Here is a 285,342-nt window from a genome sequence, read left to right as displayed (position 1 = left end):
GCTACAGCCTATGCCAGCCTGTTCGTTAACCCGTTCCTGCTGATACCCAGGGAGGGAGTACAGGCCTTGTCTACTTCCCTCTGGGAGAGGCTTCTGGTTCATGCTGCACGGACTGCTCGTGCACAAAGAAAGACTGATGGTGCCGCCATCATGGTTGCCTTGTCTGTTGGCTTGCACAGACCTGTGAAGACAGGCAGCACTCCTCCTGTTTCCCTATGAGATGCAACGGAAGCTTGTTAAGAGAAATGTGTCGATTTCATTTGCAAAGCGAGAGTTCTCCCCCCTTTCGGGCTGCATGTTGTTTCTATTAATAAATAACTTCAATGAGCCTTGAGCGACAGGCCCTCTCTCTGATTTTGTACATCAGAGACGCAAGAATGAGGTCAACCAAAATGTAGGACTGAAGGTTTGAACCAAGGGAGAGAACGTCTCGGACAGTCCTGAGGAGGGGACTCATGCAGACCAGACCCCAGCGGCTGCAGTGGTGAGGAATGAGCTGCTCCTGTCTGGGGCGTACTGTACCTCCTTCACTATTTCTGCATCGGGATTGAAAACACCATGCTGTGCCTCATCATTGCACCTTGCAGGTGAGAGAGAGTTTTTATGATAGTTTTTAAGGTTGATTATGTTTTTATTTATTAATATGTGAACATGAAATCCTGGGTTTTAACATGATATTTCCACATTTATAGCTGTTGTTTAGCAGCTGTGCACTAAAATCAGGATAGGGTCTAAAAGGTGGATGTTCTCTTATTGACTTGAGGTACTAAGGTCCTGCTTGTTCAACTGTTTTGACTTGTCAAGGATACCTCCTTTGTCCAAGCAAATGATAAAGATGTTTTTGTGGCATGGCAAATTTAAGACAAAATGTATGTTGTTTGTTCTTTGTTCTTCCATTTGTGTGAAACATTCTGAGTCAGTGTGCCATTAAAATGCATAATCACTAAAGACAGATTGACTGGAGGCTGCAGAAAAGGTTAAGAACCACTGGTCTAGAGAGATGTGTCCCGGACGTGTAGTGGAAGATTAATAGTGTAGGAGTAAAGCAGCTGGCTGCTGTTATAGACACAGAGATATGGACAGAGATGCGCAGTGTCCTTCAGATAACGCCCGAGGTTATACAAACTGAGAACTTGGATATATAGTGCAGGCTGAGTGACGCAGGACAACAGCCTCTGATTATGAGTGTACTTGTCCTTCTTCACTGGCATTTGACCTTAAACCCAAATTCTGGGACTAGCTCCAGTCTCCTCTGTTAGCCAGGTTGGCTCTCAGCTCTTCAGCTCTAGTTACTGTGCCACACAGGCTGTGGGTGGGATGCCAGCCCAGACAGCCCCAAACCCACAGGCTTCAACTCCCATGAGGCAGACGAAAGGTATTTCAAAGACACAGAGGAGCCTGCTCCCTGAGCCCCAGTCAGTCCCTAGTGCCTTCTCCTCCCTGCCTGCAGGAGACCCCTCCACACACACACTTCTGCATTTCCAATAAAGAGCAAATGGCACATCCTGGCACTGGAACAGAGAGGCGATTTTGCCCTGCGGTATTCTGCTAATCTGGCACTTCTGCAGATGGCAGTGCAGGGAGGGGATCTGGGGTGTGTGTGTGTCCGCTTTCACTACCCACAGCACCAGTAGCGACGCTCTCACTTGCTGTTGGTTCTCAGTCCGGGCTGGCACCTGTTTCTCCATCCCCACGGTCTCCTCACTGCTGCTGGCCTGCCTACAGACCGCAAAGCCTAACTGGTTTGGTCCACGTCCTTCGCTCCTGTCCACGACACGGCTGCCCGTGGTCCTACAGGCACAAGAACAGGAGACCATTCCAAGAGACAATTTATTTATTTGGATCTTGCCCATCCAACCAGATCTTCCACTAATATAAGGAAATATTTCAGGAGAGCCTTACCATACACGTATAAGCCTTCTGTGCATGTGAATTATGTCAAAATGCTCCTAACTCATGTTTGATTTAAAATATTTTTGAAAATTTCTCTGGAAATTTTCTGCCCTTTCTTTCTCCCACACTATTCATCTCACATTAAACATCTGGCCCACTTCTCTCTAGCTTGCAGCTTGGTGAGGATTCTCTCTGACTGGGGGCATCTTCTCTTTACTCCAGCCCACTGACGCACCTGCTCAGTGTCCTTCTACTCAATTCAAGCTTTATTGTCCCATCTGGGGAAATTCACTTGACAGCACACTCCCGACATACCGACACAAGGACAGACCGATTTCACCAGTGCAAGTGTCACCGCAAGATAAGGCAGACGATAGTTCCGAAACACTGTTTGAAGGAGATATTGCGGTGGGGATGAAGGCATTCCTGTGTCTATTAGTATCACACCTGGGCACACAGAGGAGTCTCCCAGACGGGAGAAGTGTGAGCTCGCAGTGGAGACACAAATCAGCATTCACTTTGCTTTCTTTTGCTCCCTCTGTTTGTAGAGGATATTTAAAGAAATTTGATTTGCCCCAATTAATTTGTTAGTTATTTATATCCCAGCCTATTACAATCAATGTTACTAATGTTACCAAATCAGAAAGTGAGACAGTGTTTTAAAAACGCTTTCGATAAAGACTTGTAGAAAAGTATGGGAAAAGTATGGGACGGTTCTGTCAATCTTGAAATAGCTTGGTTTCCTTAGAAAAAAAGAGTCTCTGTTGTCCTTTTTTATGAATGGTATCGCAGCATTTGTCCCAGCTCCGGTTTCTGTCTGTGACCAATCCCAAGTGCTTGTAGTCATTGACAGTTTCTATGGTCTTCGCTCCTGCTCTTGCACAGCTCAGCTCTGCAGTTCTGGGTGAGGGGGTTCGTTGCTGTCTGTGGATTATATTTACAAACCCTCGTCAGATCCCAGCACACACAAGCCACGGCCCAGCCCCTGCCCCCCGCCGCCACTTCAAGGCCCCTGTGCAGAGAGGGGCATCGCCTGTCTTTCCACTGCTCCGGGGCTGCAGCCTGCACACAGAGCCGACACGGCTCCACCCAGCACAGCCTCTGCCGGCTGCTGGTGACTGCTGCCCTTCCAGTGGAGTCCTGGGCAGCCCTGGGAGGCTGACATGAGGAGGAGCTTTGTGCTTAAGCCCTTGTAAGCAATATCATGTGGGATGCAAATTCACACCGGATTTGGGTTGACACTCCTCCTCCCTTTGAGGAAGAACAATGGTTTGAACGCAGGAAATAAAGGAGCGAGCTCGTTAGCATCGCTGTGTAAGGCAGCCTGGAGCCTGCCCTGAAGGAGCTCCAGCTCTCTGACAGCACGGCAGCTCCAGGAGAAAAAACACATGGATGTCAAAAGTACAAACATGCACATTTTCTCAGGGGCTACGTCACCATTTTTCCAAAACAAACGAGGAGGCTGAAGAGCTGTAGGCCTCTGGGTGTTTTGAGCCCATCCATAATATTCCAAAAACGATTCCTGAAAGACTAGACGTCCCTGGTTTTCCAGCAGCAGGTCATGCGGAGCAGGTGGGAGAGAGAGCTGGACCAGCATTGAGATCCTGCCCACGGAGAAGACAGACCTGGGTCCTGGCCTCGTGTTCCTTTACCTTCAATATGAAAGTTCTTTCTGTTTCCCAGTAACTTAGCAGTTTCTCTGAGGCGGGTGGAGCGAGAGGGGGAACCACATCCTGCTGCCCCAGTAGCCTGGGGTCAGCCACCTGGGAGTGAGGACTGCGTGCACACCCCTGCCCACACCCACACCCACACCCCTGCCCACGCCCACACTCACACTCACACCCCTGCCCACACGCACGCCCACACTCACACTCACACCCCTGCCCACACGCACGCCCACACCCACACTCACACCCCTGCCCACGCCCACACTCACACCCCTGCACACACCCACACCCACACCCACACTCACGCCCACACCCACACCCACACTCACACGCACGCCCACACCCACACTCACACTCACACCCCTGCCCACGCCCACACTCACACTCACACCCCTACCCACACCCACACCCCTGCCCACACGCACGCCCACACTCACACTCACACCCCTGCCCACACGCACACCCACACTCACACTCACACCCCTGCCCACGCCCACACTCACACTCACACCCCTACCCACGCCCACACTCACACTCACACCCCTGACCACGCCCACACTCACACCCCTGCCCACGCCCACACTCACACTCACACCCCTGCCCACACCCACACCCCTGCCCACGCCCACACTCACACCCCTGCCCACACCCACACCCCTACCCACACCCCTGCCCACACCCACACCCACACCCCTGCCCACACCCACACTCACACCCCTGCCCACGCCCACACCCACACCCACACCCACACCCCTGCCCACGCCCACACCCACACCCCTACCCACACCCCTGCCCACGCCCACACCCACACTCACACCCCTGCCCACGCCCACACTCACACCCCTGCCCACACCCACACCCCTGCACACGTCCACACCCACACCCCTGTCCACACCCACACCCCTGCCCACGCCCACACCCACACCCCTGCACACACCCACGCCCACACCCCTGCCCACACGCACACTCATACACACACTACACACTCACACTGCACAACACTCACAACACAAGCTGCCTGAACCCGGTGTGTCTTCACCCTCCACACAGGCGCAAGATTCAGCACCCTTTCAGCAGGGCGGCAGGCGGGCCTCGGAGGTGCCAGGCTCTGTGAGGGAGCCCCTCTCGGCCTGCGGATCCCAGTAGGAAGCAGTCGGGGCCGCTGCTGGCAGCAGCACAAAGTGCCCTTTGAACAGCGGCAGGGCCATAATGAGCTGCAGATGTGCAGGCAAGCCCCTCCTGGGCCCCGCGGCCGCCAGCCTGGGGAGGAAGGGCAGACGCTGGCAGCCTGGTGGCGCTCATCTCCGGGGTCTGGATAGTGTTCCAGCGGTGCTGCTTGGCCCCACTGCTGCTGTGGGTGTTTCCCTGCAGGCCCCTGCTGGAGCTGGGCTGCGTCCCGGGAGCAGGTATGGCGCTGACAGGACACCCTCCTTCCCTTCTGGCTGGCCACATTTGGAAAATTGTGCACAGTTTTGGCTGCCATGTGATAACAAAGATATTGCTGCTCTCAAATCTATCAAGAAGAGAGCAACTAGAATCATTCTGGAGCTCAAAGGAACGCCCTACACTGACAGACCCCGCACACTTCTCCAGAAGCAACAGTGAAATGCAAAACAAAGGACACAAGTGGAAACTGTGTGGAAATATGTTTAAAACTAAGAGCAGGAAACATCTTTACACACAGGATTGTGGGAGTGTGGAACAGGCTGCCCAGCCACGTGAATCTGCCGCTGCAGCTCTCCCACAGCAGTGGCTGGTCAGTCGAATAGGCAAGAGGTGGGCAACAGCCCTCTCTTGCTTGTGTTCTCATGAGGCTGTGAGTGAATCCCAGGATAGGATTCAGGATCAGGTGCACCTATAGCACATACTGAAGACTATTTTTTTGGTGCAAAACATTTTTTTTTCCAAAACATAATAAAGGTAATTTAATACATTAGTGGCTAATTTTTAGGTCTCATTGCATTTTACAATGGTCCCAGTGTACCATAACACCGGCTAAACCAGACACAGTTACTCACCAGGAATAAATAGCTTGTTCCATACTCCCACAACCCTTTGTGTACAGACGTATTCTCGGTTCTAAATGTCTTTAATTTCAAAGGGCATTTCAGGGTCACAGTGCTTGCAGATCGTGCATTCACCAGATCCATTTGCAAGTGCTATCCGCTTGGCTTTCTGCTCTGTGAAGGTGTTGGCCTTTGTGCTGTGCTGCACAGCGTCATGTAAAAGTGACAGGTCCGTGAGGGAGAGGAAAGCCGAGCGTGACCTTCAAAGGAGGCATGGCAGGAACACACCGGCACGCTGCATGGCTGGTTTTAACTCAGCCCACGAGAAACCGCTCAGCTCTTGTGAGAAAAGAATGCTGTAGCTGCTAATATGAGTTGTGTCAGCCTTTCTAGTGTGTGTGGCGGAGGGGTGGCACGGACACTGAAAGAAGGCACAAAAGAAACAATAAAAAAGGCAGTTAATATCCTGAGGCATTCCAGACACCCTCCCTGCAAATAAACAGAGCTTCACACCATCGGTGTCACAGCCCTCGCCCGTCCAGCCCTCTCCACCTCCCCCAGCGGACAGCCACACAACCAGAGGCACCGCGCTGTCCCACACTCATTTCACATTTCATTAAAACATCATATCAAAAACTAATCTGGCACAAAGCAAACCCCCCTCACAAGTGCTGCTCAGCCAGATGTTTCCTTTTACAAGATAAATATTCCAGGGGTTTCTCTGTAAGAGGATCTGCTCTCTCAGATGTGTGGCGGATTAGCAGGGGAACACAAACACGCGGGTCACGCTCAGCTTCCTTCTTGCCACGCTGCTGCTCTCTTGATTCCCTCAGCCAGAGCTGTCTGCTGGCTTTCTTGTCCCTGCGAAGCCTCTCTGTGCCCGGCAGAGCTGTGGCTGGAGAAGGGACAGACTCCGGCTCTAGCCCGCTGACCCCCAGGACCCCAGACTCAGGCTCTAGCCCGCTGACCCCCAGGACCCCAGACTCCGGCTCTAGCCCGCTGACCCCCAGGACCCCAGACTCAGGCTCTAGCCCGCTGACCCCCAGGACCCCAGACTCCGGCTCTAGCCCGCTGACCCCCAGGACCCCAGACTCCGGCTCTAGCCCGCTGACCCCCAGGACCCCAGACTCCGGCTCTAGCCCGCTGACCCCCAGGACCCCAGACTCAGGCTCTAGCCCGCTGACCCCCAGGACCTCAGCTCTGTCAGGAGGCTGCAGTGCTTCACGTGTTTTAAAAAAGGACCTGAAATCTGGATAGAAATGAAAGATATTAAAGCACTCGTTGCTGTACAGGATGTCATTTTCTTAACTAAATTGCTTACTTTTTTAATTTGTGCAATTTTCCCTAATTGAAAGCTCAAGACCATGTTTGTCAAACTGATACTGAGCCCCAAACTCAAACTCTGTCTTTCTGACGCTCCTGCGATCGGACCCAGTGAGCACTGTGCTAAGAGGATGCGATGTGGCAGACTGGAATCGATAAATTAAGGTCAGTCACATGATGGGCACAAGCCATTCAGCCAGAGGCTTGTCCAAGCCTGTCATTTTCCAGATCCCTGACACTTCTTCCCCAGTAGGATTTTTACTGAACAAAAAATCTAAACTAAGCAACAAATAAATAAGAAGCAGCCATTTGGCCAGATCAGGATTTTGCCACAGTGTACCCTGCGGGCATCATATCTGGCTTTTGTGCTGCCTCACTTAGAGGGGAGCCACCAGCTGGGCACAGCAGTCCCAGGCTGAGATGCTGTGCTGTCTGGTTCCGTTTTTGCAGAACAAGTCCATTAGTGAAGGGGCACTAATGAGTTGCACCTGGGCCGTTCATGGCTGGGCACACAGGGGCCTGTGTGCTTTGTCTCATTTATGTGGAGTGGACTGACACACCCTCTGCAGGGTGTCTTGTTTATGGGCCCTGTGTTGCTGTAAACACACTGGAAAAAATAATGAGGCTTTCTCTTGTGAAGCAGCAAATCTGTGTGTCTCATGCTGTTATTATGAAATAGTTCCCTCCAGCACACTTTTTTTTGCCTTCGGAAGTCTAAAATAACTTGGCAAATGTTTGTGAAAGGACCACAGTTCCAGTCTCGTAACACACAGAGAGCCCCTTACTCCCCTGCCCCTGTCCGGACAGCTCAGGCTCCTGCCTTCTCACCCACAGAGAAGCACCAGGTGGCTGCAGAGATGTTCTCTTCTGCAAAATCACAAGGATTTCACAGCCACCCCTATCCTACCGCACACCGACATGTGCTTCATTCCTGGGGTCTTAGGGACCGTGTTCTAGCTTTGTTTTCTCGCAGACTTATTCCATTAGGCAAACTGCTACACCCAGTGTGTGGTCGATTCCTTTCTGATGAGCAACATCGACGTCTTTGGTGGATAAAGGGGGAAGATTTGGATTTTAACGGATGGTGTAAACAACAGAAAGAATTTCATCCCTTTTTTAATGAAACGTTGCCTCGCACTATTGTCCTTGACTTTTTGACATGGGAGTGGAGCTTGATAGATGCAATGCAGGATGCATTTAGTCGGACCAAGCTCATGCTGGGAAGAGGGCTTGTCAGAAAGCTACAGGTGGCGTCCCAGACGTAGACAAAGCCAGTCCATTGACGAGTGGAGTGAGGGTCCTGCGTGGTGCGAGGGTGATGGGGGAGGGGACCAGGGGTCAACATGTAAGCAGGAGGGTATTACTTTCCTAACCATTTGGCCTGGGCTGCTAACAAGGGCCCTGTGTTCAGTAATTAAAGAGTCTGGCTAAGGGAGAAGAGGAGTGGACAGGGAGAGACATGACGGCTTGTTGGCTGTTACAGTGCAGCTCTGTGGCCAGTGATGTTAGTCCCCCTTACACACACCCCTCCCCACCTCCACCTGGAGGCTGTCCTGCAGTACAAAGTGCCCTCTGTCCCCCCTCCCCCGCCACCCCAGACACAGGCCAAGGAAAGCCTCTTTGTCTGGACTCCCAAAGCCTCAGTGCCAAGACTCCCATCCTGCAAAAGGCAATCATTGGCCTCCAGAACCAGAGGCAAACAGGATGTGTCATCCTCTGCGCTGGTCAGAGCTCTGATCGTGAGCCAGCTCCCCGGAGAGACCAGCGGCCAGGCTCAGGACACAGCCGGCGGGTCCCAGGAGCAGCTCCGGAAAGAGAAGTGGCAGCACGTTTTTACAGCAGAGAACTGTGGGTGTTTACACAAGGACCCAAAACTAAAGGGTTCGCAGCAAGGCCCTTAGATCAGCCGGCGAGGAGTCAAGCAGTGCTCCTGCCTGCTCTCCGCTTCACAGCCTCAGTCCCAGCTGGCGTGGATCCTCCCCTAGGATCATGTTCTCTGCAAGGTTTTGACAGCTGCTTCTGGCAGCTCGATGTTTCAGAGACGCACAGCAGCCCTCGAGGGAGAGGAAGAGAGAGGATGAGTGACGGAAAACAGAGAGAGGGAGAAGGAGCTGCGAAAGTCACAAAGGGCGGACTTCAACAACATAAGAGAAGGGTTAAAAATTAAAGAGCTGCCATCCCTGGCAAGGCTGTTGTTCTTTGTTCTCTCTCAAGGCCATAAATCATTGATGAGGAAGGTTTACTGGTAACAGAATCACCTCCTGTACATCTTTATCACTACACAATCAGAGACAGCAGCTTATTTCCTCCTCTCGGCACTATAACAAACTACCGCCTCACTGGAGAAATTACACGAGCTCCTGCTAAAATACTCTAGATTAGAACATTTATGTGTTTTATGAACGTATACAGAAATAAAAAAACATGTTAAAAACCTTTGAGTACTTTTATAATTGAATAGCAGTAGGTTGGGACATAGCAGATATGCCTTTTTGTCTTCAAAGCGTTGCCAAATATTGAGCACAAACAAATCTCCCCCCCACACACTTACACACTGTCTCGCACCGGGTGTTCAAAGAAACAGGATATTTTAATGATCAAAACAGCAGTGGCGAGACAGAGGAACACAGCAATAGGTGATAATGTAGCTTCTTTTGCTTAGAGTTTCTTACCCTATCAGGGTGTGTGTGTTGAAGAATTCTGTTTAATCAGATTCCAGATTCAGGGTTAGATAGCTAGTTCCAAACACCTACAGCTCTTTTGTGTAAAGAAGCACTTTCATGTCCTAATCTTTGCTTCTTTGTCTTCTGATCCCAGTGTTTTCCCTGAGCTTGATTATGTTCTGTGGGTTACCTTTGCCATTTGCTTACAGGGTATTTGAATGCATGACTCAAACCACCACAATGTGCTCTGTGCTCCAAACCTAAGGGATTCAAACTGATTCATGTTCTCAGTGTACAACATTCCTTTTTAACTAGTGTGCACTCAAATTAAAGCTTGAGATGACACAGTAAAGCAGAGGCTCCTCTAAACATATCACTTGTCCTTTGACAGAAAACAGCGCAACAGTGCATTCTGAAGCCACTTTTGTTTTTGGTTCTAACTGAACTCTGACTTCGCTGTTACCAGCCCTTCACCCCATGTGCTCCTTTTCTGAAAACGTGAAAATCCAGGTGTCAGGAAAGACATGCTACAGGCATGTTACATTCGCAGTCATTGTACTGCATGTGTATTATACAGTGTAGATCCGATACCCAATCAAACTGCCCAATCCGCAGATGCGTTGGGGTGGCACGGCGGTGCTGTGCTCAGCATTGTAGCCTCACAGCGCTGGGGCCCCGGGTTCAATTCCTGGGGTAGCTGTCTGTGTGGAGTCTGTATGTTCTTCCTGTGTTTTTGTAGATTTACTCCCACGGTGCAAAGGCATACTGCAGGATAACTGGCTTCTGGGAAAACTGGCCCTGGTACTGTATGTGTGTTTCTGCCCTGTGATGGACTGGCATCCTGTCCAGGGTGTACCCTTGTGTCTGCTGCTTGCCTGTGACCCTGAATTGGATAAACACAAGCAGGGTGCAGACTCCAGAATTTATTTCATAAAGAGGCTATACTAATAAAAACAACAAAAATCAGTCTTACAAAGATGCCGACTTCAAACAGCGCAACGGAAAAAAAGAAAGCAGAGCACAGTGAGGCTTTTCTTTAGAAAGGGGATTTACTCCTGATTGGGAGACAGAGCTGAGGAAAGTGGGGTGTGGGGGGAAGTGTCACCTCGACTCGAGAGAGAGCTAGGCGGGGACACCAGCGGGCTGTGGGGGCTCCTACAGGACGGGGTGTCTGGCTGGGGAGACTGGGGTGGGGGCATGACTTTAATAGCTGTGATGTCCTGATCTGCCTCTTGAAAGGTTTGAAAAGCTGAGGCCATGAAAACTCAGCGTTCTGCTTTCTTTCTTGTGTCGATCATTATTTTTCCCCTGTGGGCTCTGTTATCTGAGCAGGAGCGGAGCTGCTTAGCGACAGAATCAAAAATGTCAGCTGTCGCTTAAAGAGGAGGGGGGGGGGCTGCCATGTACCTGACCTACATAGTCGGAGACTTTGACAGCTCAGGCAGCGGGAATTTCGGGAGATGGGGGGGGCAAGTTTGTTGCTAGCTGTGACTGATCTCTCTGTAGTCACTGTTCTTGAGTAAAACAGCCTTTAGTTCAATGGTTATTAACTTCCCAAGGAAAACCTTCCCAGTCAAAGTACCGCAGTGTTGGGAGTGCTGATTAGATGGCTGCTGTGTGATGTATACACAGTCCCAGCATGCCAGAGGACAACAGAATCTTGCGCTGAACTTTCTCACAGAATGGCAATGTGATGGAAGTTCATTTAGAAAAGTCCAGTGTTTATGTCAGGGGGAGTAGCATCACTGGATAAGACAATGTGTTGAGGAATGTTTGTTGTGGAAGTCTGGGGACTGCCCACTTGGCAGAGGGTCAGTCAGGCCCCATTCAGAGCGATGGAGGAGGGATTCAGAAAGATGTCTGAAAGAAAGAGAGGGGGCTTCACTATGGTGTTTATAGCTCTCATATGTATTTATAGCAAACCTGGTTGCTGTCACCCCAGAAGTATTTTGGAAATTGTTTTCAAGCCCTCGAAGTATTTGAAATCACCTTTTCAAGTTCAGGTTAAAAAACCTGTGTGTGTGTAACCCTTACCAGCCAAAGGGCTAAGATAGCCATGCATCTATTTATCTTATTGGGTTATGAGCTCAACTGGGAGTTCAATTCAGTAACTGGGAGATTGGCTGGAGAAACAAGACAGAGGCAGAACTCCAGGCAGCACAGGACTGGCGAGGTTGGCACAGGCTGGCAGAGGCAAACTAGCACATGACACACACAGCAGTGAAGGTCTGTGAGCGCCTGGGCCTGGACAACGGTCTCGCTTCCGGGACCTGATACAGGCCTTTGGAGGGAGAATATCAGCAAGGGTGTGAGACTGGTTGGCCACCAAGACAGCCCAAGACCCCCCACTTTCAGGCCTGAGCGAAACTGTCGCTCAGGAGACACAGCCTAAGGCGGCTGAGAGCAGCAGGAATGTTTGTTGACCCATTCTCAGCTCTGAGAGTGGGAACAGAAAGAGCAGTGATCTGTCTGGGAAGAAACAATGTCTGGAAGTGTCTGTATGTTCAGGGTAATGCAGAACTGTGTTAAATGGCAGTGGAATCTGAGGTTCAAGGCTGTTATTTCAGGACACTGTGTTCCACGAAGGAACAATTTTCACAGGAAAGCTCCTGGTTTGCCACTGCAGCGATTCTGCGATTCTGCGAGTCTGTGTGTGCTGGGGGCAGCTGCGTGTTTGCCTGGGGCGATGCTTGAGACCTGGAGTGCGTATTGCACCTTGCTGTGTGTGTGTGTGTGTGTCACTGAGAGACGCAGGCCTGAGTGTGTGAGAACGGCAGACTGGAACCCAGCAGGAGGGGGTGGGTGTGTGTGTGAGTGTGTTTAATGGAAAAGCCCCTCTTTGAGCCTGCAGGTTTTTCAATGGGTGTTTTCAAAGCGCTCATTTCCACATCAAAAAACCCCGGGAAAATGAAAAGCGCCTAGGGATGGATAGTAATGAGCACCCCCCCCTCTTTTTTTTTAGCTTTTTAAAAAAGGGAGCAAAAAGAGCCCCGACGCTGTAATGATCTCCTTTAATCAGAGGCCTGGCAGACACAGACCCTTCTTTCAGCTCAGCTGACAATTACACAGATACTGTATCTTGTCCGCTCTCGGCCTCACTGTCAGAGCCTCTTTCCCAGGGATGGGGCTGTGCTTTGATAACAGTCTGGTCTCAGGTGAAGGGTTTCCATTCATGAGCAGCGCTCTAATCATGATGGGATTGAACCAGCTAATAGGACAAGTATACTATATAGTGCCTTTCCTGCCAAGACACTTCAAGGCACTTTACGGTGGAGGTGCTAGCTAAATTTCATTTCTGTATTAAAAGTTGGGAAACAGCAGCCTGAAGGAACGTGTCTTTGAGCGTCTTGCAGGCACAGACGAGGAGGCTTCTGCAGATCCACGCTTTGGGGGAGGCTCAGCCCGCGCGTGGCTCTGTGTCGAGTCAGCTGAGAACGGATCGCCTCTTACAGGGCCACGAGGCAGTGCGCATTGAAAGCATGACAAATAGCTGTGCTGCAAGAGCAGACGACAAGTGAAATAAAGCATGAAATAAGATTTGGAAAAATTACAATTTTCACTCAGAAATGTTTTTACAAACTAAATTTCGTAAGCCATACCGTTTTCTCCACAATTATCATTATGGAGACGACTGACAGGTATTTGAAATAAGGACCTCAATATCCTGATGAGTCCCAGAAAGAACATTTCCGCAACATATTTTGTGGTTTTTCTTTGAATTCCTGAGACTGTATAAACATTGGTTGCAGTAAATGAGTGTAAGGAGTTGGTTGTACAGCTGCCATTCAGACTAAAACCTGTGTCACTGCTAATTCCTTCTTGAGTCTGTGAAGGATGGTGAATGGATTTTGGAACCTCTCTCAGAACTTCACAGTCTTTGTTTTACAGAATTATTATTTTCTCTCAGTGATATTCCGCCACGTTCCTACCCGATTTGGAAGAACAGCCAAATAAAAACACAGATGAATATTTTTTGTTAACATAAAAAATGTAGAAATAAAAAGGCTTTGTTTTATGTCGAACATTCAAGAAGTATCATAAATTCAAGAATTTCTGTGTGATTGAATGACTGGATCTGAGCTGTGTGAATAGTGGCTTTTTAGGTCATTTTTGTGCAACTGCCCCTTCAGTCTGAACAAGAGAATAACTTTCAGAAATTCCAGAAACATGTCAATTTCGTTCTGTTTAAATGTTTTCAAAAGTTATTGATGATTTAAATTTCTCCAAACATGTATGTTATTTTTTAGAACCTTTGCTGAGGAACAGTGAGCGAAGAGGCAAGTAAACAAGCTCTGCATCCAGAAGTGAGAACAAATACTCGAATAATCACTGCAGCTGGACAGAAAAACACACCGTACCAACGTTCTGCCGTGGGTCCAAAATCCATCCGCCACCCTTCACAAATGAACAGCGACACAGGGTCTAGTTTTACTTTCCAGCTCCTCACACTTATTAACTGCAATAAATGTTTAGATGTCTCAGCAATTCAAAGAAAAGCCACCAAATATGTGGAGGAAATGCAGAGGTTAGCACTGCTGCCTCACAACTCTAGGGCCCTGGGTTCAATTCCTGGGATGCAGCAGTCTGTGTGGAGTTTGCATGTTCTCACAGAGTGTGTGTAGGTTTCTTCTGGGTGCTGACATGCTGGCAGGTTAATTGGCTCTGGTACAGTATGAGTGTGTGCATGTTTGTGTCGCTATCTGCCCTGCAGTGTTTTGGCTTCCCATGCAGGTTGTGTCCTGCTTTGCACCTGTTGCTTGCCAGGGTGGGCTCCAGCTCCACTGTGACCCTGTATTGGATACAGTGGTGAGACACTGGCTGGATGGATAACTGTGCTCGCACTACAGTACCCTGGCTCCTTAATAACCAAAGCAGCGCAGTACAGTAAACTACAAAGTAGTGAGCAAGGTAACAGAGAATTACTGCAGCTTGCAGTTCTTCTCTGACATCATTGCTGCGGTTTTCTCGTGGAAGCTGTTTAGACTGGGTAGTCTTTTACAGTTCAATGAAGACATTATCAATTAACTCGCTGATAGAAAACAGGCACTCTTTTGGTTTCTGGGGTTTGGTTTCAAGTCCTGCAAGGCAAGTCACTGGTGCATAAGCTTGTATTAATTAAACTTTATTGTGACTGGTACATGTGGACTGCGAACCACAGTGTCCCAGCTGTAGGCTCCAAAACAAACATTTCATTTTTTTCTAGTTAAATGTAGTGTTACTTTCCAATGCAGGAACAGTGTCTCTGCCAAGCCATGGACAATGTCTGCACAGGCAGAAAGTATGTGTGTGTTTGAGTGAGTGAAATACTAAGGAATGGATTTCAGCAGGCAAATTTTTGGATGAAGTATTCTTTTCTTTGTCTTAGCAGACATTAAATGTGACATTTGGGGAAAACTTCTGGCTGACTTATCTGAAGACCAGACTCAAATGCAGCAGAATTATGGCAATTGTGAAGTTAAAAAAAAGTCACAAAGGCCTGAAATAAAGACAAATTCAACAAATTAACTGGATGTGTTTCGCAGTTATAGGGTTTCATCCTAGGAATTGAGCTAATTTGATTTTGTCCCTGTTGACTGTGGAGATATCCAATCCATTGTCACTGCAGGGAACTAAATGTCACTGCTGGAAAATAGAGGCCAAACATGCTGACGCACAGAGAACTCAAAATATTGAACCTGTTCTTTCCAAAAAACTGCAGATGTTTTCACAAAACCCCAGACTTTGTTCACGTGACCCAGCTGGGCCCATACTGCAGCAGGCTGTGTGGATCACCGTGCTCAAGGGCGAAACTGCAGTGCCCACCTGGGCTTTGAACCCACAGCCGCTGACCGCTGCTCATGTGACACTGCCCTAAAGGAAAACAGGTCATTTTCAATACTCAGCAATTTACTGATTTATTATACTTTTCCATTTTTCCATTATTCACCCATATATCTGACTATTTATATTTTTATTAAGAGGCCACAGGTAGAAACTAAATGGACGTGTATTTAAATCTGAGAACAGGAGGTGCTTCTTTACACAAAGGGTTGTAAGAGAATGGAACAAGCTGCCCAGCCACGTTGATGAAGGTAATACCCTGGCCTCTCACATGAATCGACCGGGTGAGATCCTTGAATTAACTGAGCAATGGGCAGGATGAGCACTTGTAACCTCTTACATTCTTCTTCCAGGTGAGCCTCATAGTTCACAGTGGCCTGGAGTCTCTCAGTGCAAATCAGAGTGCAAGGTGAGACCACACTCGAACCAGGACATCAAGTTATCACAGTTCACACACAAAGACATCCATTAACCCAGAGGGCATCCTTTAAGAAGGTAGGAGGAGACCAAGCACACAGTGAAAATACACACAAGCATAAGAAGAACGTGCACACTCCACACGGAGGGTGACTCAGTCCAGAATTTAACCCAGGATCCAAGCACTGTGAGGCAGGAGCACCGGTCTGTAAACTACTGCGCTGCCTACCATTAAATTAATCAATAACAGCTTCTGCTTGCCATCACTTGGAACACGTAGCAGTGACATGCCTTGCTGGTGTTTTAGTGAAATATTTGTACCCGGGTTTCTGCCTGGGCTACTGTCCCACCACACACCCAGACAACACAGGATTGCTAAAACATTAATCTGAAACCTCTGCAAGATTTCTGTCTCTGCTAAACAACCAGGAAGCATTCTGATCATTCAAAATACATTTCTGAAGTCCAAGATAAAGATGAAGAAGCTTTACTCCGGTTTGGACTAGAACGTCCCACTAGGAAAGAAATAGCTTGCTCTGCTCCTGCTGCCAGAGAGCTTTACCACTTTGATCAGAGAGAGACTCCCACACACCTAGAGTAATATATTAATTAAAATAATGAGCAGCGACCTGAAAATGCGGGTAAATGCAAAATGGCTTAACATAAAAATCAACAAAAAAACACCTAAAATATAAATGTCTTTTACTTTTTGAAAAGCATTTTCACCGTGTCGTGTGATAGACAGCTGTATAGACAGCTGCGGCTTGAGAAAAAGGACTCGGAATAAAGTCGCCATCTGAAATTCCGGGTTCAGTTGCCGGCGCAGCATGCGGACAGACGGACAGAGAATTGCCCCCCGGTGTCTCAGACCGGAGCTCTGCTTCTGAACTGCCTTTGCAACAAAAAGGAGAACAGTTTTTTTCTTTGTCTTTACATTTTGCAAGTCAAATTAGTTTGAGAATTTGAAAAGGATCTAGAACACCAGTAAAAGATGACAGTACTGATCGCAGACGTTAACGAGCTGCTGGTGTTTCCCTAGTCTGGGCGGAGATGATTGATAAATTGGATTGATTAGATTGATACCGTGATCAAACATTTCTGCATTCACTGCCTTGATCAAGCTTGGAAAACATTTTAACATATTTTGCAGTAAACAAATAAAGTTCACATTTTCAAATTCGGCCCCGATGTTGAGCTGGCCTACTGAAATGCTGCACGAGCAGCGGAGGTCACGGGGGCAGGAGGGTAAAAGCGGAAGTGTCGTTTGTTTCTGGCTAAGACTATACCTAAACTATCTATACAGTCTGTTTAGGGTTATTGAAAAGGTGGGGAATAAAGTAAAAAGCAAAATATCACCCGATAAATTATTTAATTGTTTGCTTCATTGATTGATCTCTGTTTTGATCACGGTCCTCTTTTCTAAATTGCTTATTTATTTTACGCAAATCAAGCATACTTCACGTTTGAAGGTGAAGTTGTAGTTAGGAGTATCTGCAAACGAAGGACTTTAAACTCCACGGCTATATCAAATAAATGAAACTGTAAGACAGAAGAGTCTTTAAAGTGGGAACGAGCGATGTCGGAGGCGAGCAGTCACGGGACAGCGCACTGAGGAGAGGCTTGGTTTGGATCAGCGGAGGTAAGTTAACGAGCTGCGGGGAATATTCACCCTTTTCATGCATCTTTCTCGCCATCAGCACTTCAAAGGGCTGGAGGGGGCGCTTGATGGGGGAGAACAAAAGCAGATCAGTGGGGATTAGGAAACATTAATAATAGATGTCGCAAGAGAAAGCTCTCCGGTCGAGACGCGGCTACCGCGCAGCTGGGAGAGAGAGGAGTCTGTACCGCCCCGGCACCAGAGACTCTGCGTTTGTCGCCCGACTTTGTACTTATTCAACAGTTGGCGTGCAGTGGCGCTGAGAAGGGGATGTAGTTCAGCAGGACTATTAAACACACACATTCGCCAGTGTCGGGGGCGGCGTGTCCCTGTGCAGACTGAGTCACTAACCCACCGGCCTGTCCTGAGCGGGCAGCCCCGTGCACTGTGTGCAAAGGCGTCGGGTCTTTTCACTACACGTTTATTCATTAAACGCCAGGGTACACAGCATGGCCACAAGCTGTTTTCCGACTTCTCGCCAGTAGCGTGTGTTATGGGATGCGCTGCACATGTTTTTGCGGGTGACGAAGCTTGAGAGCTGCTGTTGCCCCGGGTGGACGGGAATAAGCAGCGCGTGTCCCCCCGCAGCTCCCGAGCGCACCCCCACGGCACAAGCCTGCAGCACGGCCGGCGGGTGCGGAGTCGGGGTCCCCGTGTCTCGAGGACGCCTCGCCTCTTCTGGGGTGTCCGGGTGCCGGTAGAGGGGCCCCTGCTTGTGTTTGGCGTTTGGGTATTTATCTCACGCTTCGTGTGCATCTCAGGTTTGGTATTATTCGTCGCGTTAAAATGTAACATTATTTAACAGAGGACTTGGATCGAACTTAACATAGTAAAACAAACTCCATCTCAATAAATGTGCTCTGCCTTGGAGTGAATCGGAAGACATTGCTCAATTTGTGCTCTAATTTCAGAATGAAAAAAATAACTAAGGCGGTTTTTTTAAATGCTGGTGTCCGGAAGTAAGAGACCTGCTTTTAAAGGTTTGTCGCTGTGATGGAATATAGAAATATAACCAAATGAAGTCACGGGTCTTCCCGGTGACCCCGGCTTGCGCCCACGCGGGGTCTCGGGAGAAGCGGCGCTCGGAGCGCGCTTACTCTGGGTTCTGGTAACCAAGGTAACCGCGGAGATCCAGATCCCTCGAGGGAAACCGAGCAGCGAAGCAAGAGCGCAGCCGGCACGTCACCCAGACCCGGTCTGAAATTACAGCGAGGAGGCAAAAAGGGAAAGTGGGCAGTTGTAACTATATACAGTTCACTGGTCTACCGTGCCCTCCCTCGGAACAGGCAGTGCGGGGGCACAGATATAGTGGACGTGCCTGGAGTAAAAATAAATAACACAACCAGGGCAGTTCTGGCCGGGACAGTCTCTCGTCTACACAAAAGTCGCATGGCTTATTTGTGCCGGCAGTATTCACCAACGGAAATGATTTTTTTGTAGGAAGAACACGAGGTTAACACGTTATTACAAGCAAACCCTCTATACACGTACAAAATTCTGAAAGTCGTAACCTTCAGCGCCGTAAAAATAGTTACAACCCAGTTGCTTTGATTGAGGGGGTGTGAATCGCTTCGAAACTTTCAACGTGTAAAACCGGCACCGCCGACGAGCCAAGCTGGCCCATCGCGCAACTACATGACAAATACAGGAATTACACCCTGAATGTATCATTCCTGTTATAGCAAGGACACACGCGAGGGGGCTTTAAGTGGGAGGAAATAAACTTAGAATATAATACAAGTGGTTAAAATATATAAAAAACTCGTTTTTATTTTAAAAAGAATACGGGTTTGATGAAGGCACTTATCTCATCTGCCTCTACAACCTTCAGCCAAGGCCTGTGTGTGGACACACACACAGCTTATAATGCAATACATACAGATAGTAATCACCAAAGCAGATTCCAATTAAATATCCGTACAATAAATAGATCGACAATTAATTAATATATATATATTTTACATTTTCTATGCAAATACTGGGGAAAAAGTGGAAAAGCATCTTATTTACACCTCTGTGCAAGTCCAGTCCCTGTCTGAGGCAGCCCAGGTATCCCTTCCTTTCCCTGCGGTGTTAGAGCCCGTGTTATAAACATCTCAGCTGGTCTGGAAAGTGTCTGCTTCTGGCTTGTGGAAAGCTGGCGTACAGTCGGCAAGCGTTCTTGAAAGAGCCCCTCACGAGCGCTCTGTCCCGCCAGCAGGGCTCTCGGTCTCCTGCTCCCTCCACGCGAATCAAAGGCACCTCTCCTGACTGCCCCCACCTTGCCCTCCCCAGCAGCGCCCGTGAGCAGGTTCAGACGTGCGTGGGGCTGTCTAGGTACGGGTCGGTCTTGGTCATGTGCAGCACCATGGCGGGGGCCTTGTAGTGGCAGTGCGTGCTGCTGCAGCTCACCCCACTGCAGGGCTTCCTGCTAGTCCTGACCGCCAGCTTCCGGTGGCACAGGCCCTGCCAGGTCTGCAGCGTCTTGGAGCTCCACACCCACACGCCGCTGGTGATGCCCACCACCAGGGACATGAAGATCTTGAGCATGAAGACGGCCACGGTGGGCACAGAGGCCTCCAGGGAGCAGTCCTCGCTCCTGCGCCCGGGGAAGCCCGTGCACTTGCTCTCCAGGGCCCGGAACTTCCAGTACTCCATGTTGAGCCGTTCGTAAAAGTAGCAGATGATGACGCAGGTGGCCGGGACGGTGTAGAGGATGGAGAAGACCCCGATCTTGACCATGAGCTTCTCCAGCTTCTCCGTGTTGGTGCCACCCGTCTTCATGATCTTGCGGATGTGGAAGAGCGCCACGAAGCCCGTGAGAATGAAGGAGGTGCCGATGACCAGGTAGCAGGAGAGCGGCACCAGGACGAAGCCGGTGAGGGCGTTGACGTCCATGCTGCCCACGTAGCACAGCCCTGTCAGCTCGTCGCCCGCCACCTTCCTCATGGTGAGGATGACGATGGTCTTCATGGCGGGGATGCCCCATGCTGCCATGTGGAAGTAGCTGCTGTGCGCCTCGATGGCCTCGTGACCCCACTTCTTGCCGGCTGCCAGGAACCAGGTGAGCGTGAGAATGACCCACCAGATGGAGCTGGCCATGCCGAAGTAGTAGAGGATGAGAAAGACGATGGTGCAGCCCGTGCTCTCCAGCCCCTCCTGGATGATGTACAGCTCTCCATTCTCCCGGTCGCAGGCGATGTTTTCGGCTCCCGCCACCGAGCGGATGATGAAGGCCACGGAGTAGACGTTGTAGCACATGGAGAGGAAGATGATGGGCCTCTCGGGGTACTGGAAGCGGTGGGGGTCCAGGAGGAAGGTCAGGACGGTGAAGGCGGTGGAGACGAAGCAGAGGGTGGACCACACGGCCATCCAGATGAAGGCGAAGTCCTTGTCCTCTCGGGACCAGAAGACGTCCACCGCGGAGGAGCACCTGGGAGCGCAGGACTGGCTCTTCTCCACATACTGGAACTTGTCGGGGTTCTCGCAGGACCCCAGGCTGCCCTGCGAGCGCCCGTTCCCGGGGCCGGGCTGCCTCGGCCGCGGAGGCACCGGCAACATGCCTTCTCCCTTCTTGGGCTCCGTTCTGGTGTCGTTCTCGGGCGCCTCCATGCAGAGCGCGTGGGGGTCGTTCTTGGTCGGCAGCTTGGAGCAGTCCAGGGAGTCGGGCCACTTGTAGCTGAACTTCTCCATGATGGGGGAACATTTCTGCCTGGCCTGCTCACACATGGGCCGGCAGGCTGGGATGGAGCTGGACACCTTGTCGGTGCACATGGGGGTGTAGAGGGAGCAGAGGAAGAAGCGCAGGTGCACATGGCAGCCGTACTCCACTAGCGGGGCGAACTCCTGCAGCTTGAGGGCCGCCTCGCTCTGCGACTCGTGGTTCATGTAGTTGGGCATCCTGGTCATGTTGTAGCCGATGCCCTGACACATGGGTATTTCGATGGGCTCGCATTTTGCCTGGCGGCCCCGCTCGATGTCGTAGGCTCCAATCTCCAAGCTGGAGCCAGCGACCATGAGCTGACACCACAGACAGAGCGCGATCTTCACATGGTGGGCTTCCATCCTGACCTGCAGGCAGGCTGAAGTCAAAACTGCGAATCGTTGTTTCAAAAGGGGCCGTTGGGAACAGAGTATCCCATGAGAAATGGACAACAGAACATCAGACAGTTTAAATTAAATTTCTGTTTAAGTCAGTATTTATCTGAAAGCAAAAATGGCAATAATACTTATTCCACAGTGATGTGCTGGAACTGTGCACACAAGTGTGTCCCTTCAAAATATACAAAGCGATACATCCGTTAGTCCAGAAACCATTTAAAAAAAATAAAACATAAACGTTCACCAGGAGCTCCTTAAATAATCCTCCCCTTGAGTAAGTCTTTTAAACTCCTCCGCAAAGAAAAAAAACAGAAAAGTATGAAAAAAGGTTATTTTTCTTGGACAGCAAATCCCAAATGACAGCTAAAAAAGGAAAAACAAAAAACCTTCCACGTTGTTACAGCAGAGCAGCCCGAAATGATCTGAAGCACGGAACAAAATATTTATATTTTCCTTTTTTAAAAAAAGAACAAGAAAAACAAGATTGATTTTAAAATAAAGTCCGGGCAGCGGTACTTAAAAAAAAAAACCGAACCGAAAGCACCGCAAAAAACCCGTTACTTGTCGACTGAAGCGCGTCGTGGTCCTGTCCGTGAGCGAGTGCGGTCGGTGGGAGCCCCGGCGCGGTGCTGCGGCTGTGAGCGCGGTCCTGCGTGCCGTGGAGGTGTCCCGCTCGGGTGCAGGCGTGACCGGAGCCCAGCTCGGCGCGGCAGCCTGTGCGGACTGAGCTGCGCTCTGCAGCTCTTCCCGGGCGGGGGCGGGGCCTGCTCCGCGGCCTGGGCGGTCTCCCCGACATGTCTCTGCCCCGCCCCCCTGACGAGCGCGCCTGGGCGGGGCCACGCCGGGGGACCGTCTGCATTTGTTCAGCGTGGTCGGTCAGCGAACGTGAGGGATCGTCGAGTCCAGTGTCGCTCACCTGGCGCCGGAGCAGAACAGTAAAAAAGTACCCGTCGTGCTGCTCGTTTATAGAAGTTACTCCGGCGGGCAGATCACAGCCGCTGCCAAGTGCCCCTAATGCAGTTGAACTTAAAAGGGCCTTTGCATCCCGAAGTACAACATTTGATACGTTTCTGCGGTAAACACACTGGAAAAAAGAACAATGTATTCTTCATCTTTAGGTTGTTACTACAAGTAGTCTGGTTTTTATTTTATTATTCCTACTAGTATGATCATATTTACTCGAATTTGTGATTATTCTTTAAGAGCAAATTAAACTATGCAAATCATCCCTTAATATAAACTTTCGCTCTGGTAACTCTAAACCCAAAATAAAAGTCACAAAAAATATATTCTGAACACATTTTCTAACTGTCGAGAATGTGCTTTATTTGGACACATGGCTCCCGTGCTGCGCTGATTCTTGATGAAAACGCTGGTCTGGGAGGAAACTCCAGGGGTGACCAGAAGCCCAGGTTCGGGACGCTCCTGCTGCACGTGCTGAACTGGGGAGCCCCCCGACAGGGCACGAGCACATTGGCGTTCCGAGCCCCTCGAGGCTGCGCGGGGCAGCCGCGTGCTCTATGACTCAGGCAAGACAGGCACCTGACAAGCAGATTTCCAGAAAGCTGTTACTCTTGCTTGCTGTTTTATAGCAACACAAGTCCGCCTGTCAGCTCTTTGATGCTGTTGTTTGCTAAACGGTGAGGTAATCGGCTCCAGGGCGACCCGAGTGTCTCCGGGGAGGGGTCCTGCAGAAGCACCAGAGCAAATTGCCCAGCGGGTTCGCTCCGATCAGCCGCGGAGCAAGTACAACACTCACACTCACCCGAACAGCCCATTACTTTGAAACCAAACTGGCTTTCTGCTTTTCGCAGGTGCCAACAAAATCGATGATCATTTATTTTAAAGCGGTCATATTCAACAGCAAAGCGAGTCGAAAAGCAGTGTGGTGTAAAAGCTAGAGCCTTTTGTAAGTAAAAAGTCTCTGTAAAGTCTGGAGGAGGAAAACTAGGCTGTCGCTCATTAGACACGACAACGTCAAGCCCCCCCCCCCGCTCGTCAAACCGTGTGCGTGAACCTGCCCGTCTCCTCTCCAAGCCGTGGGCACAGAGGCGGACTCGCAGCGGGGCTGACACAGCTGGGCCAGACGGCAGTTTCACGGCAACCAGGCTCACTCGTGACAGAGCTGTGTGATCGCTGTTTTTATTATTCAGTCTTTAGCGCAGTTTCCTTCCTTTTCAAGCTCCCGTTGACCCTGTCAGCCAGCTACTCCTCAGGTAACTGACCAGGAGTGCTAGATGGCCACTCGAGACCGATCAGTTACGCTGCTGTCGTGACTTTTCCCCCGTGAACGAGTAGCGCGCGCATCCGGGCGGAGGGTCTCGAGTGCTTTCCCTTGTGAAGACACTTTCTTCCCTCTGGCGGCAGCGGGATCCGTGGCGAACTGAGGCAGGGGGCGCTAGGAGCCGGAGTGAGACAGTGCCTCGCTTTCAAAGCGCACAGGCGCGCTCAATGCGATCGTCCTCTAGGCAGTTCTTGGAAACAAACCATAAATACATTTCAATTTGTTTGAATGGAAGTGATGGATGAAACGAACTGTTATATATGCACATGCATAAACACAGCTCCATCCTAATCAAAAGGCCTGATACAGATCTGCTAGGAGGAGGAAGTGCGTTCCAGCAATGCGATGTTAGCAGGCAGTGTCGTTGGATGCATTTATTAGTGGTGCTGGGGAAAATTACAGCCAAGTTCTGAAGTAGCATTATGTGGACCCGTGTTATTTATACTATTGTCCAGTGTTTTTAAACAGAGCGATTTCTAAGACATGCTGTCAGCTCTTAGACGTGTTACTGGCCAAGTTCCTTTCACTTGTTCTTGGACTTAATATCAAAGCTGGGATTAAACGTGTTGCCTTATGTGTGACTGGACAAGGTATGGAAGACCAACAGGCTCCAGCGTCTGCTCCTCCGTGGCGGAGACTAGTCCTCCACCCTGCTCCTCTCACACTCCGGCTGCTTTGAGCTGGACTGGCAGCTACAGGGAAAGGGCACTGCTCCCTGAACAGATAACACTCGCATGCTGCGAGGTCACTCCAGTATCACAGCGCCAAGTACAAGCTGATGGAAAAAATGGGCGAGAAGCCGGAGATTAAGAGAGACGTGTTTTATTCACTTCCTCACAGATAATGCTCTCTTCCTCTTGCCTCACCAGGTGGGGGCTCACAGGACGGGAGTCTGGCAGCTGGCTTCTTCTTGAGGATCCTCAAACATCGAGCCAGTCCTCCGCTCTGTGGAGCAGGGATTAGAGAGTTTTGGAGGGGGGTGGTGGAATTGAGGCACTCCAGCTCCAGGTCTCAGCAAAAAACTGAATTGTAAAGAGCGGAGCTTTGAGTGAACCACTCGCCCCACATTCCAATAGCAGAGAACACAAGAACCCCCTGTACACCCAGTCCAAAACAAACCCGGAACAAAGCCAGGAAGGGGGTGGAGGGATTAAGCCCCCTCCTCTCCTGAGCGAGAGGGAGACTGGACCCCTCGGGGGGGCCACAGACATGAGATCGTTCTGCCTTTTGTTTTCGTCACACCCCTCGACCGCAGTGCCTTCTCTCAGAACAGCGCTCCCCTCCTCTCCCCCGGCCCCGCATTTCCCATCTGAAACGGAGACCAGCGAGAAGCAAAACAAACCCCCGCAAGAGCTCTTCTGCGTGCCCCCCCCCCTCGGGCTGAGCCCCCGCGTCCGGGCGGTCTGGCGTGATTGGCGTGGAAGCGTGGTCACGCCTCCCCTCCGCTGCTCGCACCTCGCGCTGCGTTGCCAAGGAAACGCTCCGCACAGGGGAAACCGCTCCGGGCTCCTGCCCGGAGTCCTGCTGTTGAAGGCCTTGACCTACTCCCCCTAAAAAGGAGCCAAAGAGTCAATTTCCTGGTTAAGAAGCAACAGGAGTCTTTCTGGTATGTTTCGTGCCCAACACTGGCAGTCAGCTAGTGCAGAGCACAGCCGCCATAACAACAGATCAAGCCGCCATCACAGAACCTGGGAACGGTGAAGCTACACGTGGACAGATCTCTGTTAACCATGAGCATCTACAAAGAGCTGACATTGTCCAGGCTGAGGCCTGTGTCCTGCACCAATACTATACTAATAATAATCTTTTCTTACACTTATATAGCACTTCTCTGGACACTCCACTCAAAGCGCTTTACAGCTAATGGGGACTCCCCTCCACCACCACCACCAATATGCAGCCCCACCTGGATGATGTGACAGCGGCCATAGTGCGCCAGTATGCTCCCCACACATCAACTATCAGCCAATAACTGGCCAATACTATCCATCCATCTTCTGAGAGCTTCTCCCAGTCCACAGTCACAGTGGCCCACAGTCTGTCCCAGCAAGCAGGCTTGTGGGCTGGGCTGCTCCTTGAACAGGACGCCAGTCCACCACAGGGCACAAACAGACGCAGACGCACAGTTAACACAGCCAGCATCTTCAAATTTGACAAGAAAAGTAGGATGAGCGAAAAATAAAGTGTAGATGTTTTTTTAGTTCAGAACATTAAAAGAAAAACTGGGCCTCTGGGTGAGCTCTGAGGAAGAGACCGGTTTGCTGTAAGTGGCTGGTGGAGCAGTAGGTGGCACTCTTACCTCCGTCCCTCAGTTCCTGAAGATGCCATCTCTCAGATCACACAAAAAACTTAGGTCCTCACCCCCTTGTCATTAAAAGGCACAATTTCAGGTGCGTGGGTGCTTCAGTGGAGATGAAGGGGGTCCCTTCCTGCAGTACATGTGAAGTTCTTTGGGAAACGTACAGAGGAAAATATGCATACAACAATTAATATTTTTGTTAATTTATATAAAGAACTGTGGTAGTTTGGAACAGTCAAATAATATCTATGTGAGACACTGCACTGTTCCTTACAAAAGCACTTTCAAAATCCTTGGACAGATAACTTACCAACAGGACGAGCAAGACTGGCAAAGCTGCGTCTTCCCTTCCTCTGTATGCGAACCCCCCCCCAGCACCAGCCCTTTCCCAAGCACCTTTCAGAGCCGCTTCCCCTGGGGCCTGCCGGAATATTATCTGGGAGACCCTCAGCGGCCTCATGTCAGGCCCCCTAATCTGTGCTCTGATGTTGGGGCTGTGGGGTTTGGGGTTTGTCAGTAGGCAGAGCTGGCTTGGCATTTGAATGGCTTTGAATCTTTAATCCACTCTCACTCCAGCTCCTAATCCTCTTATCCCGCTTGTCAATGATCCTGCGCTCCACAATACAGCACTAGAGCCTGAGAGACGCAGTGGTTTGTCACTGTGTGTGAGAGGCAGGACTGTGGCCCCTCAGCCTGACAGCACGTCAACGTTTGCCTGCTGGATTGATCCACCTGGACTTGCTCCTTGAGGATCTAGGATCTTGGCGGCCGCCTGCAGGAAGCGTTCAGACCAGTGTAGCTGACGAACTGTGCACAAATGCTGAAATATGAGCAGTTAAAAACTCGACAGCTGAGCCTAGGAGGCCAGTCCCCAGTGTATTTTTACTCACATCATTATTATTTAGATCTTTATGGTCTTATTGCAGCAGGAGGCACAGTGACACAGTGGATGGACCACTATTATTGCACACAGACAGGGGCCACTCAACTAATCGTGTGGCTCTTTTCAGTAATTTTGTGCACCTAAATTATGTTTTTGCGGCAAATTATTTGGATACTTAAGAAATTATGAATGTGTAATTTTTCTTTCATCATGTTGAATCAATATTGTATAATAATGCAGCAATATAAACTGATTTGTAATGAATCAGGAATAATCATGTAGTCATGCAAAGTTAGGAATACTCGTGTGAAATGCACTACAGTAACAATATTAATATTTATGATGATATAAGGGACCTTTTAAACTCAGAGGGAAATAACTATGTTTTACAGTAGAAAAGACAATGACTTCAGCTTGGTGCAGTGTGGGATGACGTCACCATGCAGAACTTACATCTAATTTGCGCAGAGCTGGAGCCGGGTCGCCACTCGCACTGGGAGGTTACACGTGCTGCAGGGGGAGACCGGCAGAGCCGAGCCACTGGCTTCCCTGCCTCCGCAGGCTCGGCCCAGTCTGTGTTCACTCGGGCTTAGCCGAGCGGTGGAGGGGAAGAGAGCAGCATATTGTGGGACCTCCGGTTACATCATCCAGGACCACTTCAGCCCTCTTTGCACCCTTTGTGTTTTCAATGGCCTGGCTCTGCCTCTCCAGCCCCATTGAAATGTTGTTAACTGGAGCAGGGAGCAGGCTGGCGACTGCAGCTCTGCCCAGGTAACTCGAGCTTTTAATTGTCAAGAGCACACAGAAATACAAACAGTCTTCCAGGGCTGTTTAACTGATTCCATGCCTTTTGTCATCCCTCAGGGGTTAAATCATGCCTAAAAGGGAACATTTATTAATACACTCCTCTTGCAGTTTCAGGAATACGGGATCAGGACAGAAATCCAGCCTGTTTTTTTGTACCAAATACCACAATATCGGAAATGGGATTCCTGAGCACATGAGCCACTCTACACTCTGAGCACAGATGAGGGCCTGTAGGCCAGAGATTGCTTTTCCCAGTCCAGGTCTCATTGCTCTGCCATACAACAGCGCCCCTCAGTGGCTGTTTGGGTAGCTGTTAGCTCACAGTGTTATTAGAGAGAACTGCACCAGTCCTCTGTCCTGCTCCTTGGGCTCTCTCTTCTGCCCTGTCGGCTTGCAGTGTGAACAGGAAGCAGAGAATGATGCATGGAAACCGCGTGTCTTCCCATGCCTGACAGGAGGAGTTCTACACATCATTGACAGACGCTGGTGCCACTATATCACAGCCTGATTTCTGGCAACTAACCCCCTGCGCCGTCAGGTATAGCCTCCACTGCCAGACCCTTGTGCATGAGAACGTTTCACGCAACAAAAGCTGTTCTCTTATAAAAAGCTTAAAGGTATAATTAACAGAGGAGAAGGCTGTTTTTTTCTTTTTGAATGAAAGGGGTATGCTTTTTGGGGGGGGGGTTGGAGGGTGACCTACAAAAACACTAATTTCTGAAAGCACTCCCAAGTTGTGCTGAAACCATGTGCGGTTTCACTGATAGCACTGAAAAGGGTTAGAGAAGGTTCACATTTCTGTGGCTTTGTGTTTGAATTAGTACACTGCACTCTGCCATGCAACAGTGTCTTATCTCTTTCAAAATCAACCAGCAGAATGTTTCGTCTTTGTCACAGTCCCCCTTTCTTGAGAGGCTCCAGCACAGCCATCGCTGTATTTTCTTTACATTTCGAGAATCTCCTGTAATTGCAGTTTGAAATGCTTTGTTAGCCAGGCTGACTGTGACCTGGATTCCCAAGGCTCTGAGCCCTGTCAATGGCGAGGCTGAGATTAGTGCTTCTTTTTGCTCTTAGCAAAACAGTGACCTCAGAGACTTCATGTGCATCAGTAGCCTTGCAGTTCCATCAGTGTCTTCAGTGCCATCAGTGTTTTCAGTGATATCAGGGACTTCAGTGACGTCAGTTACATCAATGTCTTCAGCATCTTCAGTGCTTTCAGCGAAGTCGGTGAGAATCAGCAGCACATGCGCCACTCCTCCGCTCAGCGCTAGCTCTCCTGTGAAACGCTGTGAGCTTGCAGTGTGTGAAAGGCCAGGTGACTGGAGGAGGGGACGGCCTGGACAAACCTGTCTGCACTTCCTGGCTCTCCCCATGCTGTCCAGGAGGCAGTGCCTTCTAAAGCAGCAGTTTTAAAATGGGAGGGTATAAAATCAAAAATACAAAAATTGTATTTTGATGTTTTCTGATCCAGCCTGGAGTTTAAAAGAGAAGTTCAGGAGGGAGGCCAGATCCTAATCTCATACACTTCTGCCTGTCTACATATGTATGTTTCGCACCCAGGACTAACCTGTGCAGATCTCTCTCATTCCCTCCTACCCTTGCAGCAGCTCCCTAGCTCATTCCTCACAGCAGTGAGAGGGGTTTCAGCAGCTCCAACCTCACAGCTGGGCTGCTGTTCCCTCAGCCAGGGGAGTCACGCCAAATACTCTTTATGTGTATCATCCCTCTGTCGCATTCATTCGGACCTAACCGAAGTACTGAAAATAAGAATAGCACTAACAGTACCTTGTATTTTTATAGAGTTTATTACCTAGTATTTTTATAGTTTATATTGCCAAGAACCACAGTGCAGATAAAAGGGGACTCACTTCATTCCATACTAAATTGAAGCCATCGTTGGAGCTGGTCACACAGCAAACAGAGGAATTACTGAGCCAGTCAAACTAAACAGTTCACTGGCTCTGACTGTCTGAAAACAGGAAAGCCAGGAATCCAAATTATTTCATCAGGTCAGCTTCAGTGAATAAACAAATTTTAGAAAGTTAATTGTTTTTCTAGACTTCAGCAATTCATTAACTTTTCAAAACCCAATCCTGTCCTCCTGGCTCTGTGGGCCAGGAGGAAATCTACTCTGTGAAAGCCACGGTGAGGAAGATACAGGGGTGCAGAAGTGGCTGGTACAGAAAAATACACCAAACCCTGCCTGAAGCTAACACATCGGAGATGTACTGTAGCTCGCTAACTTCTCCTTGCTGCTGGCTTATGAAGTTGTGCTGACATAACAGCAGTCTCCTGGAGGACACACACTGACACAGAACGACACTCTACACACACCGACACCCTCTGACACACTGGCTGCAGAGCTCCTACTTTTGCAGGCCGGGGGGAAGTGGACTCAATGAATATGAGTTTCATTTGTGAAATGTGTTGAGGCTCAGCCCTGGGTAGCAGACGCACCACTAAGCTATTTAAGAAGCTGTTAATCTCTAGGGAAATTCCCCCCCAACACAACCACAATCATTTCCATGGCAAAACGGTTAGAGCAGGAGAGTCAGCCCAACCATGCTGTCGAAACTAATGCTCTCACTTCATTCAGAAACGGCTGGTGAGATTCTCAGATCAATTGGTTTCTAGCAGCCAAATAAGCTGGATGGGCTCCTCTCATTTGCAGACTTTCTCATGTCTCTAAGAAAGCAAAGAGCAAGTAGCAGAACTGTGAAAACCCTGGCATTGTACTTCCATGTGTGCTGCTACAGCTGCTAAAATAACATACTGGTGATTTTTACTTTCATAGTTGGCATGCAGACAGTGATTTACCAGTAGAGGTTTGAAGTCTATCGCCTTCCATTTTCATACCGTGCCTCTCGCAGTGGGTCTTTGGAATGTGGGTGTGGAAGGCAGCTCAGGCGTGTACACTGATCGATTTCTTAAAATAGGATTTGAAACAAAACAGAAGAAACATGTAAACAATGCCTCCTGGACCCTGGACCCTGTTCACACAGACAGATTGCTCACAATGAATATCTTTTTCAGGGTTATGGTGTGTTTAAGGGCAAACAGTCACAATAGATCATGGTGATGATCCTTTAACAATCATTTTCACAATCCATATACATATTGTTCATTGCTCTTTACTTTGACTGTAATCTGTGCAAACTCTACCTATTCCTATACCTATCAAAGCTCTGGAGTCTTTCCTTTTCTCTTTGGAAATGCTCCATTTGAACTGTATCTGGCAGCAGCTATATCTCAGGATGCTTGTAAATTGTGAGAGGTAGGTTCTGCCACAGGAAAGTTGTGCCTACTGGATCAGTAGTATGGTTGAAGGGTCCATTGGGAAAAGATTTTATCAAAGTTTAAAAGTGAAATTGAAAGAGCCTGTTAGGGCTATGAGGCAGGTAGTCTGATCAAACCCACACATGAGGCACACAGATGAGTACACTTTGTCTGCTGGGCTCATTCCAGCTGGGCACTTAATCACCCAGGCTAATTGGTACCTGACTGAGAATGATCTGCTTTGGACTTTCTCTGCACTCAGTCCTTTGCTTCAGAAATACCCCAGCTAAAGTGCATTATTTCAAACAACACAGAACACATAGAACATTATGCTAATTAAGAATTCGCGGCCCTATTTCTGGGTAAACAGCTCTTAACAGTTGATCTAGTGATGAAGATTGGTCACATGTGGTAATTACACTGTATCAGAAAATTCCTGCAGTCAGTGTTTGTCCTGTTAAAGTCCAGTTGGTATTATTTCAACTCACACACATGAAATTCACTAATTAGTACAGGGTCATCCATCCATTTTCTAACCACTTCTCCCAGTACGTGGTTGGGGGGGAGCTGGAGCCCATCCCAGCAAGCAATGGGCACAAGACAGGATACAAATGGGACGCCGGCCCATTGCAGGGCAGACAGATACAAGCACAGCCCATTTACTCACACTTTCACAGAAGCCTTTTCACGTACCTGTACGTCTTTGGACTGTGGGAGGAAACCAGAGCATCCAGAGGAAACCCGCACAGACATGGGGAGAACATGCAGACTCCACGGAGACAGCACCCCAGGTCTGGGATCCAACCCAGGTCTCCAGCACTGCGCCACCGTGTCGCCCTGCAAGGTTCACACACATTACAAATCTCATTCATTTTTTTCCAGAGTTGAGAGTAAATTAAAAAGCTTTAGAAAATTGAAAGAAATTCTTCTGAGATTAAGAACTAAACTGGAGTAAAAACTGAAAGATATAGGGTTACCCAGGACTGAGAACCACTGTACTAGGGTAATTTTGAATCCAAGGTCTGACAAAAAGCCTAAACAAGCAAGCAGCAGGAGCAAGCTCCTGACAGCAGCGAGCGCCGGCGATGGAGGGCGCAGCCAGAGGAAAACCCAGCAGACACTGGGGCACTCCAGGGCCAGCACAGAGAAGCACTGCAGCCGCCTGGCCAGGGAGAACAATCCTGGCAGCTCTTCTGAAATATGCACCAAATGTGAGAGGCCAAGGAAAGCAAACTCTCTTTTTATTTAAGGAATTTGAAAAATAAATGGAAAATGGTTTCAGTTCTGAGCGCAGGTTCTTCTGAATTCCCCTTCTGTTAAGGTATCAGACTTAAGACCCAGAAAAAAATCTGAACGATGCTGCAGTTTCTGAGTTCTGCACAAACAGTACAATTAATCCCCCACCCTCCTTCCTGCCCCCCCCCCCCCACTCCCCTCCCATAGCAGTAATAAGCTGACAGTGTTATTACAGCTCAATTTGCAGCGAGTTAGCTTTCCTCCTGTTTATGAAAAGTGAACCTTCTGGGCCAACGTGCACTCGCGTTCATCTCCTATGGGACCTAAGTGATGGAAAGCAATACTACTGTACTCAATGGCAGCAGTGTGAGAGCAGGGGGAGGCGTTTGAACTAATGTGGAGTACACACCACATAGCCAAGATGCTTTCCAGTCTTTGGAGACCTCATATTCCGATGCATTTTCATAGAAAAAAGGGCTCCCACTCACAGCACCCTTTGAACTTGAGAAGAGAAATTCCCAGATCGTATATTCTTGGTAGGGATCCTGTGTTAGCCGCCATCAGGCCTACCGTGGCACTGCACTCCCATACGAAAATGATCCCCGAGGATTTTTTCAAAAAGAGTCCTGCAGAACTGTGGATTCCTGCAAATATCCTGGAGTTTTTTTGTTCAGGAATTCCATGTGGTAGATCTGTGCAGAGATTCCTCCACAGGGAAAATAAAAGATCATTAGAGGACTTCTGTGACAACAATCTGTGAGATAAGTTTGAGCAATAAATCTTTGTGGATTTTGTCAGCTAGAGGTCAAACAGAAAGCAACCGAAAGGCTCTGCATGTCTCATGTGGAGCGACAGAGAAGAAGCCATGGGAAACATGGCACTGAATTAAGAACTCCCTTTGTGTCGACAGTGAGGCTAAATAAAGACTGCACCTGTCACATCTCACATAGATACCAGGTTGTCATCAGTTTGTCATCAGTGGTATTTTGTACTAATTTACAAATTAAAAACATTGTTGCCCAAGAAAAAAATAAAAAAAGAGCAACCAGTTGTACAAGGACTCTCATACAGTAATAACATAAAGGACCTGAACCTCTGCAGTCACAAACAGAGCAGATTACAAAAGAATGTGACACAAATGTTGATAAATGTGAAAGATACTGGCAGTGTCGACCCAATGGATTACTTTATGCTTGGCAATGAAACAGGAACCCAAGAGCACAAGTCAAATTATGAAGAAGTATATTTAGAACAGAGGACAGGAGGCAAGTCTTCAACCAGACAAAGAGCAACAGAAGAAACACAATGGGCCGCACATTTCGTGTGGTGTGAAGGGGCTCAGCTATGGTCCTGGAGAGCCACTGTCTTCTGTCTTCTGCTTTGTATGTCTGGGCTCTGAATAACTTAATTAGATCAATAAGTTGCTTAATTAAGAAGATAGAACATACCTTTTAGATATCTGTTCATTAATTATTTTAAGGCTACTTCTAGCCCTGGTCCTGGAGAGCCGCAATCCAGGTATGCTTGTAGGACACTGTTGTTATTAATACAAGGAAACTCGTTACATTAACTGACATGTAATGCAAGAAATTTCTGTGTTTCAAAGTAAGGAACACTGGTCCTAGAGGCTTGAAGGATATTCTGATTTTGTTTCAAATCTCCAAATGACTTAATTAATCAAAGCACCTACCTGTTTAATTGACTGTAGTTAAATTGTACCAGGTGATTTCAAGGCTGCCTGCAAACCCTGCAGGAGCAGGGCTGGAGACACTGTGCTGTGAATTGTTACCAGCAGCACGGCACCACCTTTCTTTTTAACTAACAACCCATGCCCAGCTCCCTGGGCAAGCTTTGCTCTGTGATGTGGTTATGAATGTGTCTACTGTTATCTTGCACTATGTGACACTTTTACTGAATTTCCTTTTATTTCAATACTGGACATGACATTTTTTTCTTTAAGCCTGTTGTATGTCTTTGATCTTTGAATTTTTCTGGATATATTTGTACTTTTTTCAGTGAATTTCTGAAAAATGTTATTTAATAAATGTGCTCTGTGTTTGTATAGTAATACTGAGCCAGGAAAGGAAGGAGATTTGAATCTTGTTTTTAAAGACCAGGAATGTGTTTTTTTTTCTACCTCAAACGTTTAAACGTTTCCTTTAATTATTTTATCTTTTTATTAAGCGATACCAGTGCACCAGACTAGACATGACCCTGAAGAATGCAGAAAGGGCAAGGGTATTCCCATGCCTATTTGATCTTGTGTGACCCTCGACAGTGAGGGGAGAGAAGACTTGATTTGGGCACTATGCCATGTTCCGACAGAGCTCACACACAACCAGAAGATCTTATACCAAGAGCTAACATACAACCAACACAGAATCCCTGTGAAGAATCAATACATTTCATGTAATCTTTCTATACGATGAAACCCATATTTACTTCTGGAAAGCCCCAGTCGACAGGATTTCTAGTTGACCACTAAATTGTAAACAGCTTAAACTGATGATGCATTAAATTGAACAAACTGCAGATCATTGGAAACAAACACAAACACACTGCTACTGTATGATAAAGTATGTGATCACAGGCTCCAGCTCCCCTGCAACTCTGCACTGCAGAAAGCAGTTAGAAAATAATGGATAAATGAGAGTTTCTAAACTGGGCTTTAATAAAATAAGTTAATTTTGCATAACGAAAAATACCTTCCAAAAGACTGAGTGTGAAAAAAATCAAGTCCTTTTCAGTCACTATATTGTTTGACCTCCAAGAAAACTGTCCTCCACTTTGTGTCCGTGAGGAAAACTGCACACAGCCATGTTTTTCGTGACGCTTCTTAATCACTCCCAGCTGCTGGCCACAGCTCTGGCAAGTGCATTTAAACAAAGGTCTTCTTTTCATTGAGTAGGAAACCCAGCTAATAGGCTTTGGACTACACCACACAGGAATATTCACCCGAGCAGCAAGAGACAATATTTTGTAAGAAATGTTACAGATGACAGGGGTCCATTTGGCATATGTAACTTGTTTGGCTGTTAAGAGTAAATTGATCTGATCTGACTGCCATGGCTGGATAGCTAATTCCAGACTCCCACAACCCTTTGAGTAAAAGGTTTACATACACTGCTGTTTAGTTCCCACTTGTGTCCTCTCTCCGTCTTTAACTGGGGATTCTCTCAAGATTTCCACTCTGTGTCTGTACCTCTGAAGAGTTTGAATATTTGCACCTGGTTGTCTCCAAGGCACCTCTGGGCCTCTAGCAGTGACAGAGAAGATCTCACCCTGATAGCCTTCTTGAATCAAAACCAGCCTTCATGTGAATATACAATAGGAGTTACAGTAACCTATTCCCTGTCTCTTGAAATAAAATGAATGAATTTAATGTATGAATTAAACAAAATTAGTAATTAAGGTGCAAGGGATGTGAAAAAGTAAATGAAACCCCTAGTTTCATTCGATCAATTAAGGGTATAATTATCGGGTGTTTAAATAAGTAGATCTAGGGGGGGACAGGACTATTAGACAGGGCTTTATGGGTGAGTGGTGTGCTGTTGTCTGGAATGGCTGGGCAGTGTACAACAGAGCTGTCTGACTCGTGGCCAGGAACAGCGGGCTGGGAGCCACAGAGACAACAGGAGCACACGGAGCTGCCGAGTGAGGAGGCCGGCCTGACAGGAGCTATCTTTTACTGGAAGATTAAAATAAATTGTTCCCTGGCTTGAGTTCCTAGCACTTCCAGAGAGCCAAACAAGTCCTATTAATAAAGTGCGGATGGATGGAAGACTCGGGTGGCATGTTTCTGGCCCGCGTTCACAACGTGCTCGGGGCGAGCGAGTGGCGGGAAGCAGGCAGGTGCGTTTCACTGTCGTGGTGCGAAGGGGAGCCTGATCTCACACTCTTAGCCTGAAGCTTGCATCTGTTTGGATCTACAGGTACAACACCGGAATCTGGGAGGCAGGTTTCCCATCGTCTCAAATGAAGTCCCAGATTCAAGCCCTAACTTTCCACCTATCAAGTCACTACTTCTCTCCTATTTCAAGCCCTCACTGCCTCAGTTCCTCTCCTTCAAGAAACTGAGCTATAGAAATGAGTCTGCTGGGTTTTCCAGAGCAACTGAGCAGATAATTAATGTGATCTTTTAGCTTACTCAAAAGATGATGATTTCAAGATAAATTGTGTACTCTCACAGTTGTATATGTTCATTGAAATCACCATATGTTTAGAAGCTAAAAAAATATTGGAAAGAATAATTTAGACAATTATTGCTTAACGTGCATTAAGCATGGAATGGATGAAGTGATTACAAAACAGAACAGAGCTGGACACAGAGATGTCCTGACTCATTTTCCTAACCAGACAAGAATCCTAAATCAGCTCATTACTGGTTCAGCTGAACCAAACTGAAACCTCTTCATGTGCAGATTCTTCACAGAGACGTGGAGACACTCCAGCACTCAGGACTCGGATTAGAAAATGTACATGTTAGACATGGTACTGAACTACAGGAAAGTAGCACGTAAACTGTTAAATTCACTGCAAATTCACTGCCGCAGTTCAGAATGACAATTGCTTTTCATAGCTGCACATATGCATTTCGTGTTTAATTCACTTTCTGGCCATTAAAATAGAGTACTCTGCTGTAATTTGCATAAAATCGGCTAACTTGGTACCCAAGTCACGCAAGCACTACTAATAACTGCTCCTGCAAACAGGGTGATTCTCTGACCTGGGAGGACCCATGCTGATCAGGCTAATACAGTAATTAACCTTCTATTAAATAAAATACTTGAAAGGAATTAAAATGTCATCATCTATTTGCTATTCTAGGTCATGTGGTGGACTGGAGATCAGGGTAACTGTTTTACAGCTTTTGGATCCTTTTGGGGGGAGTTTGCATTGTCTAACTGTGGTCATGTGGGCTTTCTCTGGGAGCTCTGGTTTATAAATTAGGTTTATTGGCATCTTTAAATTGTTCCCCATACGGCATCTCACCCATACTGTATCCTGTCCTGTAAGTATTTTCTGTTGGAGTAGGTTGTACCTCACCATGAGCGTGTATTAGAAAAAGTAGATATTGAAAATTAACAGATTATGATGATTTCTGTTTGCAATTTGAAAAAACAAACTTGAAACCAACTTTAAACATTCATGACACTGTAAAGCATAAAAGCTTCATTATAAAGCAATACAAAATTTAGATTACTATACCTTTAAAACTCTGCTCTGTCACAGTCTTGTTAAGGAGTTATGCGGCTTGGAACGGTCAGCGCTAATCAACAGGCCACTTCTCCAGCTGTGCTCCCGAGTCAGTCTTGTCACCCAGCCTCCTTCCCTCTGAGCCCTTGTCCACACCATTTCCCATCAGCTCAGGCCGCGCGGCCAAGCTTTCCTGGCTGGCTTTAGCTGCCTACCTGAGCCGCAGCTCCAGCGAAACATTTGCTTGAAAGCGTTTGTTTTATTTTCATTATTAATTCTAGGAACCAGAGAAAGGCAGCCGTCAGGACGGCAGAGAATTTATTTAGTGTCTCCTTTCACAAGAGCCCTTTCTGTAGAGAAGAAAGGGGCCAGTGTGCCGCTAAACCTCCACTTTACCAGGACCATATGGAGGGATCTGGGGCGACAGCAGGATTAATGGAGCAGCTCTGAGCACACCGCGCCGGCAGCCCTGGTGCAGGCGGGCATGCACCCCACAGGCAGGCTCAGGAGGACACAAACGCACACGAGGAAGCCCCTAGACATACAACTACCAGAAGCGCAGCTCTCTGAGCCATCTTCCTGGAGCACAGCCGTGCCCAACACCCTCGGAGAGCACACCAAGCACAGTCAGGGACCAGTGACAAACACAGGTGTTTCCAGGCAGCTGGTGGACAGGGGGTACAACTAGAGTCCATACTCACGGCAGATCTTGTTTCTGTAGTTATACAGACTGAGAAGACGTGACTCCTCTCATGGGAGGGTACCAATCCATTACAGGGTTACCCATTAATGTGCTGGGAGGACAGGAGCATTCAGGGAACAGCAGCTGGGGATCCTCTGGTTAGAAGCCCAAAGCCTTGACCACTCCTCTGCCCTGGAGGACAGATGGACCACGATGCACTAGCAACGGTAGGTGGAGATATTCCTGCCAGCAGTAACCACAGCACGTGGCTCTGTGGGCGGTACAAGTGCTCCTAGCAATCCAGTGTAACTGCTGCGTGTGCACACATCACAGGTGACTGCAAACACATGACGCCAGCGCACACTGCTAGTGTCACACTTTGACAGGGGGTGAGAAAAGGAGATGTGAGTTCCATCATCCTCATACACACGCCACAATTGCAACCACGATGACATCAGTTCAACTGCCTAACGTGATAGTTTTTAAAATTAGGATGGAAAAATACATTTCTACAGTGTATATATAGAGGACACAAATGGGAACTACAAGGAAGTGCATTTCTAACTGAAAATGAGATGGAACAAACCATGCTGCTGCAGCCGATACCCCGGCCTCTTTCAAGAAACATCTAGGTGAAGCTCCCCAGTAACTCGACACTCGTGTGTAGCCTTTCTCATACATATACGCACGAGCAGAAACACTTTTCACAAGGTCAGACCTGGACTATCGGACTACCGACCAGCAGAGTGCAAATGAACAGCGAACTCCAAGCCCATAGCGCTGCTGTACCCAGCATCCTTTCCCGGGAAGCGCGAGACGGGCCAGCTCCACTTCCCGCCCCACAGGCCCCGCTGAAAGACCCCTTTGAATTCTCCCCGGCGCCGCTCTCCTGCTCTCCGTGTGTTTTCCTTGGAGCAGGAAGCGCATAAGCAGCTCCAGGTTCTGGACGGACTGTCACTCAAAGAGCCCTTTCTCTGCCCCCTCCACCACCTCAGCACTGCCCTGCGCCTCTGCTCCGCTCTCCCGCTCCCTCCGCCAGTGCTGTAACACAAACACAGGGGCCTTCCCCTCGGATAAAGCAGCGATTCTTCTTCTCCGTGTTAAAAAAAAAAGGAAAAGAAAAACATATATGGTAATTTTTGGCAAAGAATGTCAGGGGCAGACAATGTTGTCCCTTGTTCCTTGAAATTGCTAGTTTGCCTTTCTGAGAATATTTTTTTGTGTGAAATAAGGCCCACATTGCCCGCTGTTTCCTCATGAGCTGGAGCGGAATATTATGTTACAGCTCCTCTTTTGTTCACCAAATTGCGCACCTTTCGAAAAAAGCCCATCCATCACATCGCGCTCTGCGCGGAAGGCCAGGGCTGGGAGCCCACCTTCAGGCCACCTTGTGCTCCTGCAGACGAGTTCACGCTGGGGGCACGCTGCTCAGTTTCAAGGTGGAGGCAGCTGCGAGGGTGAGGAAATGCTCACAAGGTACAATATTGCGAAGCCCAGGAACCCAGGAGCATTCGCTTGAATGAATTTAGTTAATTCCGGCAGTGGGATTAGGTTTCATTTTGGAGCATCCTGGAGTGACATCGGGGGCAGACCTAGGTTCAGCAAGACAGAAGTGACGGGTTATGTCCATAGAGAGCAGAAAAGGAGTTGACCCAGCTGCACTGAGGGTCGGTGTGGCCACTCACCTGTACATACGGGCCACTGTGGACACTGAAGATTAACGCACGGAAGATTAACTCACACCCACGCCAGCGAGCTAAGGACTTAACGGGATGTTGTCACAGTTCTATGTGGATGCTGAGTACTGAAGGATGTTATTGTGATGCAACCATACTGCCAGTTACATTGTGTTCAAATGTAAAAATTAGTTTTGCCACAAATGAGAAATGCCTGGTACAATGAGCAGTGTTGCACCAGATCACAGCACCACGCCACTCTGTGGAAGAGGTCTGTTTGCAGCTAATGCTGACGAAAGGTGGGATGCGATGTGTGACGCAAGCAAAGAAACGATGACCCTCCTCTCACACCTACTGTGAGCAAGAGTGCTGCAGCCACAGATTCCCAAAACTGACCTGCTTTGATTCCTCCCTGAAAACTAACAAGTCTCTGAACACATATTTAGATCTTGAATGAACTCAGAAAAATGTGTTGTACCATATACAGTAGACCAGGGGTTTCAAGGTCTTTCAAAGCTGCAGCACCTGAAGATCTGGGAGGAGCAGCTAAATAACAGCACGGGAGCCCACACCCCCGCAGGACCACCTTGGAAACCCACGAGGAATCTTGATCCAGCAGAAAAAGATACGTGTCCACTGGACTGCAGTCTCTCCTGATGCTATCTACACCAGTCTAACCTTGCGTGGTTCTGGCTGTCATGGATAAAGCAATCTACTGTCATCGGGCTACCAGATTTGCAGCAAAGAGCCCATTCTTCAAAAAAGGCTGTATTATGAGCCTCTGGAGGGGCCTGATTTTGCTGTTTTCCCAGCTGTCATATTTGTGTTCAGTCACAAAGTTACCAGGGCAGAAGATGATACATCTTGAACATAAATAACTGTGCAAATCAACAACATTTCCCCATACATAATGAGCTTACCTTGCACTGATTCTTTTGTAGCCTGTGTCCTGGGGCCGTATAGCCTGCTTTACTTGACGGCCATGTGACAATGCAAGAGCTACTCTGATCACGTTTTGGCATCTGTAATATTTGTCACCCACCATGAAGGAAAGACACAAATCACTATGACCTCTTTCAACACACAATTGCTTCCTACTTTCACTAAGCTGTCATCTGGCTGTTTCATCTTGAAATCAGATACTCCCCACTTTTTGTGGGCAGAATAGCAGAATGCATCTCCAAGCCTGTTCTGCCACCTTTGCATGGCAGCTAACCCATGCAGAGATGTCTTTCAGCAAGGCGTTTCCTACACAGTCACTCAGTGAAGTGGAAATCGGCACCAGCCTTTATACTTTGTCATTTCAAATGCTTGATCTTTGAACTATAATGACGGTAGCTTTGCCTGGAAACGTATGTTCAGCTGCCGCCACCCAGCAAAAGAATGAAATCTCACTGTGGCTGGAACAGGTAGGACTGTGGGCCAGGCGCATGCAGGATGACGCTGGAGATCAGAGTTCAGCGAGTGAAGCGCTCTGCTTTGGCGCTATGAGACAGAAGTTTACTGAACACTTGCTGGACAGGTGCTCTTAGACACTACAGTGAAACAGCACAAGCAGCTTATAAAGGGCAGTCTAGAAATGAAGTTGTAGCACCAGCCAATTAATTCCAAATGTCAGCATGGACAGAGGTTATAAAATAAATCATAGAAACACGATTATAAGAGAATATAAGCATTTTGTGTATATTTTCTGCAGAAAGAGGGCAGAAGTTGAAACTAAGGGGGGGGGGGGGGTGCACTGACAACTAAGAACAGGAGACACTTCTTTACATGAAAAATAGTGGGAGCAAGAAACTAGCTATCCAGTCATGTTGTCGAGGGTTCTTTCAAGAAATGAGATCATTGGATTAATTAGTCACCAGCAACAATATGAGCCAGATGAGCAAAATGATTACATCTCGTTTCCAGCCTTTCTTCTACCACGTTCTAATGTTATGCTGTTGTGAACTGCCAGCTTACAGGGCGTTCAATAGAAGAGTGACGTAGTGCTCTAGTTGTTCTCGGTTCAGACTCCTGGGAAATCCTGGGGAAGTGAAGGCAGAAGGGGGAGAGTCTTCACCAAAGCTACCAACTGGCCCCAGTTATCTCAAGTCGGTGATGCGAGTCAGTCAAATTTGGTTCTTTGTTAACTAAAGATGGGAGAGCAACTTAAACTGAGACTCAGTGAAAAAAATTAACAACTGACTTAATGGATTGAAGATCAGTTACGTTCTTATCATATCTTCCAACAGGGAGGTCTTGGAGTCGGGGAAGAGTCCGGAGTGAAAAGCTTGAACACAGATGTTGAACACTGTGATCCCTCTCATGAGGGCTGTCTGCCCAGTGTCTGCGCGGATAAGGCTTGCGATTGTGTTCTTCCGTTTAACTGTAACTCTAAGCCTAACCTAAACTGATTAATTGATTGATTTGTTATCATAATACATCACGGATGAGTGGATAGGACGTGTCGACAGTCTTATCTACAGAGTGGGTGGGAGAACAGCCTCTCGATTGCATGTATCAGCTCAAGAAGCTCATGCTAGTGTTTATTACACAGTACAATCACGTCTGTCAGCATTCAACTAGCAAAAAAAAAAAAAGTGAACTTCTCAGCCCTATAAATGTAAGTAACATAATAAGGTAACTGCCTTTTACACCGAAGTGCTTCTGTTGTTTATTTAAAACTATCATTACATTTGAATGCTTGCCAATTTATAAACCTTTTTCCACTTGATGAAAGCTAGTGGGACACATTGATTAACATCCATCTAAAATAAATATATTAAGATGATCAAAGTACTAGATAATTACCTTTCTTTTGCATAAATGTAGCAGATACACTACCAAGGCACACCTCTCTCCCAATTAGTTCTGGATTAAAACTAATGTACCGTAGGAAAAATACTGCTGATGAATCCCACCAACCACTTAAAATGGAATATCTTTTAAGCTGCAGGATGCCCACAGCTGTGGGGAGACAACCTTTACTATGTTTTCTTACTGTATTTTTCATTCTACCAAAGAATACTTTTTTCAGAGAAATATATAAAAGACACTTCAGAATATGGGAGAAAGGCTGCCCATGGCATTGTCCAGAATAAAGGTGATCTCTCAGAATGAAGGAGACTTTCAGTTTGGCCTCGGATAGCACTGGCTAAGGAGCGAGTCTTCTGCTTCCTCACTTTGGACAGCTCAGATGGTGAGCAGGCAGAGCAGATTGCTTTGTCAGTACATGCCCAAGATGTCACCGATAGCTCCTTGCTATCTGATTGCAAAGAAGGGAGCTGCTGTCACACAGATCGCCTTACTGCCTGGTTGGCGCCAGCATCGCAGTGCCAGTAAAACCTCTGGAGAGCTTAGAAAGTGAGAAGCAGCAGTCTTGTCAAAAGCCCTGCAGGTAGGAGCAGTAATACGGTACACAGGGTAGACAGGCAGGCTCTACACAGGCATGAAATGGGTGGATGTTTTAATTAAGGGGATTCCAGGCATCTTGTTGAGCCAAAGGAAATCAGTAAACAGGTTTCCACTTGATGCTTGAACAACTTCTTCTGTTTTATTCATATCTTAATATAGTTTGATTTCCTGGGCTCAAATTAGCACTGATGCTTAGAAATGTAAAATAGCTGTGCATCACTTACACTCTTGTGTTTCATTACAATGCTAGGACCCTTCCACTTGGCACAGATGCCCAAGTTAATTAACAGAGCCATTCATTATATATGCCAGAAGACAAAGGACGCATTCATAGGCAGCTAACTCAGACAGCGCTCCTGCAATGTTAGTTGAAATGTGTAAAACTGGTGCGTGCCTTTTCTTGTTTTCGCTGTCCCAGACTTCAGACTGTGAACACAGCACTGCCATGTGGAAGGCTGACAAGAGAGATCATTTTCGTTGCAGCTTTGATTAACTCAGCTAAGAATATTTTAGACTGAAGCTGTAAATAGTTTTCTGTTCTTAACAAAACTAGAGGTTACATGTTAACTTTTAACTACATTTTATGGTTGAAAAGTGCAGATGGCACAATGGGTGTGCATTAGGATGTTCCCAACAATTCTAGGAAACTATACCTGACAAAACGGCATCTCCCAGGAAGTGTACCTGTGCCGCGCAGGGTTCAGAAATAGCTGCTCCCAGTTCTTCCTGAGCCTTTGACACAGGACAGACCTTTGCATTTTCCAAGCTCTAAACTGGAACTGAAATGAACATTTAAAATGTCAGTCCGTTTCAATTTAAAATAAATGGTTCATTTTCTTTCACACACCTCCTTGTACATCTGAAAATTAGGTGCTCTAATGCTGCAGGAATCAATGCCGTTTCCTACACAAGCACATTCATAAAAAAGGTAAATAAATTAAGACTACAATTTCCAAACCACAAGATTAAAGAAAACCTATTGAACAGTTCAATTAAGGCAGCACTGGACTGATGTAACATTCTCCAGTGCCATTCAGCCATTGATTAAAAAACATCTAGACAACCTACTGGCTTTTAAACACTTGAGTCAGACTACTGTCCTAGCCAACCATTGAGAAAATTTGATTTTGATGACATCAAGCACTGAATTCCTAAACAGGCATAATTGACTAGACCATGATTTTTTAGCACTCAGGCCCTTGATTTGAATAAAGATAAGGTTCTAAATCATCCATCCATTTTGTAATCTTGTTTTCCAGCACAGGGTGGCAGGGGAGCTGGAGCCTAACCTGTCACAAGGTGGGGTACATCCTGGACAGGATGCCATCGCAGGGCACGCAGATAGACACACACGCAGACCAGGGCCAATTTACCTCCAACCGTGTCTTTGGACACTGAGAGGAAACCGGATGCCCCAGAGGAAACCCACACAAACATGGGGAAAACACACAAACTCCGTGCATGTAGCACTGCAGTTCTGGAGTTGAAACCACTGTGCAGCCATATTTTAACCCAACATTTGTAAACAAAACTATAGTATGTTCAATTGAACAGCGAGCATAAAAAACTGTGACATACAACCAGAATCCCACTGAACCTTTAAATTACCGAGTGTGAAACTACTGCTTCAGCTAATGATCAGCTAATAATCTAATGAACTGCTCTAGTGTGAATAGTTTGCTCTGTTTTCAGAAGTCACCGATGGCAGCGTGGCTCTCCAGCGGCCCCATCGACGAAGAGCACACTGGGCTCGGCCGATTCAAACTGGGGCGACGGCATGAATCTGGCCAAGTGAGGGTTGTTTTGCAAGGAGGCAAGATAACAACAAACCAGAGATCCCAAAACTAGAGTAAATAAAGAACAGAAAAAATCAGCACTGTTATCTTTGCATAGAAGTTGTATTTTTTTGTTGTGTGCTGGTCAACGTAGTTAGAATGTCAAATCTGAAACAAAACAACAATGGAAACAGAGCAAGGAGACGGCAGGAAGACACGGGATGGGAAAGATGGTTTCGAGATCGAGCCGCTTACTCTTGCGTGGCATTTCCTGCTCCCCCCCCCACCCCCCTCTTCTCCTTCACCTTCCCTCGCTCCTTTCCACAACAGCCTCGGGTGCCAGGACATCAGTCGCCTGGCACTGAGCACCCAACCACCTCCTTCCAAAATGCCAGTGTTAACAAATCGCAAGAGAAGGGGCGGCATCACTTCTGTCAACAAAGAAAGCTCTGTGCCCTGTAAGGTACCCCCTCCGAACTGCTCTGTTCCCAAAACCATCAGAAACCTGAAAAATTAACAGTCCAAAAAATTAAGAAGTGTCTTGTTTTGGGAAACACTGCCTAGAAATATTTTTAAAAGAACCTTGGAAAGCCTGTGCTGTTAAATCTGTTAGCAATTATACAGTGGCTCAAAGAACAGGCTTTATGCTTTATATGCAGAGGAAAAAAAAAGAAACAAAAACATGTCTGTTTCAACCCCCCCTCCACGCTTCCTTCCCCCAGACGAAAGAGACCCCATCCACTCTCAGAAGCGCGAGGAACTGGATCTCCCAGATAAGGTGATAAGCAATCAACCCTGACAAAGCAGCGGTTGTATTTGGGCATAAATGTCCATCTAGTGCTTCACGTTTTTACAGTCTCTGCTCTATATTTAGCTGACTGTTTGAATAAGTGCATTTTAACCAGGTTGTGACAACAGAAATAACAAGAGAGAAAAATGAAAAACCTTTCAAAACAGGAAATCTGATTGGAATCCCAAAGAGCCCGGACCCTGCTGAACCGCCGTGAACAGGATATCGATCAATATAGAATATTTGCCACAACCAGAAATGGGGGGGGAGGCCCTTATTTTCATGACTGTTCTACTGAATCACAGCAGATGCCATACAGCAGATTTTTTTATAAAAAAGGCCTAATTTTTTCCTTCTCTCCTCTGAGATTTATGATCCATCTTAAATACCAAAGTTTCAATTTGTAAAGTGTTGTTTCTCAAGCTTTCTGCCAAACTGATCACATTGGCTTGGAGAGGAGGCAGACTTGCATCTCTCTTCATGCATTAGAGCCTAAACGCTTTCAGCATTTAATCACAACATTGGAGCAACTGTGCGCGCACATCAATCAGCAGCATCAGGTGAGTCTGCTACCTCAGCATTTTTTTCTTCTTTCTCTTGACCAAAGCCTATTTGTTCTATAGTTTTGATGCTTAACGAGCACCAAACTGTTGCAAAACTTACTGTGAAAGTCTCTTTCATTGTCATCAATGGCAAGAAGAGAAATTTGGCCAAAGCAGCTGAAGGCAATCTTCTGAATGGTATTGTCTTCCTGTGACAGATGCGTCTCTAGGTCTGCCCACTCCTCTGTAAACCATGTGATATGTACAGGAGGTACTCAGATCTATGCATCAACTCGGCTAAAGTGTTGTTTCATAGAGCAAAGGAAGGTAGGTTGTGATATGATCAGAAATGGTAAGGTGTGTGAATCCAAATTTAACCTGGTCCACAGTTTGTATTACCTATCTGCAGGTTCCATCACTGATCTAATGAACCTGTCCCCCTAGAGTCTCCATCAGACACCATTGTGTTTTTCTTTAGGGCTGGCTTCACATGCGGGAAAACAGCGGTGTCTGTTCACCCAGCAGAGGAGACCCATTGAAATTGCTATTTTCTATCACTCATTTCCATCAAGTGCTACAACTGCTATTTACTTCTGCCTCACACGAACGTGTTGATATACAATCACCCTCACTGCCACCTTCACTGTGTGGACATGAGTGAGTGACAACAGCACTTGTTCTTTGCCATGAGCTTTTGTGATTTTCCTGTCAAACTTTCCCAGTTTAAAAAAAAATTAAGAGCCAATGTGAACAGAATGTCTAACAATTTTATTTTATTTTTTTACATGTAGTTAGCTTGTTACTTGGGTGTTTTAAACCCTGATGAAGTTAAAAGATCTCTGTGCCACTTTGTACAGCCTGTGTTGATGTGTCCAATCATTTCAATTTAAGGGTTGTGGCTTTTTATAGTGATTAAGTTTGGGGCTATACGTCAGGCAGCATGAAATTAAAACCTCTAAATTCAACTGACACAAATGAGTTCAAACCTGATTGTTTTACAGCCTAAAGTCACGATGATGACACTCTGGTTTTGACAGTTGTGACACTGAAGGAACTGTGGAGTCAAACTAAGGACTTCTCTGCAGGAACATGAAAACAAATTGAAAAATAAGCTTCAGGTCATGACCATGTAATTAGAAATTGTATTGAAAGCTTTTGTGTACTTACAGAAACACCCATGTTTGTTCTGAAGGTACAGCAGGGTCTAGAGGGAGAGCAGAACCAGCCAACCCAGCGTGACTCACTCATCGCCTGTAAACTAGGGCAGAGGTCTTCCAGCCAGGTCCTGGATGGGTGTCAAATGTAAATTTTCCAGTAAAGGTCAATTACACTGGGTTATGTAGTACTGCTACTGAGCCATCTCATCTGTCCTGTTGGGGCGGCCCTGTGCTCTTCACTACTGACGGCTCAGACAGCCTGTGCTACACATCAGCAGCAATCACTGAGCAGTAATGAAACTCAGTGTCAGCTTGAGCTTTGAACTCTGGGGTTTATTTTTAAAAGGACTGCCTTGTGCAGCTTTCAGTGATGATCTTTCAAAGGCTGGATGAAGTCCTCTGATCAAAGCTTTATTATTAGTCCCAAAAGACCTACCTGGACAGACTGGCCTTTTAGTGCTTGTAACCTTATTTTTTCATAATCTACAATTAATAAGAAGTTACAAAATGCATAGAAACCAGTCCACACTGTCTTTCTGATTTAATCTTTTGTACATTCAATATCTGACATCAGATATCTGGAATGAAAATAAACCTGAGGTACATGTGGTTTAATAGGCTAATAAGTTAAGTTCAGGTTAAAAAGCCTGAAATTTCTCTGATGTACATCCTCTTAGTACGGGTATTTAGCACTCAGCAGGCAATCAAAAGCACAAGGAAATGTAGAGAAAGCTGATTTACAGCACAATATCCGTTTCACTAGCTGTAGGATTTCTTAAGGCCACAGACTAGTAGTTGCAGCCAATAAGAGATCAGTCTGGACCAAACTCTCTGGGAAACACGGGTCCTGTGGGGGAGACCCTGATCCCTATAAATGTCTGCTGCATGTGAAAAGCCTGAAATCAAGTTCCTGAAAGGGATTTTAAATCTGTCGTGGCTCATCCACACCGCTGTAAAAAAGGTCTGCTGCTTAATTTCCGGAAGCACACAAATTGGGTTTATAGGGGCTTTGTGGCTGGAAAGCTTATCCACTGCAAGCCTCAATCTGTACTCCGCAATTGTGGATATGAGCATGTGCTAAACAGCCACAATAACACAGCCTCATGTCGCATGAATTTGTGACCATTTAGCTTCCAGTGAAGGCCGCTGACCTGACAGTGGGAAGGAGGTAGGATCACAGAGCAGCCTGCTGAGGCTTCACCAGTCAAGTCTGACTGTGCTGTAGTTTCTGCCCTGGTTTTTTTACCCACTGTGGACAAGCAAATTTCGATTGGGGTCCCTGAAACAGGCCATTCTGGGAAATACAGTGCTATCAACAGCTTCCACGTAACATTCACAGACATCACCTAGTTTCAAGACAAGACAAGCTGGTATCCACAGGGGGGCAAACTGGGCATGAGACGTCATCCTCCTGGGTCACATGGTATTACTGTGAGACCCAGACCTCTCTGCGCCATGATGCAGGCCAACAACCACACAGCCTCAGCACCACGGGGTTTGGCCTGTTTTACTGTAGCTTTAACTTTTGTAACCAAGGTCTTTTAAATTTTAACTTAAGGAACACAAAATCAGAAAAAAGGTAGATAACACTGGTGGATGTAAAAGAATGTGGTACAGATATGCCATTTGATGCTTTAATTGTCAATAGAACACAACAGTTGTTAATCTCCTGAGAAAGCAGTTGTTGCACGAGCTACATGGAGACATGCACTTTTGTCACATCAGGAAGAGTTGGAAGGGAGTTTCTAGGAAAGCATCAATACAGTACTGTGGAGTCAAGAGTGCCATCCATTACTGCATATGGATGCAGCATCTCCAGGAAGAGCCACGTGTGATGGCCTGAACAGCATGTCTAGTTGCTGTAGAACAAACCAAGATCTCATGCCCAAATAATAACTTTGGAAATGTGATGCAGTTGTAAGTAGGACTACTTTACGATGCTCAGTACAGTTTGTAAGATTGTGATGTTGTTATCCTAAACTTGGAATGGGAGCCCTAATCACTACATCAAAACATAACTCAACCTTCTCCAACACCTTCAACTAAAATCAAGGCTCTGATCTGAGCTGCCAATTTCTTCCTCAAAACAAAGGCCTTTATCATCTGAGCTCATCAGAAGCCCAAACAACACAAGAGCTCCAGATTGCACGCAAAAATACCCCCTGGAAAATGAAAGCTTTTACTGTTTTGCCGGAAAAAAATTACAACAATAATAAAAATGCAAACACAGTCATCATTTTATCAGATGTAATTATTGCGAAAGACATTTGCTAAAACTAATTTCCAGACTGAAACTAGACAAGCCCTTCCTTCATGTAGCCACAGAAAAACTCTCAGCAGTTGGAAAAGTTAAAGAAAACCTTGTTTCAGTTTCTCCATGTTTTAGGGGTGCTACACACAGCTAATAAAGCCAACATTATACAGCACAGGGCCGTGGCCTTTCAGTGAGAACGCCTACTCAGGCGCCTGCAAACAATCCAAGTATTCTATACACACACAAATGCTTGAAAACACCTACTCTGATTTCAAATAATTTGTAAATTCCCAGTTTGACAAACAGATGCAAATATTTTGCCAGAAGGAGAACTTGCTCAGCAGTCAAAACCTAGGCCAAATCCCTTATAATCGCCCAAGTTCCAAGGACAAAACCCACCCTTTTCTGTAACTACAGTATTTCAGACTGCAACAGCCCCCTCTGACAGGCTTATACAAAGGGCATGAGTCTGCCAAGCATTGCAAGAACTTGTTGCTCAAAATGCTGAAAAGCTCACGGGCTAAAATGATTAGAATTTTGCTATCAAACATTAAAAATTCGATAAGCCACAACGCGTCTTAGGAGGGCAGCCAAAAAAACAAATAGGGAGTTTTTCAGTTTCAGTGTGCATCTTTTGCCTGTCAGTGGGCTGTGAAAGTGTAATCAGCCATCATGGATTTCAGAGAGCTATTCACCGGGAAAGGATCAGCATTATTGTACCACAGAATGTGAAATATTTGACTCTGTTTGAAGCCTATTTGCTACATTGTGAAAAAAATGATGTGGAGATCCCAGACGGCGATTCCAAAAATTACAACAGGGGAGGAAGCCTCACCTGTGGCTTCACACTTCTCATACCCTGAACGCAATGCTTTTTCCTGTTCATCTTTGATCTTGTTTTACCCATGTATTAAGAGCAATTACTAGCTGTATCCCATGTTTTGATGATAACTTCATCAACAATGTTAAACGTGTAGCAAGGCAGGTAGACCGTACTGAAATGGAACAGAGTGAAGCATGAGAACTTGCCACATCCCACCCCCGGTCCCAGGGAGAAGCCGAGCTCACAGCTCTGCAAGCTCCAGTCCATCTGGACCCGTCTCCAGCTTGCAGGCCCTTCCCTGTGAGTGCAGAAGGCTTGAAAAGAAACCTCTTCCAAGAGCCCAGGGGAGCCTGCATGCAGCCCAGGGCTGCTAGCGTGTGGGGAAATGGGCCGGCGCCGTGCTTGTTTCTCCAGCACCTGGCCAGGAGCAGCTCCACGCTGTCAGTGCGGCGAGGAACAAACTGTAAATTGGACACGCTTCAGGGCAGAGGACACATCCCGCACTGGCTTTCTCTGAGCCGCGGAAAACAAGACCCTGCCCTGCAAACTTCAGGGTAAAGCTCAAAAAGCTGCTACTTGATAAATGTGTTGAGATCTTTAAGAATGACAGATTTTAGACTGCAGCATCTCAGGCTTTAAAGAGTTAAGGGGCCTCCTTCACAGGAACCGTGAACCCCCACGCCAACTTGAAAAGCTCTCCTGAAAAACTGGGCATGAAGTGAAGTTTCAAGAATGTAGTTCAAAAACAAAATGAGATGCTCAGTTGAATTCCACTGTAAAACACCTCAGAGATCTAGAGTGTTTATTAGTTACTGTATTTACCACACAGTTCAAAGAAACAGCCATACTGGTGGCAGTTTACTATTGTGCAGAACATGATTCATTTTCCCTCCGCCAACCTTCACCACACGACTGTGTACAGTCAGTTTAAATATCCCTCTGGAGTGCCAGCGGTGCCAGTGACAGACTGCACATGGGTGCTCTCAGCCTGTACACCAGCAGGAAAGGGCTGCTCGTGCCAAACCAGAAGAGAACTCCTCGTAACCACACAGCTGTGGATCACTGGAGGCCACTAACCAAGTACAGAGTTACTTGGCATGAAAAGAACATGAGAAACATTTACAAGAATAGACCCTTCAGTCCATCAGGACTCATAATTTTCCTCTTCATTTTAAGAGAATTGTTTACATCTCTTACTCTTAGGCAAACACTCTGTGGAGACTTGATCAAAGTTTAGAAAATGCATAATGACTAAGTCAACCAAAACAGTTACTTTAGGCTCAAAACAGAGACAACGAGTTTGTTACACAGGCACAAAAACTTCTTTAAGACGAAAGAATCTCGTCCTCATGGAAAAGCCCGATACTTTTCTAGATTCCGCCATTGATAGAAATAATTGGACAGATGGGCCAGCCTGCTCACATTTGTAACTTATGTTCTTATCACACTCAGCTGCACACAGTTTTGAAAATAAATGACATTTTGAGTTTCCCCTAGCAAGCTGGGAACCATAACTACAGATCTTGAAATAATTCCTACATCAGACACTGCAGGACCAGGAGAAGAATCCAGAGCAAAAAAAAAAAAGGAAAAAGGAATGGCTGAGTGCTTTTGGCTTACTCTCTGCCGATCACAGAAAGAGAATCAAACGAGTCGTTTACCAGTCCTGGGGACTAACTCAGGCTGTTATTAAGATTGTCAAAGTGCTACGCTCTGAAATGCATAACCAAAAAAGCACGTGGATGCCGGTCAGAGACAAAGCCACCTTGTCTGCAGGGAGCTAATTATCTGCCCGCTGGCTGCCAGACACAACAGGTGAAAGCAGTTTGACTCTGTGAGGCTCCATTAATCTTTCAGTGCTGGGCACCAGGGGCCTGGAACTGGCTGGGAGAGGGAAGGCACTGCCAACGCAAACTGCTAGGGGAGGAAGAGACTGCAGTCAAAGGGCTTCTTGTAGAGGTGTCAGATCTGGGGGCTGTGGGATGGAACAGGGGGCACCACTGCAAACCACCTTCCCTTCCTCACATTTCACTCCCCGCCCGCCTCAGAGCGGCTCAGCCAGACCCCGCGGCAGGCAGGCTCCTTCTCTCCTTTATTGTGAAAATCCGTCTGGGGTTTTCGCCGGAGTCTCCAAACGATCATTAAAAAGCTGCTGAAAGCAAACGGTCTGGACCTGCTGAGGTACTCACCACCGGTTCTGGCTTCTTCCCCCATAAGCAGTGCCTCCCCCTCTCTCCCCAGACTGGGTTCGTCTCTGCGCTGGGGAGTGGCAGGCTGCTGCACTGTGCTCAGCAGACCTCAAAACATCTCTGCATCTCAAAGCGATTAAGCCCAAAGAGGCTGGAGTAGCCTGCAGGCACAGCGCCGGCACACTGCGATGCCTTGTCTATTGTTGCTCTCAGAAGCCTCAGCAAAACTTGTGTACATCTTGCTTAGATCCACACATACTGAACAACTGCAGAGGAACAAGTCAAGATTAACTCCACATTGAAAAACAGAATGAAGAAACTGTTTCGGCTGTTCTTCATGTCTGAGGGAGAGGGAAGTTGGCCAGAATATAAAGCACAAGAGAACGAAGAAGAGAATGGGCACAGAGGTGAGAAAGTGTCCACAGGAGGTGGGGATTAGTGGAGAGGTGTGAAAAGCTAAAATCTGTAAATGAAATCTAAATTTCTTAATGCAGCCAACACTCGTGAACCCAACAGTGAACAGCTGAGACCTCTGCGTTACAGTCTTATCATCCGAGTCTGGTTATGGCGAGCTCTACAACTCTATCACAGTTTATACTGCGTTTTTGACTACACATTACAGGCACTCATGAAGTAAATGTTTAGATTATATACGCTGCTGTGCAAAAATCAGACTAGAGCCAGTCAGGAGTTGTCAAATATGTATGTTATGAACTTCATTTACTCAAAGCCTCCACTGATGTTTTCTATTATAACTTGAACTTTTACTACTCATACAACTTAGATTGCACGAAAAGAAACCAAACTTAAAATATATCAATATAGAATTAATATTCATTTGAAACTTCACATTCTTTTTAATCAGAGCTCCTGAAAGTAAATTACAGATGAAAAGACAAGGAGAATCATTGTAACAGTTACTCCACAGCATTTTCCAATAATTCTCAGAGGGAAAGTTGCATGTTTTATTGCACAGCAGTATACACACATCTCCGCTCTGCCTTGTACCCTGTGCTATTAAGCTCTGGCTTCAGATAATGCCATCATGGTTTACCGATGAACAGATGCACAGCTGGACAGTGTGCTGCAGCTCTGGGTGCCCCTGAAACTCTTTGATTGCACAGTTCCAGCAGCCTTTACACCTACTACAAGGCAGCAGTTACACTAGACATTCAGGATCGTTTATGTCAATAACCACACATCATGGACTATAGCAATATAGGCTCGGAGGAACATTTTGCAGAGGCATATAAGAAATTCTGTTATCTAAAAATCTGCCTAATATCACTTTGAACAAAAACCCTATTATCAATATTCTATACTAGTCCTGAAGAATTTCAACTAGCCTCACAAGAGAAGCCTGAAATGAAACAAAAAAAAAGAGAAAAGCTTTTTTAAACAGTCTGTACAGAAGCAAGAGCAGTCTGTTTTCAGAGGAACATAACATCACTTGAATTCTCAGATATAAAGTACCTTACTAATGACTAGCAAAGACACATTGCAACCAAAAACATTTAATATCCAAACATGTCTTAACAGATTTAAGGTTTATTCCGAGCATACTGGGGTAGCCCAATATTTTCTAACAAGAAAAAACAAACACTCCACTAGGGAGCAAGTCCCAGGTCAAACCCCCTTATGCTCCGACTCCAAAAATGTTAACCATTTCCAGAGACGTTCCCCAGCTAGCAGATTCTAGAATACCTCTGTACTGTTGGAGACTGGTTCTACAGAATACAAAATACAATCAATCAATCTGAAGAACATTTTATTGGCAGCAACCGAAAAATCTAGAAAAAAAATGAACTAACCCACCAGCTCAGGCTCTGGGATAGTTTTGGAACTGCTGTTCCAAAATACCTCACTTGGTGCTAGTACAGATTCAAAACCTAATGGAGCAAACATAATCAAAACTAAACCGTAAATCAATAACTCAATCATGGAAAACCATGTCATTCCTGGGGCCCTGGAAAAACCCAGGTTTTGCAGCTGCTATTAAAGACATCTCTCTTTTTACAAATAAATTCTAACTCGCTGCCTAGAGATTTTTTCTTTTACTCCGTGCTTCTGGTAGGGATGAATAGTTTTTGTGGAAGAGGTCAAAAAACACATTGTGATCAATGCGGCTAGTGTTTTGTTAGCACTAATTGCTAAAACACTGCAATTTGCAGAGACACAGAGAGATCCAATTTCCATCCCTCCGCTTGTAGATCTGCAAGAGGAGGCCCATCCCAATGGCCTGCACACGCCCATGGGCTCCACACACTTGGTTTTCCACTGCAGGCCAAACCCCTGTGCTCATCCAGCAAAACTATCCTGGCGGTTTACCCCAGAGCTGGGAGAACACCTTCATTCTCAACAGAAGCATTCTAATGACTAAGGTAAAAAAACGGAACATTTCAATTTAAACAACATATATTCTGTCTAAAAATAATTGGTTAACAAGCAGACTTGTTTATCAATAACATCTTACCGAATCTAGTCAGCTATGTTCACATTTGCATTTTCCAAAAGAGTCCAAATCAAAGAGTCGACTGGAGGCGTTGTCTCTTTTCCGTAACTTTCCAAGTCCCTTGCTCAGAGGCCACAGACTCTGTACGCCACTGAAGCTGTAAAAACAAAAGACAAGAGGTGGCCATTGGGCTCACTAGCTTGTTCGTGAACAGCCAAGATGCTTGAAAGGCTCCAGGGGATCAGCTTTGACAACATGGTGTAACAGCTTGTTCCAGACTCCCACACCAGCAACCTGGACAGAGTGGAGGAACTGGGATACTGCACAGTTCAGAGCAGCTTGCGGATCCAGCTCCACAACTTTGCTATTGTAGTCCTTCAGTCTGACGGAGTAACTGCTAATAGCACTGGATATCATTTTAGAACCAGACATAAAAATGCAGCCAAATTTAAAAAGAAAACAATAATCTGGCTAAAGCAAAAACAAATCCTGGAGCCTCTGTGCCAAAAGAAACTGAGAACGGGGATGTGCTGGTTGAGCAACAGAGTCAGAGAAGTGTTAAACATCACCTGAGGACTGGTTGTATAAAAACTCCCTCATTTTCAAGTGTGTTCAGCCTCTGAGAGGGTTCTCACTGAGAGGTGTTCCAATTCCCAAAGATGGCAGCTTTGCACCATCGGCTCCCCAGCCAAGCACAGACGCCAATTGTCAGAACCTTTCCTCTTGAACCGAGCTGGGGTTCTACTACAACAACACCAGCAGGAGGGAAACTAGCCCGTGTCACGACGGTCTAAGCCCAGCTCACATTCCCTTTGAGTCAGTGAACAATCCATCTCTTGGTGAATTCTACTTCACAATGATGAGAAGAGCTGACATTTAACATTTGTGCAGCCTTGAAATCCCTAAAAAACTAACGGGATATTTTAAGATGCTTCTCCTTCACGATCAGGTACCGAAGGCCGTGTGGCCTTTGAGCACAAGGGCTGGGAGGCCGCAGGGAGCTGGGAAGAGGCATGCGGAGCTGAGGAACTAACAGGCAGTGTGGCTTGGAGACAGTCTGAGAAGCAGAGGGACTTAGTTTACTGAACTGAGAAGCAGGGTGGTTTGGGTTTAAGGGCTGTTTAACTACCAGTAGATCCCTTTAAATCACACATTTTGGCCCTGCTGACAAAGGAGATTAAAGCAATAAGCTAAAAAGCCCTAACACTAATCCAGTGCCACAGTCAACAGAAGCTGGTGTTTAATAAAAAAAAGCTTCTTTCAACACCACACTCCCCTGCAACCCTGTAGCCATCTCCATACTTTCAAAGATAGTCTCTGCCTCCATCGTTTGTCACTCTTATGGTTTTCAAACCTCCTACATAAAAAAAAACTCCTGTTGATTCTGAAAAGGGAAAAAAAGAAGATGCTGTGCTGGAGTGTGCCAGAGCCCTTTGAAGTGCAGCCAGAGCGTGTCATTAATACGATTCCTAAATTACTTTCTGCAGGCTTTGATCTGCAAACCGCTGTCACTTAAAGGTACCAGAGTGCAGGGGGCATGTGGCAGCAGCAGGGGCTCTGCAGAGCAGCCCCTGGGATGATCAACAAGGAGCCGCATTCACAAACCGCAGGGGAGACATGTTGCAGCAAATCGCACTCGACCCCTTCTGTCATCGCGTCTGTTATTGGCGACTCCCTTATCTTGCTACACTGGCTGCACGATGACTATCGTGTTGCGTCTTACATTTACACATGAGCACCCTCCCGGCTCATAACAAATTATTGCGAACATTAAGTCTTAAGCCGCATTAAGCTCTTTCACAGCAGTTTAATCACCGGGAACGGGCTCAGTTTCACCTGAGAGTGAGAGAGACAGACCTTTGCATACCCACGTGCACTAGGGGGTGAAGGAAGTTTCAAAATGCTGCCTGTAACTGCGCCAGCACTTCACCCCGGCTCTCTGCCACACTACAGCCTCTGCTTACACGAGCTACAACCCCCTCCTCTAACCAGCACCTTGTGCAGGGGGAGGTGTTCTTAGCTCATCAAGCTTTGCCTTTCAGATTTTCTTAATACTGTGAATAAAAGGAAATTAATTTCTTTCATGTTTTTGTTTGAAAATTTTACCTCTTTTAAAAATAGCAGCCCATTGAATTTCCCATCAGAACTCCAGTGTATGTCAGTCAACGGCACATTCAGAATGTACCCTTTGATCTTCCGAGTACATCATGTTAAATTCCACACGATCTCATTTGGAAATCGCTGCACATGTCTTGGCAAGGTGTTGGAAGCTGGGCCTTGTACTGCTTTCAGTTACCATGATGCACAGATTATGGTGCGTGTAATGCTTTTACAGAAGTCTTAATTTTCACATAGAAAAGAGTCTGCATAGAAATGAAAATTATTTTTCTCTTTTGCACAGCCTTTAAGCTTACAATGTAAATTACAGAGAACTGTGCATAGATGCAATATTTAAAAATTACCAACTGAAGAAAAAGGTCATTAGAGTATCCGTCATGGCACTGGAAGCTGTACTGAAAGGAACAGCAGGCTACCACTGCAGACAGGCCAAGGAACTAAAGTACTGACCAAATACCATTGTGTTATTTTGCAACTTACAACCACAGCACTCAGTAAGATTTCACAGATTTTGATTAATGTAATGTTCAAGGATTAATAATACTAACGCTAAAAGAGAATTACACATTTTCCTGCTCTCCAGCCCGATATTTAGTTAAGCACTGCCCTCCTGTGGGCTCTTCTGGAAGGACATCCTACAGATCAATGCACCTTGCAGAAAAAGGCGTCACAAGAACACATTAAAAACTGAAATGTGAATGTTCTAGATTACCAATAAGTTTCAGCAATAAGAAAAAAAAAAACTCACCTTTATTTCTTTGATGCAGCATTTAAGCTTGCAAACATCCTGGCACACATCTCCTTGCTCTCTGCCAAATAACCCTTGTGGCAACTACAAAAGAGTTTACAGACATATGAGCATCAATCTCTTCTTGATGCGTGCCCATACAAACAGACCCTGAGACGGAAAAAGCAAAATCCAACCTTTCCAGCTTCTTCAAGAGGTCTTTGATGTCTGTGTCCAAGGGTTTTTTCTCCTGTGCCATCATGAGGCAGTTTCTGGCCTTTCTGTATTCTCCCATCTCCATGTAGGCCTAGATAAACACATACACAAAAAAAGATTTGCCCCACAAGCCACGACTATCTGAATCTACCACAGCATAATTCCGATGGCTGTGGCATCATCATCAAATCTCTGCCCTGTGTCAGCTCTTCAAACCAGTAGGACTTTGTAGGAAAACGTGGCACAAGTTTGAAGCATCTTTTAGAGTATCCTACATACATCTCACACACCCTGGGAGAGAGAAACCAAACCATGAGAGCTACTCTGCCTGGGGGCCACCAGCCTGGCTCTTGCAGGCTTTAGCAGTCACCCACGATCAACCAAGGAGATCTACCTAGCCTAGGAGGCATCTGGACTACTTCAGAGGATAAGATGATGCTTATACGTTTAGCAGACTTTGTTAACCAGAATGATTTGGGGAGGCCTGGGATAACCCACACCATCAACAGCTGCCACTGCCAAGGCTCTCAGGACAATTTGGTCTGATTTAGAATTGGTGAATCCACACGACAGCAAATTAAATTCAGAAGACATGATGTTAATGAAACGTGATGTAATCTTGGGAAGTAATAAAGATGTTTCCAATGTATTAATTGATGTTACTGGCAAAGAACGAGTATTTTTGTAAGGCACTGGATTCATAGAAAATAACTAAAAAAAAAGTGCAGCAATGAAGTCGTCCACTTGCCATCTGTGCCAGATCTCAAACGTTCAGCAAAACTGCTCCTGAATAGAGCTGGGACGGGAGACTTTTTTAAGATCACTTTATTGGCCATATACAATTTCTTGTATTAGGAATTTGTCTTTTTGTATACCCCAACTTGCTCTCCATGAGACACACAGACAGGGAGAGAAGCTTGGGGTCAGAGTGCAGGGTCAGCCATTTAAACGGCGCCCCTGAAACAGTTGGGGTTAAGAGCCTTGCTCAGGGGCCCAAAGGAGTAGGATTCCTCTGCCGGCCACAGGATACGAACCGGCAACCTTCCAGCCACAGGCGCAGATCCTTAGCCACAGAGCCACCGCACCACCCGGATGGGAGACATATAGGGAAAACCAGGCTGCTGGTGTAAGAATTACTGGTAACCTAATAGATGGTGCTCTTCCCTCTGGACCAGACTTTTTAAACCAATAGCCCACTTATGGTGAACATAATGCTGACAGATGTTCTGTATTTCAGATGAGAGTTTTGACAGCATTGCTTGCGATATTCAGCCTGATTTTACATTTGGCCAGATGTATTTGCCCTGCCCCCCGACTCCAACTGGCTGGGGAGCAAGGTTGCTGGTGCAGAAAGACTATTGCACTTTGTACAATGCGTCAACTGTGCAAAGGATTCTGGTACTCTTAGTGACGAAAGATGTATCTGGAGGGAGGGGAGGAAAGGGGCTTGTGTGGACGCAGTACCTGCACCCCCCAGGGGTGGCAGCACTGCTCAGGCAGAGGGGGGTTGGGAGGAAGCCTCACCTGCCCGCAGCGGAAGAGAGCCTTGGCGCTGTGGGGGCTGATCTCCAAGGCCTTCTGCCCATAATCCAGGGCCTTGCCTGGGCGCTCCAGGCGCAGCTGCGTGAGGGACAAGTTGAGAAGGATGGGCAGCTGCAGGGCTTCCATGCTGCGCTTCTCTTCATCGCCCATCGGCTGGCGGTCCCCCAGCACAGCGATCCCCTGGAGGGCACAGGCAGGGTGAGAGAATAAGAGCAATGGGCAGCCACACAATCTCATGCAATCAGCTAGAGCTGCGTGGCCTGATTTACACACTCTGGATTTCTGAGAGTTGGAAAATAAAGCAGAAGAACAGCAATTATAAGACATTTATCACACGCATCCACATGTGTTTTAGGGGGGTTCCATATCAAAATGCTAAATGTTTAAAAAAACTAAATTATCACATAACTCTCTGCCTTTCACTGTATATGCTCATCAACAGCACTGCCCACTCCAGAGGAGCAGACTGAGATTGTTGGAGCCTGTATTCAGTTTCACAAATGTGTCTGGTCTGCTTTCAACAGACCTGTAGACACTTATGGGATGGGGTCAGTTTTTCAAAATGATCTTTTTTATTTTAAGGAGCTTCTGAAATTGGAAACGAAACCTTGTAGAAAAAGTCTTGAGTAGCTGAATGAGAAACAGTTACCAAAACGATTGCCGAGGGTGAGAGTTTCCCCAGATAGCATTAAAAATCATCTATCCTAACTGCAATCATCCCACGATACTTTGGTCACTAATTAGAAAAACAACTCAGCTATTTAGCTCACATAACGCATGCATTTTTTATCTTATCTTCTGAAGTAATCAACTGCGCACGCGGGCACATGTATGAAGTATTGTGAAAGGCTCTTGATTAACACTCAGTAACTACTGACACACCTGAAGAAGGCTCCACGGCCGAAACGTTGTGTTCTCTTTCTTCTTTTTTTCAGCATGGAATAAACCTATTACTTGTTCCCTTACTCAGTAACTACTACTCCCTCCTTCAATCAGGCTTTGAGAACCTCTCCCTCTGCATCACCATCATGCAGGTCTCACTGTACTCTTGTGAATGCGACTTTCATTTAATCTTATTGAGGGTTTCCTTCATACTTGCACCGCAATGCGACTCACCCTGGATAAAGGCACCTGCAATGCAATTAATATAAAGAATCAGTAGTAAGAGTTTCTCAGGAAGCGGGCTTGCAGACGGACGCCGATGCGCTCCTTGCCTTTCTGTAATGCTCCTTGGCCTCCTCGTAGCGTCCTTGCCCAAAGCAGCGGTTGCCGAAGGTGCGCTCCGTGTCGACCACGCTGAGCGCCGTGGACAGCGGGACTGCGCGCTGCTGCTCCTGGGAAGACGATGGGGAAAAGAGGAAAACTGCTTTGCAGCCAAATCTCACTCCCTGTCAACAGCTCTGCTGCCTCTGGTAATAATAATAAACTATTTTACACAGCGCTTTTCAAAAGGCAGCATCTCCTCTTAACAAGACCTTTCACTTTATACGTACAGGATCTGACCAAAGCGCGTTGTGTTTTCACACAGAACAAACATGACCACGGTGCCCCCAGGCCACACCCAAGGCAGCGGGAAAACGCACAGCCGTTCTCACAGGCCATTACCAGAGTCAGGTCGAAAAAGCTGTCGACTTTGGCCGTGTCCAGGAAGTCGAGGAGGTGCACCTCAAACAGCACGGTGGCAGCGGGAGGGATGAGCGGAGGGCAGCCCATCGCCCCGTACGCATAGTCGGGCAGGAAGAGGAAACGCGCAAACTCGCCCTTCCGCATGGTCAGCAAGCCCACCTCCAGGCCCACCAGCGTCACCTCTGGGGAACAGGGAGAAGAAGCCTTAAAGAGTAAGGCAGGGGAGAGGGAGGCAGTGGTGCAGTTGCTTTTACCAAGATATATTTCAGAGGGCTTGTTATTGCACTGCCAACTAAATCATTTAAAATCATGTGCAACCTCAACTTGCTGTGGAACTAAACAGAAAGTGATGATGATGATGAATGACCGAAGGGGTGTGCCCTTTACTAACTGCTTACTCCTGGGGAGTGGTAACAGGCTGAGCAGGACAGACTGCACTTCCCTTTCTAACCCTAACCCCTGCGACAGTCTCCAGCTCCCCCAGGCCAGGGTGGAGGTATAATCCCCCAGCACGCCGTGGTTCTGCCCCAGGTCTCCTCCAGTGGGCCGTGCCCAGTACACCCCATACACCTCCAGCAGGGGGCACCTCACCAGGTGTCTGAACCACCTCAACCCGGCAACAACTGGACTCCAAGCTCCTCCCAGAGCACAGTACTCTGCAAAAAGATCTACTGCACCCCGTAACCCCACACAAGCCTGTAAGGCCTTCATGATGATGTGTTCCCGACACCCGGCGCAGAACCCACCTCTTCCCAGCCTCATCAGGCGAGGGTGCTTCAAATAGGAGTTGCTTTCAAACGGCGCGTCGGAGTATTCCAGAAAGCCTGCGTAACGAACTGGAAAAATACATCTCAGAAGTGCATACAGTTATCTGCTGTGCAAAATCAACCCGCTGAATTAAGTGTTTATTCTAAAAAAGAAGCAAACAAAGCTACATAGAGAGTGTGTCATTCAGGGGGAGATCACCAGAACCCCCGCCTGGCTTCAGTGTCCAGTCAAAGCTCAATGGCACTGACCACCACACTTGTGTGTGAAACATTGTGATGAAAATATAAAAAATAATACAATTTCTTCAATAAATTGTAATGGAAGCAATACATGGGTTTTTTCTTTACAGATTAACGTAAGATATGATGTAAAATTGGACACTAAAAACAGACCAAGTTTTTTTTACTTTGTCCAACTGCAAAAACACGCTAATTATTTCTCGGTTCTGTAAAGCAGAAAAGCATCCGCTTGCCATTTTCCAGGGCCCATCTTCCCTGCACAGCACAGGACGTGGCACTGAGCCGAGATGCAAAGAAACGGCCGGCTGTTCTAGACCGGGCCGTTATAAATAGGCAAATAAAACTTCTATTTTATCTTGGAGGAGTACCAAGGTCAGCTCGCCACAGCTAATCAGCTCTGAATTCCTCAGAAGAAGGCGGAACCACAAGCTCACTACTTTAAAAAAGGGGACTGGCAGACTGACATTTCTTGGAAATACACTACAAAAGCCTGAGGTAAATAAAAAGTCATCCCAGACTGTTAAGATAAAGATGTTTGCTAGTGAGACCAAGGAGAACGCGACCGGCTCTGCAAGCTGGGAATCTGTTGCCGATATTCCACATGAGGATTTCCATGCTGCCATTTCTAAACACCAGCACTGGGCTGTAGCCTTCATGCAGCTTTTGCTCAATCAGGGTTCTTTACAACACGGCGTCATCACCAAGAGAACGTGTGCCTTCGTGTGCCGCACAAGAGGCACCTGCACTCACGATGTTCTGCAATATCCAATCTGATCTGTGATTTCTCTTTTGTTAAAGGCAATCAAGAAATCAGTATTAAGAATACCCACCCTAAGAAGCAATCTGTTCTTTATCAAGACAACTGAGGAAGTGCTGTTCAGGATGCTTCTACACTGGATTTTTATTCCCCACCCCCCTGTCCAATCCTAATGGGACACAGCCTTTCCTCACAGCAACCGGACCCGAGCGCAGCGGTATTCCCATAAAGTGTCCGACGGCCACACTGGAGCCCCGGGGAATCAAGGCCGCATCGCTAGCAACACCCCAGCGTCAGGGATCCCCACAGTCCAGCCAGAGCTCCATTTAAAAGCATCAAGACTAGGGCACTCTTGCCCACTTTGCTCTCTTCACTTACACGAGACGGACGCGTTCTCTGGGACCAGCTGGCCAACTCCAGGGTGGATCACTTCCTTCAGGATCCCTCCATCACCCACCAGGGCCTGCATGCGCCGCGCCAGGCGCCGATACGGGCTCTGCGCACACAGACAGGCTGCATCAGCCAGGCACACAGGAGCCCAGCCAGGCGCAGGGTCACCAGAAACACCAGCAAACCCCTCCCAGTGCTTAATCAGACCCAGGGGGGTTTAGAGCAGAGGTCAGGGGGTCTTCTGGCTGCTGTCCCAGTGGAGACCTTAAAAACCACTTGTGGACGTTCTGAAGCCAAGGTACACCAGTGGTCAAATATGGGACTGCTGAACAGATGAACGGAGAGGAAGCCACAGGTCTCTGCCACACCTGGTCAAGCGCATGCAGCCATCTCCTCCATTAGCCCCTGGCCTGCTGCCCAGCCCAGCCCATGCACACGGGACCTCTACTTATTACTACCCTCTTGGCCAGGATACTCTTCAATGGTCACTATCCACATCCATCGGTTTTAATCTGCATGATTATGTAAGCGGTAGTAATAAGAAGTCTGAACGGCGATGACAACACCGCAGTGGCCGAGTGCTTGGCGAGTGTGGTAGATACTGTAGTATACTGCCCTCCGAAGAAATGAAATACAGTACGAGCTAGGGATTGAATCAAGGAAAATGCCAGGCCTCAAAGTTTATCAAAACAAAAACCTCTTGTCAGTTTAGCCAAGGTACATTAAAAGCGACGTATTTTCCCCCATTGTAAATCACAATTGCTTCGGCGTTGATAATAAAATAATACAAACTGAACACATCGAGCACAACAGATTCAGTCACGGGCAGGTTAAAGACTACATTTCTAAATTAAAAAGCGTTACCAATATACGTAAATACTAACAGAAAGCGAGGTTTGCAGGAAAATAAGTAAAGGACACAAATTAACCCTCACACCAGCTCTGGCTCACCTGCGACTCCGAATTTCTTTGCTGCTCCTCCGGGTTTAAAAACTGCTGGACTCTGGCTGACAGCCCGTTGGTCGACATATCCATCAAATTAATCACCCCACCTTTAAAAATGCGATTCTAATATTTTATCTTCTTGGGCACTAAAAACCGCCGGTCCGCCCCGCAGCTTCCCGCCCACAGGCCTGAGGCCGAGCCGAGAGGAGAGGGCCGGCCTCAATAATGACCACAACAACAGTCCCAAACACTGTCCAGGACACCCCGGGGCTAATTTACTGTGGCTAACTGATCAAAGATTCAGAACAGCAATATCATATCATTAATCACGCTTGTTAGATGTGCGCTTTGGTGATACCGTCAGTCCTAAATTAAATGTGCGAATCGGTGTAAAACAAGCACGTACAACCTGCGACTTAAATGATACTTAAATTATCGGTCACCCTCAATCATCGGACTTCTGAAGAATTTGAAAAAAATTGTTTTGGCCACTGAAGTACGTGATTTGTTAAATTAGGGAGCTGATGGATCATTTGAAATGAAAACACCAACACCTGTCTGGAGCTCGCAGGACACAGCTGGACAGTCCTACCTGACTGACCACGACACCACGATGTGTTCAAGACTTTGCAAATTGCTAATTTAAGGGAGAGCTGCTGGACTGTGCCTTTCCAGGAACATGGTACGAACAGACGTTTTGAAACCTTATCCAGGGGCAGGCAGGAGTGTGGCCTTCCGTCCGGATGTGTGTCCAATAGGAAATCTCGAAACAAATGCAAATCCCAAAACGCAACTCCTTTCAGGATATCTAGTTACAATAATTTAATACCAATCTTTAAAATTTTGCGTTAGTGTTTTTTGTCAGTTATTTGAGAACGCAACTTGCCAGATAATCGAGCTTCCAATGCTGCATATTACCGGAGTAATGTGTCCTATACTAATAAATTACTCTGTGACCTTTACAAACGCAGAGCGTCGCAGATAGATTTACGTTTGGTGTTGTGGTGGGCGAACGGCAAGAAACTCCTTAGTCTTATTGCAAATGTGTCCGTTGTGCCCTTTCAAGACGTACTGTAGTAATTTATTTCACTTGAATCTAGAGAAAAAAAAAGCACCATTGCACTTGAGTACTTTAGATTAGTAATTTGCGATATTGCCTTAAGTCTCGTTTTGCTTATGTAATACCAAAAATGAAAAATAAGAAATTCAAAGGAATGCGGGCAGGACACACGTGAGTGGTGTAGAGTCTGCTGTAGATCGCTGCCTCACAGTGCTGTTTGGTCACCTGTAGCTGCCCCTGCCTGCCTGACCACGGCTGCTGACCTTTGTACATCACTCTGCCTCTTCCTTTGAAAATTGCTTGACTTATTATTCGCTGATGTAGATAGGTACTTGACAATGTTCAATGTTTAGTAAGCAAAGCCCTTTCAGTCCTGTGTCTTAGGACCTGTATGTGCTGTAATTGTTTTGTTTTAGGTTTAGAGCTTATTTGATTCCACCTGTATTGTCTGTGTATTGCTTCATACATCTGTGAGAGAGCTTGTTTTGTTTCTAGAAGCTACTAGATCTGAGGATCTCTCCCAGCTATTTCTTGAATGAAGCCAGGAAATCAGTTTCAGGAACATGACAGGTAGCTTGTTCCACACTCCCGCCACCTGTTGTGTAGTGGAAGTATGGCCTCCCTGTCAATGGACCCCCACAGACGGACTCCCTTTCTGTCCTTCAGACATTATTGTAAAAACAGGTTTAATCAAGACCTCAGTGTTGGTGTGGTATCGTCCGCTTTTTCACAACTTTTTTATTTTTCTTCTCGAACGAGCCCCTGTGTGCAGAGCTTGCTATGAAAATAAGGGCGTTTACAAACGATCACAAGGTGCCAGTTCCTGGCACCGCTTGAGCAAGAAATCTGATAAAAACGTCTCCTCTGAAGGTCACCCTCGACACCTGGGCTTCAGACACCCTTCTCTCCCGGACAGAGGAGAGTCCAGGCTCATTCCACCACGCCGCTGTCTTCTGGAACCAACGCCCCACTTCCCGGGCAACCCCAAGAAGAGAGACCCCTAAAAAGTGGACATTTCAGGGAGGCTTTTAGGGATGAATTGACTGCAGGCCTCCTCTCTTCTTTCTCCGCCCCCCGCTCCAGTGGTTAGTGTGTGCTCTCGGGCCGGCGCCGAGCTCTCCTCAGCTCGGTCCAGCAGCCTGCGATGGCCCGGCGGCCCAGCCTGGAGTCCTTGGAGGACCAGCTCCTGTGCCCGGTGTGCCTGGAGGTGTTCGCCGAGCCCCTGATGCTGCAGTGCGGCCACTCGTACTGCAAGTGCTGTGTGCGGTCCATGGCCATTGACCAGTTCGGCCAGCTGCAGTGCCCAGTGTGCCGCTGCGAGGTGGACGGAGACAGCCCCCCGCCCAATGTCACGCTGGCGAAGATCGTGGACATGCTGCGGGAGCTGAGCGGCTCGCAGCCCGAGGCCGAGGTCTGCCCGCAGCACCACAACCCCCTGAGCCTGTACTGCGAGGAGGACCAGACCGTCATCTGTGGGCTGTGCGGCAGCATCGGGGCCCACCGGGGCCACAGGATCACCCCACTGGGCAGCGTCTACAGCCGCATGAAGGTACCGCTCACCAGTAGAGGGAAGACTCCCAGCAGAAACATTTAGCAAAGATTTGGCTCCAGAGAGGAATGTACATTGTCAGGAAAGTGGATTGCAAACCGAGCAACAAGCAATGGCAGTGTGGAAAAATCCATTAGAAATTACATGAGGGAGGCAGAGTGGTGCAGTGGTACAGTAGGTTAACTGGCGTGAGGGTGAGGGTACGTGTGCGTGTGCGTGTGCCCGTTTCTTGCCGTGCAAAAGGCAGTCTGTCAGTGTAGGACCTTCCTTTAAACCCTGGGATATATCTGATAGCTCTTCTCTGCATGGGTTCCAGAGCAACAATGTCTTTTTTATAACTCAATCTCATCCAGCCAGTTCATAAGAAATCCCAGATAATCTGAAACACGAAGCAAAGGCAGTGGAGAAATGCAGTAAATTGGGACTAGCCTTCATTATTTTTTAAACATCGCCAAGTCTGTTCAGAGGTAAATTGCAAGCTTTCAAATCCTTCAATGTCCTTCTCTGAATGAGTGTGGAAACTTTCATGTTACAGATACAGATCATCACCTGGTTTTTACAGACTGTAATGCTGTTGATTTTTGCTGGGCTGTTCTGTTTGCTGTGGCTCTGATAAGCTGTGCTATTAAATGTTAATGTGTGCCCAGGGCTTTTGAAACAGTAGACCCTGTGACTCGCAGGGCAGCCTTTGAAATGAGTTTTTTTCCCTCATGGTGGCCCTCGCAAGCTTTTGAGCACAGCTGTAATGGATTCACTCTGAAGGTCTCTGCCCTCCTGGATGAGCTCCACAGCAAGCTCATCTTTCCCAGTTTCCCAGTCAGATCCTGGCTGAGGCTCCACAAGAGGTGGAAAACAAACGGAAGCGAAGCTGAAGGCCTGTCCTTTCCCCCGCAGGAGGACGTCTCCTGTCTGATGACGGAGCTGCAGACACAGAGGAGAAAGCTGGAGGAGCAGATCTGTAAAATGGCTTACAACAAGTCTCGCATCACTGTGAGTCCCACTGCCCAGATGGGCCATTCTGCTGTCTTGTTCTTTCTTTGATGCCTCCGGACTCTGGAAATACTGTGTGCTAATAACCCATCACTGACTCCCTGACACCCTGGGAAGATTTATGGCAGCTGTTAGAGCTGTTACTGTTCTGTAGTAACGCAGAGGGTGCACTTGCTTTATAGGTTCTCTCACAGTGGCTCCTTCTCAGCTGCTGGGGCTTTCTGCTTCTCCCAGGGGGCCAGCAGGAGCACACCTCAAGCAGAGGAGTGCAGCTCTCAGGTATCAGGATCGTTAGGAGCAGCTGCTGCCTCCTCTCGGACACCTCCACCAGTAAGGGGCCTTTTATCTCTTTGGCTGCTTCCAAGACTAAACCAAGGATCTCATCCAGGCCTCCGGGGTGTCAGCACGGCAAGCATGACTGGGTAGCTTGTGGGGTGTCAGAAGAGGGCATGAGGTTAATTGTGTTTGGCGAGTGCCCACGTTACAGGGCGTGCTGACTGAGGGTGCTGTCTCCCTGGCAGAACGAGTCGGATGTGTTCAAGTGGGTGATCCGGAAGGAGTTCGGGGAGCTGCGGCGCTACATCGAGCTGGAGGAAGCCGACTTCATGCAGGCGGTGGAGAGCAAGGCGGCCAGCCTCATCGCCTCCATCCAGAGCCAGGTGGACGACATGACCCAGGTCCTGGCTGGGCTCCAGGAGGCAGAGGGCACCCTGGAGAGGCTGAACAACGAGAGCCACCTGGGCTTCATCACGGTGAGTCCAGCTTGGCAGCGGGTAGGCGTGGAAAACGGGGATGTTTCCAATACAGCCCCCTTCTAAAGGAAGGGCCAGAGACCCGGCCAGGGAGACCACAGAGGAATGAAAGGGTGTTGCTTTGGTTTCACCTACAAGTTTGGGATTGAACGCTGCCGGAGCCGACGTGCTCACCCAGCCTGTATGAAGAGAGTGTAAGGTGACATTCAGAACTGAAGCAGCAGGGAATCACCTCTGGGTGTTGCTCTGTAATGATTAAGGCCTGTCTATGAGATAGGTGATCACCAGAGCTGGGCTCCATTAAATTAATTGAGGACAGCTAGGATTTTAAGTTAGACTGTTTAAGTTTAAAGGAATTTCTCACTTAATGCTGTGAATTGATGGGGTTTCTATTTATCTTGCAGAAATATGGATCTATTGCCCCTAGGTAAGTATCAGGCTTCACCCCTGATCCTCCTAACTGGCTTATCTGTGACTGGGTGATATATTATTTGTGGTGTTAGAAGTGGTCTTGCCCTTTTTTCATCTAATAGTGTTTGTGTTAACTTGCAGATTCAGTCATTTCAGAAGATGTACGTGGTCAGTTAACACCCCCTCTGTCTTTAGACCAGTGAACTCTCCACTGCTGTGATTACACTGAGTGATGTGATGTGGCTTTCAGTTTAGGATTCATTCAGAGAACAACAAACAGCTAATGGATTAATAGACAGTTTCCACTTTAGGTAGAGAATGTCCCCGAACTCTGGTCCAACACATGCAGCAATAAAAAGGCATTTAATTTCTTTTAAATCAAGCAATCAAATTTAAAAATTTAGAGATTTTACGGTATTTTGTGTGTTACACTATGTGTGTAGTATGTTTAGTGAAATGTTTTTGTTTCACTTAGATTTTGCTTATGTTAGTCCCATTTCTACTTTAAAACCCGGTGGAGCTGTCTGCCAAGGCCCAGGAGTGAGGCCCTGCTGCCAGTGTCTTTCTGCTCACACTGGGTGGGGTGTGTCGGAGGGAAGCTGTGTGTTTGATAGCCCATGTGTGTCCCAGGCTCAGAGAGTCACAGCAGAAGCAGCAGAGAGGTGAGCGGACGTACAGCGCTATCACCTTCACACCCGGCTTTCATCACGACGACATCAAGATCTCGGTGTGGAAGAGGCTGCACAGGAGAGTCCTGCCAGGTAACAGCTCATTGTGGAAAGCAGGCCTCACTGCAGTGTGTGTGTGTGTGTGTGTGTGTGTGTGTGTGTGTGTGTGTGTCTTTCCATGACAAGGTGCCTCACTGCAGTTTGTGTGACCGGTTCCCTCAGCCCCGGAGCGTCTGAAGCTGGACCCCCTGACCGCCCACCCCATGCTGCAGCTGCGCTGTGGGGAGACAGTGGTGGAGTGCGGCACGGAGCCCTGCCGCCTGCCCCCCAACCCCGAGCGCTTCTGCTACAGCCACTGCGTGCTGGCCAGCCGGGGCTTCTCCTCGGGGAAGCACTACTGGGAGGTGGTGGTGGAGGACAAGCCCAGGTGGCGCCTGGGGCTCATCAAGGGCACCACCAGCCGCAGGGGCAAGCTGGTCAAGAGCCCGGAGAGCGGCGTTTGGCTCATTGGCCTGCGGGAGGGGCGTCTGTACGAGGCCTTCGCCAACCCCCGTGTGCCCCTGCCCCTGTCCACCCGGCCCGCCAGGATTGGCATCTTCCTGGACTACGAGAAGGGAGAGCTGACCTTCTACAATGCGGACAGCCACCAGGAGCTGGGCTTCATCTACAGCTTCCAGGCCGAGCTGCAGGGGAAGGTGTACCCGCTGTTTGACGTGTGCTGGCACGAGAGGGGTGCCAACAAGCACCCCCTCATCCTTCCTCAGCCCCCTGCGGGAAAGTAGCCTGGTGCCCGTCCCTGGAGCTTGGGAACCGGCCACCCTCCTGTCTCCGAATGCTGGATTCTGCAGTTTTTAATTACCAGCTAAATTCCAAGAGGGTAATTTCGACCTATTAAGCCAATAATAGCTCATTAGTAATTACAGTAATTTAGAGCTGGGGGTGGAATTGAAAGCCTGCAGCTCTGTGGGGGAAAGGGACTGGATTCCGGGCCGAGCTGCTCTGTTTTTGTGTGGCTGGAGGGTCTAGGCCAAGACTCACAGACTAAGAAATTGATTGAAAGAGGCTCAGGATTCCTGGAAGATCACCTGCATTCTTTTTGGTATAACCTCAAGGTTATATAAGTGTATATTAGTTTTATTTTCCACTATGACAGCTTTTAAAGAAGAATCCTGTTTCTGTATAAGATCTGAGGTGTATAAAATGAACAGTTTAAGAGGATCATCCATCCTTCCATTTCCTCACCGCTTTATCCAGCACAAGGGGCCTGGAGAAGCAGAGCGGGAGCTCATCCCTGCAAGGAGGGGTTCACTCTAGACGGGACACCAGTCCACCCCAGCCATCACACAGACAAACACACCAGGGCCAGTTTTTCCAGAAGCCAATTAAACTACCTTGAATATCCGCTAGGTGGCAGCATTGTCTTCAGTTACGCAACGAGTGGTTTAATTCGTCATAACGCCTTACTAGTGCACTAAAAAAGCTTGACCTCACGCTTTAATCTGTATCATTAGCTTAACCACTAAGATCAATGAAGACGGTTGTATGAATTTTATTATAGATATATATTTAATGTAGTATTAAATGTAACTGGTTGCAAGAAGAAACATTTAAAGACAAAGGCACCAATTCTTAAAGTTTTTGGATCATGGCTAGCCAGGACTGGTCAATGTGGAGTCTAGGGACAGTCTCAGGCGGTTTGTGTGGCCCTGCTGGAAGCAACACAGGCTCCTGTTCCTCTTCCAGATCCTGGACAAGGATTCAAACAACAGGGAGTCAGTCATTCTGCCCATCTTGTTCATTTGGAAGTCACACTTAATTAATCATATTTGTCTAGATGTTTCTTAAAAATGCCCAAAGTTTGTGTTTCAACCACCTGATTGGGAAGCCTGTTCCAGATATACACCTCTTTGTGTGAAGACGTTTCCTGCTCTCCATCCTGTTTGAATTCTGTTTCAGTTTGCAGTTGTGACCTCGTCCTCAATTCATGACATGTGAAAAGCCCCCAGGGCAGACCTGTCTTCATCTACACCCCTAGTATAACTAATGTATAACCAGCTAGAAATATCCATCTTATCTACTGAAGCTTAAAATACTTTAACTTGTCTGGGTGATACCAAGATCATTCTTTTCATTCATTTTGAATATAACGTTTCAATATTTTGATGGTGTCGTGACAAAAACTGAACACGCATAAGTGAGGTTTTACTAGATCTTTGTAAAGCTTAAGCATAACTTTCTGAATTTTAATTCCACTCTTCTTGCTCTATACCCAAACATTTTGCTTATTTGTTGTTTTACAATATTGTCTTGATGCAGTTGTTTTCTAAGTTGTCTCCTGATCTAGCACCAATGATCATTTCCCATAATTCACCTGTTGCAGAAGTCAGACTGATTGATCTTTAAAACAATTGTCTTAAAAATGTCAATCTGGTCATCCAGGAATAGAGTGGGTAGATGCATTTCCTGGTCTGAAAGGAAATGTTTATACGCAGACTGAGTTTTCTAATCCTTAAAGGATTGCATGGAGACTGGATTTGAGCATCAGAAATCCTGAAAGGCACCAGCACAGTTGATCGAAATGGTTTCCATCAAGGCCAGTTTTTAACATGAGGTTTGGAAACTTGGTGCCTGGAAAGTCCACAACACAATTTGAGCTGATTCTTCAACAGCTAAGCAAGGCTAACCACAGAGCTGCAGTGTATCTCTCTTCCAGACGTCTCTTGTGCTCTCGGTTTCATATCAGTCCTTGTATATACTGTATATTATGTGCAGAAGCACCTGAGAAGAATTATAAGTAGAACTGGAACCCCTGCATTTAAATATCTCGGTATTTTCCACTAATATGCATTCTACACCAGTACATAGACTATGGCTTCTGTTAATATTTGCGCAGCAGCCTGTGTGACGTGAATGATTGAAGTGGGTTTAACACTTGAGAGAACACATCGATCTTTCATTGTTACAGGTTTCACACCTGCAAAAGGCCAGTACAATTTAAGGGAAAAAACCAGTGGTGAATCTCTAAATATTAAGGGTTGTAAATGTTTTGTACTGTGTGTACTTCCATAAATGTATCTTGCTGTAAATGAAAATGTTTTTATATTACAATGTACCTTTTTACTCAATGAAAGCTTTGCTTGTTTTTCTGTGCTGTAAAAATAAAATTAGAACCAAGAACTTTTGAGGTCATGTTTATACTGTATTATAAAAACGTGATGAAAAGGTCTATTCCAGTAAATATCAGGTTCCATTATCAATACCAAACAACTCAACCATGTTTCTTCAAACTGGAGTGCATTTAGTCTAAAAAGGGCATAGTTGCTAGTCATAGACACCTCTAAATGTTTGCTTGTATTTTCTTAATACTTTCTTAATCCCAAAAGCATCTCAAATGGTCTGTATCAGGTAAACTGCTTTCTCAGGGGGTGCAGGACGTTCCAAAACACTCTGTAAATGTGGAAAACAGGAGAGGTTTTATCTGTAAATGTTTCCTCCTATGAAGCTGGAGTTTATTTCACTTCTTGCCAGAATTAGTGTATTTGGCTGTTTCGATTAATCTCAACAAACCTTTATTTTCTTGCTGGCTGTGCAGAATGAAGTAGTCTATGCATTATGGGTGAAAAAGGAACTGTATTATGTTTAAGATGCTAAATGCAGGAATTATTTTGTATGAGGTGCTTCTTATCTTCAGTCAGGAGCAGCTGCTCCAATTCATGCAGCATGTACTGAGGACTCAATACATTCAGTTTCAATACATTTCCATAAATACAGAGGAGGAAAAAGGATTGACTCATGTACCCCAGCTGTGAAAGTAGTTAGCCCTAATTCATAAGGACTGAACAACTGCAACAACTGAACACAAAGACAAATCCACATGCTGCCATGGGTCCCTAACGGAACCTTTGGCTTATATTTAGATTAATCTTGTGCATGATGTGAAAAGATCTCTCCTTCAGGCTGAATATTGCTTTCTTTCAAATCTGAATGACTTAAAATGAAAACTGTGTTGATTGCCTGCCTACCATTTTTAGGATACTCTCTACATTCACATAACTCTGCCAAGACAGAGGCAAGACTCTGCATGAAAGCCAGGAAATTAGGTCAAAACCTCCACTTTAGTTGGAGTGAACACCACTAATATCACTAGTGAGATGGCAAGATCATCCTGAAAAGAACAGCAAAGCAATAGCAGAATCTGTGAATAGATTCTGTCAAAACCCTCCTTGGCTGGCCCTCAAAAGCACACAGAGGCTTGTGTGTGGGTTTCCTTCGTCACGTGCCTCATCACACAGCTCTATTCACACCCTGCTGACAGGAGTCGTCACCGAGACTGATCCTCTCATTCCGCCCGCGCCCGGGCAGCTCACAGCGGCTGGCAAGTGGCCAGGCTCCACGCAGTTTTCACTGGCAACGGCTGGCATCTTGAGGGTACATGAACTGTCTTGTTTATTTCCTAGCCTGGAGGCAAAAGTTGATCTTTCTGCTATTGATTTTGTGTATCAGGTGGTTATAAGGGTGTCTGCAATGTTTCTGAAGCACTTAAAAGATTATTTCAAGAATCCAGCATTAGCCACAGTTGCAATTTTGAAAAGCAGCATGCAGTGAGAAAGTGGCTGCGTAATTATATTGTCGTGGATCTAATTGAAAGAAACATCACGGCAAGACCTGAGGCTGGAAAGAGCAATGTGACAGGAGGACCCGAGGGGAGAGAAAAGAGGTGTAAGAAAGAAGACCACAAGGACAAACTAAGGACCAGAGGAGAACAGTGACCAGAACACAAACCTGACAAGGATATATGGAATGAGAGTCTTCCCCACCCCCCCTCCCAATTTGGACAAATGTTTTTTAAATGAAATATACTGGTGGCAGGTTAGCAGCCTATGGCATTTAGACAGGTTAATATTGGTTAATCTGGAGTTCAAACTATGAGCTGGGATTTCTTTTATCAGTTTTATTTTCATATATCAGAGCCCATACGATGCCCATCATCCCACTGCATGACAATTCAAAAACACAAGAAGAATTTATAAACCTGATTTCTACCATTTTTCTGACAGTTTCTTTTAACAAGACAGTCAGAATTTTGCCCCAGTTGTGAGTTCAAGCATACAGCCTGATTCAAGATCTATTTTTAGACTTACAGCAAACAATGAAGTAATGAAGGGTCAAAGGTACAAGTCTTATATATTTCCATTTCATACTGAATATACATCTTTAATACACTGCTTGGCCACAGGATAAATAAAAAAAGACTGTTTAATGGAATTTTTTATTATAAAAAAGTCAACTAAAATATTTGTACAATGAAAAGGCCTGTACAGGAAATACAAAATAAAATATTTTAAAACTTATTTTAACCTGTCCTTTAATTACAAAGACTTTGCCCATGGAATTAAGTTCACAAAGAAGAACGATGGTTTTGGAGATTGTGTAATCCACTAAACAGTATTAGGCACACTTGGCGCAACAGTCATTTAAATAATTGTATCTCTATGACAGAATCAGACTCTGGCAGTGACTGATCAAGTGAATCCCCAGAAAAAAAATAAATCAGAATGTACACACAAAACACTAAATAAAAAACACTATACCTACAGTCTAAAATAAATTTGTAGAATAATTTAAAGCATTTTGATTTTGTTGTGCTTTTCTTAGGAATTTCCCTACAGTAAACCTGAAAAAAAAAGTTATTGCTCCCAGCTCCCTTCCTATCCAGAGGCTAATAAGGTAACAATTAAACTCATCTGAAGGCTGTGAGAAATTCTGAGAAATACATGAAAACCCCATTTAAAGATGTTTACTTTCTTCACATATTAAGTACCTAAAAAACCTAAAGACCTAATTTTCCACTACAACTGACAGTCATGAACCCTTCTGAGCTGGACACAGGATAGTCTGACCCACAGCCAGCTGTTCTGTGCTTTAATAAGCAGGGGCCTGCTGAAGAGAAGGCTATCAAAGCTACTAACCTCCTGAAGGACAAGGCTGATAACACAGCGCTTCAGGATCATATGGCCACATTACTTAAAGGGGCACTGAAAAAAAAAAGACAGGACTCTGAATCTGCCCTCATGTGAAGTTCACATGGAGCAAGTGATCAGGGACACTGCAGATTCTTCACTCAGCCTGGGTAACCTTACATAAACAAGCGTGAGACACTGCTGAGGGCCAGGATGGCAATGTTGCCCATCACGTCTTTCTTCACCTATGCCAAGCACTTCGAAACAGAAGTGGATTTAAAAACTGTGTCCATTACTGTACATGTTCTAAGCCTTCAAAGTCATATGTTGAACAGTCAGTTTCCCGTAAACTAAAGGGTGATAAACCCATCGTGCAGCACAGTGGGGCAGTCTAAGGCTTTAACAACACAGGAAATCTGATGTGTTCTTGGTTATTATTCTCATTCAGACACACTGGGGGCTGTTCAATAACCTCAGTCCTGCCTTCAGCCAAACACACGTAGAAGTACTTTATTGCCTTTTATATGATTTATTACATACAGTACCTCACTATAGAATATTGATATGCAATTTCTTTCCTGGATGCAGATTAATCTTAACTTTGCTGATAGCTTTAAAGGAGAAAACTTCAATTACATTTGCAGATACAGCCATATGACATCAGGATTTGGAACACACTTTCCAGAAGAAAAAACAAACAATCTCATCAGGTTTAAAACAAACTTGGTTTTTGGAGAGCAGCTCAAGAATTACAGCATCGCTACCAATAGTCCAGCGTGGCCCCTAATGTTTCACAGTTACTTCTGAACAAACAGGTCTGAGCAAAAGATCCATCAGGGGGAATGAGACGGACACATTTCTGTATCCAGCACAACTAAACTTTATAAATGCAAAACCTGTGTTGCCGTTCCCTTTACGAGTGTAGACACACTCCTTGGAACTGAGCAGTGAAATCAGCACCATCCCATTCATCTGAGTGTCATGGGGCAGGCGTATCTCTGTGGGAGTCTGCGAATCGATGGAATTGATGCTGTAGTGTTGAAGTTGTTGGTGAAGCTGATGGCAAACAGGCCCAATATTAGGGTGTATGCGAGTATTTTGTGGTGCAAGAGCCTGCACTTCGGTCATGAACTGGATCATGTTGCCATGTCGTCTTACATGCTCTGTTTGCATGTTGTATTCCAAGAGCTCCAAACCAGCTGCCTGGAGTCTCAATCCTGAGGATTCTCCTGTCCCTCCTAACGAGGTTAGGATCCTCAATAACTGAAGGCTGCGAAGAAGGGATTAGTTAGCCCAATCAATCACAAATTGAGCAGGCTGTAACATGGGAAAAGGTGGGACACCTGCTGGATTCAGGCCCCTGGGGACACAGGAGTAGGGAGCTCCTGCTATAGAGTTTCAGGTCACTTGCTGAAAAGGCAAAAGGTTGTGAGAAAAGAAAAAAAAAACTTGATGGAGAAACTCCAGCTCAGTGAAAATAAAGGCCTTGGAGCACTTCACTGACTTCAATACATTCCTCATTAAGATGGTTGATTGCAAGCAGCTAGAGCAGAGTCTGACCTGGGCACAGCGTGGCAAGAGGAGAAGAATAGCAGTCTGTCAAATTATAGAATATTCCTACATTGTTTTAAACAACGAGAAGCTTGTTAATGTCTTTACAACTGCCAATAGGGAAATCTGTTTAACAATGTTATTGATAATTGTAGCTTAGGTGGGCTATCATCCTGACTTAATAAACACCTTCAAACGCAAGGGGGCAGCGCTGTCGTTTGCCCTTGCTTAGATTCTAACGAAGTCTAGCAGCAGTTACGATTAACAATGATGAGAATCTCTATAGTCCATTTATTTCTAGTCTGTGTTGACTGTCAACTCCTGTCAAGTAGAAATAAAGTTAATCTTATCTTACAATTAATTTTTCACACCTTCCTGTTTTTATGTAACATCAGACAGCCTGTTTAAAGGGGAGAGCACCTGCTGGCTGGGATGGCGATTCCAACATATCTTGAAATTAAGGATGTAAAATGTCTAGTTTCCGAGTAAGAAAAAATTACAAAATGCTGAAGTTTTACAAAGAATTTTGATAAATTACTGTCCCCTCTCCAGTTTTGTTGTTACATTTGAAAAATACATCGTCTCTAAAGGACGGCTAGGCATTCAGGCACCACAGCAGGTCTGGACAGTCCGGTCTCAAAGTCAACTAGAGGCACAAACACGTGCTGCCTTTTACTCATAGAAGACAAGCCACCCAGTGGACCTGCAATGCAGCTCTGAAGGACAGGCAGGGTCAACAGGTGCAGATCACTCCACCAGAGCAAGTGAAAGGCCCAGAAGGCCAGTTACACCAAACACCTATACTGACTCACTCTCCTAACTGTCTCCTAAAGTGCAGCACAAATCCATAGAGTGCATTAACGGTCAAGTATTATGTCTCCATACCAAAACCTAAGGTACTTCCTGCTGCCAGGCACAGGACCTCTATAGGTTAAGTCAACTCAGCTGATATGTACAGAAAGAGGACAACAGTCAGATTCTGGATTTTTATTAATACCAGACACCGCAGGTCAGACTGTCACTGTCTCTGGACCTTGGCAATACCACAGCACAAAACCAACAACGAGGCTGTATATTGTGCAGTGACGTGACCAGCAGCAGCAGATCTCAGTCTTGACTGTTGTTGATACAATGCTCAGTATTGCTGGGTAAAACCACACGGGTGTCCCTCCAGAGAACTTAACTTCCATTTAATTCCATCAGTGTTCAACATCAACAATACTCCCGGAACAATCACCAACTCTGAAAATTCCTTGCATATGGTATTTCCCACCAAATTTTGAAGTTGAGTTGTATTTAGGAAGTCTAGTCCAAGCATGATTTCATAACTGCTTAGAAATGTAACTATTTGTCAATATTATTTCAACTTAATTGCCTAGCCTTTGCTTTATTCCTTTGTGGGGAAAATTAAACCCTTTATGTTGCTAGATGCTACAAATAGGAAGATCTGAACTGCTGGAGCCAAAGAAAAATGACAGAATCCAAGATACAAGAGGATGTTTGCCTGGCAGAATACCTTTAAGTACCTTAAAGCCCTGCTGTTTCAACACAACGGGAGACACCGCCTTCTGAATAGAGCAAGGGCCCCTTGCGTCACCCAATCAGAGAAGGACTTTTCAACACAGCCCACCTGTACTGATCCAACATCCAGAGAGAACCTGCAGATGCACTCTTTGGTCTGGAAGGCTGAGGTTCCCAGAAGGCCACACGTCTGCAGCCGTGCAGTTCCTCCTCAGGATCTGAACACGTGCACGGCTCTCACCACGTACTGCCTGCAGATGGGACACTCGCTCATGAGCTTGCCACACTTGGTACAGGTAACCATGTGGCCGCACTCCAGCAGCACGCAGTCAATGGGGGAGTCCATGCAGATCTTACACAGGTTCTCCTCCATGCCAGGTGGGCCAGAAGGATCTAGGAGAAGAACAAGGGAATCACAGGTATTACATCTGCACTGTACAGTCTCATGGGCTTGTATTAGAATCTGCAGAAAAAATCAACTAAAGTCTGTTTCTGCCAACTTGAGTACACTGACGGTATTGTACACATGAAACATTTTTAAAAAACAAATTGAATTATTCTCCAGTGTGATAATGCAACATGTTGTGAAAATGGTTTATAAGTAGTTTTTGCACATTTGTGATGTTTTATAAAACTACTTGCCCTTTGTCCTGTCTATGGACAGTATCCACAATCTGATTGACCTATCTAATTAATTTATGATGCAGGAACATTAACACAAAGTTTTAGTCATCAGACAGTCAACTAGCAATCTACATCTCTATTACTGTTTTTTCAGTGTTTAAAAAACAGTATTTTTGAGAACAACAGATGGTTTGGGGTTGTTGATGCTGTGGGACTATTTCTAAGTATAAAATGTTTCAATTTGTATAATACCTGTTAAGCCAAATTAACACAACCGTAACCTCAACTTACCAGTAGTGTTTCCATTGTTTGAAACTGTAAAAAGAAACAAAAAAATAGTATCATGATCTCTACTACTTGTGTAAGTATGCCTATGGGGTATCAATTTATGTCTGATTTAGGGAAATCTGACAAAAGCTCTGACTTTATCCTGGATGCTAGACAAAACAGACTCAATCATCTGTATCTCCTTGCCACAACACAAAAAACTGGACTCAAAGGGCAAATTAAGTACAAAATAATTTGGGCATACCCAGACTTACTGGACACTGACTGATTACACTGACACTGGGGCTCTTCAGGGAACCAACAGTCAGAGAAAACAGATAGTTGCTCCCTCTTGCTTCTATAGTTTGTTTTATAAGATCTCTTGGAGTTCTTTAGTGCTCCATTTGTGAAACTGATGTGCACAATTAAAAAAAATCAGTGGCTCAAAAATAAAATTCAGTAAAACAGGTCTCGATAATTGTGAGGAATTTAAATAAGGATAGTTCAACCACTGCACCCCTCATGGCGGAGGGCAAGCTGTAAAACTGCACTTCCTGTGACTTCCTGCGTGCCAGCAGTCACAGCTCTCCACTAGTCTAACTGCCTTGTTGAGGTGCTACAGAATTCGCGACCTGCCCCATGACAACTGGCTCTGCAGGTGGGCATGGCCACCCCTCGTATCGCCACCCAAATACGTAGTCATGAGTCAAGCTCACTCTTAAAGAAACAGCAACTGCAAATTTAGAATAGAGGATATAGAGGCTGCGGAAAGTATTAAATAAGAGAAGACTGATTTCTCAGCTTACCCAGATTCTGCAGCTCTTGCTGATCATTGTAGAGTCGGGTGACTCTCTCCATAAGCTCCCACTTCTCACAACAGCCCTTGTAGTCAACAAAGTTGCGGGCCAGGATCTCCTTCAGCTGCCGGACACTCAAGGCCTCAATGTCTTCAGCGTTGGTCAAGTCGGACAGGGAGGCCCTGCGGCCTGGGGCCGGAGTCTCTTCCACATCTGAGGACTGAGGAGAGGGGGCTGCTCAGTACCAAGAACGCAACATGCTAAAGCGGTCATTATGCTCGACAGCCAGGCATGAACATTGGCCACAATCAGGAGCCACATGAACCCTCGGCAAGGGCTCCATGCTGATGCTGTGATGTTGTGAATGTTCTGTACCAGACAGGTTACATACCACTGACATGGCCAATTTAAAAGCCTTACTTCAGTCTTCAACTAAAATGCAAAATAAGCCTTTCTAAAAGTTTTTATTCAGCATTACAAAATATTTGTTTGTAATGGGTGGGTAGAATGTGGGTCTTAATTCTATTTACACAGATCTTTTGTTCATCGGGCTGTAGACTTTTTTCAACCTCCCACATGTACAAGAGGAGCCCCATTATCAGACGTTGACGAGCGATGTGGAACTTAGATCTCCCAGAGGGGAACTTGCATGCCAAATGAAGCCTATTCAGCTTTCAAGAAGCAGGATTACAGCAAAACAGGAGCAGACTTTCCCATCCACAGTTAATCTACTTAACAGAAAGACAGGAGGAATCAGAAACACTTGTCAGTTTAAAACAGTTTGCATTTTTCACGTCATACCCAAGCAAATTAAAAATGTCAATTGTGTTTTTTTTATATCTAGGCTTAAGGCTCCTGACCTTCAAGGGGCGAGTGACAGAGGGCCAACGCAGTCCAACCGGAAGGGATGTCACAGCAACTGAGGGAGCCCCAGCACCAGGGGGCCTCTGCCAGCCAGCGACACGACCCGGAATGTCGAGGCCCTAGAGCTCCCCCCGAAGTCAGGGCAAGTGCCTTTATTACTCGAGCCGCTCGGAAGACTGGAGACATTTTTATACCGGCCAAGGAAGCCCTGACTAACTCTGACTTTAGACCAGGGTCCGTCAATGCTAGCCTTACAGATCCTTGGTCTTATCTGGTTTTTATTTTAAGCATTGAATCATTCAACTATATTTGCCTGATAATGGTTTTCAGCACATAGCTCAGTTAGGCTCTGCAACAAAGCATCCCGTTTTAAACTGTTTCAATTGCCAGACATCCCCCGAAACAACTGAGTAGTTTACATGGATTAGTGACTTCCACCTAAGCACAGTACAGGTTGAAGGAACGCAAACTGATACAGCCTTTTCTCCCTCAAAACAGAAGCTTCTGCTGCACAGGGCATGAAGATCTTAAAACAAACCTGTTCCACTTTCCTGCTGGGAAATCCAATTGGACTCACAGATAATATCCAGTAATGTAAGAATATTAAATGTCAAACTTAATCACATTTATTACAGGAGAAGAGTGTAAATGAATGGGGTCAGGAAAACGCTTAACAACTGATAAATGGTCTGTGACATGCAGATTATAATTATGCATCCGTCTTCTCACTGAAAAGTGATATTTCTCAAAAGGCACAGCACATAGCAGACCTAAAGGAATTCATTTTTAAATGGCTTTGTCAGCCGAAGAAACTTTCTAGAGGTTTGATAGAATTTCAAGATTTAGCAGTTTGCTGCCGTTTTTTGAAATGTGAGCGATGAGCAGCGGGATTGAAACAGACAAGGACGTAGAGTCCTCTGCCTTAAGCCAGATACGTATTCACATGAGCCATGTGGACAGAGGGTCACGGGACACATGGCACAAGAGCCTGACAAATCAAGAACTATCTTGGGTCAGAAATGGCAGATATTTACAGCCATTTATGCTGTTAACTGTACTCTTTACTTACACCGTATACTGTTGATTGTACGGTCTAATACACTTTCACTTACAGAGACACCAATATGAAGCCCAAGAGTTCAGAATTGACTTTACAACAGATGAACACATTGTACTATAAGAAAGCCCTACAGTGGAGCAAAGAGAAAATTAAAAGGGGTGAGAGGGGGTGTCTCAGTTTTTAGGGGCACTTGTGCTGCCGAGGTGCAAACTTGCAGCGCGCCAGGTACCCAGCACTCACTCTGGCCCTGCTGTACCTGTGACTCCTGCTCCTCCTGGGGCGCTGGCTCGGTCTCACTGGCTGGTGTCTCGCCTGGACAGGAAGGCACTGGGCTCTGCAGCAAAATTCAACACCTGCATTTAGTTAACTGGCCTTGCTTTCCCTCTCGGAAAGGAAAGGAAAAGCACCTAGCTGCTCAGGAAGCTCATGCAAGAGTTCACAGCCTGAAGCAAAACCACCTGATAATAGCGAGAACCTCCACGTGCTCACTTCTCCAGGTCAGATATAAACAAGATATCCACACGTAGCTGAGCTGCTCCTGTGCTCCTGCTCATGAGCGTTTCTGTGACGGTACATGAGAACACAGGGCCTACCTGCTGGTTGCCGCGCGGGAGGCAGGCAGGAGCTGGACCTTGGGATGTGGAGGGGGAGGCTGGACCGGGAGTGGGGCCGGGCTGGGGTGTGTGGGATTGGGCGTCTCCATGGCTGCTGCTGCTGCTGGGAGTCTGCCGGCCCATGACCAGCTCCACCAGCTCCTCCTTTTCTCGGCACATCTGTGTGGAGACCTCGTGCAGGTGCAGGTAGTCCCGCAGGTCCTTCACCTTCAGCTTCATCAGCTCCGCCCGCTCCGAGAGAATTCCGCGGAAGCGGCGGCACGTATGACACACCCGCAGGCCGAACTCCGGCTGGTCCGAGCACCTGCCGCAGAAGCTCTTCTTGCAGTCCGTGCACACATGCTGCACACAGAGCAGAAACACTACCGTCAGGGGAGAAATGAAACAGCCGCACTGGGCTAGATCTTGGGTGGACACACCTGTGCAGACAAACAGATTCTGAACGGCACGCGTTTCCAAGTGCGTGTACAGACGGTCTTCGTCAGGGTCTGACAAACTGAGGACAATGTGTAGCCCATTCTCACATAAGAAAAAATTCTGTTTATGTATTCATCGCCACCAACAAGTTTCTTTTCAAACATTTACTTGTTTGAAGCTTATGTGCTAATGGGAAATAATATTCAGAGTCTTTGAGTTTCTCCTGAGATGGGAGAAAATGTTCATAGGTCAATAATGTTTGGGTCGCTTCATAACGTAAAGTGTTATATGAACAAAAAACACATATAGTGCATTGCTCAGTCAGCACCATCTCTGCTGTTCAGCATGGTGCTGACCCCAAAGTTATATTTCTACTTCTCACAAGCAGGGGCTGGAAAACTTGTCAAGACTGATGGAAAACACAGATGGAGCAAAGAAAAGGCAAATCTTAGAGGAAAGCCCACTTCACACCTAAGACTGGGACAAACATTAATCTCTAGCAGGACACTGACCCAAACCTACACTGGAGTGTCTTAAGAATAAGGAAGTGAATGTCCTTGAGTGTGCCAGTCACAGTTCTAACTCGAATCTTACTGAGAATCCATGGAAAGACTTGAAAACGACTGTGCATAAGCAATTTACCAAAAGGACTTTTGCTGCTATAATCACTGCCAAAGACGCTCCCACCAAATCTTCATAAAAGTTTAATAAATGTGTATGTATCATTTTGTAATTTTACAAAATGAGACACCAAAGGAAGGGCTTGAATACTTCCAAACTGCACCATGAAAGTAAGTTTCTATACTTATATAAATGTAATATTGCATAAGTGAAGATGTTTTTATCTTTTAGAAGTTTATAACTAACCAGTATCTGATGAGTTGTTAATTAGCATTAAGATCAGCTGAATCAGAGTGACTTAAACTGCGTCATTCAAAGCACTAAAGCTGATCTGTGAATTTTGCAGAGACAGAATGCTTTTTGACACCATGTAATTAGCTATTTTGCAGTTCTTTATGAAAGATTAGATTAGTTAATTCACTAAGACCCAAAGATTCATAAGGCTGTTTTTGAGGAAAGGGACAGTTCCATTATAAATATAATCTGTCATCATCAAAACTGCTTATTCCTGTTAAGAGTCACTGCAACACAGAGCCAAGCCTGGAAGCACAGGGTGAAAGGTAGGACTGGGCCTGAGACACGACCACCAGTCCATCGGAGGACATATATAGAAACAGAAGATTTAGAAACAGCGCATCTTCAGCAGGCTAGAGAAAACCCACACAAACTCGGCAGAAAGCTCTCCATTCCAGAACCCAGCCCTGGGCTGAAGAGCAGTGAGGCAGCGACGCAAACTCCTATTCCACCTGGCTGCAGCACCACCCACTTCTCTTGCAAGAACATTCATTTGAAAAACTGAAGTGGTACACAGGAAATATAACTAATATAACTAAACTGTCTTAAGATCCCTTCACTTGTTGAGTTGAACGTTACGTAGAAGTACATTATTCTCAAGAAAAATCTGCTTCCTTCCTGGTGAAATGTGCCAGCAGGGGAACAGCTCAGTGTAACTGTGGTAATATACTGTATGTAAATCCCATTGTATCTTTATTAAAGGTATTATTTCAGATTTTTTAAACACAGGCTACTGAGCTCTCATGACAGCACAACCCAGTGGTGATGTAACGCGTTTAGAAGGGACATTGAAACAAGATGCTGTAGTGACACACGAGCTGAAAGATACACCCTTCTCCTCCAGAGCCAGAGCAGTAAGCCATTTCATTAGGAACCTGGTCAGACCGGAAATTCAAGAATGAACTGTCATAAATACAACATCAAAATAAAGAGTGACTCAAGTTAATGAAAGACATTTAAAAAAATGATTCTGTCTTTCCCTTAAAGTCGTTTCAGGTATCCGCTATCCTGAGCTCCTGTGCTTCATCTGAGAAACAATATGGATGAGCATGCTGTAAAGTGATCCCAGCTCCCTGGGGTTGTGTATATTTTTTCCAGGGGACAATTAATAGGGGATCAAATATCCCTCAGACACTTTCAGTAAGTGTATTTTAAGGCACGCATATTCTTCATAAATTAAGCCTCTCAAAATGCAGACTTAAAAATGGGAATCAATTATATACTGCGGGTTAATGATAAGCACTGGCCTCATGTTTTTATTTTGCAATGTGTTACTGAGCACACTGGAGTGCTGGGGTTCCCCCTCCTTACCTTCCTGGATGAGGTGTCGAAGCGCCCCCCGCAGGCCTTGCAGGTTTGCTCTGGGGCGGGCGGGGAGGGGTAACTGCTGTACCCCGAGTTAGTGTAGGCCTGGCGCCTCGTGCTGCTGGTTTCCTCCACTGTAGTAGTATCCAGACACAGCCAGTTACAGCAGGAGGCCCACATGCTCCAGCCTGTCAACACAGAGGGGCTGTCAGAAGACACACGAGAGCAGCACAACGGGTTCAGACAAGGGGAGACCTTGCACCCCACCTTGCTTTCAGGGGGCAACTTCAGAGCTGAAGCAGCCTCCTAAAGGAAAGGGCACTGGTTTTGACTCCGTGGCTCGGCAGAATGACCCCAACACCCACATTTCTGTGTATAAGAAGGTCTCCCGTTTTCACCCTGACACCTGCTTTTCATTCACACAAGAAGATGTATAAAATATTTTAATACGAATGTGAAGCAGTGTAACAAAATCAGGGGAGGATCATCCAGCCGACAGAAGACATTTTACATGAAGTATAACAGACAAGTTAAGTGGCACACCCCTATCAAACGGCTCTCTAAAGTGATCGGAGACTTTGAGCAGTGTAAAGGTCAGAGGATGAATTTCAAATAAGGGAGATGGATATTTCATGACGGCGCTGCTGTCAGAGAAGAGGCCTTTGAAAATGCCAGGGCTCCGCGACCATCAAGTTCCACCTCTGACAGGGAGCAGCCTATGCTCCAATGCCTGATTAACGGTACCCATTCACCTTCTATCAGCCTGTGTTCACAGAGCAGGGCACTACAGCCAGCTCAGTCCCAGTAAGCACCAGTCTTTTCCAGATGAACACGTAAACAAGCTAAAAAGCTACTTCAACAGAGCATCCCCATGGACAGGAGAGAACAGGTTGGAAGCCAACAAATTTCTTGTGACATATTTAGTAGCATTCTTATAAAAACAGTCTACCTCAGGATGACGAGATTAGTTTTAGAGAAATTGAAATAATCTGTGGCACACAGCAGATTGACACAGGACTAAATACACAAGCATGAAAAGCATTTATCCTCTATGATAATACTAGGACTTATCATTCAGATTTACACTCGCATTCATCTTAATTTTTCCTCACCTGCTCAGAAGGAAAACTGAATTTGTTTTCCTCATTCCAGAGAATACCCAGAGGTATCAAATTATTATTTGAACGAAACACAGCAACTCAAGCTCATTGTCTACAAAACACAAAAGGGACTTCCCTTGTGGAAATGGCAATCCTGAATCACCTCAAGACAGGAAAGACAACAAGTTCAGGAACTTCCACACCAAAGGGATAGTTCAGGCGTTCAAGACGGGTAACCACAGCTATTTTGTCCTGCAGCAGTCAGCTTTATTAAAAAAGAAATATTATGCTAAATGGAAGCTAAGCACGACTGGTAAGAAATCTTAAGGATGCTTGGCAGACAAAAGCTAGCATTTTACATCATTGCTGCGGCTGTTATTATATAAGAACTTACATGGAGCTACCATCAGCTAATTAAGCCTAGCAGTGAATGTGGCACAGGCACAGTCAGATTTTTAATACACAAATGTTTCTAAAAGGAAAACGACCTTGCGACCAGATTATACTGCCACCCGGTACAATGTCTGACCTGGACTGTACATCTCTTAATAATGACCAGCACTGTAAGCTGCTTAAAGATGCCTCAATGCATCTCATCTTTAATACAACTTCCAAACACTTTCACCACTGGAACACTGGGTGTACAGACAGGAGTATTCCAGGATTCATCTTTATTACGCCTAATGCTAGAAGAAACACTACCAGGACAGCACAGCAGCTAGAAAGTAGGAAGCATAAACTTTTCTGTGATGTTTGTGTTCTGCTACTTGAGGTAGTGCAGGCTTTTAAAACAGGAAGAGATCACATTTAATTTGAAAAAAAAATCAGCATTCAACACGAGCTGTGGGAAGTGCTTTCCTTTGGCCGAGATGTTAACATCACTTGGGTGGGGTTTGTGCACTCCAGCGGTGGGCAGACTGGGTCTCTCAGAGGCAAAGTGCTTTGGGATCTTTTGGGTGTGCAGTACAAATTCTGTAGAGTCTCTACATCTGTGGAATTAACATTCACAAATTCGCTTCTACGAGTCGGTCTGACCAGCAGGGTCTTGGATGAAAGAAGAGCAGAGGAATGTTTGTCGTGAATTTCAGATTTGCAGTGCGACAGACTCAGATCATGAGGCAGATCTAGCATGTGAGTGAGCCCCTCTTTGCCCCCAAGCACCCACATCTCAACGTGCTCGTTTCTGTATCGTAACGAACGCTCCTGCTCCTGTCAGCTGCAGGGAAGGACAGGCTGGATACGACCTGACTGGCTCACTCACAGCATTATTGCCCAACTCATTACAGATGGACGTGCCAATCATAGAGACAGAGACAGCGCATGCTAGATGTAGTTAAATTTTTTAGTAATCTGCTAAAACATTTGTGATTACTGTTGTTTCTTTTAGTTGATCAATATTATTAAATAATTAACTTAAAGCAAATAACTTAATACTGTAATTAGCATACAAGGGAGGGTTACTTATGTTTAACCATTCATATTACTGTATATATGGGTATGGGCAAATCTGTCAATTGGTGACGTTCTCTGAACCAAACTCTCACAACTGTCAAGACCCTGCTGTACAGGATTATTAGAAGATGGATGAATATGCACTTCCTTCCAAAAGGGACTCGGAATAAAGCAGTTATTTTTAACCAATTCATTCTACAACATTAATTTCTTTTAATTGGGATGAAACTGCCTTGTCTGGGATCAGGAACCTTCCTTATTTTCTTGTACAAGTAGCACTTAGTCATTTAATATTAAGTATTTAAACTCATTTCTTAATGTTTAAATATTAACTTTCATTCCTGAATACAGCCCATCTGCTGTTGGGTTAACAGAATAACAAAGGCCTTTTACACGGCAGGACCCTCATGTATGATGTACATAATACTGCACTACAAAGATAAGACTAATACACAGTTGACATCTATGCCCTCCAGGGGATTACATGCTACAATCTCATTTAGGTGTCAAGTTAATAAACCTAGACACACAAATCATCACAATCCTATGGCACTGAACACAAGATGCAGAATCTATGCACTCTCTTCGAGACAATGAGGTGACACTCTGTGCAGAAAGTAGGTCCCATTTGCGAGAATCATGTCTACCCCATGTCAGGTGAGAGTACCAACTATACAAACGGAACATGGGGCTATTTAGAAATAGAATGAGGGGCTTACATTCATACTTTTAAAAGTGAAGCCCCAATGAAGAGCAATGGATTCTTTTTAAAAACGTCAAAATACACTAGGACGTGGACTACATGATACTTCCAGCACAGGAAAAACCAGTTCAAAAGGAATCTGGTGAACCAGGCCACGGGAAAAAACACACATGTTGACTGAATCTGAGTGGTGTCTGTGCATAATGCTCTGTGCAAAGTCCACAACAACAGTGAGGCTGGCTCTTGTGTCAGAGCTCAGAGTAAAGCCCCTATTGTAACTCATGCAGATCAGGAGCAATCACACAGATGGGTGCCATCGACCGCTTCCTGTCCCCAGAGACAGGAGAGACTCGCACTGGGAGCCACACAAGACCAGTACCAACTGAGGGGCAAAACTTCCAGATTCCGTCTAAAGTCCCTCCTAATAATTATGTACAAGAGGCCACACTGAAGCAGCAGCTACTTCCACCAGCACAGTGTTCAGGGTTTTTCATCCGTTTAGATGAAAGCGGTTTAGAAAACAATACTATACCGGATATAAAATGATTTTTCAAAGCATTGTGTGATTACTTAAGAAAAAAAGTACACAAGTCAAAATATGATCAAGACATTATAATTTCAAGTTTGGATAAATTACTAATTCAGCAGAAGTACATAGAAGAAAAAACATCAGCAATAGTTTCGGATAGATTTGCAGCAGTACAATACAAAGATGTTTATTTCTTCAGAGACCCTGAAGGGTCTGGTTGAGTACTGCACATCCTGACGATTCCAAAGAGAACCTTAAGGTATAAAAATAAAAGTTAATTGTTATTCCAGACAATTGTGACTCACAAAACATAAGTCAACTAAAGAGTAAATTAACTATTAACTCATTAAGTTAAAATAATTGAAAGGTGAAATGACATTCAAATCATTTTGGAAATATGTAAGTGTTTGAAACCATCATAATGAGACAGTCCACAAATCCAGTGCTCAAGAACCAGAATTCAGCAGGTTCTCTTCATAAGTTAAAAGCTGGAGACCTTAGAAAAGTGGAAAACTGGTGCAGTTATCGGATGACCAGTCTGTTCTGGGCTGCGCCCTGGGCCCACTGGCTCAATAAGAGAAGAGGTTGAGAGCAACCTTGCAAACTCTGCGGCCAGCAGAAGAGGTTTGGATCCATTAATGATCCACAAGGAAAAACTGGAAATGAAGATGTGCGATGGCCAAGCATGGCCTTCATTGGTAGATTGAAGACTTCTATAAACTTGGCACCAACACTTGTTTAAATTAATACAATATACAGCATGCACAAGTCTGCATGAAAAAAAAGAGAAATTGAAGCTAATTGCAATTGCTGCATATAACATTCCTTGACATTTACTGAGGAGCCACACACACCGTTTCAGAACGTTTTCAATGTTTTGGGGTCAATGGTATATTAAAGTGGACTAGAAGAGACCTGTTTTTTGGTCATGAATTAAACCATGCTCTCAAAGGAGACAATGAGTTTAAACTCAATTAATCAGGTTTAATTGTCTTATAAAGCCAGTCTATGAAACACATACTGTATAAGATTTGTGAAAATTAAAATTAATAGAACGGGTCACTGTAATGTGGAGGTGGCAAACAGAGAGCAGGGGGCCTTTTTAAATTAACATCCCAGGACCTGGACACTCACTACCACCCACTCGGACATGGGATGGCTAAACCCCACTGGATTTCCATTCCAACCTACTACTTTTACTCATTCTGAAGCTGATAAATTTAGCACCAAAATTCAGCAGCATCACGTCAGCACGAATCACCGCAGACAGGAGCCCGTCAGCTGACTGGACTTTCACGCCCAACACTGACCCGGCGTCCGCGGTGAGTAACTGGCACTGCGAATCATCACACTGCCCCGCGATACAAAGCCTGCTTTCGCTAGGGAGGCCTGCTGTTCAAAGAGCTTCCGTCTGCTCACAAAACAGCTTTACAAGAGTGATTAATAATAGGTATGAATGAGTGCCAGATATTTCGAGAAGATGCTCGTGAACAACGGCACAATAATACACCTGCAGCTTATTATAAGCTGTTTTATTAATTAAACCTTTTGGAATAGGCACCATGATACAAAACAGATGCAGCTCTTCAGGTAGTAAAAAAAAAGTTAGTTGATTAAATTCCTGGTTTGAAGGAAATGTCAGGGACGTTAAGGACACTGAGAGGGTTATATAAGGACTTAGTGCAGATATTTAAAATCTTGAAAGGCAAATTGCCAGCTACTACCAAATTCTTCTCAGTGGTACTCTATCATTATCAACAAATGTGTCACCCCAACACATAACCATAAACACAGTGCTTTTCCAAACATCACAATTATTCTTTTAAAAAAAACCTTACAGAGTGAATTACATTCAGAAACAAATATGGACAGGGATAAACAAATTCCAGATAATGAAGGAAAGGACAGACACCAACCAAAAAGACACAGATTTACACCCTGGACAATCCACAGACAATCAGTCACAGGACATCTATCAAATCTTAAGGCACCTCAATTCATTTAAGGTTCGATACACACACATGACGTCTGCTGACACCTTTATTCAACTTGACTTACACACTTTGCCCTTGTATACTGCTGGGCAGTTTCCCAGAGCAAACAGCGCACTTAAAAGTAGAAGAGCAGCACCTCATCGAGGATTTGAGTCCAAAGCCTTTATAAGCTACACGTACAGAGGCCCAAGGACTACTAAAGACAGCTACCCCAGAAAGACTATGATCGAACTATAAGGGAGACTGGGCTGCACAGCTTCAGTCTCATCTAGTAACTGTAAACAGGCCAGGTTTTTGTTACAGCCAGAATGTTCAGTTTGTAAAACAATGGCATCATTAATGTGAATCAGAGCAATAACCACAGAGAAAAAGCTTCAATGCTGCATTTTATGGCCTATTCTAGAAACTAACCGAGCTGTTAAAATGTATTGTTCATCTTGGACTGCCTTGTAAACTTCAAATGTAGACTCCAGAAACCATGAAGGATGAAGACTTCGATGAAGGATTCTCCTCTCACTTTTGAATGGCAAATTTTCCGGAAATCCAAAGCACAAATTATTTTTGCAAAAATACAAAACTTGATTTTGTGCCCTTTCAGAGTAACTTGGTGAACACAGACAGCTTGCAGCATCATTAACAAAACAGGCCAAATGTTCTCAGGACTCCATTAAAGGAAATTCAGAGAAAACTAATTTCTAGTATAAACGACAGGAGCAGGATATAAATGAAGACTGTGTGCGCTCACTTTTTTTGCAGAGTGTACGGAAAGAATGTAGTTTGCCTGGCGGAGACCAAAACTATGTGAAACACGCACTCATCAAGAAGCTCAGCTGCAAAGAGGAAAACGGGTCAAGAAGAGGAGTGAAAAAATCCAGCCTCATTTTCAAGAGATGTTAAACCATTAATATATCACATTTTCTGAAGCACCACTATGAGCAAATAAGAACACAAATCAAAAGAACTTTAAATGCAAATGGGGCCTTACTGGTCTAACAGAGGCAAACAGGGGTGAATGCTTCTGCTTATGAGTCACCCACATACCAAACTGCTCTTTGGAAAGTGTGCCCTAAAAATATTAACGAATGCATTTTTAAAATGATTAAAAAATAGCTCAACGGTGCTGTGCAGTACATTTCAGCATGCCCTGTCCCTTCTAACTGACTCACACGCTTGAGTCTTTAGCAAAGCAAAGGCGGGACACTCCATGGCAATACTGAACACGTGCAAGTGAGCAGTACTGCCAGTCACAGCCACAGCTTCACTGCACTCAGCTCACCACAAGAAATCATGTTTACTTTTAGGATGTCAGAGCCAAAATGTCCAAAACAGCTAGAGAAAACAGAAATGAAAGCCACTTTCTTCCAACAAAACCCACATTGTATCCTGTCAATATTGTATAAATGTGTTATGAATAAATTGAAAGCTGTCAGCAAACTAGGGCCACAGGCTCAGAAACTCCACCCAGAGGGAAGAGCACCACCTGCTGGTCCACCAGTGCCAGTCTCAGCAGCTGGTTCTGCTGGCTGGGCCTCTGGGACCTGACAGAATCAGACCACAGGGTAGCTCAACAGGCCTTCCCAGACTGAACACCAAGAGACCAAACCTCAACAAGAGTAACAAAACTCACAAAACCACTCCTTGTAAAAGCTGACAGTCAAAGACAAATAGTTTGTTGAAACAATTAAGTGTTCTCTTGAATTAGTCTTGCACTTTTTCTGCCTAGCTGCGGGCCTTTGCTTTGATGAAAACAAAACCTTTTTCTGCTGCGGACTGCAAGTGAAAAAACACAAGGTGCACATCATAGCAATAACAAAAACGATGTTTTTTTTCCCCAAATCGGTATTAAATAGTTACGTAGAAAAGAAGTCCAGCAATGACACGCGGATTACATCGAAATACTCAGAGTGCAAACAGGGTAGCCACGGTTGAGAAACCGACAGCCCAAACAAAATCACACACCCCGCTCGGGCTGAAGTTTTTGTGAGATAATTACAAGCCTACGTACCCAGAGCACCTGTCTCACTGCCTGGCAGGTCTTTCTCGCCGGTTCGTGTGCGGGTCAGCTACACGAGAGGGAGAGAGACAGCGCGGGTGTGGAAACACCTGAAACTAACAGCGACCAGCGGCTCCTCTCCCGCACTGGCGTCCGTGACCACTCACACACAGCGGGCAGGCTGAAGCAGGACACCCGCTGAAGATGAGCTCCCGGAGCCCAGCTGTGCGGGGAGCGCCGAATTCATCACGCACGCCGCTCCCACTCACCTGTCCCACCTGCGCGGCGGCGCGTCACGCCACGTCACGCACACGCAACAACAGGCAACTTCGAAATAACCGTCTCCCACCCGCAAATATCTCGCAACATCCCGTGGGTCCGTTTCGCGCTTGGAGCGGATAACCCAGCTGCACACCGACCGCGGGGAAGGGGGAACGACTTCTCCTTTGTTGTACAGGGCGAATACTTCAAGATATAACAAGTTTGTTGTTGGTAATAATAAGTCAAATAAAAGTTACAAACTTCACAGAAGCATGACCATTTCAAGTTAGTCTCCCTGCCCGACCAAAGTTCAGATACTTTAACTTCAGCCAGGCTTTATTAATCACCTTAACGGAAACTCCCAGCAACGGTGCCAACAGTTGATACCAACAAACCCACTTGAACAACAACACAAGTTTGACAGTCGCCCGCACTTCTCGTACCTTCGGCTCCGCAGACTGGCTCCCCACACGCACGATCTGGGGTCTGAACGGGGTATCAGAGGGGCTGAGACGGTGTCATACGAGAACCCGGAGCTCTGCTGAAGTTAAACCGAAACCCAGGAAGAAAATGACAGCGACACTCTCCCCCGGCACCGCCGCCTCCCCCCGCTGGGCACGGGAGCGCGCACGCCCCGCCGCGGCCGCACGCACGGCCGATCCACAGGAGGCGGGGGCGCGCACGCGCTTCACCGGCAGCTCTCTTCATCCCGCACTGCTACATGAATATGTACCATCCTGAACATGAATTTACACCCTGAACGCTTGGTACGATTAACTGTAGGGCCCAGAAGTAAACTCGCCGACGATCTGTGCTGTGGGGATTGCATACGTGCCTGGATCCTGACCGGCCTTGGCAGTTGTTTTCGTGCAGTTTCGGTTACCACGGAAACAAAGGGAAAACTACGTTTTATTCAGTATTTCTTTGATGTTTCGTACCCCGGTCGAAAGAAAACGGAAATACTGTAAAAACGTTAAGAGAAGTGTAGCGGGTGCCCCTGTCGAAGGAGACAGGCGGATCTGTGCTGGAGCTGACCGAGGGCACGGCTCCAGTCCTGCTTCGGACTTCCAAAAAGACTCTAAAACATCTCATAAAAAATAAATGCTTTAAAGAGAGTCATTGCCTTTTTAATAATAAAAAAACATTTTCTTCTAATTATCTTACTCTGTCTTGGGTTTCTGAACGAATTTGCAGTTGGTATCTGTCGGTTTAACGTTTGGAATTTTCTCGGTTTTGGCAGGATATCACTTGTATTACCTGGGCGAATCTAATTTGCTTTGTACCCATTTATTGAAACAACCGTAGAATCGTACAGCGTGTTTCTTACGTCTGTTACGGTCCGTTTAAATGACCGGAAGCGAAGCGCCGCAGGTTTCAAACAGCGCGCGCGCCACGCTCGTCCCCGCCCCGCCCCCCGGTGACGTCACCGCCGCCGCGCGCTGTTTGGCTCCTGTCAGTGGCGGGAAGGTCCGGGTCGGGTTGACGTCGGTGTTCGTGCAATGGAGGTGGATATGACGGCGACTGGAGCCGAGCGGATCGGCACGGAGGATACGCAGTCGAAGAGGGACCCGGCTGCGGGGAGAGGGTCGGGCATCGCGTACGAGCTGCCGTGGTAGGACAGCCGAGCGTTAATGTCGGGTCCTGTGCCCTGGGTGGGGGTTAGTGTAGGCTACAGCGCAGCAGGCGCTCCGCGGATCTGTCCACCAGCCTGCAGCACAGATCCGTTTTTTTAAAGAAGCACGTTTTCTCCCGGAGTCGTTTCAGACCTGTGATTCCCAAAGCTCTCCAGATTCATTTTTTGTGTGAAGGTTTTTGTCGTCGAAAGGGATACAAGCAGGGTGGGAGCGTGTGGGCCGGTGGCGCTGTTGTGCTGAAGACAGGGTCTGGGGATGTGGGCTGCTGCTCATGAGCTAGTCATCCTGTAGTGGGAGCTGAGTGAAGTCGAGTCACACAGTTCTCTGAGCACTTAAACCCACTGGAGCACAACAGAATGACAAAGCCGGCTGTGTAGTGGGGGTGTGGGGGCTGTGATGTCTGTTACTTTGTGTGCCTGCCCAGCGTGACTCGTGCAGACTGCTTGCTGTGACCTGAATTTTGAAGATGTGATTGTGTTCTCACAGGGTGGAGAAGTACCGGCCTCTGAAACTGAATGAAATCGTCGGCAACGAGGAGACTGTGAGCCGACTGGAGGTGCGCGTGGAGCAGCCCTCGTGGCCTCTAGGGCAGAGCGCCTCGCCGCATTTCTGCAGTCTCCCCCAGAGCGACAGTGCATGACCCCCAGGTGCAGCCCCGCTGCACAGCAGATCAGGGGAGAAGGGGGGCTTTAAGGAGGCCAGGCTGTGTGACCCCAGAGTGGACCTTTTCGTTTGACCTTTCTGATCTGTTTGGTCATAATAGCTAGTTGATCTGGGGATCTAATTTGGACATTTTTGGAAGTAGTGGAGTTTAATAGCATTGCTGGGTAGTTTGATCCAACTTCCCAAAAGCCTTTGGGTAAAGACGCCCGTCCTGTTCTCAGTTTCAAATTCACTTCACTTTCTGTCTTAAGCCGTGATCTTACAAACAGAGCTGTGAGATCTGTAATGACCAAGGAGTCAGGACCTCAGTGTACCGTCTCGTATCTGATGAGTGGTACCTCCCACAGCATATTATTCCTGGTCACCATACTGTTGATTTGCAAATTCTGGTCCACAAACCTAGTCTAAAGTATTGCTTAGCTTCTGAGATCTGGCTGCAAGCTTTTAGTGCTGCTGTCACAGTTTCAAAGCTTAGTTATCTTCACAAGTAAATAAATTACAGTTAGAGGTGCCAGATAATGTTTTGTTTGAATGCGTGATCTTTTGGAATGCACAATTTTGAAAATAGCACTTAAGCTTAGTCCAGAAGAATCAGAGTCTGTCCATTGAAAGTGCAAGAGATGCATGCAAGGAAGGATAAATAATTTCTATACACCTGCATTTGCATGCTGAGATGTTGTTGACGATTTCAGAAACTGACCCAAAACTGAATCTTTTATTTTCTAGGTATTCGCGAGAGAAGGGAATGTGCCCAACATCATCATTGCAGTAAGCGTGCTGGACAGTCAGACAATTTCAGCAGCTCATGGATTAGACTTGATGTTCTTTAAAGATGTTGAAATGAAATTTGCATAGTAAAGTTTACTTTAGACAGTTTTATGTGAGACCTCTGTGTCCGTTTTGCAAAGCCCTGGAAAGCAACAGAATTTTTCAAGACAAGTGGCTTGAAAGGCCAGGCAGAGTGTGCAGGCTGTAGCTCTGTTTATACAGTATGTGGTGAATAATGCAATCATGGGTTCTTAACAGCCTGTATTTGAGCAGGAATTCCAGTTAAGCGGCCTAGCACTTTTATAAGTGTAACGTTTAAATAAGTGCAACAGCTTCTTTAACCCACATGACTTGTGCTGTTTTCCTATAAAGGAAAACTAACAAAGTTAGCTTTGCTTTATAATATAGTTATAATAGTATAACTGAATAAGTGGTCATTTAGACCTGAGTGAAGTAACCCCAGGTTGGTACAGTGTCCAACAGTCACACCTGTGATGGACTGGGATCCTGTCCAGGAAGCAGTTCCCCACGTTTCCAGGACAGGCTCTTCCTGGGAATCAGGGAGGGTGACGTCCCTGTCTGCTCTCAGGGTCCCCCGGGAACCGGGAAGACCACCAGTATCCTGTGCCTGGCGCGAGCGCTGCTGGGGCCGGCCATGAAGGACGCAGTGCTGGAGCTCAACGCTTCCAACGACAGGTGAAGAGACACACAGCTGCAGAGTCATCCAGACCGGGGCGAGGTTATAATTATTGAGATTTAGTCAACAAATATATTTACCTTAGGCAACTCCTTAAACAGATCGGTTTACGACTTGATTTCAAATATGTCTAAAACTAAGCAATTTGTAGAGGAACATAGCAGAGCAAAGGATGTGTTGTAATACACTCACCTAAGAAATAAAGAGCAATCACAGTTCTCATATTTACTTCATAATTGCAGTTACTGGAGTCTCGAATTTGCATTTTAACTTAGGTTGATAGTCAAAATAAGAAGAGGCCATTTGGCCCATTTAGCCAAATTAGTACAGTAGTTGATTGATCCAAGATCTCATCCAGCTCTTTTTTAAAGAACCCAAGCTATTGGCTTCAGTAACATACCTGGGCATCTTATTCCAGACTGCTACAACCCTTTGTGTAATCGTGAGCCTCCTGGTCATATTTAAAAATGCTCCTCCTCGCAGTTTCCACTTATGTCCTGAGGTTCATGGTTCGGTTCATGGTTCATTGACAATTTTTTTAACAGTAAATAAAGCACAGAAGTGTGAAAAGTTAAATGCAACAGCTGTCAAGCATTCTGTACTTTCTGCAGATTTGGTACAGTTTAAAAAATACCTGATAAATTTCCAAGCACCAGTAAAGGGACAAATGTATAAATCACTAAGGTGGTAAACCTACTCTGTAGATATAAAACAATATTATACTTGGTTTCCTCCTTAGAACTGAGTAAATGAAAAAAATTGTTGGCTAAATGTTTATCCACAGAGGCATTGATGTCGTACGGAATAAGATCAAGTTGTTTGCCCAGCAGAAGGTGACTCTCCCAAAAGGGCGACACAAGATCATCATCTTGGATGAAGCTGACAGGTAATGGAGCAGCACTGTCCCACCTGGATTTGAACCTGCAACTTTTTGACGAGGAGCTCAGAGCCCAAACCCCTGGTGGGCTGTGTAGTCTAACGGGAGGTACTTTTTTGGCTGTAATCCTTTTTGGCTCGTGTTAGTCATTGTGAGATGGTCTGGGTGTCTCCAGAAGAGAAAGAAGAAGGTTTACGTTTGTTTGCTGTGTATGGGCAGCCTGTCCACATACAGAAAAAGGAGGAACCCCACAGAAGCTACTAGATCTTCAAGCCTTGTACTAGGACTTCAGATTAATTTTTATCCTTTTAATTTGAAAAAAATAGAAAAAAATCAGTTGCAGTTGCACTTAGTTTTTCATTTTCACATGACAAGAGTGAGAGAAGACTTTGTGTGTCTCCCAGCATGACAGACGGAGCCCAGCAGGCCTTGAGGAGGACCATGGAGATCTACTCCAAAACCACGCGTTTCGCTTTAGCCTGTAACGCGTCTGACAAGATCATCGGTGAGAACCTGAGAGCAGCACCTGGCCTCTGCAGAAAAAACTGAAAAAAGACTCACCCTGCTGAACACGGGACACTTCTAAGGGCCGAGTAATCGCCAGTAAAAACACTTTCTAGGAGTGCAGGTTCAGTTTGGTGACGCTGCAGTTTTTATATTTTATCAAGTACAGTTGACATTGGGAGAAGTGGAAACTGTAAATAACAGGTGTGAGTGATCAGCTGAATGAGAAAGGTGAGCTTAAATGTGATATAATTAGTCAGCTTTTGTGTTTTACATTTCAATGACCATGGCATATAATTTACAACGTAGTCTCTTTGGAGTGATATGAAACAGCTCCAAAGCCATGTTTCAGTGTCAGCTGTGCAGGCACTTCTGACCTCCCATATAGACTCACTGGGGCCCAAAATGGTTCAGACTTGGACAGTCAGCAGCGAGTGAAAGGTGCCCGATGCGTACACTGGGACAGCTTCTCCCATTGCAAATACAGAAGCAAAATCAATCAAAATCAAAGGCTGAGGATTTGGGGAATTGGCTGAAGATGGAATTATCTGATTGATATGGGGTTCAGACAGTGCACGCCAGCCTGCACTGAGCTCTCCTGCCCGCCCCTAATTCCTCTGCACTGTTATTCCCATGTGTGATGGGCTGAGGGAGATGTGTTTCCTGTTCCTGTGCGCCCCAGAGCCCATCCAGTCCCGCTGCGCTGTGCTGCGCTACACCAAGCTGAGGGACGAGCAGATCATGATGCGGCTGATGGAGGTGGTGGAGCAGGAGGGGGTCCAGACCACTAACGACGGCCTGGAGGCCATTATCTTCACCGCGCAGGGCGACATGAGACAGGTGCCGTTCTGTGCTCCCAGCCAAACACGATGCAGTTGTGTTTTTGAGTTTTGTCTGAGTTCATTTTATTCAATTTCTATTACATTATTATCTATTATTTTGTAACCTTAATTTTGTGATTTTTATCCCCCCCCCCCAATTTCATTGCCAGCAACTACTGCTGCATGCTATATTGTTGCATTTGATAAATAAAGATTGATTGATTAATTGATGCAGGGGGCTTGAGTTGCTGCCATTTCAGGCCTGACCTCATATTGTCACATTGTTTTTTTATATTTATCAATGGACAAAGAAAACGAGTCTCATTCTGGGTGATGTTACATCATAAATTTATATAAATGTTGAGTTAAAATTAAAATATTTTCTCATGAACACCTAAATTCCGATTGACACGAGTTAAGAGATTCTCCAGCACTTTTTTTAAGACGCTTCACTTTGAAGATGAACTCTGTCTTGTTCCCTGTTCTTGTTTGTTTGCCATGTTGCAGCAGCATCAAATAATGTCTGTGAGTACATGGTGTTATAAACACTTGCGCTTTATTTTCTTAACAGGCGCTGAACAACTTGCAGTCTACAAATTCAGGGTTTGGGTTTGTCAACAGTGAAAATGTTTTTAAGGTAATTTAATTTGTTTTGGCCTCAGTTTTTTTATGCTGTTTTATGCTCCTCTTCCTTTCTCATGCAGCATAAACCAAGATACCTGTAGAATATAATTCACCCTCTTTATTTTATAATACTTCAGGATCTTTTTCAGTATTGCAGGGCTGTAGCCGTGTCAGAGAACTGTGTGTGAAGTGAGATGTGCAGGGATCGTTGCTCTGCATGCAGTAACCCTTTGTCTTAAATTTACTGCTGTTCTGTTTCTGCTTCCTGAAGGTGTGTGATGAGCCCCACCCTCTCCTGGTGAAAGCCATGCTCGAGCACTGTGTTAATGCCAAAATTGATGAAGCCTACAAGGTACATCAGGGTAGTTGTTCTCACACTTTCCCTGCTGCTTTTTAGCATGAGGTGGCCGTATGTGTGGGAGTGTGAGGAGTGGTTTAACTCAAAGTGTTTTTTTCTTAAAACTTTGCTATACGGGCTCCTATACAACTTAGGTAGTAATGGCTTTAGCTCAGGGCACGTGCTGATCTGTGGCCCAGGTGGTTCTGGGTTGAACGTAGTCTGTGCATTAGCCCACTGTGGCAGCTGGGAGTGGGTGTGCCAGCCAGCCAGTCAGACAGGTCTTTGCTGCGGCGGGCAAGCCTGGGACCTGATGTCCATGAGAGACGCTGGTCTTCCGCTCGGTGCTGTGGGACAAGCAGCATGTCAACTGATGCATGGCTCTGGCAGGCGGGCATGTCAGAGGCACTTGTACCACACGGCGAGAATGAGGACCTGTGTACCAGTTTTGTAATTGCAGATACCAGACTGGGTGGATATTGCTACCTGAATGTTGTCTCAAGAATGTCCACTGCTTATTAAAAAATATCAGCTGTATTCAGAAAAGTCATGCTTTTGTTGTGACTTTGAAAAGTCTTGTGTTCTGCCAATAGATTGTTGAGCAGCTGTGGGCGCTGGGCTACTCCCCTGAAGACATCATTGGAAACATATTCCGAGTCTGTAAAACCTTCCAGATGCCAGAGTATCTCAAGCTGGAGTTCATCAAGGTGAGCAGTTACAATGGCCACCGTGTGACCAGCAGTCATGTCCTTCTAGGACTTAGTTCTACATTAGAACTTGGCTCACGTAGGTGAGGGATAGTCAAGACCTGTCAAAGCCTGACCGTGGAGTCTGTGGGTTCTAGTGCAGCTGTAGGCTGATGTGTTAGTAAGAGATAACAGGCCCAGCTTGAGCTGCAGAATTCTCCAAAATCCTGCTCAAGCCTGGAAGAGATGCCTTTGAAGTGACAACAATAAGTGATAACCGACTCTTTCTTTCCTTGATTCACACAGCTTATAAGTGAATAAAAAAAATACCTCAATGTGTACTTTTATTCAAACCAATGCTCACTTCCACTGCTCACACAAGTTATAGGTTCCTCTGTATTCAGGCATATAAAGAGAACAAAGTATGAACTGACAGACCTAACTATACATTTGTTTTAAAGAGACAGTTTAATTAAAAGAAACGTGTAAAAAAAACTACTAGTAAATATAACTTGTCACAGGCGTTCAGTGCTTCTGAACAGTTTAGGATAAAGCATCTTAGAACAGTACTGCTTGTTATTACCACCCATTTGTTAGCAGAGACCGAAATCATCAGCTCCTCTGTTTTTGGAGTTAATTTGGAAAAGGCAGATGGAAATGATGCAGGTGTATGTAGGAAACTACAATGTCCCATCTTCTCTTCCAGGAGATCGGCTACACCCACATGAAGGTGGCCGAAGGAGTCAACTCTCTGCTTCAGCTGGCTGGGCTCTTGGGCCGACTGTGTGCCAAGACTGCTGCCCCCGATGTCAGCTGAGCCCACCCCTGCCCTTCCTGGAACAGAAATGGCTTCCCAGGTCACTAACAGGTCACCAGCAAGACCTGGTGTCTCTCGCTGGGCTCTCCCTTTGATCCTGACCAGACACATTGACTGTGATAATCAGACTGCTTCCCCTACACTCTGCCTGCAGAAAAAGACCATCATAGCAATGGCCACATGTAGTTAACTCCCTTAGCTCTTTTTGATGCTATAAATATTTCTGGATACATTTTGTTAGGACTTGAGATTTTGTATATATTCCATTGTTTTTCCATCATCCTTGTTTTGTAATAAATGTCTTAAATGGTCATTTAAGCATTTTGTTACATTAAAAAAAGCCATATGAAAGCAGTTGGAAATTGACCACCTGTGTTCCAAAGCAGTGTTAAAGTGAGTTTGTATGAAGAGTGAGCATCTGACATCATGGGGGAGTGCAGTCTGCGTCTGCTGGACCTTTTCCCTGTGATTAAAAAGGAAATGACTACCAAGGGCGGGCTCAATTAAAATGTGTGCAATGTATTCTTTAAAAAAAACAGGTAGCTATGACCCATTTCAGAGCTTATTGTTTTAAAAGACATAAATCCCTGCTATATGAGAAGTGTTATGTAGCCTGATACCCCAGTGTGAAAATTGCTGGGGAACAGAATGGAGCAGCTGTAAGATACTGTTGAGATAAAAAATTAAGCCTTAATCAGATAAGCGATTCTGAGCCGCTGTGATATAAAAATATACTATGTGTGCTAGTTGAAAGTTTATCACACATTATTTGCTGAAAGAGCATTTAATGTTTTTTTAAATATAAAAAACTCTTTAATATTAAATAACATTTACATCGTTCACACAATGCATGCATGTTAGTAAAACGTTGTTATATGGGAAACTGAGCTTAAAAAAGCTACGTAGAGTCAGTTTGGTGTTGATATTGATACTTCAGTTTCAATGTGAGTGAGCAATATAGCACGGAAACGTAATAATGGAGTTGGGAGTATACAGACATTTTTTAACTTTGAGGAATACCCTGTTCTGACAGGCCAAAAGATGCAGGCCTTTCTCATTTTGAACAGAGGATACAGGAGAGCCCGATTCAAATATCCCAAATCCTCAAAGGCACGGACAGTCGGGCCAGTGGACTTCTTCAGAATCAACAGTGAAGTGCAAACCAGATGGACAAGAGGAGACTGTGGAAGTGCATCTAAAACTTTGAACAAGAGGCACTTCTTTAGGTTACAGGCGGGAGGTTATCCAGTCCATCTAGCCTGTTTGGTAGAGAGTGGCTAATTGATCTTAGGATCTCATCCACCTGTTTCTTGAAAGAAGTCAAGAGCATTGGCTTCAACCACATGGCTGGGGAGTTTGTTCCAGACTCCTACAGCCTTTTGCACAAAGAAGTACCTCCTGTTCCTGGTTTTAAATGCACTTCCTCATGGTTTCCACTTATGTCCACTGGTTTGTGTTTCACTGTTCATCCTTTAAACAGCCACAAGGTTGCCTTTATCAGGACCTTTGAGGTTTTTAGATCTCGGGTCCCATCATACTCTTCTCTATTGAAAAGTGAAAATGTTCAGTTCCTTCAGCCTGCTGGTGTGAGGCTTGTGGGAGTCTGAAAAAAGCTGCACAAGCATGTTGTCAAAGCTGATAACGGGAGCAGATTTAAGAAAAGGCCAGATGAGACCATAAGATCTTTGCTGCTAGCAACCAAGTGATCTAGTGGGTATCCTTTGTAATTTACTTTTAAGAAAGTAAAATTCTACGTTCTTAATGCTGATTGATAATTCCCAGAGTAAACACATTTTATTTACATTTTGTAAATTTCAGCCTTTTTAATGTAATGGAATGGCTCGGTTTAGGTGGTTTTTACTATCATTTATTAAATATTATGTATATATTGACTATTGAATTATAATTGTTGCTAGTGGTACTGCTTACATCACACTGGCGGCTTCAGATGTTCACATGGCAGTAGCTGTATATTTCAGTAAGAACGAGCTCCTGGTCCCTGTCGGTGCTCCTCACCCACATCTACACACTCATTTCTATAGATCCCAGTGAATTACTTCTCATACTGCACTGGAAGCCCAGTGGTGTGGTAACTTAGTTCCGTTTCCTCGTCCTGCGTGTGATTCTGGTCACTGGTGTCTGTGACGTTTGCATTGCCTCCCCAATTTCTGTGCGTTCCAGTTACCTCTCCTCTTGCAAGGGCATCCTGGGTAGGATGGATTGGCTGTTCTGTTCCCCATGCCCCATGCTGTTAAGTGGGAGAGCAGCTATGTGCTCTCTGTCCTCCCTTGCGCCCCCTGCTGTTCAGTAGCCACATGCTGTGGCCAACACCAGAATAAGCAGCTCAGGCCAAGGGTGGATCTTCTCAGTCTTCAGTACAGACGCTGTCTTTAGTTTTACAGAGCAGCACTGAAGTCACTCCCTTGCGTATTCAACACAGAGATGTGCGGCACATTGATTGGTACAGCATGAGCACAGTGCAGTAGGTAAGTTAGGAATCAAGGGATTTTTTTTAAGAGGATGGGCTGTGGCTCACTCTTCTCAATATATTAATATATTAAGGCTATTCCTCTCACTGGTACTGAAAAGGGCTTGAATGATTAACAGGTTTGCAGTGATTCTCAGTTTTGTCTATTTAAAAAAAAATCCAAGCAAAAATATAAATTAAGCAGCATGGAAAATAAGATTAATTCAAAAGCACTAAATAACAGGACAAGTATTGGCTGATCAGGGAGGCCCTTGTATTTACAGGTCTATGCCACTAGGGGTCTACACATGCCGGAAAGACAAACAAGCTGCCTGTTTTCACTAGCAAGTTATAACTCCTTAGCTGGATAGTTATTGGTTTTTAATGTAGGGCCTCCATATCTCCTTGTATGTTACTATGCAAGTGTATAAGTAACACAATCCCCATCCCCTTCACATTTCAGTTTAGTTACATGCTGAGCTCCGTGTGGACGTGTGGACCGGTGCTTGTCCGTTCTCCGAGTCCTTCCCTGTTTCCATGAACTTAGGATCCCTGTGCGGCTTCCATGGTGTCAGAACTCGGGCTGCTTGTCCTTCAGGGTTTTACTACTAGGGCATTGACATAGTCGGGCTCATCTGTGGTGCACGAAGAGGTACACAGAACGGCAAATCAGTCTTTGCATATGGTTCTTAAACACCTTGTGGTGCCATAGGAGTTTGTGTCTATTAGTCCACAGTTAATGATGAAAGATCAATGATATATAGATTGTATATAATATATATGGTACTAGCTCTGTAAAACATTCAGTGAAAGAGCTGGGCAAAGCTATAAGGAAAACAGCCTACCTCCTTCTTCATCAGCGCTGGGTGCTGCTAAACACCTTCCCCTTTTTACAGTTTGCAGGAATGTGCTGTTTTCGTAGTCTGAGCCATCTGAGATTGAAAAGAATGACATGTTTGAAATCCCCAGAGCTGACACTTTGTGAGTAACTGCAGATTGTGTATTTGTAAGAAGGCTCGATCTTAGTAACTCCCTGTTTCGCTGGTCCTTGAAACAAGACTCAGCACGTAACATACTATACGTGCAACTAAAAATACATTTTTGTCCCGCCACCTTTTTTCCAGAAATTGCTAAATCAGCTTAAAAAAACAAACGTTTTAATTTTAAGAGCCCTTAAACATGCAGAAATCCTTAGAAACAGCCTTTGCAATTTCAAGACAAGCATGTGCAAAGTTACAAATGTTTCTGATTCATTGTGAGCACCAGAGAAACAAGAAGACACGATTTGAAAAAGAGTTCAGCTGATGTGTAAAATGTGTATTTTGGTTTGCATTGTGATGGTTACTGCAGGGGTGGAGGTAGGATACAGGAGATGTTTGTGAGGAAGACAAGGTGATCATGTACAGTATTACTAATGCTGTAGGTGAGAAAGTGACGTCAACAGTGACTGCGAATTACTGATGGGAGAGTCTGATTGAACTTGCCTGTTGTCATCCCCCTGAACTTTTGTTATAAACTTCATTTGGTTTCATTTTTTTACAGGTAACATAGTGAACTGCTCCTGTAGACATGCATGTCTGGTGAACTGCAACTACTGATTTAGAAAAATCTGATCCCTGCAGGGTCTGATGTATGTTCAGCTGTTACATCTTGGATCAATGCATGGGAAAGAGCCTTTTAATAGTTTCAGAGAGGGACAAATCTCACTGCAGCAGCAGGATTCTTTTAGGTTCTTGTCCTTCTGTATGAAATCAATGTTATGTTTGTGGTTTTTTTAAATGTAAGCGTGAAAGATAGTCTTGCTGTACAGTTTTCCTCCGCAAGTATTTGCTGTTTTTGTCCTGTTAGTTAGGTGGTCTGTCTCATTCTAAAACCAGGACTCTGGTTGTAAAAACATTCATCCATCCATCTTCTAACCTCTGTATCCCATACGGGAGATCCAAGGGGATTACATTTTTCGATTAATAAAAATTTAAGGAAAATGCTTTTAATAAGTAGCTAACAGAGTAACTATAGAGTAACATGGATGTATATCACAGCTGATGATGTTTGTTAAAACTATTTTCCCAAAAGCTCTTGATAATTTTAATGAGTATTCCCGTACACACGTAACTTGTAACTGCAATAGATCACTTGAAGTTACTCAAAGGAACGTTCTTTAACACTGGCAAGGACACTGGTGCTTATTTTATTCTGCCAGGGCAGAATATGTTTATATGTGAATAGGTCTATGTTATCCAGTACTTACTGGTTAGGTGCAATTCAGACAGGTTCAAGAACAGGCCAGTTCTCCTTGCTGCTGTCTTCTCTGTATGTATAACCCCAGCCCCAGAAAAGGAAACTTTAATGGAAGTAACTCACCTGAGTCCTGACTGGTGGTTTTCTCTGTGGTGGGAAACACGTTTTCATATGAATTGCTATCAGCATCTGCAAGGAAAATAACCAAAAATAAACCTGAGACGAAGGTGGACTTTAAGATCCCAAGCTGTAAAACAACCCTGTTGGATTTGAGTTGGCATTTTTAGCAATATTTGAAAAATATTTTCATGTATAGCTTGATGACAAGGCAGAACACTGGCAGATATCAAGAAAATGTAATCCCATATCAAGGTGGCCAAACTGTTTTTTAACACTCTTTCTCTCACAGGGAACACGTACAGTAGACACACACTCACACCAGGGCCAGTTTTCCCAGAAGCCAGTTAACTTACCAGCATGTCTTTGGACTGTGGGAGGAGACCCATGTGCTCATGGGTAGAACATACAGGCTCCACACAGACAGCACCCCAGGTCCAGAAGTGAACGCAGGGCTCAAGCGCTGTGAGGCCGCAATGCTGACCACTGTGCCACCACACTACCCACATCTATGTATAGTCTTGTTTTAAGACATTGCTGCTGCTGATAAAATATTTTTCTTGTCATGTTCTGTGCTTTTAATATGGATCCTAAACACTGGGTCAATTTGACCAAATCTTCACATATTCTTTTGGCTTCAGTTGAATTAAGTGACAAAGGAGCTGATCAACGCTGCTTGTCTGTGGACACGTGTCCGTGTGCACACTGTGTACTGTATGTGCATAATAAAGAGAAATTACATTAAGCAAAACTGTACCATTAAATACGTTAAGAGTTTCACACCCTACCAGTCCGATCTCTTTTTTGTGATGTCAAAAAAATCAGAAAGACCAAACTGCTGTTTAGCGATGTGCAGTGTGTGTAGCTTTCATGTGGGTTTTCAGTGCTGAGCTGCAGCTCAGGCTCATAGCCTTTCTGCCACTTTCATTATCACCTGTGGCTTTTGGAGAGTTAGAGCTCTGGTCTGGGGGAGTGATATTTCTCACCTTTGCCTGGACTGAAGAAACCAAAAGGATGTCATCTGATCTGTCCTAATTGTTTTCTTGAGCATTCAGTTGCAATGTTAGACAAGATGAGGAGATTTGGTAGGGAGCCTTATACTCAGTATAGGCAAGCAGAATTATACAAATCAGCCTCTGCAAACAGGAATCTTAAAGAATTTGTTGTAAATCAAACTTTTTATTCAAAATTACTTGTGCAACAGTCCAGGACGGCGTGCACTCTATTGCATTTCTCCAGATGTTTTCTTTGTTGCAGCTGGGTGGTAGGGCATGCTATTCGCATGGGGCGTGCGGTCAGGCACGGCCTTGACCACAGTTTGCAGTTCTGAGGGCTCTTCAGAGTGGAGTCCCCACTGAGCTGGCTGAGCTGGCTCAGATACATACTCACACAGGTGAGAAAGAGGCAATGCAGGCCTGCCTGACCTGCCTCTCGTCTATTAACACGTCACAGGCAGCTCAGACACTGCGTGCCAGCACCCTGCAGGGGGCGCTATGTCCGAGAGCCAAGAGAGCCCTGACCTACTTAATCTCACCCCTCCTCTCGGCGGCACTCCGCCAACCACGAGCTCCTGCTGGGGGAATCACATGACCCAACTTGAACTCACAACACACGGCCACAGATCACCTTTACCAGCTGAGCCACTGGAGACGCCCCAAGAAAATGATTCTGGAAGTATTTCAAGCAAATCAGTAAATACACAGATGACTCTTGATGACAGGACAAATGTCTTATCCTATCCAGTGTGCTTTTCATACCCTCCCTGCTGTGTTTGTGTATGTACACCATTATTAGTTACTAAGCACTACTCAGAATATTTCAGTATGTCATAGAAGCAAAGAACATTACAGCTGTCAGTTTAGCTGAATTTGGCTTTGGAAAAGTGCCAGTGATTTGATTTGGACTTAGGCATTGAAGTGTTTTAATGGAATATTTTTTTGTCTTTGTGTAATATCCCTGGATACATTTTCTATGTCTTTTTTTATTTATATCAGATCTTTTTTACTTTTAGACTGTTTCTAAGAAAAATGACTTTGATGCAGCTATGAATCCATTAGACCGAAGGCATCCATCCAGTCAGTTATACAAGAACATTCATCGGTTAGTGGTACAGTGGATATATCGATGAAGCCATACATTTGTTATGCTGAATGATATCGCATTACTCTGAATGTTTCATTCTCAGAAGAATCACAGAATTCTGGGAAAGTTCAGTTTCTCACCTTTCTCCGAGGTCTTTAGTATGCAGTTTTGGTATGGTGATCCTGCAATTGGATCCCTGTAAAACAGCATTGAAGTATTACACTTAACTAAGTAGCAAGAGTCACATAGTGGTGAGGTGATTAATTCTGCTGCCCTGCCTTTCTTGGGTCCAGGGTTTGAGTCTAGACTGTGCCTCTGTCTGTGTGGTGTTTGCGTGTTCTCCCCAGGCTTTCTCCCTCCTCCCAAAGACATGCTGGCAGCCTGACTGGTGTCTCTAAATTGTTTGTATGTGTGTCCTCTGAGTGACTGGTGTCCCACTTAGGGTGCAGTCCTGCCTTCTGGTGGCTGAACAAGAGTTTATACACCAGATTGTGGTCAACGCTCCTGGCTTTGATACAACATCAAATTCAGTTGTTTGGTCATATTCTAGTAATGATGAAATGAGAAGATAAATATAAAAGGAGTGCATATCTAACTACTTTAACTTTAACTCGGCTGGCTGAGGAAGTGACAGCTCTGGCCAAAGATCAGTGCTGCCACAACCTCCCCTCACCCCTGAGGAATGAACTAGGGAGGCAGCTGCAGGGATGAAGTTGGGGTGGAAGGTGGATTTCTATAAGAGATGTGCGCATAGTTCTGTGCAGCCAGGGATCATTTATACATTGAAGAGTGAAATTAGAATTTGACCTCCCATTGAACTTTTAAATAAACACCTTTTAATCAACCTGTCTTATAATATGGGTGTTTCAATGAAATCTTCATAGAAATCATAATGCATGTTCCTGAAGTACCTTTATAAAATACCTCACTGTCAGTTAGCATTAAGAGATTACAGAGTATATTTAAGATTGTGTAATAAATGCAAAAATCTCCATAGCAAAATGGTGCAGTGTGTAACTTCCACCCTGCATTTATCCTTGCGAATTCCAGACTTTAGGTGCACGAAGGGTCAGTTAGGTTTGTGCTTTGATCAGTTGAGGCATATTCTTATGTGACAGTGGAAATATCATTGCATAGCCATTCATGGTGCAGTGCATTAGCCTCTACAACAGCCATGCATGGAGCGGAGATAAGGTAAATCTGAACATGACTCAATAGCAGGTATTGCAAACGCGAGCAGAGCACGAGGCGTGACTACGCCCTAAATGTCATCTCGATCTGCTTTCTCTCTAAAGGGCAAATAGCTCAGCCTACGCATTTCCGCCCCTTCAACAGGTCTCCGTCTTGTCAAACATTTTGGACTTCAGCTCTCATATTGCAATTCTGAAAATCAGGCATTGGAGCCAGCATCAGAGTGAGCTGAAGCCCAGTGTCCCAGGGCACTTCTGTACAGCACACTTAACCAGCTCGGGTCCTCAGGGCAGGACTCTGCAAGCTGTTGGCAAGGTGAAAGGGGTTTTATCAAGAAAACCTGAAATACTTACACATACATTGGTTCACAGCCCTCTTCTGCCACTGAAAGTAAAGTAAAAACAGATATTTTTAGTGTTTGATCTAGGTTTAGGCTATGCCTTGTCACATGTGAGTCCCCAGAAGATTCTCCATTCCCAAACCCACACGGTGACAACGCAGGCTGTAACAAAGAATGATTGTGGAGTGACTGCTGTTCCTCTTTGGTGCACAGCTAAGTGTGGACATCAGATACTTCGCACAAGAGGATCTTGTACAGAAGCAAAGCTCGATGAATGAAAAGGGAGCACTGAAACAATCAGAATTCTTAAAAAACAAACATAAGCTCAAAGAAGCAACATGTTTGTGTCCTATGCTTATTTTCAACCTGTCTTATGTTTGTCAACATAAGAAAATTTGACTTACAGATGGGGACATTTTGATATTTTGAGTGTTCTTCATTGACTACTGCTGAAATAAAGAAGATCAAAATTACATAAGGAAGGAAATTACATTAAAACTGAAAGGGCTGAACAAGTCTCATGGGCAGGAGTCTCAAACTTCCTGAAGCACTGAGTTCAGTCGTAGATCGAAACGGCAAAGTTTCTATTTAAATTGCTTGTGCTCGTTTCAGAATGAGCTCGCTAAGAAACATTTGGCCTTCTATTGAAAGGCTTAATGAATATTACAACAGGGATTGTCAACAGTTTTATGAAAGCCTTTTTAATGATGGTTTATGCATAAAAAGAAAACAAGAAATATAAACAGTATATAATGCAAAATGCATAATAGATCCCCAGTCTAAATATTAAATAACCCATTAGACACTTGAACAGACGTGAATACAAACCTTGCGTAATAAACCTACTTAAGTGTGTAATAAGTAGTGCATAATCCAGATTTTGTTATGCTCTATTGATGTTATCAATCAGACAGAATGTGCATTTATTCGTAAAAAGAAAAACATTTTTTCTTATTAATAATAGGTTCCATTTACATTTTCTAAATATATGTTTGTACATACAGTATACTTTACTGGAACAGCAGAGATGCATCTTTGGCCCCTAATTTGAGATTTTGAAAAAACTTTATTTGAGAAAATTTAGAAAACATCTGCAATTGTTTAATGGGGGTTTCAAATAAGGCAGATTTCAAGCATGTCATTTCACAGTGAATGTTTTAGACACATCAGCAGTGCTTACCTTGGGCATCCTGCTCAATCTCCAGTTGAGATTCCCTACAAAAACAAATATCATGTTTTACACACAAAGCATATATACTGTACCTATACAAAGTTTACACACCCTTGTTGTAAAGAAACACATTTTGTGGCCTAACATCCTGAAATCAAGACACATAACATCAGAATTTATTTCACCTTTATTTACACATTGTAACACACACCTCCTCCAAGTGGAAAACAAATGCTCAAACATTCTGAAAAGTAATTACATTGGAAAACCTAGAAAAATGGGTTAGAGACATGTACTGTAACAGCAATTGTAAATTAGCTCTGGTGTAACAAACAAATCAGACATCAAGCTTATTAGCCTCCACCTGTGTCCACCCTGTAGTGATTTTGATGTTTCAGAATAAAATCAGCTGTTCTGTAGGTCTGGATCTCAACTATGGGCAATAAGGAAAGGACACAAGTACTGTTGCCACCTAAAATACTCAGGTGGTTTATTCAGTAAGCAGATATTGTTTTAGCATTTTTAATAGTTTTTAAATGGTACAGAATGTTATACAGTTTACTATACTGTGAGTCAGCAAGAACAAACTCCGAAACTCACTTTTGGACACAGATCTGTACTTACTCTGGGGGTAAAGGGGGTGGCTTTCTGACAATCTGATTGGGCCGCGTCACTGGAGAGAGAACAAACAAGTAAGGAAACCTCATCAGCACAAGGCTGCTCCTGTTTGAAAAGCTGCTGAGAGCCGGAAAGCTGATCCTGCTACTGCATCTCAAATACCTTTAGCGTCATTGTAAGAGTTTGGCCCAGTATTACAAAGAAATCGGAGAACTGAGTTGAACAATAAGAAAAAAAGAATCATGACTGTTAAATCCTTCTTGCGCATTTTATATGAAACAATGAAATATCAGGCTATGCTCAGCTGCTGTTGGTGTTAGCTCAGTTTTTTGTCATCACAGTACAAATTAAAGTGGGCCAAAATAAAACCACTCACCTGTTTTAGAGCGAATGACAGTGAATCCCCTATCTTCACTGTAGTTAGAAGAGAAAGTAAAAATAAAGAAGTTGGAATATTAGGGTATTTATTAAATAACATGTTGCACAAGAGATAAGATCATCATTGAGGTCAAGTGAGGTGACTGCTCGACCAGAGGTGTTGCAATCCAAGAGTTTAATCTCTGTCTCATGCTGTGTAAAGAAAGGTTTACAGCAATCACATCTTCCTGATCTGATGTGGAAACAGGATCATCTTAGTAAAGACATACATCCACCCATTTTCTAACTGCTTATCCAGCATAAGGTCACGGGGGAGCCAGAGCCTTTCCTGGCCAGCAATATGCTCAAGGTGGGATGTACCTTGGACAGGATGCCAGTCCATCACAGGGCACACACAGACACACACTCACACACTTGCACCAGGGCCAATTTTCCCAAAAGCCAATTAATCTATCATTATGTCTTTGGACTGTGGAAAGAAACTGGAGCTTTCATTGTGCCTGTGTGCCTTTGCTGTTTCCAGAGTTTGTCCAACACATGAACCTGTTAGCTTTATTTTAAATTCTGCTTTACTTACAATAGCTGTGGGTCGTAAATTTGGTTTTCTTCTCGTATTACCACTGCGAAACAAAAGAACATAAAAATGCATTTGATTTAGTGGAGGTTTTGGATAACATGTCTGCTCATCAGATTCAGTATGCCATAGAACACATAATTCCCACTTTAATGTGTGGCCTCATTCACATTGAACAGACATCCATCTATTTTTTAACTGCTTCATCAAATACAAGGTCCTCTGGGAGCTGGAGTTTATCCTAGCAAGCAACAGGCACAAGGCAGGTGCACTCTGAATCAGACGCCAGTCCAACACACACTCCTTCAGAGTAAAATCTGTTACAGAGGTTCGAAGCTGAGAATACAAATTCAGAATTAGGGCACCTGAACAGGATTTTACATAGAGATTAAAATATGCTAACTGAGCAAAACAGTAGCATGAACTCCTGCAACCTGCTGCTTTCTGATGTAGTCAGTTGCTGATGAGGACAGATTGCGTCATCAGAGAAAGGAGTTTTAAAGGATTTTATAATACTTGTATTTAGACTCGCAATCTTCTTTGTTCTAAACTAACATGGTTCAGTTTCTTCAGCTTGTCAGTACATCTGGTTGCTCTTCTTGATGGATTCCCTAACAAGAATAACTGTTGTATAACATTGTGACCAAGGGCGTTACTCAATCTTAACATAAGATCCCTTGATTTAAACTCTAAGCTTTTAACTACATACCTTAGCATTTTGTTTGCCTTTCTATTGCTTTCCCCACATTCTCTACAAGGTGTACAAATGTAAGTATAAACACTTGAACCTTTTCCCCAAGTACTCTCTTCCATCTCAGTTTCCCATTTTGTATTTAGATGTTTTAAAACATGTTTTACTACATTGCAGCATATGTTTTTACTACACTACAAAAACTTGTCTACTTCAAGTATCATCTGCTGTGTGTTTGCTCAGTCTTGAATTGCATCTACATATGTTTGAATTTTATTTGCTACTTCTAGAGAATTGGATTAAACTCCTGATGTTTTATCATCTCCAGCGGTGACTAGTTTACAAATTTCAGACTGCAGCACCACAGGGTGAGTGTTACTCTGAGGGAATTCAGCTGAATTAACTGTCGGTTGTGAAGAATCCAGTGGCAGGTTATTACCAACACCCCCCCCCCCCCCCACCCCAACATAGTCTAGAAAAGTGGAATTAAGACTTTTGGGGGTTCTGACACCTCCAAAACATTAACAAACTTCAGAACCCTGAAGATGGGCTTTAGATGCTCAATTTTAGAAGAGATGTGGACCATCAGACGTTTTCAATGTTGGCCAAAGTGGTGCTTAGAGATGTAGCCTGTGGCGCCTCCTTGCCTACAGGCTCTGGAGAGCGGGCGCTGGGCTACTTACTGGATCTCCTGTGACAGCGCAGACACATCAGCAGGATGACCAGGAGTGGGGCGGCAGACAGAAGGGCCAGCACTGCCCCGTGGGGGTTAAATTCTGCACTCATCCCTGTAAGAAAAAAAGAATGACTGAGTGCTCTAAGAGGATCACAAATCCATATTCTTTCCTAAAAATGAAAACAGGCAAACTATCTAAAGAGATCCTGTTCTGACCTTTTGTGTTACCGCAGCTGGCCATGAGTTTTCCCCAGCAATCCTCAAGGAGCCTTTTACTGAAAGAGAGTATTCAGCTATGAAAAAAGGTACTTAGGCACATTGTAGAAAAAAGGTACAGTTCCCCTCAGAACGAAAAGCAGTGGCCATGGTGACTAAGGTAAAAGGCTGGTGGCTGATTTCTGAGAAAGAGGTAAAACAGTAAGACATCAGAGACCCTGGCTGGACTCTACGAGGCTTCAAGCTTTCCTGCAATCGACCAGCAAGCCACAGGATGTGTGTGGTCAGTGCACAGAGCTTTAGCAGTCAGACATGAACGGCTCAGCTCACTTGTGCCTGAGATTTCTAAACACACCAGCACTTTACAAATGGTGATTATGCATATTTCACCACTGCATTAAATCTCCATGGAAACTCCTTTCCAATCTGCATAGTGCAGATTAGTGCTGGTGCTACACTTTTACCAGGTTTGGTGAGGGAGGGGTACTTTCAAAGATACAACTTCATTTCATTCTTCAGAGTCTCGGCACGCTCTCAAGGAGGAAACCTGTGGTTGAAAGGTTTCTTTTTCAACAGAATGACTCATAGCAGCTCAGCAGCCAGACTGGTCTAAACACAAACAATGTGAAACTCAAGACAATTTTGTAGCAAAGTTTTGATAATGTTTTCTGTTACATTTTATTCTGAAAAAAAATTTCCATAAGAATTCAGTGTTCGCAGTAAGGGGGTTGAATTGGGAAGGATCACCTGACAAAGATGCTCGTTTGAGTGCAGGTTGGGTTCTATGATCACAGGTTCGAGCCTTGGTCATGTGATCAGGGGAATCTTGAAAACACTGTTACAATTTGCCATGAAACTGCTGAGTGTCACCCATGCCATTGCTGGGAATTGCGACATGCTGTTTACTTTCTGTTCTATTCGTTATGGGTACAGTACTGTCACAGGTGAAGTAGTTTACTGTACGTGACACCCAGGGGTGTTTGTGGTTCAGGAAAGGCTTTAAAAGAGTTTTCAGGTCTGTTGCAGATCTGTTGGCCAGTTCACAGCACTAGCAGGTCACATTATATGTTGTACAACCAAAGTGTGCACTGTGGTTTTCAGTCTTGACAGGTTATTGATTATTGTAAATCTTTCTCTTGTGTGGACTGCTGGCAGAGCTGCTATTTGAAGATCTTTTTTTTTGGGCACGAGTGTCAGATTTCAAGTACAGTAGTTAGCAGTAATTTTCTGATTTATTTCACCAACATAATATATACTGATTACAAAAAAGTCTCAGTCTGAAGTAGTAGTAGTCTGAATGCATTTGTGACTCAATGTGGAACATTATAAATATATTTTGCCACACAATCCACGCTGATGGAGGACAGTGAAGGATACATGCCTGTTGTCAGCCTGTCTTGTTTTCACAAGGGTTTATAATCCTTCTTTAATAATGCTTTTGTGGGTGTGTCCTATGATGGACTGGTATCCCACCCTGAACTTCCAGAGTAGGATCTCTGTTCTCTTACCAGGGAGACTCTGCTGCCTGATAATGAATGGATGGAAGTCCAACACTATCAACGAATATCTGTGAAAGCAGCACAATCACAATCATTATCATTGTCTTAATAATATAACACATCTTAATAATGAGCACCTTAATAACAACATGTCCAGGGGAGGTAAAACATCTAGTTATTTATCATCTGACAATGAATCTAACAGGGAAGTTTAAAAGGTCAGTTTTCTACTCAGTTTTAACCAACCATGTTGTCTGTTTATTTCATACTTAGTGCTTCAATTTTTTATACGGAAGCTTTCATCTGTCCTTTCTACAGGTGATTTCAGGGTTATCAAGCGCACTCTGACCCCTGGTGAGGTTCCAGTCCATACTCACAGTACCAATAATTACAGGCAAGTTAGTCATTGCAGAACTGAAACTTGCCAATGGAGAAATAGATGTAAACATTTTTTAAAAAATGTGTACAAAATGTTAGAATCTGTTTTCTTGTTGAAATGCTACTTGATTCAGACTACGTTGTCTGCTTTAAATGCCTTTTTGATTTTTGCACAGTTATTACAGAACAAATTTGCTTGTTACTTAAAATCAACTTTGTTCTGCTTTTCTAGAAGTTCTTAATCAATGTGAATTTCAGAACTTTTCCTTCTCAAAAAGGCTATTGCTTTGATCTCATGATCATCATATGTTTTTCTACATTTAGTTTTATTATTATTTCAGTTTGGTATATAATCGCAACTGCGCGCTTCTTCTGGCTGCAAGAAGAAAATGGAGAACGGAGGTGGGCAGCTGTGCTGTTCTGGAAAGAGAGCTGCTGACAGGCAACACAATGAACACTTACAGTAAGTGAACTCACTGCAGTACTTGTGTTCTCTCTGTGTTAATGAGACAGAATCATCTCAGCTGGTGGAAAATGACTTGTACACACATGGCTGAGCTCATGACTCAGGGGTGATTTGTTAGATGAAGGAATCACAAGAAATACTGGCTGTTATGCCAGCTTGGTGCTATTTGACCTATATTCACTGTTGAAACTCCCTCAATTTCTTCATATTTGACTTCATGAAGTCTCTGTTTTATTCCAATAAAAGTAACAGTGTATTCTGTCATGGAATCACTAGAGCATTTTCAACTGCAATTTAATTTCAGTACAGTTCTTTTAGAAACGGATGTTAATGTGTCTGTGAAACTCCATTAAGGAATGTTCTTTCACTCCCTTCAGTGATGCTTTTACTGGTACACATTGAGTGGACCTGTTTCATTTTAATTCAATTCAAAACCCTTTACTACTTCAATAACACAACCTTCAACACAAAACAAACAGCAAAACAATTGTTACCAGCCAAGCATTATAATGTTTAGAATGACGCTATGAGTCAGGGCTACTTGTCTTATGTGTAGCATAAGACAAAAAAGGAGACACAAGTGTTTCAGAAAAACTTCCACTCATCTGCTATGACTAAGACTAGCTGTCCAGCACAGAAGCATCTGACATTTTCACAATTTGTTTTTCCAAGCGCACGTATTTCCATGAATGTGATAATGTACCACCCATTCGCTCACTTGTCTGTTGTCTGTTTTGTTTAATACGACTTTTTAAAGAAATCCAAGTTGGCAACAAAACATTTTTGAAAATGTTAGTTTTTAGTCTTTACTTATTTAATAATGGATATGAATTATTCAACATGCAAATTTGTGTCTCTTTCTTATAACCCAAACATAAAAGTCTTTACCAGGTAGCACTTTGTTTCGTTAATCAACAGCATCGCACAAGCTCTGCAGTGGTAACAAGAGGTGGAAAAGTCTGTCTCTGTTATACCCATCTCAAAACATGTTATTTTAACATGCTGTTAATAATAGAAACATTCTAAAACTTATCTCAGGGTTGGGTCTAATGGCATTCTTCAGGCTGTGCTGCAGATTGAGGTTTTTTTACTAGCATCTAATTACTCTATGATAAAAATGTCTGTCACTCCATTATTTCTTTAGAAATATACTTCATTTACCTATTCTTCAATGTCTTAGAGGAAACTCTCCAGAAACTCTCTGCATATAGTAACTGATGATTTCTGTAACTTGACTTATTCACATTCAACGTCTCTTTTGATTCTGAGCCCTCTAACAGCTACAGTTACCTCGAGCATCTTAAGTGGATGTCTTTCTGAAATCCCTTCGCTGCTCTGTTTTGTATAGTTCCTGAGCCACTGAGAAGCAGGCAATCACACTTTTTCTTGGTTAGCTCATTATCCAGTTTTATGGGAAACCTGTAGCCCTTTCGTCTCCCCAGCAACAGGTCAAGGAGGTCATACCAGAGCTGCAATTTCAAAAGGTTAAGTAGACTTTACTAGTTGCACAGTTTAAAAGGGTCAGTACAGAAATTCAGTTTGGTCCGGCTATCTACTCTGCTATATATTAACAGCCTCTCTCTCCTGAACTTTCAGAACAGTTAATTCGTCTGTTTTCTGTACTAATATTTTAGATTTTTACAATATGCTGTATTTTTTCCCAAAATGAACAAATAACTTCTTGAAAGTAGATGTTCATTAATTCATCACTTTCTTTTATCTATCAAAGTATGTTGCACGTTGTGTTTTTTGTAGATACAGGGTAACTCTCTGCCTCTTACAGAAATATTTTGCAACTCGTAAGTGCAAAGCATTCCTTTCACAAGACACCAACAACCTGCAAGGTTCATGTATGACCTAAACCTTTTTCTTAAATTTTATTAAACTGGCCACTCACTTTAAAACGCGTATTCTTGATGTTGCTAGTGGAGCATTACAAATACAGGACACTGACTCTTCACTCTCAGATCTAATTCCCAGGGAGCTGCTCAGTCATGTGTATTTCTATCATTCCCCTCAGCATTATGCTAGTCTGACTTTTGCCTATTTACAAATGAAACCAGGTGATACAGACTAGGCTTCAGGGAAACACGTGAGCCTGTTAAAAATCTATTTCTTCAGTCTCTCTTCTTGTTAGCAGTGGAACACCCAGACCACGCTGTGTGCCTCAGCACTCACAACTTCCTGAACAACGTGAAGCACAGTTTCCTTTTATTTAACAGTCTCTCAATGACTCAAGAGTTTCAATCTGGAGAAGTGCCTTCTGCTTTTCCAAACTCCTTTTCTCCCCATCCCTTTGCATCACCTCATCATTACCTCCCTTCTGTCTGGGTTTGTATATTTTATTCCACTCCTAATCATGAAAAGGAAGTTATATGCTGTAGAATAGCAGACATTGCTTAACCAAAAGGGTTGTGTGAGTGTGGAACAAGCCATGTTGATGAAGCCGATATCCTAGCTTTTTTGAAGATACAGCTGCATAGAATCCAGGGAGTCATTAACTACTAACTTCGTAACCATTCTTATATTTTTAAAATGCAGTGATTTAATGTAGTGAAGAAGAGCTTACTTATGTCTCACCTTTCTCTGCATGCAGAGTGATTTGTGGGTGCTGTTGTGCTCTCCTATTATTGTTATTTTGACTGAGTCAGCCAAAAGCCAAACAAATCTATTTGTATGCAATTGTTCAGAGCAATCGCAGTAGAGTGCTGGTGTATTGAAGAGAGAGAGTAAAACTGACACCCTCACCTGCTGGGTTCCCCCACTCCCATGATGAATCTGTGCTTCTTTTGGAGTGGTTAATGAGAATACTTTGTATAATCTGTTATACTCTGAAATAACAATTCAATAAAAAGAGCATAAAAGAACAGCCAAAAACCTTTAAGAAAGCAGGTACTAAGAATACATGTATACTATATCAAGAGAAGTAAGTTCAGAAAATGTCCTAAATTTAAAAATAAAATTATTTTATTCATTTTAGTCAAGGGAATCAATAAAAGCATAGGTATATTTTATCGAGTGCCTGGCCAGAAATAAATAAACCAAACCCAGGGCCGTAAGGTGTTCATTTAGTAAAATAATCCATTTCCCCAAACATTGTAGACAACAAGAAACTGTGAATTATTTGCTTAACAATCTGATATATTTGCCCTATGCACCCTGACTCAACTGTAATAAATATTTCTCTGCAGATTTTTCTTATTATGGTTTGATGCTAATTTCAAGATATATTTAAAAATACTTTACAAGCATAGGATACTCCTATTTAAGCAAACAATAGCTCTGGGTATAGTAATCCAGCTACTCAGCTCATTGTTTAACAAAACCAGGTGGAAATAATCATCTGCCTAAAACAAGTAGAGACAGTGCAGTAACAAACACCAATTGCAGAGAAGATGTCCCTGAGAGTCATGAATAGACATTCTTCACTTGAGTACTGGGATTTGTGACAGAGAACAAGGGATTCAGGGACGTAAGACACTTCAGGTGTCTTGACAGAGCAAGTACTACTGTCATACTACAAAACTAATCACTCATCAGCCAGTGAGTGTGGTCCTCTTTATCATACCATACCCATAACTGATATCACTTCCCCAGATATCTGTAGCTTTCCATCAGATATGTTGTATTCTACTGTGTAAATTCAGAGACAGTTACAATATATGTTATGAGCTTAAGTAATTGTCTTTCAAACCTCCCGTAGAGGATTCTGCTAATTTCACTGTTAGTAATTATTAAATGTTAATTGAATTCAATTATCCCCTGAATTCTGACGAGGTGCCAGAGGGTTTTGAAACAGCTGGAGTTATTTCCTTGCCTGAAAAATTAATGTTTTTCAATTACCTGGATATTTTTATTTTTCTGACTCGATCTTTATTGCAAAGATATTCAAATGTGCTGCTGAAGTGCAACACCTCAATGTCAAAAAGAAATTTCTCAAACCCTTTCAATCTGGCTTTAGATAATTACAGAGCAGTGAAGTTGCTCTTGTTAAAGTTGCTGATGATAATTCTCCTCACGGCAGCTGATTTGGGTGTAGTACTAATCTTCAGTTCTCTTAAATTTCAGTGCTGCATTCAGTACTGTGATCATGAGACACTTTGAGTAGTTTGGCATCTCTTGTACTGCTCTTCTCCGGTTTAAATGTTACCTTGATAAGAATCAAGGTTTTATTTTTTTGGTGGTTTAAGGTCTGTCTTAAGACTGCTTACATCTAAAATTCAACAGGGCTCAATGCTGCTATTCCATATTTAAATTTAATCTCAGTCAGATATTACAAATACATTATCTGAATTAGCTTTTTCACAGATAATACTCAAATCTATCTTCTCTAAACCTGATACTGAATTAGTTGTTTCACTGCTGTCTGATTGTATTTCTGATAAAAAGGCTAGGATTACACAACATGTTTTGTTATTTAATTGTAATAATTAAACACTGTCCTTTGTAATAAAGAATCTGGTGGTGATCTTTAGTCCTGAGGTCTGACTTTTGAAATGGAGAAATATTGCCAGCCACTGTCCTGTGCTATCTGTTTCTGTAGCTGGAAAACTGATTCATGCATTTGTTTTTTCAAGGATTAATTGTTGTAAGGCTCTACTTGCAGGTGTATTAAGCTAAACTTAATGAATAATGAATAAGCTCAGAATGTGTCAGCTGGAATCCTGAACAGGTACATACAGGTGATCTCGTCACCCATCTCCCCCGTATCTAGTTTGTATGTTATATGTTCACTCCCTTCTTTGTGTCCTCTTTGACCTCTCTAAAGTGTGGCCTCCATTCAGTATAAAAGTATTTTTTCCTGCAGCGCTTGAGTATGCTGTAGCTCAATAGGCTAAACCACTGCGATGTAAGCTTACAAGAGCACAGGCCTGTATCTTGCGTCTGATTCTGGTTTACTGTGTCCCCCTGTAGAGGTGACAGGACCTCAGGATCCTGAGCTCTGGTTGCCCATCCCAAAAGAAATCAGACATTCAATCAAATCGGGGATGTCTGGTTATTTTCCACAAGATTTAACCTTCTGTATCTACTTTGTTTTTTTTACATTGTCATTTTATTTCATTTTAGTGCACAATATGCTATTTGTGTACTGCAAAGCACTTTAAAATGCTGTTTTTACAGACAGTACATAAAACAAGGAAATTAAGTATAATAATAGTATGGGCAAGCAGACCAAACTTGTCATTTATCAATCCTTAATTCTCATTGATCGGAATTGACCACGACCCTGACTAGGGCAAGTGGACTGGAAACAGACTGATGATCAGGACCTTCAAAAACCTGATCACAATTCACGTCAACTGTGCATGGACAGCCACTGTCAGTCCTGCACTTTCACCATTCCAATCTCACTGACTCACGCCCCGGCAATCTTCAACATAAGAATAATCCCTTCCATTCTACACATCCATACAACTAAAATGTCACTTTTTTACTGTAAACTACAGATCTTTTGGGAGAAACTGTTTAGAAAACAGCTAAAATTTCAGAACACTGAATAAATAAAAACTATGGAGCAAAAAGAGCCAAACAAAGCAAAATGTCAGACAGCTCCAGCGCATGTAAGAGAGAAAATGGAGGAAACAGCATCACGTCCTCAAGATGGAAAGAAGTTAATCTCTGTCAGACTCCATGAGGACTTTCAGATTATTTTTCAATTACCTTTACTCCACGATACGTTAAAGACAGCAACAGGTGTGCTGAACACATTCTTAAAAAAAGCTTTTTTTAAAAAGTCTCAAAGCCGGCACAATGGAGGATGGTGCCTTCATCATTGAACTTCATCATGACAGCTGGAAGCTTTTGTTCTTTCTAACTGGAGAAAATAATTTAGAAAATAAGATGTAAAAAACATTGGGGAGTTTGTAAGGTTTTAAAAATTAAGTTTGCGGCTGTCCAGATTATTTTTTTCTTTGAAATTATGACACAGCTTCTTTCCAACAGAAGAAATGGTCACCAAATTGAGAGTCGTCAGTTGTTCCCACTCAGCTTCAATGCAATGAGGTAAAGAGTTGGAGGAGAGAAAATTACTTTTTAAATGATGCACGTCAAGTGGGGGCTATATCTGCGTCTCCAATATCCTGGGTAAAAGGTAACAGGGCGGAAGCTGAGTTAATAGCTGACTTATTTACAGGGAACAGGGAAGTTCCTACTCAATGGAGATAAGCATTGGATGGCATCTGTAGGGAACTAAAGACTATATAAGTGGCCAGTGTAACTAAGTCACAGCGTCTGTCATGTTGTATGTACATGTTGCAACAATCCAGAAGAACATTGTTCTATAGAGTTGCCTTTCATTTCTGTATAATTTAACCATTTCAAAGTGAATAAATCGGGTGAGGCTGGACTATGTTTCAGATTAGCCATGCATAAGGACTGTAAGTGCTCATCTTTTTAGAGATACATTTATATGTAAACTTAGTTTTAACAAGCCAAAACATCTCTTCATTCAAAATTATTCAAACATGATCAACATGCTCTAGGTGAACGTTCTCACTGATGGGCTTCATTTATGTTCATTCAAGGCGAAAGTGTGCCTTAAATTAATTTACCTTATTCACTGTATCCCAGTCTTCATCCACAAAGCATTTTTATTTTCTTTAGATTGTATTATGGCATCATTTATTTGAAATGCAACAAGTTCTCGAATCTGCAGATGATCGTCACAGACTGAGGCTGCGTGGTGGTCTTCCTAACTTTCAACTTCATTACTGGGCCGCCATCAATAAAACTATTACAAAATTGGAATTGTTCATTTGAATGTATAATGCAATGGAAAAGGTGATTCTTAAGTCTAAACACTTGAGAAAATGTGGTTGTTTGAGAAAAAAAAAACAGAGTTAACTTTCACAGCTTCTAAATAGTTCATTTTTTGGGTAAGATTTCTGAAAGTAATGGTGGAGACGCTGGTGCTTCTGACTCGACTTCAAAGACAGCTTTCATGTTCACTACACACATACCAGGTGGTGAGCTGTGTGGCAACTTCTCTAAAATGTTTCCAAAACTTCCTCATCTGCACACAGCTTTAAACGTTTTCTCACTTGTACTTTAAAAAAGATTTTAAAGTTCAAAGTAAAATGATACTAAAGTCATACAGCAAGTGTTAACAAATATTTTTAATGAAAAGATAGTTGGAAGCCAAGAAAATAATAGATGAAGCCCAATCCACCCCAAGATTCATCCTATTCATCTAGAAACCTGGTCAAGCAGTTTCTTTCTGATATATTAAAGCTGTATGAAGGGATCATCAGAAAGTAAGGTCCTTCGGATTTATTCATTTTGAAAAGTCCTTTAAAAACTTCCTTTCAGTAGAGCAGATACCACAAAATCCATTAACAAAAACAAAAAACTGATGAAAAGCTCACCTTGAGCGAGTGACCAGCACGCCGTGGTCCAAGATCCTCCAGACGCGATCTCCACGAGAAACTGAACCCCATCTACTAAACTAATTATGGGTAGAAACAGTCAAAGCTAACAGAACCATTATTATGGCTACTTATCAGTCCCAGGGAGATGTATTAGAAAAGCTTAATAAAAGCAGCTGTTCTGCATGTGAAGATTTCCTGTTTCAAACCGCTCAGCCCCACCACATCCGTGTTTTAGCTGGACATCAGGGAGAACCATTGCAAGTGCACTGCCCCACATTTCATCTGTGCACATCACTCTCACTCCTGAGGGCAGCAGCACTGTTCTTGGTCCCTGAACGATGCTCTGAAGCCTTGCAGCTCCCCTACCCCCTGCCCTACACATGCACACACAGACCCCGCCCCCTGCCCCCACACATGTACGCTCAGACTCTGCTCCCTGCTTCACACTCACACAAACCCCACCCCCTGCTCCACACTCACACATAGGCACCACCCCCTTTACCACACTCACACACAGACCCACACATGCACATTTGCATTAAAGCATTAAAGCGTTAAGCACCAGTGAGCTCCTCAAACTGTAAAGCTGGCAAGCAATAAGGTCTTTTTTAGAGATGCTCATTTTACAGACCGCTTTTGAGAAACCTACATGGGCAATGCTAAATTCCGCCCACAGTAGCTCATCAGGCTGTAGATCAGGTCAGGAGTTGACAAGACTGAAAAAAGTAGCCCCCAGTTTAAAAAATACAAAGACTTGACATTCCATGATACTCAAAAGTACAACAGGAAGTGGTAGCACAGATGCACAGCACAGATGATCACAGAGCACTAGTTTAAGAAGACTGGTGGTTAGCCATATCAGCAGGCAGTGCACCTTCATTTACATTAATGTAGGTCTTGGTTCTTTAATGGTGGGGAAGATACCCCACAGCTGCTCAGCAAGACTGACTGCAGGGAAACACGGCCAAGAACAACAGCCCCTGCGTGGGGCCATATAGGTTTCCCATGAGTGAGGAAGTGGTCTGTACCTCAAAATGTTCTCTTTGAAAGGGTCATGCAGAATGTCAGATGCGAGAATAGAGATAAACCTTCTCTTCACCAGGGCTGCCAGGAAATGATATTAGGACAGCAATATTGATATTTGGAAGAAGAAAAGTGGCTTACAGTCGCCCCCCTGTGTCTTTTAATGGAACAACAGGGACAGTTTTAAAGATAAAGATAACAAACATGAGAAGCTGTTTGACAGCCTACAAACACACTTATGGGTGGAGGACGTGTGGAAAATGACATCTTCCAAGACTCCAGAGACATTAACAGCTTGACTGGAAAGTCTGGTCCAGATACCAAAAACCACAAAGGAAGTGCCTCCAATTTTCAGTGTTAACAGTACCTGTGCCTCATTTTCACTGTAAGCCTTGTTTTCAGAGCTCTTCAGATTGACTTTATCGATACCACTGAAGATTACAAAGTTTTAAAAAACATAGATCCACATTCTTTAACCTGTCAGACATGCATCTCAGACCAGGAAATAGTCTGGTCATTGTTTGCTGAAACTCGTTCCAGGTAGCCAGTCAGTGAATGCACAGAGGTCTCACCAATGCAGCATTTTCTTTTAAGATTGAAGAAGATGAATGTAAGGAAGAGTAGGGGTCCAGATAATGTGTGGGGCAGTTTTGCAATCTTGTGCAGATCAAACATGTGACATTTGTAGTGCGCTTTTTCAGATTTCCTTGAACTTACAAATCATCCTCTCTGTGGAAGAATCCCATAATGATCCAATCCCCAGTGAATTAACAGCTACAGGCCAGTTGTTCTCACATCGCTCGCATTGAAAAGTCTGGAGAGAACAGTGAAGCAAAATATCTTCAAGAGCAAACAGCAGTTTGCTCACAGAGAAAGGAGGGGAGTAGATGCAATACTCACATTAAGGTTTTTAATCTTGAACAGACAGGACTACACGGGGACCCAACTGAAGTGCTCAAAATCCTAAAGGGCAATCAACAGTATCAGAGGACTAGTGAGAACAATGTGAAAATACATTCACGGTTGGGGGGGAAAGCACGTCCTTACACAGAGTTCTGGGAGTATGGTACAAGCTGACTAGCTTTTCCAGAGGGCAGGATGGTCTGTCATTTGCAGACTATGTTCTTTTATTAATATTACTTCATTTAAATACTCAAACACCGGTGTATAAACTGTCATATTTAACCTTTTGTTTCTAGGTGATCAAGAGACTAAGTAAGACATACAACAAGCACTTTAGCTTGGAACAACAGCAACGCAATCACACAGGAAGGTTACTTAACTTTTCTTTTATTTAAAAGATCATTCACAAAATACCAAATCCTTAAATTCACTGTTTTTTGTCTTTTTCATATTTATTTTTTCCTTACGAAGCAGAATGTGTGAAGTGTTGGGAGTTTACTTTGTTACATTTAAAAGTCAACTCAGTTGACTGAAGAGTGAAACAATCATTAACATGAGATGGTTTAATTAAAAAAAATAAAAATATAATCTGCCTCCCCTCCCCCCTCCCCACACATTCAAGACTTAGTTTCAGTCTGACATCAGAATAATCCACACTGAAGATAAACCAAACAATGCATGTCTTGCCAGTTTGAAGAAGTGTTACACAAATGGTTCTTATTTGTGAAATGACAGCTTAAAATGCACAAGTTGCATGAAAGCGAAGCTCTGTTGGCTGCTAGGGTTACTACAGGGAGGTGGCAAGTTTACAGCAGATGCCAAATCCAAGAAGTCACGGAAACCAAGCCTGCCTCCAACATGCCGAGGGAGTCAAACACCCACACCTTCATGACAGCGCCTCACTCACGCTGAGCACAAGAGCCTTTACTTTTGAGATTTCTTTCCCGAGACTGAAGTGCGTGTCTCTCATCAGGGTTGCAGTGAATGTCCAATGTGCAGGCTGATGCCAGGACAAGTCCAGACCAGTAATGTGTGAACTAACCAGATCTGTAGACCCAGCTGTCTGGGAAAAGACCAGTGAGGGCAAGCGCCAGTTCAAACTGAACAAGGGACAACACAGCCGTCTACAGCCCAGACGTTTCCAGCCACTGATCTTGAGTACACAAGCTTACACTGGCTCAGTTTAAGGACTCCTACATTGTATCATAACCACTTCATTTCCATAGTTGTATTAATATTCTGTGTTGCTTTCTTTTCTACAGCCCGAAGCAAACAATTTAATTTTAATTTCACTAAAATTCTTTTAAAAAAAAAGACTACCCAAAATTTGACGAGGCAACAAGCAGAACAGAATATTAATATTAAAATATACTGTGCTCAGGGGTACTTCAAGATTATCTAGAACCATTTTGAATGGAAACTAAAATCCATTGAGACTTGAGATTCTTGGCATTCATTAACCTGCACGTTTTAACCTACTCAACTCAATTCAGTCAGAATGTTGGCTTTTAAAACCAAGAGAACTCTTGCCTGAAACTTCAGACCCCTTTCAAGGTTACCCATTTGCTCAAACAGAGGGCCCACATTATACTCCAAGTATTTGAGGAAAAATAAATATATATATAAATCACTTGGGAAACCTGCCAGTTATTGGCTGAAACTGCATGAGAGAAATTTCAGATTTTCACATTACCTCAGGGTCTCTTGATGTTACCATTACCTAGTGTGATATAGGACTGTCAGTTTTAGAAGTTCTCCTAAATTCTGTCATTAATCTGGTAACAATTCCTAAACAATTCTGGGTGTGCTACACTTTAAATTGTTAGCAAAGCACAGCCAATAAAAAAAACATATTTCCTGACAAGAGAAACACTTCAAAGCTCTGGAGAGAAATTCTTTAAAAAAAAGGCAAGTGCCTGTTCTGACGTCTTACTGTTTACTGAATATTGTGAAAGCTGCAACACCACCCCCTTAAGGAAGCACTCTGCACTGAGGGCAATGGAAGCAAACTTGGATTCCCCTTACAAGTGAAACCAAAGATCCCCCCTCCCCCATCACCGGTGAGTAGGCTACAAGATCAGCTTGTGAAGGGAGGATTATACCAAGAAGCCTTCAGATTCAAACTGTCCTCTAGCAGAACCAGCAGGTTTACTGGCAGCTAACGTTGCTGAGGACAAAGGAGCCCTGTGAGCCAGAGAGGGAAACAGCTCTCCTGGACACTTCAGCAGCATCAGCTCCGAAACACCCAGCCGCTGGGACTTCCAGCAAACCGCCTAGGAACAGATTCTTTTTCGATACTTCAACACATTAAGAGTGTCTGTAAGATGAGATATGTTTTATTGCCATAAACAGTGAAGAAAAAAAGTTAACTACTGACTTTTCTACAGTAAGAATATTCATCACTATATCACGTCTTATCTAGGGCTTAAAAGAGATGTGAACAAAACTGGCCACAACACAGATTCCCAAGCTTTGCATGTTTGATCAGTTTTTTTTTTAGTTTTGGCGCTATCTGGAATGGAGATACAAGGAAATGGTTTGCTTTTCTTCAATAAGCACCCTGTGGTTTGCTTTTGAATCAAGAGAATTTCTTATTGGTGCTATTGCTAGCTGTGGAAGATAAATACATATCGGAGCGACTAGGACTGTAGCGTTTTTCACCATTTTCCATTTCTAACTACTGTGTGTTCATGCTGCTCTTCTACAGCAGTTGGGTTTCTGTATTGCTTCATTACTGCCGAAAGCAACTCTACTACTCTGCGCTGCACTGCGATCAAAAATCTTTCAAATACAAAGAATAACAGTATGCAAAAGTAAAACATTAAGACAAAAAAGGTGAGTGTGGTTCTGTTGTGGTATCATCATTTAATGTATAGGACAGTGGAACTTTGATTCACTGAATTAAGTATTTTAGAAACTCAAAAAAAAGACAACGCATATCAGCCTTGTCTGTTGTGTCTATTTCATCAGTATGCAACATAAAAGATGCCTTTGGAAGGGGAAAAGAAAAGGTAAATGTCATGACGTCCTTACCCAAAGGCAACAGAATCAAACTGAAGCCACTGTCTGAGCTGCTTGCCTTTGGTGTCGGTACACCAAAGAGTTGACACATGCCAGGGTCGTACCCACCGCCCAAGACTCCACTGGCACTGTACCAGCTGGACGAGGGCACACCCTGTGCACCTGCAGAAGGGATGAGAACCCAGTGCCTTAAACACACTGGGCTTTCTTTGGGAGAAGTCTTTGAAAGATTTTTGGTCAACAAAGCCAGTCGCGATCCAGTTTAGCCTTCCGGAATAATGCAGCCACATGGATTTATTAATTCTTTAAAAACAAAAGAAAACAAAATTAGATGCAAAGTGGCAAAAAACAACAAAAAGAAAAGATCTAGCTATAACCCAGAGATCCAACAGATACACACTAGTCTGTGCCTGCTATAAGTTCCAAATATGAAGATGAAGATTTGTGAATTTAAAACTATACACCTTGCCAACTGTAAGATAAAATTTTTAAAAAATGTATACTGTTTCCCCCGGGACTAAAAATCATCTTATTCTTGACCGATCCTGTGCATCAAAGACGCCTAGAAAGCTTTGATAATCAGCTGAGTGGGGTCACAATACCTCCAGCTCTTTCTTCATCTGCCTTCAGGGGGCATCACTCAATGTCAGGCCCTGCATCTACAGGCGTGCCAAAGGCTAATCAGGAAAATTGACAGACCCTTGCTCAAATCCCCTTTCTACCCAAAACAAATCCAGGTCAGCCGTACACTTCTGACGAACAGAAAGCCACACTCCTGTTCAGAATGGGTCCTTGACAGTGGAAGCCAAAGAAAGCAAAGCTCACCTGTAGCCACCTCTGCATTAAAACACAGGCTCTAAACATACAGCGGTCATTCGTTTTTCTTTAGTCCCGTGAGAATAGGATAAGATTTTTTTTCTATTGAGAGCAGCTAACTTCTTTTGCCTTTTTCAAGTCAACATGAACCAAACATCCACCCCCCCACCCCCACCAAAGTAACTACAGTACAAAGCAGGCGCTAAATACAGGGAAGCAGAGGTGTACGTAAAAACCACTTGTTAACAGCTGACATGCATTCACGAGCTGCTTTTTTGTGTATTGTGTGTTTTAATAATATTGTTTGTTTTCTCAAACTGAGCTCAGAAGAGGAGGAGGGTCAAAGCTCATCTAACGGTAGGAATGATAAACGCAGTGTCAAAGTTGCCCACTGGCGCGATCTGTTTCTACAGTTCCGTGCCCTCCTCCGTGTTCTGGCGAGCTGCGGCTGTCCGCCGTGTCTTAGTCTTTCTCTTTGGGAATTACCTCCTCCCTGGGCTTGGCCCCGCCGAATATGGCCGAGTTGGGGTTGGCGACTTGGTTAAGAGGAGCGTCGACTGTGCGAGGCTTCAGCTGTAGTCTTGGTCTCTGTGCTCTTTCCTCTGGAAAAAGCACACGAGCGACATCAGACACAAAAGAACATCTGCATTTTACTCCATGATCCTGAATGTATGACGGACTAAAGAACATATCACTACCCATGAAAGACCTGCCTTCTCTCTCCCTGCCTCCCAGCAAACCCACCTGGGATTGCCATAACCCTCACCATGTTACTGGCATGGGCAAGGTATGCCAGTCCACCTTGGGGCCAATTTCAAATAGCCAAGCAAACCTGGACCTTACTGGTCTTCAGCACACACAAGGAAACCACAGCACCTGTTGAAATCCCATACAAACACCCTACGGACAAATGCCGAAGGCCGAGGACCTCAAACACCCCCTTCCCCTGCTCTCAGACACAAAATGTACTTGTGCCGCGCCTGATGCCAGCAGAAGGAGGAAGTGGATTTGGGTTCTTAAGGAGTGTGGTTTGTGCTCTGTGGTGGAGCAGAGAGACAGAGGTGGGCCGTACCTTCGGAGGGCTCTCTGAAGTCCATGGAGCCGCCACGCGGGGGTCCCTCCCTGTAACGACCCATCCCACCAGCACTCCCCCCCCTCCTGTCGCCTGGGCGCCCACCCCCTCGACTCCTCCCACCCAGGAAGTCATCATCTCTAAAGCCTGTTAAGAGATGAACAGGGAGGAGAAAAAAAAGTTGACAGCTTCCATCCATTTTCAGCTGGAACGTCAAACATGGAGAAAAATGATAATGTGCATGAAATGCAGGCACTGTAGATTAATGGAGTTTTAAATCAAATCTGGAATACATGTTTCAAAAATGAAAGAAAAGGCTCTGTATTTTCACTTGGAAAGATCAAAATTGTGAATTTTGAATTCACTACCCTGAAGCACAGACAAGTTGCTATAAAAGTTGTCAGGGACTTGAATGCACTTTCAGCAACATACTGGCTTCTGCCGTTCTGCGGTGCTGAACAGGATGACCGTTGTGCTTTAGTGACGCATTGAGGTCCTACACGTGCCAAAACAGCAACAGCGGGACTGTAGGTGTTCAGTGCCAGTGCACGGAAAATTGGGGATTTGGAAGCAAACGAAGGGTGAAACATTGCGCACCTCCTCCAGATTGGCTGAAGTCCTCTCTGGAATCTCTGGGGTCCCTTCCCCCTCCTCTGGGACCTCTGGAGGCACCCCTCCCTGCAATGGACAGGGGCCCTTGTTAAAGATGGGGTACAGCCTGCAGAAGGGGCAGCAGGCCTCTGTTCCAGGCACACTGTGACGAAGAGCTCGCCAGCCACTGATTGCTCATTGTGGGTTAGTAGAGTGGACAGAGAGAAGTCCCTAAATCCCTATCTTAGGCAAAGCTGGGAAAGAGCAGGATAGTCTGAAATATGCTGTGGAGCTCATCGCAGATTGACTGTGGCACTTCAATTACACTGGCATCAGTACGAAGTGTGTGAGGTGGACAGCTGGATTACTGGAGAGTAGAAAGTGACCGTTCACAGCAGTGTTAGCACTGCTGGCTTACTGACTGGGAAAACTGTATAGTGACTAAGAAAGGAAAACTGAAGGATGGAGGTGCAGATGGATGAGGAATGAAGAATGAAAGCATGAAAAGTCCATAAAAAACCTTGTTGTATTGTTATCTCCATTAACTAAGTATCAGATACACTACAAAAATGTTTGTTAAAACAGACAGATGCATATTGGTGAAAGCCAACATCCTTTTATTATGCCAAATCAAAATATTAAAAGTGTCACTCAGGTGCAGATTTAAGTTCAGAGCACAATACTTAAAACTGCACCAATGCTGTAAACCCATTATTCATTTCTTAATTAATTTCTAAGAAATTAAACATTCCAATTACTGTACTTTGAAAAATTGAAAATGACAATTATTTTAATGCTCTCTGGTATAAACCTTTTTTTAAAAGTTCAAATGGCATGGGTTCTAGCCTGTGTTCTATATGAGACCATATTATAAAAGAAGTATATAAAGTAAAAACATAAACCACAATTACCACTCTGGAGCTACTGACTGGGGTGCAAGCAGCTACTTGTACCCTCAAGCTGCCCCAGCAGTTCTGATAATGCCAAGGAAAAGCAAGCAGGTACCTCTCTCATCCGTTTTTCGGAAACCGAACCCTCCTCCACCTTTTTCTTGCCGGCGGCCCTCTGCTATGTCCACTCGCAGTGACCGGTCTCCTAGGAGCTGAGGACAGTGGGAAAAGCCCTTAAAGAGCCACACCTGTGAGGCACTTCAGATCACATCTGACTGGCTAACTTCAGGCCTTAGCTTGTGTGGGACTTACAGAGCCGACTGCACTTTGCATTTATTGTGGCTCATTCACTAACCCAGGGGGATTAGTAATCCAGGTAACCAAGTTTATTGGTTGTTGCAAGAATGTGGGTTTACCCCCTTCAAAGAAAAGTCAAAACCAGCACTTCCAAGTTACAACAATCACGAACAGGAACCGTGCAGGGGACACGACCTTGTGAAAACCTCAACACTGCGGACTTGTTGCCTTGCTCGCTGGTGTATTCACACAGACATGGCTTCTGAACCACTATGCCAGATGCTCTGTTAGGAACAGCCAATACTGAAAATAATGCAAAGCTTCAAGATGACTTCTTTTGTCTTTCCTACTTGAAATTAATGCTGAAAGCATTGCAGTTACACAACATCCGCCTCTGAAAGAGATTGCCTTTCCACTCATGGTGGAGGGTGTCGCAACACTCTGCCAACCCTGGAACTGGCGCGTTTCTGCACACGGACGTGCACGGCTCCTCTGCCAGCTCCGGACTGCACATCTCCCTCACATGCCAGCAGCTCTATGCCCAGCTGGGCGTCCAGACGCACGCGTTCGTCACAGGAGCAAGCTCACAGGACCACACCGTTTTCAAGAATGCACTTTTTAAATCAACTGAGTTGTAAGAATTTAATTACAATACCTTAATTTAAATTTGTTAAATTAATAAATTACAGCCATTAATGTGGCAGCAAGAAGCTAACCCCTTATTTCCCACTGGCTGCTTCGCAAAACATGGAGGTTTTAGGAACTTAACCCCTGTAAAGGGTGAGTTAGTATTTCACAAAATACCTACATTCTGTCTGGTTGACAGCTGGTCTACTGTTAAAAAAATCAAATTAGATTTTAATGGTTCAAGTAGAATGAACCAAACTGCTCATCCCGTGTGAAGAAGTTCACTTGGGTCTTGCAGTTTCAAACTAAAAACACTGATAGGTAAGGGATTCATTAGAAACAAATGTTAAAGTCCTAATGACAGCAAATGACCAATCAAAATGTATCTTTTCATTTAAATGCTTTCCCATTCAAGGTCCAGAAATCAACTACCAACTAACTAGGATTTTGGAGAATTTAGTCAATGCACGTGAGCAATAAGGCAACACCTGCTACAATCAAAACAGCTCTGCAAGCTTTGCTTGGTCAGCGTTGCTGCCCAGGTTCAATTACAGCAAGCAAGCGAACTACTTACAGCCCCGTCGTATGTCAAGGCTTCCTTTAGGGAGTCCAAGTCATCAAACTCTACGTAACAAAACCCTGGAAGAAAGGGGTAGAAAGGTTACTGTGCTGAGTGCTCCACGGGTCCCTGCCCCACCCCTATCAAACAGGACCTGTAAGCCACATTAGCAGATCACAGGAAGGGGTGCAAAACCACCCCGACTGTTTGGAAGGAAAGATTTCCCAGCAGCCCTGTATGTTCAAGGGTCAGGGGGCTTCAGCCAGCAAAGCTTCTCTCCGCTTTTAACATGGCGCAACATCGGGACACCAGCAGTCGTGCTCTTCTTCTGCCCGTGCGCTGACCTGTAAACACCTGACAACACCAACCTGGGAAGTCAACCAGACCCCGAATTCCCCATTTTTGTTTAAAAACCTTTTAATAACTTCAGCATGCCATCAAGATAAATCTAATCCTGAGTATGAATGAAATTTAAACGTTGCTGCCTACACATAAAGCTCGTGCAAAGCTGGGGGGGGGTTCCTCGTGCAGAGTTTGGGGTGTCACTTTATATTCGGAGATCATGAGTGGCTATGACATGGGGAAACATTCTTTTTCCACATTTTCTACAAATAAGAGAAGCAAAGCCAGCTGTATCCAACGTGACAAAGTACACATACATGGACAACCCACAGGGGCAAAAAATGGGCGGGGAGTTCAAGTAATTTCCTCTAAAAGCACAGAAGACTGCGTATAGAAATGAGCTTGTGTTTGGGGTGTTTGTGGTCTGCTTTTATCTAACCTTTCTACCATGAGCCCTCTCCTTCAAAATTAAGAATTGATAACAGACCCTTATTATCGAAGCCTACTTCATTTCACAGAGGCTTAAATTACTTTAAACCATAATTATGTTCTTCAATCTACAACAGCATTAGAATGCAATCAAAACTAGAGCTGTAGGACTCTTCCTGGTCTGCGCTTGGATGCCACACTTCAGAATAAGCAGAGCCAGCTCCAGCAGCCCAGCCCTGGCGACTCCACTATCAGAAAAAATAACCCAGCCCAGGAATGGAGGTCCTCACCTTTGAACTTGTCTGTTTCTTTGTCTCTGACTAGTCGGACGCTCCGGACACTGAGATCCTTGAAAATGGCGTCTATGTCTCCTTGCACCGTGTTGAAGGGCAGATTTCCTACATAGGCTGTGTAGGGAGGCTCTGCGGGCAGCTCCTTCTGTTTGCGGGGTCCTCCTGAGCCCCCACCTCCTCGGGACCTTCTGTTCAGAAACACCCCGTTAGCAACAGATGAAAGGGTGAACAGCGGCGGCCCTTCTTCACCAGACCTGGGGCCCCGGGTCACTCTTCACTCACACCACTGGTGCAGACACAGCAAGGCCACAGCAGCGAGGAACAGGACCTGGGGCCCCGGGTCACTCTTCACTCACACCACTGGTGCAGACACAGCAAGGCCACAGCAGCGAGGAACAGGACCTGGGGCCCCGGGTCACTCTTCACTCACACCACTGGTGCAGACACAGCAAGGCCACAGCAGCGAGGAACAGGACCTGGGGCCCCGGGTCACTCTTCACTCACACCACTGGTGCAGACACAGCAAGGCCACAGCAGCGAGGAACAGGACCTGGGGCCCCGGGTCACTCTTCACTCACACCACTGGTGCAGACACAGCAAGGCCACAGCAGCGAGGAACAGGACCTGGGGCCCCGGGTCACTCTTCACTCACACCACTGGTGCAGACACAGCAAGGCCACAGCAGCGAGGAACAGGACCTGGGGCCCCGGGTCACTCTTCACTCACACCACTGGTGCAGACACAGCAAGGCCACAGCAGCGAGGAACAGGACCTGGGGCCCCGGGTCACTCTTCACTCACACCACTGGTGCAGACACAGCAAGGCCACAGCAGCGAGGAACAGGACCTGGGGCCCCGGGTCACTCTTCACTCACACCACTGGTGCAGACACAGCAAGGCCACAGCAGCGAGGAACAGGACCTGGGGCCCCGGGTCACTCTTCACTCACACCACTGGTGCAGACACAGCAAGGCCACAGCAGCGAGGAACAGGACCTGGGGCCCCGGGTCACTCTTCACTCACACCACTGGTGCAGACACAGCAAGGCCACAGCAGCGAGGAACAGGACCTGGGGCCCCGGGTCACTCTTCACTCACACCACTGGTGCAGACACAGCAAGGCCACAGCAGCGAGGAACAGGACCTGGGGCCCCGGGTCACTCTTCACTCACACCACTGGTGCAGACACAGCAAGGCCACAGCAGCGAGGAACAGGACCTGGGGCCCCGGGTCACTCTTCACTCACACCACTGGTGCAGACACAGCAAGGCCACAGCAGCGAGGAACAGGACCTGGGGCCCCGGGTCACTCTTCACTCACACCACTGGTGCAGACACAGCAAGGCCACAGCAGCGAGGAACAGGACCTGGGGCCCCGGGTCACTCTTCACTCACACCACTGGTGCAGACACAGCAAGGCCACAGCAGCGAGGAACAGGACCTGGGGCCCCGGGTCACTCTTCACTCACACCACTGGTGCAGACACAGCAAGGCCACAGCAGCGAGGAACAGGACCTGGGGCCCCGGGTCACTCTTCACTCACACCACTGGTGCAGACACAGCAAGGCCACAGCAGCGAGGAACAGGACCTGGGGCCCCGGGTCACTCTTCACTCACACCACTGGTGCAGACACAGCAAGGCCACAGCAGCGAGGAACAGGACCTGGGGCCCCGGGTCACTCTTCACTCACACCACTGGTGCAGACACAGCAAGGCCACAGCAGCGAGGAACAGGACCTGGGGCCCCGGGTCACTCTTCACTCACACCACTGGTGCAGACACAGCAAGGCCACAGCAGCGAGGAACAGGACCTGGGGCCCCGGGTCACTCTTCACTCACACCACTGGTGCAGACACAGCAAGGCCACAGCAGCGAGGAACAGGACCTGGGGCCCCGGGTCACTCTTCACTCACACCACTGGTGCAGACACAGCAAGGCCACAGCAGCGAGGAACAGGACCTGGGGCCCCGGGTCACTCTTCACTCACACCACTGGTGCAGACACAGCAAGGCCACAGCAGCGAGGAACAGGACCTGGGGCCCCGGGTCACTCTTCACTCACACCACTGGTGCAGACACAGCAAGGCCACAGCAGCGAGGAACAGGACCTGGGGCCCCGGGTCACTCTTCACTCACACCACTGGTGCAGACACAGCAAGGCCACAGCAGCGAGGAACAGGACCTGGGGCCCCGGGTCACTCTTCACTCACACCACTGGTGCAGACACAGCAAGGCCACAGCAGCGAGGAACAGGACCTGGGGCCCCGGGTCACTCTTCACTCACACCACTGGTGCAGACACAGCAAGGCCACAGCAGCGAGGAACAGGACCTGGGGCCCCGGGTCACTCTTCACTCACACCACTGGTGCAGACACAGCAAGGCCACAGCAGCGAGGAACAGGACCTGGGGCCCCGGGTCACTCTTCACTCACACCACTGGTGCAGACACAGCAAGGCCACAGCAGCGAGGAACAGGACCTGGGGCCCCGGGTCACTCTTCACTCACACCACTGGTGCAGACACAGCAAGGCCACAGCAGCGAGGAACAGGACCTGGGGCCCCGGGTCACTCTTCACTCACACCACTGGTGCAGACACAGCAAGGCCACAGCAGCGAGGAACAGGACCTGGGGCCCCGGGTCACTCTTCACTCACACCACTGGTGCAGACACAGCAAGGCCACAGCAGCGAGGAACAGGACCTGGGGCCCCGGGTCACTCTTCACTCACACCACTGGTGCAGACACAGCAAGGCCACAGCAGCGAGGAACAGGACCTGGGGCCCCGGGTCACTCTTCACTCACACCACTGGTGCAGACACAGCAAGGCCACAGCAGCGAGGAACAGGACCTGGGGCCCCGGGTCACTCTTCACTCACACCACTGGTGCAGACACAGCAAGGCCACAGCAGCGAGGAACAGGACCTGGGGCCCCGGGTCACTCTTCACTCACACCACTGGTGCAGACACAGCAAGGCCACAGCAGCGAGGAACAGGACCTGGGGCCCCGGGTCACTCTTCACTCACACCACTGGTGCAGACACAGCAAGGCCACAGCAGCGAGGAACAGGACCTGGGGCCCCGGGTCACTCTTCACTCACACCACTGGTGCAGACACAGCAAGGCCACAGCAGCGAGGAACAGCTCGTGTGGGGGGAAAAATAAGACACTTCAAGCCACATGGGCAATCTGTGGCAACTGCTTTTAAAAGGAAGAGCAGACATTTGTTTACCCTTTGTTTCAAGGAAATGAAAAAGCTTAATTTTGTGGACAGAAGATCGAATGCCAAGACACATGCCTCAAAGCACTGCCACTCATCTAATAAGGTATGTGCTATTAAATAATACAAGTACTCTATTATTGCTTAATAATTTTTATTTTTCAGTTAAAGGTTTTTAATAATGCACAATAATACCATACTCTATTATATATAATATGCATTATAATACATAGTAAGTATAATACAATAATACAAAAATAAAGTAGTATATACAATGTACTGTAATAAAGTTAACTTTACTTGAACTGAGCCTTCAGTACAACTAGTAGACAACAGGTAAAATGCCTACACAATGTTATTTCCGCTCAACAATGGAGAAACAAAATATAGACTGAACCTTTATTGTGTTGTTACACAGTATCAACTACCTATAAAATGCAACATTTAATTATATGTTTATTTTGTTGTAGATATTTTTATCGAATAATACTGTAACTTTGAGTACAGTATAAACACACAATCATTTCTCTGATACCTAGGTTTACCATAGAAGCTAGGCTCATTATGCATTGAAAATCCCGTATGTATAATGCACTGCAAAAATCTGACATTTGTCAAATTCAGGTTAGGTAGTAGGTGCAGGAAGAAGCTGATAATAAATAATAAATAATAGTTTGTATTACATCTTGCCTCTGTTGCAATGTCCTTTTCCCATCTTCCTTTTAGCAATTCTAACATTTTTAGCTGTGCCTGTAACTCTGTACACTTCACCATCTTTGAATCCTGGGCTCTTTTTCTGCCGTCTAGAGAGAAATCTCTTCACTTATTTAAAGTACAATCATTCACTTTCAATAGACTAATTTAATATTCATCCGTTCCCAGTTCACAGCTTGTGAGCTCTGTCTCATTCTCAGTCTGCTTTTCTAAATTTATAAAAGCTAATTGTAGAGCTCAGCTTTAGAGAGTTAAAAGTCGAATGATAACACAAGGTCACAATTTCCCATCTTACAGTGTATACATTGCATATGTTGTGTATATTGTGTCCACACTGCCCTCACAATAAGAGAGTGGAATATTCCATGGGAATAAGCGAGTACGTGGGTCCTCCCAGAATTGAAAAGCAGTAGCAGAGCTGACCTTTTCTTCAGCATGCTATGCCAGTGTCTACTGAGTCTGCAGGTTTTAATTTCAACAGAGCTCCACCTTCTCTGTCCTAGCTGATGCCTTTAATTTGCTTTGCTTATTTGTTTAGATTTCTGGTTTACTCGCTTTCTGTTTCATAATTATTCAACTTCAAACATAATGCTTGCTGTAAATAAAACTTGCTGACCCTTGTTTCTGACTAAACGGCAGCCAGTGCTGGACTTAAATGTACTTGCATTTAAAAACAAACTGCAGCTAATGACATTTTATTTTATAAGTGAACTTCAAGCACTTGCTTTTAAAATCAACTTCATAAATATTGCAAATGCATTATGAATACTGTTCAACAATTAGAAAAGGTTGCATCCACCTCTGTACAAGAGATCGACAGTTCACATCTTGATCAACTGGCAGGCTCTCAGGTGCGTGCGAGTCACCAGCTCAAGACCTCAGCCAGTGAACTGAGAAAGAAGGTGACAGTTTGGGCAAGTTCAATAAACCAACTGCCATTAATTGGATGCTTAATTATTTTAATTAAGCACCAGCTGTGAGAACTAAAGACTATACCCTAAAATCTTCTGCACAGAGTAGAGACTATAGAAATTAAACTCAACTGAATATTGTGGTACCAATCTATAACTTGCTACCTGTATTGGTACATATATAGCAATCAATAAAGTGCATATAATTAGTGTTTATAGTATAAACTGTACACCTTGTACCTCAGATTAAGGTACGCCACCTGCCAAATTAATGACAAAACAAATTGCATCAATGTTTGCACAGAAAACATTTACAAGTCCAAAACCATTAAGCATTAACTCATGCAGTATATACATCCAGATGGCCTGAAAGACATCTAAAACAGACTGGAATCCCTTACAATGAATTTCTTAAAGGCCTACAGAGCCCCCTGAATTTTCAATCCAACTCTGCACTTAATAAACTAATTATACTAATTAGTAGCTTAATTGATCCACTTTAACAGCTTTTCAGACTTAAAAAATTCTGCCTTTACAAGACTTGCATTGTGCACCTGCAGGCAGGGGACAAAACAGTCGAAACTGCAATGTAAAACTACTTAACAGTGTTGGGTCACCACATACAGCCCATAAGCACAGTGGCACAGTCCATCAGTGCCTAGCATTCTGCAGGAGGGAGGCGGCACCACTCTTCCACAAGAAAGTCAGTCAACTCACACCTGTTTGACGGAGGTGGAAAATGCTGTCTCGGGCATCACACCACAATATCCCATAAATGCTAGGCCAGGTTCAAACCTGGTGAGCGAGAAGGCCGTGACATAAGGATTACATCAGTGTCCTGCTCATCAATCCACTGGGCTCTGTGGATCTGTGCACTTCCGCCTACTGCTGCCTGTGCTGATGAGGTCTTTAACTCTGGATTCCAGTATTTTTATGAACTTAAACATAGTAGGATTTATGTGCTTATTAACACATGATCCACACCTGTGTGGAAGCCACTGCTTTCAGTATAATTGGCATTATATTATTATAATATTAATATAATGCCATAATATTATATCTTATTTACTGACATGCTTCCACTATTTTGTCAATGACCTACATATTCAACTGTGATATTTATCAAAAAAAAATCAGTTCCAATCCCATGTGTTTTATCATACCTTACCAGCCAGCCACTCACATATACAATAGTAACACCTTCAAACGGAAGTAGAAATCTTTAACAACTACATTATTCAACTCATGCAGCTCAAAGGAAGGTGTACTTAAATCTGCACAGCATGATCACAGCAAGAAAAGACAGCTCATCTTCCAGAGCTAGAGATTTAAAACACACTACCCACTGTCTCCTTTGTGCTTTTCTCAAGGGGACGCATCTTGCACAGCAGAGATGCACTGAGGAAACCACCCTTACAGTACTTCAGAACCACTGCACACCACATAGTCTACACAACACTCAAACAAGCTAGCTAGTGTTTGCAGCTGCCCTGCATGGAGCTAGTCAGTCTATGAGGGGTATCAAAAGTCTATTGTGAGCTCCAGACCCCTTATTTATCAATTCTTCCACAATTAAGTCTCTTCACTGGTCTCTGGTACAGCCCCTGGTAGCCCTACAAAGAAACCGTCTCAATGCGATATACTGACTTTGAACTGGGTTTAAACGAACATTTGGAAAGGATGAAAACAGCCAAGTTCACCGAGCCTCATCTTACAGTAATTTGTAATCAATCATGACATCATTTCTTCCCTTAAGCATTATAAATACTGTATGTATTCATACTCCTTCTCTCCCTTGCATCCGTCTCCTGTATCCCTCATCTCCACCTCTGCCCCTTGGTCACTCCTCCCTCTGCAGGGGGTCCCGGCCTCCTCGTCCTGTGGCCAGCCCCCTGCACAGTGGGTTAAGGCAAATTACTGTAACCTTAAACAATCAAATCTTTTAATATGTCTAATTCCTGACTGTTGTTATTCCCAGTGAAATTTAAAATTCAGTCTTAAAATAGAGATTTTCAATAGCCTTGCTAAACATGTGCAGAAGAGAAAGTGTGTAACCCTAAAGTATTTAAAGACCAAGTCAAGCTTAATTTGACACTGAAAATAAACTTTTCAAGATTAACTTCTACTTGTTCCTTTGCAACTTGCTTACTGACGCAGCTTCCTGCGCAAACCTCCCCAGAAAATAAAGAAGTCTCAGGTAAAGATGGGCTGAATAAAACCGAAGGGATCTTAAGTCTTGAAAAGAAAACTGCAGTAAAAGTGCCAATGATGGGAAAGCATGGCAGCCTACACACCATCGTGCTGGCCAAGCCATGTAACATTGACGCAGTGTAGTGCAGACGGATGGCTGGAGATCAGACAGTGTGCCAAGATCAGAAAGAACAGTGACCAGAGATTTCAAATCTCACCTTGCCTCTCTCCTGCTCCATCCCACTCTACTTGATTTAAATCCTGGGCCGAATCGGAGATTCCCAGTGTGAAACTATTGTGATCCGATTCCCACCCTCCACTTGCAAGTCTAACTGAAATTGAAGAGGTGGTTAGCAAACGTGCCAAGCTCAGGCCCGAATCATCCGAACGGCAATGATGACTGCAAGCCTCCTGGTCTCTCGCATCATTCCTGCGCCCCTGAGTCATCAGCAGCTAATAAAAAGCCCTCGTCCAGAGAAAGTCCGATTTCAGGTGAAAGACTGCTTATCCACGAATGAAGCTACCCACTACATTTTAGTACATTTAGCAGACCCTGCCAAACAGCTTATAAAAAGCAAGAAACATTGTGTTAATGAACAATTATAAATAATTATTTATGAATACTTAAGCAATTTCTTTCACAAAAGATATTCCTATGAAGTTACCACCAAAACTCCTAATGCAATTTCACTTAATATTTCTGATCATAACTAAAAATTCTAAGATCTGGTTAAAAAATGTAAATTTACAAAAGTGTACTGCAATATGCTTGCAAGAAGAGTATAAAAACACTTTCCACACACAATACGAATGACAACGAGTTAAATTAAATTCCATCTCAGTTACAACCTCGCTCTACTAATGGAAACTTAGGACTTCCACAAACCACTCTATTGCTAACCAGCCTCGTTACTGCGAAATTGCTTTTACCAGCTACTTTATGTTAGTATTTCCTGAGGGACACTACTGGTTTATATAACAAAATGAATAATCGCATGGTAATATTTGTTTAGGTATTGTGGAAACAGGGCCGCCCACGGAACAGGAACCCCCTTTGTGAAAGGGCAGTTTTCTAGATTTAAAGTAAAAAAAATCTGATTTATTTAGCATCGGACGAAAAAGGGGGGGATATTTAGTGTTCAGACACCTCATATTGCAGAAGAATCATTTCATATTTGTTAAAACGTATCCGTCTAGCAACATGGACAGCACAGAATGTAACGGATACTGATTTTTGGGTGGAGAAACGGGACATCTAGCCGAGTTTGTGTAGCTCCGGAGAGAGCAGCGGGCTGCGCGCAAGGACGAGTCTCCTTCACTCCGGGGGTGCACCGCGCCCCCCAGCCCCGGCACCCACATGTGGCGCTGCTCTCCCGGGCTCCCTGGCGCCAACTGCCCCGCTGGCACCACGCTACAGCCCGGCTCACCAGCCGCACAGCTGCACACCGCCGATCCAGCTGTAAAATCGCTACTACTCCAAAGTTAAAAGTCAGGAGCACATTATCGCACTTCCATAATTTACAGTTGGGGGTCTCGGATGCATCACGAATCCCAGCGATTTCCTAATCCACCACACCGGCTCCCCATTCATCCCAGCACGTCTCCCACACCGTCCCCCGTCTCCCCCTGACAGGCCTACTCAAGTTGGACCCCGAAACCCATCGGGGCATCTCGCCCCCACACAGCACCACTTTCCTGGTGCTGGCGCTGGCACTAAATAAACATCCTGTTCCCACGGCTGTTTTCTTACCCCCTTCCACCACCGAAGCTGCCGTAAGCCCGATCCCGGTCATCGTAGTTATCGTAATCCGCCATTGCAGTCTGTGCAGGAGAAAGCAGGCAGGAGCGTGAGGACCCGCAATATAGAGCAGGGCAGGGCTGTCCTGGCCGCGCCTGGCCAAAAAGCGACACCGTGACTGGGGCAGGAGTCCACAACTCAGTCCTGAACATTAAAAAGCAAGAAATATTTTAAAAGCAGCGATTCAAATGTTTATTTGGTTATTAATTTGTTCTAACGCCACACGTGCCAAATGTATATCAGGAAAAAAAACATTCAATGCACTAAGAAAACTCGAAATGGTATTCCCAATGAGATTTTGTCTACTGTCGGTCATCTTTCTGGACTCAAGGTTTAACGTGTCCGGTTTCTTAAAATAAGCTTCCTGTCACAAATAATAATAATTAAACGGATTCTTATTTATCTGTTCTCATTGTCCTAACAATTGAAGGTTTTAACCTGAAAAACAAACGTTTCACAGCCAAAACCAAGACGAGAAAACTGTTTACAGTTTTCATTGTGTATTTTTTTGGTGTGACTTAATACATAAGAAAAATACCAAATCACCAATGTCTAATATAATAATATTTCTTTGGTATACTAAAGATGTTCTAAAGACATGTCCCAGAACAACAAACTTTCAGTGGCTAACTTGCACATGTGATGTTATATGTTCATATTCACTGTTTTATAGCTATTACTTTCAGAAAACTAATATTCCCCCAGAAAGTGACCTTTCTTTGTTACATAAAGTTTTGAATATGAGCTTGTTCAGATTGCATTTTACAAGTGTTCCAGTATGTGGCTGTTTAATAAAATATAATTCCAGTAGTTGGTGTTCAAACCTTAGTTTACAACCCATTTTGAGGTGTGTTAAAGCACAGTTTTTAAAACAGCCTTCAAAATTGTGCCCTTCTATTTTCTCTGTGCTTGTAAGGCCAGCATCCCTCCAGAATCAGTTATTCTTTTACTCATTTATAGAAGGTGTTTCCTCTTACAGCCAAGTGAGTCTGAAGACAATAATATGATTTTTTCTTATCAGTAACAGTCAATTCTGCATTCCAGGACAAATGCGTCCAAAATTGGTGGACAAAGTAGTCCTGCGAAGGAACAAGTAGTTTGGTACCATTGGAAAGAAGACATTCAGCTTAACTTGTTCCTTTGCAGCCAGCCTACACTGATGCAAATCCTTAATTGAAATGAATTAAATCTGTGTAAGTAAAAAGGAATGAAGAGCAGTTGGATAGGAAGCTTTTTTAAAAATTCAGGAGATTTCCTGCTTGCTTACTGGAAAAAAAACTGAATGGTAAAGGGCTTGCTATTACTTTCTATTTATGATAGTTTCATTTTAACTGTACGGTACAAAATGAAGCGTGAATTCTTCAAGTAAACCTGACAAACACATAATAGGTCTGAGGTCCTGTCCACACAGTATATTCAAAACCCAGGGGTAGTCTACAGCCCATGCCTATCTACAGTGTAGGTCGTATCGAGTGGTGTGCCTTGTCAGAGGTGTGGAGTCTACACATTAGGCATGAACAAACTTCACTCTGACTAGCCAAGACACACTACTACACAGGGGACAACCTCAGCAAAGCTAAGTAGAACATTTTAAGGAACAAGTAATAGGTTTATTCCATGCTGAAAAGAGAAGAAAGAAAACACAACATTTCAGCCGTGCAGCCATCTTCAGGTGTATTTTAAGTACTGGTTTAAAGATTGGTTATGTAGTGGAGGCATTGCCTGTATCTGGAAAAATGCATCTTTAGATTGCTGCTATGTTTGGCTTTAATTTTTAAAATATTTCTAGATATAATAGAGCCAGGTCATTAATTGTATTGCTAGTGGCAACCCAGTTATTGTTTAACTGTATATGGGTTTAGCTTTGGACTCCATTTTGCACCTCTCTGCCCACGGCCTGGCAGATTCCTCTGCAGACACTTCTCGCACAGAGGCCTCCTGTCCAGAGTGTTGGCTCAGCAGATGGTCTCTCCAGCCAAGGGGACACCTGCTCCTGGTTTCAAATCGCAGGCACAAGGGGACAGCCAAAGGCAAATGATTAAAAATCCACCCTTGCAAGTACAGTGAAGTTTTATCCGAGTCACCATCCAGTCTGGTTAAACAAGGTAGTAATATAATAATGGTGACATGAAATATTGTTAAGGTGTAACTCAAGGGCATTAAAGAAATTCAGCTATGAAACACAAAATGACACAGATATTTATGATAATAATTTCAACACAATGTTATAGTTAGCTTTTAAATATCATGATTATAGTCAGACACTTCAAATAATCCAAATAGTTTTATAATAAAACTGTTATTGCCATGCAAATTATGCAGTGAGTTATTTTAAAATGTCAATTTTTTTAGACGGGTTTTCAAATAAGTTCTAAAATTGCTGAGTCAGGGGCCTTTATTAATAGATTTCAAATGCCTTATATCCATATCTCCTTATGTTTAATCACTCTGATTTAACAAAAAATGAAAGATAAATTAATTTTCAAGAACCCTAACAGAGGGTCTGGTGTGTCAGAAAATGGTGCATGATTTGTTAATTTGTTTCGGTATTTAACTGTAAAAAAGTACCAATAATGTGTACTCGATTTTTAACATCTACCCATTTTCTGATCACTTCTTCCAATTCAGGGTTGCATGGGAGACGGAGACTATCCCAGGAAGCAAAAGGTGCAAGGCAGGATAACCCTGGATGGGACACAAGTCCATGGCGGTGCAGACAGACACAAACACAGACATACTGTACATGCACTCGCACCATGGTCACTTTTCCCAGAAGCTAATTAACCTACCAGCACATCTTCAGACTATGGAAAGAAACCAAAAGCACCTGGATGAAACCCATGCAAATATGGGGAGAACATACAAACTCCACACAGACAGCACTCCAGGTCTGGAATTGAACCCAGAGCCCCAGCAGAGTGAGGTAATATTGCTAAACCCTACGCTATCATGTTGTCCTTAATTTATTATATTAAAAAGGTATTACAGCTCTGGAATTACTACAGAACAGCACTTAGATATATTCTGCGACTTTACCTTACTCAACATCCTACACTGAACTTCAACTTGAGAACTGAACCTTTTCGTCTTCAACAGAGGGGACCTCATCCAAATATTCAAAGTCATCAAAGGCACAGACAAGGCCATCCCAGAGGCAGTGAAACACAAAGAGAACACAAGTGGAAACTATATGGAAGTGCATTTAAAACTGTGATGAGGAGGCCTTTCCTTACACAAAAGGTAGTGGGAGTGTGAAACAAACCATTCTCTTTTGGGTGGTGCTAGTATTCCAGCCATCAGCCATGAATTCTTACTAGTTTGTGTTCACCACCAATTGCTCATTCAGGTCTGGTCTTTGTGTGCTGCCATTTCGTCTACGTGTGTTATAACACAGGAGTTTCCAACTCTCAATAAAGCATTACAATTTGATATTTTAAATTTGAAAGCAAAGATGTTTTCACAATATTTTGAAAAACTGGTAAGGAAGTATACAGAAAATGTGAAGAGAAAAAAACATATAGGTTTTCTAATGGAAATATTGCACAGGTTTCATTTCCTTGATGTTCTAATAACTTTCACTGCTTTCTTGAGAGGCATGGGCCAACTTTACTAGTACCATCAAATAATGTAAATAGTATGAAGTTTTGATTATTCCGCATAAATTCTAAAATATCACATAAAGTTACAATTTTTTTTTTTACAAAAACTACAGGCTACTCAGTGAACACATCCCTCGGAATATCCACTGCCCATTTTGCAAAACATTAGGAAGTGTAATATTCATTTTAGGTTTAGATTTACTTTAATTTATGTCAGGGAGACAATATTCATTTTTAAAACAAGACATTGAAGACACAACTCAGTGAATTTACATATCTGATATTCGAAGATCAAACCTCCCTACAGTACTTTTTTTAAATTTTTTTATTAAATGTGTAAAGAATTTACAAATACAAATACAATCAGAGGATCAAATTAGGTACAAGAGAACAAACACAAACAGAAAAATAAACATTTAACCGCCAGAGGTAATAAGTAAGTTATATGATTAAATTGTATTTTTTACATATATCAAACCTCCCTACAGTACTAATACAGCAACTTCTCCTGAGTGACGTCAATTTCCTGAATCCGTAACTCCACCACCGCCCAGCTCCGTGACCCGGAACACCTCACAATTCCTGCTCAGTGACAGGAGGCAAAGCGGCGTGAAGATATTTTTTAAAACTTTTTTTATTGTAACAATAACAAAAAAAGTATGTACTAGAGTACATATAGCATCATCAAGGTCGTGAAACGTGCACCATTAAGCAGCGCGAATGAACCGGAAATGTTTGTAAACAGCCGAATTTCAATCAAAGTAAAAGTCATCAGTAACGAGAACAGCAGCGCTTAGCAAAGCGACAAGTAGCGGCAACACCTGCGTAGTGATTTTTCTCTCTTGTTCTTTCCTTCACCTGATGGTACCTTTGTTCTATTACGTTGTGACATTTGTATATTTGTATAAAATACCCCTGTTTGTTGTATTTCCCTTTTGTATTTAAAAAATAAAAACCTTAAAACAAACCTGCGTAGTAATTTCGTCTAGGTTACTTGTAACTTTTTAACATTCTCCGGAATTTTTCATGTTTTTTTGTATTGCAGATCACCTCTACTGATCTCTACATTTCTTTTCATTTACGCCCTCAAATCTGAAAAAGGTTCTGCAGCCGAAATGTTGTCTTTCTTTTTCTCTCAGCATGAACTAAACCTTTACCTGTTCCTTTGAAGCTGACCCAGAAAACTATTCTTTCATTTATACTCCTGTAAATTGTCATTCTCTTTAAACTGTTTTTCTCATAACCTGTTTTTTTCCCATACGATAAAAAGCGTTTTGAGATGTACACAGTTTTGTTTGGTCAGAAGCGACACTTGCCCCTGTCCAGCACTGTACCAATTTGCCAAGAGGAAGTGATATAAAAACACCAAAAACATTAGCAAGGAGGTAAAAACGACTGAAGACCGGTCATTTTCTATTAGCTGCGAGTCTCCGTATCGCATTCCACCCAGTTCTGAGGATGCACAAATTGTTGTTTTGCCAGAAATGCAACTTTACACTGTCCAGGAGTTTTAGCGTGTTTTAGAGGACTTTTATTGTGAACGGCACCGCAAATAGGAAGACAGCTCCAGCGCCTTCATGCCGCTAGCTGCACTCGGGCTGGCAGCAAGCGCCCGGTCACTCAGCAGTAGGCACAGCAGATGCACCTGTTTGTTTTTCGGACAGCGGGACTGGCGTAGCTGGCTCATTATTACCGCACGGTATGACTTAATGTTTTGTTTTTATGGTAATGGAAACTTTGTGAATCGACCATGTTCAGATTAGCAGGAAAATATCTAGAAGTAAACTGATGCCTCTCTGGCGGATCCGTTTAGCCTTTATTTGATCGGAGAGGAGGGGCGGTGCTGTAAATACTTGATTAGTCAACTGATGCGCTAATCTGTGCTGTCAGAGATGCCTTTAAACTTATTTTGCGACTTCTGCCTAGAAATCGTAAATGTCTGAAAGATGAGATTATTTCTAAAAAAAAGGAAATCGTGGAGTGAACGGGCAGCATGAAATTCTTTTCTTTCCGCGTTTATTTGGCTCAGCCTGAATCAACTATGGAAATAACAGTATTTCACAGTGGCGTACATAGGCGAAGCAGGGCAGTGCTTAGTGTTAATGTGGATAGTAATAATGATGTTAAACACGGTCGTTTGCCGTCTAACGTGGGATGCGTGATTGTGCTCTGCGTGTTTACACATGCACTTATAGTAGGAACGCTACTATGTTGAAGCTGTTGGCACTTTACCAGTTGACTGATGTTAAAACTGGAACTCTTAAGACGGTAAGACGTGTCAGCTCGTGTATTGCAAGTCCGGTATTTATGGAGAGTGGCATCAGGATGATTTCAGTTTCCTGCAACGCGAAGATCTGTAATTACGCTCTCGTTGTTCATGCTGTAGACCACTCGCACCCACAGGTGTTTTCCGTGTCGTGTCGGGTCCTGTCAGTGTTCCAGTGTCACGCAGATGTGGGTCTGCGCTGTTTGATCAACAGATGTCTACCGTGAACGTCACAGGCTGGTAAAAAGATTTTTAAATAAAACTGTACTTGAACAGAGCCATAAATGTGTTTTGAAGCTCAATATAACATTAATAGATTAATCATTTTTAATTAAAAATTGTTTTAAAAAGAATTCCACTTGTCATGAACCAGGCATTCAAGATGTCTCTGGATTTAAATATTAAAGGGTTAAATTATAACGCTAAATATTATAGAATGATTAAACAGCGTGCTATTAATGTTCTGGTTCCATAGACAGATATGGCACAGCTATATCAGCAGTGGAGTGATGCGGAAAAAATCACAAACATAAAATCTTTGAGAAAAATCTTTTCTGACAGCAGCCCTGGAAAATGGAGACGCCCGATAAATAAGGGGAGACGACGTGAGAGTGCCTGTATCACGAGCACAGTAAAAGCGCAGACCTTCACCGTCAGCCCTGTATAAGAAGGAATTCTGGGGAAGCGATTCTGAAAAAGACATGCAGCATATTGATCAGATTGTTCTGGACCAGGCATGTGATGGGCTGTGAAAAGCAGACATCAGAAGGATTAGAAAAGGCGATTAGACACAGAGAAAATCCAGTACGTGGCTAATCTGTTTTTATGAATTAGCTGTCTGTTCCATCATTTGTTTTCAAATAGTGTTTTGTAATATACAGAGAAGTAAGTACTGCATTCAAAATATTAATATTTCACAATAGTTAGGGCTGTAGGACACAGCACGGAACATCAGATTGAGCCTGACCCTTTCCTGGTATCTCACACACCTTATTTGTCAGCAGTGCAAATGATGCAGCACTGATTTCTCAGGCTTCTCCCAGAGCACTGGACTGTGTGACTGCAGGGTCCCTGGGGATGATGGTGCTGCATCCGTGAGCTGATGTGGTGTGTGTCTTCACAGGCTCAAGGATGCATTTAAGCCCTACGTCAGAGACCCAGGCCAAGATCAGCAGTAAGACTGCAGCCAAGATGGACACTTTCAGGTACTTTTAGGGGTGATGATGATAATGATGCCAGTGTGAGAGCTGAGTGTTTCTGCGATGTGTAGATCATGATACATGATTCTAATGATGGTTATTTAACCTTAGATGTTGAATGTTGTTGTCTGATCAGACAAAAGGCTTTGGGAGTCTGAAACAGGTGAATGAGATCCCCGGCTTGAACATCTACTATCAACCACATGAACTGTTTGGGTCAAATGGCCCATTGATGACCTTCCTCATGCTCCAGGTGTTCAACACGTCCCGAGGGCAGGTTCACACCTGGCTGCAGGATTCTGGTGCTCAGAGCTGGTCAGGTGTGGACTGATGTGTCGCCATGAGGAAAGACCTGATTCCTCACTGCTGGAGAACACAGTCTGTGCTCTTAGTTCTTCATTTGCTCTCACTTCTTCTTCCTTCTTGGTCACGGGTGTGAAGCAGGTGCTCGTTGCTCTGGGGTTTTTAGGGTATTGCCGCCTGGGACTGTATTTAGAGCTTCTTACCACATACATACGGAGTTTAGGGATTAGTAACTGGTAGGTGCTGTAGAAAGAAGAAAAAAATTGGAAAGATCAGTCCTAGTATTCAGGCTGGACCAATATAGAACTTTTTTGCCATTTTTTCCATATGTTATTATTTATATATAATATATATTATTATGTTTTGTGAGACTGTTCCTGAATTGATAAAAAAATTATAGCTGTCAATAATTTTCTGTTTATGCGCTTCCGATCACAGAAATAATCAGTTTGACTCACCAATGCAGTCCACGATCAGAGGAGTGAGGGTGCTCATAGTGTGCTCTGTGAAAGCACGTGTTTCTGCTCCTTTGCCTGGTCAGGCAGCGCGAGCTGTGGAGCCTACAGCAGAGCAAGCGCTCCTCGGAGACCACACTGGACACTCGCAGGCCCTGGCCAGTCACAGGGGCCACTCTTGCACGACAAGATGAGGGTGTACTGGTCAAGTTAAGTCCACCCAAGTTGGCATGTGTTGCCACTCCTTGTTGAATCCAAGTGACATTAGGATAGGTAGCCAGGGTTTGGCAGTGTAGGCAACAAGAAGATAACTTGCAGATACAAAATGGGAAACTGAGATAGAAGAGGCTACTGATGTAAACGACAGATGTGTGTGTTGATGCAGCTTCTGCTTATATCTTCTAGACAATGAGGAGAAGGAATAAAAAGGAAATCCTAAATATGTATGTAAGAATACATATTTAAATTTAAAAGTGCAGAATTTAAATCAAGGGATGTTATCTTCAATGCACTAGCATGGCTTAATTTAGAAAATTGTGTACAGTTTTGTTCGCCATGTTTTAGAAAAGATGTTGCTTCTGTGTAATCTGTCCAGAAAAGAGCAACCAGATACATTCCAGATCACAAAGAAATTTCCTACACTGATGGGCCGAAGGAACTAAATCTGTACAGTTTTGAACAGAGAAGACAATAAGCCAACCTGATACAAATGTTCAAAATCCTCAAAGACATTGACAACATCAGCCCAGTAGATTTCTTCCGAATAAACAATTAAACGCAAACCCTACATGAAGATACAGAGGCTGCAAGAGGAAACTACGAAGAAGTACATTTTAAACTGAGGACAGGAGGTATGTCTTCAGCCAGAGGGTTGTGGGAATGTAGAACATGTTACCCAGCCTTGTTGAAGCCCATACCCTGGCTTCTGTTAGGAAACAGCTGGATCCTTCAGTTAGGGACTAACAAAGAGACAAGATGAGCTGGGTGTCCTCCTCTTGTTTGTAACTGTTCATATTAACTTAATTATGTTTTATATTATTCACAAAATCTGCACCTCATCTGACAAATGTGCTGGGATTTTTCTAGTGGGAGCTGTCCTTGTATCTTTCTACATACATATGTCAGAATGCAGCTTGCAGTGCTCCCAATTATGGCAATTTGAGAAGATTGAGAATGTCACTATTGCATCCACTGGTCCTGACTAATGGAGACGGAGTTTGGCCAGCTGAACAGATCATGCAAGTTCAAATGGTCTGAAGTGGAGCTCAGACCCTCACCCTGCTCCTGGCCCCCTGATCTGAAGAATGCCTCTGTTGTGATATGTTCAGGAATGCTGGAAGCACCTTGTGACAGAATTATCCAGTGAACTGAGGGGATTAAAGCCCTTGTGAAAGAGGTATTTGTGGGTTTTGTGTAACAGTCTTTTTCTGGACATCTGAGCACTCCAAGCACAGTTTCAATTCATTAGCCAGGAGTTATGCCAATTAAGAACCAGAGCTCTGCTGTCACAGGGGAAAGCGGATTTTCTTCTTTGTGTGCTTCAGCTCCAGAGCTGTCCTGGAAGGAGTGGGGTGACGGGGGGGTGAGGAGTGAGCTGTACCGCAGGCCTGTGGCTGTCTGAGAGCTCTGGAAAGCTGTTGGATTGGTGCAGCCTTGGTCCCAGCAATCTGTTAGCTTTATTCTAGCAAAAGAAAACAAGTATGACGGGATAAATGGGCCACCTTGATCTTTTGCTTCACTTCTCTCTGCACCTATGTACCTAAAATCAGGGCATTATGACATCTATGAGTCCTGTTAATACAGTAAAAGCAAAATTTAACATCCTGATGGGGGAAGGGTGGTCTGTTAATGGTGATAGTCCGTTAAGTCATGACGCATATGCTACATCTATTTCATACACAGATACTACTCTCTGAATAATGTAATGTAGTTACCTTCTTTTAAAATGCAATTTTAAGCAAAGTAATTGTAAGAGAATCTAATTTTCCAATAAGAATTAAAGTAAACGTTAAGGTTGCCCAGTTTGGTATCATTTTGAACAATTCCATACTGTACTGGCCAAGCCAATGGATGCTGTGGCGAAAGTTATTCAGCTTGTTCTGATAACTCTTCAGTGACATTGAAAATAAGCCAAAGGTATCAAATTTAATTCAGACCGTTATTTACTTTGCCAATGCCTTTTTTAACCTGCTGACTTAATTTTAATGTATTGTGTGGCCTGACCACCACAGTGGACCAATAGCATGTTAAGAGGCTAGGTGGAGGATTGGGGCTAGACTGGGGCTAGAGGGGGATAGACCCCCTTTTGTCGTGATTTGGCTTGGAGAGCAAGACTGTTGGTGTTATAGAGTCCAACTCTTATGCACAAGACAAATCATTATTTGCCTCACTGGAATATTAACCCGATTAGAGCTCAAATGTCTCCTAACAATGGGCCAGTGATGCTGGAATCAGCCAGTGCCCAGCACAGACGCAGTCGCCAGCCTCTGGTCACCAAGGCCTCTCCGTCACGTGGGTTCCTGGAGATTTAAATAATCCTCCACTTGAGAGGCAGAACACCTTTTTAAGTTTTATTGTTGTTTTCACCAATTCATTTGAGGAGCACAATTGGACCTAAAGGAGAAGTGGGCTTGTTACTTCATTAGGAAGTTGGTCTTTTGGTGTTTTTCCTTCTGTCTTTTTGGTGGTCTTGCTGGGCCGGCCAGTCAAGGTGCTTGAGCTCCTCCCGTGCTGAAAGAAGGAGGACTTGTTCACCTGCTCTGAAACTTCAGACTACAGCTTTGTAAACTGCAAGAAATTACCTTTTGACTGAAGAACTTTGAAAAGGATTTTATTCTGGATGCAAAAGAAGTTCAAGAAAGAGAACAAGAAACTGTTGTCTGAATTGCAGTTGCTGATTCATACTGGAACCATTGATTGTAGCTCATTCATATATTTTTAAGAACTTAACACTGAACACTTGGACCAGTAATTTAATCATCTTTATTTTCATCGATCGGCTTGTTTTGCATTGCTACTGGTTTGCTGCCGCAATCGGATAGTCCTAGCAGAAGTGCCGGTAGGCAGTGTGTGATTGCGTGTGCAGCTTCACTGCCTGCTGCGGGTCTTGCCAGCTCGCCCTGACCGACCCAGCCTGCCAGCGGATGGAGGATGCGGAGGGGCTCCCGGGGCCGCGTGCCCGCTCCGACAGCATGGCCAGCACGGCCTCGGTGTCTACCAGTGGGCGGCTGCTCCTGCGGCAGCGCGTGGTGCAGCTCATGACCTGCGTGGAGGACCTGAGCTCCGACGAGGAGCTGCAGGAGGAGGTGTCTCGCACCCTGAATGAGGCTTTCCTGCTCTGCGGGAAGCGGGGCACCCGCGAGGAGGAGCGCTTCAGGTGCCTTGGCAGTGGCCATCTGCTCCCTGGCGTACTGGGGGGAGAGAGAGTGGTTTAACGCTCCTGAAATTCACATGTATTTCAGATAGTCCAGGCAAGGACCACCAGGGCAATGAGCACAAATTCCTCCTCCACTTCAGTACTCAGAATGCTTTAACTGATGTGATGCGAGAGGTGCAGACATACTAAAAAACAAAATGGGAAAGTCTCTAGTCAAATGTCTCAGTCATACATATCATACATTTACAGGCACATCACTGAGATTTTTCATAGTGAGGAGGGGATGGAGTAATGTGGTTTTCAGCTGGACTCTTGTTGGATGTTTTTTTTTAATTTCTGAGATGCTATTTATAGCCTTTGGAGACGCAGTGCAGCGATGTTCCTCTGAACCAATGCAATGCAAGTTGTCCATGTCTGGAATGTGTCCTTCTTTATGTACCAGCGGTGCTGTGGTTCTGCTCCTCTCTCTCAGGTTGCACATGGTCACCTGGAATGTGGGGACTGCTGCCCCCCCCAGCGACGTCAGCTCCCTGCTGGAACTGGACTCTGAGAAACCTGCTGACTTGTTTGTGATTGGGTAAGTGAGTGTCCAGCAGGTGGGACATCCTGCAAGAGGCTTCTTCCCGTCTACATTTATCTTTCATCACTTTCTACTGCAATTACAAAATCTGTTCTCCCTTTAAAGGAGTATTGCTTATTCGGTTTCTGCCATTCCTTTAAGAGCACTTTCTCTTGAGATCTGCTCCATGGTATTGTCAGCACCCTGCTTACAGGACTGTTGTGTGTGACAAATGGTCCTACTTCAAACAACAGTAAAACAGCTTGTTGTACAAAGCAAAATTAAATGCCACATAGAGACTCCATTGACATCAAAACATGCAACATCCTACCTTGAAATTCACACAATTTATTCTCTGTAATAACTATTTTAAAGCTCTGTTTTAGAGTGATGTGAGCCTCTACTTTATGTATCATTTTATGTTACCGTTTGACTTTTTTTAACACCAGCTATAAGGGCTACAGTTCTGTCACATGATAAAATATGCCAGTATCACAGTACAGTCATAGCTAACAATAAGAACTTTAAGTCACAGAATAAAAATTAAGTCCCAGTTAAAGACTAAAACAAAATAGAGCAGACATGTATGTTGCAGAAAATCCTTTCTTACTAAGAATTAGGAATATGTTTCTTACATATTCAGCCCAAGACATGCAGTACTGTACTCGTACCTCAACCACAGCTGCTGATGCCCGAGAAGAGAAGAATACCTCTGATCACTGCTCAGAAGGCAACAAAGTCCTCACACAGGTCCCTGGTGTGTCAGTTGACATCTGACATGTTCAGTCATGTTCGAAGCGGAAAATAAAGAAGCCCTGAAAGGCGTGTGCACCCATTCAGGAGCTGCCAGTGCAGAGTGCCCGCCTACAGCTGCACTCCGGCATGCTGGATGCGGGTGGCATAGGCTGGTATCTCTGGTGCCTTTGGCAGCTGTTCTGTGTTTTCTCTGCAGGCTGCAGGAAGTCAACTCCAGGCTTCTGAATTTTATTAATGACATGACGTTCGAGGACCCCTGGAGTCGCCTCCTGATGGACACGCTTGCCCCGCTGGGATATGTGAAGGTTCGGTCTTTTACTCTTCTCTGCAACGTCCGTCTCAGTTCACACCTTCTAGAGTTCTAGAGCTTCAAACATGAGCGTAAAAAACTGATGAAAGTAAAAATGAATTCCATGCCAGTTCTCTGTGTAGCACCATCTGTGCCTGCAAGTTAGGGAAAGCTATGATGCTGTAACAAAGCGGTCTTCTCCTCTCACACATGAAGACTTTGTTTCTTTTTCAAAATGCAAAAGCATAAAATTCCTGAACACTGACACTGCTGTAGGCTTGTGGCAAACTAAGAGCTGGTTAAAAGAGGTGCTACCATATTTAAAGAATTGTAGTTGAAGCTGTATCTCCAGTCAAGGCTGAAACTAATGGCATCTTGATGCAGGACCTTTTCATTGCAGTACTGGGCCAGGCTGCCATCCCATTCAGAGCTTCAGTGTCTTTCAGAGACGTGTGTGTGTGCTGTATCTCTCGCTGCTGACTTGGCCTTCCTGGACAATGGAAGGCATTGTCATCCACCTCATTAGGGGGCTGTTAATACAGTGAGAGGGCATGGTTTGTTTATCAAACAGAGTCTCATTTGTGGTCCAAACCAATTAATATTGTTAAGCCTTCATTTTTTATTAAACTTTTTATTCTCAGAGTGTCTGAACATGTATGTCTTTGTAGTGTCCCCTGTTATCTGGAAACCTCTGTTTGCTTGAGAGGAACAGTGGGATAATACTAGCTAACTTAGATCACACTAGAGTTCCCTGCAGTTCATACTGGCAGCACGTGGAGTTGCTCTTTTGCCTGTATGATCTCTCTCATTCCCCTGTCTTCTGAATGAACCTGTCGACCCTAAAGTGCTGAAGCCCTGTACACAGTACAGAATGGGTCCTGAATAGCTGACAGGTGCCCAGGAGATTCGTCTGTCATTAAGAACATTTTCTCCAAAGGGACCACTTCCTTTCAATATCCACTCTAGATCCGTTTGCTTTATTTCTGGACAGGTTAGAATCCGCAAAGCAGTTAGTGAGAAGCAGAGCACATGCTGTCTCATAACAGAAATGTTCAGGCTATTAGTTGGGAACCAATGATAAAGCCAATTTATAATAATAGATTTTCACACATATTTATCCCCTTTCATACTAAAGGAGACCCATTTCCTCCTCCACCCTGGGTGATGCTCAGCATCTGCTCTGCAGGAGCAGATCCAGGCCAGGAGTGAGGAACTGCTGCACCGGGGGGAACTTTAGGGAGGCCAGACTGTTTGAGCACAGTGACATTTAGCCAGATCACAGGGGTGCATACTCCTGTTTGTGTGAGTAGTGCCCTGGAATCTTTCGTGACCAAGTGGCCATGTTGTGCTGTGACTCAATGAATGGCCAATGGCCAGTTGTTCGCTTAGCTGTTTCATGTTGAGCCCATAACTTCATATACATTTGTCTTGAAAATAAATATTTTCTCTTCACCTCACTTTTTGATTAATAGCTTTGATTTCAGAATGGAGGCAAGCTCATTGGCTCCCAACCCTGTCCGTCCCTTCTCTTGCAGCTGATATCCATCCGCATGCAGGGACTCCTGTTGCTCCTCTTTGCCAAGCAAGCGCACATCACCTTCATCCGGGACATCCAGGCCAGCTACACCCGCACCGGCATCTACGGATACTGGGTAGGAAAGAGAGCGATTCCTGCCTTCAGGCACCAGCAAATGATAAAACCAAGTTAAAACTGAAACAATATAAAAAATCAAAATTTTCTGCCATGCTTATAAGTAATCTGGTGTCCAGTTCTACAACTCAACTCATGAGTTTGATGCAGATGAACAGAAGGGGAGGTGAAGGGCTGCCTGCTGACTGCAGCTGTCTTTCCAGCATGCTGTTCAGCAGTATTGCATGTTTACCACGAGTCTTAAAAATGTTGAGTTGGGAATTGTCTTGGCCAGAAACCGCAGCCAGTGTACTCATTCATATTAACAGTGGTGAAGCAAAATCTCAGAGGTCAAAATGAAATATGCAGTGCACATTTGTACATCATACCTTGAGATTTTCAGAAATGCGTTGGTAACACAAACAGAATGATGGGATACTTTCTTATAATTCCTCTGTGTCTTGTGTATTATACCTATGTGCTTCAGCCTGGGATTTCTGTTTATTAAAACATTTAATTTTCAAGTACATTTCTCGAGTTCTGCAGTGCAGTGTTGACTAAATCCTTGTTAACCAGCTTGTCTGCTAGCTGCTGGAACAAAGCCCTGCCTGGTTGCACTGAGTATTGAGAACTGTCGATTTGCCTTCAACAGGGGAATAAAGGAGGTGTGTCTGTCCGCATGTCTTTCTATGGTCACTTGATCTGTTTCCTCAACTGCCACCTGATGGCACATATGGAGAACGCCAGTCAGCGTGTGGACGAGATTGAGCACATCCTGGAAACGCATGCATTTGACACGGACAATGTGCCAAACATTCTCGACCACAAGTAAGAAATAGGGCTTTCAGTGAGGGGCTGTTGCATTATAAGCTGGACATGTCTTCTCATAGTGGTGCTTGACTAAGGTGACACTTGGGAAGTAGGTGGTCTGTGTGGTGGCACCTGATTTCTGGGTTACAGTAAGTGAGGGGGGATACTCGTCAATTATAAACTGAAAGGAAAAGGAATGGAAACTTGAACACTAAGTTTTTGTAGCATTTTCTAAAGTTCTCTGTCTTTGTCTTGGCTAGGGTGGTCTTCTGGTTTGGAGATCTGAATTTTCGCATTGCAGATCATGGCATGCACTTCATGAGAGAGGCCATCAACAACAAGCGCTTCCATTTACTCTGGGAGAAGGACCAGGTTAGCAGCACTTGCTCAGAGGTGGGCTGTGTCTTACGGACACTGCGCTCAGACACTGAGTCCAGACGCAGGCTTCTGACACTGTGAGACCGACTAGAAATGTCAGGAATTTGGACTCTGTTGTTCTCCGGTATAACATTGTCTCCTAAGGTATTGGGTATTAAACAGGACTGGATTAGAGGAGAAGGTTTTCTTTAGATATTGTGATGGGATTTGGGGATTTTCTTTAGGGCCATGTGAGTTTTGACCAAGCCAATTATTGAATAACGCTAGTACTGGCTACATCTCCAGGCTGGTAGTTTGGGAATGTGTTGGTCTCTGTGTGTTTTGTATTTCAAACTGATCTGTCTTTTTGTAGCTGAACATGGCAAAAAAGAAGGAGGCCTTCCTGAGGGAGTTCCAAGAGGGCCCTTTGCGATTCAAGCCCACTTACAAGTATGACCTGCACTCGGAGACTTATGACACCAGGTAGGCTGAGGGCATTGCTGAGCTACGGGTGTATCTGTATACCTGCTGTAGATGTGCTGATAAGACACAGTTACAACTTGACGTCAGTTTTCCCTTATTCATTCAGTGTCATTTAACTGCCTCTGTAAGCTTTTGTCTGTAGATATTGCCACCTATTGGCATTATAAAACTTGTTTAAATTCTAAATTGAGAGTACAATCTGCCTTTTAAATCTATTGAGCTACTAGTTCCAGTCTTATAGAAACACAACAAAATCATAGTGTTTGTATGAGCTAGCAAGCTGCACTAGGTGGTGCTATAATTTTCTTTGTTTCCTCCCATGAGTGATCTGACTGATCACAGCAATGATTCATCTCATGCACTATCAAATTCTATTGCTTTTTTTCTAGCAACTTTCTTCCTTCCTTCTTTAATCATCTAACTGGAGTTTACACAAAAATGAGTCTCAGAGTGATCTAGCACAAACTAGAGCTTGGATTTATCAGCACACAGAGGATATAGATGTGAATCTTACTGATCAAGTTTTGGGGGGAAGTCAGGAAGAAAAAGACCAGTCCCTGAAAGTTTACAGCAGTTCTGTGTTGGGTTCTGTGCGTCGTCCCCATGCACTGCTATAAACTGGGATAGAAACCACATAATGTGTCATCTGCAATGTCTGGTGTATTGTACAATAAGTAGGACCCTAGCCATGATGTTATTTGACAGTTCTCAACAGGGAAGCACATTGTCTCATGTTTCACTTGATGTATTTTATACAAACCTCTCTATATTACACACCTCTGTCCTAGTTTGATGCCCTGTAACGTAGCCGTGTCTTGCATCTATTCCTGGATAACAGCACAGCCTCAGTAACCCCTAGAATGCACTCATCTCATGTCAGTGCATCACGATGATCAGAGGCCTCAACGTCATACCTGGGCTGTCTCTAGGACAATGGCTGTTTATGCTGTGCCTGCTGGCATAGAGAAAAATGTCTAAGGCAGTTTACATTCCATCCATCCATTTTCTGAGTGCCTCATCTAATTTAGGGTTGCATGGGAGCTGGATCCTATCCCAGCAAGCAATGGGTGCAAGGCAGTTACACCGTGGACAGGACGCGACTCCATCACAGGACACACACAGACACACACAGTCACACAGTTTTCCTAGTTTGGGCCAGTTTTCCCAGAAGCTAATTAACTTTCCAGTATGTTTTTGGACTGTAAGGGGAAACCAGAGCACCTGGAGGAAACCCACATGAACACGGGGAGAACATACAGACTCCACACAGACAGCATTCCAGGGATTGAACACAGAGCCCCAGTGCTCTGAGGAACCAATACTAACAACTGCGCCACTATGCAGCCCTAGTTTACATTCTTTTAGATTTTTATTTGCGCAGTTTTTTTCTGCTGCAAGTCTCAGCTTCCACAAACGTGCTACCTACCAAGCACACAGATTTAGCCATTATCTATTCTATATCTTTAAAAAAACATAAATATATTGTATCTACTTATTTTATGTCAACAGGGATTCTGGGTTTGCCAGAGTAATTCAGTGTGCGTTCCTATAACAACTTTGCTTGAAAGCAAGGGCATACACTAATCTGCTGTCAGGACAATCTGACAGCAATGGACACTCAGATGCAAGGTTTCTTTAAATGTGATTTCTCTCTGTTAGGGATGTGTTCTTGGCTTTTTATTTCTGAGTGTTAGTTTTTTTAAACTTCAATGCTGTTGTTTACAGTTCGGGTGGCCGATCAACCTTAGCCCTGTTAGGGAACCAGATGAAGTGTTTCTTCAAATATTATCAATGTTGATGGGTAATAGGGACAATACAGCTTTGAAAATTAGTACAATAGTAGAACCTCGTTATTCTCATATCTGGAGCCCTGGATTTAAGGGATGACTTGTGAAGTAGGTGCTCAGAAAAAAATCAATTGGTCATTTTGAACTTACATCCAAAGTTTTTAAAGTTGTATTCCTACTGCTCCAATTGTGAGACCCTGGCCTCTGATAAAATATTCACTTGTGTTCTTTTTGCAGGGAGCAGAAGACGTGGTTGGGTTTTAAGTAAGAGTTAAAAAGTTCTCCTTGAATCCCTCTCATATCTCTGTGGACTTTACACAGTGCATTTTGTGCTAAAGTAGAAAACCAGTTCAATTTTTTTGGTAGACCAGCAGGAAATACTGAACCCCAGGAACACTGCCCATAGAATGAAAGGCTCCACAGGACCCAGAAAGACCTTCTCAGTCCCTTTAAAGGGCAATGGTACATTGCCTTGGTGTTTACTTCAGTGCAGAGGTTGCAGTTGTTTTGCTGTCCTTTGGGTGGATTTGTGCAGCTGCAGTAGCTCCTGCTCAGCTGACCATGTGGTGACCAACACCTTTAATTCAGCTTTTTTATTGCATTATATAAGCAGACACTGTACTGAAGTATGCCTTCAGAAAAACAAAATTAAAATAAAATTATGAGGGAAATAATCCAGTTAAAATCAGAAATATAGTTCAAAGCCTTTTATAAAGCAGTGTGTTAAATTTAAATAATTTAGTGATTAAAATAATTATTGTTTGCCTTACAGTTGGATAAATTTTAGACCCTTATAATATTACTACTTTTAATAATGATCTTGAGAGTATCTCTTTCGCATAGGGAGCATGTGGTGCTATGTGGCAGTATTCTTAGGTATAGAATGAGCCTTTCTGATTCCAAACTAACCTTCGCACCCTCCTTTTCCCACTCCAAGAGGGGTAGTTAGCACCCTCACTTGTCCCTGTTATCCTCTTTTGGGATGGAAATGTGTTTTTCATAAGGCACCCTTTTGCTAAAAGAATAGAACAGCTGTTTCTATCAGTTAGTGTGCATGTCATTTTCTGCTTGCACTAATAGTGGTCACGACCAGAATGTGCCTGCATCACCAAGCCAGATGGGGGGAACTATCTAAATGCATGAATGATGGGTTGACAACCAGTCAGAAACACTGGTTTCAGGCTATATTCAGAAGAAAATTGGTAATAATTTAGTCTTAGTTTGCAGAATTTTCATACAAGGATAAGAAACTTTGACGTTCATTCAAGTCTTCCCAGACGTTCCCAGACATTACCAGCCATCCCTGCACTCTCAAATGCCCCCTGTTCCTGTTGACAGTGGTAAGAAAAGGAAGCCAGCCTGGACGGATCGGATACTGTGGCGGGTGATGAGTAGTGACCAGGATGCTGCCGAAGAGGCGGAGACTAATGTGAAAGGGGAGGAGCAAGAGGAGGAATCGAAAGGGGAGGAGCAAACACAAGTGAAGGAGTTGGTATCTCCAGTCAAGGTGACTCTAGACTCCTACACCAGTCACATGAGCTATGGCATTAGCGACCACAAACCAGTCACCGGCACTTTCATTCTGGAGGTGAGAATCTGATTTTAAGGGCTACTTGCAAAATTTGAGATCACCATGATAAGAGAAAAATCTAAGAGCATAAATGGCTTATTCTTGCTTATTCAGTTGCTAACTGCCTAATGGCCCAGGGATCTTCAGCCATTTCTTTAAATCCCAGAATCGCTGGATATTTTTATTTAGACACCCACATCTCTTTAAAATCCTTCTATTTTCCAGTTGTAAGTCCACTTTCTAGTCATTTAATAAAACACCCCAAAATGTTTAACATCACTTTATTAACCCTTACAATTTCTTGCATTAGGAATTATCTTTTCGCATACCCCAGCTTGCTCTCCATGAGACATACAGACACACAGATAGGGAGAGAGCCTGGGGTCAGAGCACAGGGTCTGCCATTGTACGGCGCCCCTGGAGCAGTTCGGGTTAAGGGCCTTGCTCAGGAGCCCAACGGAGTAGGATTCCTCTGCCGGCTGCAGGATTTGAACCGGCAACCTTCTAGCCACAGGCGCAGATCCTTAGCCACAGAGCCACCACTCCGCCCCATCCTAATACATTGTTGGATTAGTCTAAGAAATTATCCTGTCTGTGATGCTTTTATGGGTGTGTAGTTATTCTACATTGTCTTGAAAAATAAAACTTTGCAAGGCCCCAGCAGAGCTTTGAATCTCCTGGTCACACTGTGACATTATTTCAGAAACCTTTTTCGTCCAATTCCTACAGAGTTGCTAATCCCTTAATACTTTACACGAGCTACTGATAAATTAAATGTCTTGTCATTGCATGTAAGAAGTTTACTGTAAACTAGGGGGACTGTCAGCCTGAAGGAGGTAGCAGAACACTTACAGATTTGGTGTGTCTCCAACCCCAGCTGAAGAAGATGTTCCAGACCCCGCTGGTGCAGCTGTGCGCGGAGGGCGAGTGGAGCGCTGACCAAGATGCTCTCATCACCTACAGCATCCTGGAGCCCTTCTCCAGCAGCACCTGGGACTGGATCGGGCTCTACAAGGTCAGCCCTCAGCTCATCCTGGGCACAGGCTGCTTGTGCTCTGTTCATCATTCCATGGCTTAACCAGCGCTTGTACATTACACTTCATGAGGAATAATGACCCCGATAATTAGATGTGTTTGAGGATGTTTATTTTGGGTACTTGGGTAGAATGAGACTGGGTTTAACAGCCAGCTGACCACAGGACATGAAGAGTTGGACCCCAGCAGGGAGAGGAGTGGACCAAGGGGCAGTTGCATAGGAGGACAGGGGCGAAATGAGATAAGAGGGGTTTGTGTATGACACACACAGCTTTTGAGAAAGGGTGTCAAGATCGATTATGTTTTAGAACAGCTCTATTGTTGTCACACCTCCCGAACTTCAGTTTAAGACCGTTAAACAGGGAAGCTTGATATTGAATTTCCGAAGGACAATAAAGTGAATTATCATTTAAATTTTTTACTGTCTTTGAGAGGAAAGTTGCAAATCAGTGCATTGTATTAGTGGAGGGAGGGCTGCACTAGAAACGGCAGGTGCCAGAACTGAGATGTCGCCCCTACAGGTGGGCTTCAGGAGCTACAGCGATTACGTCACTTATGTGTGGGTGAAGGATGATGAAGTGCAGTACAACGAAGAGGCTGTCCAGGTAATCACCTGCTTGCCCATGGTAACTTTGCTAAATGTAATGACCTCTGTACTAATAAAACAATTACAGTGCAGCAACATGTATCCAACTGCCTGGGTATCAGTTGAGCCTGACTTAAACAACAACAACAAAAAAGTTTTGATTTAAAAGTAAGAGAATTCACGTAACATTAATTAGAATTACATTTACTCTACTGCTGTGCAAGTTAGAATGTAAGGATGAAATGGACACTCCATGCAAATCGTTTCAAGAAAACACTTGAAATATACATTAAGCATTCAAACTGGAATTGACATTAGATAGCCTCAGTCTTTAAGATGTAATTAATAATTTATTTGAAATCTTTACTATTGTCATTCTAACAAATCAACAAAGCATCCACTGCGCAGGACCTTACCAGTCTCTTTTGGAAATGCTGTGTTGCTTCTGACCATTCCCTCACTGTGTTTTATACACCATATACAGGCACACTGTGAAGGTCATTGTCTCTGATTTACCTGTGGTGGTTTGTCTCCTGTGCAGGTGTATGTGGGCATGAATGAGATCCCGGTGCTGGGGGGAGAGTTCGTGCTGTGCTACTACAGCAGTAACTTGCAGTGCATCATTGGGATCAGTGCCCCTTTCCAGGTGAGATCCATCCTCTCCTCTCTGCTCATCACCACACAGACAGGTCAAGGTCAGAATTCCTGACGTCGTATGCATTGCCTTTGCAGTCATTTAAAGCTTCTTTTAAAAATATGATCCAATGAGACCCTACAGTAGCTTAAACAGGACAGTGATGCCCTGCAGTTCATCCTTGGTTTGCACACATGGGCTGTGGCATTAGCCTCGTGGTTGACGAGAGCCTGTGTGTTTCAAAATATTCATTACTTGTTTTAGATTTCTTTATATAAACGTAGCAAATTTAAATTTAGAAATTCATGGACATAAGACATTTCTTTAACACTCCATGATTCCTGACTAAAATGAAACTTGGTCTCCTTAAGGAGTTCTGAGCCTGTGCAGTCTTGCCGGCTTGGACTGTGTCTAATGTGTGAATGTATGTTCTGCTCAGATCCACGAGTCTAAGGTTGCCATAGAAGAGGGACTGGCCTCGGAGAACATCGGTGGTCTGGAAAATGCAACCAGCTTGAATTCCAACCAAGATTTCTGAGAACCCTTCCCCTACTTTACTAGAGATCTGTCCTGTTTTTGTCAGCTAAGCCACTCACCCCAAATCTCAGTGCTCGAATGGTGTCTTCTTCCCTCACACCATCACAGCGCACTCTCTCCGTGTATGTACACTACAGGACGGCACAGTCTGAAAAGGCCTGAATAGGGTCCAGCATGTCTGTTTCAGGGGCACAGCACTGCCACTGACTGGCTCCACATGAGGCTTGGGAAGAGTCTTCTCTGGTGCTTCTGTGAGCTTCTGAGCTCCTCCTCCTAATGCACCATAATGTTATTTGATGAATGCATTGTGAATGAATATTTTGGCAATGAGTGTGTATATAAATGCTTCAGAGACATTCATTATAAATAGTACATACACATCAATTCTGAAGAAGGAATACTTGTTAATTGAAAACTGATTTCAGCCTCCTTCAGGTAAGATTTTAGCTGGGAGGAGACATTCTTACCACTCCCCACATACATTCACCAGTGCCGGGAGGCATTGTCACAACCACAGAACACCATGGCATTCTGGGAGTGGGAGGGGGGATGACGTGGTTGCACTGTTCAAGCGGGAGGGGTGTAACCTCAGGGTTTTTCCAGGGGTTTTTATTCACCTGAAAATAGCCTCCAGATTATTTTAGATCCCAGATCTCATGCCTCACCTTTGTTTGCATTCCCCATGAATTACCTTCAAAATCTTTACTTTTGTTTTTAAAATGTAGAATATAAGAGACACTGATTCCAAATTGCAAAATACAAAATTTGTGTTTCTTAAAGTTTTGTTTTCCAATGCCCTTTTCAGTTACAGGCATAAACTGATGTTCCCTTCTTTCAAAAGCATTTCATTTCAGGGTCTTTGTTTTAATCCTGTTAAGATTGAAGAATGTGATCTACTTAAACATAGAGAAGAAAGAATGACTATCGTGTTGCACAGTTTTATTTAATTTTATCTTTAGATATATGTCACTTCGTGCAAAATTATATTATTTTAAATGTATTGCTAACATGCTGTTGAGTGGATATCTTAACATGTTCAGTCATCCTTGCTGTACTGTCTGCAGTGATGGAGTATGAGTGTAAGAGAGTTTCTTGAGGAGTCTGGAGCCACAGGACACAGGCTCTCAGGCTGCCACTCGCCACTTAATGCTTCCAAATGCACAGAGGAGTCACAGCAGAGTTACATTTTACAATATTGAGGGCCTGTCTTTTTGTTTTAAATGTTTTTTTCTAATCTCTATTTATATATATATTGCTGTAATGTACTTAAAATGCTTTCTAGTGTGCAATGTTGATCTGTAATGTTCCTATATGGGAAAACCAGAAGTGCTCTATTTTCATAGTGACAAATGCTAATAAAAATGTTTTATTATTCTAAATTGTATCTGTCTTGTGTTAGCTCTTCTTAATTTTTAAGCTTTTCTTTTAAAAAATGTTTTTCATACAATTTCTTGCAGACATTAACTATAATACCTTTTGTTTGTTAAACCTTTTTTATGAATCCCCTCTTGCTAGTGGCATTACAGATTTCTTATTAAAACTAGTTTAAGATGCAGGGGGTGGTATGTTTTGTCTGTATCTGCCACCTGTTTAATACAGAGCTCCTAGTGCTGTTTTTATTCCTGGTTTCCTTCACAGGGCAGTTTGGGGGTGAGCACGGGCCCCACACCCCACTTTGGACTGTTGTTGGAGTGGGGGTATTAACAGCTTGAACTGTTGGGCGATTTGGCTGCCATCTGCTGCGAAATGATAGGATACATCTCAGGTGCTTACTGTGAACCACAGTGTAACTACTGTGCATAATACAGTATAGGGTGAATGTTGTACATGGGTACAGCTAACGTTCACTGATACTGTCTCCATTTAAATACTGTCTACATTCTGGAGTATTGTGGTTATTTCCTTGTATGTCTTTCATCTGTGTGCAATTCTGTTGCCTCCTGGAAGTGAATTTGGTTTGAATTGTTTTTAGAAAATTGTCTGATATATCTTTGCAAAATCTAAACACAGCTATTAGGTGAAACCTGCACGTTTTAAGGGCCCAGTCCATCAGCACATACAGAATCTTGCCATCTTTTTCATCATAATTGTGTGGCAATATTGTCTAGGTGACGGTCTTCTTTAAAAGAACATAATAACGGTCCGGATAGAGGAAAGATGTTCATCTTAGTTGCTCAGTATTGTAATAAAATAAAAAGAAAAAATAATATAGGATGTAGGATTAGTTTTGAAGGCTCAAAGCAAACGACGGAAACAAAATCGACTGTTAATGGCACAGAAAACGGACTTCCTGCGAAATCATTAAAACAACACCCCCTACGCGATCAGTCCAATGCTAGTCAAGCTTCAAACTCAGGTTTTAGTAGACACGAACATATTCCTCACAATACTCTGTAACAATTGTGCAAGTAACTAACATAATACATATTCACAAACGCTGGAGTGAGTTTTCATAACATTCAAGTGATTCGTGCGAGAAACGAACAAGACAAGGTTTTAGAGAGCACATACACTTTGTATTGCAGACCTCCGTCTGCCAGCTACCAGCGCACTAAGGGCAGCAATTGGAACACGTTCAAAGTGTTAGGGTGGATACGGGTCTTGAGAAGAAACGGGGTAAACAACAACTATGTACAGATTTCTTATTAACCACTATTTGCATAGCCAGGGTCAGCTAGTGGTCAGTCTGCGGACCCTCAGTCCGTCCCCCGGCAGTGGTTTCCAGCCTGCACCGCGGCACACCGCCAGGACACCCGGAGAGGGCGCGCACTGTTTTTAGTCATTTCAGCTATTTGTGTAGTCAACTCCATTTTTGCCCTATCGAATCTACACCTGTGTACACTGCAATACTTATTTAGGTGATTTATCCTATGTTACTTACAGAAGTATGATGCGAATTCTGTTATATGTTTATGCAGCTGAGTTTTATTGAAGTGAACATTTAGTGAAAACATACATTGCTCAAAGCTACAAGTACAACATATTGCTCATGTTTTCAAATTGCGTAAGTTAATGTAGCTTTAGAACTTCAGCATATGAAATATATTTCATTTAAGTGAATTCAAGTTATAGTACATTTGAATATAAACAGAAAATAAATTATTTCGTTTAAACTCCGTCTCTGACAGATAAAACAAACACCACTCACATAAACGTAAAATTATATACGAATACGTTGTTTTCATTAATGCTATTATTATTGGTATTTCATTTTAATTTATATTTAGCACAATGGTTTCACTCCTCCTGGTGTTTGCCCTGGTAACTACAAATATTAACGCATAGAATCCAAGTATGGTTGAGCTGTTCATTCCCCTAGTATTGTTTCAGTGAACTAATGCCTAATACTGGATGCGTGCATTTATCTCAGTCATACATAGTAAAGGTACTTAAATATAGTTTGTATTTAGTGAAAAGTAATAGGCTGCCACAGGTTAAAGGGAATAATATGCAAAAATAAGAACATTAGTTAATCGTACAATTCTGTTGCTGTAAAATGATGCCTGTGACAACCGTTTCCATACTCCCCCGTCGATTACTACCGAAACAGCCCTTCTCCCTGTCGCAGGGTTCTGTCGTCATCAGAAAGCGCTGCTGTGTGTCTGAAGTTTCACGCTGCAAAGCTTGAAAAGGTATGAGAACTGATCTGTGCTTCGTAGTAAACACGCTGTTTTCAATCCATTTATTTTGTTGACTTATTTGCTGTTAATATAGTGTCTCTTCCTCTTGGTGGTTATTTTGTGGTACATTAGTAAGCCCAGTCTGAAGGCGCGTTACGCTCCTGTGTAGCCCATGTGGAAGAATTCACCAGGCTGAGGCGTAAAAAGAAGTGCTTTATCTTTAAAAAACGTTGAAAGAAATGTTGAAATTTTGATTAGGGCCTAAAAATTACATTTTCCAAAAAAAAGTCGTAGAACGTGAAGTGTTTTCATCTAAAGTATTTGCTTTTCTAATGATTCTAGTATTTATATTTTACGGCCACATTAAGTCTTACCTCCTCTCACATGCTTAGAAATAGAGTTAAGATCGTGTGGGATCTGCTGCTGTGTGCAGGCGAGCTTTGGCTGAATGACTGTATTCCTGGGTCCAGGTTCGCGATGAGCGGGGACAACGAGCGGCTGTTGATCCAGTTCAAAGACGAGAGTGGGGAGATACTGGGGTCCCCCTTCGATGTACCAGTTGACATCACCCCGGACAAACTGCAGCTGGTGTGCAATGCGCTGCTGCAGAAGGTACCAGTCTAGATGCCCTTTTTCTTAATAAAGGAGTTAACGTCACCAACAGCCTACCTGGCTGGGCAAAAAAAAAATCAAGTTCTTTGATTTCTATGCCCAGATATTAACAGCTATTATATATTTTATGAAAAACACACAAATGAGCAAAATAAACTACTTATGTCTTAATATATTTTAGTGAGTAGGTTTTCTTGTATTCAAGCCTGTATTTGAATACATTCTTATATCAAATAAAAAGTTTTCCTCCTTTTTTTAAGAAAAGGTTGTGTTTTGCAGAGTTCAAGCTGTTCTGCAGGATTGTCATGGGCCTGAGTTCCCTCGTTTCCTTGTGTTTTTACCACAGCCGCTGACCCGTTGTGTTTCTCCTGCAGGAGGAGCCACTGCCCTTGGCATTCTACGTGAACGAGACCGAGATTGTCTCCTCACTGGCAAGCTGCCTGGCTGGCCAGGCTGTGGAGACAGAGCAGGTCTTGGACGTGGTGTATCAGCCCCAGGCTGTGTTCAGGGTGCGAGCTGTCACACGCTGCACCAGCTCCCTGGAGGGTCACACTGAAGCTGTCATCTCTGTGGCTTTCAGCCCCACAGGAAAGTGAGTGTTGTCACCACCTCGCCTGCTCTTCTGCCAGCTACTGGCTGGTGCTGCCCTCTCTTTACACAGGCTCTAAGATCTGACTGGCCTAGAAATCTCCCTGCTTTCATATGCAGTAGAGGAAATGCCTCAAACGCCTTGAAAAATACTTCTGTTACAAAGGTTTTTAATGTTTCTCCTTTCTTTGGCATGATGTCTTCCTTATGGAACTCAGGATGCAGCATGGTTGTGTTCTCCCCTCCTGGTGGTGGAGAGCTGCTGATTCTTCTGGCTTTCTGTCCAGAATATTGGCTTCATTAGTCAAAATGTTAAGAGTCCATTTTCAGTCAGTTAGTGAAGGACCCTATAAACCCTGCCTGGGGTTGGAGAACAGTGCTGTCGGTGCTCTAAGGTTTTCATCTTTGACTTCCATCCTCCAGTCAACATTGAACAGAAAAGAATCGTCATGTTGGATGTTGTGCTTGGTGCAGTGGTCCCACAGTGCGGTGTGCCTGGTCCAGGGAGGCTGTGATACGGGTGACACAGTTCCAGGCACTCCTGCTGACTGTCGCTGTGCTGTTCTTAGGTACCTGGCGAGTGGCTCTGGAGACACCACTGTGCGATTCTGGGACCTGAGCACCGAGACACCCCACTTCACTGCCAGAGGTCAGGCCCCACCCTTGGCTAGGGAGATCCTGGGCTTCTGCACACACTGGATCTCCTGGTTCTGTAGAACTGCAAGAGGATGTGTTAGAGAGGTTTTGAAGGAGTCCAACGAAAGGACTCGTGAACATTCTTCTCTCTGCTATAAAAACTCCATGTATTTCTCAAAGTTCTTCTTACTCACTCCCTGTTGCCATTATTATCGGTGCAACTTTTTTATATACCAGTACACCTCTAATTCACCCATACAAAAATGTGTTTTTCAATCTCATTGCCAATAGTCTACATATCACCCAGTGAGACTATCTAGTAATCTCTGACGCTTTGGCGCCCTCTAGTAGCACTTTGTTGATACTGCATCCCAGTGCTGCCTAAGTTAAATTTGAAATTTGCAAAGGTCTTTTCAGTGCTTATCTTGGTCTTCTTCAGACTTCTGTCCATCATGCCTCATAATCAAGTATTCAGACTGGGAACTAGCTAAGGTGCTGTCTGTATTGGAGACCCGTGCTCTGTTGAGCATTTAAATTGCTACCTTCCTTCTGTTCCCTCCTCAGACGTTATGATGTCTTATGACTTTAGACTTTAGCTGTACACCACTCTGCATGACTTCTAATAAACTAAAATAGCATATAGATACAGAAACACAATCATTCTATAAAAACTAATTATATAATTGGATAAAAAACAAAAATATTTTGTAACAGCACATTTTAAAGAAATTAGTTTCAGGAATTGCGAATGGTCACTCTTTTGCCCGTTGTGAGTTAAACACAGCTTTATTACAAGTGTAGTGTTCTTTGTTTTACCTAGAAATTCACAAGTGAATGTTGTGAGTGCTCTTCTTGTGTGCTGTATTGTGATCTGTGCTTTGGTTTTTACAGGACATAAACACTGGGTTCTGGCCATCTCCTGGTCTCCTGATGGGAAGAAACTGGCATCTGGGTGTAAAAACAGCCAGGTAGGGTCTCACTGCCACATCTCAGCAGATCCTGGCAAACACGAGAGCTGCAAATGCCGGGCATAAAAAAAAGATTTCTTAGAAAAGGAATGATAATCAAATATTTTGAAAAAGGCTGGGATACATTTCAGTTGATTCAGTATTTAGTCTGACCAGATACCTGTGTTTTAAAAGTGTTGTGAAGAGCTGCTGTGTCATGAAACTTCTCAGGCTGTGCTGTCTTGCAATCCTCAGATCTTCATGTGGGACCCCTGTTCAGGACAGCAGGTCGGAAAAGTGCTGACTGGACACACCAAGTGGATCACATGGCTGTCCTGGGAGCCTCTCCACCTGTGAGTGACCCCTGTGTGTCTGTTATGCTTGGGCCACTCTGTCCAGGCAGCTGGACAGGACTAAACTCTCACAGCTGTAATTAGACAATAGTGTCACATTTTTACATCAGATAAATTGAGATGAGGTAGTAATCTCATTGTTCCATTGTCCTTATGGGCTCAAACACTGTATCCTGCTTACAGACGTGATGTTCACAGATGTTAAGATGAATCCAGTTGATCATGGTTGGATCACAGACTGTTTACTGTCATATGAATCTATGGTGTTGTAGGTTCTCTTTGCCATTGGTGGTTGTAATGGGTTTTACCCTTTGCGAAACAAATGACAAATCCTTTCCTGTATCCATCAGAAATGCCGAGTGCCGTTACCTGGCCAGTTCCTCCAAAGACTGCACTGTCCGGATCTGGGACACTGTACTAGGCCGGTGCGACAAGATACTGACGGGACACACGCAATCAGTCACCTGTGTGAAGTGGGGGGGTGACGGCCTGTTATTCACCTCCTCCCAGGACAGGACCATCAAAGTGTGGAGGGCGCAGGATGTAAGTGGGGGTGGGGCCTGAGGTGGGGCACCAAGTCTTGCTGTAGAAAATAAAACAAAAGCGTTAAAACTGAGGAAGCATGTAATTAGGGATTAAAATAACATTTCTCTTTTCTCATTAAAGACAGATAAGAGGAATTTTAATGGAAGCTTTTAATTTTTTTTTAATTTGAAATTGTCAGTAATGTTCTAGTTCACTCTTGCTAGATTAGGAATTGCCAGCAGCCTGACAACTTGGCTTACTGTTGGAGTTCCTGCACCACATGGGACAGCGCAGACTTGTCCAGCCCCCGTCCTACTGCCCTGCATTTCCCAGTGCTGCACACCTGATCTTTGTGTTTAGCTTCAGAGAGTAGAACATTAAGACATAACTGAAACCTTGTTCAGGTTAATTTTGCATAGAAACTAGAAAGCATTTTTTACAAAGAAAATTATAATTGCATAATTAGTTGGGATCTTTAGCAGAAGTCACAATGCCTTTAAAAATCACATTTTCAAAATCACATTACAAATCTACTGAGCTCTGTTAGATAAAATGAGCTCTTTGATTCCTGCAAGTTTTCACTGCTGTTTGTAGTTATAACAGAGCCTTGTCCTTTACTGTGCCGTGGACCAGGGGGTGCAGTGCCGGACTCTGCTGGGTCACGCCCACTGGGTCAACACACTCGCGCTGAGCACGGACTATGTGCTGCGGACCGGAGCCTTTGAGCCTGCCGATGCCAAGATCAACCCCCAGGATGTCAGTGGCCCCTGTGAGTGTGAAGTTTCCATTCTCCTGCCCCAGTGCACATAGTGGAGAGGTGCGAAGACAGGTGTTCCTGAATAGTCTCCTTGCCCAGTGTATTTTATTTAAAAGTACTTTGACTTTTGAATGAACTACAGGGTTAATGGTACATTTGCTGTCTTCTAACAGTTTTAATTTGAAGCAAGTGATGTTTGAAATGCCCAATAATAACCTGTTATGCTTCCATTAAGTCTGATGTCGGATACCTGCTGCCTCTAGTACCTTCTAGCCCTCAGGGGCAGAACTCTTTCTTAAGAAATCTGTCACACAATAGTCAAGAAAACATTTGCTTGGCATGTCCCTATCGCACGCTTCTGGTTCCAACTTTTTTTTTTCAGTTTTCTTTTAATTGTACTTCTTTTTACAGTGGAGGAACTGAAGGAAAAGGCCCTGAAGAGATATAATCAAATCAGAGTAAGTACCTCCAGTTCTGATTTTGTTTTAGAAAGATCTCCTTTGACTTCTCTACTATTGAAAAGAAATTTAACATTGCAGGCAATCACATTTTCACCTTTCATTTGAAACAGTGTTTCACCGAAAATAAAAAAATATTGTTTGTTTAATTATACTTTGTACTTCTTTGATGTTTGGTAGCAGCACGGATCACAAACAGGTCATTGATTAGTCTTTCCCACTTCTCACTGTCACATGATGTAACAGGGGCAAATAAACACGAGTGCAATCAGTGTGAAGAGACCAGTCAACTGCTGCACAGAAGGGAGCCAGTGTGAGATGTGATGTCTTCTGCTCTTACTCCACGTCTTGCCCGCCTCTCTGTTCCAGGGCCAGGGTCCGGAGCGGCTGGTGTCTGGCTCAGACGACTTCACACTCTTCCTGTGGAACCCAGCGGAGGACAAGAAGCCTGTGGGGAGGCTGACTGGACACCAGGCGCTCATCAACGAGGTGCTCTTCTCGCCTGACACCCGCCTCATTGCCAGCGCCTCCTTTGACAAGTCCATCAAGATCTGGGACGGCAAGACGGGAAAGTAAGAACCGCTCATTCGTTCACCCCCAGCTTCTGTCTTCAAGAGGCTCCCTTCACAGAGCACTTACCTCGCCCCAGACAGCAAGTTACTGAACCTGCAGACAACTCAGAATAATCTACATTCAGGCCTGGTCCTGACTCCTTTAACTTCTGATTTTCATTTAACTGAGCTCTTAATTAGTGAAACTAATCCTTTTAATTGAACTGTTTGCTTGATAAGACTTTTTCAGGCTGTTTCTGCACCCAGGTCTTGGTTTCACAAATGGGTAAATCCACCTCAGATCACTAGATTTAAGAAAATGTTCCCGACTTACCATCTCAGATTTGCTTCATACATTCAAAAAATAATGTCATTGTGCCCAATAAATAGTGTGTGAAATTTCAGGCTTGTATCTGAATACCTCGCGATGATCAGTCGGGAGGCCTCTGGTGATTTCACATGGTGGACCCAAATACCTCTGTGCAGCTGTGTTGTTTCCAGGAGATAAAACAGAGCTGTTCAGGCCAACAGTGTGTGCTTGTACAACCATGTTGTCAAAGCCCTCACCCTGGCTTCTCTCTTAAACTCCCGGCCTCCCCTTGTTCTGCTGCTCCTCCGAGGTTGAGAGCCTGGTGTATAAATCCGTCCCAAAACTCTTCCTCCTCTCCCCAGGTACCTGCAGTCCCTGCGGGGCCACGTCTCGGCTGTGTACCAGATCTCCTGGTCGGCAGACAGCCGGCTCCTGGTGAGCGGCAGCAGCGACAGCACACTGAAGGTCTGGGACGTCAAGGCCAGCCGTCTGGTGGCGGATCTGCCGGGGCATGCGGACGAGGTCAGGCTCACACGCGCTGAAGACCCCAGGGACACGCGACAGATGCACAATTTACAAAGTCACAAGCTCTAGAATGAGCCAGCCAGGGGTCAAAATGCTGCACAAACCTTCTGACGCGGTTTTGAAGTGTTTTCAACTTTACTGGCAGCTGTTGTAGTTTTACTAGGAATTTAATGTAATAATTATGGCAGAAATTTCACTGTGAGCTTCTCTTACAACTGTCCCTTCTCTGTTCAGTTCCTTTGTGTTGCGTTGTGACCTGGAGTGCTGTGTTTCTGTCAGGTGTTTGCTGTGGACTGGAGCCCTGATGGACAGAGAGTTGCAAGTGGAGGGAAAGACAAATGTCTCCGAATGTAAGTACTGAAAAAAATTAAACTCCTGTTCAGCAGTGTTCTTCATGAAGTTGAACTCATTGCTTAAAAAAATGTTATGTTTGTTTCTTCTAGATGGAGGCGGTAGCCAACGGCCAACAGAAAGCCTTGCATTCTGGGATATGATTGACCTGATGTGATTGGACTCCTTCATGTACACTTCTGCTTTCCAAAGAAGTTGGAGTCCACATGGTAGATATGAGTGTGCAGAAATGTTACATTGTGCCTGAGATATGGACCCTCTAAATATAAAAGCTGCTGACTGCTGAGAAGGAGCCTCTGAGAGCAGGTGTGGCATGAGTCTTCAGGACACAGTGGTAATGTGGACTCTTTTCAAGTTTGGATAATTTCTTTAAAAGGGAAAATGGCAGGAATTACTTTTTTCCAATGAATTATTTTTCTTCTTTTAGATTCTGTAAGTTGATGTGCCACTCTTCTGAAGTAATTAGTGATTATTTTATTTCTGTAGATATGTGTGCTTTGTTTTCAGTAAATCTACAGAAAAAACTTGCATTGTCAGGGTTCCGTGAGTGAGTCTGCTAGGATTATTTGTTTTCTGCCCAGGATGTCATCTGTGCTCAGTGATATCTGCTGTAGTTGCTCAGAAACAGCATTTTTTTCCTTTTAAATGATTATTATTCATTATTTAATAACAGGACATGACTCCCCACTAGGTTTGTGTGGGAATAGAATGAATTTGAGATAACAAAAGCAAACTCCAGAGGAAACTGGAATTCATCGTAAAAAACGATAGAAGGTTGTGACCCAAAGATAAATCTTAAGGTGGTATACCTGAATTTGCTAATGTATTGACAGTTTCATATAACAGAAAAGTAAGAGTTTAAAGCTCTAGAAGAACATTTAATGATACAGTATATTGTCATATATTGTATGATACAGTATATTGTCAGTATATTATTCAGCAACTGATAATCTGGCTTCCTAATTGTTTTGTCATTCAGGGGCTGATCTGGCAAAAGGATATTTGCTTACAGTATTTTATTTATCATAAAACTGGAAGTAAATATAATTTACTTTGAATTTAACAAGTTAATGTAATGTGTACTTTACAGCACCATTTCTGCAGTACTGTACTGTTAACTGTATGTAGTCTTTGTGTATTTTAAGCACACTGTTCTTTTACTAATATTTTTATACTGTAAATCAAATCAAAATACTACAAATAAATATGTACACCTCAAGACACAATTTTGTAGGAATGAGCAAAAATAAACTAGTACAAAAAGTCATGCAATTATCTAGCATTTTTGAAAAGGCAGTTAGCCATCTCCGCACACACACCTCCAACTAGAGCACCACTGAATAATGGACGATCTGCTGTGTTAGATGAGTTCTCACTCTCTGAGAAGCAAAGACTGTCTTTTCTGTGGCTGCTCTCTACTTCACTCCTAGACTTGTCTTTGAACTCTCTAGGCCATTAATTGTATGTTTTAACTAGCGCAGCGCACACATGAAAGAGAGCAAAGCAGCACTGAAAGCTTTGGGTTTCACAGTGTGCAGGCTGTGGTACCTTAGTCATTCTTCTCCTAGTACACGAACAATCTTCCCGAGTTAAAGACCTTGTTACTCTGTAGACTCCAGACATTTCCTGAAAGCTGCAGCTCAGCTGCTCGGATGCAGATTAACTATTAACATGGTCTTACCTCTCAAAAAACTAATTTCCTGGAAATATTTAACCTTTTACTATTCGATAACGTGGACTTTTTTTCTTTAGAAACTTTGAGGTACATGAAACTGCCAGGATCGCTGTGCACATTCTTTTACTACACACCCCACTGCATTTTTTATTTCAGAGGCAGCTGCAAAACTTTAGTTATGAAGACTGGCATGGAATAGTCTGGAATATTTACATGTGTAGAAAAAATATTTTTGATCTAATGTAGTAAATAATTCTTAGGAAGATATCAGTCCTTAAAGAAGTTATGTTGTGCTTTTGAGATTGGGATAATGAACAATTTAAGTGCAGGGAAATTATCCAGAGGCTGTCTTTAGTTAATGTAATGGTAATAAATGTATTTCACCCAAACCCTTCTGGGTTTTGAGTGTCTCGACTTCATCTGATACTTTGAAAATAAAAGCAGGCACATACATAAATATAAAGAAGATACAAAAACTTTCTACTCTATAAAGGGGTAAATGGTCTCACAGCGTGATAAGAGGCTCTGAGGAGAACAAAAGACAATGATACGAAGATCTGCTAGAATCCCACACCATCAGGGTACAACATTATTCATGTTTTTCAAAGTTAAAACTCCTGTCCGCGGTTTCAGCAGCCGACCGCTCGGGCTCTGCGGATCTTGTCCATGTAAATGAGAGAATGCCGGGCAAGATAACGTCCTCAATGGCCGTCTGTTCAGGCGGTGGATGTTGTCCCCCGGGGTGTCAAGTACTCTTGTTTATTCAAGTGCTGGAAGTTAAGCTTTAAAGGAAACGCGCGATCGGGCCATTAAACACACAGATATCGCTCTGACCTCTAAGTCTTTTATGGTAACCGTGCGAATGAATGTGTTTCCTTGGTTATATCGTTATCTATTTTTTTCACCTTTTATATGAAATAATATTTGTCTCTTGTGTGTTTTATAAGTTTACAAATGTATACGGTTAGTTGATCATATCATTAATGAAAAATATTTCGCTTAAATGCGTTTGAAAAAATGCAGACTGTCAGCACAAAACCAGGCTATAATTGTACATTTTTGTCTTTGTTTTAAGTACGTCCATTAGAAATGTCAATGAATTGAAACTCATAACGGAATAAGAGAACTCTTCTTTATCTCTCAACTCTTAATCATCTGTTGAATTAAAAGACTACCGCCCGGTAGCACTAAGTTCATTAAATGTTTTGAATAAATTCGTTTCATCTTCATTCGGCAACCAGCGCACTCAAGGACCCTATCGGTGTGCTTACCGGGCGAAATGACAAGTTTCTGTGACCTTGCACTTAGAAACCCCATCATCCTAGTGCACATACATTTTGCTTACTTTTCGTTGGCTTTTAATACTATTCAGGCAAGCAAGTTGATAGGGAAGCCTTGGAGGTACATCACCGACTCGGTGGATATACGATTTTCGTACTGATCGGCGACAGTATTCGCGAGTGAGCTCAGGGGAGCCCCAAGTGACAACTGTTCGATTACCAGGTCTGCAGATAATGTTGCCTTGATTGAAGTTTTGGATGCTGATGAAACCAATTACATGCATTTAGATAAATCTTTTTCACGATCACAACTGATGTCAGGATAATTCACTGGTATTAAACGCAAACTACACAAAGGATTTTAGAAAATAAGTTCTATTCCTATGGTGCGTGTAACTGTTAATGGAAATTAAAAAGGTAAATTAATATAAATACAGTACTTTGGCACTATTATCGATTGTAAATTGAATTGAACCACCAATACAAAGGCAAGGTATTCAAAGGCGTAACAAACCTTGGGTTTTTAAGGAAGGTAGAGATTTAATGTAGAAAACACAATGTTGACACTTCTTCTAAGATTTTTATTCAGAGCATTCTTTTGTATTGAGAGCCAGGGAAGATCCTTGTCTTTGAAGAAAAAAAATAAGTAGAAGAGAGTGTTCAGGACTGGTGGCAAAATTACCGGTGCATTCTTCTTAGACTCAATAAAATATGACGTAGCGACATATTTTTAATCTCACATATCAAATCTTAGATGACCTCTCTCATTTGCTGTTTTAGGGTATACTCTCCTGCCCCCTGGCAGTAGGTACCAGATCCCCCATATAAAGACTATGAGAGCATTACTTTTATTATACCTAAAAGCGTTCAATTGTTGAATAATGAAAAACAATGTCTACTGGAAGAGTTCTGATTGAGCGATGTTGTAGAATGTAGTTTTGTATTATGGTATTGTTGTATTGTTGTGGTTTATGTTATATGTTTATTAGCTTTTGACGTGCAAGACAAATTCTCTTAGGGGCAATTAAATTAATTAAATTCAAAGACTGTATTGTAGAGATAATGTAAACATAGTAATGTGATACATTTTAAGTATTGCGTGGAAGTCATTTTAAATAAAAGTTAAAATATTTTATTCTAAATAAAATTATAGTGCTTTCAGTACAGAAGTCGATATAATGTTTTGTTTAAAAAAGGTTGGAGTGTGAAGAGTTTCGAATATTTCCGGGGACTGTATGTTTATTTGAAACCGCGCTTTTTTTTGGCTCTCCCGGCTGTCACCTAGACTCGTCTGTTTCGGATATTCAAATGTAAAAAGACACTTGTCAAGCCATTAAACTCGAAAGAACTCTGTTCTCACTTTTTTCTGTTTTGTCAAGTCGGTAAATAGTTCATCCTACCTAAGAAAGTAACACCAATAACTGTTCTTTAAACAAAGTCTTTAAACAATAATGATAGTCCCATAAATTAATACTGTTGTTTTTGTGGGTGGTAATTTATGTGCAATTCAATAGTGTAATTAATTCTAAAAGATGTTTATACTGACCGATGTTCTATGATATTATACCTGGACATTGAGTTATAGAACGTTTATCCGATTATCCTGAAGCCATTAGCTTCCTCTTCCTCAAAAACAGATTCACTGAGTGTCTTTATATGGCATCTGATCGATGATCAATTTAATCATGACAATAAAATGTCTGCAATTTATTATTAACAAAAAGTTTATAAATACCGAAGACATTACAAAATGTATTGGATTGCACTAGTGCTGTAATCGTGTTTAGTGATAAAATAAGCTTATGATTATGTGAAATGTGTAGTCACCCATGCTAAACAATGCATTTAAAAAAAAAAGATAAGACATTTTGTTTAAAACTCCTGTACGAAAAGTCTACATTGAGTCCCTCGTCTGCGGGTTAGGCTCCTGTGTTGAATTTAGCGACCGGCTGAATAACAGGACCAACGTTTTACAGCAATTTATCGATTTTTAGACGATACACTGGAGGCTGGAGCGGTACTTCAAGACGTCTGAATCTTTCGCTTTTTTGTAAATTATTATATGCGTAATTTATTAAAACACATTAAAAAATTCTAATACCGAAATATCAAAGATAATGTATGACTCTATTAATAGTCATAATCCTGAAGACCTTTAACTAGCCTAAAACTACAAATACACCATTTTCTCGTAAGCATAAAATGCAAACTTTAACACATTTCTTAAAATATGCATAAGATTTCTTGGAGAACATCGAAGTAATCAGAGAGATTGTTTGGTTAGGACTTTATTATTTAACACAAAAAAAACTGTACGTGTGGTGTTTGTAAACCAAACGCTTTAAAAGCACTATAAGGGGTATTTGTAGTTGAATGTATGAAAGGGTAAAATTTAAAGTGAATGAGAAAAACATTAAATTAACATTTAATTAACGTTAAGGTTAAGATTTAAAACGGTACGAATTTACAATTCTTCAAAGTTATCTGAACTGAAATGAGGGGTTCTATGGTCATATTAAGTAGGCAATCCCCAATAACATGCTACGATTACAAGTTAAAAAATTATTCACACAACACGTATCCTGTGACGCTCACGGTCTCTGTTGAAGTATTCACTTTTTTTTTGCTTACTTAAAAAAATGAAGTCACGCAGAGGTATGTTTTCAACAGTGAATACAGAAGGATACGCAATAGACACCAGCGATTTAGGTCTTCCTGTCGGGGAAATCGCGGCTTGTCCCCAGATCGTGTATTGAACACTTAAACGATACACCTTTTGGAGGATCAGAGGAAAAACACGTTTAATCTCTTTGACTGATTGGTTGAATGCATAACAATGGGGGCTGTTGTGATCAAAGCGTCTCTCTTGCGTTGCATCACCACTGCAGCGAGTGAGATGCCTGTGGTGGTCGCGGGTGTTACCTGTCTGGGCAGAGCCTGAGGGGCGGTCAGATATAAGCCCCCGGGACAGAGCGGGTCATCTGGACAGATCAGACCTGCACACAGCAACGGGCATTTCCACTTACTCGCTACTCGCCACTTCAGCAGCTGGAAAAGCCTTTCGGAGGATGGCACAATTTATGGGTCCCGTATTCTTCAGCAGCCGAAAGCCAACGAAAGACAAGCATATGGATTTTAACTTACTTCACAAAGACAAAAAACAGCAAAGCGCAAGTAATTATTTTTTTCTTTTACTACTTCTACTAGCCCTGTATTACTACTAGCATTATTAGTGCAATGTAGTACATTAACGAGGTATTTGTTAAAAAGGTTCTATAGGTTTTAAAAACATTTAGTTCACGTCCACCTTTGAGTTATATATTTGTAGAGACATTTTTCAAAAGTCTTCATACGAATAAGTTTGTTCATAGACTTTTTCAGTTTGTCTTCTCACCTAATAATGTTTATTTCTCTAGTTTTTCTTTCAAAACGTTCTTTATAGTGATTAAAATGTATAGAATCCACTCGATTTAACGCTTTCGCGATTCCCTCCGCTGCCTTATGTCTTCATAAGACTCCAGGTCCGAGGCCATGGGATCGTCTCCCGAGCTGGACAGTTCTCTTGGAGGGGTGGCCGAAGGTCAGCGGAAGAGGAAAAGGACGATCTTCAGTCGTGCTCAGCTGTCCGAGCTGGAAGAAGCGTTTGCCTCGACTCCCTACCCAGACATCACCCTCCGAGAGCGCCTGGCGGAGTACACGCACTTGCCGGAGAGCAAAATACAGGTGATCATCTGTGCTACTGTTTCTAATGTGTAATCGCAATTTACAAACACAGTTATTTTTCTTGCTCGAAACGGTTAAAGAACAAGCTGGTACAGAATAGGTTTTACTAGGTTTTCGATTAAAAAAAACTTTACTCAATTTTAACATCTCTGACACAAAAATAGATTTAATCCGTTTTACCAAGTACGTTATGAAAATATTCTACATCAATTTGGGCATATTTCTTACCAAGAAAGAGTAGTAGTAGTAACTGATCAGTCACTTACATTTTATATTCAAAGCTACAATGTCTTGCATTTCAAGGCATTGTGCAAAATAAAAAAAGAAAAGGCAGAACTGAAAAAAAATCACAGATATTTAATTTATATAGTGATGTTCATCATAAAGGATCCTTAAGTGCTTTGCATATATCAAGGGATCAATTTCTTTCATGACTGAGATGTTACACCTGCAGAAGAGTAACTGCTCAGATGTCTCTTAAATACCAGCTACCTGCTAATCAAACATTACAAGTCAGTCAGAATAAACAAAGGTATGGGCAGCTTCATACCTATCAGCTTTAACAGTGCAGCAGGACATGTTCTATACTTCCACAAGTCTTTGTGTAAAGAGACGCTTCATGTTGTCAGTTTTTTTAAACCACCAGTGTAACATGGAGAAAAGCTGGTGTTACTCAGGGTTTTTACAATAGATATTATGATAAGATTATATCAGATAAAATGATTTCTATACACATTTGATGCAATAAGTATTTGTTCCTTAATTTTTTACAACAAAAATAAAAGCTCACATTTCCACCCTGTAAGCCTTGCTACCCAATGTATCCTCATTCATCAGGTTCCAGATGTCTTGTAGTGGGGATACCTTGAGTTTGAATAGTATGGGCCTAAACATTTGCTGCCTGCATGTTAGCCAGTCTTGATGACAAAATACTTCAAGATACAAGTCTGATTTAGATAAGGATGTCCCCCTGGATGTAATTCTGTGCTATTAGCAATTTCCTGTTCAGCGGGAGGGGATCACATGCTGTATTTTTTTTTACTAGATTCTATTTTGCTTCCTCAGGTTTGGTTCCAGAATCGACGAGCTAGAAGCATAAAAAGTGGGAAGCTAATCAGGCCCCTGAAAAAGTCTGGAAATGCCAATCGGCTGATTCCTTCTCCCTTCAGCCCTGTCATTACCCCTCCACTGCTTGGGGAGGCAGGGAGCAGAGCAGTGGACCCCAGCCAAGCAGAGATGAGCCACAGACAACACCCAGATTGTCCAAGACCTCTGAACTCTCAACAGTACAACAACTGGCAGGCTCTGTCGCAGCCCCCACTACAGCACCAGCCACAGCATCCTGATTTTCACCTCTCCCCGGACCTCCCTGACTTGTTGCACTGGGATGATTGCCATCTTTCCCAGCTCCTCACTGGCACAGAGGGACCGCAGGACCAACCCGCCCCCAGCACGCAGTGGGGTGACTTCAACCAGATCTACAAAGCTCCTAGTTATAGTTGCATCAAACCCCAGCAGGGTCCCCATGTCATGCACCCTGTAATGGATCCACACGCTGGCCAGGTCCCTGTGGATCAGGTTGTTCCATCCCACCCTCAGCAATTCTACTGGGATGTCCCCCAGGGGCAGGACCCCAATTCCAGTGCTCAGCAGACCTCCCTGAGCTACATCTCTGATCTCATTTACAACGCCGCCATAGTCACCAACCTGGTGGATTTTTGAGATCTTGCAAAGAATGAATACGTTTACTCTCCAGAAACATGGGAACTGCTGCTAAGGATAATTCTCTAAAGTCAGACCTAACCCAACTATGCTGTCCTCTGCACTGGTATGAGTCTGACACCCTGTTTACAGGTTTCCTTCACCTTCTGCTTCATATTTTCAGCCTACAGCCTGCATTACTGTGTTACGAGGGTCAGGTGAAGCTCAGCTGGAAGCATGGTGTCATGCTGCCAGACTTCCGAGTATCGGTTTGTACTTGGAGGACACAACTACTGCTGTCTTTGAACTTCTCGCATGTTCCAACTTCAAGACTTTGGTACTTGTGGGTTTTGTATGGTTTCACTTTGAAACTGATAGGACATTGTTTATTTTCTGAGATACCCAAGCTAAATTGAGAAACTACACCTTTACATATCATCAATGCAAACTGTAGAATTTTGAAATTGGCTTTGTGAATGTTGCCTTATGCCAGCCTTTCTCATTTCTGTTAGGATGTATTTAGAGACAGAATCAGGCAAGGGCCAAGAAACCTGTGAAAAGTTTTAGTTTCTTTTGTGTAGTTAAATTTCTCACTATTTTTAAATATTATAACAATTTAAATTTAATTGGTAATATGTAATATTTTTATTTATTTTAACTTTTGTTATTGAATTTTAATATATATTTTAAACAGTATTTGTTTATTATTTGTTGTAAACAAATGACGTGTTGTTTATTTGTTGTAAACTGATCCCTTCTGCATTAATTACTGTAGTCTATGGGAATGAGTGACAAGCTCAGGAGACTAAATCACAAGTAACAGACCTAATACCATGTACAAGATCATAAAAAGATTGGCTTTAATAATTTGGTAGGATGTAATGGTCATGGCTTCTGGAACACCCACCCAGTGTCACTACTCAAAAGGCAGTACATTGGATAACTTTCATGCACAGGTGCTCAAAACTCACCTCAGAAATTGTTATGGAAAGGGTCAAAATGGGTTGAGTAACAAAACTGTTTCATATTCTTCTGGATTGTAGTTTTGTTTATTGTTGCAGGGAGTGTAATCTTTTGAAATTTAGTCCAGATTAAAAATGGTTGTTTGTGGAAAGAGATTGTGCTGCAAATAATTATTTTTTATAACAGAAAGATTTTTTATATAGAAAGCAAATAAAAAATAAATTAAAATTAAAGCTCCAGTTCTATCAGCTTATCAGATCTTTAATTCTAGCTGGATTTAAGGTTTTCACTGCTGTATTACATATCTGTTGTTATTATTATGAAGATATCACAGTATCCCTAACAGTTTGGAAGTCCTGCTGGACAGTGATCTCTGCATATCATAATCATCCCTAATACCAAATAATCTTTGAAAATACCTTAATCCGGGTGTCAAATTTAAATTCTTTGAGAGATACTTTTTTTTTTTACTCCAGATGTAGCTACATCATTTAATCTTAAACTGATATGAAGGGTTTTACAGCAACTGTCTATCTACTGTATTATTAAAAAGAAAAAAAACCCGAAGAGTTTCATAGAGTATAGGGTAGCAGGACAGCAGAAATCTTTATTTCAAATATTAACAGTGAATATTGCTACACGATTAGTTAACAACATACATTTGTACATTAACAGTGTACACTTGGTCAACCTGATACTAACATCCCGCTGCATTCCACTTACATTTTAATATACAGTGTATCTATTTACATGGAAGAGATATGATTACTGCTGAGTTTTTTACTGCTGACAAAATAATGCCCATTGTACTCTTTGCTTCAGTGCCAAGTTATCCGTGGGTAAACTAATCACACCAGACCGCTGGAGCTCAGCACGGCCGGGTCCAGTCAGAACTAGGACAGGAGACCTCAAAGGAATTGGTGCTCAGCCCTGGTTCCAGGGGACTGCTATGTTGTGGGTTTTTTTTTCTAGCTCAGTTCTTAAAATCACCCTGGCAAATTGATACCTTTAAACGACCTGCTTGTTTATTAGCAGGTCCTCATCATAACAACAACAATAATAGGGATTATTAGGAGGTCATGATTGGTAAAGTCCAAGGGGAAATTTGGCCATGACACCAGTGTAACACCCCTACTCTTTTCTAGAAACGCGCTGGGATTTCTAATGACCACATAGTTTAGTAGTATATAGAGCAAAGTCTGAGAGAAAAAAAATGACACCGATATTTGGTACTTCTTTCAGTTGTTCAGTATGCAAGGTATTTAGGAGGAATGTGCCACTGTTTTGTGGTAATTGATTCTTGTGATAAATCCCATAATTTAGAAATAAATAAAGGTAGATTTTAAACTAGTATTGATTATGAGGATAATCTTTTTTGTTTGCTTGTTCTAAAATGGGAAAGCAGGCAGAAACGGGTGAATGGAAAACCTAATAATAACAAACACCCCCCGTTAAGATTCTCTAAAATTATTTTAAGAAGTATGTTTAAAACATCCTGGACATGTTTATCCACTTAAAATACAAGAATGGTTAGTAATTGTTTTAAATAGTAAGGTTCTGTTGTATCTTTTAAATTTAAGTCTTTGTTGCATTTAAAAAAAGCTCACAGCAAAACCACTTCTATTTTCAAACGTCTCAGATATATGTGGCGACTGCAGACTGCTTTTAAAAAAAAGAATAATGAGCAAATTCATTGGAAAAATGACAATCATTTATCACGTTTGAATACTGCAGTGTATTCAGTGTATGCAATGTAAGCCAATTAAAGTCACATTTGGCTACCAAGAGTAAATTGCTGTAAAGTCTGAAACAAGACAAAGTAATTAAAAAATGCAATGTATTTTATTCTGAAGTAATGAAGACAGTAGTCCAGACTTTATGTACATAGTTCTACTACATTCCACAAGCAATGAATAAATTAATAATTGTTTATATAAATACATTAGAAATTGGTGATGCTTGTATTGCTTAGAAGTGTGTCAAATTAGAACAATTCATACTGTATAAACAGAAAGAAACCTTCCTTTTTTGATTGTGTTTCTGCTGGAGAAAAAGGCCTATAGCTCGCCCATCTCTCCCTCCATGGTCCTTACGAGCACATATAGCTCCGCCAGACCTACCACTGAGGCAGCAATCACAGCAGACAGGACCCTCTGTGAAAAGCAACAGGATAGAAACGTAACATGATACTGGTGTAGAAACTAGAGTTTAAAATTACTGTTCTCTGGGTTCCAAAAGCAAAAGACAAACTGCAATTTTGCTCGACAACAGTACCCTTATATACTCTCCTGCTATACTCTTGCTAGTAGGTCTCACATTTTCTTTTTTTATATCAGTCCATCAATGTTTTTACACATTCAGTTTTGCTGTAAAAAACTCAAAAGCAATTGAATTTTATGAAATATAATTTCTGTACTTAGAACTTATAAACACTGGTGCATTATAGATAGCAATGTACAATAATTCCAAAATAGACAAAGAAAAAAAGTACAACTCTGATATAGATCACATTTGTATATGAATATACACAATACAAGGTGGGAGATACAATTTAAATATAAATAGTTCTAAAACCAAAAACTATGGACAGTGCATAGTGACAGTATACCCTTAGAGTAAAATATATTAAATAAAAAACATGGCTGTTTGTCTTATATCTTTGTAGCATTTTCCCAATGACACTATGGAATGCAAATGATTATGGGATTAAGCTGCACCTAGGGAACCTCAGGCAGATTGCAGGCTGATATTTAAAGACCAACTTAGCTGCACTTCGTAAAAGGCAGCTTGTGAAGAGGACTGGTCTCTTACCGCAGCAGTCTCTGTGAAGATATACTGGCTGCCCAAGTAGGTGCAAGCAAACGCTGCCACTACTGTCACCAAGAAATTGAAGATGGTGACAACCACAGTCTTCATGGACCTCACTGCAAACCAACAAGGATGATTAGGCTTTAGGATATGCATGTAAACATCCAATTGCATGTTAATGGACCAATATATGAATCATAGTTTTCACACAGTAGCTGTTTTGACTCAGTTTCATATACTGTACGTTTTGCTAAAATACTGTGCTACCTTTATGACACTGTTAATAATATTGTAAAATTAAATGATAGTTACATTCTTAGTATTTGAGCCAGAAAATAAAAGATTACCATGTGTAAATTCTTTATACATATAACTGCAATCCAACAGCACGTTAAAGAAATATGTAAATTACTAAAGACCCAGTTTTAAAGCAAACAACATACATGCTATCAAGTTGTAGACAAACTTACACCAAATTACATTTCACATGCTATTGCTGAATTACAGCAGTGAAAGGTAGTATTTCAGTTAACCTTTCACAAAATTTCCTTTTGTGGACTAACAGTTTTTCAACCACAGTCAGATAACAATATTCCAATCAGAGAGGAGAAAATATGCAAACCTTGTCTTCCAAAGTCAGCTAAAGATCCTTGTCGATTTAACTCCTATGAGAAATGGTAGGACATAAGTTGGATTACTTTCTAAATTCCTTGTTATGACCATTTGCTTCCATATCCCATATTCTGGTCAGTTCCATTTATCCACAGAAACTTTACACATAAGAACATCATGATATTGTAGCATGAAAGCTGCACTGTAGAGCAATTAATGTTGTACACATACTAGTGTAACTAAGGGGGAACACTGGAGTACTCTGAACAATGACACTACACAGTGCTTCCTCTGGATGTGTTCGAGTGAACATTCTGGATGTCAGCTCCACCCCATAGTTACATTTCTATGGGAAACAATCAGTGTTCCACCAAGCGAGCTTTCATACAGCTGTGAGAAGAAGACAAGTGGCTTGATAGGAACTGTGGAAACACAAGATTGGTGGGACTGAAATACAAAGTGAAAGGGGAAACTTATCATTCTTATGAGTCAGTATAAGGTGATGCTGGAACATGAAAACGTAAAACCAAAGAGGAGCCCTCTACCTGGCAATTGACATTCCTGGTAATTCTTAAGTACTCTTCATTGGCCAGCTTGGCTTTCATCTTCTCTAGTCGGGCCACAAGCTCTGGATTCTACAAAGTTCCACCAAAACATAAATAATAAAGACACTTGAAGCAAAACTCAAGCTTACGACTACAAAAGATCTTCCTTTTGGCAGTTTAAAGCTGAAATCATACTCTTTTGAGGTCAGATTCCTAGACCCTTTGAAAACTTTAATTACAAGACTGATAATGTTCTGCGTTTTCTAGAGGCCTGTATACCTGTTCAACTGTCAGCAGAACAACAGTGATGGAATCTTCTACAAATAGGACAAATACTAAGAAAAAATGAAGAAAACCAGGAGATAATGATATCAGTGCTGGCAAAAATTACATGAGAAAATACAATTTATACGTAGTTTCCTTTTTCCATGATGGAAATATTTTTTTACTTTGATTTATTCACCACAATAAATAACTTGAAACATGCATAATGCCGGAGACTCAATTGCAAACTGCACATGCTAGTATTTGTTTTGCTCAGGCCTGTGAGAAATCTGCTATGTGAAACAGAACAAGTTCATACCCTAGGAGGTTTCTGTATTTCTGGCAAGTAAACTTCACTGTCTTCAAATAGCTCATGAAGATACACTAGAGTTCCTGAGGGAATAAATTAAAGTTAATATGAGGCATTAATCCATCCATCATGAGAAAACCCATCATCTTGGAAAGGACTGCATTCTTTAGCCCATGACCTAAAGCATAGGGCACGTGGGAGGAAAACACCTGGATAGGACATAAAACCACAAATATCATCTAGAAATAATGCTAAACACTAAAATATTGAGTAGGACTTTTCAACACCAGAGGTTATCCAGCAGTAAAAAAGTTTTCAAGGAAAAATATTAAAATTCTTAAGCACTCCATTTAAATTTTAAATGCACTGTTCTAAGCATACATGGCAATTTGTAAAGTGTTTATTGTTTCAAATAATGTGAGCAAGCCCGACAAAATGTTCTAAATTAGACTTGCAGGCTATTTAGGTAGGAAAACAAACAGTTCTGTTGCGGTGCACATCGTAATTTATTAAATTGGCATGATTATAGCGAGCATGCATTTCGCAAAACGTGTCATCGTGACAGGTGTCTGCTTACCTCTGTCTCTTAAACATCTTTGGAGTCTTCTGGCCACGGTAAAAGAGACTGTCGCTTGCCGTCCCTGTCCAAGGCAGCTCTCCAGTTCTGCCTGCAAATCTACAGGAAGATACTTCTCCTTTTTCATTAAATCTCTTATTTTTAACCTCGATTGCTCCCCGACAACGAACGAAGAAGCCATTTTCAGGGTATAGACTTTTTTTGCGCTGTACGCGACCCTGATAGACAACAGCAATCAGGACTTTTGATTTAAATAAATTTAAATAATGTAAACGATCCTGTCTGTTATTCCTAGAAGATGTTTCCAAACTATTACAAAGACGACGTGTACCTTCTCTTCCCTTAATACCAACGCAGATCATAAAAAGTTAATTAGTAGTTATTCTACTCTAGATATGAGTTGTTGTTTTTTCAGTTTATATGTAACTTTGTTACGTTTACTTTATACAGACTTAATAAATTGCACTATTATTATTAATCAAATTAAAACCAACAGTCTACAATCCTAAAATGAAAACACTACAGGCGGATATGTTCGAACCCGTTTGCACCCTCACCGCATGACGTCACCGACACGATTTGATTAAACGTTCATTTTGTTTTTATGTTTTAAAAGTAGATTTTTATCTTAATCTCAAACTATAATGAATTTATAAATTATACTGAACTATAATGAATTTATAGTTTTATCAACTGGAGCTTTGGCTTTTTTCGTGGCGCTGTGCATTATGGTTAATCTCGTAAAATAATAAAAACTCAAGGAATTATATATTGATTGTGAAAATGCATTTCCACGGGATAACATAGCCAGGACACAGGATTGGTTATCAATAAGATTTATTTAGATTGAATCGGTTGGGGCTTTTCCCGAGCAACTGATCAGCCTGGCCGAGAACAGGCCGCGCAGCTGTGTCCGAAACAAAGATGGCGGCCTGCGTGCTCCGACGGGGTTTGCTGTCATCAGTGGCAAAGTACAATAAGAAACACACAATCAGAGTTTTAAGTTTTGAATACAGTAGCAAACACGAAGTAAACAAATTTCGGTTACCATGCTCAACTTGTAGTTTGTTTAGTACGCAGCAGGCACGATTCCTGTCGTCAAGGTAAGACTTGTGTGCTTGAGTAACATGTTTGTGTAGTGGACGTATACTTTTTCTGGTCAGTAACAGTCGCCAGAAACAACAGAAATGTTACGCGGAAGCTGGGGAAGACTCCCCTGATGTAGAATTTGTACGGAGATCGGCTGAAATATGCCCCTAGAAGCCGTTAGGAAACTACTTGCAGATTTGGGCAGCCAAGGTCAGTTCATTGCTCTACTATAGTGTGTATTCGCGGTGATCTGTCCAGCAAGCTGCACGGTTTCGTGATCTCCAGGGTCGGGAATGTATTTCCTCGGCAGATCTACTAAGAATGAGCTTTGCCCCTTCTACGCCGTGTTTAGAATTATGCGGTTCTACCGGTAACCGATTGCAGCTTGGTGCAGGCTTTCCAGTTTTTTACCATGTGGCGATGAGTTACGAAATGCCTTGATTTTATTCTGGAACACCGTAGTTTGCTATTTTGTTCCGGTAAAGCAAACGATTCCTAATTATTTCCTTTATTTGGGCAAAATATATTAATTAATTAATGCAATGTATTTTATACAGTAATTTCTTTCCTGATTGCTAAACTGATCTTTGATAAAGAACGTTCACTTATTGTTGTTCCAGTCCGTTTAAACTGGGTTGAAAAGTTAGACTTTCCTGTATCACTGTTGTACAAATAAATGAGAAGCTTCCACTTTTAAGATGAAACTTTCCCGATGAGGTCCTTTGCGACTAAGCTAGGTGTCTCTAGAGACAAACCTAAACGTTTTCGCTACAGGTTTCAATGATGAAAACTCTTGCAAACTTAGTGGATCCTTTGTCCTGTAGTTCTGCTTTTGTTGGTTTTTAATGCCCTATAACTTTTACCAAGTCTACATATTATTTATGTGCTTAACTATTGGGACATTCACTGTATGGAGTATTTGCTTGTAAAGTCTTCTGAGATACTTAACATTTTTTTTAAATTGAATGTCTAGAGTGGCCTCTAGAGCTCCTGTCAAGTGTGTCTTATAGATAAGGACTGAATAGCCAGTTTCTGAAAGCCTGAAACTTTAAGTGTGCTCAGCTAAACAGATTGTTTGTTAATTCATTTTGAACAAGAATCAGAATAAAGCCACCTTTTTTAATTTAACAAAGAATTTGCTTTATTGATAGATCACTTACAAATACTCCTGTTTTAATCATCTCGGTCCTTTTGTAATGGTATAATAATAACAATAATAAACTTTATTTTATATAGCGTTTTTAAAGGTGGCTTCTCAAAGTGCTTTACAGAATGACAACAATAAATAAAAAGAATACACAAGATGAAACACAATTACAATACACAGGGGAGACTGTGGATGGTGGTACATAAGTAAAGTAGGAGCAGAGGGGTAAAGAATGGAACCAGTTAAGTGAAGGTTCTTCTAAAGAAGAAGGTTTTGAGTCTGGGCTTGAAGGAGTTTAGAGAAGGTGACTCTTTGATATCATTGGGGAGTTCCAGAGCTTGGGGGCATAACAGGAGAAGGCCCTGTAACCCATAGAGGGTAGAAGGACTTGGGGGACAGTTAGGAGACCAGAATTAGAAGAGCAAAGGTTGCAAGGTGTGAAGTAGGGCGATAATAGTTACTGAGGTGCCAGGCCACGCAGAGCCTTATAGGTGAGCATGAGGATTTTAAAGTCCACACGGAATTTGACAGGAAGCCAGTGCAAGGACTCTAGGATGGGAGTAATGTAATCACTTGCACTAGACCTGGCCAGGATTCTGGCTGCTGTATTTTGAACATGCTGCAGTTTGTTCAATGTAGATTTAGGTATCCCAGCGAGTAGAGCATTGCAGTAGTCAAAGGAGTGGAGTCAATTTGATGTGCCCATGTTTGCTGTGTAAATGGTACATGATGCAAATTGACATCTTTAAAGCGGAGGAATGTGCCATCGCTTGTAACCCTCTTTTGTAAAATGTGACAGAATCATGTCAGTGATGTCAGGAAGCAATAACTGAGATTAATGATTAGACAACGGTTTGATCACACATGATCTGGTGTTGCATTAAGATGAGCACAGTATTCAGCAAAACCCAGAGACACATGTGCATATAAGGATCAAACTGAAGTGTTTTTCTGCTGTACCTTCTGGTGTACTTCTGGTGGATGTTTATGATTGATCCAGGAATGCTTATTAATTATCTTTCAGGCTCAAGAGCTGTTTGTTTATTGTTGACTAATTGAACTTTGCTTGACAGAAACCGACCAGAGGGCAAAGTTTTAGAGACAGTGGGAGTGTTTGAGGCGCCAAAGCAGCATGGCAAATATGAGACAGGCCAGGTAAGAACACCCGGGTTTCCACTGCCTGACTCAGTTCAGTACATCTGTCATGGTTCCCAGGAGGCTCAGCTATTGGAGAGCTTTGCCTGGAGTGCAGCCAGAGAACTCAGTGCTGTTTTGGACAGCTAACTGAGTTCTGTAAGCATTTTTATAGTCCTCAGGAGTGCATTTCTAGTGTTTTTGCAGTAGATAAAATCTCAGCACCTGAGCTCACACCCCCTTTGTGTTCTGCTATTCTGTCTCTGTTTGAGAGCTTCAATGTTTTACTGTCTGTCTGTCTTGCAGTTATTTCTACACAGTGTGTTTGGGTACAGAGGGATAGTGCTGTTCCCCTGGCATGCCAGGCTGTATGATCGGGATGTGACTCCACCAGCCACAGAAAGGTATCCATAGCTTTTTCTATTTCCCTGCAAAATATTAGGTAATTTACTATGTATTCCTTAATTTCCAAGTAAAACAACAAGGTAAAATGTTGCTTATATAGGCCTTTCCCAGTCAGTAGAAAATTCTCACTGCTTTAATTTTTGCTGTGGTAGCCATAGTTCTCATAGAAATTGTATTTGCGGTTGTGATGAGTGCTGCTCTCCCTGCCAGGATGTGATCCCGGCTGCTTGCAGCCTCCAAGCATGCACAGCTCCCTCTGTAGACAGCTGCTAACTGCGCCACACTTGAAGTCTGGCTCCTCTGTTGCAGCAGGGTTTACAATGTCTCGATTTCAGAAGGGGGTGACACCACATTAGTAGCTCTCTGCCAGCACGGAGTCCTGTGACACACCTCCCTTCTGCTTCTCGGGGACTTGCTGCAAGATTACAGAAGGGACATGCTTACTCAAGGAGTCCCGTTGGTGTTGCATGACTGAAGGCAGTACAGTCATTTTAAAAACCAGACTTAATTCATAAGGATTATCTATTAGTTGAACCCAGCCCACCTCATGTATGGACCATGAACAGTATTGAATATTCAGAGTACATTTACGTATGCCTTACTTTTCCAATTTTGATGTTTTAAAGCAAACCAGAAACCCCAGGCAATCATGGTTCAAAGGAAGTCAAAGGCAAGACGCACACCTACTACCAGGTTCTGATAGACACCAGGGACTGTCCTCACATAGTAAGTACCTTTTTCACAACTCCTCTGGCTCTCGTCTAACCCACACACTTAAGTTAGTAACATTATACTTCAAAGGTTAAAATCTGTTCTCCATACTTTAAGTAGCTCTGACCCAATCGTACTATTGACACTTTCATTAACTCTAGACTGAACCAAACTAGAACCATCCACTTTAAATATATTGTTACATAGTATCTATCTATCCTCACACTTTTTTTATTTCTCCAAAACTGTTTTTATTATCACATCAAACACAGTTGCCTTTAGGTATTTCATCCGCAAAATATTTTCACCAGGACAAAATGGTACAGGTAATCTTCATTTGAAGGTATTTTGGGCCCCTTGATTAAACAAAAAGTTTTCAACAAAATAATAGAACAGGCCACAAAAGCATGTGATTGGAGAAATTATTGCAATTAGATCTCTTAACTGCATCACCTGTATGGTAGCTTGGACAGTATATGGCATCCAGGGCTCAATGCATCTTGAGTCAAGAACATATATAACCACTTGTTCAAGATCTACTCAAATCGTATGTATTACTTCTAGCGGAGGCCATATTCATCAACTAGCCTGTGACTTTTACAGTAGACACCTGGTTGATGATAACTTTAAGAAATTGCTTTTGGATGTCATGTTTTGTGATGACCAGTGTATATACTGTATATGTTTGGATGTTTCTCTTGTATAGTATGTTTATGTAGTTTACTCTAATCCTAAACTGAACCCATTCCTATTTTAGTTACTATAAATTCCAACTGTAACTTGCTCAAATCTCACCCTAAACCCAACTTTAACAGTTAGGTTAATCCTCAGTCTAGCCCAACACCTGCAGAAGCCTTCATCCAAAAGGTCTGACCTTTATTAGACACGTACTGAAGATGTTGCAGACATTTTGAATGTCTTTTTTTCCCATTTTCTCCAGTCGCAGAGATCTCAGACTGAAGCGGTGACGTTTCTTGCCAACCATGATGACAGCAGGGCTCTCTATGCCATTCCAGGTACTCTGGCCTCTGCAGGAGGAAGGGGTGGGTGGTGGGAGGATGGGCTTGTTTGCTGAATCCATTTTGTTCTCTTAAAATTGATAACATTTTAGAAGAGAAAACATTGTGTATGCTACAAACAGAAGTGTTGTTAATGTTTCAATTCCACTTTTAAAATGGCAGTGAAAATTTGTGATTTGTTTCAGAATATTTTTTTACTGCAATATAAAGATTTTGATTTGAGTATTATGTATACACTGAGATAATTCATGGAAGGTGGTTAGTCTGAGTAACGACTGGTGTAAATTGCGGACCATGCAGTCATTAGCCTGTATTAAGGGACATGTTAGGATGCAAACATTTCTAACTCTTGTGAAACAGATGCCAATTTCTGTTCTTCTGCCATACAAAGGCCCAGGAGAGTTTTCTCTTATTCTTTTAATGTTGTACATATTATTTTGCTTCTGTAAGTAAACCTACACTATGGCAAAAATCTTGACTCGATTTTCTTATGTTAGCCTTATTACTGTGCGTTTACCTTTCCTCTCTGTTTCTACAGGTCTAGACTACGTGAGTCACGAGGACATTCTGCCTTATAGCTCTACAGACCAGATTCCCATTCAGCATGAACTGTTTGAGCGCTTCCTCATGTACAACCCCTCTAAATGTAATGTACTGCAGTGAATTGCCTGCAGATGTTTCATATTTGCTTTCTACTACTCTACAGATTTCTTGGAAGTGAATTAGTTAAACACTTTGCACATTATAAAAAAGCAGGAACAACTGGTTACAAGTTATTCTCTTGTTATAGCCATATTAGGTTACAATAAAGAGGTACTTTAAGTAGCGGTCTGAGGCACTAGAGGATTCTAGTTAAGGTTTTGCTTAGAACTCATTAGGACCCGTGTTAAGCCCTGTATTCCAAACATTGTTTAATTTGAGCTCAATCATCCTACTGTAACTGGGATTTCCAGTGGCAATTTGTCCATTGCCATTACAGTTTAATTTCTTTTCAGCATCCAGTATAAAAGTGATCTATCTCTCAGCTTGCAGAATCATCAGTGAGACTCATTGCTCCTCTTGTTGGTGCTAATTGACATGCACTGTTGTGCTTAGTCAGATGCCTAGCGGTTCTGACAGGTGGGCATGTCAAAGGAGTGTAAAGGGCCTCTCATTCTCCCTGTGTAGTGCAAAGGGGCAGTAGTTGATGAGCCAACTTTGTTTCCTGCTCGTAAGTGAGTAAGTATTAATTAAAAAATAAATCAAAATAGAAAGGTATACATTCATTTCAAGAGTAACCTTTTAAATTTACTTATGATGGTATTTATTTATTGACATAACATTGAATCCAACTTCCACTGCAAATGTATTAGCTTTACTTATGGTATCCAGCATCACGGTGTGAATCCTGTAACTCATGAAAGAAACAAGGCGTCCTGATTCACCATTAGCTGAAATCATCACCAGTGACTGACTGTGTGATAATAATGAGTTCCAGGCTGCTCATGTGGCCCCCTCCTTGTTGAACAGCCCCACCTTTCATCGCAAGAGACACGCTGCGTGCCTGGCAGGAGAAGAATCATCCGTGGCTGGAGCTGTCGGACGTCCATCGAGAGACAACTGAGAACATCCGTGTCACTGTCATCCCCTTCTACATGGGCATGAGGGTAAGGGCATTCATCGTTTCTGCTGTGACAGACTCTCCTAGCAAAGAGAGCTGTTCCAGCCTGCTCTTCGTACTTCATTGTCCAGAGTTACCAGTGTCCTGTGCTGAGAGCAGAAGGGAAGTCCTGAGCCACGAGTTTTCTGCTTCATTTCGGCTCGGGGAAAAAGCTTTGATAAGTAATCTAACAGCAGCTTCCGTTTGACCTAAATGTATTGGTTAGGTGAATTGGTAGTGTATACCAAACAAACCCTCTCTTTTTATCCAACTTGAAACTTTAGGCATTCATATGTTCTTACATTTTTCTGTGGAAACAGCTGTAAAGTTAAGGCTTAGCTCTAAGAATTATTTAGTGCTAATTACTTTGCTTTTTTTTCTCAGGAAGCTCAGAATTCACATGTATATTGGGTGAGTGCCTTTTTCTTTTCCAGAGATCTCCGTATCCATACTTCTGTTTGTCACCTTTGTTATTGCATTTTTTGTCAGTATATTGCCAGTATATTGCTGTACAGTTGCATCTGGGCCTTCTGAGTGTACGTCCTGTAGCTGTACCCTAACCTGTGCAGAAGTGTGTTTTAGGAGCATGTTTTTTAAACACTTTAGAGAAATAGTGAAATGCTGCGTGTCTTTCCATTTAGAAATTTAGGTAATCTTAATTTCATTTATAAAATTAAATAATAACTGAAGCTATGTTAACTAACGTGTCCATGTTGTCAAGAAAAGCAAGCACTCAAGCTAAAATAATAAAAGACTAGTTTTTCTATCTTCTACATACAGATTTTTATTAAAGGTAAAATGAATTATTTTAAAATGCCCAACAATAACCATGTTTCTTCTTGATCTGGTTTCATAAATGACTCTGAAATCGGATCACAGCTAGAGAGAATAGGTCATAGGCCTACACAAATGTTCAATTAAGCAAATAGTCTCTCTTCCCTTATCTGTCTCAAGAGCCAGCTCCTCCTGAATGCATTCCCCATCATCTTAAACAAAACCTCTCAAAGCCTGCCCTGATTAATTTTAATTTCTCTCCCTCTGTGGACATCTCCATCACTTTTCCTATTAACTTCAAGACCACCCTCTCCCCACTGCTTCTCTGTCAGATACTTGACCCCTCTCTCCTCCTCCCAACACATTCCACCTCTGGTATGTTTCTGCCTCTCGCTCTTGAGCAGCATTTGCAGAATCTGCTGCTCTACACAGCTCCTGTTCTAGACTCTGCTAATCCCCCACCTGGCTGTAGTAATTCCCCCGCGGCCTGCTTCCCCATTTCACTGCTTGTACTCTCACCATTCTTGTCTTCCTCGCTTTTCTCTTGCTATTTTCCATTTCTATTGCTGTATACATCCAGTTTAAACCCCAAATCTTACCTGTTCTCTCTGCCACTCCGCTCCTGCCTGTTTTTAGTCTCATCACTCCTGAAATCCCATCGTGCCCTTTTTACCCTTCTTCCTCTAAAACATCTATACATCCTCTTCACTTTCCCACTTAACGAATCTCGTTCATTTTTTCCGCTTACCTCTTCATGGTGGAATAGAACTACCAACAAAAACAAGAACTGCTCAGAGGCTTTGCTGGATGCAGTGGGCTCTGTTTCTGCATTGGCTCTGAGTTTGCCGAGTTCTGTGTCTGGAGCTCAGTCTCACCTGTGTGTGTTGCCCCCTTGACCTGCAGTGGCGATACTGTATCCGCTTGGAAAACCTGGGGAATGAAGTGGTCCAGCTGAGGGAGAGACACTGGAGGATATTCAGCCTGTCTGGGACCCTGGAGACTGTGAGGGGTCGAGGGGTTGTAGGAAGGGTTAGTATGAACTGTTGTTCTTCATTTTTATCCGTTTAGGAAATGCATATATATACACACACAAACACGAGCAGGTTATTGTTCAAATTTACATTTAGCTCAGATGCACTCCTTTATGCTCAGCATGTTAGAGAAATTAGTATTAGGCTCCTTCCTTAGTGATACAAAAAGACATCCTAGATACTTTAGACGACACAGAGGACTAGATAGGACACATTTATTTGTGCTATTGTTTGTGGTTCTCAAAACTAGTCCTGTGGGACCCCTCTATCTCCTGGTTTGGTACCTGTAATTAATCTGCTTATTTTTTAGACTTTACTTTCTACACCTCCGGTCTGGGATTCAACAGTTTACATTAACTTCAGAATACAGCATTTTTTACATTTTCCCTTCAACTTGCTAATTAAGAATTTGCTCCCTTGTTTTTGACTAAAGCTCTTGACAAGTGATCAGTTGTGATGAACAGACACAAGTGGGAATGAGAGTGCATTAGCCCCTCCTACAGGCAAAGGACCTTCTGCTTAAATCAAATTAGTCACATTTCTTCTAAAACACCTGATTGAAGCCAGTTGTGACATTCACAAATTAGTGCAGAGTTTATATCACTTCAACATCAATCAATGTCATACCCTAAATAGTTGAAAACAAATTATAAATATGGAATATTTATTTTTTCTCAAATCTTAAATCGAATTTAATTGGCATTCCATTAAAAACTTAGAGCAAACACCCCGAGGAGCAGAGGGTCCTACAGGATTGGAACTAGAAACCACTGTGTTATGAGGTTGTTGAATTGATTGAAGTACCTCAATCAAGGAAGGATTTTTAGGAAGAAATTAATTTGACTTTCTCTAAACTCAGCAATTCATGGTACTATGTCAAAAAACACTTTACATTATTCTTTCAAAATATATGTACTCAAGAAAATCATTTTTTTCCCTTGATAAATCATTTGAGGACATTAACTCGGCATAAAATGGCAGCTTCTGAAAACAATAAAATAACGCACTTTTAAAGTGTTGTATTATTTAAAAGTTGTGTTTTGTATCCTCGTATATGCTGATTCCTGGATGAAGGTGTTTGCTGAAGCAATTGAGACTCCAATGTCAATGTTGGCAGATGGAGTGGTGTTGCCTCGGCTCTGGAACAATCAGAGGAGCTGTTAGAGTGGTGGATGAAACTAGAAGCTTGTGTTCTGACCGTGCAAGAAGAAAGCTGAATGTGTCATTTTACTTCTTGTTTTCTTAAGGAACCAGTATTGTCCAAAGATCAGCCAGCATTTCAGTACAGCAGCCATGTCTCCTTGCAGGCTCCCAGTGGCCACATGTGGTAAGAATCACTGTCATTGTCACACAGACTTTTGAAACGATCCTGACTGAAAATTATTCAGTGCCGATCCATATTTCCTTTTGAAAAAAGGACTAATCTTATTTAGCAGCATACTTGATGTAATATAGCAGATACTCCCTCAGGGAATCTCATTAAAAAGTACCGTGTATATTTATGATGAACTAATGTGAAATGTGGATTGTTTGCCAAGAGTCAAGCATCAGGCCTTTATTGATCACACACTGGTTTGGCTTTCAGCTCAGAGGCTAAGGAGTCTGACTTTAGAGACTAAAGACTGACTGGTATCCCCCACGTGATAGTACACAGTAGGCTGAGTGCCAATAAGGTGTGGTTTGGATTGGTAAGACACGGCTGTCTGGGCTTTCTGGCAAGCAGTAGCTCCTGTGACTTGCTAAGCACCTTTAGGGTTGCAGTGATGCTACATTTGTTGCTGCCTCTCCTGTCAGGTACTTTTGAGCTTGCAGAATATCAAATAAAGAAGGTCAGGCAGGTGCACCAGAGTTCTCATTCCTTATGCAGTCTTGAATAGGTACCTTGGTGACCTGCACTGCTCATTTAAGAGGAGTTACATGATATCCTTTTGGTATTCATGATGCAAAATGTTTTGATATATAGTTGCATACAAAAGAATTGGCAAATTCCCTTTAAATCAGTTTTGTTCAGCAAAGGATTTTGTTTCATGTTTTGTAAAATTCTACTTCTCCAGTGAATTGCATGGAAATCTGATTCATCTTAGGGTGTAGGGTAAAATAACCAATTTCACACAGGGGTTGCTAATACCTAAAGTTTTACTGCAATATACTGTACCTGTGTACTTACTGAATTTGTAAATAAAAAATGGTGCCACAGTTATTGTTGGTAACTGTTTGGAAGCCTTTATAACTTGTGAATACTTAATGTTTGTTGCCATTTACAATTTCATCTACATACCCCTCTTATTAATTAGCTGATTAATCCTTTCGGAATTGGCGAAGAATTTCCTGATTTTCTGCATTACATTAAAATTCATTGCAGTTGTGAAATTTGCTAGCAGATCTGTAGTGGTGAGAATAATAAGAGCATGAAGATAAAACAAGGGAACAGAGGCTAGCTAGCTGAAGGACTGATATGTGTGCTGGAACAATCGTGAAGTGGGTGATCAGTGCTTTCTATCAGCTCTGTGTTTCCTTTACAAACATACTTGTGACATGGCAATTAAGAGTGAATAATGTGTGGTAATTAATGATTTTCAAATGTATTGACTCAAATTTAAAAGGGATATCATCCATCAATTATCTGAAGGATGCTTTTTCCTGAGAAAATTTGCAGCAACCTGTACCCTCTTAAAGCTGCATTGTGTGATCAAAATGAACAATCTGGAAACCTTGGCTGAACTCTAAAGATCAGTAGGACAGTTAGAATCAATGAGTGATTTCTGTTCTGTTCATCTTAATTATTTCTCTAGAAAAGGACAGTTTGTTTGACTTTTTAAAGATTCCTGTTGCACCACTGTTTGGATGCTCTACCCTAAATGAGCGGTTTCATATTGCAGTTGAGACCAGCCAGGCATCCCTGGGCCAGGGATGACTGGGTAGTGCATAGATCTGGGATTTGACATCCTGCTGTTTTCTACCACAGTCAAGTTATTGATATATGTAATATTACAGATGTTTTCACTTAAAATACACTGTACTGAATCATCTACATGCCCCACCATGTAGAAACGATGGCAGACATGGTTTACTGCAACTGTGTCCGAAAGGGCATTAAGAGATGCTTCATAAACATTTTGAACTAGTGTTGTCCTTTGTAATTGTAATGAATGTCAGTATACACAGTTCTCATTATCAAGTGTAGTGCTGGTTTGCTTATGGTGAGTTGTCTATAACTACTCAAATGATCCTCAAAGGTGGTCCTCCTGTATTACAGGAAAAACAGCCCAACAGTCTATTTATGTGATGGCCTCTTAAGGTTTTGAGCATGACAATTTCACATTGACTGATGCTTGAGGAACTCGTCGATCTATTCTTTCAATCAGGATAGAATAAAGGGGTTAGATGTGTATAATAACTTCTGGGAAGTGGTGAACATGCTGGGACCAGACTGAATCAGGAGACTGTAAACACTTCAGTTGTACTGGCGAGCTTCTGGACATTTTTACAGTTAAAATAGAATAATATTAAAAAAATTTAAGAAACATCCAATATATCCATGATATCTAAAGGTGTGAAATCCAGATGTCTTTCAGAAATGGTTGATTCTCAAATTAAAATGTTTGAATCTAAGGTAATGTATGTACATGAATTGAAAACCTGGTTAATCTTGATCAAAGGGGACACAACTATCTATAGTAAGCTGTGTAAATGATGTTCTGAAGGGAATTAATTTTAAGTTGGTCACTCTTCCTGATGGACATCGGTGAAGTAGACTGGTGTAGTTGGCAATTAGTTAAATATGCAAACCCAAATTAAGCAAGGGACTTGTAAAGCCATTGTAATATAAGGCTTGTGAAGAAGTAATACTGATAGCAATACTACTACTAATGTATTTTTATTATTATATAAAGACACTTACATTTATATAGATACTTTTATATTTTCTGGAGACTCCACTCAAAGTGCTTAACAGGTAATAGCATCCCAGTCAGGTGATTCAGCCCCAACCTTTGGGCTCCTTCCAAAGTGGCCAAAAAAAAAAGTCACCTACAAACCACTAAATGAGAAAGATTGATGGTTAATTAACTTATCCTTTTGTATGGATTTCTTCTGTCTTTTCATTCGTGATTTATTTTGTTGAAGTTAACCTGTTGAGGTAAAGTTTTTGTTTTGAGCGTGAAATGAAGAAATCAGCCTTCTTTGCCTTCCATTCTAGAGACGGCACACAGGAGTCAGAAAAGAGGTCAGGAGGTCCTATCCATGATTTCAGATAAATGCAAATTCAACACATTTTATGGTTCTTGCACTGTATGTAAATCAAAGCTAACATTTTTTAAACAGTCTGAGGTTCTCAAGGCTTCTTCATTCTGATTTTTGTAAGCACATGCTGTTAAAATAAAGGCTTTTAAAATTCAGTTAAAACACTTAAGATGGTCGTGCTTCATCTTACTCAGTTGTGAACTGGGCTGACTTTGTGCTCACCTGGCACAGGTGTGTTGTGCTTAGTGAACACAGCGGCACCAGACACAGGCCTCTGATGGTGCCTGTTGTGTCTCTCGCTCCCACAGGGGTTCGTATCGCTTCGAGAGGGCCAACGGCACCTTCTTTGATGTCCGCATCCCACCATTTTCTCTCGAAAGCAAGAAAGATGATTCGCCCAATGGCTTCCTGCCGGGGCCATTTGCAACTTTAGCCTGAGTCCAACAGCTGGCACGGCTGCCTCAGAAGTGCTGCTCTGGGCTATGTGTTGAGGGTGGGGTGGTAAGGCACCTCAGCAACACCTTGCTCACAGTTGAACGTTTTTTTCATTATACACTGCCATGAAGATCCTGCTTAAAACCGATCGTCAGTGCTCAGTCACAGAGTGAAAAACAAAGGCATTTTTAAGTTGAACAGCTCAGCTTTTTTGCTGTGCCTAAGGCGGTTTCTTCTTCCTAATTTAACTTGAGTGTTGGCACCTTCCAGTCTGCAGTAATTTGTAATCAAGAGAATATACTGTACATCAGGATCAAGTATTTGATCCTGAAGAATATTGATAGTTGTTAAAAAAAGACATTCTACACTTAATAGTACATTTTTAAATTATTTTAAACTTGTAATTTGTTGTGGTCTTGTGGTTTTTGAAGTCTATAGTACCACTTATTCCATCTGAAGAGGAGAACACTGAGGAATAAGACCTTGCAAGAATATGATCCTATTCCATGGATTAATCACAACATAATTCTCAGTACAACCCAAGCTCACTCTTGTCTATCTGTTCAGCGCAGAGGCATTTGGGACAGCTATCCCCGTTAATATTAAACATCAAAATTTATATTTTTTCTGTTTTTATATAAAGCAAGTAATCAATTAATTGTAATATAATTTCTTAAATGGCATGTGCTCTTTTGAAATGTAGTATTTAATCAATTTAAAATCTAAGACCATCATACAATTATCCTATATGAATAGAAAAAAAAGTGCATTGTGTGAAGTATCATATTCACTGTAAGTGAAGTGGCTAAGTGACTAAGAGAACTGGAAGTCTTTGGTTCTGCCACTCCTGGAATAGTCTAGAAATATTTCAGTCCTGGTTGATCATCTCCCAGTACATTTTGGGAGACTATTAATGTAACACATCGACCCTGTTAAAGGGTAAGTGCAACGCTATTTTATATTTCGGGGTTAGAAAGAATCTGCATTGGTGTGAGCATTTCATACTACACTTAAAGTAAATGTACACAGTAACTGGCACAACCTCCAATTTATATCACAAAATAGAAGACATTCGCAGGTATGCGGAGAGACATGTTTTGCTATTCAGAACGTGGCACCAAGATTTTCAGTGATGTGAAGCAGTCCTATTGTATTGCAAACAGGCAGACTTGAGGGCACATCTCTTTTAAGTCTAACAGAAATATTGCTTTCGACTTCAAGATGGTTTTGCTGACAAGTACTACTTAATTATCTCAGCATGCAGATCACATTGGAACATTTCTGCGGTGAAATGGCTGCACAACCTGTACTTATTCACTTGCACATTGTATTACATTAGTCATTATGGAGACTAATAAGCAGGAAGGGCTGCATCATGTCGCAATTTGTGAGAACTCAAAAGTGAGTTTGTGACAACATGGCAACTTGCAGTACTTTCACAAAGTTCACGATTTTGTTCTTCAATTTAAATTTGTACAATTTTTCTATAACGTCACTGAATTTATTTTGTTGCTGAGATTTAATAAGTGGTCTGAGAAATTGGGACTGCAGTTCCCCTTTAAGAGATGCTTGACGAAAGAAATGCTTTTGTGTCTAATCTACGAGAATAACATGAACAACCTCAAGTTTAAGTATTCCCTAATCTGTGAATGCGCTTGCAGACTTTGTGAATGTAGATAACTGTACATAAACTAAGTATGAAAGGCTTAATGAATACCATGTAAAAATAACTAATATTATTACAAGAAAAAGTGTAGTTGTTAAAAATGAAAATATATATTGTTTGTGATGGGGAAATTTAATTTATCTACTTGCCCTTTTGACTTCTTGCAAAGGCAGATCTTTCTAGTGATCTTAATATTTATTTGGTTGATACTCTAAATTATCTATAGTAATGTACTAAGCTCAAAGGTACAACGGCAGTGCCATCTATGATTTGTACACACGGCCTTCCAGTCCCCGGCTCTACCCACTACACCCATTACTTTCAGCGCTAATGTAGCCACTGAAGACTGTAGGGAATTAAAACATATAGATGGAGGTTTGTCTTTAAACAGTTCAAGCTTTCTAAGACTGCCATGAGGGAAACAAGATATCCTCATGCATTATCTAAATTCTAAAAGTATATTTAGTGCATTAAACAGTTTTCTTCCTCTTAGTTCTCATGCCACAAAAAGTGTAACCTATTGGTTTAAGCTTTATCTTTTTATGTTATTTGCTCTATGAAATTGCTTCAGTCATTTAAGATAAGTACAATTTCTTGTATTAGGAATTAGTCTTTTTTCGCATACCCGAACTTGCTCTCCCTGAGACACAGGGAGAGAAGCTTGAGGTCAGAGCGCAAGGTCAGCCATTTATACGACGCCCCTGGAACAGTTGGGGTTAAGGGCCTTGCTCAGGAGCCCAACCGCATTTGTTTTAAATGCGATATTGAGCCTTTCTGTACTTTATGAGCCTTGGCTTTGCTGCAGCAGTGATCGGTGTGTCTGGTCAAAGCAGCAGAATGTCACAGTGCTACTTGGCAGAAAACTGTTTATAGCTCTGGACATTGGCTTCATACTGGTGCTGCTTCTTCACTTGTAATCTGTGTAGACAGTTACTGGCCAGGATATTATAAACACAGCAAATAATGAGTTTGCCATCTGTAAGCAGAAAGAGCAGCTTCAGCAGGACATGGCTCATGTGCCACAAGGGTCTAAAATGTTTGCAGTCTAGCTCTATCCCCATTTTTCCTGCAGAGTTGGCGTCGGTTGACGTTGCAATGAGGGTAAAGTGTGGGGTTGAACTGCAAGTTCCACCTGTTTGCGGGACTGAGATCTGAGGATCAGCTCAGGTCATAATACTCTTTTAAACACAATTCGGTTTTGTAAATCTCTTTACAAAACTTGATGCTTTATCTTTCACAGCAGTGGGATCTCAAACTCTCCAGTCTAGGACAAGCTGTTCCTTACACCTGTGACCCCTTCTTTGAACTGTTTTATTCTTCTGTTAAGCACTTTTGAATGGTTATCTTTGCTGTTCTCATTTTTAAGGACGTTTTAACGAACAGACATGATGTTACTGAACACAGCTTGGTGTTGGGTGGTGGGGGGGATAACGGTGAGATGGCAAAGTGTAAAGCAGCAGGTACTGTGGCTGTCCACCAGGGTACCACAAGCTAAAATTAACAACCTAAAATTTCAGTTTGCTGCTGAAAAGCCCCCCGGCAGACTCCCATTACACTTATGTATCTTCTATGAGCATGCAGTATGTCATTTTTGTTTTTTCAATCAGCTCTAAAGTCTTTCTATTTTAGTTGCTTTTTAAATTTTAAACTCCTAATAATATTTTCACAATCAATTAATTACTTATCAAATTTCAGACACATGAGACCAAGGCTGGAGAGGGGATTTGGATAAAAATTACATGTTATACTGTTGAGAAAGTACTAGAAACCAATTGAACCTCTGATAGGAGAAATGGTGAAGGTTTTATGACTGAATATGTTAAGGGTAAAAGCAAGCTGAAAACTGGAATAAATAGACTGTTTTGGAATATCTTACTATTGATAAACTGTACACAGGAAAGTAGTCTTCCTTCTTATCAGCAAGTCCTTTTCTTTTGGCCCTGAAAGTGGAGTGAAAGTAGATTTTATTGAAGTACTAGTTAAATGAGAGAACATTTTCTCCTAATCTTTTTCTTGTATTGAATTGTTCCTGTTTTTCTATTTTTACCCATTTTAGATCTTGGTTTAATTCATGTTCCAAAATGTAATAGTTTTAACTGTAAATTTAAAAAGTGTGTTTTTTCTAAACCTAAGTCTCCAAGAATAGATTCATTTGCATTGACAATGGTAAAGAAAATATTTAAGTTAACTTGGTTAACATGCTCAGTGTCTAAAGCTCTGCACTTTCTTTGCTAAACTCATAGATATCTGTTTTGTTGAAGAGTGGACTTAATGTGTGATGATTGATGAAAATGGCTCATAGATTTAACCCATTACCCACCAGTTTTGAAGGGTTCATACAGTATCTCCATGCTGGCCTATGGCTGACTCTGTAACCAATAAACACAAAAACTGAGGAACTGCATCTAATCAGCTTCTCTTCTGATCTTTATTTTTCTTAGTGAGATGTCCTCTCTAATGTTGCACTATTAATATTATAACCAGGTTATTTTTGATGGGTAAGAACATGTGCAAAAAATGTAAGTCTCTGTATTCTCAGGAATGAATTAAGATCTCTTGTATTGGTTACTGACAAGTGTTTGGAAGTCAGTGGAGCAGCCCTTTTATGTGAACTACAACTCCTTTATGCTTCCCTGTTATTGACATAGTCTTGTCATTACAAATTCATACACAGCTTGCCCAGCCAATTCTGTTGGTTTTTATGAAAATGTCAGTTGAATTAAAATTTTTCCGTTGCAAGAGTGGGATGGGAACAGAAAAATAAAAAATCCTCAAACACAGTATCCACAAGTAATGGGCGTGAACCAAAAGATACACCAGATTTGAAACATTTGAGATATGCTCATAAGAAAAGTGGTTGATCTTAATATTAAATGTTTTATGATGTAGGCTTTTAATAGCTGTTTAAATAATATAAATATCATCGTACATTTTTTTTCACAAGCCATGTTCATAACCACCATTGGTCATCGAATAAAGATATATTCTCTCCGAGACTTAGACCATACAGGGATCAAATCCAAGTCACTGATGGTATCTGAGTGTTATTAAAATGGACTGTGTCACTCTTGTCTTCTCTTGCAAGCAGTGACATACACACAAGTGTGAGCATGAAATCTTGATAATCCCTCTTTTCCTACAGGGGCACTTTTCGCATTGAGAGGACAGATGGCTCTCATTTTGATGTGCGTATACCCCCCTTTTCCCTGGAGAGCAACAAAGATGACAAAGCGCCCCCTGCTGGGTACAGCTGGTAGAGAACCACAAGACAAGAAAGCATAGAATCATAATAGTAATGCCAAACAAGTTTTATTTTTTCATATTTTGTTTCTCAAAGTTTCAGTATAAGTAAGTAATTTCATAACTTATGCTTAAGGGTTAGTGTGGTAATCAAAGCATTTACAATAGTAATGCTAACCAACACATTTCCTTGTTGCTGCCTTTTGTTTGGCATGTTTTAGATTTTAGTTTCTTGTAGAAGTGTTCAAAGGCTGTAGAGGGTGTATTGTTGTTGTTCAACACAGTCTGCTGTGTTCCTGAGTGATATAACCCTCAGCACAGTGCAGAGTATTCTACCCCTGTACACACAAAAAACAACCCTCTCTTAAATGCATTGTATTTCAAACATTGTAATATTGTATTCTTAAGTGAGAATAGTGAAATAGAAAAGGTTGTTTCTGGATTGGAGGGTTGAAATGCTGTGGACAGTGTACTGGGTTACATCATTTGAGAATGAGGTGAAAGCTGCCTCATGCAAAGTGAATGTCCTCTCTGACTCCAGATGTTTTAAAAATCCTTCATCTTTGAAAAGATGTGAACAAACGTTTTCTTAAATAATATTACTGTCATAAGGAATGTAGTTAGTGTTAATATTTGAGGTTATATGATGTATTGCTTGGTAACCTTTAATAGATACATTATTTATTTCATCATGCTTTAGTTCGGGATGGACTGAGGAATAAAGTAGGTGATCATAGATGACTATTCTGCCAACACTGGAGTCTTAACATCTAAGGGTAGTAGTGTAGTACAGGAGAAAGAGGTGAATTAGTCTCATTTGCAATATTCTCTTACTAATAAAAACTTATTTCTACATATTTAAAAGCTAAGGCAATACATTGATCTACTGATAATTCCAAATTAGTTCAAGGTTTACATCCTGGAGATTTATATTTGAGCTCTTTCACTGACCTCATTTTGAATCATTAGCCATGTGATGGAGAACATCTATTTGAGCTGCTGTGTAACTAAAGTAATTTAGTCTAATTGTTTCAATGTAATCTACAGAACCATGTGTACTGCCATATTGTTTTTAATCATTGTATGAATGTTATAATTATTCAATCCATTGCTTTAGTTATGGCCTCAGAGTTGTTACTTGGAAGTGTTCTATTGCAGTAAATGAAAGGGAAAATGAGAATGTTTCAGGGTAAGATACAAGTTCCTGTGTATAGCCTATGGCACTTCTCTTTAGCGTGTTTAAAATGCTGTGCACAATTAAGATGATGTGCACATAAAAGATGTTGGCTGTAAAAAGGACATTTCTCCTAGAACTATTGAGCAGGACCATTGCTGGTTCTCTTTGTAAGAAAGTGTTGGACGTCTGAAATACACAGGCTGTGCTGTTCTGATTTCACAGGCTAGTAATGTTTGTAGGGGCAAAGTATAAGTTACAATCTTCACTGTTCATACTTCCAGCTTCTGAAAGAGGTTACTTATGGGCCTGTTTAAATGTGTGATTTAGCCGAAACTGAATGTTTACAATGCCTATATTTGAATTCAGGGTGTTATGTACAAGTTTTTTAAGAAGGAAAGAAAAATAAAAAGCATGTCACATTTGTAACAAAATGCCCTGGAGTTGTTTTTATTGATATTTTTACATCGAGCTATGTCCTTCACCAGTGCAGTTTTTTAAACTAAACAGATGTAGTTAAATAACTGTGATTAGAGTTTACGGTTTAGATACTCAGTCCCTTGAGTCAAGACTTTGTAAAAGTACCTTTTGGGCCAACTACAGCTTTGAGCTTCTTGGGTATGTCTGTATCAGCTTTAGTATGGATTTGGGGATTTTTACTAATTTGTCCTTGCAGATGTGCTCAACTTCTGTCAAGCTGAATGGAGAACATCAGTAAACCACAAGCATCAAGCCCTTTTACAGGTTCTCAGTGGGACTCTGGCTGGGCAACTCATTGAATTCTCCTTGCTTTGAAGAATCTCCAGTGTCACTTTGTATACTTGGGTGTTTATTCTCCTGTTGGAACATAATGGGGCGAAGATTGTAGGATCTTTTGTTGACTGATCCCATTAAGGAAGAGGGGAGAAGAAGAAATAAGAGAAGAGAGAGGAGTCTGGAGAAGTTCATGATCATCCAAACCAAACCTGACTGGAGCTGAGTATTTGAATCTTGTTAGAGAGAGCATGCTATTCTGTTAGAATATTCAAGTTCTATTAGAGAACTTGGGTTTCCTGGGTAAAACATACCTCAGAAACATCTTTCCTACTAAGGGTTCATTTTTATGGATAGGGATATAGGCTCCCATTTATTTTGTGGCGTCCAGGGTGCAGATAGAGATTTAATTGCAAGTTGCATTGTATTTAGTTAGAAGGCAGCTTATCTCTTATGTGGCCTCTGTAGGCATTAGGAGTTTAATACGTAGTAGCCATCTGGGGTTTCCTGGGTGACCAGCATGTTAGGCCTCTAAAATGCCTTGTTTGTAAATACTGTACATAGAGTAACTTGTTTGTTTTGTCATTGAAATAAATATTTGTTTAACCAAGTGTGCCTGGATTATTACTCCTCTTAACAAAGTTGTGCCAGAGAATAAAGAATTCATGATTATATGAATCGCTCGGGTATATTCTAGTGAATCATTTACAAGTTGGGGGTTATGAACATTTGTTGAATAAACCACTCGGTCAAATCCTGATTTTTCACTGTTTTCGTAACCCCCCCCACTGGGCATATGGGTCCCCTGCATGCACTGGGTACGACGGGTAAGATACATGTGCAAGATAAAGCCTGGGGGCGGTGAAGATATATTCAGTTTTATCATGATTAGCATGAAAGACATTAAAAAGTGTTAATTTAATGCAGGATTTTTTTTCAATGCTGCTGAAGTTTAATTTGCCCTTCTGGGAAAAACTCCATTCATGAAACTGGAGAAGATGTGCATATGATTTGTGACTAACAAAAACAGTGAGTACTGGTAACACATCTCAAAGATTCTCTAATTCCTTTCAGTTACAATGAACTTGTAGACCTCTTTCTGTGGTACACAGGCAGGCAGTGACTGGTTAACAGATGTGGAGATAAAATCAATAAAAAAATTGTATTTTGTCATACAAAAAAAAAAGACAATTCACACTACATTTGTGGATTTTGGAGTCTTATTCCCAGTATATTGATGGAGGGAGAATTTCTGTGTAGAATCGTATGTCTTCTGTTTATTTTTTGAGTCCTTTAACTGTTTCTCAAGATAAATAAGCCCAGTAAGTCACCGCTTCAGGAAGGACACCATTGCCGATGAAATGCTGATGGTGTAAGCAAGCAAAAGGGAAGAACCCTTCTAAAACACAGGGGCCATCAGGAGGGCAGAAACTCCTATATTGGGTAGGATCTGTGGAGCCGTGATGCCCCTGAGGCAGAGCCCTTGTCCTCCCTCGACAGCAAACCGCTCCAGTGACAGACAGCTGGAGCAGCTACCTGCTGTCGTGGGACCTCCTGCAGACTGGGAATGGGTAAGGGGATTTGACAGGGATGCATCACAAGCCCATTCCTCTTCCCACTGCTTACACTCTGTACTGACCCTCTTTGCCTGCACTGCTACTATAAAATGTCCACTCTCGAAGGAATAAAATTGATGAACTTCTGCTTACAGAACATACAAACTGATTGGAATTACAGCGAATGTTCCACGCTATGTCTGTTTGAAACATGGTTTGATAACTCCTTTACAGACTCGACTGTCTCCCCACCAGGTTTTACAGTGCACGAAGCATACAGGTCAGTCAACTTATCCTGTAAATCTAAGCATTTGTTTTATGATAAATCAGCAGTTGTGTAACAACTTTTCAATATTACACCAGTTTTGCTCCCCAGATCTTGAGTGTATTTCCATTAAATGCAGCCTGGTTTATTTACCTAGAGAATTTGCTTCAATCGTGCTAACTGGTGTTTACATTCCACCTCAAACGCTATGCTAGCAGAGCTATATGTGAACTAGCACAACATATTGCTACTATAGAAAGGTCTAATCCAGCCTGTGCAGTTATAGCCTACTTTAACCACGCTAACCTGCCACATTACAAAAGGCAAGTTAACTGCCCGACCATAGCTGATAGAGTTCTAGATCACTGCTACTGCACATTGGATCCCGTTTATCATAAAGCACCGCTTGGAAACTCAGATCACACAATAATTTTGCTTACTCCGATTTATAAACAAAATTAAAAAAATAAATCAAATCAAAAGTTAAATCAGTCAAGGTCTGGTGCCCAGAAGCAATAGAAAGCCTGGGAGGGTGTTTTAAATGTACAGCTTGGAATTTATTTAGCTCTGCTTGTGCCTCTTTGGATGAATACACTGATACTGTTACATTCTATATAAGTTTCTGTGAAGAGGTATGCATTCCTACAAAAACTTTCAAGACATACAGTAACAAGAAGCCATGGTTCTTAATGCCGTTGGAAGCATAAGGCTTTCATCAAGGGTGACCGGACTGAATATATCTCAGCCAAATATGAGCTGCACTCTGCAGTGAGGAAATCTAAGAGCAACAACAGTAAAAAAAAAACTAGAGGACCAATTTGCTGACAACTCAAGAACAGTTTGGAGTAAAATTAAGGAAATTACCAACCACGAGGAAAAAAACTCTGCCACTTTACTGCAGGACGACCCGTCTCCCAGATAAACTCAACCAGTTTTATGCTCGCTTTAAAAAACCTGATGTGAAGGCCTCCTCATTACCATCCCTTTCACTTTTCCCTCCTTCATTCTCTATCCATACTGACGAAGTAAGAGCAATTTTCAAAAACAAAATAAAAGTAAAGCCACAGGTCCAGTCAATTTGTCAACTGCAGCCCTCAGCTACTATGCTGATCCACAGGCTCCTGTGTAAAGGCACATTGTGTGCACAGACTTAAAAGTAATATAGATGATAACTGTCTTTTTCAAAGCAGCCCAGAAAATGTACGTTTCTATTGGTCATGTCCTGTTGTTAAAATACTCTGAATTGATCTGCAAAATTGTGTAAAGAAAGTTTCTAATACTGACATTTCTTTTAGAGAAATAGATGTTATTATGCTGAAACAAATATAAAAATACCATTTATCATTGACTTAATCGTTATACTTGCTCATTATTATATGCATACATAAATAATTTTACCGTATCTCGTAATAGCAGATTATCTTCTAATTACGAGCTCAATTACGAGCAATAGAACGATCGCCATACAATACGTACGTTATCATGATCTGACTTTCAGTTTTGGGCAGCGGAATCGATTCCAGGGCAAACTCGTTCTTGTTTGAGGATCCGTGTGAGTCACTGCACAATATAACAGGTAGCTCATACACTGAAATGATCGTTGTATTCTACTAATAACGATATTATTTTCGAATATGTTTTCCTGAGTGGGAGCAATGCGCTTCCAAGTGGAAGAGACTCACATTTGAACAATTTAAAATACACATGACGGCACGTCTACGAACTATTTCTAAAAGTCACAACATGAAAGCTGTGCGTATCTTATCTTTATTTGCCTGTATAATGTACCCCGGTGATCTGTAATGTACTCCTATGTGCATTGAATAGCATTTTTAAAGAAGAGAAAACACAATAAGGTCGAATTTATCAAAAACCTGTGCTGACTCGACAGTAAACAAACTCTTCAGCGACGTCTGGAGTTCAATAACTCTCTGCCCTGCAATACGGTTTTCCAGGAGTCCGCAGTGCTTGACGAGCAGAGAGCGGAACCACAGCATCCTTGGCCGCGGCTCCACACCGATCTAAGCGACGGACCGGCTGTGCGCTGTCGCGCTAATCTTATGTCTGATCCGGATCCGTCGCAGCTATGTGACGTAAATAAAGGCGGGAGTGAACGAGCTGTTATCCAATCGATCCAGGAGTCGCGGTGTTTTTGTTTTGGCCTCGGCTTTCGCCCAATGAGAGCGAAAATCCAAGAAGTCAAGAGAGTGACGCAGGGCCTGTCCAATCACCGCCGTTGGCTGGAGGTAGGCGTGACTTCCTTTTACATTGGGTGAGTGACACGGCTTCTGGCCAATCACCGTGGACTTTCCGCTACTTTTTAAATTTTTTGTTTTGCTTCCTGCTACAGCCACGGAGTTAACGCCCTTATGTGAGTGACACGGCTTTTGGCCAATCACCATGGACTTCCGTGCTCCTTCACGGAAATACCGCCCTCAACTTGAGTGACTCGGCTCTGAACAAATCACCGCGGATTTCCGTGTACCTCAGCGAAGTTACCGCCCTCACCGTGAGTGAAGCGGCACTGAGCCAATCACCACGGATTTATCGGTCTCAGCATAGCGTCGATGCCTTTGTCCAATCAGCTCCGAGATTTCATCAGGAGGCGGGAGGGATACGGCTCTCGTCCAATCACAATTTCAATTCCGGGAGTTTACTGAATTCCGGCGGGAGTGACGACAGAGATACACAAGTCTATGGCGGTGAGTCTTAAAACGCTCTTTTTGTGCAGAGATTGGAAATCAATACAGATGATAACTGTGACTTTTCTGAAAGCAGCCCTGAAACTTAAGATGTATTTGGTTATGTTGTGTTGTAAAAACATTCTAGACTGATTTGCAAATTTATAGAAAGAAAGAAGCTAAAATTAACCTTACTAATTAAACAGATGGTATGTTAATTTTTAATCACATTGAAATTTACATGAAAATATATTTTTAATTGACTTAATTATTATACATGCACGTTATTATATATATGAAGTGAAATGATCTGTGAAGAGTCCTGTTAAAACATTTTAAATAGATGTAAAAGTGTAGTTACAGACTATATCAGCCCTTATCTTTATTAACCTGGTTTAATCTTTTTTCAGAAGTGTAAATATATTATACTATGTACCCCTGATGACATTATTGAATTCCTATATATACTCTTGTTTGTATAGTAACTATTTTTATTGTTACAATAAAAAAGTTTAAAAAGAACTGCACTTCCGAGAAATGTCCACTGGGCGGCGACAGAGATACACGAGTCTACGGCGGCGAGCCTTAAAGCGCCTCCGTACAGACCCTCGTTGTGCAGAGATTGAAAATCAATGCAGATGATAACTGTGACTTTTCTGAAAGCAGCCCTGAAACTTAACATGTATTTGGTTATGTTGTGTTGTAAAAACATTCTGGACTGATTTGCAAATTTATAGAAAGAAAGAAGCTAAAATTAACCTTACTAATTAAACAGATGGTATGTTAATTTTTAATCACATTGAAATTTACATGAAAATATATTTTTAATTGACTTAATTATTATACATGCACGTTATTATATATATGAAGTGAAATGATCTGTGAAGAGTCCTGTTAGAACATTTTAAATAGATGTAAAAGTGTAGTTACAGACTATATCAGCCCTTATCTTTATTAACCTGGTTTAATCTTTTTTCAGAAGTGTAAATATATTATACTATGTACCCCTGATGACATTATTGAATTCCTATATATACTCTTGTTTGTATAGTAACTATTTTTATTGTTACAATAAAAAAGTTTAAAAAGAACTGCACTTCCGAGAAATGTCCACTGGGCGGCGACAGAGATACACGAGTCTACGGCGGCGAGCCTTAAAGCGCCTCCGTACAGACCCTCGTTGTGCAGAGATTGAAAATCAATGCAGATGATAACTGTGACTTTTGTGACAGCAACTCTGAAAGCTAATGTAAAGAAGGAAACTAATATTGACATTACTTTTAAATAATTAAAATAATGCTACATTTATACCCATTGAAAGTAATATGAAAATATCGTTTGTATTTTTTTTAAATATGTTACTTGCACGATATAATAATTAACGAAATGGTGTGGGAGGAGACCCATGTCTGAACAGTTTAAAACAGATGTAAATGCGTCTGTACAGACAATTTGAAACATATACGGACCTTATCTGCTTTTGTTTACTATTAAACAAGATTACTTGTTTAATCTTTTTGCATAAAATATACATGTATTACCGTATGTACCCCCGACAATACTCTACGTTATATGTATTCTTGTTTTTATGGCATGTAGTGTTGATATAATTAAAAATAAAAAAGACACGAATCGATTACGTCAAAAGGAAGTGGCCCACAGGGCTTATGGGAAATGTAGTCTCTATAGTACTCTGGACTGCGCTGTTCACGTGTTTCGCAGATTTGATTGAACATCAGAAATAATTATACAATTTCAGTGTATTTATTGTGTCTCTTACATTTCTATATCTATGTCTCTCTTACAAGATGGACTTGGCAGGAGCTGTTTCTTGCTCTACGGAGTGAAGCTGCCTTGGGAAGAAACGAGCAAAGTCTTCAGACTCTTTCTAATTGAGACAACATGACAGCTGTGCCGACCTGCTCTTTATTGACCTGTTGAACCTGCCGTCGTGTCTGTGGGTTTCTTAGCTCCGCTGTCTTGTTTGCAAACTTTTCTCCTGTGTTTATTTTACTTTGTTAAATAAAATGTGGTTGCCAGAGCAACTGTACTACAGAAATTGTTGCAGGAGCGGGTCTGACCTCCAGCAGGTAAACAGCCGGCTTTTTAAATCTAATCGGCGAGGAAAACAGACTCTGGAGTCTCCGGTCGCGTCATTATCTGCAGGTCTGACAGTCCTGCTCCAGCAGTGCCAGGCTCTGCTGTTCTTGGTCCAGATGGGCTGGCAGTGCCCAGATCTTACAGTGCTGCTCCAGCAGTGCCACGCTCTGCTGTTCTTGGTCCAGATGGGCTGGCAGTGCCCAGGTCTGACAGTGCTGCTCCAGCAGTGCCAGGCTCTGCTGTTCTGGGTCCAGATGGGCTGTCAGTGCCCAGGTGTAAATGTGATGGGATGTGTGGTGGTTTGGTAGGAAGCCAGTCTGACTCTTATTCAGGACAATGTGCTCAGTAAGGAGAGCCGGTAATCAGATTTTCAAGATACGACAGAGTTCCTTTCCCAGGGTACTGTTCACACTAAAGCCCTGGTAGCTGTTAGGGTTGAATCTGTCTTCATTCCTACAGACGGACGTGATCAGTCTTTGATTCCAGGCCCCAGAGAAACAGCGGGCTGTCAGGACAGGGTTGAGGAGTTTGAGCAGACTTTGCTGTAGGTCTGAGCTGCAGCTGAGTCAAGCGTTGTTGACTGTGTCTTGGCCACAGACCTTTTGTGGTCTGATTGTGTATGTATTTTGTAACCTTCTGCTGAAATAGCCCATGAAACGAGCTTGGTTTGTGCCGTGAGCACGCTAGGATTGTAAATAACACTGAAGTTGAGCTCAATGTATCATTTTGTCTGGTTTAAAACGTAAAATAGTTACAAAAGAGATGGTTTAGCATGTTGAAAGTGTGTTTTGAAAATTGTGATTTTTGACCATTTTTCGACAGGCGCGCGGCTTATCAAAAAAAGCAAAATTGGGCCAAATTTCGTTTGCGAGGAAATGGGCACAGAACACTTTTCCTGCATTTCACATGCATCCTAGAGCACAGCAAATGTATCACAAGTTGTCCAGATGCTGTTAAAACCCCAACCTTAACCCTAGCTTGAGCCCTTGGGACACATAACGAAAACGGCACGTTCAATAAGTGTGCCCTGTGAGATTCGCAAATGACTTCCAGATTCCTAATAAACACTGAAAGTAGCAGCACTACAATATTCTCAATGTATTTAGAGTCGAGCTCCTTATACTTGTTCAGTATTTCTTATTTTGTAACCTTCTGCTGAGATAGCCCCTGAACCATGCTCGGTTTGTGCCGTGAACACGCTAGGATTGTAAATAACACTGAAGTTGAGCTCAACGTATCATTTTGTCTGGTTTAAAACGTAAAATAGTTACAAAAGAGATGGTTTAGCATGTTGAAAGTGTGTTTTGAAAATTGTGATTTTTGACCATTTTTCGACAGGCGCGCGGCTTATCAAAAAAAGCAAAACTGGGCCAAATTTCGTTTGTGAGGAAACGGGCACAGAACACTTTTCCTGCATTTCACATGCATCCTAGAGCACAGCAAATGTATCACAAGTTGTCCAGGTGCTGTTAATACCCCAACCCTAACCCTAGCTTGAGCCCTTGCGGCAGATATCGAAAACGGCACGTTCAATAAGTGTGCCCCGTGAGATTCGCAAATGACTTCCAGATTCCTAAGAAACACTGAAAGTAGCAGCACTACAATATTTTGGATGTATTTAGAGTCGAGCTCCTTATACTTGTTCAGTATTTCTTATTTTGTAACCTTCTGCTGAGATAGCCCCTGAACCATGCTCGGTTTGTGCCGTGAACACGCTAGGATTGTAAATAACACTGAAGTTGAGCTCAACGTATCATTTTGTCTGGTTTAAAACGTAAAATAGTTACAAAAGAGATGGTTTAGCATGTTGAAAGTGTGTTTTGAAAATTGTGATTTTTGACCATTTTTCGACAGGCGCGCGGCTTATCAAAAAAAGCAAAACTGGGCCAAATTTCGTTTGCGAGGAAATGGGCACAGAACACTTTTCCTGCATTTCACATGCATCCTAGAGCACAGCAAATGTATCACAAGTTGTCCAGATGCTGTTAAAACCCCAACCTTAACCCTAGCTTGAGCCCTTGGGACACATATCGAAAACGGCACGTTCAATAAGTGTGCCCTGTGAGATTCGCAAATGACTTCCAGATTCCTAATAAACACTGAAAGTAGCAGCACTACAATATTTTGGATGTATTTAGAGTCGAGCTCCTTATACTTGTTCAGTATTTCTTATTTTGTAACCTTCTGCTGAGACAGCCCCTGAAACGCGCTCGGTTTGTGCCGTGAGCACGCTAGGATTGTAAATAACACTGAAGTTGAGCTCAACGTATCATTTTGTCTGGTTTAAAATGTAAAATAGTTACAAAAGAGATGGTTTAGCATGTTGAAAGTGTGTTTTGAAAATTGTGATTTTTGACCATTTTTCGACAGGCGCGCGGCTTATCAAAAAAGCAAAATTGGGCCAAATTTCGTTTGCGAGGAAACGGGCACAGAACACTTTTCCTGCATTTCACATGCATCCTAGAGCACAGCAAATGTATCACAAGTTGTCCAGATGCTGTTAAAACCCCAACCCTAACCCTAGCTTGAGCCCTTGCGGCAGATATCGAAAACGGCACGTTCAATAAGTGTGCCCTGTGAGATTCGCAAATGACTTCCAGATTCCTAAGAAACACTGAAAGTAGCAGCACTACAATATTCTCGATGTATTTAGAGTCGAGCTCCTTATACTTGTTCAGTATTTCTTATTTTGTAACCTTCTTCTGAGATAGCCCCTGAACCGTGCTCGGTTTGTGCCGTGAACATGCTAGGATTGTAAATAACACTGAAGTTGAGCTCAACGTATCATTTTGTCTGGTTTAAAATGTAAAATAGTTACAAAAGAGATGGTTTAGCATGTTGAAAGTGTGTTTTGAAAATTGTGATTTTTGACCATTTTTCGACAGGCGCGCGGCTTATCAAAAAAAGCAAAATTGGGCCAAATTTCATTTGCGAGGAAACGGGCACAGAACACTTTTCCTGCATTTCACATGCATCCTAGAGCACAGCAAATGTATCACAAGTTGTCCAGGTGCTGTTAAAACCCCAACCTTAACCCTAGCTTGAGCCCTTGGGACACATAACGAAAACGGCACGTTCAATAAGTGTGCCCTGTGAGATTCACAAATGACTTCCAGATTCCTAATAAACACTGAAAGTAGCAGCACTACAATATTTTCGATGTATTTAGAGTCGAGCTCCTTATACTTGTTCAGTATTTCTTATTTTGTAACCTTCTGCTGAGACAGCCCCTGAAACGCGCTCGGTTTGTGCCGTGAGCGCGCTAGGATTGTAAATAACACTGAAGTTGAGCTCAACGTATCATTTTGTCTGGTTTAATGGTAGTAGTCTGTGAATTTAAAGTTAAAGCGAGACTGAGCTGTCGGTGAGGTTGGGGTTCATAAGCTCTGTTAATTCCTCAACAGAAGCAGTTTGCTTTCAGAGTTGCAATCAGGTCACCTTGCGGTTCTTCTGGATCATGTTGGACAATAAGACAGAGCATGATCCATCCCTGTCAATTCTGGCGTCATGGTTCAGAGTCTTATAGCGTTTTCGAAGTATTGAGCATCACCCAGGCAAACATTTTGCACATTCAAGACACTGCTGTACAGCGGGTATACAGACCCCTGACTGATTTGATTCAGTCTTGTTCAGTCAGTAAGACCCGTGCCAGTGGGTGGATTCTTTTCTAACCCTTTAGTAAGTTAGAGTGTCATGGGTATTGCATTGCTTATTTTAAAAACCAAACATTTCTCTGACTTTAACTTCCTCACTGAGCAATGGAGTTCTTACAAATGTTTGGAGAGGAGGAAGGCAGCCAAATGAATTAAGCTCAGCTGCCACAACTTACAACTAATCCTGATGTACTGTAATGACCTCTCTTTCCCAGATATATCACACAGCTGCCTCTCCTTTTCCTCGCTCATTTTTGCATCCCTCTTCCAGCCCATTTCCACTTACAGCTGCCCCTTGGTTGCCTTTTCACCGAGCTTTGAGGTCCTAGCCTGTTTATTTTATGGCCGGGAGGATTGCTCTCAGCCAGCCGGTTATGTCAGGTGTCCTCAAACTCAATGAATGTTTCTGCTTCCACACAATCTTTGGCTTCCTTGTAAATCCACAGTTAAAAAGAAGTTTATGTAAACCATAACACTGTTATATTGTATATCTAGGACCATGACAGTTGCAATTTTCACAATTAATCAAATGTATCTGTCCTAATTGATTCTGGCACAGCCTACTACAGAAAACCATGACCAGTTTCTGCTTTACAGTCATTTTGTTACACCTCTTAATCTACACTAGACAAGCAGTCAAGTAGCAGGGCAAGTATGTTTCATGGCCTAATTGCATCTCTGCCTACTTCTGCCGGTGTTGACCTAGACTTCGGTGTCTTTAGGGCAGAGTGCAGGCCAGGCTATAAGACTCTGCCATCACTACAGATTAACAGCCTGGGTATCTCTCTCTTGTGCTTTTGCTTTTGAAACCTCCTAAAATAATCTGGGCAGATGATTTCCCACAACATGACTATCTTAATTTGGCTAGCTAACTGCTAGATTTGTACTGGCATGGATAGCGTAGTTTTGCCTAAAATGTATATTAAAAACTAGAAACAACATATTTATAGTATCTGCAAGGCTTTCCATGTATTTATATGTTCTTCATACAGTACAAAACATTTTTCCTTTGTCAATCACTCTCACAATGATGTTTGATTGCTTTGACCCCATGCTATTTTGTGCATTTTGTGGTCACATCATGGGAGATATATTCTGAACGTTTTTGTTTCAGAAGTAGGAAGTGCCACTCAGCCAAGCATTATCAGAAAGTGCTGGTAAGACAGGAGCAGCCCTAGATACTATCCAACAAACACAGTGAGGCAAGACTGGACTACACTCTGGGTGGGATGCCAGTCCATAACAACACAAGCACTTAGGGACAATATTAGTGACACCAGTAAATACAGCCTGCTTTATTTAGAATTTGTCCAGAACTCTCTGCTCTGGAATTGTGACACCTGCCGGATATTAAGTGACCTTCTGTTTCAAGGTTCCCTTCCATTGAATTGGACAAATATGATCTTGAGGAGATTGAAATGCTGGTACCTTTAATGCTCTTTTTCAGTGCTTGTTGGTGCAAGGAAATCTGACTTTGAAGAGCCTGACATGCTGAAAGAGCAAATCACATTCCTGTATTAATATAGTATATGAGAACGGGTGCATGGTTTATACACAAAGAATCATTCATGCACTCATTTTACTAAAGTGGTGTACATGAGCACGAAAGACAAACTTGAATCGCCGGTTACTGACTGTGAACTATCTTGAGATAAATCCAGGGGCAAATAAAAGATTTCATGAATTATACATTTTAGACTCCTGTTCCATAGATAATAACAAAAGGATGGATCTTATGTCTTACCCAAGAGGGGTCTGCGCACGACGCATATTAAACCCATTCTACACACTCGCTGCCCTGTGTGTAGACAACGCGTGGGGAACTCACCTGTGTAAAACCATCAAGACCACACGAGTGCACGTGGCTACCCTGATTTCTCTCTCTCCCTCTGACTGCGCTGCGGGGTGCCGAGAGGGTGCCAGGTTTTGGGAAAGCCTGCCTGCGGACACTTTACTGTTGTTGTTTGGCAGAGCCCCCAGATGTTCACTGCAGTCCAGATGTGCGGCCGCGTGCTACAGTCCGCAGAGCTACAGCCCTGCAGGCACGAGCTGAGCTCTGCAGCGGAACGACTCTGGACGTCCAAATGCACTTAGATAAAAAAAAACATACATTTGGAAATGGATCAATCGTAATAAAATGAACGCACTTCTACTGAACGTCCGCCACCACAATCTTGTTTCTCTCTTCCCTTTTTGCGAAATGAAGCACAGATTGGCAAACACATACTGTGTATCTCCTGTGCCGTCTTTCAAAATTAAACTTAATTGAAAAAATCTATTATGCGTTTCTCTAATGAATTTAAACTTTTCATGAACACAAAAGCAATTAGTAGAACATTTTAAGCAAATAACTTTTATTATTATTATTATTATTATTATTATTTGAGAGGGTCATTTTCTGTTCCTCAAGGCTGTGACAGAAGATCCCAAACTGGGCTGCATCTCTAATGAGTTTTCTCCCTTCTACCCCATTAGGATTGATAGGAGTTGTGGTTTTGGCAGGTGTGAGAATTCTGGGATTTAATTTGCTATTTTTAGGAAGAATATGTATATGATTCTTGAGTGTTTCGTGCAGTGCAGCAGAAAGTGCTTCTCTGTGCTTCTCCCTGCTGGCGGTAGGAGCACAGCCTGTCCTCTCTCTTAGCCAGGTTTACCTTTGTTGTCCAGTCTGTGAGCTCTGAGCCTGTCAGGGTCTGTTTCTGCTTGTTGTCTCCCTCCTGGCCCAGGAGTATCCCGGTTTGTGCTGTGTTTGTGTGTCCCAGGGGGTGAGGCAGACTTGTTTGGTTTGTGCAGCAGTTTGGTAGGTTCTGATCCAAGATGTTTTAGCAGGGCTGTTCTGAAGCTGGGGCAGTGAGAGACTGGAGAGAGAGCTATCCAAGACCTCAACGCAAACCACACCTATCAGCTAACATCTTCTACATTTAAACTTAAGAACACCATCACGGAGAGCATACTAACCATGTCACCGAGACACCTTAGGGATTTGATTGACAAGCCTGAGATGGGACACAGACCTCTAAAGAAAAACGAAAACGTGATGTTGCTGTACCAGCAGGTGCTGATATCTGGTGCAACATTTTCAAAACCAGTGCACAAGTAATTTCATCACATAAACCATGCCTTTGTACTGGCCCGATGGCAGGAGAAGCCCCCCGTCACGTGATCTGAGTGTGGCCACCTGATCCTGCGGGCTGGTAGACGCTTGCAAACAGAAGACAGTCGAAAGTTACGTTTCAGCTGAAATCGGAGAGTTACGGCAACCTTTTAGTTTTGCAAAATGTCTTTTTGCTCTTTCCTAGGAGACGAGATTTATAAAGATCACTTCAAGCCGAGTAAGCGAGTGCATTTCTAAGTATTTTTATCTCAAGTTTGGTCGGTAACAGCCTAATGTGATATAACCAGTGCCCAGTACATTTTCGTAACAGTGTCAGTGGGTTTAACAGACGAAGTAGCAACAAGAAGACAAATTCAAACTTCTTTTAAGCCACATCTATAAGGATAGTTATTAATAATAGGCTGCAAATAAAGTAACTGAATATAAACCGTATTAGACCGTCGGCCGGTATACAGGTGAAGCGAATATTTGCAAGACAGATCTCTCTTGCTGTTTTTGAAATTTTTGGTATTTTAATTTTTGGGGGACAGTTTAAGAACAGTGCAAACAAGGTAGCCCGAAAAAAGATGTACACAATTTTTACCACCGATCGATGTTTCCAAAACTTGTAAAAAATTATTAGGGTATATTAATACGTTTAAGGGGCGATATGCTCAGCTAGGTAAGGGGACGGACCGCCGTGTTTCTCACAGTGCTGTTCAAAGACAACCCCGCAACCGGCTGTGCTGTTGATGTCTTAACGCCTGCTCCGCGTTTCGTGCTTTTAATCAGCTGTGATGACTGCTCCTTTCTCAAGGTATCTACCTGTGTGCGAAATGTGGCCACAAGCTGTTTTCTAGCAGGTCCAAGCACGAGCACTCATCCCCCTGGCCCACCTTCACCGAGACCCTTCAGGAGGACAGCGTGTCCAAGTTCCTGGAGAGGCCGGGCGGTGAGCTCCCTCATCCCACCTGCGAGATATTCAGGCGAAACGCTTAGCTTGTTCGGTTTAGTCAACACGAAAGAGGTTTTTTTCAAAAAAAAAATTCAGATAATAACCCTATCATATAATAAAGAGTGCGCGGAATACATACAGTAATGGTTACATACGGTGCTTTATCGCCTGGCGAGTTTTGCATTATTTCAACAATGTAAAAAGGATAATGTAGGAACCTTATTTTATGCTGCAGCAATGTTGTTGCGTTTCCTCAGAACAGATTTGCTCTTTGGCAGTGGAGTGGGTGGGACTGCTGGGGCCGTGTCCCCCCACTGACCGCAGTGACCCCTGTGGCTCTGTGTTCTAGGTATCTTGTGGGAAGTGTGGGAATGGACTGGGCCATGAGTTACTGAACGATGGGCCCAAGGATGGGCTGTCCCGCTTCTGAATCTTCAGCAGCTCACTCAAGTGTGTCCCCAAAGGTATGTACTGTCCGGACCAGGCAGCCAGTGGACAAGTCACTCTAGAAACAGAGTGGTGTCCTCGATTGGTCACGCGGTCAGCTCGGTCATGATGGTAGTCGTGCAGAGCGCGTCAGCCGCGCCTTCATCCCCACCCACTCGCTTCCAAGTTACACAGCGCTGGGAAACCTTAACATGTGCACAGAAGAACTGTGTTCCTGTTTAAACTCTGGGAGGGTTTTATGTACGACAGGCCTCTGCTGAAAATCTGTACCAGTGTCAAAAGTAACTATTGACAAGATCAACACGGCAGCCTGCTTTGGAATGAGAAGTGAATCGTGATCCAGAAAGCATGAGGGGAAACTATGTGGAATGGCATTTCTTTACACAAAGGGTTGTGGGAGTATGGAACAAGTTGCCCCAGCCTTGTTTTTACCCTTCAGGAAACAGCTGGAAGACTTGAGCAGGTCAGTTAGCTACTATCTCCCGAACAGGCTGAGTGGGCTGAATGGCCTCTTTCCTGTAACGAAAGGTACAGAAGGTGACCCCTACTCCTGCAGTGACTTGTGCTCTTTTGTTTTCCAGACAAGATGGATGGAGCAGGGAAGGGGCAGTCAGAGTGGACAAGCAGGGGTCTTCAGGACAGGGCTGAGAGGCCCCTGTGCCTCGCTAGGGTCTGAGCAGATCATGAAGTGCTCTGGAAAAAGCCCATGTGGGACTTCCAGTGCACAGATGGGTAAATGACCATGCCAGACAGCAAGAACTGGGCTTCTGCTTTATTTTTCCACAAGGACACACACACACATTTGTTTTTAATTTTCTTGGCCACTCTCTTTTCTGCAACCAGCTCTGCCTAAAGAAAAGCTCATCATGGGGTGAAAGAAGACTCAGAACATAAATCTCCTGTGCTTGACGTCTAAAAGAAGGTGCTGTTTGGGTTCTTGAAAAAATTCATAGACATGATCAGGGTTTTTCTGATCAAGGACAATGCTGTAGCTGACAGAAATACCGCCCTCAACTTGAGTGACACGGCTTTGGACCAATCACCATGGACTTCCATGTTCTTCCACGGAAATACCGCCCTCAACTTGAGTAAGTTGGCTCTCAACCAATCACCGTGGATTTCCGTGTACTGTAGCGAAGTTACCGCCCTCATCGTGAGTGAAGCGGCACTAGTCCAATCACCATGGATTTACTGGTCTCAGTCCGAGCGACAAAGCCTTTGTCCAATCAGTGCCAAGATTTCAGCAGGAGGCGGGAGGGTTACGGCTCTCGTCCAATCACACAGTTTAAATTCCGGGACTTTACTGAATTACAGCGGGAGGTGACACTTCCGAGAAATGTCCACTGAGTGGTGATAGTGATACGTGAGTCTTAAAGCGCTCTTGTTGTGCAGAGATTGGAAATCAATACAGATGATAACTGTAACTTTTGTGACAGCAACTCTGAAAGCTAATGTAAAGAAGGAAACTAATATTGACATTACTTTTAAAGAAGTAAAATTATGCTAAATTTTAAACCTATTGAAAGTAATCTGAAAATATTGTTTGTATTTTTAAAAAATATATTATACTTGCACGATATGATAATTAACGAAATGGTGTGGGAGGAGACCCATGTTTAAACAGTTTAAAACAGATGTAAATGCGTCTGTATAGACAATTTGAAACGTACGGACCTTATCTGCTTTTGTTTACTATTAAACAAGATTACTTGTTTAATCTTTTTGCATAATATGTACATGTATTATTGTATGTACCACTGACAATACTCTTGATATGTTATATGTATTCTTGTTTTTATTGCATGTATTGTTGTTATAATTAAAAATAAGAAAGACGCGAATCGATTACGTGAAAAGGAAGTGGCCCACAGGGCTAATGGGAAGTGTAGTCTCTCTAGTGCTCTGGGCTGCGCTCTCCACGTGTTTCGCAGATTTGATTGAACATCAGAATTAATTATACAATTTCAGCGTATTTATCGTGTCGTGGATTTCTATGTCTCTCTTACAAGACGAACTCGGCAGGAGCTGTTTCTTGCTCTCCGGAGTGAAGCTGCTCTGGGAAGAGACGAGCAAGTCTTCAGACTCTTTCTAATTGAGACAACATGACAGCTGTGCCGACCTGATCTTAATTGACCCATTGAACCTGTTTGTGTAAAGAGCAGGAGTATTGTGTAGCCCCGATTTTGTTATGCGTACTCTGGTACGTTGGACCCGGGCAGCAGTCTGTCTGCAGCGCTCGTCCTGCCTGGTTTATCGACCCGGCACATAAAAAAAATCTAATGTCGTCGTGTTGTGGGTTTCTTAGCTCACCTGTCTTGTTTGCAAACTTTTCTCCTGTGTTTATTTTACTTTGTTAAATAAAACGTGGTTGCCGGGGCAACGGTGCTACAGAAGTTGTTACCGAAGTGGGTCTGACCTCCAGCAGGTTAACAACTGGCTTTTTGAATTTAATCTTTGAGAAAAATAGAAACTTTAGAAACCTTAGTCTAAAAACCGCTGGTTGGAGTATTTTGTGGACATTATGCGGAAGGAACGGAAAGTCGTAGGCTGTGGGACAGGACTGTCAAGGAAACACGCAGCTGGTGGAGAAATATCAGCGCTGGACACCAGACTCACACCGCTGGGCTCACTGCACCATGAGCGAGTCCGTCGGCACCCCCTCCTGCTGGGGTGTGTTACTGCAGGAGTGAGGAGTCTCCGGTCTCCGGTTGCGTCATGATCTGCAAGTGGAGGTGAAAATGTGAGAGACGGCGGTGCAGTGGGTGGCAGTGCGGGGGCCCTGGATTTAGTTCCTGGGGTGCTATCTGTGTGGAGTTTGCTTGCTCTGCCCATGTTCTCATGGGTCCGGTTCCTGGGGTGTTGTCTGTGTGGGGTTTGCATGCTCTGCCCATGTTCTCATGGGTCCGGTTCCTGGGGTGCTGTCTGTGTGGAGCTGACTAAAGCAGTGACCTCCTTCCTCTACAGAATTTCATTTTTTTTTATTCGGGTGGGATCAAAAGCAAACTTGATTAATTTCACAGAGTCAGCTGTTGATACACAGTTGTTAGCATAGGAGGAGTACAGAACAGGTGACAGCAGTGCTGGGGACCCCAGTATCTCTTCCACTGAGGACCCTCTGGCACAACCAGAGGTGTGAAATTGCCTCCATTCTTGTAAAATTACAGGTTTCTCTGGACTGCAGTCCCCTCACACTTCGCTTTGGATGTGCGGTGCTGTTCTCTACAACAGAAGACCCTTTGTTTGGAAGGAATGGGAAGCTAAAGGCAGAGTCACAATCTCTGATACATCTAAACAAAACAGTAAGTTCTTTAAAACAACTATAAAAAATTCTCATCAAATAAAAATTAATTTGCAACTCAAGGTGCACCACTTAAAACCCACCTGATCGTATCACAGTCGAGGAGAAAGCCAGGGCCCAGGGGCTGCGAGGCTGCAATGCCAACCAGTCCGTCACTCCAGGTGTCCCGACATGCAAGTAAAAACCTTTTCTGTTCATCACCTGTCAGGTTTCAAGTCATCGGAGAAGGATGGGCATCTCCAGGCTGGTCTCTGCAGCTGAGGCTCTGAGGAGCTCCTGACAGACATGAGTGGAGCTCACTTTCAATACCACTGTGGTCAGTAACAGTTTAATATTCTTAAACACCGAGAGCTGGAGTTCTTCTGAACGTTATCTGCATCACAGCAGCTATGTTTCATTCACACCGGAACTCACAACACACACTAACAGTGCAAGTTAATGTGACCTTAAAAATACGTATCGTATTATATAATATATTTGTAAAGAAACCCGAAGGCACCGATTTCACAGGCGTCTCCCTGATGTGCTGTAGAGTGGGACTGCTGGAAGATGGATGGACGAGTCACCCCTTCCTGCAGATGCAGTACTTTGACACCAGAGGAGTGAAAACATTTGTAGAAAAGTCATTTTCAGATGTGTTGTTTTCTTGAGAGAGGGAGTCTTCATTATCCCCAAGGTGGATATGTGTTTCATGGCTGCAGGCAATATATAGAAAAGCACACAAACTAACAACACACAGGCACATGCCCAAGAGAGTCATCTGTTGAGCAGGGTTATGGCCGCAGGTCTACATGAGAACTTGACCCTGTTTGTTTTCAGAGGGGGAAATCGGTATCTGTTTTCAGAGGGCAGGGAATGGAAATCGTTAAACAAAGGGTGCAGAGGGTTCTTTAGGATGGAACAGGCTTTGTGCACATGTGTGATGGATAAGATGTGGGGAAGGGCTGGAAGAATAGCAGCAGTGACCTTCTGACACTGTCTGACAGCACTCCCGAACTCCTTCCCTCCTCCGATTCAGATTCACAAGTTACAGCAGTGTCAATAAGACTGATCAAACAAGATTCACACAGGACATTTACACCTAACATCCAACACATAGAACGTTACATTATAGAACAGGCTCACTGGACCTCAGGCTGGAACAGGAGATCACACACTGTATTATTATTATTGAGAGACAGGCTCACTGTTCCTCAGGCTGGGACAGGAGATCACACACTGTATTATTTCTCTCCCAGCAGAACTCGACATTGTTCTGATTCTGACAGGATTGTGTTACGATCTGTTTTATTGGTGAAGAATGTTTGTCTTGTCCAAGAATATTTCTCACCGTGCGGCAGAAAGTGTATTTCTCTTTGCTTTTGTCTTCATGCAATGGGAGCACAGCTTGTCCTCTCTGGACATTCGGGTCTTTGTCAGCCAGTTGCTATGGCTTGATTGTGGTCTCTGAACCTGTACTTTGTCAGGGTCTGTATCTCTTTGCTGTTTCTTAGCCTGGTCAAATATCTAGCTAGTGTGTAGTGTGTGCATTGTCTGTTAAGGATTCTGTAGCATTCCAGTTTGGAGGTTGTTTTTAAAAATGTTTTTACTCTTTTCCATAGAGTATCGACTTTTTGTCCCATTTAGTGTGATCCTGCTCTGTGAGGGGATCCCACATTTAACTGCTTTATAGGGCAATGGGTCTGATTGCACTTTTGAATATTCACAGCCAAATTTTTATGGGGGTTGATGTTGTAGAGCCTCCTTTTACTGGTATGGAAAGCTCTGTGTACCTTCTCCTTCAGTGACTTCACTGCCAGGAAAACTCCCAGATGAACTGATTGTCAGTCAGAGGTATGTGTAGTTGGTTGTGTTCCAAAGTGTTGTTATTCAGTGTGTAGTTGTAACTGTTTTCCTGAGATCTAGATTTCTTCTGGAAAACCATGACTCACGCAGCTGGGCTGTAAGTGCCCACGTCTGACAGTCCTGCTCCAGCAGTGCCAGGCTCTGCTGTTCTGGGTTCAGATGGGCTGTCAGTGTCCAGGTCTGACAGTCCTGCTCCAGCAGTGCCAGGCTCTGCTGTTCTGGTTTCACATGGGCTGTCAGTGTCCAGGTCTAACACTCCTGCTCCAGCGGTGCCAGGCTCTGCTGTTCTGTGTACAGATGGGCTGTCAGTGCCCAGGTGTAAATGTGATGGGATGCGTGGCCGTTTGGTAGGAAGCCAGTCTGACTCTTATGCAGGACATTGTGCTCAGTAAGGAGGGCTGGTCATCAAATATTCAAGATACGACAGAGTTCCTTTCCCAGGTTACTGTTCACACTGAAGCCCTGGTAGCTGTTAGGGTCGAGTCTGTCTCCATTCTTACAGATGGGCGTGATCAGTCCTTGATTCCAGGCCTCAGGGAAACAGTGAGCTGTCAGGACGAGGTTGAGCAGGCTTTGTTGCAGGTCTGAGCTGCAGTTGAGTCAAACATTGTTGACTGTGTCTTGGCCACAGGCCTTTCGTGGTCTGAGGGCCTGGAGTTTGTGTTCTGGTCTAATGCTTCTGTGTCTGGGATCTGTTGGTAGAGATTTTCACAGTATGTTTTCCAGACTTATCCATTTTGGAGGCTAATTCTGCTGGTTTTCAGGTCAATGGTTCCATTGTTCCTAGACATACTTTTGATTTATATACTCCTATAGTGTACGTTATGTAGGATATATAGAATTTATGCATATAAATTATTCTCCAGTTGAGTTGTCTGTTTGTGTTTGTGCTTTTCTTCTTTAGGGTGTGCTTGTGGTGTCTAACCATCTCACAGTATCAGAGTGGTGTGGTTGTGTTTTTGTTTTAGTTCTGGTAGTTCTCTTCAGGTGTTTCTGCACTCTGTATCAAATCATTTGATTTTGTTTTTGAGTGTGTTTCATATGAATTTTGTCATTTTGATTTTAAGGCTAGTTTCTCAAAAACATTAATTATTTAAATTTATGTCCAGTTTGTTGGTTTGATACAGAATGTTTTGAAATGTAAAAGAACAAGTAATAGGTTTATTCCCTGCTGAAAAGAGAAGAAAGAAAATAACGTTTCGGCTGTGGAGCCTTATTGGAGATTTGAATTCTAGTTTATTTTGTTTGAAGCTTGTCCTTTAGTGCTCTTTGGCATTTGTAGCTGTTTGGAGCCCATCTGTACGCCTGGTGCAGGTCATACAGCTGGCTGGGCTGTGTCAGTGTGTCCCTGTGCTGCTGTGCTCTCTTGATCTGAGTGTGGCCTAACAGTGAAGGCACTCTTACAGCACAGTCCAGCACACGGATGCCCAGAGCTGAGCTGACAGTGAACTTACTTGCAGTAGTTTTGTTTGCACCAGGTGGCAAAATCTTCTATAGCTGGCCCATGACCCCACACATCTGCCTGCAAGAAACTAATAACAGAGTTGTCTGCAAATGTGTCTTACTTGACTGGTAATAACTTACAAATTGTATACTGAACAAAGAGAAAGGAAGACAATACAGATCCTTGGGAAGCACTTGTGCAAGAATACAGCTTGTGAGACAGAGTATTGTTGACTCTTAGCCCCTGAGTTCTGTCTGTAAGGAAATCAGCAACCCAACTGACAAGATTAAGATCAGCACCATAATTAGACAGTAGTGTGGTTGCCAGTAAATATGGTTGCAATACTATGATTTAATTTATCTACTTTATAATTTAATTCATCTTTAGTGTCCTGAAGGTAATTTGTTGTTTTCATCTAAAGCTCAGACATAAAACATACATGACAATAATAAGATACAACAACAGTACAATACCATAATGCATATCATAAGATTAAAATGAAATCAGACAATTAGCTTGTAAAAAGTTCATAACAACAGTAATTTGATTCCTGCAAGCACTCTTTTCATTGTTCAACAACTGAAAGCTTTTAGGTATAAGAGAAGGATCTTCTAATATTTGTTGGGTGATATTATTAAGATATCAGATATGCAACAGCATGCGCATTATAACCGGGTGCATTAGATCTACGCCCACTGAATTGCTACCGATTCTTAGCGGCATCTCTCCACCTAACCTTTGCAGAGAAGCAAGTTGCATCAACCTTGCACTGAAAGCTTCGGATGACTCCAGCCACCTGCTGCACGATGCCATCTGCAACCGGAACACCATGATCCTCCGATTAGAAAACCGGCACTCACCTTCTAACAATGAGGCGCCTCATGAAAGAAGCAAACAACAACAATGGCACTAATTGGGCTAACAAAAAGTGGCAAGACGCGTGGAATAATAACAACCACAGACTGAAACAATTTATTGACAAAGTATCCAACAAACCCGTTTGAAATGACCTACCCAGACAAGCCTGGGTCAAGCTGAACCGACTAAGAACCGGACATGGCCATTTCCGGGCCACCCTACACAAGTGGGGTCTCACTGATGACCCAACTTGCGAATGCGGCGATAGAAAGGAGCAGACGGACGACCACATCCTATACTCCTGCCCTTGCTTCAGATGCCCCGGCAACTTTATCGATTTGGATGATGCCAGCCGGGACTTGCTGAGGCACCTGACTGTGACAATATAACTATGTAACCTCTGCATGTTAAGCTCATAATAAATATATATATTAAGATGTCATTCTGTTGGATATTTTGAGTCTGACGATTTTTGTTAATATGACAATACTACTACTACTACAGCGTCGCAAGACTTCTTTCAGTCATCTCCCACCCCTCCACCTCAATGAATCAGACATGTAAAACTTTCATCTTGTGTTCTAGATGGAGAATCCAATATTACAAATACCACCAGACAATGTAACATTTTCTCATAAGTCATCCATCATGAAACTTGATATTTAAACAAAAGTTTTCAAATCCACATCCATTTTCATAATGCATTCATTTCCATAATTAATTTTCCATTAAATTTTCCATAATTCATCACATTTTCCCGTCAAGAAAAGCGCGATATAAGTGAAAGCAATTATTATAAATTCAATAGAAGCAGGACGAGTGAAGTGCCCCCTCTGTTGGCCGATCCGTGGAATTAAACTGGAAAAATTCATTTTGTTCTTACAGAAATGGTCCAATGGCACCTCCTTGTGGCCATTAAGCAAAATTTCACCTTCAAAACATTTTAAATTTAAAATACCGTTAACAGAATATTAGATAGATAATACTTTATTAATCCCGTAGGGAAATTGATGTGTTACAGCAGTTCAGCCCAAGACAAGCAAAACAGACATCAGAATAGTTATAAAACAAGACAAACAAGATAAATAAAAAAAAAAATAAATACATAGGTGTGTGCAAAATGTGCTGATCATAGTCACTGTAAAAACAATAAAATGTGCAAAAGGTGCATAGGCTTATACAGACTGATTGTCCAAAAAGTACAATGGAGTAAACATGCTGTCCATAGAGGAGCAAATGATGGGCTAAAAGTCCTAGCCTAGGCAGCGTTATACACCCTGACAGCTGCCGGGAGGAAAGACCTGCGGAAACGTTCCCTTGAACACCGTAGCTGGAGCAGTCTGTTGCTAAAAGTGCTCTGCTGCCCAGTAACAGTCCCATGAAGCGGATGAGAGGTGTTGTTCATGATGGCTGTGAGCTTGGTCAGCATTCTCCTCTCAGCCACCACCTCCATGGGGTCAAGGCTCATCCCCAGCACAGTGCCAGCCTTCTTGATGAGTTTATTGAGCCTATTTGCATCTTTTGTCATGATGCTGCTGCCCCAGCACACCACAGCATAGAAGATGGCCGCCGCCGCCACCACTGATTCATAAAAAATGTGTAGCAGTGTTCCACACACACCAAAGGACCTGAGTCTCCTAGAAATAATAGAGTTGGCTCTGACCCTTCTTGTACAGGACATCAGTGTTACCAGACCACTCCATCTTATCATCCAGGTGTACCCCTAAGCACTTGTAGGAATGTACGCCCTCTATGTCCTCACCCTGGATGGAAACAGGGTTCAGCGGATACTTATTCCTTCAAAAGTCAAAGATCATTTCTTTGGTCTTGCTGGTGTTAAGCTGGAGATGGTTAAGATGATACCACTCCACAAAATTGGTAATCAAGCTCCTATATTCCTCCTCCCTCCCCTCTCTAATACACCCCACAATTGCAGAGTCATCTGAAAACTTCTGCAGATGACATGTCTCAGAGTTGTACCTGAAGTCAGAGGTGTAAAAGGTGAACAGGAATGGAGCAAGGACAGTCCCCTGTGGAGCCCCAGTACTGCGAACAACCTGTTCGGGGACACAGCTCTGTAGCCGTACATACTGTGGCCTGCAGGTCAGATAGTCTATAATCCAGGACAGCAGGGGAGTGTCCACCTGCGCCACCCTTAGCTTATCTCTCTAAGGTGGATTGATGGTGTTAAAGGCACTGGAGAAGTCAAAGAACATAACTCACAATGCTCCCCGTCTTCTCCAGGTGAGAGTTAGCTCTGTGTAGCAGATAGATGACTGCATCCTCCACTCCCAGGTGTGACCGGTAGGCAAACTACAGGGAGTCTAGTGCTGTACTCACCAGGGTTCTGAGGTGGTCCAGTACAAGCCAAGTGGTCCAGTATTAGTTTAATAGTTTTTATTTTTTTAATTTTATTTATTAATAGTTTTTTTAAAATATGTAAGCATTATCGAACACGATACAAACAAGAGTACATATAACATTTCAAGACAAAAGCATCGCAGGGGTACATATTACAAAATAAATACAAATTATAAAAAGTTGAAACAAATTAAATAACGTCTGCACCGCTTTCATATTTTTACAATTTGAAATAGTCAGCAGATTCTCCTTTACATCCATATTAAAATGCTCAAACACAGGATTTTCCCCAGACCATTTCATTTTGTGTACACGATAATGTGCCATTATAATAAAGTTACAAACTATATTTTTGTATCATTTTCGATGGGGCTGAAATTGAACACGACATCGATTTCTTCAAAGCAAATATCAATATTGGTCTCTTTTTTTAATATGAGTTTTGCAACTCAGTCCAGAAATGTTTTACCATGGGAGATAACCAAAATAAATATTGAAAAGTTACTACTGTCACAAAAAAACACATTTATCACCTCTAGCAATTTTAAATCACTGGACAACAAGGGTCTCAACTGGGTAAGTTTGGTTAATTATTTTGTATGAAACCTCCTTAACCTTATTAGTTATACAATATTTATTCGGCAGCATCCACATTTTTTTTTCCCCCAGTCAACCCGTTTTACAAATGAGGAATTCCAATATACTGTAACAGTGAGGATATTGTCATCTTGCAACAGAGATCTTAATTTATTACATCCACAAATATTCGTATAATTGTTTAGTCTCCAAGTAACGCTCCTAGATTTTGTCAAGACTAACTATGAGCTGGACTAGTTTGTAAAAATACTCTTCACCTAATTGTGTCAGAATTGAGGAGAAGCTTACGGGGATCTTTAAAACGTATAAACAGGTAGCCCATTAACTATGTTGAATTACAAAGTGTCTATTTCTGCTCATCATAAGCGTCTGCAATTTAATTTTCAGCATAGAGTGTATTTGATGAAAAATGTAATCAAACAAAAACTGATTTGCAGCTCACAGTGCAGCTCTTAAAACACTCTTCACACTTTAATAGCGTGAGAAGCTCACAGGTGTATTTAAAACTTATACACATGTAGCCTGTCAGCTATATTGAATTAACAGGAGCTCTGGAGTATCAGCATGTCATGAGATTGAGTTGATCTGGTAGAAGGATGTACTGTACACAATGTCTATTTCTGTAAGTCATAAACTTAAGCAATTTAATTTTCTGCACAGAGTGTATTTAATGTGCGGGAAAGGGTCCAATGCAGCCGTCTGTATCAGACTCATGCTGGTGTTGTAAAGAGGGGAGCCGTCTGTTTTCATGTAGGATTTGGAAATGCTCCCGGTAAGTGCAATATCGGTTTATGGTATTAAAAACTCTTTCAAGCTTAAATGCAGTGGTCACCTCTTAGGATCCCAGGAGCTTTTGATCTCTTTAACTAGTTTCCAGGAAAAAACTTCAAGAAAAGATAAATTACCTGAATTTGTGCAAAAAGTGGAAAAATACAAGGAAGAAGGAATATGAGATAAATAAAACTTTAACATCCACTTAGTGATTCATTGTCTCGTGTGGCTGGTATAAGAGATGTACTGAAATCGATTGCAAAAAGGATTTGTAAGTCGGTGATGAAACAGTACCAATTATTTTTCAAGTACGTACATTTCTGAATTACTAAAACCATCTGAGGTTCTCCTGAAGAACACAGTTGTGCTGTTCCATTACTGTCCACAGTGCCATATTTATTTTGTTATTGTTCTTCTACACACTTCAGGACTAATTCTGGTAGTACATAGTGCATGATTTAAAGTCCAGAACTTTGTTCATTGGTTGTGCTCTTTCGCATGTGAAACCTGCCTACTTGTGTCCATCTCTAATGAAACAATGATGCCCCTTTCAAGAAGGCACAGCCAGGTCTTGACTGAGTTTTTATTGTGCTGATTTGTAGCCTCAGTCCTGCAGAACTAAGTAGAACAGAACAGGGGGAGAGGTGCTCCTTTCGAAATAACCTTCCCAGGATTTTACAGTGGCACAAGTAGGCACACTTGTTTGAACAGGAAAAAATTGTATTTTGGGTGGTGCAGGTAGGCCATGATGGTGATTATCTAAGTTACTCTTGGAAATACTATGATGCCTTTTTTTCAGACCCTTTGAATGCCTGTTTGTGCCAAAATGCTGACTCACTGAAATGGGTCAGCACTGGAGAAAGACAAGATAGGAATCCTTGTGAATTATGGAATAAGAATAAGAAACCTTATTCAAATTTACAATGGTAATTCCTTATGCACAACAAGTCACATTTGGCTAAAAAATGTTTATTCCATTAATAACTCAAATTCCTACAGAAAACTCTCCACTAGTCCCTCCAGCTCCACTGTTTCCATATTGAATTTAATGAATTCATTCTCTCCCTTTCAGTACAAAGGTCCACCTGCTAGACATGTCCATGACCAGCTGTGACTGTTTGGGACTTTTTACGTCGAAGTCGACTCACACAACTTCTGTCACATCCTACTTTTGTTTGAAAATCCACATGTGGAGTACCTGCACAAGGTGTGTGCCGTGTCAAAGATACAGTGGAGCCCTGTGCTTCACAACAGAGTGTTGGGAGAGGGGAGACCCTTCTGCCTGTGTAACAGTACCTTTCTCTGCTTTCCCACTGGCGTGTAGTCCTGATGGTCCCAGGAGGTCAGTGAGCACAGTACTTTCTGTTCCAGAGATGATACCTTCAAGTTTAAAGACAAAACTGCAGTTAAAACTCTTATCTAACTTTCACACTCTTGATGACAATTCAATTGGACTTGTAAACATATTGTTCTTGTAACCTTGTATAACACACACCTTAAGACTGAGTACCACCTACAGTACATATTGCTTTTAAACATGTCTAGGGCATCAAGGCTGAGGAGGAGGAAGAGTTGAGGGGTGGATAAACACCAGATAAACTGGGAGTGTTACAGATCTCACAGGAAGTTTACTGCATCACCTCCAAACAATAAGGCAAAAATGTCCTACAATATTCTGTCATCTTACTAGTTACAGATCCTTCAGCATGAGCTTATGCCTTCTGGTTTTACCATGGTATAGCAGGATGTGTGAATGAAGCATCCAGCTGTATTTTCATGGCTTTGCTCTAAAACCACAGCTACTGCCCAGGGTTCTCAGTAAAGTCTCACCCCAGTCACTTTGAGCAGAAGTGAAGCCTCTGGCTCCTCAATTTTTGGACAATCACATTTTTTAAAATCAGTTTCTGCATAGTCCAAATCTAGCAATTATAATTTGGACCTTATTAACAACAGTAATTTCTTTAGCCAGTCCTAGTGATCATGAAGAGATTTGTCTTATGGTTGAGTAGGCAGTGAGGATCATGATAGCTCACTCACTACTCTTCTTCCACTGCTCATTCTGGTTTACTTGTGAGTCTGTTGGTTGAGACCTGCTAATTTTATTGGATGGTTTACATTGACATAAGAATGAAATGTGCCTGCACTAGAAGAGCCCTGGGGTCCTAGAGGATGAAGGCTGCCTCCTGAAGTAGATTGGAAACTCAGGCAAGAGAACCAGCAGAAAAGAGGCCAGAGCTCCAGGGCGAAGGCCAGGAACCACAGTGCAGACTGGAGTGCAGGTTTGGAATTGGGAGCTGTACTGCAGAGGGAAGGGCTGGAGAAAGAAAACTGGAACAGGAGATGCAGTGTAGAGTGATGTTGCAATTGATCCCAGGCTTGAATACGTGAGGAACTCTGTTGTACCTTAATTCTTACAGTCATCCACTTTTGTATATTTTGCTTGCTTTTTACATTGGCTATTGCACATAATATTTTTAATTAAGCTTTAATGCAAAAGCACTCTTTAATTGTATGTTTAAAAATTCGCAATATGTATAAATACATTACTTCTCTCTGAAAAAAGGTAACCTACTTACATCTAACATTTTGAAATTTAATGGTGCAAAACCTACAGCTATCAGAAAACAACTTAAACTTGATAGGTTAGTCTAGTTATGAACATTCTGAGCAAAACCAATTCCCCTGTATTTTAAGGGAGGTTGTGTGGGACTGGGCAAAATGGAACAGTGGGAGAAGGGACATGTTAATATGTAAATGGAGTTGAGTATTTTTTCCCCAGCTGCTTTCTCATACTTTTTTGTACTCTGAAGACAAACATTTGAGGTAAAGCAGTTGCCACATTGTCAACAATGGGTTGAGCTCTGTGGGCTTTGCCCTAGCTTTTGAAATCACTACCACAAAAATTTCACTTTTCTTCCACCCAATAGGTACAGGAGACCTAAATTAAACTGTGGTAATTTAACTGGGTCTCAATTCCTCCTTACTGATGTCAGCCTGCATTGAGGTGCACATGTGAAGTTGCTACATATCCAGAAGATGATATTGATCTTGGCCACCTTGTGGATTTTGTAAAGAGTAGTGAGATTCTGGTAAGGTCAGACTGGAAAGGCAATGGAAAAGCTTCATTTCTAAAAGTCAGTTAACTGTATAAACAAAACAAACATTTAACCAATGATAGTTACCATTTTAAAGGACTGATGGCTTGTAGCATGCATAGGCAGACAGTTAAACTCCAGATTATATCCTGGAAAGACATGGGTGTGAACTTCTACTTGTGACACTTAATATCTCATCTGGCACTGCCACCACATGCTGGTTGTAGTTGCAGGTAGTAGGTATGTATTACTAGTACCACAGCAGCTAAAAAATGCATGTTTTAAACTAGTAAGTGCTTGAGGAGGAAGCTGTCCACGTTTTTTGGTTGTAAAGGAACAAGAAAGTTAATTGCAAAGTGAACAATAGATTGGTTTCCACTGCTGGGCCTTAAAACTGGAAGATAATTGTAATATTGCCTATAGAGCACTATTCCAGTAGGAACGTGTCCAGCGTTCACCTCCACTTCCCCCCCAGTGTAATGGCAGTACTGTGCCCATGGATTAACACTTGCAGTGTTACATGTTGCACCCAAGTGAAGATGGTAAGATTTATAACTTTTATAAACCTAGAATAGTACACTTGCCTATGGAAAAAAAGATGAGTAACAGATTAAAAACTACACCAGTGATGAATCAATCACTTAAAATGCCATTATAGTTCAAAACTTGGCACAAACTAGTATGTGTTGTAAACAGTATTACACAGTTCTAACCTGTGCAGTTGAATCTGTGATTAAGGGAAACTAGTACATTTACTCACCTTTTCCATGCTCTACACGAGAAGCATTTCGTGCAAGTGTTACTAAAGAACAGTGTGCACCAGGAAGAAAGCTCTGCATCACGTTGTAGTGTTTCATAGCCGTTCAGGGACGCCAAATATGTAATCATAGTGGCTCTCTGAAGGCACCAGTTCTGTAGGGTTTGGGCATTTACTGAGACAATTATCAATTGTAGCAGTAAATCACAAAGTTGATTCTTTTGATGGCTTTAGAATCCAACCACGCGACATAACTCAAACAACGCGCACACACAGGTACTAATACACGAGGATAAATTTATTAATACATAGAATATGCATATAAACCTAACAGATCTTATCGAGAGGGTTATCAGAATACAAAAGGTATATATTCAATCAGTTACGAAGTGTTACACATCAAGAGGACATACGTTCAGTATATCATTCATTAAGACCGTTTCGTAAATGAACTTGGTTATAACTTCTACATTAGATACTCAAAACAAGTACATAACTCTTAGGAATTAAATTGATATCAACTGGTTGGGATAACAATTGAATTCTCGAGCTGTAATGCATTGAAGTTGAATACTCATCCAATTTCTGGGGATTCAGATCTCCTGCAGGCACAAACAATCAGCTGCAGGCTTGTTGCTGTCCAATCCGCGCTCTCTGGCTCCGTGCCAGGCTGTGCTGTGCGGCTTGCGACGGTGCGCTGCTGATGCTCACTGACCGGCTAGTTAGTGTTGGCTTTAACTAGCAAAGTTTGTGCACAGGAGAAAAGATGACTGTGGATCCCAGCAAGTCAGGAAGAGGACCGGTTCGTTCCTGATGAAGAGCTAGTTCTGAATAGTGATTCAGCTGTCCACAGTTCTGACCTGTCCACGAGGCCTGCTGCTGGTTACTCTCTGGCAACCTCCACTCTAGACTCTTAGAACAAAGGAAAGTTCTGGCACTCGGACACACTGGCCGTTCCGTGGTTGTCCGGGCTGAGTCTCGGGATGGTCAGGAGGCGCGCTGCGAGAATGTCCTGCCCTTGGGAGCCTTCTGCTCCTGGGCCGTCCTGCCCTGGAATTCTCCTTTGAATTCCCTTTAGAACAGTCCACAGAATCCTCTCCAGAATCTTACTGAATCTCCCGAATCTGAATCTTGTTGAATCTGAATCTCCAGGCCTGTGTTGCCTGTTTTTACCTGGAGGAACTTCAGCTTGTTGATTGGCTGAAAGTTCCATGGGCATCAGAGTCCCACGTGGGTTACTCAGCCCTACCAGTCCCTGATTGGTTGATCAAGGTGAGATATGAGTCACTTAGTCCTGACACTTAGTAATGCAGTCCAGATGTCCATCCGGCACTCCCTAGACTGATAGGCGCCAGTGGATGACCATTGATCATGATAGCCAGACTTAGCTAAGTGCATCCCCCTTTGGGAGCTGTCCTAGGAAACCTTAAATCACCCTGCACTAATGGTCTCTCTGTGGCTGCACCACAGAGATGAACAGAGAAATGGGGCCTCATTTGGGAAGCTCAGAAACACTTAATTCTGCCTTATTATTAAGCCTCGCCGCTACAACGTTTTGCAAAAATGACAGGTAGAAGCACTGAAGATGAACCACCTCCCAGGGTTTGATGCTGTACATGAGGTAAGGAAAATGGATACTATTGATAGGCCATTTGAAGTTTAGTATTCAAAGCCATAGTCCATCCTTCTCAAGGGTAGAGGTACACCTATATCTGTATTTTATGGTTGTTTAATTAAGGAAAATTACAAATCAGTTATTTTGGTTATATAGCTTTTGAGCTGTAAGTAGTTAATCACATAAGCATATTACCCAGCCCTTTATTGAAAGAGCCCAGGGCGTCTGCCTCCGTGACGTGGCTAAGCACTGTTCAAGACTCCCACAATGGCAGGAGTACAGCACCTCCTGTTCTCAGGATCACGCTTCACAGGGGTCCTCCTTCCCAAACCCAGGTTCATTCCAGCTGGGAAATGAAGGACGAGGGTTTTAAACAGCTCTCGTTAACACTGCTCATTAGGTGCCAATTCTTTAAAAACATGGAAAACCTGAAGAGTAAGTTTGTCGGGTCAAGACTGGGTATCTATGCTCTAGAGCAGCAGTTCCAAGTCTTGGTGACCTGCACACCTTTGGGACTTTATTTCACTTACAAAATATTACTTTAAATCTCCAACATGGGTAAGAGCAGGGAACAAACTTCAGATTAATCTGAAGTCAATGAAGGGTTTGATTGTGTAACTAAGGGCTGAGTTGGAACAAGGTCACCAGGAACAGGATTGGGAACCACTTCTCTAGAGTTAAGAGCTACTGGAATTGTTTCCCAAGATTCAGAAAAAGTTATTTTCAATAAACTGGGAAACCCTCACTTTGGTGGGCAGGTGGAAAGTGTTGTAGCTTAACAGAAGGATTCCACACGAAGGAAAATGGACACTGCTACAGTGTACCTACCCAGCTCACAGTATCTTGACCTTTCCATCAGGAACAGGCACTCCAGTCAGTTTACTACAACCAGCCAAGTGAACTAATGTAAGACCCCCCACTCATAAAAAAGTCAACTAGAGAAAAACAGCATTTGACAAAAAGAGGGTTGTCCCAAAAACAGCCAGATGTCACCACTTGATAAATGCTGAATGAACACAGGAGCAGTGACCTCTTTTACACCTTAATCTGGGCTGGCACCTCCACAAGAAACCTGAGCAAAACCAATTTTCCAAGCAAAAAAAAACCAAGCAAAAATCAATTAGAAACAAGTAAGAAGGCTTCACAGCTGAAATGCTTTCTTTCTTCTCTTTTCAGCATGGAATATGCCTATTACTTGTTCCTTTGCAGACTACGCATGCTGATGCAGATATCCACCTAAAATATCAATTAGTCCACCAGAAATGGCTTCATGCAGCTCAGCTGTTTTCTACCAGGTAATCAAGAAAAATATACTAGTTATATTTTTACGTATGAAACATCTTTATTATACTATTATGGGAATGCAAACTAAATGGTCATAATCAAGAGTTTGATAAAACAACCTTGTAAAAACTCATTTAAATCAATATTTAGCAACAATACAAACAGTTGCTGCTCCAGTCCAGGAGTGGTTGTCCCCTTTAACCCCAGAGAGTAAAAAGCCAACTGGTTCAGCCCTGTAAAATTATAGCAAACCTCAAGAACATATTCTACCCATCAGAGCAGCCAGTACTCACCCCTGTTCTGAACCACTGAATGGAAACAGGAGCAAAGGGAGTCCTCTGTTTTATACCCTGAGCCGGGCTGGCACCTCCCCCTTGGAATGTAGCAAAAACAGAGAGGAGCAAAGCATCCACAGGTGACAGTCGTAGTGGCTGTGAAACAGGTTTAACCCTCAGTTAAAAGGGGTGTTCCTTAATGTCTTTTTATTGGAGCAAACATGTGAATAGGGATTTCATTGCACTTGTGTATATAACAAATAAACTGAACTGAATAAAAAAACAGCCTTGTAAACACAAACATATGTAGGAGAGATGAGTTTCTAGTCATCTGCAGATATAAATGTGACATTTAAGAGCCCACCCATTACTTATTGTACTCCCACCATATAGGAGTGTCATTTTTTTTGTCATTTTGTATTTTTTTTCTTGTGATCAGTGATTATTTTGACCAAATAAAAGTTAATGACAAGGTTGCAGTTATGTTTGGTTACACAACAAACTGTGTTGTGTTTATATATGTGATACACAGTATGGATATATATACACTTTGAACATTTGGAATTATGTAAAGGACACTTTAAGGATCTTGAATAATTTGCAGTTTGGCTTTAAGTCACTTTTCACCATTTATGAGTGAAATTGAAGGGATAAAAAGGTGGTTTAATCACTAAGAAACTGCAACTAATTGAATAACAGGAGCAGGGTGCTATTTAACGAGTGTTCTTGGTAGTAATTTGGAAATTAATTTGGCTTTGGGATGAGAGATCAATAGGTTAGCTGGCTAATGCTTGTTTGGTCATTGGAAGCAGGTGTGTGTTGTATTAGAAGCGGTGGGGGTTTGGTAGTGGCCCTTTGAGGAGACGCTGGGATTGGCTCCTGGTGAATTAGCCACAGCTGTGAGGTCATCAGGAGGCTTATACAAGGCAGCCCAGGAGGCTGGAAGAGTGTTTGAGGCTTTGTGTAGTTAGACTGGTGGGTGTTAGTTTTTAGTGTCATTACTGTTTAAGGTAAGTCATTTTGCTTTTTTTTAAGCCAAGAATTGTTGAGGAATTGTAAAGCTTTTCATAGATGTGTTTTTAAGAACTTTAAGAAATGTCCATGCTTGAGAGTATGGAGTAAAGTTAAGGTTAGTGTGAAGTCCCCGTTTGCTTTTGATTTAGACAATTTTTAGTTTTCCCAGTACTTTTAAATTTTGTTTTAGTGTATGAAATGCTTGTTGGTAAACACTAATCTCTTCTTTAGAGCTCAAACCAGCAACAAGAAAGGCTTTATATCCTGACTTGGCAGTTTCACTGGGACATCAGGGAAGATCCTTCTTTATCCAACATGCTAGTGCTTCTGTCTCTGCTGGTCTATAGAAAACTGTGCTGCTGCTTGTGGTCTTGGGCTTCCCTCAGTGAACAAGGTGAGCTGAAGGTAAGTAGAGAAGAGATGCAGGTCAGTGTGAGGTGAGCTTTTAAGGCTGGGAGAAGTCTGCATGGCACTTGTTCTGGTCCCCTCTCTGTGGGAGTCGGGTGGTTATCACTGTTTTGCTGCCCTTGTCTCCTTCAGGTGCTGTTCTGAGAGGCAGATGGTGACAACGAGCACATTCACATGAGAGGATGCTGGTGGAGTTTCCATTCCAGATTTTGTTGGAACAGTGTGTGGAAACTTTAGGCTTCTGTGCGAAGAACAGCTTTTTATTAGGCTGGTCAACAGTGGTGCTGATTGTGTCTGTGAGTTAAACTGCAATGATCGGAGCTCCCCAGTCCCTGGCCATCTGAATGCACAGTGTGGAGTGATAGGCTTGAAGAATTGTTCAGAGGAAGCTCACTGGCTGGCTGAAAGGATACTGACTGTGTGACCTGTTGATGCCCACCTGTAAGTATTGAAGTCTTGTGGTTTTCACAGTGGAAAGTGAACTTTCCAGATGCCCATGGATCTTGAGCAGTTGCAAAGGTAGTGTCTAGGAGGATACTTCCTGGGGCAGAGTTGAGTTTCACTCTTGTATTCCGTCTTTCATGTGGAGTAGGTTAAAGATTAATTTTCCATGTACATGTTGCTTTTTATTACCAGTATGTGAGCATCAATGAAGTTTTTTTTTTTACCCTTAAGAATAGGTCTTGGGTTAGTTTTGGAAGCCTTCTGATGAATTTCTATCATGTTTGAGTGTTGGTTTAATTTGAGGTGTAGGTCTTCTGTTTTTCCTCTTGAATTCTGGGTGCTGCATTTCTATACTGACATGTATAGTACAAAACTGGAGCTGGGAGTAAAAATTCTTACTGCTTCCAAGTGCAGAGGATCGAATTGAAATCTCTACTTCAGGTTCTCTCCTGTTGGAAGGGTTGACCAGGCCTTTGCTCCCAAAGGGATGACCTGTATTTGCCAGGAATAACATGCAGATGTGGTACACTGTGGACTGGGTGCTTTCTCTTCAGTGAAGATGTGCTTGAGGAGTTATTGGTTTTTAAAACAATACAACAGCCGTGTCGGGGGACCCTGTCAGAGCTGCTCAGTGAGTTCTCTACCACCCAGGAGTAGAGACCAGAGGAGATTGTGTGGGGCAGATCTGGGCTTGACATTGCTTGATCCTCCTTCAAAGGTAGGAGTGGCTTTCTGTTCTGACTGCCACTCTGCACACCAGCCTTGGAATGGCTGTTTCTAGGAGCACCTGAGCCACCTGGCTGGTTGAGCCATAAGTGACTGTTCCAGGCAGGAGGGGTCCCTGATTTTAAAGCCTTTGTTTAGTTGTAGTTGCTGGGGTTCTTTGTTTTCTAGCTTAAATGGTGAAGTGGTAAATTAGGAATGGAAGTCCAATACTGAAAGTGTTGTGCAACCACAGGGAAAGATCTGGCTAAATTATTTTGCTAAGGGTACCAGTGGAAAATGGAGAATTGTCAGTATGTGAGATTTATTTCATGGGTGCACACATGTAACTAAATCTTACATTGACTGAAATTCTGAACTGAATTAAATTAAAAAATGGGGAATCCTATGCTCCAGTCTAGTGTAAGGTGGACTTCCTGATTTAGCCCAGTGAGGCTGTATTTTTCCCCATTATCTGCACTAAAAGCCGTGCTGTCAGAGGTTTAGTGCAGAAAAGGGAGGGATGAGTTTCTAGGTGACTGAAGTGGTATGTATTCTCTTGTGAGAAGGGAGAGAGAGCAGTATGGAAACTTTCTTGTGCTGGAGGACTTCATTGTTTGTGCTCCTGTTTAAACTAGTTTAGTACTGCATATTTTTCCCTTGGCTCCTGTGTATTGACCTGTGACCATACAGGATACTGTGGTAGTAAACTATTTCTATTTTTACACCTTTTGTAGTAGATTTTAATGACATGTTTAGGGAACGTGAAGCTTAGTTTTACCAATGGCTTGTTCTGCATATGTACAAGCTGTAATCTCCCTAATGGTAGAGAGCATGCTGTGGCTGGAAGGCTGAAATCAATTTTAAATGTTAAAGCTCAAACCTTTCCCCTCTTACGGAGCTCTAGTCAAGGCTGCTGCTGTTGGTACTGAAGATGGTTAGTGTTTTTGGTTTTGTACTGCTGTGGAACCTAATTATTTTTTTGGAGGTGCGGGGGGGGACTTTCTGCTCTTTTTGTAACAAATGCAAACTTACTGCACCTCTTAAGTTGTGTTTTGAGGCATTTTCTTAAAGCATTGTCCACCACTATTTGATGGGGTATACAACTTTGCAACGTCTGTCCATTCTCTGTACTGTAAACTTGTTACTGTTTTTATGTAGTAGTGCTGGTAGTTTTATTTAGGTATACATTAGATGTACTTGTATGTACCTATGTCCAGATGGGGAAAAATAGTTAATGGAAGAGATCTTTTTCCTTTACTTTAGGAATGTTAAACTTCTGTAAATTGACCTAAAGATCTGAGTATTTGTGTGGCAGGGGGAAGCAAGTTGAAGAATTCTAATCTCTTGCCTCAGAAGCTTGCAAGCTAATGTCAAGGAAGAGAAGCAAGGGCATCTATGTCCTGGGTGAGCAGGACAAGGATTTTTTTTTTCTTTCAGCCAGTAAGGATCCAGCATTGAAGGTTAGGATCAGTGATCCATCAGGATTGGGGTGGAGTTGAGTTGGATGCACTGAATTTGAAACTGGACTTTTTGGATTCATTTTTTTTTTTTGTTGTTGTTGTTTGGTGCTACATGTTTATTCTAGTGAGCTGTTGACAACCATTAATAAATTTTGCAAAAGGATCCAGTTTCCCTGGACGTCTGTCGTGTCAAAGGAAGAATGTTGGAATGTTGAGGAAGCGGAAGGCTGTGCCCATTTCAGCTGATTGCCTGAATCCCTGACCTTGGCTGCTCTGTGATGGGCGGTTTGCAGGAAATACTGGTCAGTAATCCAGTCAGCCAGAGTCTTCAATGCTGATCCAATTATTGCTCTTAACTCAAGTGCACTCTTGTGGCCAAGGTAAAGGTGAGTTTGAAGGTACGTAGAGGGGAGGTGCAGGTCAATTTCTTTGTGAGGTTGGTCAGCATTGGTGTGGATTGTTAATTGATTTTAGTACAATGATCAGTGTTCCCCAATCCCTGGCAAGATGAATCCACAGTGTGGAGAAACAAGGTTGGTGAATCCTGTTCGGAGGGAAACTGGCTGGCTAAAAGGATACCAGCTTTGTGACCCGTTGTCCATTTGTGAGTATGGAAGTCCTGTGCTTTGAACAGTGGGGAAAGTGAAGAGGTGTAAGCTGTCCTCAAGTTTCCTGGATGCCCATGGATCTTGGAGGAGATGGAAGGGTAGTGTCTAGAAGGACACTGTGCCTGGAGACGAGGTGGGTTTCACTCACCCCCCCACCTTGGATATCTTCTGGTGGCAAATGACATGGTTTTTAATGTGTTAAACCTTTTTGGCTTTCTTTCTTGGTTTGTTCCCTGCTTGGTTGAAGCTCTCCTACACTCTCGTGCACTGGACTGGCTGCCATTCTGACTCAAAGACTGAATTACTGCATGTAAGTAAATCACATTGGATACACTGCGGTACAACCGTGACTTGGCACACTGCAGACTCCTTACTGGTTGAGGCTCTGAGGAGATGGCATGTCAGCCAGGTTCTCTTGATGGGTGTCGGCACAGGAACTGCTCTCTTCACGGGAGAGGAACTGCACTGGATCTTTTCCCTGTGGAAAGAGCCCTGGACTGGGGGGTTTTCTCTGCTCTCCATGTTTCCCTGTTGGTTTGTCCTGGGCAGGTGCTATACTGAACATTTTGCAAGTTCAGCGCGATCCTGGATTTGGGGTTGAGCTTCCTTTAGTATTTCTGAAAAGTGCAGAGGACTTGGACTAAATCCTTCTCTCCATTTCAGGGTCTCTGCTGTCAGAAGGGACAAGCAGGCCTTGGGTCAAGAAGGACTTATTTGAGTGTGACAACATGCAGGGGTGTCAGTTGTACTTATCCATGATGGAGTCTAAGAGTGGAATCTGTTACTCTGTACCCATATAGTGGTAGGAGATGTGAGCTCAAGGCGAATGGACACCTCCGGCTCAAATTTTTTGGTTTTACATGCATTGTATCCGTTTAAAATGGGTTTGAATCAAGTGGGTAGTGCCGTGCTTGCTCCAGATAAGGAATTTTTCAGACCTAAGACCTCTGTCCTAAAGTCTCTCGCTCAGCAGTTTCCATGCTAGTTCTTGGGACCATAAAGTGCTGCATGTAATTAAGTCATATGCAAATGAATTGTTGTCTGTACTGGTTAATATTTCTGCTTTACTTCAAGTATGTTTCAGATATCGTACCTTTCTCTAGTCGTCCCAAGCTGAACACATGGTTAAGTAATTTGTTCCTCCAGTCTTATTTTATTTTAAATAAAGGTTAATTTACTTTTTAGTTTGAGATAACTAATGGATTAATAGTGGTGGGAAAGTTCTCTATGGTTGATTGTAATCATTAATTATCCAAATCTCATCTGATTAACAGATGAGGTGGTAAGTGCTAGTTTAGTCATTGGAAGCAGTTGTGTTGAATTGGAAACAGTGGAGGTGGGACACTGAGCACAGGTTGGGATTGGCTCCTGTTAATCGCCCTGAGGAGTTTTGTAAGGCAGCCCTGGAGCCAGTGTGTTCCCAGCTGCAGCAGGTGAAGACACTCCCGTGATTGTGGTGGTTTTTTACTTTTAAAATGTTAGTGTTACTTTGGTAGGTAAGAGTAATGGCTTCTTTTGAGGTTAATTTTTTTCTAGTTTTTTTTTTTGCAAGCCAGTGTAATCAGATTTACTGCAGCCCTGAGTTTTATTGGATGAAAATCAAGTGTTTTGTTTTAGTGATCATTGATCCTTTTACGGTGGCGAATTAACTAATTGTATGGATAAAGCTGAGGTGATGCATCTGCTCAATTTTTTTTCATCAGCTGAAATTGTCAGGACTCACAGACTGTAAACCAATCATCCCACTGCCTGAAATTCCTGACCCTAACCTATAACCTGCACCTTCAATGCTGACCTGATCATTGATCCTAACCCAATCAGTGCACCCATGTGGCCAAGGTAAAGGTGAGTTTCAAGGCAAGTAAAGGGGAGGTGCAAGTCAAACTTTTCGTGCATTTGGTCAGCAGTGATGTGCTTCCCGGTCCCTGGCCAGCTGTATGCACAGTGTGGAGTGACAGGCCTGGAGAATCCTGTTCGGAGGAAGCTCACTGGCTGGCCGAAAAGATGCCAGCTGCGTGACCTGTTGATGCCCTACCGTGAGTATAAAGTGCAGAACTTTAAAACGGGAGAGCAAAGACATGCTGCAAGTTGTCCTTACATTTCCTGGATGCCCATGTATCTTGGAGCAGTTGCACTACCCAGAGCAGAGGTGAGTTTCACTCTTCACCTGTCTTCCCTAATCCAAACTAAATTTGATGCTCTAACCATTTAGTATTGGTGAGTGAGCTTCACTTTCAGATATCTTTCATGTTGCTTAGTCCAAATTGATCAAATGACCCCCTCACTTGTAAGAATTTTACAATGGAGGAAAAGGTACTTTTGAAGTAGGCTTAGTGTTAAACTCTTGAACCTCATTGCAACATGCTATCCATTTAGAAATGAGGTGTAATTTTGGATTTGTCTGGTCTGTCTTTTGGGTGATGTTTGCTCGTTGATTGGGTGAGGCACTGACGTGCACTTGACTGGCTGTCATTCTGGCTCTCAAAGACTAAATTAGTGCTTTGTATGTGATTTATTTCATGGGTGCACACATGTAAATAAATCACTTTGGTTCAATTGTGACCCGATGAATCAGACTCCTTACTGGTTACAACTCTGAGGAGACAGCATGTCAGCCAGGTTCTCTTGATGGGTGTTTGCACAGGAACTGCACTTGCTCCCCTGTGACGCGACGGTGGACTGGGGGTTTCCTTTGCTCTCTGCAGGGTGTTGTCCTGTTGGTTTGACTTGGACCCTGTTGGTAGTGAAAATGCAGACTTGACTGTTTCTAAGAAAGGAAGAGGACTTGGGCTAAATCCTTCTCTCCATTTCAGGCTCTCTGCTGCCAGTAGGGATGAGAAGGCTTGTGCTCCTGAGGGAAGACCTTTCATCACCAGGAGTGGAGTGCAGATGGGGCCGGTCTCTTTCTGTGAAGGTCCACTGGAGGAGTGGGGAGCTTTTTCCAAGTCTGAATGTCATTGATAACATCAGAGGATTCAGGTTTGACTACAATGTGTACACTAGCTACATGGGGAACATTTTCATTGGGTACAGTACATACACCTGGGTACTCTGGGTTCATGTACAATTGTGTAGACTGTTGTATGGGGTATAATTTGTGTACTGGACAGATGGCTTTTGGCATGGGACATAGTGTTGTATGACAGAAACCCTTGGCTATTTCTAGTTTGTACTTGAAGTTGAAAGACCCTGTAATCAGGGTTAGAGATGCAGGACAATCTGAAAGCAAAGCATTCTTTAGTTTACTGCATGGAAAACTGAATATTTTGAGAATCTTTGATTTTGCAACTAACTGTAGCAATCTGTTAGTCATCTTCAGTATTCAAGCCAGTGTTGTGATGCAAGATAGTGATGTTGAAATACTTTTTTTACGCTGTGTATTCCAATGAGCAGGTGACAGCTGTCAGACTGAGAAGGGGGGAGTAGGAAGCATTACTGCTGATGAACTTGGGCTGCGCCGAGTGAACAATGTGAGCAGAAGGTAAGCAAAGGAGAGATTCAGGTCAGTGTGAGGAGAGCTTTTAAAGTTGGGAGCAGCCTACACAGCACAACCTGGTTCCCTCTGTGTGGAGGATGGGAGTGGTAAGTTCTGTTTCTTTTACAGTTGGTGCACTTGGCAGTGGTTGAAGACAAGATGCTCCTGGTCTCAAGAGAAGAGTGTTGGTGTTTTGGTCTCTGGAATGTTTCTGTGATTTAGGGTGGAATGCTGTGATTTGTGCTCCCCAGTCCCTGTCCACCTGAATGCAAACTGCTGATGGACGCCTTGTTTGGAGATGAGCTTCCATTGAATAGTATTGGCCGTCTGAAAGGATATTGGGAGTGTTCTGTGAGTATTAAACACGTGGGAAGGTTGTGTAGAACATTGTCTAATCATTGGTGAGTTTTGGCATTTTGCAGCTTGTGACTGTGGTTCTCTACACTTTCCCCAATCAAAGATGACTGAAATATCAAACTATAGTTTAATTAAAAGCATCTTGTTTATATGGAGTCAGGTGTGAGTGTCTTGCTAGCAAATTCCAAATGCATTTTCAGTTTTGTACTAGGCTTAGTTTTGAGATTCACTGTGCAAGTTTAGCTTCCTGTTTAACGGGGTAAATATGTGAAACTGTAGGTTTCTTTCTTGTAGGCTTTTGTTTTGGTGATGTTTCTTGCTTAAGCAGTTGTAGCACCAGCAGCCTCCTCCTCTTGAGATTCCTTGGAGATGGGTTCAAAATGTGAAATACCAAGTCAGGAGACCCAGTAGATCAGTGCGATCCTTATCACTCTAGAATAGACTGGGGAGGCTGTGTGGGGCAGCTGTGGGCTTGACACCACCCTCAAAGGTAGGAGCGGCTTTCTTTTCCGACTGCTCCTCTGCACACCAGCCTTTTGATGGCTGTTCCCAGGAGCACCTGAGCCACCTGGCTGGTTGAGCCAAAGTTGACTTTGTTCCAGGTAAGAGGGGACTCTGATTATGTAGCCTGCAGCTGCTGGGGTTCTTTGTTGGTTTTTTTTAGCCTTCATGGTAAAGTGTCACTAGCATAAGTACTGGTTAATCAGGGGATGGAAGTCAAATACTGAAAGTGTTGTGCAAGCACTGGGGAGGATTTGGCAAAATTGTTTATGGTATGACTGGAAAATTAGTAAATTTTCAGTATGTAAGATTTATTTCATGGGTGCACACGTGTAACTAAATCTTACATTGAAATTTTAGAAGTGAATTTAGTAAATTTAAAGGGGGAACTAAGCCAAGTATGGCGTCTTCCTGATTACCCAGTGAGACTGTATTCTGTGAATGTCCACCACAATCAATCCTGTCAGAGGTTTAGTGCACAAAGGGGAGTGAGTTTCCAGCTGATTAGAAGTGGTTGTGTACTGTGCCTTGTGAGGGAGAGAGCTACATGAAGACTGTCAGAGGACTTTCTTATTCTGGATGTGTACTTTAACCATGAGCACAAAATGTTATTGGTGTAAAACTGGCTGTGAAACTTGGTTAAGTGGTTCTGCTGATCTTTTAGAAAACCTTTTAAAGACGCTTCTAGTCATTGGGGAATGTGAGGCTTAGTTTGACCATGGGTTAATCGGTATGTGTTCAAAGTGTTATCTCCATGATGGTCAAGTGCTTGATGCAGCTCAAAGACTTCAATCCACTTGGTGCCCTATCAATCAGTTTCAAGTACTGTGCTTTTGTTTCAGTTGTTTAAAATGTTCAAGCTCTAAAGCCTTTTCACCTTGGTTAAGGCTGTAGCTGTTTGGTACTGAAGATGGATAGTGTTTATATCTCATACTGCAGTGGATCCTTGCCGTTTTGGAATTTTGTTCTTTTTGCAAAACCAGAAGAGGTTTGTCTCAAATTGAGTTTAAGGCAAAAGTTCTGCTGCACTAGGTATGCACTTTTAGGGTCTCTTTAAAAAGATTGGATTTCAATTACTATTTTATTTGGACATGCAGCTTTGCATAATCAGTTCTGTATTTTGGTAGTGGTGGTTGGATTTTAAGGATGGGTAAGTTGAGCTTGAATGTGCAATACTTCTATATGGTGAACTACTGTAAATGGATTTGATAACAATCATGTATCTTGGTTATAAGGCTCAGTTGGTTAAGCTAGAGGTTTTTAATTGGTTGTCTCAAATTTTCTTCCTTTCTTGCTTTTGAAACTGATTTGACTAGTTTTCATTTCTGGTTTCAGCCAGTATCCAAGCTAATCTCAAGGAAGTGAAGCAACAGCATCTAAGTCCAGCGTGAGAACTGGCCTGGAGTATTGCAACAAGATCCAGAACTGTCAAAATGTTGGTGGTGTCTGTCTCAATAATGCCATGCTCTATGATGGTCTAGCTCAGAAGAAAGGAGGCTAGCTTTGTCCTGAATGAGGTGAGGCGATCCACCTGCTTCAAGTTCTCATCTCCAAAAACTCCCGAGCCTCTGAAAAAGTGTGGAAATGGTGGGTAAACCGATCATCCCACTGCCCGACGTTCTTGGGCCGTTACTAGCATCTTTTGGTGTGGATATGCATTTGCTCTCGCCCTAATCTGTGCACTTTTGAGGCCTAGGTACAGGTGGGTTTGGAGGTAAGTAGAGGAGGTGCAAGTGTAGCTGTTTTTCCTGTGATGGGTCAGAAGTGATGCAGATTTGTGATTTTGATTATAGTTCAATCAGTGTTTCGCAGTTCCTGGCCAGCTGAATGCACAGTGCAGTGACAGGCTTGGAGAACCCTGCTCAGAGGATGCTCACTGGATACCAGCTGTACCCTGTTGATGCCCATTGGTAAGTATTGAAGTCTGTGGTTTAAACTGTGGAAAGCAAAGAGGTGCTGCAAGTAGTCCTTGAATTTCCTGGATGCACATGGATCTTGGAGCAGGTGCAAGGGTGGTGTAATAGAGGACATGTCCCTGGAGTAGAGGTGAGTTTCACTCTTTTCCTGTCTAACCTTATCCATAGCAAACTTGATGCTATATGACCATTTAGCATTTGCTTGTCAGAACGGTTTACTGAAGGACGAAAAGCTTCTTTTGGAGTAGGCTACATGTTAAGCTCTTGGACCTCTTCTGGTGGATAACGTCACACTTTAACATGCTGAACATTTACACTACATTTCTAGAGGTGAAGCTTTATTGGGCTTTCTTCTGGGTAATTTTTCTTCCCTGCTTGGTTGAGGCATTTGTATACTAATGTGCACTTAACTGGCTGTCCATTCTGGCTCTGTAAGACAATTACTGCTTTGCATCTGATTTATTTCATGGGTGCACACATGCAAATAAATCAGTTTAGATGCACAGCAGTACAATAGTGATGTGGCACACCAACAGCCTCCTCCACTGTAGACTCCTTGCTGGTTACAGCATATTGGCCAGGTACTCGTGATGGGTGTTGGCACAGGAACTGCTCTCCTCACAGGGGAGGAACTGCACTGGATCCCTCCCCTGTGGCAAGAGCCCTTGACTGGGTGTTTTCTCTTGGCTCTGCAGGGTGTTTTCCTGTTTTATCCTGGACAGATGCTGCACCATAAACACTTTACAAGTTTAGTACAAAACTGGGGCTGGGAGTAAATGTTCTTGTGGTTTTCCAAGTGCAGAGGATCATGTCTAAATCTGTCTACTAGGTTTAATGCTGCCGGAAGGGTTGACCAGACCTTTGCTCCCAGACGGATGACCTTTCATCACCAGGAGTGGAGTACAGATGGGGCTGGTCTCTGGGATCTTTAGCAAGATCTGCTGGAGGAATGGGGTGCTTGTTCAAAGGCTGAAAGCCAAGGGTAACATCAGAGGATCTAGTCAGGTGAGTGGGTGTAGTGAGTCTTTCTGCCCAGTAAGAGATGGGGCATCTTGAGAATACTGGTTACATGGGATACTTCATTTTTCATTGGGTACATTTGGGTACTCTGGTTATGTTGGTTCATTTGGCTACATGAAGTATATTGGGCAGGCAACCTTTGACATGTGCATAGGAGTTGCAGCAATGGTGTAGTACATGTGTAGATTCAACTTTTCTTTTGCCTACTTATTTTTGCACTTACAATGGACTTGAAAGACCCTAATATCTGGGTTGGAGGAATGTGGGACAATATGACAGCCTTGTTGGCTTTAGTTCATATCATGGAGAACTGAGTATTTGATAGTCTTTAATTTTAGCTGATCTTGGAAGAGAAGCAAGAACAATTTGGGTTTTGTCTCTTTGGGTCAGTGAGATGAGTATTTCAGGCTGCGGTCAGTTGTAATCAGTCAGGGTTAAAGGAAGGATTAAGCTGATGTTGAATTAATTTTTTGCACTACATGCATATTCCAGTGACCTGGTGACACCTGTCAGATGGAGTAATTTAAAAGGGTCACGAGCTTCCCTGGAAGTTGGCTGTCAGTAGTATAAAGGGAGATGAAGGCTGCCTTCTTACTGAGCTTGATTTGTTTTCATTTTTTGCAGATGTATTGGTCCCTCACCTCATGTGAGTGTGATGACAACCTGCAAGATCGCCCAGCTCTGGGACAAGGAGCCTGCATTTGGTCAGATTAAGTTAAGGTGATACATCTGCAAGAACCTGTGACTCTACATGCACATTCCAGCAGATTGGAAAAGTGTAAATACTGGTGATGAGTAAACTTTTTATCCCACTGCCTGATTACTTTCCTCCTAACTCATCCTGCATTTTTAGTATAGGTTGTTCAAATAGTTGTTTAAGATGTTATCCTTGTTTGATCTTTTTGGCAACAATGTCAAAAATGATTGAATGGGGGGGGGGGTTCTGATTTTTCTTTATTTTCCACAAGGTGCCATTTTCCCAGATCCGTCTCGGTGGGGAGCAAGGAGTGCTACTGCTTGGGAAGTGGACTTGGGCTTCCCTCAGTGATCAAGGTGAGTTGAAGGTAAGTAGAGGGGAGATGCAGGTCAGTGTGAGGAGAGTTTTTAATGTGTGGAGGAGGGAAATGGACATTTTGTCCTTACAGTTGGTGCACTGAGCACTGTGCACTGAGCTGTCAGGGATGGGATGGTTTTCAGCCCCTGGTCTCAAGAGAAGAGTGTTAGTATCTTGGTCAATTATGTTTACAGAACAGCCTCTCTCAATGAGGCTAGACCATAGTGGTGCTGAGTGGTATGAATGACTTGTGAATGTTTTGTGATTTTTTTTTTTTTAGAGTGGAATGCCATGATGGGTGCTCCCCAGTCCCTGCCCACCTGAATGCAGACATGGAACAGTATTGGCTGTCTGAAAGGCATCAGGAGTGTGATCTAATTCCTTTCTGTGAGTATTGAAGTCCTGCAGATGGAACACAAGAAAGCAAGGAAGGGTTTGAAGCTGCCCTTGCTGAATCTGCTGGGCAGCTGTGGATGTAGGAACACATGCAAAGGTAGTCATGCAGGACACTGTCCCTCTAGCATTGGTGAGTTGTCCTTTTAGTTTCTGTTCTTTGATTTGGGAAAGTGTAGAGATGTTCAAGTTGGTCATTATACTCATATAGAGGTATATGGTGTAACAAAATGCTATATAACTAGCTCTCGGATGGTAAGTAGTACAAAAAAGAAGCAATGTGCAAAATCATGCATCAACTATGAAATAAAGGATCTAAAGTTATGAGGAGTGAGTTTCTTGACATGTGAGGTTGAGGTAGATTTCAATGTGTTTGAGCTATAAGAGAAGGTACAGTGAGAGTTCAGATCATGGGTGAGAGGCTGGCAGTGTAATAGTGTGGGGGTAAAAACTGAGTTTGGTAATCTGGGCCTGAGTGCTCTGGTACCAGTTTCTGGATGGTAGAGGGTCAAATGCTCTTCTTGCTTGGGTGCGTGGAGTCTTGGCTTGGAGCTTTCCTCAAGCAGTCTGTCATAAATGGACTGGGCAGTTTTCACCACCTGCTGTAGGGCTTTGTGGTCAGCAATACTGCAGATGCAACCTGTCAGTGTACTTTGTTGTGCATCTGTATAAGTTGGTGAGGTTCTGGGGACATCTTGGCCTTCAACTGTCTTTGGAAATACAGGCTCTGTGCTTTCTCAATTAGACAGGTGGACAATGGACTTGGCACACACCCCTGGGGGACCCCAGTGTTCAGAGTTTGTGTGCTGGAGGTGTGGTTTCCAAGCCTGACAGCCTGGGGTCTGCCTGTCAAAGTCCCAAATCCCATTGCAGAGGGTGGTATTGAGATCTAGTGCACCAAGTTTCTTGAGTTTCTGGAATGATGTAAAAAGCTGAGCTGAAGTTGGTGAATGATTTTGAAGCAGGTGGGGACTACAGCTTGGCTCTGAGACATGCTGAAAATGTCTGTGAATACACTTGGCAGTTGATTGGTGTAGGTTCTGAGCAAGTGACTGGGAATGATGTTGGACCTTGTGCGTGTTCACTTTTAGCAGAGGTCTCCTCCACATTTGCAGACAGCGAGAGCACCTGGTCGTTTGCAGATGGTGCATTCTGTTGAGTGGATTCAAACTGAGTGTAAAAGGTGTTGAGCTTGTTGTGCAGGGAGGCATCATGGGTGGGTGCACAGATGTTCTTCCTTTTGTAGTCTGTATATCGTCCCACATGTGTGTTGGGTCATGAGTGCTGAAGTGTTCCTCTAATTTCTGTTTGAGTGTTTTTTGCATGTTTAATACCTTTTCTTTAGATTGATCCTGGCTGATTTGAGTTTTGATTTATTGCTTAATTGGAATGGTTTCATACCTTGCTTTGATTAAGGTTGTGAACCTCCATGGTTTCAGTTTAGAAGTTATTAAAGTTATTTCTTTTGAGTGTCCCACTGCCAGAACATGTCCTGATGTAGTTAGTGACTGATGTATATTCCTGTATGTCGATGTATGATCCCTGTGTGGCTGTCTCTTTAAACGCACCCCAGTCAGTGCCTTCAAAACAGTCCTGCAGGAGTGATTCAGCTCCTTCAGGCCACACTTTCACCATTCTGAGTGCTAGTTTTGCTTGCCTGCACAGTTTACTGTATGGGGGGAGGAGAGACGGATCTGAGCAGTGTATAGTACCTCTAGTGCTTCCTTGTCATTTGAGCTGGGGGGGAATGTAGATGATGATAAGCTGTAAATGCCCTCAGCAGATAGAAGGGGTGGCATTTGATCATTAGAAAATTTAGAGTGGCTGGGCAGTGTTTTGTGATGGTAGATGCATTGTTGCACCGCGCGTTTATAAAAGTGCATACGTCCTCGCCTCTGGTGTTACCGGACTCTGCAGTTCTGTCCATGCGGAAAGCAGAAAACCCATCTAGGTGCATCGCCTAATTCTGTTAGCCATGTTTTGGTGAATACATGAGTCCAGAGTCACAGCTGAAATTGACAACTAGTTTAAAGCTACTGGCTCCTTTATAATTGGGAAACAAGTTTATACAAAATGTTTAAATGCCTTTTCAATTTCGGATGTGGCTCATGTTTGTGACTTTTGGTGGGCAATTTAAGCTTCCTTAAGCTCAACAGGCAAAATGTGCAAAATGTAACTGTTGGTCTATTTTTCTTGGTAATAGTTGACTTTCTTGGTGAAGCATTGTTTCACTTCTCTGGCTGTCTTTCTGGCTTTGAAAGATCAAATTTATTTCATGGGTGCATATCGAAGTAGATCTCTGCAATACGAGGGACTTGGCACACCAGCAGACTCCTTGTCATGTCAGCCAGGTTCTGTTGATGGGTGGTGGCACAGGAACCACACTTGAGCCCTGGACTGGGGGTTTTCCTGTTGGCTTGTCGTGAATGCAGTTTGCTGTGAACATTTTCAAAAGTGGAAATGTTGGCTTGAATGTTTCTAAAAAGTGCAGAGGATCAAGTCTAAATCTCCACCTGAGTAACTTGTAGATGTGGTACACTCTAGACTAGGACTGCAGCTGGGGTTCTTTGTAAGGATTAAGTTGCCCTAAAACGAAAATGTTTTCACTGAAAGTAAGGCTGTCCGTTTTAGTGCAGAAAGGGGAGGGATGAGTTTCCAGCTGTCTGGAAGGGGGTGTGTGCTGCATGAAAACTAATTATTTTGTTAGAGGACTCTCTTGTTTTTCTTTTAAACAATTCCAACTGCTACAGTAAGTTTTTTTTTTTGTTCCATGTACAAGTTTGGTACTGATGTATAATATACAAAATGGTATTGTTTTGCCCTGAGTATCTTGTACAGCAGCTAATACAAAGGAGATGTGGCTGTAAAAGTGTCAACCTGGGCAAAGTGGTTGTCGAGCCTTTACTTTGAGGAGTTTCTAGTCATTGAGGAATGTGAGACTTGGTTTGATCTGTATGTGTACAGGCTGTAATCACCCTGATGGTAGATGCATGAAGTGGCTGGAAGGTTTAAATCCACTGGTTGTGGCCCATCACTAGGTTTTGAGTGCTATTAGTGCTTTTGAGTTTGTTCTGAGTGTTTAAGCTTTTAAACCCTTTCAGTCCAGGCTGCAGCTCTTTGGTACTGAATATGGTCAGTGTTTTTCTCATTCTGCGGTGGATCTCAAGAGTATTGGGGCACCTTGAATTGTTCTTTATGTAAAACCAAAATTTAATTTGGTCTTTAAAAGGCACATTACTGCAGCCCTAGGTACGTGTTAAGAGCCCGAATATTGACCATTACTTGATTGGATGTACAACTGAGAATTTGACTTAATACCAGGCTGTTTTTTTTTTTTTTTAAAAGAGGGATTTGTTTGACTGTTTTGTCTACATGGAATACAACTGTAAATGGATTTGGTCATCCTCGTTTACCTGGGTTATCGGACAGTAGAATTTAAGCTAGAAGTTTTTAGCTCAATTTTGAGGGAGGAGTTGAGCTGGTCATTTGTATGTTTGCAGATGGATGCACCTGGGATCTGTAGTACTTGAATGCTTTTTGTTTTGTACTGTATGTGAATTTCAGTGGGTTGGTGACAATTAAGATGGAGTTTTGAACTGAACCAGAGATTCTTTGGAAGTCTTCTATTGGAAGAGCAGAACTACAGAGAAGCTGACAGTTGTCTTTTCGGTTACTGCCTGAATTGCTGAACTTGTCTACTGTGTGATGGAGAGCTTGCAGGAGTCAGTCTTAACACGGGTACATGCCACCATGCTGTTGACCGGGAGCTCAATGGCTGGCTAAAAGGATACGATCAGTTTGATTTGATGCAAGTATTGAAGTCCTGCGCTTTTAACAGTGGAGAGTGAAGAGATGTTTTGCAGGTTATCCTTAAATTTCGTGGCTGCCTATGGATCTTGGAGCAGTTGCGAAGCAAGGATCTAGGAGGATTTTGTTCCTGGAGCAGTGGTGAGTTTCACTTTTGTCTAATCCATGTCCAAATCAAATGAATTTTTAATTTGTCCTTGCGTGTAAGACGTGTTCTGAAGGTTGACAAGCTGCTTTTGAGTTAGGCCTAGTTTTGAGCTCTTGATGTGATGCTTTATTGTGCTAAACATTGAGTCATAGTGGTGTATTTTTTTCTTTTGGCTTTTTTCTGGCTCATTTTTCCTCCCTGTTTGGTTGAGGTATTTGTAAACTCATGTGCATTTGAGTGGCTGTCTTTCTGGCTCTGGAAGATGAAATTACTGCTTTGTATGTGATTTTTATTTCATGGGTACACATGTAAATGAATCACGTTAGATGCATAGCAGTACTATGGTGACTTGGCACACCAGCTGCTGTCTCTAGTGTCGAGTCCTTGCTGTAGATGGCACGTCAGCCAGGTTCTCTCGATGGGTGTCGGCACAGGAACTGCTCTCCTCCCTGGGGAGGAGCTGCAGTGGATCCTGCGGCAGGAGCCCTGGACTGGTGGGTTTTCTCTGCAGGGTGTTTTCCTGTTGGTAAGTGTTCCACTATATGTTGGGAGTGGAAATGCTGGCTTGACTGTTTCTAAAAAGTGCAGAGGACTTGGTCTAAATCCTTCTCTCCGTTTTGGGCTCTCTGCTGCCAGATGAGATGAGCAGGCTTGTGCTTCAGAGGGAGGATCTTTCATGACCAAGAGCACAGATGGGGTTGGGCTCTGGGATGTTTCTGTGAAGATCTGCCGGAGGAGTGGGGTGCAACTTAAAAGCTGCATCAGAGGATCGAGTTGGGTGAGTTTCTTCCCCCTCCTAGGAGGCCTGATGGAGCATTTTTATGCTCTGGGTGTATGTTGGTTTGAGGTACATTTGTGTAGACTGCATATTGTGACATAAAGTCCAGTGAGTTTATTGGTTAGGCAGCTGTTGGCATGTGCATGGGAATTGTGTAGTACATTTAGAAAACTCTTCTTACAGTTTGTTGCTCTTTTAATGGACATGAAAGATACTGTTATCGGAGAAATGTGGGAGAATATGAAAGCCTTGCATTTTTAATGAATTTGATATTTGGTTTTGTAACCTACGTTAAATGCTTCAATTTGTCTTTTGTGTCAAGCTGAAGACCTAGGCGGACAAGCAAATGGATCTATGTCCTTGGTAAGCAGGCAAGGAAAAAATGGCTTGAGGGAAGGGATAAGTTAACGGCCTGTTTTGGGATGTAATTTGAGAACTTGTGTGCAGATGTTGAAATGCTTTAATGCAGATATTGGAGATGGACTTTACCGCTGTGGTAGGAGCCCTGCACTGTGGGTTTTTGCTTTTGCACATTTCAGGGTGGTTTTCTGTTGGGTTTGTTCTGGAATTGTGTAGCACTGAACTGATCATTTTGGTCAAAATGGGTGTTGGGAGTGGGAATGTAGACTGGACTATTTCTGACTAGTGCAGAGGACTGTCGAGCTTTTTTTCCTTTAGGTTCTCTGCTGTCGGGGGGTGACCAGGCCTTTGCTGCCGAGAGAGGACCTTTAACAGGATGGGAGCCCAGATGTAGCAGACTGAGATCCGTCTGTGAAGATTTGCCAGAAGACTCGTGGGCCTGTTTTGATTTTGGAAGACTATGGCCACGGAGGAGCATCGATACTGCTGTACAAGTTCCTAATGACAAGCGAAGAATGAGGGGGAGGCCTTTTGTGGGGTGGAAAGAGGTTCAGGTGGTGCATGAAGCTATAAATGAATCTCTGCACACTGGTCTTGTAAAGGCTGTTTGGCTCTTGGATTGTAACTTTAGCACCTGAGCCACCTGGCAGGGAGGAGACAAAGTGACTTCCAGTGTGGGAATGGGGAGAGTTTAGTCTTGTAGCTTGGGAACCATTTTGTAAATTATGGGCCATTTGAAAAGCAGAGTTTGAGAGTCTAAGGTCAAGCAATGATTTATTTGCATGGGTGCACACATGCACATAAATCTTGCATTGGCTTTAGAGTAAATTGAATTGAGCCCCTAAAGTAGAAATGAGTAAAAGGAGTAGTTATGCCATCCACTCATGTGGGGAAAAGAGGCATTGGTTTAGCCGAAAGTTGCTCTTTTTCATACCTGCACAGAAAGCACTTTTGTCATGGGGGGGGATTTGTGTTCTGTTTTGTGGATTTGTAAGTACTTTGCTAGACAATGTTCTCCTGTCTTGAATGTATTTTTGTCTGTATGGCGGCATAATAAAACTTGCTAAACGTACCAAATCTGTTCGTGTTTCTTGCATGTTGATTGTGGTTGTACAAGGTGCTGTTCATTATATTGAATACATACTGGCACTGGATCTGCTTTTCCCTGCATTGCTGTACTTGGACATTTTACACCCTAAATGAGTTTTTGATTTCAGTTTTTTACTACTCGGGATTTAGGTTACACTCTGCGTACATTTGGTGTAGGTAGTGGATAGTTTTTTTGGATCTAAGTATTGGTTTACAGTCACATAATAAACTTGGTATTTCGTTTTTTGAGAATCTAGGTGAGTTTTAAGGTATATTTAGCCGTTGATGGTGTGAAGCACAGAACTGAAATGCTGCTTTGGGTTTATGAAGAGTTTTAAATTACCGCTGGGTGGCTTTGGATTAGTTCAGTTGTGTAGAAATGAATATGCACAGATACAGTGGTGTCCAGTGTGAAGGCAGAGTCCTGGTGAAGAGTGACTTCTTGGCTTCCAGCTCACGAGCCCTAGTTGGATGGGTACTATAAAGGTAGTATTTTGTCCCCGTGTAGTTTGTGCTTTAATGTTAAAACGCAAAACCCACTGGTTCATTAATTCATCCATCTTTGCCGTTTTGACATCTTTAATGACACTCGACCAATCTGATGTCGGCTTATTCAGTATTTAACTTGGTGGTTTTCAGAATGTAGGGGTATTTTGGTTCTGTTTTGCTTTGTGTGCTTTTTTGTATAGCTTTGGCTTTGTGGAGGTGTTTTGTACTTTGTTTATCCTTTATTTTGCAGTTTCCCTAATGCGTTATCAACCTCTGTTCTTTTGTGCTGTTTATTGCTTATTCTTGTTTGTAGTTTACTAGTGAATTTGTGTCAAGGGTAAGTTGTTTGTTGGCTATATTGTGCAGATGTAGTTGTTTGCATGAGAGTAATGTAGTATGGATGAGTGCCTTTTTGTTTTGTATGGTTTTGGGTAGATGGTGAAGGTTAGCCAGGGTGTTGGATGCTGAAGACCTGAGTTTTGTTTTGGTAGAATGGTCACTTTCCCTCACTTTGTTATCCAGCTTCTTTTTGTTTTCTTTGGCACTGCTCTTGTCTGTTCTTTCTAAATACTAGTCTTTGTATTTAAATTTTTTTTAGACTAAAACTTATGCTTCCCGAGTCCTTCACCAGCATCCTAAAAGTTACATCCCTAGACACTTGGGGTTGTAACAGACATTGGACACCCCCTGATATGACTTGCAGTGCCACCTCTGATGGGGGGAGTCTTTACACCTACAGTCTGGGGGGTTGCGCTCATCTGGTTTGATTTGGTAGGCAAACTTTTGTAGTAAGTTTCTTTTACCTTTATTTTACGTACCCTGTTGACTAGACAGCACCCTGCTAAACAGTCTAGCGTGGAGGTAATGTTGGCAAAGTGGTTTATCTTTTCACTCTTGGCTTTGGTTGTTGCTAATGGTCCTCTTCACAGCACCCCCCATGAGTCATACTGGAGACACTTTCATATTTTACAAGGTGTGTTTAATTTTAGTTTTACTGTATGTATTTGTCTTTTAGTCTTCCTTTCCCTTCCAGGTGAAAATATCCAAGAAGCAGTTTAAGTTGTCCAGTATACAAGGTTTGTGTAGTGAATTTGGGTGCTGCTATTAGTATTTTTGGCTTGAGGTACTTGTTGATACCTTTAAGTGAAGTAATAACTTCACTTTATTAGCCCTTTACAATTTCTTGCATTAGGTATTTGTCTTTTCACATACCCGGCTTGCTCTCAATGAGACACAAACACAGGTAAGGAGAGAGCATGGGGTGAGAGCACAGGGTCAGCCATTGTACAGCACCCCTGGAGCAGTTGGGGTTAAGGGCCTCGCTCAGGGGCCCAATGGAGGAGGATTCCGCTGCTGGCTGCAGGATTTGAATCGGCAACCTTCCAGCCACAGATGCAGATCCTGAGCCACAGAGCCAATACTGCACCCAAATATAAGAAGTGTATTGGATGTAGTGCTACAGATGAAGCAATTCTGTAGTGTAGGGATTGAGATTGCAACGTGCCCTTTTTGTTAACCTTGTCAAATGGTTATGGCTGCAGTAGTTGTAGATTAAAGGGGTTGGCATGCTTGGATGGAGTTTGAGAGGTTGCAGTTTAGGGAAGGCAACTGCTAGCAGTAAAATGAATTAAATTTATACTTTAGGCTTTGTGTAAGAACACATTTACAATTTTCATCCTTTTAAAGTCATTAGATTATTTAGGTGGTGAGGTATTGGTTTTATAGAGGGCTTGATTTGTCTGTGGAGTAGATGTGTTTGGGATGGTACAATGAATGCTTCCTGCCAGCAAGGAGGTACAAATCCATTTACAGCGGTTTAACTTTACAGGTCACTGCACTGCTGAAGATGGGATGGGATGCCAGTCCATTTCTCCCATCTCATTGTGCCAGAATGCAAGTAACCTACCTTTGTGTTCTTGGAGTTGTGCAGGAAACAACTTGGAAGAAACGCACAAACTGGGGAGAAAATTATATGAGTAGTCCAAAGCTGGTTCTGATGCACTTGTTCTCTAAAGTGTAATGTGCAGAAAAATAAACTGGTGACACAAATACCATGTGTAAGGAGTGTTTATTTTCATGAGCCCTGCATGAAGGAGTCCTTTGGAACCGTGATGATGGCTGGGAGAGAAGCAAGAATGTGCACATTGACATTTAATAAGCAATGGTATGTATCATTCATAGGGTGAATAAAAATACTGTTTCACATTAGTTATCACATCATAAGCTTGAGCTGGTAGTTGACTTAAAGCAACCTTTTCTTCATTTTTAAAAGAACCCAAATAAGTGTGAAAAGGTCAGGTTGTCCAGATCCTGCCTCTTAAAGTTCAACTGCTTGTAGACATGTAATTAAATTTCATTAATTAACAATACAATGGTGACATACTGAGTTTAAAAAGATTTTAAATGCCACTCCAGTTGTGCCATATTCATATATGCCATAGGAGATTGGTAGTTATCAAGGTTTTGTTGATTTATTACTCTTCTACTTTTGGTACAGTAGCTTAACTGCTCAGTTTATTCTACTAGAGTTTAGGGGTCTTTTTCTCCAATCCCAGAGGTGAGTGTGATTTGGGTCAGTCCAGCACAGAGTGTAATGACCTTTAAAATTAGAATCTATTTCATTAGTTATATCCCAGTTTTTTCAAGTACCATGTTAATCATAAAAATGCCAACTTTGTAGTATTTGAATTGTAATTCCATGGTTTAGCTAAAGAGACACTTTAATTTGTGGTTTTGTTTTTAACACTTTTTCTTATAACCTTTTATAATTAATTACATTATGAAATAAATCCTCTTAATTTACATGGACCTGTTTGGAAGTTTCCACCAATTATAAAGTCAGTAGAAACTTTAACATGTGTGAGTAGGTTATTGCAAAAAAGGTAGTAGATTTAGTTGTTAAATATCAAATAAATAAATACTTTTCTCCACAAAAGGTTTGTAGTAGGAGCCAAGTTTATTTAATCCAAGTACCTCTTTTCTAAAATCAACTTTGTAAGAAAAAACATGAGACTAACCAGCAAACAAAAGATTTGTCCCAGCACAAGTAAGGAAACAGTACTCACCACTCTCCTCAGCTTCTGGACTCTTGAATGAAAACAGAGACACAGGAAGTCTGCTCTTTTATCCTCTGAGCTGGGCTGGCTCCTCCCCCTCAGAATGTACCAAGTCCAGTGAGGGGTGAAACCTTCACAACTGACTGCTATAGTGGCTGGCTGAATTAAATCAACAGTTTTACAAACTCAATATAATACATCTATTCATTTGAAGATGGATCATGAATTTCTCATTTTTGGGGTTAAATAAAGTGCGACTGATTGAATCATAACTGGGAAGCTATTTATTGATGAATATTGTTTGCACTTTTGAGCCTCTTTTTTGATCAAGAGATTTATACAGATGTGGGCATTCAAAGTGCATGTTTAAACCTGCTTAATATGGAATCTTAATATCGAATTTTAAAACAAAAGGGAAATTTTGGTAGCTGAGCATAAAAATAACAGGAGCATAAATCTTTGAACATCATATCATAATTGATATTAATTTAGTACTATAAACACTATGCTTTGTGTCTAAGTGATAGGGGTAGCTTAAATAAAAAGTGCACAGAAGGATTGCACTTTACAAACATTTTATGCATCAAAGACTCACTTTCTGTGGTTAAGTTTTGATGTGCTCTTTCTGACTACATTAAGTTTAAAACATTATTAAGATTCAAATATTATGGGTTCTTTTAAAAAGCATATAATCGTTTCTATTAATCCTTGCATTATTCCAGTAAAATACACGTACTTTTTAGAATCCACTGAATGAGGTAAGAGTACTTTACTAGCCATATTCAATTTCTTGCATTAGTAATTTGTCTTTTCCACATAACCCCAGCTTGCTCTCCATGAGATACAGAGAGGTCTGGGGCCATTATACAGCACCCCTGGAGCAATTGGCCTTGCTCAGGGGCCCAATGGAGAAAACATCCTCTGTTAGCTGTGGGATTTGAACCAGCAACCTTCCAGCTACAAGTGCAGAGCCTTAGCCACAGAGCCACCACACTTTCCCAATGTGATTATGAAATGGAAATATGTAGTAAAAGAAATTAGTAATCACATTAATGGATCAAAATATTAAAGATTTATGTAACTGATTGTATAACTGTAGTCTGTTTTCTTTGTAAATATTTTTTTTGTGACTCATTCAGTCCTGATTACTTTTGGAACATTTTGACGTGTCTGTTTCAGGAGAAATTCCAAGTGCTCTGTTGGTGCAGTGGGTTTGGCTGAGTGGTCTTCTCACCCCCCTGGGAGATCTGGGTTCAATTCCTGCTTAGGGCTGAAGTTTTTTTTCTAATAAACAAAGTCTACTTTTTAAAAACATGAAATAGTAAATAGTATGTATAGTATATTAACATTTTTATATAACTAGATAGTAAAAAAAAAAATATTTAGGCATGAAAAACAGGTAGAGCATGCTTCATTATGAGGTGTGCACTGTTGGGTGCTGGATAGCTCAATGGGCTAGAGTCTGGTGTTACTAACAGCAAGGTTGTGGGTTCAATTCCTGCATGGGCCATGAAATCCCATTTTCTATGGTGTGGTGGCTCTATGGCTAAGGATCTGAGACTGGCTGGTAGGTTGCTGGTTTGTATCCCACAGCTGGCACAGGAATCCTATTTCATTGGGCTCCTGATTGAGGCCCTTCACCCCAAGTACTCCAGGGGTGCTGTATAAATGGCTGACTCTGCAGTCTGACCCCAAGCTTCTCTCCCTGTATGTGTGTCTCATGGAGAGACAATTAGGGTATGTGGAAAGACAAATTCCTAATACCATAAAATGATATATGGCCAATAAAGTGTTATTATCTATTGTCCTTTACCTCTATAGGGAATCAAAACATTTCAAAAGTTAAAAGTCCAAATGTTTCCAAAACATCCATTTGTGATATTTTTGGCTGCTTAGTTACATGATTCCATATTAATATAATCAAGTGGTATTAATTCAGTACCATTATTTATAACAGCAAGTGGTGTTTACTATGTATTCTTTGAAAAGGATAAAAATAATTTCACATGTATATAAACTACATAGTGTTAGAAGCAGCATGTTTAAACTTTTCTTTATCCCACTGTAATTCACCAATTTAAAGATTTTGATGCCTAAAAAGATGTATGAAGAAGGTGGAATACTGTTGTGTACATGATTTATATATTATGTTTTGTTTTTAATTTCTGTTATCAAATTTTCTCTTTGGATTTTCTCTTTGTCGATGTAAACCTGAAAGAGGCACATTACGTTCACACGCTACAGTATAATAATAAACTATTTGTATATATCCAACTAAGCAATCTTGTTTTTATTATATCTACTTACTTTTTAAGTACTTTAATATTTAACATGCTGTCATACACAGTATACAACTCAATTTCTATAACTGGCAAAACATTGTTCCTCACCTTTGACTTGGATTAGAGTCAGGCATTTTCTGGTGACTGTCCAAATATTCCACAAAGAAGTGCAGTCCCACAACTGAGTGTTTGTAAAAAGTTGCAGTACCCAGCAGATGCTGAACCTTTTAAGTACTCCCGCATTATCACCCGTGCCTTCTGAATGGCTGGATCTGTAGATGGGCTGGCTAATACTTGTTTAGTCATCGGAATCAGGTGTGTCGCATTATGAACAATGGGGCTTTGCAAATTGACCATTATTAACATGTGGGGATATGTTCTTGATTAATTAGCCACACCTCTGAGTTAATGATGAGGGGTTTAATAACAGCCTTGGAGACTAGTAGTCAGTCTGCTTCTGGCTCCTGGATGGGTAGGAGCTCCTGGCTTGCAGCTGTGTTAGCCCAAAGACTGCTGTGGAAGGTGAGTGGTTTTGATGTGTTTGTTGGGTTTGGGTGGTAATTTGAAGAAGGTTGAAGTTTTTGAAGGTGTTTAGAATATTTTTGTACTGTGAGTTTGGGAATGGTTTTTGTATGTGATGGATGAAAGGTAGCATATTCAGTTGAAACTTGACAGTCTTCTAAAGACTGTCAAAATGTTCTACAAAGTCGTGCAGTCCCACAACTGAGTGTTTGTAAAAATAATTGTTACCCAGCAGATCCTGAACCTCTAAGTACCCCCCCACATTATTGCCCATGCATTTCGAATGGCTGGATCTGTAGATGGGCTGGCTAATACTTGTTTAGTCATCGGAAACGGGTGTGTGTCGCATTATGAACAATAGGGCTTTGCAAATTGACCATTTTGAGGACATGTTGGGATAGGGTCTTGGTGAATTAGCCACACCTCTGAGTTAATGATGAGGGTTTTAAAAACACAGCCTTGGGTCTAGTAGTCAGTCTGTGTCTGGCTCCTGTAAGGGTAGGAGGTCTTGGCTTGCAGCTTTGGTGGCCTGAAGACTGCAAAAGGTGGGTGTTTTTGATGTCTGTTGGGGGGTGGTAATTTGAAGAAGGTTGTAGGGGTTTAGAATATTTGTGCAATGTGGGTTGGGGAAGGTTTGTGGTATGTGTTGAGTTGAAAGGTAGTATAACTGGTTGAAACTAGACTTTTTTTCTGAAGATATGGAAGAAAAGTTACTTTATTTTAATGTGTTCTGAAATCTGATGTTTATGCTTGTGAGGGTTATGCTCTTTGAATTGAAATGTTTTCAGCCATGGGTTGTCTTCTAAAAGGTCACCTTTGTAAATGGGTTTTCCAAAGGGTGGTAGGATTTAAACCTGTTTGGACCTTAATTTGTTTATTTTCATTGGTTTTTGTAAGCATTCAAGGCTATAGGACATTAGTCTTGGATGATTGTTTTCAAAAAGGTGGCAGGTAAGAGAATGTATATTGAGTTGGCAAGTAGGTAGTATTTTAGATCCAGTTCAATGTTTAGGCAAGGGTTGAGTTGGGGAAATTGAGATGTATGTTTGTGGTGTGCAACTCCTTTTTGTTGTATATCTAAACTAATTTTAGATGGGAAGTTGACATTTGGAATAATTACAGAATGGTTTTTCCTTTTTATATGGGAGAAGGAGTTAAAGGGTTTGGGACTAATTTGGTAAAGTGTTTTGTTATGTATGGTATTTAAAGCTTATTGAATTGTGAATTTTGTACTGGAGGTACAAGTGACTTCAATATTGAAGGAGAGTCAATTTTGACTTTGTGGCTTTTGGAATGGTGACGGAAATAAACTGGGTGCCAATGTGAAGTTTGTGTGTTACACACGATACTCTACTTGGGCAACTTAAAAGGATAGTATGAATATTATTGATGTGAAAGTGAGGAAGAGTGTCAGGTTGGCTGCACTGAGCTTTTTGGATAATGATGAAAGTGGTGGGGTTTTTTTAATGGTTAGGAGTTTTCCTTTTAATTGAATACTTATTTTTGTGAAGTTTTATGCTTAAATATGAGTATTTTTAAACATGCTTAGATGTTTAGGTTTATGGTTGTTCTGAGGTTTCAGTTTTGTCATTTTAGCTGATGTGGAAATTAGTCTATTTTGCTTTTATAATATGAATGTTTTTGGTAACATTGTTTAGATTAGTACTCTGAAGTTGTGGAGTAAGGTATGCTGATTTACAGTGAGGGTGGTTGTGAATGATGAGGCCGTGTTGGATTCAGAGAAGAGTTGGAGCTTCACTTCTTTTCAATGGCTATAATGTTATTGGTTCTAGTTTTAGACATTGAAGATGTTCTGTTATGATTTAGCTGAATGATATCTGAAGTAAATTTGTTTAGAACTGTTGTTTCCCTGGTGGTAAACTCTTTGGTTAATTGAACCATTCACACCTATTTTTGATTCATTGTAAGTAAAGCCCCGTATATATTTGGATGCGTTTAATGATGCCCTTATTACACTAACAATTGATGTTGATGGTTATGGTTTGTTATTAGGTGAATGTGCTGGTTATGTTCTTTTTGAATTAAGTCAAAGTCTTAATTAACAATGTGAATAGTCTGTTTTGGTTGTGTGTTGTTATGATGAAACTTTGCAAATGTCATGTTTTGGAATTTCTATTGCTTTGTATTTTTTTTTTTAGTCGCGCAATACAATGTAGAACTGAAATTGGAGCATTTATTTGCTCTATAATTGTGGAGTCAGTTTGTTGTTTCTTGATGGAAGTGTGCACAATTACATTTGTTTAGCAAGGGGTATTGTGCAGGAAGGGAGGTGTTAGTTTTGGGGGTTGGTTTATTTCGAATTGTACAGATGCAGCCATTCAAAACGTGCGTACACTGCGGTACAACAGGGTGGGCACATCGCATCAAAACGTGTAATTTCATGTCATACTGCAATTTACCGTATGCAAATTAGATTGTTAATAGTATCTGGAATCACCTTGTAAAACTGCCACCATCGAGAGCTTCCTCACCAACGGGATCACCGTGTGGTATGGCAGCACCTCTTCGCGAGAGAGAAAGGCACTGCAGAGAATGGTCAATATGGCCTAAAAGATCATCTGCTGCGGTCTCACCGAGATTAAACAGCTCTATGAGGACTGCTGCCGTGGTAGAATTCTGGCCATCACAGAGGACAGTCACCACCCCGGGCATGAGCTCTTCACCCCACTGCCCTCAGGCAAGAGATACAAGAGCATACGGACACTCACCTCCAGATTCTTCAATAGCTTCTATCCACAAGCAGTGAGACTGGCGAACACATTTAGCCATCCCCCTCAGACCACACCTACACTATCACCATCTACCTCATTATGATTTCTTATTTATTGCACATCTCCAGTCATTGTTTACACGTCTGTATTGTTTACATTCAAACTGTCTACATGTTTACTTGTACATTGTCTACTGTTTGTTTGTATATTGTCTTGATGCACTGTCTGCACTTTGTTTTGTTTTTTACACTTGTTTTACAATCGAGAGACTTTCTGTAAGTAAGAATTCCATTGTACCAGTACCGGTTACATATGGCAATAAAGTTCAAGTTCGAGGTGGAGCTCATAAAGCTTAACCTCTCATGTACAGCATTTGAGCTGTCACCAGAAAACACCAGTTTTGAATCCCGCTCACTGCTGGGGGACAATCTTTATTCAATTAAGAATTTAAGTTGTATACTCTTTAGACTTTTAAATGTAAACTGTATTACAGCATGTTAATCATCCAACATTGAAAAGTTGGTATAGTTGATGAAAGCAAGATTGCTCAGTTGGATAAAAGTACACAACCTACCTTTATCATTTTAATTATGCAGAAATATTTAATGCATCAGTCTTAACTTTAGATATTACTAATAGTATTAATAATGAATGACCTTGGACAAGCTGTAAACTCAAAGTATTACCCTGGTCCACATTCTTTGTAAACTAAAAGACAAAAAGTAACACCACAGCATTTCGTTGATCCAATCACGTATTTGTTTCCAATCATACAAAGTAAGTTTTGAGAATCTCCGGTTCACCATACCTTTCACATGCTCATAAATGATATCAATTTAGGAATATAAACATTATCTAAACTGTATATTGCTGGTATTGGTAGTTTAAAGAAAATACACACCAGTATTCCATTGCTCCCTAAACATTTTAAGCATCAAAGTTTTGCATGTGGTTATTTCAGAAACATTTTGACATGCTCCTTCTGACCAAATTGCTGTATGTTTATATACTTTGTGAACAGTGTTTGTTTTAACCTTTTCTGCGAATATGCTTATCGGAGTAAAAAAAAAGCATACTTTTAGAATGTTATTAATAGGGAATATAATATGGAATCGTGTATCTAAAGAAATTAATAATGATGTATACTTTAGTATACAAGTTTCTATTGATATGTGTATGGCTATTTCACCACAATCCTAAATCACTGTGTCAGTGGCGTGATGGCTTAAGTGACTGATTTGTTAGTGTGAAGTTGTGTGTTCAAATCCAGCAATTGCTATTAGTTTTTTTTAACAAACATTTCTCTGAAAAAATAAAATTGGAAATATTATGGACACTACAGTATATTGACATTTTCTATATTTCTAAATTTCACAACATGTTCATAGTTTATGTACACAGCAGCACTGCAGGGTGTAGGGCGCAAACCCACGTGAGCCCGAAAGCGCCACATCATTAATACAGTAATATCTTTTGTGTTGCATTAACAAGTTTTAAAAAAGTAGACACTTTAACTCTTCAGTTCACAGAGAGATTTCAACAACATAGCCTCACAACATTGTCCAATAATACTCTTCTTGTGTCTAATTTTTAGTTTAGCAGGATTTCATTTGAAAGGCAGTGATGTCACCGCACTGGCAAGCCCAAATCATATGTTTAACCCGTTCAGAGCGTACATTACATTTTAGCGTTTCATTTTGAGCTGAAGACCCTCACACCTGAAGAAGGCTTCACAGCCGAAACGTTGCATTTTCTCTCTTCTCTTTTCAGCATGGATTAAACCTATTACTTGTTCTTTTGCAGACTACGCAGGCTGAAGTAGTGTTGTACAGTGATAATAGACATGCTAAACTAAAAGTGTGTATTGTCTGTTTAGGGTTTTGTAGCATTCCAGTTTGTTTGTACTTGCAAGAATAGCGATTACAAACATTAAAATCATACTTACTTTATACTGTCCAACTGAGCAATCTTGCTTTTATAAAATATACCAACTTTTTCATGTTTAATGTGTATGATGCTGTAATACAGTTTAAAATTAAGTCTAAACAGTATCAACTTGAATTCTTATTTCTATTAATAACTATCAAGTGGTATTAAATACAGCTCTTTAGTACAGATTACACTTTTCTAAAATTTATTTAAAAAATAAAAACAATTACAATCCAATCTTTCCATGTTTGATCCCAAGAGGAAGTACAATCCGCTCCTGCTTTGTTTAGGGATGGTATGAAAAAGAAATGTAAATGGTGAGAAAGCTATGCTGAAAGTTTAAAATGGTTAGAAGACAAAGATAACGATTTACGTTGCATTGTCAGATTGTGAATCAATGAAGACATTTTAATTAAACATGCGTTTGCGATTTAAATCAAAATGGGGGGGAAAAGGGGACTCTCATTATCAAAACTCATTCAGCTGTGGTTTTTGGTTTCATGGAGGGCTTCTCAGATAGTTGGGCATTCAGATAGATTGCCAGGCGAAAGGATTAGTAAATTAATTTTGTTAAGGCAAGTCAGTCGTTTGTGACACGACATTATTATATAGGACGGACACAGTGACTCAGACACTCGTTGAATGAAATACGGTGCTTTATTTTTCAGTACAGCACCCAAACAAACACAAACGCATTTTTAATGAAATGCTTTTATTCATTCATAATCTGACTCGCATAACGCACATTCCCGAATGCCCCCCCCCCACTCAACAATCTTGGGAAGAACGCGAAACAGCCTGTTAATAAAATTGTTGCAATTTTGTTCTGTCGGTTCTTCTTTCCAGAACTTGTAAATCGCATTGATCAGTTCTTGCTTTGTGCTGGCTTTAGCCATTTTTCAACTATAGTCTTTCAGGGAATGCCATACCATCTTTATTGGATTTAAATCTGGGGATTCAGCTGGAGTTTTCACACAGTTTACTCCTGCTATAAGCCTCGCCTTTGCTGCTGTTATATATTATATTTTGTTATAGATTTCTAAATATCGCAACATGTTTGAAGCTAAGTCATTTCTTAATAATGAATTTCAAGCTGCTACTGATATTATTGACACTATTGAATTTGTTGGTCTTTCTAAATATCACAAAACATTCAAAGTTAAGTAATTACCATTTTCCATGAATACTTGCATTCATTATCACAGTAGAAGAAACTCATACTTTTCAGAATTTAATTAATTTGGAAATGTTTTTACGTGCTCCTTCTGACCATATTGTTTATATACTTTGTGAGAAGTGTTATTTTAACCTTTTCTGCGACTACGCTCGTTATTGGAGTAAACAAAAGCATACTTTTAGAATGTAAATAATAGGGAATATAATATGGAATTGCATTATCTGAAGAGCATGCTTGCCAGCGCAGTGATGTCAGTGCATTTCCCTCTGAATAGCTACTAAATAGGCAGTGAAAACATTTCTGTCCATAAGGGGATGGGGGTCTTTCATTGGAAGGTATGCCTATTCTACTCTGAGAATGTAGGGGAGAGGAAAAGTGCCCGTGGTCTTTTCACTGAAACTTATCAAAAACTATAGTATGCTTAAGAGTTGTTAAACTGGTTTTTATTTATTTTTTCCTGCTGGAGCACCACAATTCACACTCAACCACATCACAGATTAGTGCCAGTGTCACGCCCTCTGTAGCCAGAATGCGCTCCTACTCTGTCCTGTCCCTAGTTTCCTGTGCTTTTCTCTCCTTCTGGTGTGTCTCTCTCTCTGGGGCTATATATTTCCAGGTCACTTATTCTCCTTTGCTCAGCATTGACATTCGGATGTCCTGCAACCCGTCTAGTACCAGGTCACCACTCCGTCCGTGGTTCTAGGGCATAGGTTTCTATACGACACTCCAGAACTCTTTGCACTGCTGAGCCCAGGTTAACTCCCCATTCCACCGCTTCACATAGGGTCTTTTTCCACTCTCCTGCCATTCCAAGGTTCGTCCCTTCCAATATCTGTGACAGAATGCTGAGCCATCTCCGACCCCGCGAGCGGTGCTTTGTCTTTCTGCAGTTTTTTTTCTTTTTTACGCTGGGCCTTTTTTTTTCAGGCCTTCTATTCTAATCGTGGGATGCCACTCCTGACATGTGCCTGTGAATGGGTTATTCTGTGTTATGCCGTCCCAACATACTTCCGAATACCTGGCTTTCCTCGTGTTGTCTCTCCCGGCATCCGTGATTGAATGTTGAGCTGGCTTTCCTATTCTTATTGCTGGATATCACTCCGGACATCTGTGTCTGTGAGCAGACTCTGTGTCTGGCTCTCTTCAGGTTGTTCATTCTGATATCAGTGATAGAATGTTGAACATGTTTTGTCTAGTCTGTGGTTTTTTTCCCTGGTTTTTGTGTTTTTTGCTTGGCGTTCTGATTTTTCACTTCCTGGTTTCCCCTTCTTTATGGTCCACCATGGTTCCTATCTGCTTATTGTGGTTTAAATGAGCTTTTTCCTCCCTCCAGTGCTGTGCAGCTCAGCAGCCATCTCACCCTGCAACTCACAACTGCCAACCCACTGAAGCTAAGCAGGTGTGAGCCTGGTGAGTACCTGGATGGGAGACCTCCTGGGTAAAACTAAGGTTGCTGCTGGAAGAGGTGTTAGTGGGGCCAGCAGGAGGCGCTCACCCTGCAGTCCACGTGGGTCCTGATGCCCCAGTATAGTGATGGGGACACTATACTGTAAAAAAGCGCTGTCCTTTGGATGAGATGTGAAACTGAGGTCCTGACTCTCTGTGGTCATTAATATCCCAGGGTGTTTCTTGAAAAGAGTATGGGTGTAACCCCGCCATCCTGGCCAAATTTCCCATGCCTCCTAATAATCCCCCTCTATGAATTGGCTACATTACTTTGTTCTCGGTGAGCTAATTTTTTTTTTAAATCTCTGGTTTTTCATCGATGCGTAATTACGCACTAACTGGAACCGGGGGTACCGCTGTGTACACACGTTCACAACGTGAGAAATACTGCTCAATACGGCTTTGTGCGGAAACTCCTATATCGCCATAGGAAGCAGAACAGCGCAGCCTCCAGTTACCTATTCTGGATTGGAAACCTACTCTCCTGCCTTTTTCTACAAACCTCAGAACTCGACTCGGACTTTGCCTCTCGTCTAGCCCCCTAAGGTACTGCATAGGGTCCATCTTCCCCTTTCCGCAGCGGGTCAATCCTGACATTCTGGATTTCCTGTGTTTTATTTCAGTTTCACAATGGTTCTGAAATTTAACACTTATGCAAGACATACTGTTTTTGGGCATATTGAATCTGTTACTTTGCTTTCTTTGTGAGGAGAGTTATCCTGAGAAAAGATGTACTTTTCATTACTGTTTTCTTGGTTTCCAAATATAGCTATTGTGCTATGCTGTGCAGTTGTCACAGATGTCGGAAGGGACAAACTGTAGAATGGCAGGAGAGGAAAAAAGACCCTATGCATAGCGGCGAGACAGGGGTTCATGTGGGTTCAGCTGTTCAGTAAATGCCGTATAGAAATTCATGCCCTAAGGTAGTGGACGTGGGGTGACCTGGTGCTAGGCGGGTTTCAGGACATCTGAACGTCGATGCTGAGTGAAGGAGTATAAGAGACCTGGAAATGTATAGCCCGAGAGAGAGAGAGAGAGAGAGAGAGAGAGAGAGAGAGAGAGAGAGAGAGAGAGAGAGAGAGAGAGAGAGAGAGAGAGAGAGAGAGAGAGAGAGAGAGAGAGAGAGAGAGAGAGAGAGAGAGAGAGAGAGAGAGAGAGAGAGAGAGAGAGAGAGAGAGAGAGAGAGAGAGAGAGAGAGAGAGAGAGAGAGAGAGAGAGAGAGAGAGAGAGAGAGAGAGAGAGAGAGAGAGAGAGAGAGAGAGAGAGAGAGAGAGAGAGAGAGAGAGAGAGAGAGAGAGAGAGAGAGAGAGAGAGAAGCACAGGACAGAGTAGGAGTGCCCTCTGGCTGCAGAGGGTGTGACAGTACCCTGCCCTTCATGGGCAGCTCCTGACCCCCATACAAATAAGTGAGTTGCATAGCACCTCCAGGGTATAAACCTTTATTGGGTAGAGGAAGGGGGGGGTCAGGTAGAGCTCCGGAGACGAAAAACATAAAAAGGACAAGTACACAAGAACAAACAACCACAGAAATAAATGTGGGAGATGAGGGTAACAAGACCACAATAAACAGATGGAAACCAAGAGTTCCACAAGACAGGGGTCAGGGGGACCAGAGAGAAGGGGAAACCATGAAGAGAAAAAATCAAAACACCAAGCAAAAAACAAAAACCCGGGGAAAAATACAGCAGACTGGGCAATAGGAACGTTCACATACTATCACTGATATCGGAGTGGATAACCCGAAGGAAAGCCAGACTGTAGCCTGCTCACAGGCACAGATGTCCGGAGTAATATCCAGTGAAAAGAATGGAGGAATGGCAAAAAAGGTCACCAAACTAACGCAGATATCAGCAGAAGACAACCTGCGGAAAGCCAGGCAGCAGCCCACTCACAGACATAGATGTCAGGAAGGTGATATCCACCAATTAGAATGGGGAGAGGAAAAAAGGCTCACCATCCTATCGCTGATATCGGAGTGGACAACCCGAGGAAAGCCAGGTACAAGACGCTCACAGACACGGATGACCGGAGTGATATCCAGCGATGAGGGCCAGCTCAACATTCAATCACGGATGCCGGCAAGACAACCCGAGGAAAGCCAGGCCATACCCCGCTCACAGACACAGGAGTCGGAAAAAGCATCCCACGATTAGAATAGGAGAGCTGAGTGAAAACAAGTTCTGCTCGCGGGGTCAGTAGGAGGCTCAGCATTCTGTCACAGATGTCAGAAGGGACGAACCTTAGAATGGCAGGAGAGCGAAAAAGACCCTATGCGTAGCGGCGAGATGGGAGCTAGCTGTTCAGGAAATGCCTTATAGAAACCTATGCCCTCAGGTAGTGGACGTGGGGCGACCTGGTGCTAGGCAGGTTTCAGGACATCTGAACGTCAATGTCGAGCGAAGGGGAATAAATGTCACTGAAGTCACAAGGGACTTGTGGGGGAAAAAGGTGTTAGGATCCTATGTGGTGCTGAGAGAATAGGTGTCCGGAAATCCAAAGGGCGAGAGACAGAATACGAGGTCGGGTAGGCAGGCTAGGTCGAGTTTCCAGTAGTCGGGTCGGTACGGTGTCCAAGTCACAAAGCCGCTAGACGGAAACGAAGACGAAGCCGGGAATGGAGCAGAGTCAGGTATCCAGTAGTCAGGTCTGTTAGGTATCCAAATCCAAAAGCCGCGAGACAGAAACAAAGACGTTGCCAAAGACAAAACAGGGTCGGTATCCAGAAGTCAGTTCAGTAAGATACGTGCACAAAAGAAAGGCTAAGATGATCTCAACAGTGAGTGAGTGCTGAGAGGAGAGAGAGGGTTTAAATGGGAAAGAGGGCGTGAGCAGTGCTAATTGCTTAACTAGGGTTCAGGTGTTGATGCCAAGAGGAGCACGTGGGAGTGCGGTTCGTGACGGTATCCACCCCCCTCACGTGCGCCTCCAGATGCCGTAGACTGACGGAAGATCCTGATGAGGGACTTATCCAGGATGTCCCATTCTGGAATCCACAATCTGTCCTCAGGACCGAATCCTTCCCGGTCTACTAGGTACTGGCACTGCCCCCTGTGCCAGCAAGAATCTAGAATCTTATTCACGGTAAATGTGGAAGTGCCATCGATGAGTCGGGGTGGAGGTGGCCAAGGTTGGGGTCTTGAGAGGGGAGAACGGTGATAAGGTTTAAGAAGAGAAACGTGGAAGGTTGGGTGGATTCAAAGGGTAGGATGCTCGGTCTGGCCGTTAGCTTTGGGATGGTAGCCAGTAGCGAGGGAGTCGGAGGTCCCTAGAGGCTTGCAGAAAGCTTTCCAAAAGCGGAACGTAAACTGAGGGCCTCTGTCAGAGATTATATCAGTCGGTATGCCGTGGAGTCTGAAAACCTGATGAATGAAAACGTCAGCCATCTCCTGGGCAGTGGGTAACGAGGTAAGGGGATCAAACTGGGTGGCTTTGGAAAATCTATCAACAACGACCAGAATGACAGACTTGCCTTTACTTAACGGGAGATCAGTAAGGAAATCCACGGTGACGTGAGACCAGGGACGCTTGGGGATAGGGAGAGGTTGATGGAGACCAGTTCTTTTGAGACGAGGTGTCTTGATCCTGGCACAAGTGGAACAAGCCTTAACATAGTTGGTGACGTCAGTCTTGAGGGAGGGCCACCAGAAGTGAGAGGAGATGACCTCTCTGGTGCATCGATCCCCCGGATGTCTGGCAATGTGAGAGTCATGGCCCCAGCGGAGAATGTCGGAGCGGACCTGGTCAGCAACGAAAAGCTTATCCGGAGGGCACTGGGGGGGAGTACAGGCTGGCTGGACAGTGAGCGTCGTACAAAGTTCTTAATGTTGCAGCGGATGGCGGCAATAATCTTATGGGGAGGGATAATGGGTTCGAGGGGTTTCTCAGTCAGGAGGATCATGCAGGCAGGAAAGGGCATCAGCCTTGACATTCTTAGAGCCAGGGGTGTAAGTGATGAGAGAGTCAAATCGGGTGAAGAACAGGGACCACCGGGCTTGAGTTGCCTTGCCGACTGGAGGTAGGTCAGATTCTTGAGATCGGTGAGGATGGTGAAGGGATGCAGAGCCCCCTCCAGCCAGTGTCTCCACTCTTTGTGAGCGAGTTTAATGGAGAGTAGCTCCCTGTCACCCAGGTCATAATTCATCTCGGTGGGAGACAATCTTCGGGAGAAAGGCACAGGGGTGAAGAGCGCCCCCGTCCCCATGACGTTGGGAAAGGATAGCGCTGACTTTGTGAGCGAAGGCATCAATTTCCAGGACAAAAGGCAGAGAGGGGGTCAGGGTGGTGGAGGAGTGGAGCAGAGGTGAAAAGGTGATGAAAGGCGCTTCAGGAGTCCATTTGCCATGCTTGGAGCCCTGGTGGTCAAGGAGATAATGGGGGCTGCGACAGAACTGAAGTCCCTAATGAAGTGGCGTTAAAAATTGGCAAAACCCAGGAAGCACTGAATCTCCGTCAAGTTCTTGGGGGTGGGCCAGTCCCTTATGGCTTCCATCTTGGCAGGGTCCATCTCAAACCAAGTGGAGAAATGTCACCTAGGAATTGCACCCTAGACACATGAAAAAGGCAGCTCTCCAACTTGGCATATCGCTTGTCCTCAATGAGGCGACGGAGGACCTCCCGGACATGGGTTGTGTGTTCTTGAAGGGTGCTGGAGAAGACCAAGAGATCGTCCAGGTAGATCAGGACATACCGATTTAATAATATCCCAAAAAATGTCATTCATGACATTCTGAAAAACAGCCGAAGCATTGGTGAGACCGAAAGGCATGATCTGGTTTTCGTAGTGGCTGTGAGTGGTAATGAAAGCCGTCTTGCATTCGTTGCCCTCGCAGATGCGGATGAAGGTTGTAGGCACCACGTAGGTCAAATTTTGAGAAGATGGTGGCGGCCCGGACAGATTCTATGGTGGCGGGGATAAGAGGCAGATGGTAGTGGTTCTGTACGGTAATTGCATTAAGCTGCGGTAATCCACACATGGTCTTATGGAGCCATCCTTTTTACCAACAAAACTCGCATAGGCGGGGGAGGCGGAGGGGTGAATAAATTCTGATTTCAGAGAGTCCTGGGTGTAGGTTTCTAAGGCCTTGGATTCCTGTACAGAGAGAGGGTAGATGCATCCACTGGGAGGTAAGGTACCTGGATTTAGCTCGACAGGGCAGTCGTAAGGGCGATGTGCGGGGGAGAGACAGGGCTTTCTGTTTACAAAATGCCAGATGAAGATTGGCGTAAGCAGGGGGTATAGTGGATGGGATATCTTGAGAGATGAGGGTGATTGGGAGTGTCTGGGGAAGTTGACAACAATGGGTAATGCAGCGAGGGATACAGGCAGTGATATCACGGCAAGACCAGGAAATACGAGGATTGTGTACTTGCAACCAAGGAAAACCAAGATTAAGTGGAAGAGATGGGGAATGGATGAGGAGGAGCTGGATCTGCTCACGGTGAGTAATACCAATATGCAGAGAGAGGGGGATCGTATGCTGTTCCACTAATCCCGGAGAGAGGGAGGAGCTGTTGATGGACTGTATGCGAAAGGGAGGGGGGACTGGCAGCAGGGGAATCCTTAGAGAGGTGGCGAGACCGGAGTCTAGAAAGTTGCCCGCAGCACCTGAATCAACAAAAGTCAAGATAGGTTCCTGAGAACTGCCCCAGGAAAGAGTAGCACGGAGGGAGAGCCTGGATGTGGAAGGACTGAGAGAATGGATACTGACCTTAGCAGGGGGATGGGTGGTGCGAGGGGGTTGGACTAAAAAGGAGGCTCTGAGGTGATCGGGAGCCCCACAATAAAGACGGCATCCCTCAGAGAGTTGGTGGCTCTGTTCATCAGGAATAAGACCAGAGGGGAAGGGGGAGTAGCCAGAGTAGGAACGGGAGGGGTTTGGCTAGAGCCTTATGTTGCTGCAGGTGGACATATAACTCTACAATCAGCAAAACAAAGCTCTCCAGCGTGGGACAGACCCCTGCAGAATTGATGAATGAGGGCCCCCTGGTTCCAAGCAAGCTGGGAGGCCAGAACCCGAAAGTCTGTGACGTATTTCTGGAGAGGCTTTGCATCTTGCGATAGGACTGAAAGGTGAGAGGTGGCGAAATAGGATTGGGACTGTCCAAAGTTGGTGGTCAACAGTGCTTGAACTGTGAGATCTTGGCTTCCGGAGCATTCCTGGCGAGGAGACCCGCAGCCCATTCCAGGGCCCGGCCAGAGAGGTAGGCTACCATAAAATCGATCTGTTCTTTATCTGTGGGAAAGCAGTTTGGACAGAGATTATAAGCCATCCAGCACTGCGTCGGGTAAACCTGGCACGTTCGGATTGCCATCGAATCGGTCTGGGGTGGGAGGAGGCAGAGGACTGTAAGAGGCTGCTGAAACAGGAGTCGGCATGGGGTTCCGGGGTGGGTGGGAAATGACAGGCTGGGGGACAGACCCGGAGACAAAGTTAACCAATTGTTGAACGTTGGAGCTGAGCTGGTCCAGTGCTTGAGTGCTTTGCCAGCAGCGCCGAAGGAAAATTAGAGCCCGCGGGGTCCATCTTAAGGCTCACTGTTCTGTCACTGAAGTCGTTAGGGACTTGTTGTAAAAAGGTGTTAGGACCCTATGCGGTGCTGAGAGAATAAGTGTCCAGAAATCCAAAGGGCAAAAGACGGAATACGAGGTCGGGTAGGCAGGCTAGATCAGGTTTCCGGTAGTCAGGTCTGTGAGGTATCCAAATCCAAAAGCCCCAAGATGAAGCGAAGCCGGGGACAGAGCAGAGTCGGGTATCCAGCGGTCAGGTCTGTGAGGTATCTAAATTCAAAAGCCGCGAGACGGAAACGAAGATGTTGCCGAAGACAAAACGGGGTTGGTATCCAGAAGTCAGTTGAGTAAGGTACGCCCACCAGAGAAAACCTAAGACGATCTCAACAGTGAGCGAGGGCTGAGAGGAGAGAGAGAGTTTAAATGGGAAAGAGGGCGTGAGCAGTGCTAATTGCTTAACGATGGCGCAGGTGTTGACGCCGAGAGGTGCACGCAGGAGTGCGGTTTGTGACACCAAAGAACTGCCCCTTCCTGTCTGTATTAAACCTTGTTCACTCAGTTTAAACTAAGTGTAAAGTGCTATGAAGAAGGATGCATGAAGATACTCTCATTTTTATGAAAGCTATAGTTTTTAGGTCTTTTGAACATTGTGTGCTCCTACAGTTTAAGGACGCAACGAATTTAAAGGCTCTACAGCTCAAGGGCAAAGTATCCTTAGATTTAGCCAAAGCTATTTGAATCAAATGGCTTTTTTATTCCTTTTTAGGAGCATATTTATAGCAAACAAATTAAGCCTAGGGATATTTTTTTTACAGCAAGAA

The 285,342-nt window shown here is 43.2% G+C and overlaps 12 protein-coding genes and 3 long non-coding RNA genes across 28 annotated transcripts; 9 read left to right on the top strand and 6 right to left on the bottom strand.

Annotated features, from left to right (window-relative positions):
- Positions 1 to 19,187: 19,187 nt before the first annotated feature.
- On the bottom strand, positions 19,188 to 22,238 carry fzd9a (frizzled class receptor 9a). The gene has a single exon (XM_088907175.1). The coding sequence runs from the start codon at positions 21,488 to 21,490 to the stop codon at positions 19,739 to 19,741; it is 1,752 nt and encodes a 583-aa protein (XP_088763301.1). The 5' UTR covers positions 21,491 to 22,238; the 3' UTR covers positions 19,188 to 19,738.
- Positions 22,239 to 58,108: 35,870 nt separating this feature from the next.
- Positions 58,109 to 64,658, bottom strand: fkbp6 (FKBP prolyl isomerase 6). The gene is made up of 8 exons (XM_088907183.1): positions 64,575 to 64,658; positions 63,612 to 63,729; positions 62,216 to 62,305; positions 61,449 to 61,651; positions 61,058 to 61,177; positions 59,826 to 60,023; positions 58,283 to 58,392; positions 58,109 to 58,190 (listed from the first exon to the last, which is right to left on the bottom strand). Exons 1-8 carry the CDS (start codon positions 64,656 to 64,658, stop codon positions 58,109 to 58,111), a joined length of 1,005 nt encoding a protein of 334 aa, XP_088763309.1.
- A 2,114-nt stretch (positions 64,659 to 66,772) lies between these two features.
- LOC148814070 (E3 ubiquitin-protein ligase TRIM50-like) lies at positions 66,773 to 70,780 on the top strand. The gene is made up of 6 exons (XM_088907209.1): positions 66,773 to 67,177; positions 68,072 to 68,167; positions 68,689 to 68,919; positions 69,324 to 69,346; positions 69,961 to 70,091; positions 70,221 to 70,780. Exons 1-6 carry the CDS (start codon positions 66,773 to 66,775, stop codon positions 70,778 to 70,780), a joined length of 1,446 nt encoding a protein of 481 aa, XP_088763335.1.
- A 949-nt stretch (positions 70,781 to 71,729) lies between these two features.
- On the bottom strand, positions 71,730 to 94,539 carry LOC148814069 (E3 ubiquitin-protein ligase rififylin). Of its 3 annotated transcripts, XR_016086144.1 has the most exons (8): positions 94,369 to 94,538; positions 85,900 to 86,081; positions 83,236 to 83,598; positions 82,899 to 82,976; positions 80,728 to 80,938; positions 79,946 to 79,969; positions 79,140 to 79,423; positions 71,730 to 71,744 (listed from the first exon to the last, which is right to left on the bottom strand). XR_016086144.1 is itself a non-coding variant. In XM_088907152.1 (7 exons), the coding sequence occupies exons 2-7, from the start codon at positions 86,071 to 86,073 to the stop codon at positions 79,242 to 79,244; spliced, it is 1,032 nt and encodes a 343-aa protein (XP_088763278.1). In that variant the 5' UTR covers positions 86,074 to 86,081; positions 94,369 to 94,539; the 3' UTR covers positions 75,183 to 79,241. The 3 variants fall into 3 exon arrangements, 2 of the variants coding, with proteins under 2 accessions (XP_088763278.1, XP_088763279.1); XM_088907152.1 differs by lacking the exon at positions 71,730 to 71,744 and having other exon boundaries at positions 75,183 to 79,423; positions 94,369 to 94,539; XM_088907153.1 differs by lacking the exons at positions 71,730 to 71,744; positions 79,946 to 79,969 and having other exon boundaries at positions 75,183 to 79,423.
- Positions 94,540 to 95,369: 830 nt separating this feature from the next.
- On the top strand, positions 95,370 to 102,706 carry rfc2 (replication factor C (activator 1) 2). Its single transcript, XM_088906782.1, has 11 exons — positions 95,370 to 95,537; positions 96,046 to 96,115; positions 96,949 to 96,990; positions 97,580 to 97,686; positions 98,472 to 98,573; positions 98,969 to 99,069; positions 99,751 to 99,908; positions 100,461 to 100,526; positions 100,785 to 100,865; positions 101,444 to 101,557; positions 102,243 to 102,706. The coding sequence occupies exons 1-11, from the start codon at positions 95,425 to 95,427 to the stop codon at positions 102,351 to 102,353; spliced, it is 1,065 nt and encodes a 354-aa protein (XP_088762908.1). The 5' UTR covers positions 95,370 to 95,424; the 3' UTR covers positions 102,354 to 102,706.
- Positions 102,707 to 103,204: 498 nt separating this feature from the next.
- On the bottom strand, positions 103,205 to 125,146 carry LOC148814067 (uncharacterized). Of its 3 annotated transcripts, none has more exons than XM_088906783.1 (14): positions 124,820 to 125,146; positions 116,621 to 116,679; positions 115,113 to 115,171; positions 114,904 to 115,008; positions 113,533 to 113,575; positions 112,954 to 112,991; positions 112,584 to 112,632; positions 111,969 to 112,003; positions 111,193 to 111,237; positions 110,802 to 110,832; positions 109,398 to 109,453; positions 107,182 to 107,247; positions 105,666 to 105,752; positions 103,205 to 105,455 (listed from the first exon to the last, which is right to left on the bottom strand). In XM_088906783.1, exons 1-14 carry the CDS (start codon positions 124,889 to 124,891, stop codon positions 105,415 to 105,417), a joined length of 786 nt encoding a protein of 261 aa, XP_088762909.1. In that variant the 5' UTR covers positions 124,892 to 125,146; the 3' UTR covers positions 103,205 to 105,414. The 3 variants fall into 3 exon arrangements, with proteins under 3 accessions (XP_088762909.1, XP_088762910.1, XP_088762911.1); XM_088906784.1 differs by having other exon boundaries at positions 111,193 to 111,234; XM_088906785.1 differs by lacking the exon at positions 111,193 to 111,237.
- A 1,973-nt stretch (positions 125,147 to 127,119) lies between these two features.
- On the bottom strand, positions 127,120 to 144,587 carry eif4h (eukaryotic translation initiation factor 4h). 4 transcript variants are annotated; one of them, XM_088906779.1, is made up of 8 exons: positions 144,464 to 144,587; positions 135,683 to 135,873; positions 134,637 to 134,701; positions 133,254 to 133,350; positions 132,255 to 132,335; positions 131,658 to 131,804; positions 131,072 to 131,187; positions 127,120 to 130,072 (listed from the first exon to the last, which is right to left on the bottom strand). In XM_088906779.1, exons 1-8 carry the CDS (start codon positions 144,526 to 144,528, stop codon positions 130,067 to 130,069), a joined length of 768 nt encoding a protein of 255 aa, XP_088762905.1. In that variant the 5' UTR covers positions 144,529 to 144,587; the 3' UTR covers positions 127,120 to 130,066. The 4 variants fall into 4 exon arrangements, with proteins under 4 accessions (XP_088762905.1, XP_088762906.1, XP_088762907.1 ...); XM_088906780.1 differs by having other exon boundaries at positions 135,683 to 135,870; XM_088906781.1 differs by lacking the exon at positions 131,072 to 131,187.
- Positions 144,588 to 149,668: 5,081 nt separating this feature from the next.
- Positions 149,669 to 168,121, top strand: LOC148814065 (inositol polyphosphate 5-phosphatase K-like). Of its 5 annotated transcripts, XM_088907013.1 has the most exons (14): positions 150,546 to 150,616; positions 151,500 to 151,581; positions 156,182 to 156,286; positions 157,221 to 157,329; positions 158,849 to 158,965; positions 159,596 to 159,771; positions 160,014 to 160,125; positions 160,484 to 160,593; positions 162,618 to 162,644; positions 163,719 to 163,968; positions 164,828 to 164,965; positions 165,507 to 165,590; positions 166,113 to 166,217; positions 166,645 to 168,121. In XM_088907013.1, exons 2-14 carry the CDS (start codon positions 151,508 to 151,510, stop codon positions 166,741 to 166,743), a joined length of 1,506 nt encoding a protein of 501 aa, XP_088763139.1. In that variant the 5' UTR covers positions 150,546 to 150,616; positions 151,500 to 151,507; the 3' UTR covers positions 166,744 to 168,121. The 5 variants fall into 5 exon arrangements, with proteins under 5 accessions (XP_088763141.1, XP_088763140.1, XP_088763142.1 ...); XM_088907015.1 differs by lacking the exons at positions 150,546 to 150,616; positions 162,618 to 162,644 and adding an exon at positions 149,669 to 149,809 and having other exon boundaries at positions 163,719 to 163,887; XM_088907014.1 differs by lacking the exons at positions 150,546 to 150,616; positions 162,618 to 162,644 and adding an exon at positions 149,669 to 149,809.
- A 2,201-nt stretch (positions 168,122 to 170,322) lies between these two features.
- On the top strand, positions 170,323 to 178,238 carry nle1 (notchless homolog 1 (Drosophila)). The gene is made up of 13 exons (XM_088907179.1): positions 170,323 to 170,374; positions 170,833 to 170,974; positions 171,349 to 171,566; positions 172,132 to 172,211; positions 173,090 to 173,166; positions 173,401 to 173,498; positions 173,849 to 174,041; positions 174,657 to 174,792; positions 175,192 to 175,238; positions 175,608 to 175,810; positions 176,462 to 176,621; positions 176,904 to 176,974; positions 177,068 to 178,238. Exons 2-13 carry the CDS (start codon positions 170,840 to 170,842, stop codon positions 177,078 to 177,080), a joined length of 1,431 nt encoding a protein of 476 aa, XP_088763305.1. The 5' UTR covers positions 170,323 to 170,374; positions 170,833 to 170,839; the 3' UTR covers positions 177,081 to 178,238.
- Positions 178,239 to 182,516: 4,278 nt separating this feature from the next.
- On the top strand, positions 182,517 to 186,507 carry LOC148814063 (homeobox protein SEBOX-like). Its single transcript, XM_088907069.1, has 3 exons — positions 182,517 to 183,104; positions 183,445 to 183,653; positions 184,719 to 186,507. Exons 1-3 carry the CDS (start codon positions 182,999 to 183,001, stop codon positions 185,373 to 185,375), a joined length of 972 nt encoding a protein of 323 aa, XP_088763195.1. The 5' UTR covers positions 182,517 to 182,998; the 3' UTR covers positions 185,376 to 186,507.
- Positions 186,508 to 186,892: 385 nt separating this feature from the next.
- Positions 186,893 to 192,004, bottom strand: vma12 (vacuolar ATPase assembly factor VMA12). The gene is made up of 6 exons (XM_088907050.1): positions 191,434 to 192,004; positions 190,866 to 190,939; positions 190,283 to 190,372; positions 189,748 to 189,790; positions 189,129 to 189,241; positions 186,893 to 188,470 (listed from the first exon to the last, which is right to left on the bottom strand). Exons 1-6 carry the CDS (start codon positions 191,612 to 191,614, stop codon positions 188,375 to 188,377), a joined length of 597 nt encoding a protein of 198 aa, XP_088763176.1. The 5' UTR covers positions 191,615 to 192,004; the 3' UTR covers positions 186,893 to 188,374.
- A 185-nt stretch (positions 192,005 to 192,189) lies between these two features.
- Positions 192,190 to 211,573, top strand: poldip2 (polymerase (DNA-directed), delta interacting protein 2). Of its 3 annotated transcripts, none has more exons than XM_088906963.1 (11): positions 192,190 to 192,536; positions 194,743 to 194,824; positions 195,110 to 195,207; positions 195,835 to 195,934; positions 196,860 to 196,935; positions 197,477 to 197,584; positions 198,448 to 198,584; positions 198,962 to 198,988; positions 200,255 to 200,380; positions 201,630 to 201,709; positions 209,868 to 211,573. In XM_088906963.1, the coding sequence occupies exons 1-11, from the start codon at positions 192,358 to 192,360 to the stop codon at positions 209,980 to 209,982; spliced, it is 1,128 nt and encodes a 375-aa protein (XP_088763089.1). In that variant the 5' UTR covers positions 192,190 to 192,357; the 3' UTR covers positions 209,983 to 211,573. The 3 variants fall into 3 exon arrangements, with proteins under 3 accessions (XP_088763089.1, XP_088763088.1, XP_088763090.1); XM_088906962.1 differs by lacking the exon at positions 209,868 to 211,573 and adding an exon at positions 204,933 to 209,129 and having other exon boundaries at positions 192,197 to 192,536; XM_088906964.1 differs by lacking the exon at positions 209,868 to 211,573 and adding an exon at positions 204,581 to 204,630 and having other exon boundaries at positions 192,197 to 192,536.
- Positions 211,574 to 216,381: 4,808 nt separating this feature from the next.
- LOC148814060 (uncharacterized) lies at positions 216,382 to 228,482 on the top strand. The gene is made up of 3 exons (XR_016086141.1): positions 216,382 to 216,415; positions 226,546 to 226,660; positions 227,225 to 228,482. It is a non-coding gene; the product is annotated as an uncharacterized LOC148814060 (long non-coding RNA).
- Positions 228,483 to 229,807: 1,325 nt separating this feature from the next.
- Positions 229,808 to 234,528, top strand: LOC148814059 (uncharacterized). The gene is made up of 3 exons (XR_016086142.1): positions 229,808 to 229,942; positions 230,150 to 230,257; positions 233,975 to 234,528. It is a non-coding gene; the product is annotated as an uncharacterized LOC148814059 (long non-coding RNA).
- Positions 234,529 to 261,018: 26,490 nt separating this feature from the next.
- Positions 261,019 to 264,250, top strand: LOC148814058 (uncharacterized). The gene is made up of 4 exons (XR_016086143.1): positions 261,019 to 262,146; positions 262,790 to 262,931; positions 263,254 to 263,294; positions 263,610 to 264,250. It is a non-coding gene; the product is annotated as an uncharacterized LOC148814058 (long non-coding RNA).
- Positions 264,251 to 285,342: the final 21,092 nt, after the last annotated feature.

This window comes from Atractosteus spatula, chromosome 27 (genome assembly GCF_055471065.1).
Source record: "Atractosteus spatula isolate fAtrSpa1 chromosome 27, fAtrSpa1.hap1, whole genome shotgun sequence".
Taxonomy (NCBI): domain Eukaryota; kingdom Metazoa; phylum Chordata; class Actinopteri; order Semionotiformes; family Lepisosteidae; genus Atractosteus; species Atractosteus spatula.
The sequence above is the reverse complement of the archived record's forward strand: the minus strand, read 5'-3'. Positions and strand labels throughout refer to the sequence as shown.

Bases quoted from the DNA above. Each gene is read 5' to 3' on its own strand.
- rfc2 (XM_088906782.1), top strand. From the start codon at position 95,425: ATGGAGGTGGATATGACGGCGACTGGAGCCGAGCGGATCGGCACGGAG. The intron at 96,116-96,948 runs GTGCGCGTGGAG...TTTATTTTCTAG, and splicing joins AGACTGTGAGCCGACTGGAG to GTATTCGCGAGAGAAGGGAA. The intron at 99,909-100,460 runs GTGCCGTTCTGT...TTTTCTTAACAG, and splicing joins CGCAGGGCGACATGAGACAG to GCGCTGAACAACTTGCAGTC.
- LOC148814065 (XM_088907017.1), top strand. From the start codon at position 155,477: ATGGAGGATGCGGAGGGGCTCCCGGGGCCGCGTGCCCGCTCCGACAGC. The intron at 160,594-162,617 runs GTAGGCTGAGGG...TTCTTTTTGCAG, and splicing joins TCGGAGACTTATGACACCAG to GGAGCAGAAGACGTGGTTGG. The intron at 165,591-166,112 runs GTAATCACCTGC...TCTCCTGTGCAG, and splicing joins ACAACGAAGAGGCTGTCCAG to GTGTATGTGGGCATGAATGA.
- poldip2 (XM_088906962.1), top strand. From the start codon at position 192,358: ATGGCGGCCTGCGTGCTCCGACGGGGTTTGCTGTCATCAGTGGCAAAG. The intron at 194,825-195,109 runs GTAAGAACACCC...TCTGTCTTGCAG, and splicing joins GCAAATATGAGACAGGCCAG to TTATTTCTACACAGTGTGTT. The intron at 201,710-204,932 runs GTAAGAATCACT...TCGCTCCCACAG, and splicing joins GCTCCCAGTGGCCACATGTG to GGGTTCGTATCGCTTCGAGA.
- LOC148814069 (XM_088907152.1), bottom strand. From the start codon at position 86,073: ATGTGGGCCTCCTGCTGTAACTGGCTGTGTCTGGATACTACTACAGTG. The intron at 83,599-85,899 runs GTAAGGAGGGGG...CTCTGTGTGCAG, and splicing joins TCGACACCTCATCCAGGAAG to CATGTGTGCACGGACTGCAA. The intron at 79,424-79,945 runs GTAAGTTGAGGT...TTCTTCTCCTAG, and splicing joins AAACAATGGAAACACTACTG to ATCCTTCTGGCCCACCTGGC.
- fkbp6 (XM_088907183.1), bottom strand. From the start codon at position 64,658: ATGGATATGTCGACCAACGGGCTGTCAGCCAGAGTCCAGCAGTTTTTA. The intron at 63,730-64,574 runs GTGAGCCAGAGC...CTGTGTGCGCAG, and splicing joins AAAGAAATTCGGAGTCGCAG to AGCCCGTATCGGCGCCTGGC. The intron at 61,652-62,215 runs GTGGGTTCTGCG...CCTGTTCCCCAG, and splicing joins CCTGATGAGGCTGGGAAGAG to AGGTGACGCTGGTGGGCCTG.
- fzd9a (XM_088907175.1), bottom strand. From the start codon at position 21,490: ATGGAAGCCCACCATGTGAAGATCGCGCTCTGTCTGTGGTGTCAGCTC.
- LOC148814070 (XM_088907209.1), top strand. From the start codon at position 66,773: ATGGCCCGGCGGCCCAGCCTGGAGTCCTTGGAGGACCAGCTCCTGTGC. The intron at 68,168-68,688 runs GTGAGTCCCACT...TCTCCCTGGCAG, and splicing joins ACAACAAGTCTCGCATCACT to AACGAGTCGGATGTGTTCAA. The intron at 68,920-69,323 runs GTGAGTCCAGCT...TTTATCTTGCAG, and splicing joins GCCACCTGGGCTTCATCACG to AAATATGGATCTATTGCCCC.
- LOC148814067 (XM_088906783.1), bottom strand. From the start codon at position 124,891: ATGGGGTTCAGTTTCTCGTGGAGATCGCGTCTGGAGGATCTTGGACCA. The intron at 113,576-114,903 runs GTAAGTAGCCCA...TTTGTTTCGCAG, and splicing joins GCGCTGTCACAGGAGATCCA to TGGTAATACGAGAAGAAAAC. The intron at 110,833-111,192 runs GTAAGTCAAATT...CTTTACTTTCAG, and splicing joins ATATCAAAATGTCCCCATCT to TGGCAGAAGAGGGCTGTGAA.
- vma12 (XM_088907050.1), bottom strand. From the start codon at position 191,614: ATGGCTTCTTCGTTCGTTGTCGGGGAGCAATCGAGGTTAAAAATAAGA. The intron at 190,373-190,865 runs GTATGAACTTGT...GGAACTTTGTAG, and splicing joins AAATACAGAAACCTCCTAGG to AATCCAGAGCTTGTGGCCCG. The intron at 189,791-190,282 runs GTAGAGGGCTCC...CATTTCTCATAG, and splicing joins CCAGGAATGTCAATTGCCAG to GAGTTAAATCGACAAGGATC.
- eif4h (XM_088906778.1), bottom strand. From the start codon at position 144,528: ATGGCGGATTACGATAACTACGATGACCGGGATCGGGCTTACGGCAGC. The intron at 133,351-134,636 runs GTAAGTAGTTCG...CACTGTCCTCAG, and splicing joins CCTTGACATACGACGGGGCT to CTCCTAGGAGACCGGTCACT. The intron at 131,188-131,657 runs GTACGGCCCACC...TGCTTTTTCCAG, and splicing joins CTTCAGAGAGCCCTCCGAAG to AGGAAAGAGCACAGAGACCA.
- nle1 (XM_088907179.1), top strand. From the start codon at position 170,840: ATGAGCGGGGACAACGAGCGGCTGTTGATCCAGTTCAAAGACGAGAGT. The intron at 170,975-171,348 runs GTACCAGTCTAG...TTTCTCCTGCAG, and splicing joins GCAATGCGCTGCTGCAGAAG to GAGGAGCCACTGCCCTTGGC. The intron at 176,622-176,903 runs GTCAGGCTCACA...TGTTTCTGTCAG, and splicing joins TGCCGGGGCATGCGGACGAG to GTGTTTGCTGTGGACTGGAG.
- LOC148814063 (XM_088907069.1), top strand. From the start codon at position 182,999: ATGGCACAATTTATGGGTCCCGTATTCTTCAGCAGCCGAAAGCCAACG. The intron at 183,105-183,444 runs GTAATTATTTTT...TGTCTTCATAAG, and splicing joins CAAAAAACAGCAAAGCGCAA to ACTCCAGGTCCGAGGCCATG. The intron at 183,654-184,718 runs GTGATCATCTGT...TTGCTTCCTCAG, and splicing joins TGCCGGAGAGCAAAATACAG to GTTTGGTTCCAGAATCGACG.